This window comes from Oncorhynchus mykiss, chromosome 3 (genome assembly GCF_013265735.2).
Source record: "Oncorhynchus mykiss isolate Arlee chromosome 3, USDA_OmykA_1.1, whole genome shotgun sequence".
Lineage (NCBI taxonomy): Eukaryota > Metazoa > Chordata > Actinopteri > Salmoniformes > Salmonidae > Oncorhynchus > Oncorhynchus mykiss.
The window spans coordinates 70835600-71108099 of NC_048567.1; the positions used below are offsets into that span (position 1 = coordinate 70835600).

Consider the following 272500-nt stretch of genomic DNA (forward strand, 5'->3'; position numbering starts at 1 on the left):
CACATTTTGTTGTGCTAAAAAAAGTATTACATTTAGATTTTGTGTCACTGGCCCACACACAATACCAAAGTGGAATGATGTTTTTAGAAATCTTTACTAATTAATAAAAAATGAAAAGCTGAAATATCTTGAGTCAATAAGTAAGTATTCAATCCCTTTGTCACAGCAAGCCTAAGTAAGTTCAGGAGTAAAAATGGGCTTAACAAATCGCAAAATAAGTTGCATTGACATAATTTTTGAATGACTACCCCATCTCTGTACCTCACACATACAACCATCTGTCTCTCAGTCGGGCGGTACATTTTAAACACAGATTCAACCACAAAGACCAAGGAGGGTTTCCAATGTCTCACAAAGAAGGGATCCTATTGGTAGATGGGTAAAAAAAAAAGCAGATATTCAATATCCCTTTGAACATAGTAAAGTTATTAATTACACTTTGGATGGAGTAGCAATGCACCCAGTCACTACAAAGATACAGGCGTCCTTCCTAACTCAGTTGCTGGAGGGGAAGGAAACCATCCAGGGATTTCACCATGAGGCCAATGGTGACTTTAAAACAGTTACAGAGTTTAATTAATGGCTGCGATAGGAGAAAACTTAGGATGGATCAACAACATTGTAGTTACTCCACAATACTAACCTAAATGTCAGAGTGAAGAAAATGAAGCTTGTACAGAATAAAAGGAAAGGAATTTACTTAATGTTCTGAATACAATGTTTTCAAGCATGGTGGTGGCTGCATCATGTTAAGGGTATGCTTGTCATCAGCAAGGACTAGGGAGTTTTTTAGGATAAAAAGTAACGGAATAGAGCTAGGCACAGGCAAAATTCTAGAGAAAAACCTGGTTCACTCTGCTTTCCAACACTCACTGGAAGATAAATTCTCCATTCAACAGGATAATAACCTAAAACACAAGGCCAAAGATAAACTGGAGTAGCTTACCAAGATGACATTGAATGTTCCTGAGTGGCCAAGATACAGTTTTGATTTAAATCAGCTTGAAAATCTATGGCAAGACTTGAACATGTCTCTCTAGCAATGATCAACAACCAACTTGACAGAGCTCGAAGAGTTCAAAAATTATAATTAAGTGCAAATATTGTACAATCTAGGTCTGCAAAGCTCTTATATTTACCCAGAAAGACTCACAGCTGTAATCACTACCACTGGTGATTTTAACATGCATTGACTCAAGGGTACTTATGTAAATTAGATATTTATGTATTTCATTTTGTATACATTTTCTAAAAACATGTTTTCACTTTGTAATTATGGGGTGTTGTGTGTAGATGGGTGAGAAAAATGTTATCCATTTTGAATTGAGGCTGTAACAGAACAAAATGTGGAATAAGTCAAGGGTATTAATAATTTCAGAAGGCACTGTACAATCATGTAAAACCAGTCCTGATATGAAAAACTCACTGAGGAAATATTATGGATATCATCACAGAGCAACAAAAAACAACGACAAGGAACACCACTCTATACAAAGACTTGTCCACAACTCTGGTTCTGATCATTCCAAAATACACTCAAAGGCAATCAACCTGTCAACTGTTCCTAAATGACCAGTGCTGATTGAACAAATACAAACACATTGCATACACAGACACATAAACCAAGTGCCAAGTTTTTTGTTTTACATGCATCTGAAAAAGATTCATTTATTACAGCATTCACCCTTGTAATCTGACATTATGAAAAAGATGCTAAGGCTGGAGAATTGGAAGGTTCCTTACCTTTCTCTGTGAGTGGCCGTTTAAAGGGGGAATAATCACTGCAGTCAGACAGATGGAGAGACAGACAGATGGATGTACTGAGACAACCCTGGGTTATGAGCTCCGAACAGCATCACGGCATGGACCTGTCTTATATCTACTACTGGGAGGAGTCAGGGGAAGAAGAGTGCAGAGAGAGAGAGCGAGAGAGAGGGGGAGGGCAAGAGAGAGGGGGGGGGCAAGAGATGGGGGGGGGGGGGGGGGGAGAGAGAGGGGGAGAGGGCACGAGAGAGAGAGTGAGAGGGCAAGAGACAGAGAGAGGGAGGAGGGATGGAAAGAGAATGAGAGTGGGGAACGGGCAAGAGAGAGAGAATGGGGAAAGAGAGTAGAGCGAAAGAGGGGTGAAAGAAAGTGAGAAAAGGGTGGAAGAGTCCAGACTTCAATAAGAATAATGGATGGAAGAGTCCAGACTTCAATAAGAATAATGGATGGAAGAGTCCAGACTTCAATAAGAATAATGGATGGAAGAGTCCAGACTTCAATAAGAATAATGGATGGAAGAGTCCAGACTTCAATAAGAATAATGGATGGAAGAGTCCAGACTTCAATAAGAATAATGGATGGAAGAGTCCAGACTTCAATAAGAATAATGGATGGAAGAGTCCAGACTTCAATAAGAATAATGGATGGAAGAGTCCAGACTTCAATAAGAATAATGGATGGAAGAGTCCAGACTTCAATAAGAATAATGGATGGAAGAGTCCAGACTTCAATAAGAATAATGGATGGAAGAGTCCAGACTTCAATAAGAATAATGGGTGGAAGAGTCCAGACTTCAATAAGAATAATGGATGGAAGAGTCCAGACTTCAACAAGAATAATGGATGGAAGAGTCCAGACTTCAACAAGAATAATGGATGGAAGAGTCCAGACTTCAATAAGAATAATGGATGGAAGAGTCCAGACTTCAACAAGAATAATGGGTGGAAGATTTGGGATTATTAGTTGTGAATTAGCTGCTCCTAGCCACCTGGTCCAGTTCAAACTGTGGGTCAGCTGCTGAGTCAGGGGCTTCCACAATAGGCCATCACTGGATATCATCACCCCTTAAACACACTTACTGCATTCACCCAAACCCACCCACACCCACACACACAAACATACACGAGTCGGGAGTCCTAAAAGCAAGAACATGACAGTGTTCTTCAAGGCCAGTTCTGACACCTGTCCTCAACTCTCTACCCCACCTGACTCACTCATTTTGTGGTCTCCAGAGAGTGTCTGTACGTACACACCACCATGTGTCCACCCCTCCACTACCAGAGCCTGTACTCTGCCCTCAGGGTCTTAGTGAATGGACAGAGAGCAGTGTGTCTCTCCCGTAGGTGGATGAATGCAATAAGTGTGTATGGGGGGACCAAGGTGACAGAGGGGAGGGAAAAGGTGGATGTCCTGTTCTGTCTTCCACAGGCAAAGGTCAGCTCTGCCAGCCTTGGCCAACTCTCCTCTGAGGGGACTGTGTGTCTGAGGGAGGGGGGATTGTTGCCTTAGACATCACCAGCCATGTCCAGCCAGTCAACTACTGATGACTAATGATTAATAATAACTAATGTTTCATCATTAATGACTAATGATTCATTACTAATAACATATGATTAATAACTAACAATGAATGACTAATGATAAATGACTAATGATCGATAATTAATGACTGATGATTCATGACTAATGACGTACGTGTAAAGTCGAGTAGTTAAAAACAGCTGAGTTTCCTCATGTTGCAGTGGTTCTCAACTGCTGTCCAACGCAGTGCACTTTTGTTGTCCTAGCCTGGCACTAACACACCTGTGCATTCATGTGGGCAGGACTGGAGTCAACCACTTAAACACTGTTCTAGTGTGCTTTGTTTTCAGTAGGTGGAGTTGAACTGTTTTATTGGCAAGGATTCCCTGTCATTCTCTGAAAGTGGGCTGTGGGCATTCAGCCTGATAGAGCTCTACTGTACACACACACTTTGAGTGGCGATGTGAAAGGAACATGTTAGCCAGGCTGTAATGAGACCGTGTGTTTGTCCCTGGCCTTCAATTCTCTTCCTGTTCCTTTAATGAAGCCTCAATAAGCCTCAGTCACCTCCCATTGTTTGTGTGATTGTGTGTGTGTTTGTATGTGTGTGTTTGTATGTGTGTGTTTGTGTGTTTGTGTGTTTGTGTGTGTTTGTATGTGTGTGTTTGTATGTGTGTGTTTGTTTGTGTGTGTGTTTGTACAGTTGAAGTCGGAAGTTTACATACACCTTAGCCAAACACATTTAAACTCAGTTTTTCACAACATTTAATCCTAGTAAAAATTCCCTGTCTCAGGTCAGTTAGGATCCCCACTTAATTTTAAGAATGTGAAATGTCAGAATAATAGTAGAGAGAATTATTTATTTGAGCTTTTATTTCTTTCATCGCATTCCCTGTGGGTCAGAAGTTTACATACACTCAAATAGTATTTGGTAGCATTGCCTTTAAATTGTTTAACTTGGGTCAAATGTTTTGGGTAGCCTTCCACAAGCTTCCCACAATAAGTTGGGTGAATTTTGGCCCATTCCTCCTGACAGAGCTGGTGTAACTGAGTCAGACTTGCTCGCACACGCTTTTTCAGTTCTGCCCACAAATTATCTGTAGGATAATTTGTATTACCTGTAGGTCAGAGCTTTGTGATGGCCACTCCAATACCTTGACTTTATTGTCCTTAAGCCATTTTGCCACAACTTTGGAAGTATGTTTGAGGTCATTGTCCATTTGGAAGATCCATTTGCAATTTAGTGTACGTAAACTTCTGACCCACTAGAATTGAGATACAGTGAATAATAAGTGAAATAATCTGTCTGTAAACAATTGTTGGAAAAATGACTTGTGTCATTTACAAAGTAGATGTCCTAACCGACTTGCCAAAACTGTAATTTGTTAACAAAAAATGTGTGGAGTGGTTGAAAAACATGTTTTAATTACTCCAACCTAATTGTATGTAAACTTCCGACTTTAACTGTATGTATGTGTGTGTGTGTGTGTGTGTGTGTGTGTGTGTGTGTGTGTGTGTGTGTGTGTGTGTGTGTGTGTGTGTGTGTGTGTGTGTGTGTGCATGCATGTGCATGTGCGTGTGTGTGTGTGTGTGTGTGTGTGTGTGTGTGTTCCCACTCTAAATAGTACAAACACCCATCATTTCTCCATTGTCTGCCAGTAAAACGTCTGTATCTGTAGCCATCCCTGAATCTCTGGTTTATTAGGACCTGACGCCAAGCCACACAGTCCACACCACACTCATCATGACCACTTCCTGTTAGCGTTGGCTCACCATCTAGACCAGAGAGAGAGAGACACTAAAAGCATGGTGTCCAGGGGGTGGGAGTTGATGGATTTGAAGGATATTATAGGAGGTTTCAGCACCTTATTATCTCATTACAGAGCTGGGCTGGTGCTGTGGGTCTCCCCCAGCCACCGCCAGCAGGCCTCTGCTGTGTCCTGAGAAAGTTTATGATGCCTGTTATGTGTGACGTTGTCCAGAACCCCTGTTGAGTGTTACCTATTTGTGTTTTGGTCTGTTCCCCAAGAGCGCTATTTAGATGCTCAATGAAAATATGCTTAGAGTCCAACCAAAAACATCCTGTTGAAATAACTCAGTAATAACCATTGGAGCAAAAGGATCCCAGACAGAATGGCACATGTGCAGAAAATACAGTAATGTGTGTGAATGAGTGAGAGTGCTTGTGCTTTGCTTGGTAAAGTGTTTTTAATGGTTCTATTAATGTAATGTATGCAGCTCAATCTGTGTCTAGTCTGCCATCTGTCATTGTCTCTCTCTCTGCTGCTCCCACTCCCGGGCTTTACTGCATTCCCTCCCTGCCTCGAGAATGTGTGTGTGCGTGCGTGCACATGTGTGTGTGAGTCATACAGCAGATACACAGTCAAGGGGAATCCTATAGGTATTCATTGATACTGAGACATTATTCAATTAGTGTGCTTGCCCTTTAAACATCCTCCTTCTCCCTGTAACTATGACATCCGGCCTACTGTTTACCAATAGAGGAGAGGAGAGGAGAGGAGAGGAGAGGAGAGGAGAGGAGAGGAGAGGAGAGGAGAGGAGAGGAGAGGAGAGGAGAGGAGGAGACTCCAAACCAACCACCCTTTTAGGTTACTGTTTTATTACAGCTATTACTGTGGGAGTTGAGAGGCTGAGCCTGTCACCGTGGTAACGATGGGTCAACCATCTCTCCTTTACGGTTCCACAGCCGTCAGGGCTCTATATCTGATTGGTTGACACAGCTTAACTTTGCAAAACTCCCACATTACCACATTCTTCCTTACGTTCCCGTTCTCCGTGTGGCAACACCAGAATTCCGTGGGTAAACAGAGGAGTCAACATACCAACACTACTGTCACACCATCCCATTGGGACAGAGAGGCACCCAGATGGTCTAGGCTGGGCCATGTTGGTTTCTCAGCACTTGGCACAGTGAAAACATGGGTCTGACATTAAAGCAAGGGCTCCTTCAGAACAGTTCTCTACACAGTGACAAGTATTAATCACCCTCAACTCAGGCCTCACAACCTCACGCATGGTTTAAAACAAGGTCATCCGTGGTATAGGTCACTCACGGTAATTCACCTATAATTAGCATTAACACATTTAGCATCTTCTGGCTTCCATACACAGCCTACAAGCCACTTATGCAGACCTTTGGAACATCTACATATTAAAAAGTCTAATAAATCCATGTAATATAACTTACACCTTCACAGTAAATCCATTATTTATTTTAGACAGCTCTAAAGAAACATGACATGAAGAAAATGTGGTCTATTTCAGAAGAACAGAAACGCATAATCTGAGTGGTCCTTTTGTTAGGTCCTGATCTGGCTACGCTAAATGGCTGGGCTACACTAGTTCATTTAGCAGACGAGATTTGCTTATAATTCCATGGCATTATTTTATATTATTTTATAGTATGAAGAATACAATTGAACAAAGCTAAATAAAATTTGATATTTTCTCCAAATGATTTGAGGGAGTGCGCACATGCGGCTATTCTCTGACGAGTGGTTAACAAAGAAATAACTTCAGCAAAAAAAGAAAGGTCCCTTTTTCAGGACCCTGTCTTTTAAAGATAATTCATAAAAATCCAAGTAACTTCACAGATCTTCATTGTAAAGGGTTTAAACACTGTTTCCCATGCTTGTTCAATGAACCAATAACAATTAATGAACATGCACCTGTGGAACGGTCGTTAAAAGACACTAACAGCTTACAGACGGTAGGCAATTACAGTTATGAAAACTTAGGACACTAAAAAGGCCTTTCTACTGACTCTGAAAAACACCAAAAGAAAGATGCCCAGGGTCCCTGCTCACGTTCATCGTCATCTTGAACGTGCCTTAGGCATGCTGCAAGGAGGCATGAGGATTGCAGATGTGGCCAGGGCAATAAATTGCAATATCCGTACTGTGAGACGCCTAAGACAGCGCTACAGGGAGACAGGACAGACAGCTGATCATCCTCACAGCGGCAGACCACGTTTAACAACACCTGCACAGGATCGGTACACCCAAACATCACACCTGCTGGACCAAACAGAACTGGCAAAAAGTGCCAGTCGGATTGGCGTTTATCGTTGAAGGAATGATCAACTACTGTACTGTACTCTGGAGTGGGATCAATGGAGGTGGAGTCATGGTCTGGGGCAGTGTGTCACAGCATCATCGGACTGAGCTTGTTGTCATTGCAGGCAATCTCAATGCTGTGCATTACAGGGAAGACATCCTCTTCCATCATGTGGTACCCTTCCTGCAGGCTCATCCTGACATGACCCTCCAGCATGACAATGCCACCAGCCATCCTGCTCGTTCTGTGCGTGATTTCCTGCAAGACAGGAATGTCAGTGTTCTGCCATGGCCAGCGAAGAGCCCGGATCTCAATCCCATTGAGCATGAGTGGAACCTGTTGGATCAGAGGGTGAGGGCTAGGGCCATTCCCCCCAGAAATATCTGCGAACTTGCAGGTGCCTTGATGGAAGAGCGGGGTAACATCTCACAGCAAGAACTGGCAAATCTGGTACAGTCCATGAGTAGGAAATGCACTGCAGTACTTAATGCAGCTAGTGGCCACACCAGATACTGACTGTTACTTTAGATTTTGTGCAACATGTCACTTCTCCCTGAGTGCTACATGTCACTTCTCCCTGAGTGCTGCATGTCACTTCTCCCTGAGTGCTGAATGTCACTTCTCCCTGAGTGCTGCATGTCACTTCTCCCTGAGTGCTGCATGTCACTTCTCCCTGAGTGCTGCATGTCACTTCTCCCTGAGTCTGCATGTCACTTCTCCCTGAGTCTGCATGTCACTTCTCCCTGAGTCTGCATGTCACTTCTCCCTGAGTGCTACATGTCACTTCTCCCTGAGTCTGCATGTCACTTCTCCCTGAGTGCTACATGTCACTTCTCCCTGAGTCTGCATGTCACTTCTCCCTGAGTCTGCATGTCACTTCTCCCTGAGTCTGCATGTCACTTCTCCCTGAGTGCTGCATGTCACTTCTCCCTGAGTGCTGCGTGCTCTGAACCACTTCTCACTCACACGCCTCTCCATCACTTGATCGGGTCTTTCTCACAGGCTACAAATGAAGACAGACACGTCGGTGACACAACTGAGCTCGTCCTCATTCCGTGGTTCATATTGAAGATACTGGAAGAACTGTCCACGTTTACTTTTTGTCACCTGACGAACAGTAAAAGCACTAGCCTTTGTCAATCTACTATCCCCCATAGTACAAAAGTCAACCTATTCTGTGCGAGAAATAAATATTCCAAACATAGTCTGGGACAGTTGTGGGACACGATAGATCCTAAATTAATACAACCACTAGCATGAAAAAGCTATGGTTTGATTTATAATGGACCATTATCATGCATCTGGAAACAGGGGCAGGGGGAAAAATACATGTCATCTATGTACTTCAATAGCGAAGGGAGGACTGCTTTTCCCCATTGTTCATTTTTATGCCAGCCAGGTAGGCTATTAGGAAAGTTGAGAAATAAATAAATAAATATAGCTGGCCTAGACTATAGAAAGCTTCTTGATAAAGGCCATCACTCTGTTTTCTTGCGGAATTGCATAGCCTATAGAAATATAGCGCAAAATGAGCTCATGGGCTCTCATGAAGTGTTTGATTAGATTTTTGATCATATTTGCATTAATGTCAGAGTGATTAGAGGGACAATAGAGTGCTGAGAACAAGCAGTTAACAAGTTTGGTAGACTACTAATGACAATCAGCAGCATCAGAGCTTGGAGAAGCCTAATTACCATGACTAAATGGTCAAGTGGATTTTGACTGCCTTCATGACTTGTGTGACGGTAATGCGGTCACTGCAACAGCCCTAGTCACTGTCGCTAATCCTGAGTCTGGAGAGATTTAACAAAAAATAAAAAAACACTGGTCACCAACCCTGGACCTGGAGAACTATAACACTGGTCACCAACCCTGGTCCTGGAGAACTATAACAGTGTCACCAACCCTGGTCCTGGAGAACTATAACAGTGGTCACCAACCCTGGACCTGGAGAACTATAACAGTGTCACCAACCCTGGTCCTGGAGAACTATAACAGTGGTCACCAACCCTGGTCCTGGAGAACTATAACAGTGGTCACCAACCCTGGTCCTGGAGAACTATAACAGTGTCACCAACCCTGGTCCTGGAGAACTATAACAGTGGTCACCAACCCTGGACCTGGAGAACTATAACAGTGTCACCAACCCTGGACCTGGAGAACTATAACAGTGGTCACCAACCCTGGACCTGGAGAACTATAACAGTGGTCACTAACCCTGGTCCTGGAGAACTATAACAGTGGTCACCAACCCTGGTCCTGGAGAACTATAACAGTGTCACCAACCCTGGTCCTGGAGAACTATAACAGTGGTCACCAACCCTGGTCCTGGAGAACTATAACAGTGGTCACCAACCCTGGTCCTGGAGAAGTACAACAGTGGTCACCAACCCTGGTCCTGGAGAAGTACATGGTATGCTGGCTTTTTATTTATTTTTTACAGCTCAGCACAAAGAAATCTGATCCATTATATCAGGGAAATTAAGTATTTCAAACTATTTGAAACTCGTGCTCCCTGTTTGTGCTTGGCTGCAAATTAATGTTTGCACACCATTTTGCTCTCTGAACCAGCAGTGGGACAAGGGTAAGATGGTCGGATGAATGTGTGATTCACATCTGACCCTACTCGTGAGGGTGTCCCATCCTGGTCTTGAAGGGACCTTTCCCCCCTGTCCCTCCCCTGGTTCTCTGCTTGGTTGTTAGGGGCACGTCGTCACACTTCACATCCCACACCTGATACACCCAGGGCGGGTAGGTACCACTACCCTACCCCCCTACCTCCAACCCTAGGACAGCGGGTAAATCAGTCAAGGTATAAATTTAAGAGCCCCCAGTGCCACGTTAAAAGTGCCACTCTCAACACCAGCAAGGCCCAACATTTGTTTGATTGTTTTTGTAAAAACAACCCTGTTGCTTGTTCACTGGGGGCCAGCATGACTTCAACATTCCCCTCTCCCAGAACACACACACACACACACACACACACACACAAACACACACACACACACACACACACATACTAGAGTTGGTGTCAATTTAATTTACATTTCAGTCAATTCAGAAAGTGTGGTGGGGTAGGAGAGTTCAAAATCCCATAACCTCAGCATATCTTAGAAATGTGAGTGTGTGAAGTATCGTAATTTCACAGTCACTTAGTTCACATAGCTATGCTACTACCCTCCTAAAGCTAACTGCATAATGGGTCCATTACTACAGATTCTGATGATTCAGGTTCTCCTAAGACACCCTCCTCACCCCAGTCAGCTAATAGTCCCGTGCCCAGACTATGGAGAAAAGGGAACTAGCTTGGTGTCACTATTCCATAAGCTTAGCTTACTGTATCTCCAAATCGTGGAAATGAGGACCACAAACTAGAGCATAAGTTAAGCGTGTACTATGTATTTCCCATCATGCTCTATTGCAGGTTGATTTTTAGAATTGTTTGTTTCAATATCTATGTTTTTGATTGATGAATACATCTTACGCTAGTCAAATACAAATAATATACAGTGACTTCGAAAAGTATTCAAACCCCTTGACTTTTTCCACATTTTGTTATATTACAGCCTTATTCTAAAATGGATTAAATAAGAACATTTCTGAGCAATCTACACACAATACCCAATAATTACAAAGCGAAAACAGGTTGAGATTTTTTTTTACAAATGTATTAAAAATAAAAAACAGAAATACCTTATTTCCATAAGTATTCAGACCCTTTGCTATGAGACTCAAAATAGATCTCCGGTGCATCCTGTTTCCATTGATTATCCTTGAGATGTTTCTACAACTTGATTAGAGTCCACCTGTGTGTCACGACTTCTACCGAAGTTGGTCCCTCTCCTTGTTTGGGCGGTGTTCAGAGGTCAACGTCACCGACCTTCTAGCCATCACTGATCCATTTTTTATTTTTCATTGGTTTTGTCTCGTCTTCCTTCACACCAGGTTCCAATCCCATCAATTACATGTTGTGTATTTAACCCTCTGTTTCCCCTCATGTCCTTGTCGGAGATTGTTTTGTTTGTATGTGATGTGCTATTTAGTGTTGGTATGCGTTGGATTTTTGTACCTACTTGTTATTTTGTACATTTTGGTTGTTTTGGAGTTTTGTCAGCATTTATTAAACAACTCTGTTTATACAAAGTTCGTTCTCCTGCGCCTGACTTCCCTGCCACCAACACGCACCCCTTACACTGTGGTAGATTCAATTGATTGGACATGGTTTGGAAAGGCACACACCTGTCTGTGTAAGGTCAAACAGTTGACAGTACATGTCAGAGCAAAAAACCAAGCCATGAGGTCAAAGAAATTGTCCACAGAGCTTCGAGACAGGATTGTGTCGAGGCACAGACCTAGGGAAGGGTACCAAAACATTTCTGCAGCATTGAAGAGCCCCAAGAACGCAGTGACCTCCATCATTCTTAAATTGAAGAAGTTTGGAACCACCAAGACACTTCCTAGAGCTGGCCGCCCAGCCAAACTGAGCAATTGGGGGAGAAGGGCCTTGGTCAGGGAGGTGACCAAGAACCAGATGGTGACTTTGACCGAACTCTAGAGTTCCTCTGTGGAGATGGGAGAACCTTCCAGAAGGACAACCATCTCTGCAGCACTCCACCAATCAGGCCTTTATGATTGAGTGGCCAGACGGAAGCCACATGACAGCCCACTTGGAGTCTGCCATAAGGTACATAAAGACTAAGACCTCGAGAAACAAGATTATCTTGTCTGATGAAGCCAAGATTGAAGTCTTTGGCCTGAATGCCAAGTGTCACGTCTGGAGGAAACCTGGCACCATCCCTATGGTGAAGCATGGCGGTGGCAGCATCATGCTGTGGGGATGTTTTTCAGCAGCACGGACTGGGAGTCTAGTCAGGATCGAGGCAAAAATGAACTGAGCAAAGTACAGTGTGATCCTTCATGAAAACCTTCTCCAGAGCGCTCAGGAACCCAGACTGGGGTGAAGGTTCACCTTCCAACCGGATAACGAACCTAAGCACACAGCCAAGATGCAGGAGTGGCTTCGGGACATTCCTCTGAATGTCCTTGAGTGGCCCAGCCAGAGCCCAGACTTGAACCCGATTAAACATCTCTGGAGAGACCTGAAAATAGCTGTGCAGCGATGCTCACCATCCAACCTGACAGAGCTTGAGAGGATCTGCAGAAAAGAATGGGAGAAACTCCACAAATACAGGTGTGCCAAGTTTGTAGCGTCATACCCAAGAAGACTCAAGGCTGTAATCGCTGCCTAAGGTGCTTCAACAAAGTACTTAGTAAAGGGTCTGAATACTTATGCAAATGTGATATTTCTGTTATTTATTTTTAATACATTTGCAATGATGTCTAAAAACCTGTTTTTGCTTTGTTCATAGGGTATCGTGTGTAGACTGTGGGAAAGTGAGGGAAAGTAACTATTTAAAACATTTTGGAATAAGTCTGTAATGTGAAAAAAGTCAAGAGGTCTGAATACTTTCTGAAGGCACTGTATATTCCAATCTGTTATTTGGACTTATTTATATATTTTTTTTTTGAACCTTTATTTAACAAGGCAAGCCAGTTAAGAACAAATTCTTATTTACAATGATGGCCTACCGCTGCAAACCTTAAACCAGAAGACGCTGGGCCAGTTGTGCGCCGCTCTACAGCACTCCCAGTCACGTCCGGTCGTGATACAGTCTGGAATCAAATCAAGGTGTGTAGTGACGTCTCTAGCACTGAGATGCAGTGCCTTAGACCTCTGTCACTAGCAAACACAGTCATGGTCGGTACTGGTATCTATAAAATCCACTCGAAAGGTCTTGGAGGGCCAAAACAATTCTGGTTTTGGATTTTTTAATGTTTCTTCAAAGAAGGTCTTCAGGGACCTCAAAATAGTTCCCCTATGGCATCACTCTCAATAACCTTATTTGATTCCAACTTTGGGAGTTTACTGTGATTGTATAGGCTGTCCACCCCCCCCCCCCCCCCCCCCCATACACAGCTGGCCCGTACACAAAGGCCAGGCTTCACACTGCAGTGTCGCAGTAAAGTCCCCCTTCACACAAACATAAGCACACACGCAAACACATAGGCAAACACACACACACACACTATTCATGCCACTTGACAGGGCCCGTCCCATAATCCCTTGCCTCAATCAACAGACTGTAACATTCCTGCCTCTCGCCCAGGGCTGCCAACAGATGACATCACCATCAGTGAGGGGTTTACAAGGTTTAGGGCTGGGGGGCACAGGGGGCTTGGTAGGGCGACCGCAGTTCAAAAGAGTGCTTGTCCCATGGGTGGACATCAAAACAGCATTGTATCCAACTGACAGGTTTTATAGGCCATTGAACATAAACAGAATGAGTCAATTTTGTGAATGACTTGGGCGTCATGCCTGTAAATGAATGTATGTATAAGTGTCTGTGTTAATTTGACACGTGCTGAATACAACAGATGTAGACCTTACCGTGAAATGCTTACTTACAAACCCTTAACCAACAACATACCAACAAAATTTGCTATGCTAAAATAAAAATAGTAACACAACAAAATAACAATAACGAGGTTATATACAAGGGCGTACCGGTACCGAGTTAATGTGCAGGGGTACGGGTTAGTCAAAGTAATTGAAGTAATATGTACAGTACCAGTAAAAAGTTTGGACACACCTACTCATTCAAAGGTTTTTCTTTATTTTTACTATTTTCTACATTGTAGAATAATAGTGAAGACATAAAAACTATGAATAACACACGTGGAATCATGTAGTAACCAAAAAATTGTTAAACAAATCAAAATATATTTTATATTTGAGATTCTTCAAAGTAGCCACCCTTTGCTTTAATGACAGCTTTTCACACTCTTGGCCTTCTCTCAACCTGCGTCACTTGGAATGCATTTCAATTAACAGGTGTGCCTTGTTAAAAGTACATTTGTGGAATGTCTTTCCTTGTTAAGACGTTTGAGCCAATCAGATGTGTTGTGACAAGGTAGAGTTTGGTAAAAGACCAAGTCCATATTATGGCAAGAACAGCTCAAAGAACAGTCATTGTCCTGTTGAAAAACAAATGATAGTCCCACTTCGCGCAAACCAGATGGGATGTCTTTGAACATTGTTAGGGCCTTCCTCTGACACCCCCTGGTATAGAGGTCCTGGATGGTAGGAAACTCAGCCCCAGTGATGTACTGGGCCGTTCGCATTACCCTGTAGCATCTTGCCGTCAGATACCGAGCAGTTGCCATACGAAGTGGTGATGCAACCAGTCGTCAGGATGCTCTTGATGGTGCAGCTGTAGAACTTCTTGAGGATATGAGGTCCCATGCTAAATCTTTTCAGCCTCCTTAGGGGAATAGGCATTGTCATGCCCTCTTCACTGCTGTCTTGGTGTGTTTGGACCATGATAGCACCTTTGTGATGTGGACACCAAGGAACTTGAAGCTCTCGACCCGCTCCACTACAGCCCTGTCAACGTTAATGATGACATGCTCGGCCCTCCTTTTACTGTAGTTCAGTTCAGTTCACGTTCAGTTCGTTTTTCTTGCTCACGTTAAGGGAGTGGTTGTTGTCCTGGCACCACATTGCCAGGTCTCTGACCTCCTTCCTATAGGCTGTCTCATTGTAGTCTGTGATCAGGCCTACCACTGTCGTATCGTCGGCAGTCTTAATGATGGTGTTGGAGTCGTGCCTGGCCACACAGTTGTGCGTGAACAGGGAGTACAGAATGGGACTAAGCATGCACTCCTGAGATGCCACCGTGTTGAGGGTCAGCGTGACGGATGTGTTGTAGTCTACCCTCACCACCTAAGAGTGGCCCGTCAGGAAGTCCAGAATCCATTTGCAGTGGGAAGTGTTCAGTCCCAGGGTCCTTAGCTTACTAATGAGGTCAGAGGGCACTATGGTGTTGAACGCTGAGCTGTCGTCAATGAACAGCATTCTCACATAGGTTTTCCTTTTGTCCAGGTGGAAAAGGGCAGTGTGGAGTGCAATAGATATTGCATAATCTGTGGATATGTTGGGGCGGTATGTGAATTGGAGTGGGTCTAGGGTTTCTGGGATGATGGTGTTGATGTGAGTCATGACCAGACTTTCAAAGAATTTCATGGCTAAGGTATGTAAGCGCAACAGGGAAGTCGTCTGGAACAGCTGGTGCTCTCATGCATGGTTCAGTGTTGATTGCCTCGAAGCGAGCATAGAAATATTTATATTGTCTGTTATGCTCGTGTCACTGGGCCGATCTCGGCTGGGTTTCCCTTTGTAATCGATTTTAATTTGCCAACTCTGCCACAACCGACAAGCATCAGAGCCGGTGTAGTAGGATTCTATCTTAGTCCTGTATTGAAGCTTTGTCTGTTTGGTGGTTGATCGGAGGGCATAGCAGAATTTCTTATAAGTGTCCGGATTTGTGTCCCACTCCTTGAAATTGGCAGCTCTAGCCTGTAGCTCAGTGCAGATGTTGCCTGGAATCCATGGCTTCTGGTTGGGATATGTATGTGTGGTCACTTTGGGGACAACGTTGTTAATACACTTATGAATGAAGCTGGTGACTGATCTGGTATAGTCCTCAATGCCATGGGATGAATCCCAAAACATATTCCAATGTGTGCTAAGGAAACAGTCCTGTAGCTTAGCATCTGCCTCATTGGACCACTTCCGTATTGAGAGCGTCACTGGTACTTCCTGTTAGATTTTTTGCTTGTAAGCAGGAATCAGGAGGATACAGTTATGGACATATTTGCCATAACTGTATTTGTACACATCTGTGTGTGTGGAGTAAAGGTGATGTAGACTTTTTGTAATATGTTTGTAGAAATTAGTTAAAACGGATTTCAGTTTTCCTGCATTAACGTCCCCGGCCACTAGGAGCGCCGCCTCTGGATGAGAATTTTCTTGTTTGCTTATGGCCTTATACAGCTCGTTGTGTGTGTGTATTTGTGTGTGTGAGCGTGCGCGCGTTCACATTTGAGACCCCTATGGCCCTTTCCAGTTGAGACAAGCCTACCTCAGAAGGTAAACTAATTGTATATTACCCCAAAACACACCCCATTGCATCATTATGTGGTACCATCTTCACTCTGACAATGTACACTGAGTGTACAAAACATTAGGAACACTTTTTCCATGACATAGACTCTGTCCATTACCTAGGCTGACATGAAATGTTCCCTCTAAGCTGCGCGCGTGGGACTGCCGCAAAGAAGAAATATCCGCCTATGCAGGGAAGGACGAGTGTCACACCCTGACCATAGTTTGCTTTGTATGTTTCTATGTTTTGTTTGGTCAGGGTGTGATCTGAGTGGGCATTCTATGTTGTGTGTCTAGTTTGTCTGTTTCTGTGTTTGGCCTGATATGGTTCTCAATCAGAGGCAGGTGTTAGTCATTGTCCCTGATTGGGAACCATATTTAGGTAGCTTGTTTGGTGTTGGGTTTTGTGGGTGATTGTCTCCTGTGTCAGTATTTGTACCACACGGGACTGTTTCGGGTTTTCACGGTTCTTGTTTTTGTAGTTTATTCATGTATAGTTTCTTTATTAAAGAACCATGAATTATAACCACGCTGCATTTTGGTCCGCCTCTCCTTCCCAGGAAGAACCCCGTTACAACGAGATTGAACTTCACTCAACTTTCTAGAGTTTTCCACCTTAGTTAACACTATCAACATTTCCCTTTACTGTGGGAATTGTGATCGAATCAACACAATATTAGTCACTTTGAATGCAACACACTGAAACAAAATGAACTATGCAAGACTTAGTATGCAAAACTAACTATGCAAGAGATTTTGTTGTAGGCAGAATGAATTGGAGTAGGATTCTACTCAGCCTGTATTCTAACCAAACCGGCACGGCATAACCAATCAGCGGTGCAGTAGGCATATATGCAAATAGACCATTGCCATATATGGATCTGTGCCATTCACTTCGAACTGGACTGTGTTTACACCATGAGCGGTTGTGAGTAGATATGCTTGTTTTGAGATCAAAGAGAGTGCTGCATGTGTGCACATTTGTACATATCCTTTGCTAGTTATTGAGTTATTAGCACAGTTATAGATCATTTGTAATCAGCAATGAGGGAGTGATTGCTTCCTACAAGAGCACAAAACATTACATTTCTAAATTTTTTAAAATAGCTTTTATTTTTTTCTCTTAGAGTGTTGTATTTTCGGACAGGCCTGAATAAGCTAAATAGGCAGAAGGTACAATAATGTGTCTGATTCTCTGTAATAATGGTATGGGAATAATAATGCATTTTATTTTGTAAAGTGGTTTCTTGCATCAAACACCACCACAACATTCCCAGTCACCTCCTTGTCTGAAGGACAAGTGGATAAACAGGTTAATGTCAAGCTCTGCATGTTTTATTAAAAAGTCTCAGGGAATGTAGATCTACATTGAACACTACACATTGGCTGCTACTGTAGACTGAATGATAGAACAGCCCATGTTAAAACATTATGGGATGCATTTTCTCCATTGTTGTTGATGGTAGGCCACTCTGGTAGACTTACATTATGACCAAATAGCCACAGTAGCCTACTAGACCACTGTCTGAAACTGTAACTTAAAGCGGGTACAGCCTCAGTGTTCACAGAACACACGCACTGGGAGTTGCACAGAATGTTCACAACATTCAAGTTTGTGTCCAGTACACCTGAAATTTGCTCAGTGCCCAAAAAATGTTTAGGGAACATTGCTGACCAGGTGAATCCAGGTGAAATCAATGATCCCTCATTGATGTCACTTGTTAAATCCACTTCAATCATTGTAGAAGGGGAGCAGACAGGTTAAAGAAGGATTTTTAAGCCATGAGACAATTGATGCAAGGATTGTGTGTGTGCCATTCAGAGCGTGTATGGGTAAGAATTAAGTCCCTTTGAACGGGGTATGGTAGTAGGTGCCAGGTACACAGGTTTGAGTGTGTCAAGAACTGCAACACTGCTGGGTTTTTCACGCTCAACAGTTTCCCGTGTCCGCCACCCAAAGGACATCCAGTCAACTTGACACAACTGTGGGAAGCATCGGAGTCAACATGGGCCAGCACACCTGTGGAATGATTGACACCTTGTAGAGTCCATGCCCCGATGACTTGAGGTTGTTCTGAAGGCAAAAAGGAGTGCAACTCCATATTAAGACGGTGTTCCTAATGTTTTCTACACTCAGTGTATGTATGTCTGTGAGTGAACCAAAAGCACCCTCTCCCCCATTTCGCCATTTTGTGATGACAACCTTTCCCCAGCCCACCAGCCTTCTGACATCCAGAGCATCATATATATGATGTGAGGTAAAAAGTAAAGATAGAGAGAGGAGCCGGGATGTTTGGGACTGAGATAGATATGGCTGCGAAGCAGGCTTGCTCTCAAGGAGTAAACACTAGGACCCTCACTGGCTGCATTAAACACCAGGCTGCCCAGGGCCAACAGCCCAGCCCTGTTCAACACCTAGTGTTACTGGGCCTCTGTCCAACAGGGGGAAAGAGAAGTGATGCGTTAGTGGTTGAGACTAGGATTAAGGTTGCACCAGAATGTGGACATGCAGGGTTAGTGTTCTGGTTGAGACTATGATTAAGGTTGCACCAGAATGTGGACATGCAGGGTTAGTGTTCTGGTTGAGACTAGGATTAAGGTTGCACCAGAATGTGGACATGCAGGGTTAGTGTTCTGGTTATACTAGGATTAAGGTTGCACCAGAATGTGGACATGCAGGGTTAGTGTTCTGGTTGAGACTAGGATTAAGGTTGCACCAGAATGTGGACATGCAGGGTTAGTGTTCTGGTTGAGACTATGATTAAGGTTGCACCAGAATGTGGACATGCAGGGTTAGTGTTATGGTTGAGACTAGGATTAAGGTTGCACCAGAATGTGGACATGCAGGGTTAGTGTTCTGGTTATACTAGGATTAAGGTTGCACCAGAATGTGGACATGCAGGGTTAGTGTTCTGGTTGAGACTAGGATTAAGGTTGTACCAGAATGTGGACATGCAGGGTTAGTGTTCTGGTTATACTAGGATTAAGGTTGCACCAGAATGTGGACATGCTAGGGTTAGTGTTCTGGTTGAGACTAGGATTAAGGTTGCACCAGAATGTGGACATGCAGGGTTAGTGTTCTGGTTGAGACTAGGATTAAGGTTGCACCAGAAAGTGGACATGCTAGAGTTAGTGTTCTGGTTGAGACTAGGATTAAGTTTTCACCAGAATGTGGACATGCAGGGTTAGTGTTCTGGTTGAGACTAGGATTAAGGTTGCACCAGAATGTGGACATGCTAGGGTTAGTGTTCTGGTTGAGACTAGGATTAAGGTTGCACCAGAAAGTGGACATGCTAGGGTTAGTGTTCTGGTTGAGACTAGGATTAAGGTTTCACCAGAATGTGGACATGCAGGGTTAGTGTTCTGGTTGAGACTAGGATTAAGGTTGCACCAGAATGTGGACATGCTAGGGTTAGTGTTCTGGTTGAGACTATGATTAAGGTTGCACCAGAATGTGGACATGCTAGGGTTAGTGTTCTGGTTAAGTCTAGGATTAAGGTTGCACCAGAATGTGGACATGCAGGGTTAGTGTTCTGGTTGAGACTAGGATTAAGGTTGCACCAGAATGTGGACATGCAGGGTTAGTGTTCTGGTTATACTAGGATTAAGGTTGCACCAGAATGTGGACATGCTATGGTTAGTGTTCTGGTTGAGACTAGGATTAAGGTTGCACCAGAATGTGGACATGCAGGGTTAGTGTTCTGGTTGAGACTAGAATTAAGGTTTCACCAGAATGTGGACATGCTAGGGTTAGTGTTCTGGTTGAGACTAGGATTAAGGTTGTACCAGAATGTGGACATGCTAGGGTTAGTGTTCTGGTTGAGACTAGGATTAAGGTTTCACCAGAATGTGGACATGCAGGGTTAGTGTTCTGGTTATACTAGGATTAAGGTTGCACCAGAATGTGGACATGCAGGGTTAGTGTTCTGGTTGAGACTGGGATTAAGGTTGCACCAGAATATGGACATGCTAGGGTTAGTGTTCTGGTTGAGACTAGAATTAAGGTTTCACCAGAATGTGGAACTTGCTAGGGTTAGTGTTCTGGTTGAGACTAGGATTAAGGTTGCACCAGAATGTGGACATGCTAGGGTTAGTGTTCTGGTTGAGACTAGGATTAAGGTTGCACCAGAATGTGGACATGCTAGGGTTAGTGTTCTGGTTGAAACTAGGATTAAGGTTGCACCAGGATGTGTACATTAAGATAGTGTTAAGGTTAGGATTGTGGTTGAGGGTAGGGGTGAGCCAGGATGTGGACATCAAGCTAGGGTTAGGGCTAGGTTTATGGTTGGGGTTGAGGCTAGGGTCAGAGTTGAACCGAGATGTGGACAATGAGTTAGGGTTAGGGTTGAGGCTAGGGTCATGATTAGTTTTCAAAGGTAAAATGTTTAGGGGAGAAGGGGAGAGCTGAGGGGCTTCAGGGTGAGGGTTGGGAGTGTGTGGGGACAGGACATGGTGTGTGTGGGGGGAAGGGGGCACTGTGAGTTGTGGACAAGCTCCATTTAGTGAAAACAGACCCCCTTTCTACAAAACCAAAGCACCCAGCAGTATTACCCCACTCTACATCTCCCTGTTCTCCTCTCTTTCTATCTCCCTCCTCCCCACCCAATCTGACTTTCTGTCTGTCTGTCTGTCTCTCTCGCACGCACACACACCATGCGGAAGATGCATTATATTGCATTGTTTGAGCATGACTCATTCAGTGTAGGTGAGTGGTTCTGTGTGTGTTCTATACGGTTCTATGGCCAGTATCCTCTAGGGTGAGCCTGAACCATCTAACCCCTTCTCTCTCAGTGGCCTTGAGGTCCACAGTATCATTGCCTTGTTTTCTTCCCTGCCATGATACCATCCATCAGAGTTTCACCAGCAGCTGAGCAGTCTGAACCCACATACCAGAATTCTTTGGTCAGTAGACCTGATTCATGTTCTTGAGTGAGATATTGTGTTTCCATCTTGTCTTCTTGTTTTGTCTGCCTGATATACAGGAAGCCCACCTGACCGTAGCGGCAGCCAGCAGCACATGTTGTGGCATCTTTCCCCTCTAAGTCTCATTAACCCCCAGATTTTAGTAATATATGGATGTGTTGTTCAGCTGCAGAAATTCAGTATGGCTTCATTCAAACCTTCCGTACCCATCCCTGTAATTCTGCAGCCTTTTCTTGTAAATCCTCTTCAAATCCTTCTCTCCTCTGTCTGTTTTTGCTCTGCCTTGGTCCATACACACGCGCACACACACAAACACGGACGTCACAGGACTATACCTAAGTGTTTGCCCTGTCCAGGTGATTCACAGCTTTCATAGCCTCCTGCCAATTCTTACGTTTTGACGCTATGTGAGAATCGATTTCACCTCTCCCAGTGGACCATATTTTCTTTGTCTGGCGACAGACCTCACATAATTATGTCATGATTATGGACTGTTTGAAAGGGTATATTTATCTTCCTGCCTTAGAGTGAGGAGACTTTTACAGCGATTTCTATGTGTTTTATATTCCACATAGGTTTTTTGGCACTTGCTAACCATGTCCTGGCTGAAAGTAAGGTCAGGACGACTGTAGGGGGAGGCAGGGAGACGTCTAACAGTTAGGAGGTAGACATTTACAGGTTAGGAGGTAGACATCTATCAGTTAGGAGGGAGACATCTATCAGTTAGGAGGGAGACATCTGTCAGTTAGGAGGGAGACATCTATCAGTTAGGAGGGAGACATCTATCAGTTAGGAGGGAGACATTTATGAGTTAGGAAGGAGACATCTACAAGTTAGGAGGTAGACATCTGTCAGTTAGGAGGGAGACATCTATCAGTTAGGAGGTAGACATCTATCAGTTAGGAGGGAGACATCTATCAGTTAGGAGGGAGACATCTGTCAGTTAGGAGGTAGACATCTATCAGTTAGGAGGTAGACATCTATCAGTTAGGAGGGAGACATCTATCAGTTAGGAGGGAGACATCTGTCAGTTAGGAGGGAGACATCTATCAGTTAGGAGGGAGACATCTATCAGTTAGGAGGGAGACATCTATCAGTTAGGAGGGAGACATCTATCAGTTAGGAGGGAGACATTTATGAGTTAGGAAGGAGACATCTACAAGTTAGGAGGTATACATTTATGAGCTAGGAGGGAGACATCTACAAGTTATGAGGTATACATTTATGAGTTAGGAGGGAGACATCTACAAGTTAGGAGGTATACATTTACAAGTTAGGAGGTAGACATTTACAAGTTAGGAGGGAGACATCTATCAGTTAGGAGGTAGCCATCTATCAGTTAGGAGGGAGACATCTATCAGTTAGGAGGTAGACATCTATCAGTTAGGAGGGAGACATCTATCAGTTAGGAGGGAGACATCTATCAGTTAGGAGGTAGACATCTATCAGTTAGGAGGTAGACATCTATCAGTTAGGAGGTAGAGAGCTATCAGTTTGTAGTGAGAGAGCTATCCATTAGGAGGGATAAAAATCTATCTTGTTAGGAGGTAGAAAGCTATCTGTTAGGAGGGAGAGAGCTATCCGTTAGGAGGGAGAGAGCTATCTGTTAGGAGGGAGAGAGCTATCGTTTAGGAGGGAGAGAGCTATCCGTTAGGAGGGAGAGAGCTATCCATTAGGAGGGAGAGAGCTATCCGTTAGGAGGGAGAGAGCTATCCATTAGGAGGGAGAGAGCTATCCGTTAGGAGGGAGAGAGCTATCAGTTAGGAGATAGAAGGAAATCAGGCATTTTCACATGACTGGGAATACAAATATTTAACTGTTGGTGGCAGATACACTGTACCATGCAGTTGGAAAGTATTCAGAACTCTTGACTTTTTCCACATCATTTACTTTACAGCCTTATTCTAAAATGCAAATACAGTTTTTTCCAATCTACACACAATACCCAATAACAACAAAACAAAAAAAGGTTTTCAGAAATATTAGCACATTAATTACAAAATAAAAACAGAAGTACCTTATTTATATAAGTATTCAGACCCTTTGCTAATAGACTTGAAATTGAGCTCAGGTGCATCCTGTTTACATTGATCATCCTTGAGATGTTTCTACAACTTGATTGGAGTCCACTTGTGGTAAATTCAATTGATTGGATGTGATTTGGGGAGGCACCCAACTGTCTATATAAGGTCCCACAGTTGACAGTGCATGTCAGAGGAAAAACCAAGACATAAGGTCGAAGGAATTGTCCGTAGAGCTCTGAGAACGATTTGTATCGAGGCACGTCAGAGCAAAAAACCAAGCCATGAGGTCGAAGTAATTTCCTGTAGAGCTTCGAGACAGGATTGTGTCGAGGCACAGATATTGCAAAGGGTACCAAAACATTTCTGCAACATTGAAGGTCCCCAAGAACACAGTGGCCTCCATTCTTAAATGGAATAAGTTTGTAAATAACCAAGACTCTTCCTAGAGCTGGCCTCCCAGCCAAACTGAGCAATCGAGGGAGAAGAGCCTTGGTCAGGAAGGTGACCAAGAACCCGTTGGTCACTCTGACAGAGCTCTAGAGTTCCTCTGTGGAGATGGGTGAACCTTCCATAAAGACAACCATCTCTGCAGCACTCTACCAATCAGGCCTTTATGGTTAGTGGCAAGACAGAAGCCATCCCTCAGTGAAAGGCACATGACAGCCCGCTTGGAGTTTGCCAAAAGGAACCTAAAGCACTGTCAGACCATGAGAAACAAGTCTGATGAAAACAAGATTGAACTCTTTGGCCTGAATGCCAAGTATTATGTCAGGAGGAAACCTGGCACCATCCCTACGGTGAAGCGTGGTGGCAGCGTCATGCTGTTTTTTATCTGCAGAGACTGGGAGAGTAGTCAGGATTGAGGGAAAGATGAATGGATCAAATTACAGATCCTTGATGAAAACCTGCTCCTGAGCGCTCAGGACCTCAGACTGGGACGAAGGTTTTACGTTCCAACAGGACAACGACCCTAAGCACACAGCCAAGACAACACAGGAGTGGCTTCGAGACAAGTCTCCAAATGTCCTTGAGTTTCCCAGACAGATTCCGGATTTGAACTCGATCGAACATCTCTGGAAAGACCTGAAAAAAACTGCGCAGCAACGCTCCCCATGCAACCTGACAGAGCTTGAGAGGATCTGCAGAGAAGAATGGGAGAAAATCCCAATACAGGGGTGCCAATCTTGTAGCGTAATCGCTGTAATCGCTGCCAAAGGTGCTTGAAGCAAACTACTGAGTAAAGGGTCTGAATGCTTATGTAAATGTAATATTTCTGTTTTTTATGGGGTATTAAATGTAGATTGATGAGGGGAAAAACGAAATAATCAATATTAGAATAAGGTTTTAACGTAACAAAATGTGGAAAATGTCAAGGGGTCTGCTTTCTGAATGCACTGTATATTCAAAATTATGTGGACACCCCTTCAAATTAGTGGATTCAGCTTCATTAAATGGGTTTCCATGGTATAAGAACCTTTTACAAAAGTACAAGTTCACCATGCGCAATGCCAAGCATCAGCTGGAGTGGTATAAAGCTCGCCGACATTGGAGTGGAAACGTGTTGGCAGTACGACGGACGAATCTGGGTTCGGCGGATGCCAGGAGAACGCTACCTGCCTCAACGCATAGTGTTGACTGTAAAGTTTGGGGGAGTAGAAATATTGGTCTTGGGCTGTTTTTCATGGTTCGGGCTATGCCCCTTAGTCCAGTGAAGTGAAATCTTACCACTACAACATACAATGACATTCTAGACGATTCTGTGCTTCCAACTTAGTGGCAACAATCTGGGGAAGGCCCTTTCCTGTTTCAGCATGACAATGCCCCATGCACAAAACCAGAAATAGTTTGTCGAGATTGATGTGGAAGAACTTGACTGGCCGGCACAGAGCCCTGACCTCAACCCCAACGAACACCTTTGGGATGAATTGGAACAATGACTGCGAGCCAGGCCAAATTGCCCAACATCAGTGCCCGACCTCACTAATGCTCTTGTAGCTGAATGGAAGCAAGTCCCTGCAGCAATGTTCATTCCACATCAAGTGGAAAGCCTTCCCAGAAGAGTGGAGGCTGTTGTGGCGGCAAAGCGGGGACCAACTCCATATTAATACCATGATTATCAAATAAAATGTTATATTTCTCACATGCGCCGAATACAACTGGTGTAGGTAGACCTTACAGTGAAATGATTACTTACAAGCCCATTACCAACAGTGCAGTTTTAATAAAAATTTTAGAAAATAGAAATATAACAAATAAAGGAACAACAATAAATTAACAGTAGCGAGGCTATGTGTGGTGGCACCGGTTAGTCAAGGTAATTAAGGTAATATGTAGAGGAAAAGTGACTATGCATGGATAACAAACAGAGCAGCAGCAGGTAGCCATTTGATTAACTGTTCAAGAGTCTTATGTCTTCGGGTAGAAGCTGTTAAAGAAGCCTTTTTGACCTAGACTTTGCGCTCCGGTACCACTTGCCGTGTGGTAGCAGAGACAACAACCTATGACTACGGTGGCTGGAGTCCTTGGCAATTTTTTGACACCGCTTGGTATAGAGGTCCTGGATGGCAGGAAGCTTGGCCCCAGTGATGTACTGGGCTGTACGCACTACCCTCTGTAGTGCCTTGCGGTTAGAGGCCGAGCAGTTGCCATACCAGGCGGTGATGCAACCAGTTTTTATTTTTTTTATTTTACCTTTATTTAACCAGGCAAGTCAGTTAAGAACACATTCTTATTTTCAATGACGGCCTAGGAACAGTGGAACTGCCTGTTCAGGGGCAGAACGACAGATTTGTACCTTGTCAGCTCGGGGGTTTGAACTTGCGGTTACTAGTACAACGCTCTAACCACTAGACTACCCTGCCGCCCCAGTCAGGATGCTCTCAATGGTGCAGCTGTATAACTTTTTGAGGATCTGATGACCCATGACAAATCTTTTCAGTCTCCTGAGGGGGAAAAGGCATTGTTATGCCCTCTTCACGACTTTTGGAATGAGATTTTGGAGTGCGATGTTCGACAAGCAGGTGTCCACAAACGTTTAGTCATGTAGTGTACCTTTTAAAAAAAGGTACACTATCCAGAGCATCCCAAACATGCTCAATGGGTGACTTATCTGGTGAGTATGCAGGCCATGGAAGAACTGGGGCATTTTCAGCTTCCAGGATTTGTGAACAGATCCTTGCGACATGGAGCCGTGCATTATCATGCTGAAACATGAGTTGATGGTGGCGGATAAATAGCATGGCAATGGGCCTCAGGATCTCGTCACGGTATCTCTGCGCATTCAAATTTCCATTTATAAAATGCAATTGTGTTTGTTGTCCGTAGCTTATGTCTGCCCATACTATAACCTCACCGCCACCATGGGGCAGTCTGTTCACAAAGTTGACGTCAGCAAACCGTTCGCCCACACGAAGCCACACACGCTCTCTGCCATCTGCCCGGTACAGTTGAAACTGGGATTCAACCACGAAGAGCACACTTTTCCTGCGTGCCAGTGGCCATTGAAGGTGAGCATTTGCCCACTGAATTTGGTTAAGACGCTAAACTGGAGGCAGGTCAGGACCCTGGTGAGGACGACGACGAGCACGCAGATGAGACAGCTTCTGTGCAAACCCACATTTTCATCAGCTGTCCAGGTGGCTGGTCTCAGATGATCCTGCAGGTGAAGAAACCGGATGTGGAGGTCCTGGGCTGGCATGTTTACATGTGGTCTGGGGTTGTGATGCCGGTTGGACGTACTGCCAAATTCTCCAAAATGACATTGAGAGCGGCTTATGGTAGAGAAGTTACCACTTCAGAGTGCAAACAACCTTAGGCTGGGGCGAAGATTTATGCTCCAACAGGGCAAAGACCCCAAAGCATACAGCTAAAGCAATGCTGGAATGGTTTCAGAACAAGACTGTGAAAGTCCTTGAGTGGCCCAGCCAAAGCCCAGACTTGAATCCCATTGAAACTCTGTGGAAAGACCTGCTGTTCACCGCTGCTCCCCATCTAACTTAACAAAGCTTTAAAAAGTCTGCAAGGAAGAATGGAAGTCCCCAAATCCAGATGTGCAAAGTTGATACAGATATACCCAATGTGGCTCAAAGCTGTAATCGTCGCCAACAGCACTTTTACAAAGTATTGACTCATGGATGTGAAAACTTAGGTCAATGGGATATTTCTGTATTTAATATCAATACATTTGCAAACATTTCTAAAATAATTACCATTGTGTGTTATCCATTTTGAATTCAGGCTGTAACAACAAAATGTGGAATATGTCAAGAGGTATGAATACTTTCTGAAGGCACTGAAGCTGAGACAGACAGACAGGTACACACACACTCCACTACCTATAATAGTAGAGTAGTGGTTGTATTGTGATTAAACAGAGTCTTTTAGATGAGGGATGTGGTGATGAGTCTGAGAGAGAACACTGTGAACAAGTAACACAGGATATGACCAGACCATGACCATAGGATTTGACCTAACATGTGTCACTGCAGCTAGTACCTGGGTGGTCGGGGGCTCACTGAGATGCCAGGCTGGACTCCAGATGGATTCCCATCTCAATGTATAGGGAGTGTTTGGTTTACATTTAATCATAGTAACTCGTTGGGTGTCATGCTAAGCACACACACACACACACACACACACACACACACACACACACACACACACACACACGTTTGTTTTTACTATCCTTTTTGGGACCAAAGAATTGATTCCCATTCAAAATCATATTTTCCCTAACCCCTAACCCTAAACCTAATTGTAACGCTAAACCTAACCCCTAAGCCTTTTCCTTGTCTGAATGTTCCTTGTTTTACTATGCTTCTGGTCCCCACAAGGATAGTGAAACCAAACACACATGCACACAAACAGACACACAAACAGAGAAACACACACTCAGAGTAACTAGGTGAAAGGGGAAGGTAGTGGGCCATAAACATGGCATCTATTAGCTGAAGGGGACTATGGGTATATGGGTAGTGGATTCTGCAGTGAGGTGCAGCAATGTAAGGAATGCGCACAGTGCTCAGTGTTGACCTGAGACATACAGAAAGCATGCTGGGATTCCTCCCGCAATGGAGGATGGGGAACTTTAATGATTGTTCTTTTTCTCCTTTCATTGGAAAGGCAGATGCTCAATCCTATTTTCAGGAAGATGAGTGGCAACATTTACAGGGACGTTTAAAAAAATATCAAATGCAGATATGTTACTGAAAACTAGCATTTTTCCAGGGATATAATACATGTTTTACGCCTATCTGCCATCTCGGCCCCTCTCAACCCACAAAAAACAAATGGGTGTGGTAGCCAACAACAAGTAATGGATGATGGAAACACAATATTTACACAAGCCTAAGTGGATTATCAGACGACTTTGGACACATGACTATGAACACTAACCAAGTCCCATCAACAAAACGTAAAAAATATATAATAATTAAGGAGCCTGTCTTGTTCATAATATTGCTGGCTTTTAGATTTTGCATACACTCCAATAAAACATTGAAGGTGCAGGGTAGGAACTAAGAAGTGTGCCACATGGTGGTCAATGAACATAACGATACATTCATTTTCGTCTCTATTCATTTACAACTAGAAGTCATGTGTTTAATTTCCCTGCCCGCCAACCCCCTCAGTAAATGTTTTACATCAGCCACACACAGGTACTACCGCCTGAGAAACCAACGTCTAGACCGCTAGACCAAGAGGAAAAACACTGATTTTGAAGTTGCAGGGCGGGCTACCTCATCACGTGACCATGAGCAACCATGACCGACTCATGTCCACGACATAAGGGAAGACGATTGTACGTGTGTTTGCAAATTTTTATGCGTCTCTTTGTGAACATTTTTCTGTGTCTGTATAATAGGGTATAATAGGGTTGGGTTAAATGCTGAAGACACATTTTGGTTGAATTCATGGACGTTTGCTACACCACCCAAATAACTTTTATGTACAGTAGAACTATATGTTCTATGATAGTTCTAGGGAACTGCATCTCTCTCTCTCTCTCTCTCTCTCTCTCTCTCTCTCCACCTAGATAAAATAATGTACTTTTTACTCCATACATTTTCCCTGACACCAAAAGTACTCATGCATTTCGAATGCTTAACAGGACAGGAAAATGGTCCAATTGAAACACTTTGTGCAAGCATTTCGCTACACCCGCAATGACATCTGCTAAACACGTGTATGTGACCAATACAAGTTTATTTGTTTTGTTTTGTCAAGAGAACATCCCTGGTCATATTGTCTCTGATCTGGCAGACTCACTAAATGCACATGCTTCATTTGTAAATTATGTCTGAGAGTTGGAGTGTGTGAAAAAAACACAAAAAGTGTGCCGTCTGGTTTGCCTAATATAAGACATTTAAAATGATTAATACTTTTACTTCTGATACTTAAGTATATTTAAAGCCAAATACTTTTAGACTTATACTCAATAAGTATTTTACTGGGTGACTTTCACTTTTACTTGAGTCATTTTCTATTAAGCTATCTTTACTTTCACTCAAGAATGACAACTGGGTACTTTTTCCACCACTGCACGTGACCATAAGCAACCATGACTAACTCATGCCCGCTACATTTTAACTGGTGGGAAATTCACCTGTGTCTACCGCGGGAGAAACCAACGTCTTGACCGCTAGACCAAGAGGAAAAACACTGATTTTGAAGTTGCAGGTGGGGCTACCTCATCACGTGACCATGAGCAACCATGACAGACTCACGTCCACGACATAAGGGAAGACGATTGTATGTGTGTGTGGCATGTGTGTTTGCACATTTTTCTGCGTCTCTCTGTGTACATTTTTCTGTATATATAGGTATGGATAATGAATCTCCTCTTGTCTGAGGAAGAGTAAGAAGGATCGGACCAATATGCAGTGTGGTAAGTGTCCGTCATAATTTATTGACTGAACGCACAAAAACAAAATAACAAAGTGAAATGGAGACAGGAAACAGTTCTGTAAGGTGACATACACTAAACAGAAAATAAACACCCACAACCTGAGCTACCTAAGTATGATTCTTAATCAGAGACAACGAACGACACCTGCCTCTGATTGAGAACCATACTAGGCCAAACACATAGAAATATAACATAGAAAAAAGAACATAGACTACCCACCCCCAACTCACGCCCTGACCAACCTAACACAAAGACATAAAAAAGGAACTAAGGTCAGACCATGACAGTACCACCCCCCCCAAAGGTGCGGACTTCGGCCACAAAACCTGAACCTATAGGGGAGGGGTTCTGGGTCTGTCCGCGGTTGCGGGACGTGGGACGTGGACCCCACTCCACCATAGTCTTTGCCCACTTAAGTGGGGCCTTTGGAGCGGCGACCCTCGCCGCCGACCTCGGACTGGGGTACCTTGCAGCGGGCCCCGAAGAGATGGGAGACTCCGGCAGCTCAGGACAGACGGGCGGCTCCGGCAGCTCAGGACAGACGGGCGGCTCCGGCAGCTCAGGACAGACGGGCGGCTCCGGCAGCTCAGGACAGACGGGCGGCTCCGGCAGCTCAGGACAGACGGGCGGCTCTGGCACCTCAGGACAGACGGGCGGCTCTGGCAGCTCAGGACAGACTGGCGGCTCTGGCAGCTCAGGACAGACGGGCGGCTCCGGCAGCTCAGGACAGACGCGCCTTCCCGGCAGCTCAGGACAGACGGGCGGCTCCGGCAGCTCAGGACAGACGGGCGGCTCTGGTAGCTCAGGACAGACGGGCGAACCTGGAGGGAGGAGACGGAGAGATAGCCTAGTGCGTGGAGCTGCCACAGGACCCACCAGGCTGGGGAGACCTACAGGAGGCCTGGTGCGTGGAGGAGGCACCAGATGGACCGGGCTGTGGGGGAGCACTGGAGCTCTGGTGCGCTGCCTTGGTACCACTACTCCAGGCTGGATGACCACTTTAGCCCGGACCCTCCAGAGTGCAGGCACAGGTTGAACCGGGCTGTGGGTGAGCACTGGAGATCTGGTGCATACCACTCGCACCTCTCCCTTGGGCTCAATACCCACATTCGCCCGGCACGGGTGGAGCGCAGGCATAGGACGCACTGCAACCTCCCAGCGCCCCGGAGACACAGCACGCAGCGCCGGCGCAGGATACCCTGGGCCGAAACGGCGTACCGGCAACCAAACATGCTGGGCCGGCACAATACGCCCTGGCTGGATGCCTACACTCGCATGGCACTTGCAGGGGGCTGGCCTATAGCACACCGGGCTATGAGCGCATACTGGCGACACCTTGCGCTTGACCGCATAACACGGTGCCTGACCAGTCCTACGCTTCCTCCGGTAAGCATGAGGAGTGGGCTCAGGTCTCCAACCTGACTCCGCCACACTCCCTGTATTTCCCCCCCAAAAAAACATTTTTGGGGCTGCCTCTCATGCCTGTCACGCTGCCGTGCTACCTCCTCATATCGCCGCCGCTCAGCTCTCGCTGCCACCAGTTCTTCCTGGGGCGGCGATATTCCCCAGCCTGTGCCCAGGGTCGCTTACCGTCTAAAATCTCCTCCCATGTCCTTGAGTCCAGAGAACGCTGCTGCTCGATACCACGCTGCTTGGTCCTTGGTTGGTGGGTGTTTCTGTAATGAATCTCCTCTTGTCTGAGGAGGAAGGAAGGATCGGACCAATATGCAGTGTGGTAAGTGTCCGTCATAATTTATTGACTGAACGCACAAAAACAAAATAACAAAGTGAAATGGAGACAGGAAACAGTTCTGTAAGGTGACATACACTAAACAGAAAATAAACACCCACAACCAAAATGGGGAAAACAGGCTACCTAAGTATGATTCTCAATCAGAGACAACGAACGACACCTGCCTCTGATTGAGAACCATACTAGGCTAAACTAATAGAAATATAACATAGAAAAAAGAACATAGACTTCCCACCCCCAACTCACGCCCTGACCAACCTAACACAAAGACATAAAAAAGGAACTAAGGTCAGAACGTGAGAATATGTGCATAAGTGTCTGACTCTGTTTGTCTATCCATCCTTCCCTCCCTCCCTTCATCTGTCTTTGATCCAAAGCCATGGTCCTTCCTCCAGTAGCCTGCACTGTAGCAGTGGTTCTGTGCTGCAGCCTTGAAGCCTTGATGAGTATGACTGTCGTTTGATTTGGACGGGGGAGCTCAGGTTCGGTAGCAGCAAATCAACCAATTTAGGAAAACACCCAAAGGGGCCAGCCTCAAATGAGTGGAGTCATCATAGGCAAACAGTCTGGTCTGCATCCGAGTGAAACGGGGACACTTTGTGTATCCGCTGCCATGCCTGTCTGTGACATATAGGACGGCTACCCCGGTTGTGCTCCAACCATAACACCAAGCACACCGAGGCAGAGTGTTCTTCCTACTCCATACAGTAGCACTGTAAGAGGAACCATAGTCATTACTCAAAGAATGGCCCAGCTAGTCATGGTAAACGTCTGTATGTGGAACCGTAGTTGCTATGGAGCATGTCTGTAAACCTCAGGTCTCAGAGAGGTGTCTGTGGCTTGTCACATCCATGACTCCTCTAGAACAGGGTGGGACTCAAAGTCATGATCAAGGGTCCGTTTGCTTTCCGGTTAAAAATGCTGCACCTGCACTTGTTTGTATGTATGAGGGGTGGGGGTAGCTGAAGGAACTGTTTTGTTTCTTGTTTTTCTTCTTGGATGAATTAGTTGGTTATACTTAGTTTGCTCTGGGGAAGTGGAAAGTTCACTGCACCTTTGAGAACAGGCCTATGCATGGCAGACTAGCGGAAGGAGTAGGTTCCCTATACTGAGGGCAGACAAAGGACTTTCTTCAATCCAAACGGGTTACTTTATGAGAGGGATAAGTATTGTGGAAGTTGTTTTCTGGTTAGAACAGATTTTCAATAATATTTCATCAAACGGTAGCTGCTTTTATTGGTGATACATTAGCTATTCTTATCTACTGTTTTCCCCCAAAAAAATCCTGATAGCTAAAAACACATTAAACCGCTCATCTATATACATTCTGCACTGAGTACAGACATTGATTTTACAGTCTAGATTTTCATACTCCTGTCTCCATGTAGCTTTGTTAGAAAGTTAACAAAACATTTTCTCCCGCTGAATTCCCTGAAAGGCACCTCTGGCCAACAGGTGTGGCAACTTTAATACATAAGTGTTAAGACTGGGGGGAAGAGTTTGCTTGTAGCAACTATTTCACATATTTCTGGCTCTAAATATTGGCTGCATGACTTCCTGAGCTCTGTATCCACATGAATTGGTCTACAGCATTTTAAAATATAATTGGTCGGTAGTAGGGGAGAAAAGGTTGTTTGATAGATTTTCTGAAGTAAATTCCTACTGTTGTAACTTTGGACCAGGAAGGACAATTTGGAAGATAAATGCTAATGTTGCCTTGGAGAATGTGACATACTGTAGCTTCTTGACACAAGCTGACCAGTGACACAATTGTGTTGGGGCCCAGGGAATGTGTGTGTGTGTGTGTGTGTGTGTGTGTGTGTGTGTGTGTGTGTGTGTGTGTGTGTGTGCGTGCGTGCGTGTGCGTGTGTTTAGCCCTGGCTAACTGACAGTGCTAAATATAGTCTTTGTGATACAGAAAGGTGAAATTCCTCCAATGTTCACTGCTTACATCTCTTAACAGTGTGATCTTTGTGTGAAGGTGTACGGTGTGTGCTTTACAGTATGTGTCTAATGTGTATGTGAGCACACAGCATGCGTGAGACAGTTTTACACCCTTCTTGTACTTCGTGGGAGACCTAGTAATAAAACCGCACGCACACACGCACACACACACACACACACACACACACACACATTCCCTGGGCCCCCATGAAGGCATCTTCTGCCTGTAACAACCCATTAGAAGTTGAACTCTGACCCTAGTACAGTTAGTGTTTCAATTTACACCGTTAAATACTACTGATATAAAAAAAAACATTGACGTCTCAACGACCCCATAACCTGCCAGAGCAGCTCAGTTTCAATGAATTATAGCAATACTGTGCTTCTGAGTGGAAAATCCTGACATTGCATTAATTTAGCACAATTTAAAATATCTAATGTCTCTCTATGGGTTTAATCCATGTCTATCACCATAGCTATAATGAGACTTAGTTTGACAGCATATTTGTGGGTTTGTCAGTTTATTCAGAGAGTGAATGCTGGATTGAGTTGTACAGTTGGGCAGGTTTGATGCCTGGTCAGTTACATTGGTGCCGTGACTCCGATCACGAAGTTGGTGTGTATTAGCTGCTTGCGTTGCTGCAGAGATGAGGAAAAACAGGTCAAAGGTCACTTGCCCGATAAGTAGCCTTTCCTGAAACTTTAAAACCTGGATTTTAGATGCCTAGACATTAGCTCAGTTGATTAACAAAGTAGAATTCTGTTAAATTCCGTACATTTTCTGTCTGTGGTAGGCATTCACCTTAAGCCTCGTTTATACCTAGTGCTAACATGCACCCGTTGTCCTGATCTTGTCCGTTTACACTTATAAGAACTAATCAAAGTCAGTTTACAATCAGTTTATAATCGTCTACACCTGTCTCATAACATAGGCACAATCAGAATGTGGGTGTAATCTGGACACAGGTTGCATGCTAGCATTAGGTATAAAAAGGGTTTTAAACAACCCATTTAAAAAAAAAGACAGAATATGTTAAATGTTCCCACGTTTTATTCCCTGGCCTTCTAGGGCAATATCCAAAATCTCCATTTCACTTTAAATGCTGCTGTTTCCGGTAGATACAGTAGATATGAAACATTTTATGAAGTATTTAGGTAATGTATGCATTTGGTCTTTGTGGTTTACATGTGGACTCATGCAGGGTGGAAATGAAAATACACAGCACCTGGAGCAGGAATGTGAGAGGGGATCCCAGAGAGGATCCTGGACAGACATTTACACCCCCACCCCGAGGAATTCAGAGGGTACACAGTTACACCACCACGGGTTCAGAGGGTACATAGTTACACACCCACCCCCAGGGATTCAGAGGGTACATAAGTTACACACCCACCCCCAGGGATTCAGAGGGTACATAGTTACACACCCACCCCCAGGGGTTCAGAGGGTACATAGTTACACACCCACCCCCAGGGGTTCAGAGGGTACATAGTTACACACCCACACCCAGGGGTTCAGAGGGTACACAGTTAGATACCCACCCCCAGGGGTTCAGAGGGTACATAGTTACACACCCACCCCAGGGGTTCAGAGGATACACAGTTAGATACCCACCCCCAGGGGTTCAGAGGGTACACAGTTAGATACCCACCCCCGGGGATTCAGAGGGTACATAGTTACACACCCACCCCCAGGGATTCAGAGAACATAGTTACACACCAACTCCCAGGGATTCAGAGGGTACACAGTTAGATACCCAGACTAAGGTTCACAGGGTACACAGTTACACAACTACAAAGCTACATACAAGATGGTGCTGAAGAACATGTCTGACGTTTTACATTCTCCCAACAAATTGTCCTATTTTGTTTATTTTGCATAACTTATTTTTTTACTTATTGTGTACATAATGTTGTTGATACCGTCTCTTATGACGGAAAATAACTTCTGGACATCAGAACAGCGATTACGGACGGGAAGAAACCGATGTGCGATGTCTAACATTAAAGAAGTCTCAAGGTATTGCTCGCCTGAGGTAGAGTACCTTTTGATAAGCTGTAGACCACACTATCTACAGTTGAAGTCAGAAGTTAACATAGACCTTAGCCAAATACATTTAAACTCAGTTTTTCACAATTCCTGACATTTAATCCGAGTAACAAATCTCTGTTTTAGGTCAGGTAAGATCACTACTTTATTTTTAGAATGTGAAATGTCAGAATAATAGCTGAGAGAATGGCACGGGCGTCGTAAGAATTGGACCAAAGTGCAGCGTGGTGAGCGTACATTTTCCTTTTATTTAAAATGTCGCCAACAAAACAACAAATGAAGAAACAACCGTGAAGCTTACAGGGATATAGTGCCACTAACAAAATACAGCTACCCACAAATACAACAGGGAAAGAAGGCTGCCTAAGTATGATTCCCAATCAGAGACAACGATAGACAGCTGTCCCTGATTGAGAACCATACCAGGCCAAAACAAAGAAATACAAAAACATAGAAAATAGAACATAGAATGCCCACCCAAATCACACCCTGACTAATCCAAAATAGAGACATAAAAAGGCTCTATCAGGTCAGGGCGTGACAGAGAATGATTTATTTCAGCTTTAATTTCTTTCATCGCATTTCCAGTGAGTCAGAAGTTTACAAACACTCAATTAGTATTTGGTAGCATTGCCTTTAAATTGTTTAACTTGGGTCAAACGTTTTGGGTAGCCTTCCACAAGCTCCCCACAATAAGTTGGGTGAATTTTGACCCATTCCTCCTGACAGAGCTGGTGTAACTGAGTCAGACTTGTAGGCCTCCTTGCTCGCACACGCTTTTTCGGTTCTGCCCACAAATGTTCTATGGGATTGAGGTCAGGGCATTGTGAAGGCCACTCCAATACTTTCACTTTGCTGTCCTTAAGCCATTTTGCTGCAAATTCGGAAGTATGCTTAGGGTCATTGTCCATTTGGAAGACCCATTTGCGACCAAGCTTCAATATATACAAATAATTTTCCTTTCTCGTGAAGCCATCTATTTTGTGAAGTGCACCAGTCCCTCCTGCAGCAAAGCACCCCCACAACATGATGCTGCCAACCCCGTGCTTCACGGTTGGGATGGTGTTCTTTGGCTTGCAAGCCTCCCCTTTTTTCCTCCAAACATAAAGATGGCCATTATGGCCAACCAGTTCTATTTTTGTTTCATCAGACCAGAGGACATTTCTCCAAAAAGTACAATCTTTGTCCCCATGTGCAGTTGCAAACCGTAGTCTGGCTTTTTTATGGCTTGTTTTGGAGCCGTGGCTTCTTCCTTGCTGAGCGGCCTTTCAGGTTATGTCGATATAGGACTTGTTTTACTGTGGATATAGATACTTTTGTACCTGTTTCCTCCAGCATCTTTACAAGGTCCTTTGCTGTTGTTCTGTGATTGATTTGTACTTTTCGCACCAAAGAACGTTCATCTCTACAAGACAGAACGTCTATCCTTCCTGAGCAGTATGACGGCTGCATGGTCCCATGGTGTTTATACTTGCTTACTATTGTTTGTACAGATGAACGTGGTACCTTCAGATGTTTGGAAATTGCTCCCAAGGATGAACCAAACTTGTGGAAGTCTACAGTTATTTTTCTGAGGTCTTGGCTGATTTCTTTTGAGTTTCCCATGATGTCAAGAAAAGAGGCACTGAGTTTTAAGGTAGGCCTTGAAATACATCCACAGGTACACCTCCAATTGACTCAAATCATGTCAATTAGCCTATCAGAAGCTTGTAAAGCCATTACATAATTTTCAGGAATTTTCGAAGCTGTTTAAAAACGTCTTAGGGCTGAGATCCCGCTAATGGGATCGATATGACAACAGCCAGTGAAAGTGCAGGGCACCAAAATCAAAACAACAGAAATCCCATAATTAAAATTCCTCAAACATAGAAGTATTTCACACCATTTTAAAGATACACTTCTTGTTAATCCCATCACAGTGTCATATTTCAAATAGACTTCATGGCGAAAGCACCACAAACGATTATGTTAGGTCAGAGCCAAGTCACAGAAAAACACAGCCATTTTTCCAGCCTAAGAGAGGGGTCAAAAAAATCAGAAATAGAGATATAATTAATCACTAACCTTTGATGATCTTCATCAGATGACACTCATAGGACTTCATGTTACACAATACATGTATGTTTTGTTCGATAAAGTTCATATTTATATAAAAAAAATCTCAGTATACATTGGCGCGTTATGTTCAGTAGTTACAAAAACATCCGGTGATTTTGCAGAGAGCCACATCATTTTACAGAAATACTCATAATAAATGTTGATGAAAATACAAGTGTTATACATGGAACTTTAGATACACTTCTCTTTAATACAACCACTGTGTCAGATTTCAAAAAAGCTTTATGGAAGTAAAGTAAACCATGCAATAATCTGAGTACGGCGCTCAGAGACCAAACAAGACAAAAAGATATCCGCCATATTGTGCAGTCAGAAATAACATGATAAATATTCACTTACCTTTGATGATCTTCATCCGAATGCACTCCCAGGAATCCCAGTTCCACAATAAATGTTTGTTTTGTTCGATAATGTCCACCATCATTTATGTCCAAATAGCTACTTTTGTTAGCACATTTTGTAAACAAATCCACACTCACGAAGCGCGTTCACCAGGAGCAGACGAAATGTCAAAAGGTTCCGTTACAGTCCGTATAAACATGTCAAACGATGTATAGAATCAATCTTTAGGATGTTTTTAACATAAATCTACAATAATGTTCCAACTGGAGAATTCCTTTGTCTGTAGAATTGCGATGGAACAGAGCTCGCTCTCACGTGAACGAGCGTCACGATCTCAAGGCATTCTGGCAGACCTCATTCCCCTCTCATTTACCCCCACTTCACAGTAGAAGCATCAGACAAGGTCCTAAAGACTGTTGACATCTAGTGGAAGCCTTAGGAAGTGCAACATGACCAATATTCCACTATCTTCAATAGGGAATGAGTTGAAAAATGACCAACCTCAGATTTCCCACTTCCTGGTTGGATTTTTTCTCAGGTTTTTGCCTGCCATATGAGTTCTGTTATACTCACAGACATCCTTCAAACCGTTTCAGAAACTTCAGAGTGTTTCCTATCCAAATATACTATATGCACATATTAGCAAGTGGGACTGAGTAGCGGGCAGTTTACTCGGGCACCTCTGGGCACCTCATTCATCCAAGCTACTCAATAATGCCCCCAGCCATAAGAAGTTCATTAAAGGCACAGTCAACTTAGTGTATGGAAACTTCTGACCCACTGGAATTGTGATACCGTGAATTATAAGTGTCTGTAAACAATTGTTGGAAAAATTACTTGTGTCATGCACAAAGTAGATGTCCTAACCAACTTTCCAAAACTATAGTTTGTTAACAAGAAATGTGTGGATTGGTTGAAAAACAAGTTTTAATGACTCCAACCTAAGTGTATGTAAACTTCCGACTTCAACTGTACCAAGAGAGTTCCCCTTTATATTATTCGTAGCCGTCTATTTACCACCACAGAACGAAACAGGCACTAATACCGCTCTCAACCAACTCTATAAGGGCATAAGCAAAGAAGAAAATGCTCACCCAGAAGCGACGCTCCTTGTGGCTGGGGTCTTTAATGCAGGCGAACTTAAATCATTTTTACCAGAATGTCACATGTGCAACCAGAGAAAAACAAAATCAGAGACCACCTTTACTCCACACACAGAGATGCATACAAAGCTCTCCCCCGCCCTCCATTAGGCAAATCAGACCATAATTCTATCCTCCTGATTCCTGCTTACAAGCAAAAACTAAAGCAGGAAGTACCAGTGACTCGCTCAATACGTAGGTGGTCAGATGATGCGGATGCTACACTACAGGACTGTTTTGCTAGCACAGACTGGAATATGTTCCAGTATGTTTATTTTTTATTTCACCTTTATTTAACCAGGTAGGCTAGTTGAGAACAAGTTCTCATTTACAACTGCGACCTGGCCAAGATAAAGCAAAGCAGTGTGACACAAACAGCAACACAGAGTTACACATTGAATAAACAAATGTACATTCAATGACACAATAGAAAAAGTCTATATACAGAGTGTGCAAATGAGGTAAGACACGGGAGGCAATAAATAGGCCAATAGTGGCGAAGTAATTACAATTTAGCAATTAAACACTGGAGTGATAGATGTGCAGAAGATGAATGTGCAAGTAGAGGTTATGGGGTGCAAAGAAGAAAAAAATACAAAACAAATTTACAGTATGGGGATGAGGTAGTTGGGTGGGCTATTTGCAGATGGGCTTTGTACAGGTGCAATGATATGTAAGCTGCTCTGAAAACTGATGCTTAAAGTTAGTGAAGGAGATATGAGTCTCCAGCTTCAGTGATTTTTGCAATTCGTTCCAGTCATTGGCAGCAGAGAACTGGAAGGCGGCCAAACGAGGAATTGGCATTGGGGATGACCAGTGAAATATACCTGCTGGATCGCGTGCTATGGGTGGGTGCTGCTATGGTGACCAGTGAGCTGAGATAAGGTGGGGCTTTACCTAGCAAAGACTTATAGATGACATGGAGCCAGTCAGTTTGGCGACGAATATGAAGCGAGGGCCAGCCAACGAGAGCATATAGGTCGCAGTGGTGGGTAGTATATGGGGCTTTGGTGACAAAACGGGTGCCACTGTGATAGACTGCATCCAATTTGCTGAGTAGAGTGTTGGAGGCTATTTTGTAAATTACATCGCTGAAGTCAAGGATTGGTAGGATAGTCAGTTTAACGAGGGTATGTTTGGCAGCATGAGTAAAGTATGCTTTGTTGCGAAATAGGAAGCCGATTCTAGATTTAATTGTGGATTGGAGATGCTTAACGTGAGTCTGGAAGGAGAGTTTACAGTCTAACCAGACACCTAGGTATTTGTAGTTCTAAGTCAGAACCTTCCAGAGTAGTGATGCTAGATGGGCGGGCATGTGCGGGCAGCAATCGGTTGAAAAGCATGCATTTAGTTTTACTTGGAGGCCACGGAAGGAGAGTTGTATGGCATTGAAGCTTGTCTGAAGGTTAGTTAACACAGTGTCCAAAAAAGGGCCAGAAGTATACAGAATGGTGTCGTCTGCATGAATAGCGACATCATTGATGTATACAGAGAAAATGTTGGCCCGAGAATTGAACCCTGTGGCACCCCCATAGAAACTGCCAAAGGTCCGGACAACAGGCCCTCCGATTTGACACACTGAACTCTGTCTGAGAAGTAGTTGGTGAACCAGGCAAGGCAGTCATTTGAGAAACCAAGGCTATTGAGTCTGCCAGAACGTGACTATGAGTTATAACTAGGAAAGAACGTGACTATTAATTACAACTAGGAAAGAACTTGACTATTTTATTTTAGTCATCGGCTTCATCAGTAAGTTCATCGACGACATCATCCCCACAGTGACTGTACGTACATATCCCAACCAGAAGCCATGAATTACAGGCAACATCCGCATCGAGCTAAAGGCTAGAGCTACCGCTTTCAAGGAGCGGAGACTAATCTGGAACCTTTTTAAGAAATCCCGCTATGCCCTCAGACGAACCATCAAACAAGCAAAGTGTCAATAAAGGATTAAGATTGAATCCTACTACACCGGCTCTGACGCTCGTCGGATGCGGCAGGGCTTGAAAACTATTACGGACTACAAAGGGAAACCCAGACACGAGCTGCCCAGTGACGCAAGCCTACCAGAAAAGCTAAATGCCTTTTACGCTCGCTTCGAGGCAAACAACACTGAAGTATGGACGACAGCACCAGCTGTTCTGAATGACTGTGTGATAACGCTCTCAGCTCTTTAACCAGGCCAACATTCACAAAGCCGCTGGGCCAGACGAATTACCAGAACGTGTATTCAAGGCATGCGCGGACCAACTATCAAGTATCTTCACTGACATTTTCAACCTCTCCCTGACCGAGTTTGTAATACCTAAATCTTTCAAGCAGACCACCATAGTCCCTGTGCCCAAGGAATCAAAGGTAACCTGCCTAAATCCTTACCGCCCCGTGGCACTCACGTCTGTAGCCATGAAGTGCTTTGAAAGGCTGGTCATGGCTCACATCAACAGCATCCTCCTGGACACCCTAGACCCACTCCAATTCGCAAACCGCCCCAACAGATCCACAGATGATGCAATCTCAATCGCACTCCACACTGCCCTTTCTCACCTCGACAAAAGGAACATCTATGTGAGAATTCTGTTCATTGACTACAGTTCTGCATTCAACACCATAGTGCCCACGAAGCTCATCACTAAGCTAAGGACTCTGGGACTAAACACCTCCCTCTGCAACTGGATCCTGGACTTCCTGACAGGCTGCCATAGGTGGTAAGAGTAAGCAACAACACGTATGCCACACTGATCCTCAACACTGGGGCCCCTCAGGGATGTGTACTTAGTCAAAGTAGCTGATCGTGGACTACAGGAAAAGGCGGGTCAAACACGCCCCCATTAACATTGACGGGACTGTAGTGGAGTGGGTCGAGAGTTTCAAGTTCCTTTGTGTCCACATCACCAACGAACTATCATGGTCCAAACATACCAAGACAGTCGTGAAGAGGGCACGAGAAAGCCTTTCCCCCTCAGGAGTCTGAAAAGATTTGTCATGGGTCCCCAGATCCTCAAAAGTTTATACAGCTGCACCATTGAGAGTATCCTGACTGGTTGCATCACCGCCTGTTATGGCAACTGCTCGGCATCTGACCGTAAGGTGCTACAGAGGGTAGTGTGAACGGCCCAGTACATCACTGGGCCCAAGCTTCCTGCCATCCAGGACCTATATAATAGACAGTGTCAGAGGAAAGCCCATAAAATTGTCAGAGACTCCAGTCACCGAAGTTATAGATTGTTTTCTCTGCTACCGCACGGCAAGCGGTACTGGAGTCTAGGACCAAAAGGCTCTTCAACAGCTTCTACCCCCAAGCCATAAGAGTGCTGAACAATTAATAAAATTGTTACTGGACAGTTTACATTGACCCCCCCCCCCCCCCCTCCCTTTTGTACACTGCTGCTACTCGCTATCTATGCATAGTCACTTCACCCCCACCTAGTACATGTACAAATTACCTCAACTAACCTGTAACCCCGCACACTGACTCAGTACCAGTGTCCCCTGTATATAGCCTCCTTATTGTTATTTTTATTGTTTTACTTTTTATTATTACTTTATATTTTAGTCTACTTGGTAAATCTTTTTTTTAACTCTTCTTGAACTGCACTGTTGGTTAAGGGCTTGTAAGTAAGCATTTCACGATAAAGTCCACATTTGTTGTATTTGGCACGTGACAAATACATTTTGACTTGATTAGATTTGACATCATAACCACACAAATACATCACAACTACAAAACGTCATCACAACTGATACAGCTCTAGGGTTCAGAGGGTAATCCTAACAAAATAAAATAATAAAAACCTGTCGTGTACAATTATCAGTTTCTATTCAGGTTTATGTCACCCATTCATTGTCAGTTAGAGACACAGTAGGACCCAAAAGCATAATCAGTGCTCTAACTCTCCCTTGTGCTGGTCTGGAGCAATGAAGTGGTGACGTAGGGTACTGTACTAAAGCACAAAGTCCTGCGGCGCAAGCTCGCAACTTTTAAAGGAGGAACCACTGTACACACATGACTGACCAGCTGGCACATAAACACTTCACAAGGTGACTGACAGAGTGACATATATGACAACAAAAAAAAATGGCAGGTGGGCACACATACAGTGGATATGTGAAAGGGACATGTGGCAGCGCTGACACTAAGCAAACAGAATAGAGTAACATTCCTCCCCCAGCTGGCCCGGGGCAAATATGCCACCCAGGGGAGGGGTCAGAGGTCACACAGGAAGTATACCGGACCAGAACCCCCTGGTCGACTGACGTTTATAAGACAAACGCTTCATACTGTAAAGAGAGAGCGAGAGAGAGAGAGAGAGAGAGAGAGAGAGAGAGAGAGAGAGACAGAGAGAGAGAGAGACAGAGAGAGAGAGAGAGAGAGAGAGAGAGAGAGAGAGAGAGAGAGAGAGAGAGCGAGAGAGGAATGAGAGAGAGAGAGTTGAGGGGATCCATCTTTGACAGGTATATCACTGCGCTTCCTACTGTTACAAACCAGTGGCATGTCAAAGTGTGTCTCATGGGCTCAGTATTTACTACACACCGACTACTGCTTTACTTCACACAACATGTCTGGAGTACACACACACACAACCTTTTAGATCACAGACAAAATGTCTGGGTCATGTTGTATCTCCACTGTTAAATCACAAACACACAATGTCTGGAGCTCATCATTACTGACAGGGACCAATGTGTGTGTATAAACCTGTGTGATCAAACACACTGTCTGGAGAAACAGAAAACACCATCTACACACTCGAGAATAAATATAACCAAAGATGAGAGAGAGAGTCAGAAAACACTAACTTCAGGCTGTAGCATCTGTCCATCCATACTGTCACTATGATGTAATTCTGTCTGATATTGTACAAGTTATCAACAACAAACTTCACCATAATAGGAGCTTCTATCAAATAAAGAACGTGCATGATACCAAAGGAACGAACCATGACGTGTGTGTGTGTGTGTGTGTGTGTGTGTGTGTGTGTGTGTGTGTGTGTGTGTGTGTGTGTGTGTGTGTGTGTGTGTGTGTGTGTGTGTGTGTGTGTGTGTGTGTGTGGCCTGGAAACATTTGGGAACATGGTCCAATCTTTTGTCACCTTTTCTTGCCACCTCTCCTCTATGCCACCTCTCCTCTATGCCATCTCTCCTCTATGTCACCTCTCCTCTATGTCACCTCTCCTCTATGTCACCTCTCCTCTATGTCACCTCTCCTCTATGCCATCTCTCCTCTATGCCACCTCTCCCCTATGTCACCTCTCCTCTGTCACCTCTCCTCTGTCACATCTCCTCTATGTCACCTCTCCTCTATGCCACCTCTCCTCTATGCCACCTCTCCTCTATGTCACCTCTCCTCTATGCCACCTCTCCTCTATGCCATCTCTCCTCTATGTCACCTCTCCTCTATGTCACCTCTCCTCTATGTCACCTCTCCTCTATGCCATCTCTCCTCTATGCCACCTCTCCCCTATGTCACCTCTCCTCTGTCACCTCTCCTCTATGCCACCTCTCCTCTATGCCACCTCTCCTCTATGTCACCTCTCCTCTATGCCACCTCTCCTCTATGCCACCTCTCCTCTATGTCACCTCTCCTCTATGCCACCTCTCCCCTCCTCTAAGTGTCTCACTTAGCTATTTAGAAAACCTTGTAGATAACAAGAACACTCTTCTCTCCAAAATAAACCTGTCTGCTAGGTAACAAGGATACACACCTCTCTCCAAAATAAACCTGTCTGCTAGGTAACAAGGATACACACCTCTCTCCAAAATAAACTACTGTATAATATTCATGTATATTAGCTATTAGCTAACTTACACAATCATATGGATTTCTTATACATGCCTGTTTGCGTATGTGTGTTCACGCCCATACGTTTGTGTACGTGTGTGTGTGTGCATTTCATAAGGTGCAAATGTTACAGTGTGCTATATGAGTACACATGGAGCTCAGGGTCTGTGTTTTATACAGAACTGGTGAGAAAATAAAGCTTCAGCCTGAGCAGGTCTGTAGTTATAACTAGGACAGAACATGACTATTAGTTATAACTAGGACAGAACGTGACTATTAGTTATAACTAGGACAGAACGTGACTATTAGTTATAACTAGGACAGAACATGACTATGAGTTACAACTAGGACAGAACGTGACTATTAGTTACAACTAGGAAAGAACGTGACTATTAGTTACAACTAGGACAGAACGTGACTATGAGTTACAACTAGGACAGAACGTGACTATGAGTTAAAACTAAGGCAGAATGTTTTTTTCTGGTCAGGGCCCTATGTTCAGGAAAATTCTAACATTTGTGAAAAATGTGCTCAACCCCCTGAGTCAAGACATGTTAGAATCACCTTTGTCAGCAATAACAGCTGTGATTCTTTCTGGGTAAGTCTTAAAGAGCTTTCCACACCTGGATTGGGCAACATTTTCTCATTATTGTTTTCAAAATTCTTTAAGCTCTTTCAAATTGGTTGCTGATCGTTGCTATTTTATTTGCCATTTTCAGGTCTTGCCATAGTTTTTCAAGTAGATTTAAGTCAAAACTGTAACTTGGCCACTCAGGAACATTCACTGTCTTCTTTCAAAGCAACGCAAGTGTAGATTTGGCCTTGTGTTTTAGGTTATTGTCCTGCTGAAAGGTGAATTAATCTCCCAGTGTCTGGTGGAAAGCAGACTGAACCAGGTTTTCCTCTAGGATTTTGCCTGTGCAGGGCTCATTCCGTTTCTTTATTATCCTGAAAAACTCCCCAGTCCTTAACGATTACAAGCATACGGAAAACATGATGCAGCCACACCTATGTTTGAAAGTAGAGTGGTACTCAGTAATGTGTTGTATTAGATTTGCCCCAAACATAACAGTTTGTATTCAGGACAAAAAGTTAATTGCTTTGCCACATTTTTTTACAGTATTACTTTAGTGCCTTGTTGCAAATGATGCATGTTTTAGAATATTTGTATTCTCTACAGTATTCTCTACAGGCTTACTTCTTTTGACTCTGTCAATTAGGTTACCATTGTGGAGTAACTACAATGTTGCTGATGTATCCTCAGTTTTCTACCACAGCCAATAAACTCTGTAACAGTTTAAAGCCCCCATTTTCATCGACGGGGCTGTAGTGGAGCAGGTTGAGAGCTTCAAGCTCCTTGGTGTCCACATCACCAACAAACTAGAATGGTCCAAACACACCAAGACAGTCGTGAAGAGGGCACGACAAAACCTATTCCCCTCAGGAGACTGAAAAGATTTGGCATGGGTCCTCAGATCCTCAAAAGGTTTTACAGCTGCACCATCAAGAGCATCCTGACTGGTTGCATCACTGTCTGGTACGGCAACTGCTTGGCCTCCGACCGCAAGGCACTACAGAGGGTAGTGCGTACCACCCATTACATCACTGGGGCTAAGCTGCCTGCCATCCAGGACCTCTACACCAGGCGGTGTCAGAGGAAGACCCTAAAAATGGTCAAAGACCCCAGCCACCCTAGTCATAGACTGTTCTCTCTGCTACCGCATGGCAAGTGGTACCGGAGCGCCAAGTATATGACCAGAAGGCTTCTCAAGACTCCTGAACAGCTGATCAAATGGCTACCTGGACAATTTGCATTGTGTCCCCCCCTGCCAACCCCTCTTTTACGCTGCTGCTACTCTGTTTATCATATATATATGCATAGTCACTTTAACTATACATGCATGTACGTACATATTACCTCAATTAGCCCAACTAACTGGTGCCCCGGCACATTGACTCTGTACCGGTATCACCTGTATATAGCATCGCTACTGTTATTTTCACTGTCATTTTAGTTTATTTTTTATTATTTCTTAAGTTATCTATTGTTTACCTAATACCTATTTTTTACTTAAAAATTGCACTGTTGGTTAGGGCTTGTAAGTAAGGTCCCTCAGTTGAGCAGTGAATTTCAAACACACATTCAACCACAAAGACCAGGAAGGTTTTCCAATGTCCAACAACTTCCGCCGAAGTCGGTCCCTCTCCTTGTTCGGGCGGCGGTTCGGCAGTCGACATCACCGGCCTTTTAGCCATCGCCGATCCACTTTTCATTTTCCATTTGTTTTGTCTTTGTTTTACACACCTGGTTTCAATTCCCCAATTACATGTTCATTATGTAACCCTCTGTTTTCCCCATGGTTTTTGTGCGTGAATGTTTTATGTATGTTCAGTCCGTTATTATTCCTCGTTAAGAAGGGCACCTATTGGTAGATTGGTTAATAAACTTTGATTTGATTGGTCTCATGGTGAAATCCTTGAGTGGTTTCCTTTCTCTCTGGCAACTGAGTTTGGAAGGACGTCTGTATCTTTATAGTGACTGGATGTATTGATAATTCATCCAAAGTGTGATTACCTTCACCGTGCTCAAAGAGATATTCGATGTCTGCTTTTAAAATGTTTTACCAATCTACCAATAGGTGCCCTTCTTAGCGAGGCATTGGGAAACCTCCCTGGTCTTTGTGGTTGAATGTGTATTTGTAATTCACTGCTCAATTGAGGGACTTTACAGATAATTGTACATGTGGGGTACAGAGATGAGGTAGTCATTCAGAAATCATGATTAACACTATTATTGCACACAGAGTGAGTCCATGCAATTTATTATGTGACTTGTTAAAAAGCTGATTTTTACTCCTGAATTTATTTAGGCCATAACAAAGGGGTTGAATACTTTTTTATTGAATCAAGAGCTTTCAGCTTTTCATTTGTAATTCATTCGAACAACATCATTTTACTTTGACATTGTGTGTTACGTTAGATGAAGACCAAGGTGCAGCATGGTACGCATACATTATACTTTTATTTTAAATTACACCAAAAAACCTCAAAATAAAAAACGAACGTAAAGCTATATGCAGTGCAGAAAGCAACTACACACAAACAAGATCCCACAACTGAAGGTGGGAAAAAGTGCTGCCTAAGTATGATCCCCAATCAGACACAACGATAGACAGCTAGCTGCCTCTGATTGGGAACCATACCCGGCCAACAAAGAAATAGACAAACTAGAATGCCCACCCAAGTCACACCCTGACCTAACCAAATAGAGAAATAAAAAGGCTCTCTAAGGTCAGGGCATGACATTGTGGGCTATTGCTTGTAGACCTTTGACAAAATATATCAATTTAACCTATTTTAAATTCAGGCTGTAACACAACAAAATGTGGAAAAAGTCAAGGTGTGTGAATAATTGCTGAAGGTACTGTATGTTAGGGAGGTCCGTGAAGGTCCGGGAGGTCCGTGGGGCGACACACAATTGGCCTAGCGTCGTCCAGGTTAGGGAGGGATTGGTCGGTAGGGATCTCCTTGTCTCATCGCGCACCAGTGACTCCTGTGGCTGGCCAGGTGCACAGTGTATGCACATTGTAGGCTGGCTTCCGGGTTGGATGCGCGCTGTGTTAAGATGCAGTACGGCTGGTTGGGTTGTGTATCGGAGGATGCATGACATTCAACCTTCGTCTCTCCCGAGCCCGTATGGGAGTTGTAGCAATGAGACAAGATAGTAGCTACTATTGGATACCACGAAATTGGGGAGAAAAAGGGCTAATTTTTTTTTTTAAACAAAAAAAAAGGAATAGTTTAGAAAAATTTACCCTTTACCCCAGGTAAATCGAGTGAGAACAAATAGTCATTTACAGCATCGACCTGGGGAATAATGACAGGGGAGAGGAAGAGGGATTAATGAGCCAATTGGAAGCTGAGGATGATGATGGTATGATGTCCAGATTGGGAATTTAGCCAGGACATTGCAATGGGATCTTTTACTGACCACAGAGAGTCAGGACACCCGTTTAACGTCCCATCCAAAAGACAGCACCCTACACAGGGCAATGTCCCCAATCACTGCCTTTATCAATCAATGTACATGCAAAAAAAAAATCTAAACCAGAAAGCATGCGTCAGTTTGTTTTCTTCCTGTTTTGAACACAGATCATCCAGTCTTCAATTTGATCCATTATTTACTTTAAAAAATACCTAAAGTTGTATTACAAAAGTAGTTTGAAATGTTTTGGCAAAGTTTACAGGTAAGTTTTGAGATATTTTGTTGTCAAGTTGGAACCGGTGTTTTTCTGGATCAAACGCGCCAAATAAATTGACATTTTGGATATATGTGGACGGAATTAATCGAACAAAAGGACCATTTGTGATGTTTATGGGACATATTGTAGTGCCAACAGAAGAAGCTTGTCAAAGGTAAGGCATGATTTATATTTTATTTCTGCGTTTTGTGTCGCGCCTGCAGGGTTGAAATATGGTTTCTCTCTTTGTTTATGGAGGTGCTATCCTCAGATAATAGCATTGTTTGCTATCGCCGAAAAGCCTTTTCAAAATCTGACATGTTGGCTGGATTCACAACACGTGTAGCTTTAATTTGGTATCTTACATGTGATTTCATGAAAGTTTGATTTTTATAGGAATTTATTTGAATTTGGCGCTCTGCATTTTCTCTGGCTTTTGGCCAAGTGGGACGCTACCTTCCAACATATCCCAGAGAGGTTAATGGTGGGTTGCGACGTGTCAGAGTAAATGTATAGTTATTTAATGAATTGATTTGGCCAAGTGCAACTGCGGTCTCTGTTCAGTGCACTCTCTGCTTAGCAGCGGTCTCTGCTCAGTTTGGCAGCTGCGCAGATGGGAGAGGGAGATGCCCATGGCTTTGTGGATTACCAGATATTTTTTTCTGGAGTTTTATTGACGATCACTCCGCGACACACGCTGTCGTTCAACAGCAGATGATGCGCTGTCTGCCACTGACTTGTCATTCCCACTCGCCAAATGGACTCATGCTAGCAACAGTGTTGCCAACTTAGCAACTTTGTTGCTATATTTAGCGAGCATTCAGACCCCTCTAGTGACACATTTTCAAAAAATAGACTAACGACAAATCTAGCTACTTTTTCTGGTGTTATTGGAAACTTCTGGAGACTCTGACCTGGAAGCACATATCGTTCTTACTCTTTTCAACGAGCAGGGGGTGCTGCCGTGGGCCCCACCCCCGTCCCAAAGCACTCACAGGCGGCCCAGTCCTCGCACAGAAGTCCCTCCCAGCTGCAGTCAGAGCAGGAGATGTTCAACCCTCCTCGTCCAGACTGCAAATGAATTGCGCATGCGGGAAGTCGCCACTGGCTGATCCCGCCCTGGCTTACATTCAGGGCAGGATGTAAAATGTTCTTTGTCTAAAAGAAGTCTCTGCAAAAAAATAAATCACTGCATTTGACTCACACAGCCTCAGTCACTTACTCACCTTGTCCACTGTGTGTGTGCCTCTCTATGACATAAACTAAACATCTAGCTGGCTAGCTCATCATGTCTCAGTCTAAACTGTACACTCAAAAGTACAGAAAGGAGTGGTAATCAAACCCTGAATTCAAAGGCTGGTTGAAGCCGTTTATTGGAGATGATCCATACTGCCTGTATTGTAAGACTGATTTCTACGCCAAACTTAGTGATGTAAAAAAACACATGACATCTCAAATACGTACTCAAAAGGCAAAGCCTTGTAACAGTTCCACCCAAAACAAGCTGCCATTTATGGTTTAAAAAATTGACTCTGCAATAAAGGCTGAGGCCATCATGGCATTAGCTATCGCTGAACACTGTTCCATGCTGGCATGTGATCACATTGGAGAAGCATGTAGAGCTGCTTTCTCAGACTCCACTGCTCCTACCCACTTCAAAATGCACAGGACAAAGTGCACAGAAATGATTAATGGTGTTCTAGCACCATACTTCTGAAAAAGTTGGTCGCAGATGTGGGTGACCAGCGTTTCAGCCTCTGAGTCCACGGATGTAAGTGTTTCTAAGTACCTTCGGGTTGTGATAAGGTACTTTAGTGACACCAAACAGACAATTGTATCAACATTTCTGGGGCTTGTTGAGTTGGAGGGAGGAGATGCCAAATCTATAGCCCGTGCTGTTGTGGCTTTCCTCGAGAAGTGTTGTCTTAAAAAAGAGAAACTCCTGGGGATAGAGACTGACAATGCCTCTGTTATGACGGGGATTAACAATGGGGTCCATAAAGTGCTGAAGGAGGAGTATGGCCTGAAAGGGCAACCTCATGGTTCTTATTCGCTGTGTGTGATGACACTTTCTGCTCATTTGTAGTTCTAAACATATTTTGGGTGTTTTTACTCACTTTTTGTCTCTCCCACGACGTTATTCCTCTGTCCTACAGCGTCCATCTCAATTACATGAACATGGCCAATTATGCAAATTAGGTGATGCCGTTATTTAGCGACTTTTAGGACAGCCAATAGCTACTTTCCTTACTGAGGAGTTGGCAACAAGTTCTGACTGAGCTCAATCGTCATGAAAAGCCAATACACCGATGAGTTTCTCTCTTTCATATAAACTTTGAGAATTAACGAGGAGCTCCCTCAATGTGTTTTGTGCGGGGAAGTGCTTAGTAATGAGTCAATCAAAATGAACAAATTTATTAAATGACACGTCCTGACCAAACATCCACAGCATGACGGTATACCCAGGGAATTCTTTCAGAACAGGACAGAATGCTTTCACAGTGGGAAAGTAAGTCAGCTAGCAAGTCATTGTTGTAATTTTATAAAAGATGATGATGAGCAGAAATAAGGGAGTACTATCTCATAGAAGTATATGTGAGTTTCTCTTTCAAACAATCCCCTGGCCTTGTACACATCTAATAGCTACTGTTAGCCAAAGCAAGTTAGCTAGCTACTGATAGTGCAACCTTAAGTAACAGTGAAGAGGAAGATGAAAAATGATCAGGCCTACTGTACATCTTACTGTAGATATTGTTGAAAACTAGTCTAGGTTGGAACCGTTGCTGTTAAAATACAAGTCATAATTTTTATTCTGAACTGGAATAAACTGATTGAAACAATATTCTGGGTTGCTCATCTACAGCAGGAAGCTGTCTCCTGCCTGTCTGAGAAAGCAGTCGATGTTCTGATCCAGTTTCACACCACATACCTATGCCTGTCTGAGAAAGCAGTCGATGTTCTGATCCAGTTTCACACCACATACCTATGCCTGTCTGAGAAAGCAGTCGATGTTCTGATCCAGTTTCACACCACATACCTATGCCTGTCTGAGAAAGCAGTCGATGTTCTGATCCAGTTTCACACCACATACCTATGTCAGGGTTCTCAACTCTGGGTTACTTCAAAAAAACAAGTACAGAAACAGTGTCAATGCTGAGCTTTGACCTTAGTGTTGTGCTGTCAGAAACTGATCCCAGAATAGACCTGCTTGTTGAAAACTTTGACCATCCACACACCTCTCATTAGGACTGTATGTGTATTTTCTGGTCTACATCCGTGTGATTGTTTTTAAAAATATTTGTTTTATTAACATTTTAGGCAAGTCAGTTAAGAACAAATCATTATTTACAATGACTCCCTATCCCGGCAAAACATTGTTTGATAATTGATAATTGTGCGCCGCCCAATAGGACTCCCAATCACGGCCGGATGTGATACAGCCCTGATCAATCAGTTAATTCCAGTTCAGAATAAAAATGTCTGACTTATATTTTAACAGCAACAGCTCCAACCTAGACTTTCTTTCGCCAATTTCTACAGTAAGATGGACAGTAGGCCTGATCATTTTTTATCTTCATCTGTGCTGTTACTTAGGGCTGCACTGTTATGCATCTGTGTGATTAGACCAGCACTGACCAGCATAGACCAGCTTGAAATGTATGCTGGTCTTTCCAACCAAGGTATATTTCTGCTTAATGTAGGCTTCTATATTTCTATATTGTATTACCTAAATATGTTGATATGCATTTAATTCCTTTCTTTATGACCAGTAATTGCACTGGGAGCATATTTTCTACCTTTTCAGTACAACACTGCAACAATCTCCCTAACAATTGGAAATCTCAATTTTTTAATTTTTTTTTTACCTTTACTAGAGGTACTAGACAAGTCAGTTAAATTCTTATTTTCAATGACGGAACAGTGGGTTAACTGCCTGTTCAGGGGCAGAACGACAGATTTGTACCTTGTCAGCTTGGGGATTCGAACTTGCAACCTTTCGGTTACCAGTCCAACGCTCTAACCACTAGGCTACCCTGCCACCCCAATTGAGGGAGAATAGGGTTGGGATTGAGTTCAACTAGAGATGGACTATCTTCTAACGATGTTTCATAACCGCACTCACGTACAAGAGGTAAATCACACCGCTGTCCAACGCTTCACCTCATCTTGGACCGTCACCCCCATCCCCCTCATTCTACCACCCTCACTTTCATACCATCCCCTCGGTGTGTCTGTTTAGGCTGCTGTTGCTACGAAAACCACGGTAGTTTAACGGAACACATATTAAGACAGACACACATGGTCAAGCGGACAGACGGCACTGTAGACCGCAGGACATGGGTCTCGCAGGTCTGAATATGGTTCTCACACAGATGAAACAAATATTCCTCCAGTTCCTTCCATGACCATGAACATACTGTGCTGAATAACCACGTCTGCCTAATGTTAGTACTTCTTTCTCAAAATGTACAGTACATCTCCACAATGTGTGAATGTATGACTTGTGTCTGTCTATGCACTGGTGTGTTTTGTGCAGTCTTTCCCGCACTGTGTGTTTTTGCGCTTGTGTCTGTGCGACTGTATGTATAAATGTGTGTGTGTGTGTGTGTGAATGGGCCCTTTGTCCTGTTTAGCTGTGTGTGTTCCCCTGTGCAGATGGGAGGCCAGCGGAGACATAATCACCTCTGATTTGAGGATCTTCTGCTTGTTATTCAGGCTGGTTCCGGGCCACATGGAGGTTCCGGGCCACATTGAGGCGCCAAGGAAACAGACAAACGTGTGTGTGTGTGTGTGTGTGTGTGTGTGTGTGTGTGTGTGAGTGTCTGCCCTCCATGTGCAGCGTTTCTTGTTTGTTTTGTGTCTTTCATATGCATATATGTTTGAGGGTCTGCGAGCCCCAATCTTTCCAGCGGACAAGCGGAAGAGGTGGTTAATGGACGGAGAGCGTCAGACCACCGGCCATGGCAAACCATGAGAAGGTGTATGGCTTCACTGAGTCAGGCTCAGCAAGGAGCAGACATTTATTTATGGAACAAAAATGGAACATACATGTATCTAGCTAGACCACCACCCTAAAACCCTCACCACCCTAACAGCACACCTCTAACCCCATAATGATTCATTGTGACGGTGGTCTGGATAGCTTACAACCACACACATGTATGCACACACACACACACACCTATACACACATACGTCACAGCTTCAAAGGTGTGACTCATTGCTCCTGTTAATTCATCGAGCATTGTCATTGGAAAATGTACAAATGAATAGAACACCTGGCATGTATTTAAACCCTGTTCTAGGCAGCTGCCCAGGGGTGGTGATGCAGTCCAGAGGTATGGTGGTTGCATGGTTCGTGAATGTGTTCCCAGGCCAGAGAGTTAGGCCACGCTGAAAAGGTGAACCATTCATCAATTTATTAAATGTTTGAAAACAGTTTGTTGTCTGCCTCTACTTCACTCTAAAGAACCTGTCACTTTTTCACCCTATTACACACACACACAGACTTTTATGCACCTACTGTATGATAAATGCGACACCATTCACTTGTAAACCTACCAAATCCCCTCTTGTTCCTTCCGTCACTGTGCTTTTCTTTCAAGGAATTCTTAAGCACTATTTTTTTCTTCCACCAAAAACCTTTTAGACTTGGATCATTAGACTTACCTCACCTGGAGGTTAGTTGCACCTCTATCCTAATGGGGTGTAGTGATACATACAGTACTAATGTCAGGCCAGAGACCTACGTGCTGAAGCTCATGGCTCAGCCCGAGCAAGCGAGAGAGAGAGAGAGAAAAAAAAAAGGTTAGAGGAATTGCTGAATGTGTAAAGGTAAAAAAAGATTTGTTATTCAAGAGTCAATCTACTGGACCAGACATATGTAGCTCTATAAATCTTCCCTAATAGTACGTACCATATGTCCATCTGCACTGTGCTGCTACCTGAGTCTGCCGGCCATGACAACACACACATGCTCGTACACACACACATACACACACACAAAGAAGCTTTGATTATTTAATTTGAGAACATATGGACCTATTGGCTATTCCAGCTTCTTTGTCATCATTTTACATGTTAGAGGGTTTCTTACCCTCTTGTTCTCTCTTTAAAATCACCTGTGTCTTCCCAACCCTCTCTCCATTTCCTAGCTACATCTCCAGCCCAAGCAGGCGTCAGCAGTGCACAATTACCTATGCCAGTCTCATAACTGTGCCCCATGCCCTTCCTCAACCCCTACCTATGACATCATCTTCTATGAGTAAATAGAAATCATTTTTTAAATGATCTGTTTGAGACACAAGTTTAAGGTGGGGTTTTTGAAGTCTTTTTTCTCTAATTTATGCTTTGGCCACAGATACGAGTATAGGATCAGTCAACAACATTATTTGGATATGAGTTAACAGAATATTAACTTTTAAAAGTCAGATTTTCACTGGACAGTTACTTTAAAAAGCAGCATTTTTTATTTTGAATTTTATTGATCTGTTACTTTTTCCAGGTAAATTGACTGAGAACACGTTCTCATTTGCAGCAACGACCTGGGAACTAGTTACAGGGGAGAGGAGGGGGATGAATGAGCCAATTGTAAACTGGGGATTATTAGGTGACCGTGATGGTTTGAGGGTCAGATTGGGAATTTAGCCAGGACACCAGGGTTAACACCCCTACCATAAGTGCCATGGGATCTTTAGTGACCTCAGAGAGTCAGGACACCCGTTTAACGTCCCATCCGAAAGACGGCACCCTACACAGGGAAGTGTCCCCAATCGCTGCCCTGGGGCATTGGAATATTTTTTTAGACCAGAGGAAAGAGTGCCTCCTACTGGCCCTCCAACACCACTTGCAGCAACATCTGGTCTCCCATCCAGGAACTGACCAGGACCAACCCTGCTTAGCTTCAGAAGCAAGCAAGCAGTGGGATGCAGGGTGGTATGCTGCTGGCCAATATATATGTTCCTCTGGTCTCTCTCCTTGTCTTTCTCTCTTTTTCTCTCTCACTCTCTTTTTCTCTCTACACTGATGTAGTGATTGACCCTGTAAAGAGCTCAATACTGACACCAGGTGGGTGTATCCAGTACAATATGCTGAACTCCCTTGAATTCCCAGCATAGACTCAGGGGTAGACATAACATAGTAAATGTAAATCCGGGACACTCCAATTAGGAAAGGAAAGGAAAGGAAAGGAAAAGGGGGATATCTAGGCAGTTTACAGCTGTATGTCTTCAACTGAAATTAGTATGATATGTTACGTTTCGTATGGTATGTATTACTTTGTGGATGTCCATCAATCATTTTGAATGATATGTTACGAATGACAATTGGTATATGTTACAAATTGCAAATCGTCCAATATGTTACGAATTGTAATTCGTACAATATCTTACCAATGAAAAACATGTTGCAAATTCTAATTTGTTGTGGCTAATGTTAGCTAGGTGCCTAACGTTAGCTAGGGGTTAGGGTTAAGGCTAGGAGTTAGGTTAAAAGGTTAGAGGAAGGGTTAGCTAACATGCAAAGTTGCTAAAAAAAGTAGTAAGTAGTTACAAAGTTGCTAATTAGCTAAAAGCTAAAGTTGTCCTTGATGAAATTCAAATGCACAGCTTTTGGGTTGCTAGATGTAAGCATTACACACCCACCCGTCCACCCCGACCAACCACCCTACTTTCGTTGTTGTCCTAAGTATCCTTCTGCCTTATGTAACCATACTAAACGTAACATAGACGAGGCTTTGGGTCTTTTGAGCAGAAATGGTGGTTTGAAGTTGAATTTTCCAGGTCGTCAGAGCCTGTAGCTCAGTAGCTGTGACCCTCCAACTCCCTGACCCTTCACCTGGTCAGTGCCAGGACCATACAAAATGTCAACTCTCTCTCATACAGGTCAGTGTGGAAGAATGTCTGTGGAAGACACCAGCATTCCACCAGGTCTAGCCTACTGACGATTGTGGAACATTCTGCTCAGAACATTCTAATGTCAGAGAATACTAAAGTTTGAGGCATTCGTCTGATTGGTCAGAGATATTTAGGTACTTTATTCCCTGATTATCATATCTGCTTCCTTAACATCTCTGTCCTAATGCACTATAGGATTGAATAGTGTGGTTTAATGAAACTATTCCATTTATGAAAGTAGCCCATGGCCTACAATAGGAGCTCTAATACTTGTATTTATTCTTGCACTCATCTGCTAGTCTCCAGTCCTTGAAGGCCAGAGTCTCGCTGGGTTTCCTCTCTCCCTGACACTGATTAACTAAATATCATTGATGTGGCTCAAAACAAATTGACCAGTGCACCCCTGCTCTACACACACTCCCATGTCATGTGTCTAATGTATGTGTGCAGTTGGATAGGTATTTTTTGTATTAGCTAACCACATCATATGTTATAGAAATTTGTCAGTCGACGACACAGTGGATGACGTGGCTAACAACCGTGGTTGTTGCGTCTGCCTCGCCTTAGCTGTGGACCACGGCCAAACACTCATCCAGCTTCACAGGGATGTCATCAAACGGGGACACTGCCAATCAAGCCTGACACTGAAGCTCTTAACAAAAATATAAGCTCAAAACATGTGCTGACAGATCAGATTCCATTCCATCTCATTCCTTACCCTTAGAATCGTGACCAAGGGGGAGTAGCGGACTGAGGTGTAAACTCTGGTATTTTTATGGTTGTCTTTTGAAGTGTGAGGCAGAGGGACGGTTCAGTGATCTCCCTGTTGGTTCCTGTCTAGACAGACAGAAAGAGAGAGAGCGAGAATGAATGACTCAAGTATTTGTTTGCACACATGGCTCTCCCAGATTTCAGTTTACTCATCTGAGGAGCATAGTAACACACACTGATGTCTGTCAACATCAGACAAACTCTCAGATCCCTGTAACCGCAGAGCCACACTCAGCCTGCCGGCTGTATCGATCACAAGTGACTTACATGCTTTGGTAACCAAGATGAGTATGCTGCCATGGAGGTTTGTATGCCAGTGGTGAGGTGTGACCAGGGTAAGCAGAAGCAAGACAAATGGACCACATATAATAACAACATCTCACCAAAACTACACACACAGTGTAACGGAGTAGGACAGATCGGACCAATGCGCAGCGTAGTAAGTGTCCATATTTTAATGAAATATAACCGAACACTGAATACAAAATAAAATGAAAACCGAAACAGTTCTGTATGGTAAAACACAGACAGAAAACACCTACCCACCAATCATAGTGGGAAAATAGGCTGCCTAAGTATGGTTCTCAATCAGAGACAACGATAAACAACTGCCTCTGATTGGGAACCATACCAGGCCAAACACAGAAATAAAAAACATAGAACAACACATAGAATGCCCACCCCAACTCACGCCCTGACCAAACTAAAATAGACATAAAAAAGGAACTAAGGTCAGGATGTGACACACAGATGAATGTATGCACACACACACACAAATGTATACACACACACACACACGAGCTTACGTGTCTTTTTGGCGAGCTAACCCTTTTGTGGAAGGTACTACGCAGCACACAGACACCGTCGCGCAATCAACTTCGTTGATACAGTGAGTTTCCTTGTAGGCCTATTTGGAGCGGAAAATGTGAAGCCAGCTGTAAACCTATGTCTGTTTGTGTTTAGGAGTCTTTTATTAAAGAATGTGAAATAATGTTGTGTCTGTTTTCTTCTTTCATTAAATCATGCATACTGTAGGTGTTCTTTATATGACCTAATGGATCTGCTGAAAATAACATTTCAGTTAACACAGACTACTTGTCACATCCCTATAGAAATGGAAACATTGTGATTTTAGAGACACAAAGTAACAATAGCCTATGATTAAAGGGTTAGGCTATACTGGGCTCTCACCTTCATCATATTTATCATGATTCACATCGTTCCAATTCAATCAAGTCATAATTATCAGCTTTGGTATTCACATTAGTGAGCACCGACATTTTCAGATGTTTTCATGAAATTTCAGGAACAAAAGAAATCCAAAGTTTATATAAAAGTACTGCCTTTTCCGCTACGTTTTAACAGTCTAATAAGTCAACTTAATATAGGACAACGTCAATGTCCAAATCGTTTTATTTTATCTCATTATGATACAGAAAATGTAGGCTATTTCAAAAGAACAGTACCATATTTTGAGTTGACTGTATAGGCTATGGATAGAGCTCGAAAATTCAAGCCCCTTGAGGCTGCTATTGACTTACATTGGAAGTGCCCATCCAAGAAGGCTCAAGATCATTGGCCGTAGATAAAAATGACTTTAAATCACGTTATATCCACCGTAGCTTTGATTGGACTGATCATGTGAACATCATACTTTCAAAATATTAGCTAGCAAGTTAGACAAGCAGTCATCATCATGCATCAAGTCAGCAATCTACTAGCAAATATTTTTCAATCCTTGTGAAATGAAGAGAAATTATAGATAAAACGTATCGGTGCTCATCGGCCGTAAACATTACACAACAAGTTGGAAATCGTAAATTCAACAATGAGTGTTAAGGTGCCAGTGAGTTCAAGGCCACTGGGAACTCGGATTGCCTCTTATACGCCCCTTATGCCATAGTTTGTACATCTCAATTGTCAGAAGAAACCAAATTTGCTGAAGCAACACAGCCATATAAACTATATGTTTTTAAAAGGCAGTAAATGGGGCTGAATTAACTGTTTCGCTGTCAGACAAGGCTCGGTGTGTAGTAGGTGTAGCAGTAAGGTGTTGGGACTGCTTTTGTGACTCTGCTGTCAGGACAGCTTTATGTAGGTCCTAACAGTTTGTGGGCACCGTTTGTCAATGTTATAGTGTAATTAATGCATTGTTTAGTGTTGGGTGTAGTGGCTTTGCTGTCATGCATCTAAAAACAATTTTGAGTTTGCCCCACCAAGATTTACATGCTAAAATTGTCACTGATTATATTAAAAATATATTCAAGGTTCAAATTTAAGGCAAGCCATTTCTTCAAAACTTCTGATACTCACCTCATGTCTTGATATTATCAATGAGAATGTAGTCTATTTTGTTTTGAAATCAGCATTTGTCGATCTCTCCCATTGTTCCCATTTGTCAATCAACGAAAATGTGTGAGATAGTCACAAGATTATAACATTGGAATGTTTTACCCTGACTGTTGAGGACACAGGTGAAGCCATTAAATCAAATGAATTACAAGGAGATAATGTTGTTTAGATTTAGAAACTGTTTTAAAAATGCTATAATGCTACATATTTTGTATGTATAGTTTGAATTATCCTTTTCGTAACGTATGTCACAGGCCGGCTCATAGCCTGTGGCAAAAATGAGGGGACGCGAACAACAGGTATAGGCCAATTTAAAAAAATCTTTATTGTAAACAAAACTATTAACTTTAAACTAAGAAAAAGGAATGAGGTGTGAAAGTATCATAATGTAGGGTGTATGTAAAGTGCATGGATACATGAATCTGTGAATGACTGAGTGAAAACTATGCAAAACTACAAAGGAACAAACAAAACAGGTTCATACCTGGAGGAGCGGAGAGAGAGGTGATTAGTGACAGTTTAAATACTCTGATCCCAGGTGACTCCAATCACTAACGACCCTCCTCTGCCTGCAGGAGGAAATGCCCCTGCAATGCAGAGGAGGAGCCGTGACAACGTATGACACATAAATACATTTTAAAAGCACGTGAGTTGAAGAGTTATCAGCTGCTCACTTTACTGTCAAAGGGGAAATTATTTTCTGAATCAGCTGATGATTGTTGAAACAGAGTTCAAAATGGGTTGGGGAGAATGTTTCCTACTAGGTCTAGTGTTCCCTTTCAATGTGCTTAGGGAAAGAAAGGGGGGTAGCTACTAGCTAGCAGTGTTAGCAGACTGGTTCTTGGCCAGACAAGTCGATGGAACTCGGTGGACTCCAATTCCCTCCAGTCAGCAGGCTGCTTGTCTCAGTGCTCCTATTGAATACTAACGTCATTTTCTGTTCCTACAGTGGTGTCAGAGAGTGAGTGCCTGGCAGGCTAGTGGGCAGGTGAGTACTATTAAGATCACGAGTGCTTGTGTGGTATTGACTGTGTGCTGAATCAGACATGGATCCTCACATGGCCTTTTTCCCCAGCAGCCATCATCATGAGATGTCGTGCCCTTCCCACATAAAATAATATTTGTAACCATTTAAAAACATTTTTTAAACAAATTTCAACAAAACTGTTTTTGCTTTGTCATTATGGGGTATTGTGGGTAGATTGAGGGGGGGGGGGGGGGGGGTGGAATGATTCAATACATTTTAGAATAAGGCTTTAACGTAACAAAATGTTCCCTCATAACCATTTCCACTGCTGAAAGTTATTTTCTAAGAACCTTTAAGGAACGTTACAGGAACATTCTGTGCTAGCTAGGCTACTTGTATCAGCTGGTATAGATGAACTTCATGCCGATGAGCTTCTAGGTGTGCTCAGTAACATTGCTTGCCCTCCAGTGGCCACCACCACTCTCCAGCCTGGTACTGGAAATCCTAGGTGGATAGGCAGACAGAAAGACACACTGGCAGACTTGGAAACAGAATCAAATGAAAATGTTGTAGCTAATTACATTGACAGGCTTTTCAGATAGTGGCAACCCAGAAGCCACTAAGTCTTGGTTCTAAATGGAAAAGTAAAGTAAATAGAACCTAATCAAACTAATTTAGACAGTAAAATGGTTTGCCTCTCACCATAGCCAGCTATCTAAGATAGCTAGTCATCATTATCATATGGCTAGCTTTCGTTTCAGCACCTTGCTTGCCTGATCCGTCTCCACTTTTCCCAGGACTGCTCACACGCCCCTGTTAATCATAGCAACAGTAACTATCGGGAAAGTTGTTGGAGAGAAGCAGCTGATCACAACAATACCCAGGTTGTTCACCAGAGAGCATCAGTTTCACAGCACAGAGCACATGCTGCTAGTAGAAGCTGCCCTTACGCCTTAGCCACAGATCTAGGATCAGATCACTGTAATCCTAACTTTACCTTTAGGTGTTGAAATAATATATGACTCTGTATTAGTGTTTAAAGGCTACTTACTCCAGATGAACTGAGGCCAGACTGTTCATCAGAAACAATAGTTCTGCTATTTAAAATCATTGAAACATGTATTACTTTTAGACAAATCTTTTGGTCAATGTGAGAAGTTAGCTGGTTGGAGAGGAGGATATCAGCTAAAAACAATACCTAGAAAGGCCTGCACAGGAGGGCTTCTACTGATAACAACACTAATAACACACGTTACTGGAATTCCACAAATGTATGCACTTAGGAGATAGAGAGATGACATAATATTCAATAACGAGACAATTTCGGACTGCTCCTCTACACAGCAAAAATGTATGAAGATGTAGATGTAGAAAATGTAGAAAACATCTGAATGCATTCAGATTCCTCAACTGTAGGCCTAGACACACACAAAGACACACAAAGACACACACAAACCCTCCGTGCATCCACACAGTTCTGAATCAGTGAGCACATTAATCACTGGTGAAAACGCTGTCTGTTACTACGAGTTACAAATTAATACTCAGTTGCATCACACTACAAAGCAAGTGAAATTCTTACCTCTTTGCCAAGTCTGTGTGTGTGTGGTGTGTGTGTGTGTCAAGGTTATTACAGTTGTGTATTTTTATATTAGTTTTTATTTCTATTAGTTTAAAGATTTTTCAGTTTATAAATTCGTTTTCAGAGCTGATTTGCTAGTTTTTATTTACTTTAAGTTGTGTAAAGATATTTCTATGTTTTTATATGATTTAATTTCAATTTGAGTGTTAGGAGCTAGTTTTCCATCCTATTGGCGACAGATTTATGCAAATTTAACAAAATCCACATAACAAAATTGGGTAGGTTACATGATGAGACGTGGATAAGAGCAAGATACTGTAAGTTATTATTAAATAAATATCTTATAACTCATCGCGCACCAGCGACTCCTGTGACGGGCTGGGCGCAGTGCGCGCTAACCAAGGTTGCCAGGTGCACGGTGTTTCCTCCTGGCTTCCGGGTTGGATGTGCGCTGTGTTAAGAAGCAGTGCGGCTTGGTTGGGTTGTGTATTGGAGGATGCATGACTTTCAACCTCAGTCTTTACCGAGCCCGTACGGGAGTTGTAGCGATGAGACAAGATAGTAGCTACTAAAGCAATTGGATACCAAGAAATTGGGGAGAAAAAGGGGGTAAAATTCAACTTAAAAAAAAAAAAAATGTATTTAAAAAACTTATTTTAACTGCCTATAAACTCTTAATGCCTTTGAATGTGGTAACATCATAGTCTGACTCCAAGTTTACTTCAATGTGATGGTTAATAAATTATATAAATACTTCAGCACAAATACATTTCCATCTATTTCAGACAAAAAAACATCCACACTTGTCCGGTATATTTTGTTTAGTCGACATATATATATATATATATATATATATATATATATATATACATATATATATATATATACACACACACACACACACACAGTGCCTTGCGAAAGTATTCGGCCCCCTTGAACTTTGCGACCTTTTGCCACATTTCAGGCTTCAAACAAAGATATAAAACTGTCTTTTTTTGTGAAGAATCAACAACAAGTGGGACACAATCATGAAGTGGAACGACATTTATTGGATATTTCAAACTTTAACAAATCAAAAACTGAAAAGTTAGGCGTGCAAAATTATTCAGCCCCCTTAAGTTAATACTTTGTAGCGCCACCTTTTGCTGCGATTACAGCTGTAAGTCGCTTGGGGTATGTCTCTATCAGTTTTGCACATCGAGAGACTGACATTTTTTCCCATTCCTCCTTGCAAAACAGCTCGAGCTCAGTGAGGTTGGATGGAGAGCATTTGTGAACAGCAGTTTTCAGTTCTTTCCACAGATTCTCGATTGGATTCAGGTCTGGACTTTGACTTGGCCATTCTAACACCTGGATATGTTTATTTTTGAACCATTCCATTGTAGATTTTGCTTTATGTTTTGGATCATTGTCTTGTTGGAAGACAAATCTCCGTCCCAGTCTCAGGTCTTTTGCAGACTCCATCAGGTTTTCTTCCAGAATGGTCCTGTATTTGGCTCCATCCATCTTCCCATCAATTTTAACCATCTTCCCTGTCCCTGCTGAACAAAAGCAGGCCCAAACCATGATGCTGCCACCACCATGTTTGACAGTGGGGATGGTGTGTTCAAGGTGATGAGCTGTGTTGCTTTTATGCCAAACATAACATTTTGCATTGTTGCCAAAAAGTTCAATTTTTGTTTCATCTGACCAGAGCACCTTCTTCCACGTTTGGTGTGTCTCCCAGGTGGCTTGTGGCAAACTTTAAACAACACTTTTTATGGATATCTTTAAATGGCTTTCTTGCCACTCTTCCATAAAGGCCAGATTTGTGCAATATACGACTGATTGTTGTCCTATGGACAGAGTCTCCCACCTCAGCTGTAGATCTCTGCAGTTCATCCAGAGTGATCATGGGCCTCTTGGCTGCATCTCTGATCAGTCTTCTCCTTGTATGAGCTGAAAGTTTAGAGGGACGGCCAGGTCTTGGTAGATTTGCAGTGGTCTGATACTCCTTCCATTTCAATATTATCGCTTGCACAGTGCTCCTTGGGATGTTTAAAGCTTGGGAAATCTTTTTGTATCCAATTCCGTCTTTAAACTTCTTCACAATAGTATCTCGGACCTGCCTGGTGTGTTCCTTGTTCTTCATGATGCTCTCTGCGCTTTTAACGGACCTCTGAGACTATCACAGTGCAGGTGCATTTATACGGAGACTTGATTACACACAGGTGGATTGTATTTATCATCATTAGTCATTTAGGTCAACATTGGATCATTCAGAGATCCTCACTGAACTTCTGGAGAGAGTTTGCTGCACTGAAAGTAAAGGGGCTGAATAATTTTGCACGCCCAACTTTTCAGTTTTTGATTTGTTAAAGTTTGAAATATCCAATAAATGTCGTTCCACTTCATGATTGTGTCCCACTTGTTGTTGATTCTTCACAAAAAAAGACAGTTTTATATCTTTATGTTTGAAGCCTGAAATGTGGCAAAAGGTCGCAAAGTTCAAGGGGGCCGAATACTTTCGCAAGGCACTGTATATATATATATATATATATATATGGGATATTTTACCGACAATATGTGCTGTTTCCATCAGGCCTGTCGTGAGTAATTTTAATGTGTCAGGTAATTCATCACCTGTAAATGGTTATAAGGAAAACTGGTTAGGGACAGAAAGCATGCGTGGAAGGCTATAAGCCATTTGTATTCTATAGATGTGTGTTTTTTGGGAAGTAACTTCTTGCAACTTGGGGGCAGTCATTCATGGGTCTGCTCATAGGTTAGGTTTAAATGATTAAGTCAGTCTCCATGTGATTTGGATTTAAAAGGAATAGTGCAGAGACTTGTGCAAAACAATATAGTGGAAGGAAACGCTCCATCGTCCATGTTCACATTAATTCAAGGCTTTTTACAACTTTTCTCAATTGCTTGGACAATTCCTGGAACAAATCTTCACACACAATTTAAAAAAAAAAAAAAAAAAAGCATCAGTGTTCTCATCATCTCGTCTCAGGTCTGGGTCAGGCCATAATAACTAATCACAGTCACACATTATGTTTGCTCTTGCCAGACAGCGTGGGCAAAATGCCTTTGAAAACCCTGGATAGACTCCACAGACACATCACTACAGGTGTCCACCATTGCCTCCAGGAGGTTTTGCTGTGTGTAAGGGTTGCTGTCATATACTCTCCACCGCCATGCTGAGAAAAGTTACGCAATCGGATTCAGAAATGGGGAATATGCTGGCAAAAAAAGAATAGTGAACCTGGGGTGGTCATTGAACCAGGAGCGAACCAGAGCAGCCCCATGGAAACTCACGTTATCCTAAATGACAACATATTAGGCTTGCTCTGGTTGCCCTGGCTCCCCATCCTGTTGAAGAATGTTATTGTGCAGGTGACCAATAATGTTGTGCCCTCTTTTGTTAGGTTGAACCCTGCCTCGTCGATGAAGATGTACTCCTGTGGGTCAGCCATGGCATCCAGTTTAAAGATTCTCTACAGAAGTAAAAACTTTTTTTTTTTTACTGTACTACAAATACAGTACTGTGTACTACTGTACTGGAATGAAAGATTGTGTACTGCAGTTACTGTAACATATTACTATACATTCTGTATTGATATGCTGGAGAGATGGGTCATACTCTACATATTGTAAAAATTCTGTACCATATAGCAATTACCTGCACGTACTGGAATCGTTGCTCCTTAACTCTGTTTGAATTCCTTTCAAAAGGCACACAGTACAGCTGCTTTGTCCTTATTTGGTTCTTCTGAACGATCCGGTCAATGGTGGAAATGCTGATGCTGTCAATTCCTTGGAAGACTACCAGGTTTTCAACTATTTGGGTTTGAATTTCCCTCAAACAGATGGCATTATTGGCAATCACCATATTCTCCAGGGCAGTCTCCTGCTCAGCTGTGAGAAGTCTCCGCCTACCTCCAATACCTCTCAGTCCTATAAAAATGAAATTTGACCATTACTGACCTATGATCAGCCATTACTGTGGTTAAAAACGACACTGAGATTCAGTCTGTATGCACTACAACATTACATGTATCACAGTAGCAAAAAGTAAAATGACCAGTTTTCCCTTCTGAAAGTCCGGACAATGGATGCAAATGTGTAACGGCTTAGGTTGGGTTGCACTAGCTGTCCAGGTTCTCTCATAGTCCTCCCATGTATGAGCACATGACAAACTATGGTGGCACGGATTTCATCTGAGATTACTTGTCGTTGTTGTTGTTGTTGTCGTCGTCCTCTTCCTCTCTCTTGTCTTGCAACTTGGGCATTGTTAGGATCCATTGTTCCAAAGCACACGGACACGCCTCTAGGCCCTATTTATTGATCCTGTCATTCTGATTGGTGTGTTAACAATTTATAGGCTTAGTGTTTGCACCTGGAGAAAGGTGTGCTCTTTGATTTTAGGTTGTAGGTTGTTTTTGTGCGACAGGAACATGTTTTGTGATTAAGCAATTGAGAAAAACTGTAACTTTAGTGTATTTAAGAAGAACCAAGTTAGCTACCTAGACAATTGTTTGCATGTTAGCTAGGGATAGCTAGTGTTAGTGATGTACAAGCTAGGCCTATTTGAAACACAGCCATTTACTGGTCACATTTATTCCCACCAAATTAATTTGCTTGAAAACTTCCCAAAAGCTTAGTTTTGGAGTGAAAGATAATAATTCCACAATAGTTTATTTTTCAAATGGGTTTATTTGTTAATCATTTTATTTCAGTTTACTAATTTGTTTTTTCATGATTAGTTCTCATTTTAGTTTCAGTTTAAGTTTACTATATTAAACTAATGCACCACTGGGACTCAGGAACGTCTGGACACTGGACAGGGACCAAAATGTAGGCATTAATTAATAATAGATTATTACTGGCACACAATATACTAACCACAACAGACAGTCAATAACAAAGCCATTTTGTGTTATATCTCTTCAATAAAAGAGTAAGCTGTCCATCTTTACATAAAAGCTAAGCACTGACTAAGGACTGACTGTGGCTGGGTCATGAGCCTGGGCATTGGGCAGGTATGGCAGTATGGGCTATTTAGGTTGTAGGCCTGTGACAACTTGTCCTGCAATAAATGTTGATTACCTGGTTCATACCTATCACCAGGGCCAGCTCCAGGCATAAGCAACATAAGTTGGGGTCTCAACTTACTATTGAGAGTTAGAATGGTAGAATACTGAAGGTGCAAGTTCGATTTTTGGTTCTTTATCAGCAATTTTTCTCTTATGTCATCACTGGCAGTCACTCAATTAGCCATGTCAGCTAACAATTTTAAGCTTGCTAGACTAATTTACCAATCTAAACTTAGTAGTAATCTAGGCATACTACCGACAGGGTACGCAGGGCATGTGCCCAGGGGCCCTGACCTCCATGGAGTCCCCATTGATTGTGTTAGTCACTCTCACTCAGATATCATTAACATTGCATAAGTAATGGCAAAATGTATAGAATTGCAGGAAATGTACTTTAAAACTGAAAACAATTATTTCCACCACATGGCAAAAGGGGTAGAGTTGAACAAAATGTGCTGTAAAACTGGATACATTTCTCTGCCCCATGGTAAAATGTGTAGAACTGCAGAAAACATGCTTTAAAACTGCAACCTTTTCTCTCTGCCCCATGGTAAAATGTGTAGAACTGCAGAAAACATGCTTTAAAACTGCAACCTTTTCTCTCTGCCCCATGGTAAAATGTGTAGAACTGCAGAAAACATGCTTTAAAACTGCAACATTTTCTCTCTGCCCCATGGTAAAATGTGTAGAACTGCAGAAAACATGCTTTAAAACTGCAACATTTTCTCTCTGCCCCATGGTAAAATGTGTAGAACTGCAGAAAACATGCTTTAAAACTGCAACCTTTTCTCTCTGCCCCATGGTAAAATGTGTAGAACTGCAGAAAACATGCTTTAAAACTGCAACCTTTTCTCTCTGCCCCATGGTAAAATGTGTAGAACAGCAGAAAACATGCTTTAAAACTGCAACCTTTTCTCTCTGCCCCATGGTAAAATGTGTAGAACTGCAGAAAACATGCTTTAAAACTGCAACATTTTCTCTCTGCCCCATGGTAAAATGTGTAGAACTGCAGAAAACATGCTTTAAAACTGCAACATTTTCTCTGCACAGTAAATTTGTCAGTGTTTCACCACTACCTTAGATAACATATGGTCCCACTCTACAGTGTATAAAGCACTCTGATTGTAGTGTTATACATTTAGTGTTAATGTAACACGTCACAGTGTAAAAAGCTGCATTAGACATCACATTTAAAACTGTGGCGTTATTTAAACTCACAGCGTTATTTAAATTCAAAACTAGTGTTAATCTAGAGTTAACTCCTATTAATGTTATGCAAAACGGTTACAGTAAGTGATTTTGGGTGTCGTTTTAACATTAGATGGTGTAAAGCCTAATTTCCTTATTTCACATGGTACCTTTTCTTTGAGTGAATTGTAGAGTTACCACCCATGACTGTATTTGTTAATGACAGAGACATGGTTGTTGAATGCTTTCCTTTTAAAGACCTGTGGCTTTCACCAAATGAGTACCTAGGTGAATGTTATCATTAAAAATTTTACTTTATGACACTACATTACATATATCATAATACCTTACTTTCATGGCCTAGTTTTTACCCTACCAGAGTGGTGTTAGGAAAATCCTGGTTTACAAATGACAGGCCAGATCAGGCCTGCAAGTCACATTATGCTAGCTGGCAAAGTTGATGTGTAATTCCTTTTCAGCCAGAGTTGGGATATACAACAGTTGGAATTTGTGATCATCTGCAACCTGCGTTTGGAATGAAATCTGGAAAAGGAGACTACCTAAACCATTTAAACCGGAACAACCATTTCTGCGATGGGTGCAATAAATCTAACTAGCTGATTGGATAAGTTTAGAGACATTTATGATATTTATCTATGTGTAGCTTAATATTAATCAATCAATTCATATGCAAAAACAGATACAGTTGAAGTCAGAAGTTTACATACACCTTATCCAAATACATTTAAACTAGGATTTTCACAATTTCTGACATTCAAACCAAGTAAAAAAATCCCTGTTTTAGGTCAGTTAGGATCACCACTTTATTTTAAGAATGTGAAATGTCAGAATAATAGTAGAGATAATGATTTATTTCATCACATTCCCAGTGGATCAGAAGTTTACATACACTCAATTAGTATTTGGTAGCATTGCCTTTAAATTGTTTAACTTGGGTCAAAAGTATTGGGTAGCCTTCCACAAGCTTCCCACAATAAGTTGGGTGAATTTTGGCCCATTCCTCCTGACAGAGCTGGTGTCAGGTTTCTAGGCCTTGCTCGCAAATGCTTTTTCAGTTCTGCCCACACATTTTCTATGGGATTGAGGTCAGGGCTTTGTGATGGCCACTCCAATACCTTGACTGTTGTCCTTAAGCCATTTTACCACAACTTTGGAAGTATGCTTGGGGTCATTGTCCATTTGGAAGACCCATTTGTAACCAAGATTTAACTTCCTGACTGATGTCTTGAGATGTTGCTTCAATATATCCACATAATTTTCCTTCCTCATGATGCCATCTATTTTGTGAAGTGCACCAGTCCCTCCTGCATCAAAGCACCTCCACAACATGATGCTGCCACCCCCGTTCTTCATGGTTGGGATTGTGTTCTTCAGCTTGTAAGCCTCCCCCTTTTTCCTCCAAACATAAAGATGGTCATTATTTCCAAACAGTTCTACTTTTGTTTCATCAGACCAGAGGACTTTTCTCCAAAAAGTACGATCTTTGTCCCCATGTGGAGTTGCAAACGGTAGTCTGGGTTTTTTTATGGCGGTTTTGGAGCAGTGGATTTTTCCTTGCTGAGCGGCATTTCAGGTTATGTCGATATAGGACCCATTTTACTGTGGATATAGATACTTTTATACCTGTTTCCTCCAGCATCTTCACAAGGTCCTTTGCTGCTGTTCTGGGATTGATTTTCACTTTTCGCACCAAAATACGTTAATCTCTAGGAGACAGAACACATCTCCTTCCTGAGCGGTATGACGACTGCGTGGTCCCATGGTGTTTATAGTTGCGTACTATTGTTTGTACAGATGAACGTGGTACCGTCAGGCTTTTGCCAAAACTATAGTTAACAAGAAATTTGTAGAGTGGTTGAAAAATTAGTTTTAATGACACCAACCTAAGTGTATGTAAACTTCCGACTTCAACTGTATGAAAAACAATACTAAAAAACTACCTGCATAGCATGGGCTCTATAGTGTTGCAGCGGTCTGCATCGCAGTGATAGAGGCATCACTACAGACCCTGGTTCGATTCCAGGCTGTATCACAACCGGACGTGATTGGGAATCCCATAGGTCAGCGCACAATTGGCCCAGCGTCGCCCGTGTTAGGGTTTGGCCGGGGTAGGCAGTCATTGTAAATAAGAATTTGTCCCAACAGTTTTTCTCGATTGCTTAAACACGAAAGCTGGTTCCTTTAGCACAAAAACCCATACCCTTACGTCATTACCAAGAACACAAACACATTTCCCATAACTGTCCACACGTTTCAATATTCAAAACTCTTTCTTCAAATCCTTACACAAAAGTGGCCAAATAAATCATTAATTGCATTCATTCACCAAACACATGCTCTCAGTACAATTACCTCAAGTCTCCAGGTGACTCCAGGTGCAAACCCCATGTCCCCATGTGGAGTTGCAAACGGTAGTCTGGGTTTTTTTCACCAAACACATGCTCTCAGTACAATTACCTCAAGTCTCCAGGTGACTCCAGGTGCAAACCCCATTTGTCCCCATGTGGAGTTGCAAACGGTAGTCTGGGTTTTTTTATGGCGGTTTTGGAGCAGTGGATTTTTCCTTGCTGAGCGGCATTTCAGGTTATGTCGATATAGGACCCAATCTAAAATCAAAGAGCACACCTTTCTCCAGGTGCAAACACTAAGCCTCAAAATTGTTAACACACCAATCAGAATTGCAGGATTAATAAATGGGGCCTAGAGGCATCTCCATGTGCTTTGGAACAATGGGGCGGCAGGGTAGCCTAGTGTTGGACTAGTAACCGGAAGGTTGTGAGTTCAAACCCCCGAGCTGTCGTTCTGCCCCTGAACAGGCAGTTAACCCACTGTTCCCAGGCCGTCATTGAAAATAAGAATTTGTTCTTAACTGACTTGCCTGGTTAAATAAAGGTTAAAAAAAAATGGACCCTAACAATGCCGAAATTGCAAGACAACAGAGAGGAAGAGGGCGACAACAACAAGTACAAGTAATCTCAGATGAAATCCGTGCCACCATAGTTTATCATGGGAGGACTATGAGAGAACCTGGGCAGCTAGTGCAACCCAACCTAAGCCGTTACACATTTGCATCCATTGTCCGGACTTTCAGAAGGGAAAACGGGTCATTTGACTTTTTGCTACTGTGCTACATGTAATGTCGTTGTTCATATAGACTGAATCTCCACTTTGTTCTCAGTGTTGTTTTAACCACGGATGACCATAGGTCAGTAATGGTCAGATTACATTTTTACAGGACTGAGCGGTATTGGAGGTAGGCGGAGACTTCTCACAGCTGAGCAGGAGACTGCCCTGGAGAATATGGTGATTGTCAATAATGCCATCTGTTTGAGGGAAATTCAAACCCAAATAGTTGAAGACCTGGTAGTCTTCCAAGGAATTGACAGTGTCAACATTTCCACCATTGACCAGATCGTTCAGAAAAACCAAATAAGGACAAAGCAGCTGTACTGTGTGCCTTTTGAAAGGAATTCAAACAGAGTTAAGGAGCAACGATTCCAGTACGTGCAGGTAATTGCTATATGGTACAGAATTTTTACAATATGTAGAGTATGACCCATCTCTCCAGCATATCAATACAGTACTTTATAGTAATGTGTTACAGTAACTGCAGTACACAATAACATTCTTCAACAGGATGGGGAGCCAGGGCAACCAGAGCAAGCCTAATATGTTGTCATTTAGGATAACGTGAGTTCCCATCGTCTCCTCTGGTTCGCACCTGGTTCAATGACCACCCCAGGTTCACTATTTTTTTGCCAGCATATTCCCCAATCCGATTGCTTAATTTTTCTCAGCATGGCGGTGGAGAGTATATGACAGCAACCCTTACACACAGCAAAACCTCCTGGAGGCAATGGTGGACACCTGTAGTGATGTGTCTGTGGAGTCTATCCAGGGTTTTCTAAGGCATTTGACCACGCTGTCTGGCAAGAGCAAACGTAATGTGTGACTGTGATGAGATATTATGGTCTGACCCAGACCTGAGACGAGAACACTGATGCTCTTGCTGTGTAACCTGTACATTTTCTGTATTTGGAAATAAAGCTTTTGGAAAATGGGTATTCTATTGTGCATGGACTCTTCCTTACATGTTTTTATTAACACTGGCCATTTTGCTGTGTACATACATGAAAAAATGTGTAGAATTACAGGAAATTAACTTAAAATGTTCTCAGCTCTCAAGAGGGGGGCTACAAAATGTTATTTTCCTCGAGGTGGAGGGAAAACAAATCTTGCTTAGGGCCCCCAAAATGCTAGACCCGGCCCTGCCTATCATGTCCAACGGGGAAAACTCGTTACAGGCTGCTCACGTAGGAGCGCAGGGGAAAGTCACGGTTTAATATTTTTTATTCCATCACACCACTTGGTGGACCAGGGGATTCCTACTGAATCCTATTGCAATGTGGGAGGAGGGGCGGAAGTGGAGGAAGTGGTTCCACAGCCGATTGGATAATGTTTCTTCAGATTCAGTTGTGGAAACGAAGCTGAACGCGACCGCGCAGTGATTTCAGAGAGAGTGGAGAGTGTCGGAGGTTTCAGAGCGCGGAAGGAAGCAAGGGTTAATTTGACGGAAGACTAAGGTTTTGGGAAGCGGCGTTTTAAACTGCTTGTTATGGACTAAACTTGGAGTTCACCGGTGTGAAAGCGTGCATTATGCATTCAGACTGCAGGCTGCTATGGGCAGAGCGGTAATGGTGGGCAGGGGACCGACAGGGACCAGGCTTTTCTTCTTGTCGACTGTCATCATCCTCACCGCCAGAAGCAGTCGAGCGCAGCAAGGTTGGTGTCTGTCGGTGCCACTCAATGTAACCAAGTGTAATAAAAGTGTTACAAACTCGATACATATAGTCTGTTACTAGCTATACGTCGTTATGACGCAGTGGTCAAATGACGTTTGGCTACTCGGTTGCACTCGATAGTCAAGCGGCAGAGATGATTTTGTTGTCCTCAGCAAGGGAGCAAACAGAGACTATATCGCCAGATGGCCTACCTTACATGGCTCGTTCTCTCCCCTATCCCAAATATGTAGCCAGAATCAGACTGGAAAAGTTCCTCTTTTCTCCAAGTAGTTTGTTAGTCATTGAAATGGGTTATTGAAGTGTAGCCCACAGCCTATATATAAGGGGTAGACAGTGCAAAATAACACTAGTCATTTGTGGGCAGGATTTCAGGTAATGAAAGAGACAGCGATATCACAATTTGGTAGAATTTTGCCAAGGGGTTGAAGTGGTAGAGAGGGGTAAACAACCTCATATCAATTTATCGTGGCATTACAGGTAGTAAAGTAACTAGTTAACAACTCTCCTTAATCCCGCGAACTAGGTTAATGTTCACGTGGTTTAGAAATGTATTACACTTCTCCAACTGACACTTGCACGGTTGGAAACGTTGGTGGTTGAGTACAGTGTTTGGTTAGTGATTGTGTAAACTGACCTGAAAGGTGCTTCTCTCGAAGTCCAGCGGGATGGGGAGGCCACTGTGTTTTTGTCCAGGTCATCTGGCTAATGTCCAGCCAGTGTCAGTGATATTACATAACACCAGCCAGGCCGCCATAATGTATGACTGTCCACTTATCGCTGGTCCAAAAAAAAGCCATAGCCCATTCCCCTATAGCTCCTAGCCTGTTCCCATATAGCTCCTAACCCCTAGCCTGTTCCCCAATATCTCATAACCCCTAGCTTGTTCCCCAGTAGCTCCTAACCCCTAGACTGTTCCCCAATAGCTCCTAACCCCTAACCTGTTCCCATACATCTCCTAACCCCTAGCCTGTTCCCCTATAGCTCATAACCCCTAGCATGTTCCCCTATAGCTCCTAACCCCTAGCCTGTTCCCCTATAGCTCCTAACCCATAGCCTGTTCCCCTATAGCTCCTAACCCCTAGCCTGTTCCCCTATAGCTCCTAACCCCTAGCCTGTTCCCCTATAGCTCCTAACACATAGCCTATTCCCCTATAGCTCATTAACCCCTAGCCTATTCCCCTATAGCTCATTAACCCTAACCTGTTCCCCTATAGCTCCCAACCACCAGCCTGTTCCTCTATAGCTCATTAACCCTAGCCTGTTCCCCTATAGCTCCTAACACCTAGCCTATTCCCCTATAGCTCATTAACCCCAGCCTGTTCCTCTATAGCTCATTAACCCTCGCCTGTTCCCCTATAGCTCATTAACCCCAGCCTGTTCCTCTATAGCTCATTAACCCTAGCCTGTTCCCCTATAGCTCCCAACTACCAGCCTGTTCCTCTATAGCTCATTAACCATAGCCTGTTCCCCTATAGCTCCTAACACCTAGCCTGTTCCCCTATAGCTCATTAACCCCTAGCCTGTTCCACTATAGCTCATTAACCCTAACCTGTTCCCCTATAGCTCCTAATACCTATTCTGTTCCCCTATAGCTCATTAACCCCAACCTGTTCCTCTATAGCTCATTGACCCTAGCCTGTTCCTCTATAGCTCATTGACCCTAGCCTGTTCCTCTATAGCTCATTAACCCTAGCCTGTTCCCCTATAGCTCATTAACCCCAGCCTGTTCCTCTATAGCTCATTAACCCTAGCCTGTTCCTCTATAGCTCATTAACCCTAGCCTGTTCCTCTATAGCTCATTAACCCTAGCCTGTTCCCCTATAGCTCATTAACCCTAGCCTGTTCCCCTATAGCTCATTAACCCCAGCCTGTTCCCCTAGAGCTCATTAACCATAACCTGTTCCCCTATAGCTCATTAACCATAACCTGTTCCCCTATAGCTCATTAACCCCTAGCCTGTTCCCCTATAGCTCCTAACCCCTAGCCTGTTCCTCTATAGCACATTAACCCCAGCCTGTTCCTCTATAGCTCATTAACCATAACCTGTTCCCCTATAGCTCCTAACCCCTAACCTGTTCCTCTATAGCTCCTAACCCCTAACCTGTTCCTCTATAGCTCCTAACCCCTAACCTGTTCCTCTATAGCTCATTAACCATAACCTGTTCCCCTATAGCTCCTAACCCCTAGCCTGTTCCCCTATAGCTCCTAACCCCTAGCCTGTTCCCCTATAGCTCCTAACCCCTAGCCTGTTCCCCTATAGCTCATTAACCATAGCCTGTTTCCCTATAGCTCCTAACCCCTAGCCTGTTCCCCTATAGCTCCTAACACCTAGCCTGTTCCCCTATAGCTCCTAACCCCTAGCCTGTTCCCCTATAGCTCCTAACCCCTAGCCTGTTCCCCTATAGCTCCTAACCCCTAGCCTGTTCCCCTATAGCTCCTAACCCCTATCCTGTTCCCCTATAGCTCCTAACCCCTAGCCTGTTCCCCTATAGCTCCTAACACCTAGCCTGTTCCCCTATAGCTCATTAACCCCTAGCCTGTTCCCCTATAGCTCATTAACCCCTAGCCTGTTCCCCTATAGCTCATTAACCCCTAGCCTGTTCCCCTATAGCTCATTAACCCCTAGCATGTTCCCCTATAGCTCCTAACCCCTAGCCTGTTCCCCTATAGCTCCTAACCCCTAGCCTGTTCCCCTATAGCTCCTAACCCCTAGCCTGTTCCCCTATAGCTCCCAACCCCTAGCCTGTTCCCCTATAGCTCCTAACCCCTAGCCTGTTCCCCTATAGCTCCTAACCCCTAGCCTGTTCCCCTATAGCTCCTAACCCCTAGCCTGTTCCCCTATAGCTCCTAACCCCTAGCCTGTTCCCCTATAGCCTATCCCCTAGCCTGTTCCCCTATAGCTCCTAACCCCTAGCCTGTTCCCCTATAGCTCCTAACCCCTAGCCTGTTCCCCTATAGCTCCTAACACCTAGCCTGTTCCCCTATAGCTCATTAACCATAGCCTGTTTCCCTATAGCTCCTAACACCTAGCCTGTTCCCCTATAGCTCCTAACACCTAGCCTGTTCCCCTATAGCTCCTAACCCCTAGCCTGTTCCCCTATAGCTCCTAACCCCTAGCCTGTTCCCCTATAGCTCCTAACCCCTATCCTGTTCCCCTATAGCTCCTAACCCCTAGCCTGTTCCCCTATAGCTCCTAACACCTAGCCTGTTCCCCTATAGCTCATTAACCCCTAGCCTGTTCCCCTATAGCTCATTAACCCCTAGCCTGTTCCCCTATAGCTCATTAACCCCTAGCCTGTTCCCCTATAGCTCATTAACCCCTAGCATGTTCCCCTATAGCTCCTAACCCCTAGCCTGTTCCCCTATAGCTCCTAACCCCTAGCCTGTTCCCCTATAGCTCCTAACCCCTAGCCTGTTCCCCTATAGCTCCCAACCCCTAGCCTGTTCCCCTATAGCTCCTAACCCCTAGCCTGTTCCCCTATAGCTCCTAACCCCTAGCCTGTTCCCCTATAGCTCCTAAACCCTAGCCTGTTCCCCTATAGCCTATCCCCTAGCCTGTTCCCCTATAGCTCCTAACCCCTAGCCTGTTCCCCTATAGCTCCTAACCCCTAGCCTGTTCCCCTATAGCTCATTAACCCCTAGCCTGTTCCCCTATAGCTCATAACCCCTAGCCTGTTCCCCTATAGCTCATAACCCCTAGCCTGTTCCCCTATAGCTCATAACCCCTAGCCTGTTCCCCTATAGCTCCTAACCCCTAGCCTGTTCCCCTATAGCTCCTAACCCCTAGCCTGTTCCCCTATAGCTCCTAACCCCTAGCCTGTTCCCCTATAGCTCATTAACCCCTAGCCTGTTCCCCTATAGCTCCTAACACCTAGCCTGTTCCCCTATAGCTCCTAACCCCTAGCCTGTTCCCCTATAGCTCCTAACCCCTAGCCTGTTCCCCTATAGCTCCTAACCCCTAGCCTGTTCCCCTATAGCTCCTAACCCCTATCCTGTTCCCCTATAGCTCCTAACCCCTAGCCTGTTCCCCTATAGCTCCTAACACCTAGCCTGTTCCCCTATAGCTCATTAACCCCTAGCCTGTTCCCCTATAGCTCATTAACCCCTAGCCTGTTCCCCTATAGCTCATTAACCCCTAGCCTGTTCCCCTATAGCTCATTAACCCCTAGCATGTTCCCCTATAGCTCCTAACCCCTAGCCTGTTCCCCTATAGCTCCTAACCCCTAGCCTGTTCCCCTATAGCTCCTAACCCCTAGCCTGTTCCCCTATAGCTCCCAACCCCTAGCCTGTTCCCCTATAGCTCCTAACACCTAGCCTGTTCCCCTATAGCTCCTAACCCCTAGCCGGTTCCCCTATAGCTCCTAACCCCTAGCCTGTTCCCCTATAGCTCCTAACCCCTAGCCTGTTCCCCTATAGCCTATCCCCTAGCCTGTTCCCCTATAGCTCCTAACCCCTAGCCTGTTCCCCTATAGCTCCTAACCCCTAGCCTGTTCCCCTATAGCTCCTAACACCTAGCCTGTTCCCCTATAGCTCATTAACCATAGCCTGTTTCCCTATAGCTCCTAACACCTAGCCTGTTCCCCTATAGCTCCTAACACCTAGCCTGTTCCCCTATAGCTCCTAACCCCTAGCCTGTTCCCCTATAGCTCCTAACCCCTAGCCTGTTCCCCTATAGCTCCTAACCCCTATCCTGTTCCCCTATAGCTCCTAACCCCTAGCCTGTTCCCCTATAGCTCCTAACACCTAGCCTGTTCCCCTATAGCTCATTAACCCCTAGCCTGTTCCCCTATAGCTCATTAACCCCTAGCCTGTTCCCCTATAGCTCATTAACCCCTAGCCTGTTCCCCTATAGCTCATTAACCCCTAGCATGTTCCCCTATAGCTCCTAACCCCTAGCCTGTTCCCCTATAGCTCCTAACCCCTAGCCTGTTCCCCTATAGCTCCTAACCCCTAGCCTGTTCCCCTATAGCTCCCAACCCCTAGCCTGTTCCCCTATAGCTCCTAACCCCTAGCCTGTTCCCCTATAGCTCCTAACCCCTAGCCTGTTCCCCTATAGCTCCTAAACCCTAGCCTGTTCCCCTATAGCCTATCCCCTAGCCTGTTCCCCTATAGCTCCTAACCCCTAGCCTGTTCCCCTATAGCTCCTAACCCCTAGCCTGTTCCCCTATAGCTCATTAACCCCTAGCCTGTTCCCCTATAGCTCATAACCCCTAGCCTGTTCCCCTATAGCTCATAACCCCTAGCCTGTTCCCCTATAGCTCATAACCCCTAGCCTGTTCCCCTATAGCTCCTAACCCCTAGCCTGTTCCCCTATAGCTCCTAACCCCTAGCCTGTTCCCCTATAGCTCCTAACCCCTAGCCTGTTCCCCTATAGCTCATTAACCCCTAGCCTGTTCCCCTATAGCTCATAACCCCTAGCCTGTTCCCCTATAGCTCATAACCCCTAGCCTGTTCCCCTATAGCTCATAACCCCTAGCCTGTTCCCCTATAGCTCCTAACCCCTAGCCTGTTCCCCTATAGCTCCTAACCCCTAGCCTGTTCCCCTATAGCTCCTAACACCTAGCCTGTTCCCCTATAGCTCCTAACCCCTAGCCTGTTCCCCTATAGCTCCTAACCCCTAGCTTGTTCCCCTATAGCTCCTAACACCTAGCCTGTTCCCCTATAGCTCCTAACCCCTAGCCTGTTCCCCTATAGCTCATTAACCCCTAGCCTGTTCCCCTATAGCTCATAACCCCTAGCCTGTTCCCCTATAGCTCATAACCCCTAGCCTGTTCCCCTATAGCTCCTAACCCCTAGCCTGTTCCCCTATAGCTCCTAACCCCTAGCCTGTTCCCCTATAGCTCCTAACACCTAGCCTGTTCCCCTATAGCTCATTAACCATAGCCTGTTTCCCTATAGCTCCTAACACCTAGCCTGTTCCCCTATAGCTCCTAACACCTAGCCTGTTCCCCTATAGCTCCTAACCCCTAGCCTGTTCCCCTATAGCTCCTAACCCCTAGCCTGTTCCCCTATAGCTCCTAACCCCTATCCTGTTCCCCTATAGCTCCTAACCCCTAGCCTGTTCCCCTATAGCTCCTAACACCTAGCCTGTTCCCCTATAGCTCATTAACCCCTAGCCTGTTCCCCTATAGCTCATTAACCCCTAGCATGTTCCCCTATAGCTCATTAACCCCTAGCCTGTTCCCCTATAGCTCATTAACCCCTAGCATGTTCCCCTATAGCTCCTAACCCCTAGCCTGTTCCCCTATAGCTCCTAACCCCTAGCCTGTTCCCCTATAGCTCCTAACCCCTAGCCTGTTCCCCTATAGCTCCCAACCCCTAGCCTGTTCCCCTATAGCTCCTAACCCCTAGCCTGTTCCCCTATAGCTCCTAACCCCTAGCCTGTTCCCCTATAGCTCCTAAACCCTAGCCTGTTCCCCTATAGCCTATCCCCTAGCCTGTTCCCCTATAGCTCCTAACCCCTAGCCTGTTCCCCTATAGCTCCTAACCCCTAGCCTGTTCCCCTATAGCTCATTAACCCCTAGCCTGTTCCCCTATAGCTCATAACCCCTAGCCTGTTCCCCTATAGCTCATAACCCCTAGCCTGTTCCCCTATAGCTCATAACCCCTAGCCTGTTCCCCTATAGCTCCTAACCCCTAGCCTGTTCCCCTATAGCTCCTAACCCCTAGCCTGTTCCCCTATAGCTCCTAACCCCTAGCCTGTTCCCCTATAGCTCATTAACCCCTAGCCTGTTCCCCTATAGCTCATAACCCCTAGCCTGTTCCCCTATAGCTCATAACCCCTAGCCTGTTCCCCTATAGCTCATAACCCCTAGCCTGTTCCCCTATAGCTCCTAACCCCTAGCCTGTTCCCCTATAGCTCCTAACCCCTAGCCTGTTCCCCTATAGCTCCTAACACCTAGCCTGTTCCCCTATAGCTCCTAACCCCTAGCCTGTTCCCCTATAGCTCCTAACCCCTAGCTTGTTCCCCTATAGCTCCTAACACCTAGCCTGTTCCCCTATAGCTCCTAACCCCTAGCCTGTTCCCCTATAGCTCCTAACCCCTAGCCTGTTCCCTTATAGCTCCTAACCCCTAGCCTGTTCCCCTATAGCTCCTAACCCTTTGCCTGTTCCCCTATAGCTCCTAACCCCTAGCCTGTTCCCCTATAGCTCCTAACCCCTAGCCTGTTCCCCTATAGCTCCTAACCCCTAGCCTGTTCCCCTATAGCTCCCAACATCTTTTTTTTGGTCCTCCAATAATCGGTATCGGTATCGACGTTGAAAATCATAATCATTCGACCTCTAGTCTCTAGGAGACAGAACGCGTCTCCTTCCTGAGTGGTATTACGGCTGCGTGGTCCCATGGTGTTTATACTTGCGTACTACAGATGAACGTGGTACCTTTGGGCATTTGGAAATTGCTACCAAGGATGAACCAGACTTGTGGAGGTCTAAAAAAAACATTTCTGAGGTCTTGGCTGATTTCTTTAGATTTTCACATGATGTCAAGCAAAGAGGCTCTGAGTTTGAAGGTAGGCCTTAAAATACATCCACAGGTACCACTCCAATTGACACAAATGATGTCAATTAGCCTATCAGAAGCTTCTAAAGCCATGACATCATTTTCTGGAATTTTCCAAGCTGTTTAAAGGCACAGTCAACTTAGTGTATGTAAACTTCTGACCCACTGGAATTGTGATACAGTGAATTATAAGTGAAGTAATCTGTCTGTAAACAATTGTTTGAAAAATTACTTGTGTCATGCACAAAGTAGATTTCCTAACCGACTTGCCAAAACTATAGTTAGTTAACAAGAAATGTGTGGATTGGTTGAAAAACAAGTTTTAATGACTCCAACCTAAGTGTATGTAAACGTCTGACTTCAATTATATGTCACAGGCGGCTGGTAGAACTGTAATTTGGGAGGATGGCTCATACTAATGCCTGGAACGGAGTTAATGGAATGGTATCAAACACATACAACACTTAGTTGCTTGATACTGTTCCATTCATTCCATTTTAGCCATTGTTATGAGCTCTCTTCCCCCTCACCAGCCTCCTGTGATATATGTATATGTGTCCAGCCATCACTCACTGTGTGTATGTGTGTCCCTGCAGGCGATGGCTGTGGCCTGAGTGTTTTGGGCCCTTGCAGTGGGAGCCTGTCGTCTCTGGGTTACCCTGGTACGTACCCTAACCACACGGTGTGTGAGTGGGAGATCAGCGTGCCACAAGGCCGGAGGCTCCACTTCCGCTTCGCTGACTTGGACATAGAGGAAAACAACTGTCAGGTCAACTACCTCAGGATCTACGATGGTATAGGACCTCATAGGACCCAGATAGGTGAGAGAGGGAAATGGGGAAGGAGGGAGGGAGGGAGATCATCAGGAAGAGGGAGGGGTATGAAATATACTGACACTGTCATATAGTGATTGCCATTGATTATGCACAGTATATGACAGACATATCAATACAATAACACTGTCTGTACCACTGTATGAATGTAGATAATAACCTCTAGTTCAGAGTACAAGATGAAGTTGTACTGCCGAGGTAGGATAATGGAACTAGTGTGTTCTATGCTATTGAACTGACCCTCTCCTCCTCTAGTGAAGTTCTGTGGTCTGGGCCTGAATGTTCCTGATCTCATCCTGTCCAGTGGGAACCAGGTCACCGTCCAGTTCATGAGTGGGACCCACCAAAGTGGGCGGGGCTTCTCCCTGGCCTACTCCACCACAGAACACGCAGGTACCAGGGGTTAAAAGTTAGGGGGCAGGGTCTGAGCTGCTGCTGGTGCCTAAACTTTCAGATATAACAATGTCACTAAGGGCCCAATCATAGGCTGTGTTGACTCTTAGTTGAGATCACAAAATATTGTTTTACAGTAACGTTGTGCCCCCATGACTAAGAGAGTTGCCTAGGTAACAGTGTGTGTGTATGTGTTTGCATGATTAGGGGTCTCTTTTGAGTCATATTAAAGATGCTTCTCTTCTCCGTCTCTTTTCCCTTTACTCCTCTACTCTGTCTTCCTTTTCATCCTTCCACCTCTTCCTTAATGGAGAAATAACTATTTTACATCTATTACAGTGACTGGCATCTGTAAGTGGTGTCTCCTGCTGCTCTCCTTCTGTCAGTGAGTGGGAGATATATGGAGTGAATTCAGTTGCAGGGAAACGTGAGGAAAGTGATCTGCTGTAACATGGAGTGTTACACAGCTGGCTGGCATTTACCTCTACATATAGCTGTGCGTGTGTTACTGCATTTTTGGTTTTACTATCCTTGTGAGGACCAGAAGTCCTTATAAGGATAGTAAAATAAGGAACATTCAGACACGTGGGGACATTTCGCCACAAGGTACAGGGCTATTTTATGCATAGGAGTTAGGGTTAGGAGTTAAGCTTAGGTTAAGGGTTAGGTTTAGGGAAAATAGGATTTTGAATGGGAATCAATTGTTTGGTCCTCACAAGGATAATAAATCAACATGTGTGTGTTTTTAATTCTGAAGTTCAGCTCTGTGTGAGCATCGTGTGTGTGTGTGTGTGTGTGTGTGTGTGTGTGTGTGTGTGTCTTTATATGAGTGTGTGACTAACAGAGAGAAGGTAAAGATGTGGCATAGTGAGAGATGAGGAGGTGAATAGAGAAGGAAGTTACTGGATAGTTTCGGTAGAGGGCAGATGGAAGGACAGGGAGGCTTAGGCCGGGATTCAATAAAACCCAGCTACAGTATTCAGAGCCCTTGACCTTTTCCACATTTTGTTACGTTACAGCCTCGCTCTAAAATGGATTAAATCAAAAAATGCCCTCAACAATCTACACACACTACCCCATAATCACAAAGTGAAAATAGGACGTTAGAAATGTTGGCAAATTTATACAAAATCAAAAACAGAAATACCTGTTGTGGAAATTCTTACAGCATGACACTCAAAGTCAATCTTAAATTAATCATTGTTTATTGTCAGCGTACTGGAGAGGTTCCAACAAACTTAGTGAATGTCTGTCTGTCAGGCGCTCTAACGAGACAGTCCTGTTTAGTTCTTCTATATACTGCAGACAAGTCATATTTCCATGATTTAGCTTGTTCATAATTAATTAATCATTAACGTTTGCTTCATTCAAGTGACCGACCAATACTGGGTCATGCATGTGACAGACCAATACCTCACAGGGCTTCTCTCTAAGCTGAGACCTTGAAACTGAGATATCCCTTTCCCTAAACAAGGTTCTGGGTGTACTGCCAAATTGTAGACACTGATAGTGAGGATTCGTTCAATCAGTAATTTGCATGAACACACATTGGTTTATAGAAAAGCACAAACCGAGAACACAGAAATGTATGAATGAAAAAGCACCAACATCTTCCATCACATACCTTATTTACATAAGTATTCAGCCCCTTTGCTATGAGACTCAAAATTGAGCTCAGATGCATCCTGTTTCCATTGGTTATCCTTGAGATGATTCTACAACTTGATTGGAGTCCACCTGTGGTCAATTTAATTGATTGGACATCATTTGGAAAGGCACACACCTGTCTACATAAGGTCCCACTGTTGACAGTGCATGTCAGAGCAAAAACCAAGCCGTGAGGTCGAAGGAATTGTCTGTAGAGCTCAGACAGGAATGTGTTGAGGCACAGATCTGGGGAAGGGTACCAGTGGCCTCTATCATTCTTGAATGGAAGAAGTTTGGAACCCCCAAGACTCTTCCTAGAGCTGGCCGCCCGGCCAAACTGAGCAATCAGGGCAGAAGGGCCTTGGTCAGGGAGATGACCAAGAACCTGATTGTCACTCTGACAGAGCTCTACAGTTTCTCTGTGGAGATTGGATAACCTTCCAGAAGGACAACCATCTCTGCAGCACTCCACAAATTGGGCCTTTATGGTAGTGTGGCCAAACGGAAGCCACTCCTCAGTAAAAGGCACATGACAGCCCGCTTGGAGTTTGCCAAAAGGCCCCTAAAGACTCTCAGACCATGAGAAACAAGATTCTCTGGTCTGATGAAACCAATATGGAACTCTTTGGTTGAATGCCAAGCGTCACGTCTGGAGGAAACCTGGCACCATCCCTACGGTGAAGAATGCAGCATCATGGGGATGTTTTTCAGTGTTAGGGACTGGGAGACTAGTCAGGATTGAGGCAAAGATGAACGGAGGAAAGTACAGAGAGAAATCGTTGATGAAAACCTGCTCCAGAGCACCCAGGACCTCAGACTGGGGGCGAAGGGTTACCGTCCCAACAGGACAACAACGCTAAGCACACAGCCAAGACAATGCAGGAGTGGCTTCGGGACAAGTCTCTGAATGTCCTTGATTGAACATCTCTGGAGAGACCTGAAAATAGCTGTGCAGCAACCTGATAGAGTTTGAGAGGATCTGCCGAGAAGAATGGGAAAATCTCCCCAAATACAGGTGTACCAATCTTGTAGCATCATACCCAAAAAGACTTGAGACTGTAATTGCTGTCAAAGGTGCTTCAACAAAGTACTGAGTAAAGGGTCTGAATTCTGTAAATGTGTTTTTATTTTACTTTTTATTATTAATCTGCTTTGTCCTTATGGTGTATTGTGTGTAGATTGATGAGAAGAAAAAAAAGGATTTAATCAGTTTTAGAATAAGGCTGTAATGTAACAAACTGTGGAAAAAGTCAAGTGGTCTGAATACTTTCCGAATGCACTGTACGCTTGACATTTAAAGGGAATTTCCAATTGAGCCGACATTGGCATTGTTACCTTGAATGCAATCTCCTGCGAACGCGGTAACATTGCCTTTAAAAGTCGCCTTATCTACAAGCTCAATCGGATGGTATCACAAACTTAATGATGGGTTGTGCTGTTAACTCACCTCTGAACAGACACGCACACATGCACATATAAACACTAGACATAACTTGTGCACTGCTGTTGTAGTTCTAGCGCTTTGTACCATTTTGTGCAGAGCACTTTCTTATCTCTCTGTTTGTGTTGCACAGTTCCAACAGTGTGTGTGCATTACAGTGAGAGTGCCAGGAACAGTGTGTGTGTCCACATCACCAACAAACTATCATGGTCCAAACACACCAACAAAGTCATGAAGAGGGCACGACAACACCTTTTCCCCTTTAGGAGACTGAAAAGATTTTTCATTGGTCCCCAGATCCTCAAAAGGTTATACAGCTGCACCATCGAGAGCGTCCTGACCGGTTGCATCACCGCCTGGTATGGCAACTGCTCGGCATCGGACCGTAAGGTGCTACAGAGGGTAGTGCGCTAGACCTACATACTGGGACCTATATACTAGGCGGTGTCAGAGGAAGGCCCACAAAATTGGCATAGACTCCTGTTTTCTCTGCTACCGCACAGCAAGTGGTACCGAAGCACCAAGTCTAGGTCCAAAAGGCTCCTTAACAGCTTATACCGCCAAGCCATAAGACTGCTGAACAATTAATCACATGGACTATTTGCATTGACCCCCCTCAACTAACCTGGATCCCAGCATATTGACTCGTTACCGGTATCCCCTGTGTATAGGCTCATTATTGTTATTTTATTTTGTTACTTTTTTTTTTCTTTTTTTACTTTAGTTTATTTAGTAAATATTTTCTTAACCAACAATGCAGTTGAAGGATAATAGAGTTAAAAGGGATTTTTAGTAAGCATTTCACCTGTTGTATTCAGCGCATGTGACAAACATTTGATTTTGATTTGATCCAGAACCCTTAGATTAATCCTACCTTATCTCTGTGTGTCTGGGCTTTGTCACACATCACTCCAAAGAGCTGTCCATCTCTGCAGACTAGAAGAGCTGGTGTGTGTGCGTGTGTGTGCGTGTGTGCGTGTGTGTGTGTGTGTACTGAGAGCCATTAGGGCAGTGCAGATCCAGCGTGTGTGATCACACTTCTGTTGCGTCAGGAGTCTGTCTACATCACCAGTCTCCCTGGAGTACTGTGGGGAGCGAAGAGACAGATGAGAAGGAGAGATAGAGGGGATTGACAGGAAAGGAAGATGGAGGAGACTAAAGGGGGAAGCAGGGTGATGGAGATAAGGGAGACAGAGAGAAAGGTGGGAGAAGGGAGGAGTCCATTTGAATTGAAGAGACAAAGAAGAGAGGGAGAAAGAGAGAGAGGGGGAGGGGAGTTGGAGATTGATCCTGCCCAAGTTTTTATTCCTATACTCTGAAAGAAGGATATCAAATTACTGAAGAGACAGAAAAACATGGGGTGAAAGACAGATTCATTTGTTATTGCTCATTCGCACATCAGAGAGTGTTATATTGAGACAACATCACTGTGAGCTCCAGTATACAGGCAGTACTGAGCTAATGTAGACCTGGCCTACTCATCATCCTCTTGGTTTAGCAGAGCCACCTAGCAGGGCAGGCCAAGCCTATCTACCTAGAATAGCCATCTAAGCGACCAACCGACTGTTGGAAGTAATTTTCGACCGCTTTTACATGTTGAATCGGTTTGCAGTTTCACTCGGTTTGCAAATTACGAGTGGCACTTTGATCAGAGGTGCGTGGGCGAAATAAGGGAGTCTGACAACGTTACTGTCGGTGTAAATGTCCAATGTTTATTTTGCCATTATCATTTCATACATGGTACATCTTGTGTCACACTTAATGATGTCCCCATACTCCCCAGTAGTAGTGTACTAGTTCCGGTGTAACACCCATCCATCTACATTTAAGTCCGGCAGATGCTTGACAAACCTACCGGTCTGTCCCAGCCTTCACAATTCCTGGGCCTGCATGCTGGATCACCAGTATAGGAAAGGCAAGCAAAGCAAAAAATATATATATCATTTGACTCTGTACCGGTACCCCCTGTATATAGCCCCCTCTGTACCGGTACCCCCTGTATATAGCCCCCTCTATACCGGTACCCCCTGTATATAGACCCGCTATTGATATTTTACTGCTGCTCTTTAATTATTTGTTATGTTTATCTCTTGCTTTTTTATGTATTTTCTTAAAACTACATTGTTGGTTAAGGGCTTGTAAATAAGCATTTCACTGTAAGTGTTGTATTCGACACATGTGACAAATAACATTTGATTTGATTTGAATCAAGAAAGGGACTCATCTGTTTTTAGAGGGTGAGGGGTGTGTGTGTGTGATGGGATGGTGGTTAGCAGTTTGAACAGCCACTCTGATCTAAATCAAATTGTATTTGTCAAATGCCTTGTAACAGTGAAATGCTTACTGAAGGGCCCTTCCCAACAATGCAGAGAGAAAATGTGAAAAATAATAATAATAATAACACAAGGAATAAATACACAAAGAGTAATGATAACATGGCTACAGTATATACACGGGGTAGCAGTACTGAGTTGATGTGCAGGGGTACGAGGCAATGGAGATACAGTGGCTTGCCAAAGTATTCACCCCCCCTGGAATTGTTCCTATTTGGTTCCCTTACAACCTAGAATTAAAATAGTTTTTGGGGGGTTTTGGATCATTTGATTTATACAACATGCCTACCACTTTGAAGATGCTAAGTATTTGTTTGTGTGAAACAAACACGAAATAAGACAAAAAAACTGAACTTGAGCGTGCATAACTATTCACCCCCCCAAAGTCAATACTTTGTAGAGCCACCTTTTGCAGCAATTACAGCTGCGAGTCTCTTGGAGTATGTCTCTATAAGCTTGGCACAGCCCATTCTTCAAGGCAAAACTGCTCCAGCTCCTTGAAGTTTAAAAAAATATATATATATATTTCACCTTTATTTAACCATGTAGGCTAGTTGAGAACACCTTTATTTAACCAGGTAGGCTAGTTGAGAACACCTTTATTTAACCAGGTAGGCTAGTTGAGAACAAGTTCTCATTTACAACTGCGACCTGGCCAGGATAAAGCATAGCAGTGTAAACAGACAACACAGAGTTACACATGGAGTAAACAATAAACAAGTCAATAACACAGTAGAAAAAATAAAAAAAGAGTCTATATACATTGTGTGCAAAAGGCATGAGGAGGTAGGCGGATAATTACAATTTTGCAGATTAACACTGGAATGATAAATTATCAGATGGTCATGTGCAGGTAGAGATACTGGTGTGCAAAAGAGCAGAAAAGTAAATAAATATAAACAGTATGGGGATGAGGTAGGTAAATTGGGCGGGCTATTTACCGCTGCAGCGATCGGTTAGCTGCTCAGATAGCAGATGTTTGAAGTTGGTGAGGGAGATAAAAGTCTCCAACTTCAGCGATTTTTGCAATTCGTTCCAGTCACAGGCAGCAGAGAACTGGAAGTAAAGGCGGCCAAATGAGGTGTTGGCTTTAGGGATGATCAGTGAGATACACCTGCTGGAGCGCGTGCTACGGGTGGGTGTTGCCATCGTGACCAGTGAACTGAGATAAGGCGGAGCTTTACCTAGCATGGACTTGTAGATGACCTGGAGCCAGTGGGTCTGGCGACGAATATGTAGCGAGGGCCAGCCGACTAGAGCATACAGGTCACAGTGGTGGGTGGTATAAGGTGCTTTAGTAACAAAACGGATGGCACTGTGATAAACTGCATCCAGTTTGCTGAGTAGAGTATTGGAAGCTATTTTGTAGATGACATCGCCGAAGTTGAGGATCGGTAGGATAGTCAGTTTTACTAGGGTAAGTTTGGCGGCGTGAGTGAAGGAGGCTTTGTTGCGGAATAGAAAGCCGACTAGATTTGATTTTAGATTGGAGATGTTTGATATGAGTCTGGAAGGAGAGTTTACAGTCTAGCCAGACACCTAGGTACTTATTGGGGGTTGGCTACAGTCCACATATTCTAGGTCGGAACCATCCAGGGTAGTGATGCTAGTCGGGCGTGCGGGTGCAGGCAGCGAACGGTTGAAAAGCATGCATTTGGTTTTACTAGCAGTTGGAGGCCACGGAAGGAGTGTTGTATGGCATTGAAGCTCGTTTGGAGGTTAGATAGAACAGTGTCCAAGGAAGGGCCAGAAGTATACAGAATGGTGTCGTCTGCGTAGAGGTGGATCAGGGAATCGCCCGCAGCAAGAGCAACATCATTGATATATACAGAGAAAAGAGTCGGCCCGAGAATTGAACCCTGTGGCACCCCCATAGAGACTGCCAGAGAACCAGACAACATGCCCTCCGATTTGACACACTGAACTCTGTCTGCAAAGTAGTTGGTGAACCAGGCAAGGCAGTCATTAGAAAAACTGATGCTACTGAGTCTGCCGATAAGAATACAGTGATTGACAGAGTCGAAAGCCTTGGCCAGGTCGATGAAGACGGCTGCACAGTACTGTCTTTTATCGATGGCGGTTATGATATCGTTTAGTTGGATGGGTTCTGGTGTACAGCAATCTTTAATTCATACCACAGATTCTCAATTGGATTGAGGTCTGGGCTTTGAGTAGGCCATTCCAAGACATTTAAATGTTTCCCCTTAAACCTCTCAAGTGTTGCTTTAGCAGTATGCAGTATGCATTGTCCTGATGGAAGGTGAACCTCTGTCCCAGTTCTCAGTTTCTCAGTCCCTGCCGATGGAAAAACATCCCCAAAGCATGATGTTGCCACCACCGTGCTTCACTGTGGGGATGGTATTCTCGGGGTGATGGGAGATGTTGGGTTTGCGCTGGACATAGCGTTTTCCTTGATGGCAAAAATGCTCAATTTTAGTCTCATCTGACCAGAGTACCTTCTTCCATATGTTTGGGGAGTCTTCCACATTCTTTTTGGCGAACACCAAAGATGTTTGCTTATTTTTTTCTTTAAGCAAAATCTTTTTTTTCTGGCCACTCTTCCGTAAAGCCCAGCTCTGTGGAGTGTATGGCTTAAAGTGGTCCTATTGTCACGTCCTGACCTTAGAGATCCTTATTTATTCTCTATGTTTGGCTAGGTCAGGGTGTGACTCGGGTGGGACAATCTATGTTTTCTATTTCTTTGTTTTTTTTTGAGTGTGGTTCCCAATCAGAGGCAGCTGTCTATCGTTGTCTCTGATTGGGGATCATATATAAGTTGTGATTTTCCGTTTGGGTTTTGTGGGGTGTTATTTTCTGTTTAGTGTCTGTGCCTGACGGAACTGTTCGCTTTTGTTTTAGGATTTGTTATTTTTGTTTGAGTGTTTTTTGTAAATAAATATCATGAACATTTTCCACGCTGCGCTTTGGTCCACTCTTCCTTCCACCGACGACTAGCGTTACACCTATGGCAGATACTCCAATCTCTGCTGTGGAGCTTTGTAGCTCCTTCAGGGTTATCTTTGGTCACTTTGTTGCCTCTCTGATTAATGCCCTCCTTGCCTGGTCCGTGAGTTTTGGTGGGCGGCCCTCTCTTTGCAGGTTTGTTGTGGTGCCATATTCTTACATTTTTAAAATATGGATTCAATGGTGCTCCGTGGGATGTTCAAAGTTTCTGAATTTTTCTCCACAACTTTGTCCCTGACCTATTTGGAGAGCTCTTTGGTCTTCATGGTGGTGTTGCAGACTCGGGGGGGCTTTCAGAACAGGTGTATATATATACTGAGGGTCCTGAGCTTAGTCATGACATTTGAGGGCACTATGGTGTTGAACACTGAACTGTAGTCAATTAACAGCATTGTCACATAGGTGTTCCTCTTGTCCAGGTGGGATAGGGCAGTGTGGAGTGTAATAGAGATTGCGTCATCTGTGGATCTGTTGGGGCGGTAAACGAATTGGAGTGTTTCCAGTGTGTCTGGGATGATGGTGGTAATGTGTGCCATGACCAGCCTTTTAAAATCATTTCATGGCTGCAGATGTGAGTTCTACGAGGCAATAGTCATTTAGACAGGTTGCCTTGGTGTTCTCGTGCACTGCTTGAAACATGTAGATATTACAGACTGGGTCAGGGAGAGGTTGAAAATGTAATTGAAAACAATTTCCACCTGGTCAGCGTATGCTCGGAGTACCTGTCCTCGTAATCCGTCTGGCCCCCTGGCCTTGTGAATGTTAACCTGTTTAAAGGTCCTACACACATTGGCTACGGAGAGCAAGTTCACACAGTCGTCCAGAACAGCTGGTGCTCTCATGCATGGTTCAGTGTTACTTGCCTCGAAGTGAGCGTAGAAGGCATTGGGCATAGAAGGCATTTAGCTTGTCTGGTAGGCTCACATCACTGGGCAACTCGCGTCTGGATTTCCCTTTGAATCCGTGATAGTTTGCAATCCCTGCCACATCCGACGATCGTCAGAACCAATGCTGTCTTTGGTGACTGGTTGTTGCTTTGGTTACACATCAGGTTGAATCACTACTTGATCATGTGGTCATGACCAGACCAGACATGACCAATATCCCCCACAGTCCAGTGTGGTCAAACCATACCGTAGCATGGTCAGGCGGGGGAGTTTTCCATTTGTCACCCTCAGTGAATGGATGGGTTTTCTAACCTTGTGGTCATCCCCTCAGTGTTTGTCTAGAATGTTATCCCCTTAGTGTGTGTGTGTCCGTGCGTACTTGTGTGTCCATATGTGTCTGTCCGTGTGTATCTGTTGCACTTGTGTGTGTGTGTGTGTACCTAGACAGGGTGTAGTACAGAGTGAGAGCTCAGTTAATGTGATCTGTGTGTATGTCTTTGTAGATCTGATCACCTGTCTAGACAAAGGAATCCACTTCACTGAGGCAGAGTTCACTAGATACTGTCCAGCAGGATGCCTGACGTCTGTTGGGGAGATCTCTGGGACCATACCCCACGGCTACAGAGATGTGAGTATATGCACATTACACAGATAAGGGTGGGTGTGTGTGTGTGTGTTTGCATGCGTACATCTAGGTGCCTGTGTGAGTGTGTGTCTGTGGGCCTGCATGTGTGTACAGGCGCCAGTGTATGTCTGTGTGTGTGTGGCAGTCTGCGTGTCCCAGTCATTGTGGTGTGCACACCCTTCCACCCCCCACACACACACCAAGTCTGTCTATCCTGCTGATCCCTCTGTACCCACCAGCACCTCTACCCCACAGGAACTAACTGGCCACAGAGCCATGACTCACTTCATGGTCATGTTCCCTTCTCTTTCTTGTCCTATATCTCTTTTACTCTCTCTTTCTATCGGTTTACTCTCTCTCTTCCCAACTTTCATCCTGTCTCTTTTCTCTCTCTCTATCTCTCTCTCTGTCTCCTCTCTCTCTCTCTCTCTCTCTCTCTCTCTCTCTCTCTCTCTCTCTCTCTCTCTCTCTCTCTCTCTCTCTCTCTCTCTCTCTCTCTCTCTCTAAGGACTATGTAAACAGGGCCTCTCTCTCAGCGGTATGTAGGCACGTCCCAGGCTGATGACCTCACAATGCCCCGACTGTTTCTGAGGTCATTGGGGCTGAGGTAGTCTCTGGCTGATGACCTCATACCTGGGTGGGTCAGAGGGCCCATGGGGTTGGGAAGGAAGGGAGGGAGGGCTAGATTGAGGGTGTTATTGATGAGGGGAGGCCCAGGGGTGGCTCAGAGGCACGGTAGAGCGGAAGGGTGTGTGTGTGTGTGTGTGTCTCCAAAGCACAGGGGAGGGAAAGGGGTTGTAGGGAGGTGAGCTAATTGTTTGGCCGAAGGAACGGTCAATTCACGGCTAATTCAGCCCAGCTGGAGAAAGGTGCTGAGCGGACTGGTGTGTGTTTGTTTGTGAATGGTGGTGTGTGTGTTGTGACTGGTGGTGTTTGTGAGCTTGTGGTGTGTGTATGTGTGTGTGTCTGTTTTGACTGGTGGTGTTTGTGAGCTTGTGTAGGCAGTGTTGTAGATTACATGGCAGAAAAGGATCCCTGGTTTTCCATGTTCAGCCAAACAGAGATGGAAGGGGTTACAACCATTACACCTAGAGTCAATCTGACATTAGTTGCCATGGAGTGTTGCTCATTGGACCAGACTAGAGCTCTTTACAGGTCCAACCGGCACAAAACCATGAGATCCGACCTGGGACCAGAGCGGGTCCGGGTCCTAAATTCAGACTTTTCTCCGGGTCTTAGTCAGGTCTGATATACAGTGCCTTTGGAAAGTATTCAGACCTCTTGACTTTTTGTTATGTTACAGCCTTATTCTAAAATGTTGTTTTATTCCTCATCAATCTACACACAATACCCCATAATGACAAAGCAAAAACAGGTTTTTAGAAATTTTAGCAAATGTCAAAAAAAAAAAAAATAACGTAAATATCACATTTACATAATTATTCAGACCCTTTACTCAGTACTTTGTTGAAGCACCTTTGGCAGAGATGACAGAAATCCATGTCGATGTCGGGAACCTGGTGCAGGCATATCTCTGTCTTTCTCTCGGTCTCTCTAGGACTAGGCCTAAGCTTGTCTCCTTTAATATATATATTTTTATATGAATATTATACAGTGGACACCTAGGCCTGTGCCTATATGTGTGCATTTAGCCCTCAAATCTCTGACAGCTGAACCGTGAGGTAGACAATTACTGTTTTAGGAAAGTAAAAAAAACTAATTAAACAATAGACAGACTGACTATAAACAGACTGTTTGGGTCTCTTTTCCACAGTCTTTTTCGGAACGGGTCTGACTGTCCTCGGGTCCATTCGGAACGGTTCTCTGTTTTTTTTTTAGAATATGTATTTATCCATATTAGAGGTCAACCGATTATGATTTTTCAACGCCGATACCAATTATTGGAGGACCTAAAAAAAAGCCGATACCGATTAATCGTCGATTTCTTTTACTGAATACTGAATGAACACTGATTTTAACTTAGTATAATACATCAATAAACATGCAGTTTTAAGAAAATGCCAAAAAAAAATTAAGAAATAAAAGTAACAAATAATTAAAGAGCAGCAGTAAAATAACAATAGCGAGGCTATATACAGGGGGTACCGGTACAGAGTCAATGTGCAGGGACACCGGTTAGTCGAGGTAATTGAGGTTATATGTACATGTAGGTAGAGTTTTTACAGTGAATATGCATAGATAATAACAGAGAGCAGTAGCAGCAGCATAGAAGGGGGAGGTGAGGCAATGCAAATAGTCCGGGTAGCCATTTTATTAAATGTTCAGGAGTCTTATGGCTTGGGGGTACAAGCTGTTCAGAAGCCTGTTGGGAACAAAGACCTGGGTGGCTGGAGCCTTTGACAATTTTTAGGGCCTTCCTCTGACACCGCCTGGTATAGAGGTCCTGGATGGCAGGAAGCTTGGCCCGGTGATGTACTGGGCCATACACACTACCCTCTGTAGTGCCTTGCGGTCAGAGGCTGAGCAGTTGCCATTCCAGGCAGTGATGCAACCCGTCAGGATGCTCTCGATGGTGCAGCTGTAGAACCTTTTGAGGATCTGAGGACCCATACCAAATCTTCTCAGTCTCCTGAGGGGGAATAGGCTTTGTCGTGCCCTCTTCACGACTGTCTTGGTGTGCTTGGACGCCAAGGAACTTGAAGCTCTCAACCTGCTCCACTACAGCCCCGTCAATGGGGGAATGGGGGCGTGCTCGGTCCTCCTTTTCCTTTAACCCGCAATCATCTCCTTTGTCTTGGTCACGTTGAGGGAGAGGTTGTTGTCCTTGCGCCACACGGTCAGGTCTCTGACCTCCTCCCTATAGGCTGTCTCGTCGTTGTTGGTGATCGGGCAACTGTTGTGTCATCGGCAAACTTAATGATGGTGTTGGATTCGTGCCTGGCCGTGCAGTCATGAGTGAACAGGGAGTACAGGAGGGGACTGAGCACGCACACCTGAGGGGGCCCCCGTGTTGAGGATCAGCGTGGCAGATGTGTTGTTACCTACCCTCACCACCTGGGGGTGACCCGTCAGGAAGTCCAGGATCCAGTTGCAGAGGGAGGTGTTTAGTCCCAGGGTCCTTAGCTTAGTGATGAGCTTTGAGGGCACTATGGTGTTGAATGCTGAGCTGTAGTCAATGAATAGTATTCTCACATAGGTGTTCCTTTTGTCCAGGTGTGAAAGAGCAGTGTGGAGTGCGGTATGCAAATCGGAGTAGGTCTAGGGTTTCTGGGATAATGATGTTGATGTGAGCCATGACCAGCCTTTCAAAGCGCTTCATGGCTACAGATGTGATTGCTACAGTCTGTAGTCATTTAGGCAGGTTACTTTGGCATTCTTGGGCACAGGGACTATGGTGGTCTTGAAACATGTTGATTTTACAGACTCAGTCAGGGAGAGGATGAAAATGTCAGTGAAGACACTTGCCAGTTTGTCAGCGCACTTGCCAATCCGTCAGAATGTTGACCTGTTTAAAGGTCTTACTCACATCGGCTGCAGAGAGAGTAATCACACAGTCGTCCGGAACAGCTGATGCTCTTGTGCATGTTTCAGTGTTACTTGCCTCGAAGCGAGCATAGAAGTTATTTAGCTAGTCTGGTAGGCTTGTGTCACTGGGCAGCTCTCGGCTGTGCTTCACTTTGTAGTCTGTAATATCGGGCCGGGTGGGAAAGCCACGGATTCATTTTAGAACGAGTCCAACTTTTTGGACCCATGGAGACCTCTAGATCACACCTCAAGTCACAGGGGGGGGGGGTCAGTGCACCTCACCCAGTCCCTCTATCTTTGCACCTCTCCTTTACTTGGTCACACTCTGTCAACTTTCTCAGTCAGAATTTGTCCCTCTCTAGTTCTACCCCTTTGGGTTGGTTTATGATGTGTTGTAATGAGGGAGTGTTTGTGTGTGTGTGTGTCTTTATGTGCGTGTGTATGTATTGTGTGTGTGTGTAAGTGGTCTGTGCTCCGAGTGGCTGGGTGGGGTGGTTTAGTGCAGTGTGTTTGTGTTAGTGGTTTGGTGGGGTGCTGCTTCGGATGTGGTGTATGTTCCTGGGATGTTTTAGAGCTGAGAGGGCAAGTGTTGTGGGTGCCTCAACTATTTGGTTAAAGTCAGTTTGTGTGTGTGTGTCTTTATCATCTGACAGTGTGTGTATAAAACCATCCCACTTCCCACTTCACTCACCCAGCTAGCTGCCCACTGCTGGGAACTGGTCTCACTAATTGTGTGTTCACTAGTGTGTGTGCGTGCATGTGTGTGTGTTTTGCTAATATATGCATGAATGGATCCATTTTATGATGTCAGTAAATTACTGAGTCAGTTACTGGAATGCTAAGGGTTTACTAAAGAGAAATAAGGAAAGAGTTTCAACAATCCAACTTTTTTCAGTGATTTTAATATAAGATGAATTGACGGAAGGAGGGAAGGAAGCATTTCTAAAGAGTTGAAACAGACCTTGGATCAGCGTTCTTTTCTTCATGCCACTCAGTGTTCCCCCTGCCAGGAAGTGATGTCATCATGCTGACTTATCTCCTGTTATCTGTGGGGCTGTGGGCTGAGAGCTGTCCTCTGTGATCTATCTCACTGAAACTTTATCCAACCCATTGCTGTCCCTCACTGGGATATATGGCCTCTCAGCTGACAGTGGAATAATCACAACCACCGACACACTGCTCCCTTCCTCTCTGTCCACCCTTCTCTCTCCTTTCTCTCTACCTCTTTCACTCTCGTATCTACCTCTCTCGCCATCTCTCTCTCTTCCTGTTCTAACCCCTTCTCTGCAACAGCAGGGATTCAATTGACATAGCAGTCATTTTATGAAGATGGTCATACATCTAAATGTACATCTTCCAAACAGTCATGAATGGATCATAATCAATATCTCCTTCCCCTCCCTCAGTCGTCTCCAGTGTGTCTAGCAGCCATCCATGCAGGTGTGGTGTCTAACTCTGTGGGCGGTCAGATCAGTGTGGTCAACAGTAAGGGCATCCCTCACTACGATGGCTCGCTGGCTAACAACGTCTCCTCCACTGTGTAAGTACTCCTGTCTGTCTGGGAGAATACATCTGCATTCTCTTCCCTTTCCATCTCTCTTCATCATTATGTCGATCTCTCTCCAGTGGTCCCTTGTCCAACAGCCTCTTCACTTTCAAGACCAGTGGTGAGTTCAATCAGCTACAATATACAAAAACAGACCATAATACCACAACCACCATAGCCACACATGCTTCTGTATCCTTTTCAACTACACCTGCCACCACAATCACTTCTACAATATCCAAAACAGCCATGTGTCCTCCCACTTTAATACAGACTCACAGTTTCTCTCTCTCTCAGGTTGCTATGGGACACTAGGTCTAGAATCGGGAATTGTTAGGGACTCCCAGCTCTTTGCTTCCTCGGTGTGGGAATGGAGTGACGTGATTGGCAAACCCAGTGAGTGGGGCCCAACCGGGGCCCGCCTTAATGGGGCGGGGCTTCCCTGGGCGTCGGCTCACAGCAACCAGCAGCAGTGGCTACAGGTGGATCTGAAGAAGGAGAAGAGGATCACAGGCATCACCACTACAGGCTCCTCCCTCCTGGAGTACCAGTTCTACGTGTCAGCCTATCGGGTCCTCTACAGCAATGACGGACAGCACTGGAACATCTATCGGGAGGCAGATGCTACCCAGGACAAGGTGATGAAAATATCCCTCTCATCAATAACCTTAAAGGTCCTGAATAGTCATTTTGAAAAGTACTTTTTCCCCCATGGCTAACTACCAGGATGTTTGAAACGACAGGCTAAGTGGGCGGGGAGTTTATATTCATGAGCTGGCCTTGACTGACAGCTCTTTGCAACGCCTATGTCAAGCAACTTGGATGCAGTGAGCAGTGTTGCAGAAAAATAATCTCAAGCTAGTTTAGTAATACACAAAGCAACTCAAACAACATTGAAATTGCATCAATGATGTAGTTTTTATTCTCTTGTGATGCGGTTCAGCACTGACGGATGTGTTGACAACTTGGTGGGAGTATTGATGGACCCTTCCCCCCCCTTTTATTCCATGCTGACTGAAAACCTAGCTAGCCAGTAACTAGCTAGCACCAGACACAGATTAAGACCTAGCTAGCCAGTAACTAGCTAACACCAGACACAGATGAAGACCTAGCTAGCCAATAACTAGCTAGCACCAGGCACAGATTAAGACCTAGCTAGCCAATAACTAGCTAGCACCAGGTACAGATTAAGACCTTGCTAGCCAGTAACTAGCTAGCACCATACACAGATTAAGACCTAGCTAGCCAGTAACTAGATAGCACCAGGCACAGATTAAAGGGGAAACATTTAAGTATTTTAGCACCAGTAGAGTAGCTATCTAGCTATATAAACCACGCCCGTCTGGAAACGCCTTCTCCAATGTTGGTTACAAGGCAGTACTTATTTAAGGTTAGAGGTTAGAGAATATCATGTTACCTTTGGTGTATTAAAATGAGAGTTTAAGGTGTCCCCTTAATCATTAATCCAAGTATTTGACATGGAGGAGAGGACCAGTAACTTTGTGATAAACTTTATCATTGTAGAAGCAAGTAATTTTTCATACTTTGGTCGTCATACTTTGATCCCGTTTCCTTCAAATATCAAATTTCATGGAAAACATGATTTTGACTGTTCATGACCTTTAAGGAGAGAGAAAGCCTCTTTAGACAAAATACGGGAGTGCAAGATGGAGTCATTTGTTTCTATGGCATCAGTAATTGATTGTGGTTGTTTATGGCAGGAAACATGAGAGCTGACTGTGGTTGTTAAGTGCTGTGGTCAGTCAGACTCAGTCAGGACAGCAGCTCATTAAAGATGGATGGAGATTGATTGAGTGCTTGTGCTGGTCAGGCTCTGTAATCAGGTTTTTTTATCCTTATACTATTGAAAATCTATTTTACAAGAGACTTGTCCCAAGAAGGCAGCAATCAAACATTTGTTATACACCATACATAAAATGTACAATACGGTAGACCTGTTGGCAGTAAGCACAGGCAAGATAACATGAGATATATAATTTGGAAACATAGCTTCAGTGTAGTATATTATTAGGAACCCCATTAGCTATTGCTACAGAAGTCTGTTTCTGTTTCCTGATAGATTTTTAAAGGGAACACCAATTACCTCCAGGAGGTGCGCAATAACTTCATCCCACCAATCGAGGCGCGGTATGTGAGGATAAGCCCCACCCAGTGGCACCAGCGAATTGCCCTCAAGTTTGAGCTGCTCGGATGCCAGTTCCATCAAGGTAACCAAACCAGCCAATCACATGCAGATGTTTTGACTTTGTAGCCAATCAGTGAATTTCAATTATTTTACCATTGTGTGTCACTAACCACGTTTCCATCCAGTTTTTATGCGGGTAAGGTCATACCTTATGAAAACATTCATGGGAGCTGTGATAGGAGCAGGACGTTTCGGTACAATTTTCTAAATGTCAACAGTTAATTTGTTCATTCGACCTGGTGGGATCTTTTTGTGTCGGTAAAATTAATTATGTGAGAAATTGTAAGGTTCTGTATTTATTTTCTTAGTCAACCTTGTGTTCTGTTTTGTTGTGTTCTTGAACGTAGCCCTGTCTAATTCTTGTTCATTGATTTCACCTGTGTTAGTTACTCACCTGGTCTCATCAGCTCCTTATTTAGTTCAGTTCATTCTGTTTGTGCCTTTGTGAGGTATTGTTCGTTTTGACTCTACTCAGCCTTTCCCTAGCCCGTTTGTGAGAACCAGTTATAGCCTTCAGTCCTAGTTGATTCACCTGCCTGTTTGCCTACCTGTTTATGACCTTCTGTGAAGGTGCAATAAACACCTGCCGCACTCTGCGTGTGAATCTACACCTTTTTCTCCCTGAGTATTCATTACAGAAATGTCTTTATGCGCAAATATTGATATAATAACCATAATTATCATATTGAAGTAAACTTGAAGTCACGCGATGACACGGTGTGTGTGGTCCTCCCACTATGACTCGGGAAACCATGCATGTTATTAGGCTACAGATGATATAACTCATGATGAACTTCACAGGGTGGTGATCTTGATGCTCCTTTCCAATAAATATTGAGGGTCTGATTCTGGTGACATGATGATCGACGCTCAACAGTCATTTGACAAATAAGAATATTCTGGCTCTTATCCATAATGTCATCATGTAGACTAGCCTACCCTAATAGCCTACCCTCACAGACTACCCTCATAATCTGCCAGCTGTTGGCTAGAGCACATGTGCCTTGACCAGAGTAGGTACATTTGGTTATTTAACACAACAGTCTAACTCTCGGTAGAGTTGACAATGTGATGGAAACACATTGAACTTTACATGTTTAATCAGTACATGTAAACTGAAGTGTGTGCACTACATCATCACTCACTGATTTTTATCTTTTAGAATATTCGCATATAAATCTGTTGCCAATAGTGGAGAGGTGCATAAAGATGGCAGCCCAATGTACCATGTACGGACCACAAATACCATGTACGTACCACCAACACCATGTACGTACCACAAATACCATGTACAGTGGGGCAAAAAACTATTTAGTCAGTCACCAATTGTGCAAGTTCTCCCACTTAAAAAGATGAGAGGCCTGTAATTTTCATCATAGGTACACTTCAACTATGACAGACAAAATGAGAAAATCACAATGTAGGATTTTTAATGAATTTATTAGCAAATTATGGTGGAAAATAAGTATTTGGTCACCTACAAACAAGCAAGATTTCTGGCTCTCACAGACCTGTAACTTCTTTAAGAGGCTCCTCTGTCCTCCACTCGTTACCTGTATTAATGGCACCTGTTTGAACTTGTTATCAGTATAAAAGACACCTGTCCACAACCTCAAACAGTCACACTCCAAACGTATACTTTTTTGCCCCACTGTACTTACCACAAATACCATGTACGTACCACAAATACCATGTACGTACCACAAATACCATGTACGTACCACAAATACAATTGTACATAGCACAAATACCATGTACTTACCACAAATACCATTGTACATAGCACAAATACCATGTACTTACCACAAATACCATTGTACATAGCACAAATACCTTGTTTGCTAAGTTCGCCGTATTGTACATTGCTCTTCGTTAGCACAGTATACATGATCTCAATTTTAGCTCTAAGAAGCCAGCAATTTGAAGAAACCCAACATTTGATTGTGCTGATTAACAGTGCATTGAACCATGTCGCGCACTGTAGTTTAATAACTCTGTGGATAGTGCTAAAACAATGACGTCATATGACGACATCTTTATGCACCGTGTTCATTGGATGGCAACCTAGCTATTGGAGTTGAGGGATCCTATGGAGGCCAATGTGGATGCTATCTGAACAAAGGGAAATAAGAGCCTGTTCTTCCTGAGGAAACTGTTTCAGGGTGGATAGGACGCTGATGACCATCTTTTACAGATAATATATATAATCCATTTGAACATTCAATATGATCTGCTGTTATAAACTTAAAGTGTAAGCACAGGCTGGGTAACATTGTTAAACTAAGTAGCAGGATCATTGGTAGGAACTTATATTTGTCATGTGTTCATTGTGTTTTATAAGTGCTGCAAAATGAATAACAAAGATTAGTCTACTCTATTGGAGTCATGTGATCCTAACCGTTCTGTCTCTTCTTCCATTGGACAGCGAGGCCCCGGATATACCACCCCGCTCGGCCTCCCCCTCCCTCAGTGGCCACAGACACCCCCCCAATGTACGGCCAGACCACCCACACCCCTGACATCAGAAACACCACCATGCCTCCATGCACCATCAACGGTGAGCGAGAGGAGAAAGGGAAAAGAGTCCATGTCTAGTTGTGTTGTTGATTGTGGTTGGTTCACACTGGTTGTGTTGTGGTCGTAGACATGGCGTTTGCAACGATGTTGGTGCCGGTGTTGGTCATGATTCTGACCACCCTCATCTTGACCACGGTCTGTGCCTGGCACTGGAAGAACAGGTGAGGATGAACTATAACTAGTAACAACTAAACAGATATCCACTCAGTAACTCCCAACAAACTACCACACTTACATGCTGACTAGGCCGGGCACGTGCGTGCGCCATTGCCCGCATGTTGAGTTTGTCCATCCTCACTAGACACGATCAGGACACGCAGGTTGAGTTTGTCCATCCTCACTAGACACGATCAGGACACGCAGGTTGAGTTTGTCCATCCTCACTAGACACGATCAGGACACGCAAGTTGAGTTTGTCCATCCTCACTAGACACGATCAGGACACGCAGGTTGATGTGTGAAAACACACTTTGAACCAACTATATTAATTTGAGGTCAGGACAAAACACATGCTGTTGCTAGCTAATTTGTCCTGTGATATAAACATTTGGGTTGTAATTTTTACTGAAATGCACAGTCTTTTTTTTTTGGATCTTTGTAGAATTTTGACCCATTTTGATTCACACAATTGTGTGTTCTCTACTCCAACAATGAATCCACAGATAAAAGGGGAAGCCTAGTTCGTTTCTAGTAATCCCTCCTTCAGTTTTCTTCTTCTGTGGACTTTATATGGTTGTTGGCAACCAACTTTAAGGTGCTTTACCACTACCAACTGCCCTGGAGTGTGGACCTCAGTTTCTTTCAATCACCCACGTGGGTATATGCTCCTAAAAACCAATGAGGAGATGGGAGAGGCGAGACTTGCAGTGCATTAACAGTGTACATTTATTTTGCAATGCTTACGGTGTGGTCAGCATGTTACATTTCTTTCTGTTTCGTCTTTCTCCTCAGGAAGAATAGTTCAGAGGGAGCTTATGACCTGTCTCACTGGGACCGTACAGGTAAACACAACACTCTCAGTATGTGTGTGTGTGTGTGTTTAGATGTTTATTGCGTGTGTCTCTGTCCAGACTGGTGGAAGAGTATGAAGCAGTTCCTGCCATCCAAGATGGCGGAGGGGGAGGAGTCAGTCCGCTACAGCAGCAGTGAGGTGGGCCGGCTCAGAGTGAGAGGGAACACCCCCAGACTACGGGCCGAACCCGCAGGTACACACACAGGCCGTGTCCCAAATCTGTCTTGCCTACTACTTACTAAAAAGACTTAAGCTGTGTTCGAATACTCATAGTAACCGCACTAACCATACTATTTGTGATGTAAATCGAGTATATATTATGCTTATTAGTCATAGTATGGATATAGTTAGTATGCCATACTACCTACAAGGTATACAATCAGTGGACACTATTGCCATGCTTTTAGGGCCCATAATGCAATTCTTCAGAAAATGGCCCTGGCTTCACAACGTTTTCAGATTTTAAGAAAATATTCAGCCGAAGTCCGACAAGAGTGGATACAAATTAATTGCTTTAACTAATTATGACAATGTTGAGCAATGTAATAAAATGGACTTTTCAAATAAGTTACGCTACACGTTATGTTGGCTGACAATTTGTTGGCTATGCTATCCTTCTGAACCGCATATCACGACAGTAGTAGATACCTATGTTAGCTAGGTACCTAATGTTAGTTGGGTACTAATACATCAAACTTGCCAGTATATTAACTATATGCTATCCAACTAACTACTGTTTATTGACTTTATTATTCACGTCATTCTTAGCAAATTGGTGTAGTCATTGTGCATTCTCAATGGACATAAATACGCTCTGGCTATCTACTCCGATTTCAGACTCGCCTGAGCACAGAATAACTGATGAATTTACAAACGATCAACACCAGTTGAATATGACCGGTGTCGGTAAACGTTGGCAAAAACACATAATTAAAATTGTTGCCAGCAGCACAGTTACAGTCACCAACGCACTGAATAACATGAAAACAGCCTAACCAGCTCTGCCAGGGCAGATAAAATGGTTAGAGTGAGGTGTTCTCTCATTTGTGTCTGGAAGTAGCTAGCCAGTTAGCTTGGGTGCTTGACTGCCATTGTGATGATGGTCAGAACGCTCGGATCAACCCTGCTCCTCGGCCAGAGCGTCCACTGTACTCTCTGAACACTCCAAGAGAGAAACTTTGAATTTAAGAACTGACAACGTTGTGAATTTACAAACGCTCAGAGCGCACTCTGGGACTCCAGATTGAATTTACGAACACACCCGAAGTCGTAAAATGACGAGATAGTAATTTGTTATGCTAACAAGCTAGCAATAGCATCAACTTCCGCTAGACAAGCGTACCTCTAGTATACTCAACTGAAATGATACCGTTCGTTTACAGTATACTAAAATTAACTAATGGTATGTAGTATATACTCATTAAATATGTTGTAGACAGTATGTTAGTATGGGTATTCAAACACCACTATTTTTGTGAAGAATCAACAACAAGTGGGACACAATCATGAAGTGGAACGACATTTATTGGATATTTCAAACTTTTTTAACAAATCAAAAACTGAAAAATTGGGCGTGCAAAATTATTCAGCCCCCTTAAGTTAATACTTTGTAGCGCCACCTTTTGCTGCGATTACAGCTGTAAGTCGCTTGGGGTATGTCTCTATCAGTTTTGCACATCGAGAGACTGACATTTTTTCCCATTCCTCCTTGCAAAACAGCTCGAGCTCAGTGAGGTTGGATGGAGAGCATTTGTGAACAGCAGTTTTCAGTTCTTTCCACAGATTCTCGATTGGATTCAGGTCTGGACTTTGACTTGGCCATTTGGATATGTTTATTTCTGAACCATTCCATTGTAGATTTTGCTTTATGTTTTGGATCATTGTCTTGTTGGAAGACAAATCTCCGTCCCAGTCTCAGGTCTTTTGCAGACTCCATCAGGTTTTCTTCCAGAATGGTCCTGTATTTGGCTCCATCCATCTTCCCATCAATTTTAACCATCTTCCCTGTCCCTGCTGAAGAAAAGCAGGCCCAAACCATGATGCTGCCATCACCATGTTTGACAGTGGGGATGATGTGTTCAGGGTGATGAGCTGTGTTGCTTTTACGCCAAACATAACGTTTTGCATTGTTGCAAAAAAGTTCAATTTTGGTTTCATCTGACCAGAGCACCTTCTTCCACATGTTTGGTGTGTCTCCCAGGTGGCTTGTGGCAAACTTTAAACGACACTTTTTATGGATATCTTTAAGAAATGGCTTTCTTCTTGCCACTCTTCCATAAAGGCCAGATTTGTGCAATATACGACTGATTGTTGTCCTATGGACAGAGTCTCCCACCTCAGCTGTAGATCTCTGCAGTTCATCCAGAGTGATCATGGGCCTCTTGGCTACATCTCTGATCAGTCTTCTCCTTGTATGAGCTGAAAGTTTAGAGGGACGGCCAGGTCTTGGTAGATTTGCAGTGGTCTGATAGTCCTTCCATTTCAATATTATCACTTGCACAGTGCTCCTTGGGATGTTTAAAGCTTGGGAAATATTTTTGTATCCAAATCCGGCTTTAAACTTCTTCACAACAGTATCTCGGACCTGCCTGGTGTGTTCCTTGTTCTTCATGATGCTCTCTGCGCTTTTAACGGACCTCTGAGACTATCACAGTGCAGGTGCATTTATACGGAGACTTGATTACACACAGGTGGATTGTATTTATCATCATTAGTCATTTAGGTCAACATTAGATCATTCAGAGATCCTCACTGAACTTCTGGAGAGAGTTTGCTGCACTGAAAGTAAAGGGGCTGAATAATTTGTTAAAAAAGTTTGAAATATCCAATAAAGGTCGTTCCACTTCATGATTGTGTCCCACTTCTTGTTGATTCTTCACAAAAAAATACAGTTTTATATCTTTATGTTTGAAGCATGAAATGTGGCAAAACATCGCAAAGTTCAAGGGGGCCGAATACTTTCGCAAGGCACTGTACTACTTATTAAAAACGAACGCAGTAAACAACATACAAGGCTCCTGAAAATGTGTAATCTAATGCATAATTGTGTTGATTTGGGTGCAGAACGTCCCCTTATCTTCTTATCAGCTGTTGTCAGACACACGAGTCTGGAAAGACTCTTCTCTTCCTCAAAGTCCACACTGACTTTTCCTAGAAGAAAATTTGTATAACATCCTGGCATTTAAAGCATCCTTGACATTTCACATACTATAAACCTTTCTATTTTTGAATACTTAAAATGCATACTATTTAGTTAAAATGCATACTATTTAGTTCGCAGGTATGGTTATTCAGACACGGCCCCACAGTTGTTTGTATGTTGAACACATCCTCTCTTCCATTAGAGTATGCCCAGCCCCTGGTCAGCGGTGTCATGACATCACTAGGTCAGAGGTCAACTTTCAAGCCAGAGGAAGGTTCTGACCCCGGCTACACGGACCCTAACCTCTACGACGCTCCCATGGCAACAGACATCTACCATGCCTACGCTCAACCCCTGCCCGCCTCCGGTGCAGAGTATGCCACGCCCATTATGATTGACATTGCAAGCCACCTATCAGGGAGCTCCACACTGAACCAGCCAACCACAGTCTCCAGCTTCATGGGCCGTGGCCCCGCCTCCCTTCTCACGAGAACAGACAGCGGGCAATCGGGGAGGTCAATGTATGACACGCCCAAGAATACAGGACAGGCCACACCCACTAAGGATTTAGCCTATCAGGTGCCTCAGAAGCCAGTGGAGTAGAGCTGAAGAGGTGGAGTGAGTACTTTGATTGACAAGGCCATAACCATAAACCACCCCCCCCCCCCCCCCCCCCCCCCCCCCCCCCCCCCCCCCCCCATTGACAGAGGGGGATGATGGAGAGAGGGAGGGTGAATTAAACTGTAAAGAACATTACCTTCAAGTTAGATGTCTGTATGTGAGTGTGTCTGCAGAGGAGTCTATATGTGAGTGTCTACCTGTACGTGCATGGCCGGAGAGTGCTAGCATAGTACCATACCAGTCCTATCACTGAAACCACAAAGATGAATGTCTACATGAGAGCGAGAGAACAGAAAGAGAGAAGAAACAAGGGGAGGTGGAGAGCTCACTACTGTTTCAGCCAGGCTAAGTCCCCTCTGTGTCTCTTAATTTGATGTTTTGTCAAACTGAGTATATATTAGTTCCTTTCGTGTCAATCTAAAAGTGAAACAATTCTCCAAACAATAGGTTCTCTGAAGTGGTTGCCTTCTATAGAAAGTCAATGTTTCTACCACTGAAGTGTTCTCTGCATAAAGGCCAAAGGGTACGCTTTGATTGGAGGCTTGTACTATTTCAGCTTTCAGTTCACAAAATCAGACCTGTCAAAATGTTTGAGCTTAACCAATCACCTTAAACAAAAAGCTAGAGTGAAACCCACACCAAAAACCTGTTGAAGTTTCTGAAAAATTATTAATTTTTATTTTATAATTCCTACTGAAAAACACTATGGAAAGCGGTGACGAATCAGCTTCAAATAATTATGGTTACACTGTTGTCCTGGACACCTTGCCTCACGTGACAGTCAAAAAGGACCTCTGCATAACGTTTAGGTGCCATTGGGTTCACACACTGCCTCACTAGGTCCAGTTACTTGAAGAGGAAGAATCTGCCCTCATGGTGATCCTAGAGAGGAGCTGTCCAACAGAAGGGCTGTCTCTAAAATATGTCAGTGAGACTAAACATTTCCTTATGTTTTGTTATTATGCATCATTTATCATGGCCACCGTCTGTAAATTCCCAGAGAATCCAGGGGTTGTAGGACTTCTGTGTGCTAGAGGAAGATGATCCACTCCAGCCAAACTCACACTGGAGTAGTCTAGGTTACCGCATCAGGTGTGTGTATGGTACGGATCCTGACAAAGACGGTACGGCGAGAGAACATTATCACTAGTGACCAATCAGCATGCAGAAGTTAATATTTACAGAAACGCCTCATTCTAGTTTGTGTCTGAATTGCTGTCTCTATTTCTTAGAGATTGACTGTCTCTACTGTATGACTGTCTCATCAATGTATGCAATGGCTTTCATGAGTGTCTTTGTATGGCTGTCCTAAAGAGAGTATCTGTGTGTGGCTAGCTATGTCTGTACGACTGTCCTTACGAGTGTACTGCATCTATGTTTGATTAGTCGTGTTTGTAGTCAGTGGAGCACATTTAGTCCGGTCAATCCCTGTCCTGAACACCAAATCTGAACCTGGACCAGTTGAACTTTAGGTTAAAGGTTAGGGCTTCAGTAGGTAAGGCTGGCCGTAGGTCAGTGTGTTCCCTGGTCACTGTGTGTTTCTGTCTTCACAGATTGTACAAGGAGAAATAAAGCCTTTTTAAAAAGTACCTTTTTTTTAAACCTTTTAAAAAACTTTTACACATTTCTACAGTGAATAAAATAAAACATCAATGAATTCTTCATATTTCACATCTTAAAGGGATTCTCTGGTACTTTTTAGCCAGTAGTTCTGATAGTACTCACAAGCCAAAGGTGGTCCCGAAAAATTGCATACTACGTCACGTGCAGATATCTGCTGTCACACATCGAGCGCGAGACTAAAGCTCATTGGTTGAACTCAAATTGCTAGAGGGCTGGAACACGTAGGGGAAATGGCACAGCACCGTTTCTAGAAAAACAGTGGCTAATTGAGGTAAAACAGTAATTCTGCTCATAGATTATCAATTTATGAACTACCCAGTGGGAGGCTTAAAAAATACTTACTAGTCACCAACGTTCCAGAGCATGTCTTTAATGCATATTCAAACACTGACATAAATTATCACTGAAAACAATTTCCTATGGTTTCCCACCTCGTTTCATTCTAACCGCACTACTGCCACCACATGGTCATGCAGGGAAATTAAACCAAGTACAAGCATTCATGATGCTGAAAACACAAACCCCATCTCTAATCCAGAACTACATAAATGTAGACCATTGACCATTTTAATAATCACATTCACTGTATCTACAGTATTATGAATTCCATGTCTCCTCTTCTTCGTCACCTTTTCATCACTCCTCCATATTCCGTCCGTTCTTACCAAACTTCCACCAGACGGCGGTGAGGATGACAGCGAGGAGCAGGATGAGACAGCCTGTGACCAGGTAGGCTACGGGCAGGAAGTTGTTCTGACCCCCAAACCAGCTGACTGTGGACAGGACCACTTCCTTTCTGCCCTGGAAGTACTCCACTGGGAAGTCTGGAGAGGGGGCAGAGGTCAAGGATAAACATAGCCACATAAGGTGAACACAAACCTTTCATCTAAACCTTTCATCCAAACGTACTATTAATGTACAACCATAATGTTTTCCACACAGGTAAAGGAAATAGCTGTTGTTTTTGTGCTTAATGTGCTGTGACTTTCCATTGTTCTTGTAACTGAGCAAATAAACATACAATATTCCAAGCCACAACCTATGGTTTCACTACCATCCAAAGAGAAACTAGCTACATAAACCCCAGCTACCTAAGGGTTGGAAATAGGAACATGCTTTTGGAATAAAATTTTAAAAAAGAGTTTTGATTCAATTGACTCAAACCTCAATGTCTCCCTGGTAACAGTAATATGCATAAAAGGATACTGTAGGAGATAAGGACGCTGTAGTTTCCAGCCGGCAGCCCATCGGTGAAGGGTTCTATGGCTCGATTCAGGACCCCGTAGAGCTTCTTGAAGTTGGGGAAGGCAGCCTCCCTCATCCACACGATGAGGTCCTCGTTGATGAAGCCGTTGTTGTTGCGGTCCCAGGGGTCCAGGTCATACACGGGCTTCTGCCAGTACAGAGGCTGGCCCGTGCCTGACAACACACAGACAACGGTTACATCTAGAGTCCAGACAATGTTTTAACAACAGCAATACGACATTGAGACATGATTTGGAAAAGGTTTTGACAACAGTCATACAACATTTGGAAAGGCAAGAGAGCAGCGATATGTCTATTAAATTAAAATGTGGTATTAATAATAATGATGACCATGAACACACTGTGTGGGTGTGTTGTGACGCTGAACATGTTGTGAACACACTGTGGGTGTGTTGTGACGCTGAACATGTTGTGAACACACTGTGTGGGTGTGTTGTGACGCTGAACATGTTGTGAACACACTGTGTGGGTGTGTTGTGACGCTGAACATGTTGTTAACACACTGTGTGGGTGTGTTGTGACGCTGAACATGTTGTGAACACACTGTGTGGGTGTGTTGTGACGCTGAACATGTTGTGAACACACTGTGTGGGTGTGTTGTGACGCTGAACATGTTGTGAACACACTGTGTGGGTGTGTTGTGACGCTGAACATGTTGTGAACACACTGTGTGGGTGTGTTGTGACGCTGAACATGTTGTGAACACACTGTGTGGGTGTGTTGTGACGCTGAACATGTTAACACACTGTGTGGGTGTGTTGTGACGCTGAACATGTTGTGAACACACTGTGTGGGTGTGTTGTGACGCTGAACATGTTGTGAACACACTGTGTGGGTGTGTTGTGACGCTGAACATGTTGTGAACACACTGTGTGGGTGTGTTGTGACGCTGAACATGTTGTGAACACACTGTGTGGGTGTGTTGTGACGCTGAACGTGTGGGTGTGTTGTGACGCTGAACATGTTGTGACGCTGAACATGCTGTGAACACACTGTGTGGGTGTGTTGTGACGCTGAACATGCTGTGAACACTGTGTGGGTGTGTTGTGACGCTGAACATGCTGTGAACACTGTGTGGGTGTGTTGTGATGCTGAACATGCTGTGAACACTGTGTGGGTGTGTTGTGAGACACACCTTCAAACACCTGTGCTAACGTTAGGGTTTTGTTCTCCACCTGTGGGTTACGGAACTTGACGTTCTTGTCGGTGTACCAGGTGATGCCCTTCCTGAATAGAGGAACCACCCGACTGCCCGCTGCTGAGTGGTACACCAGAGTGAAGGAGTCTGGGAAAAACACAAACAAAACTCATAAAGACATCAAAATCAGTCAATTAATCAAAACCAGGTGTTTCATGTCAGGGAGAGATTTGATCATATCACTGGATATTAATGCAGTGACATTATTAGCAGTGACTGATGACATAAACTGATATTGCTGAGTAATGGTGTAATACCGTTGAACATGCTGTTGGCCACAGCCCCACAAGGGGCAATAGGGAGTCCGTTCTTATCCTTTATGAAGGGCTCGCAATAGGAGCTCGGGTTCTGTAGAGACAGACAGGAAGGATTTGATGTTGTAAAAGCTCAGAATGAACCAGGAAATTAAGAGGATGAAGACAGAAGAATCGATTGATAGATTAACAGTAGCTACCCTGAGGTTTTTATTTCTCCCAATCATCTGTCCATCATCCCTGGAGTCCATGTATTGCCGGAGGTTCTGGTGGAAGTTGATCAGGCCGTAATAGAAGAACACATCTCCCTGGGACAGGAAACACATCATCACTGTCAGTCTTAGTTGGATTTGGTTTCCAACATTTTTAACACTGATACATTACATTACATTAGCTTGTGGTCTTGTCGAAGTGTACAGACCAAGACAAACACACATACTCACACACCTTGAACATGTTCTCAATGTTAAACACCACAGTGCAGTTGCAGCTCTGGTTCGCATTGGCACGGTCTTTACGCTTCTCAAAACACTTATCACATGACCCTGCGTGTGTGTAGTCTACCTGTAGAGGGAGGGAAGGAGATATAGCAGGAGGGAGAGAAATATATACAGTGCATTTGGAAAGTATTCAGACCCCTTCACTTCTTCCACATTTTGTTACGTTACAGCCTTATTCTAAAATGGATTAAATAAAATATTTTCCTCATCAAATCTACACATAACACCCCATAATGACAAAGCAATTATTTTGCAAATTTATTCCAAATAAAAAACAGAAATACTTTATTTTACAGAAGTATTCAGACCTTTTTCTATGAGACTCAAAATTGAGCTCAAGTGCATCCTGTTTCCATTTTTCATCCTTGAGATGTTTCTACAACTTGATTGGAGTTCACCTGTGTTCAATTAAATTGATTGGACATGACTTGGAAAGGCACACACCTGTCTATATAAAAGGTCCCACAGTTGACAGTACATGTCAGAGCAAAAACCAAGCCATGAGGTCGAAGGAATTGTCTGTAGAGCTCTGAGACAGGATTGTGTCGAGGCACAGCTCTGGGGAAGGGTACCAAAACATGTCTGCAGTATTGAAGGTCCCCAAGAACACAGTGGTCTCCATCATTCTTAAATGGAAGAAGTTTGGAACCACCAAGACTCTTCCTAGAGCTGTCCGCCCAACTAAACTGAGCAATTGGGGCAGAAGGGCCTTGGTCAGGAAAGTGACCAATAACCTGATTGTCACTCTGACCGAGCTCCAGAGTTCCTATGTGGAGATGGGAGAACCTTCCAGAAGGACAACCATCTATGCAGCACTCTACCAATCAGGCCTTTATGGTAGAGTGGCCAGACGGAAGCCACTCCTCAGTAAGTTTGCCAAATGTCACATAAAGGACTCTAAGACCATGAGAAACAATATTCTCTGGTCTGATGGAACCAAAATTGAACTCTAAGTGTCACACCGGGAAGAAACAAGACACCATCCCTACGGTGAAGCATGGTGGTGGCAGCATCATGCTGTGGGGATTTTATTCAGCGGCAGGGACTGGAAAAGTAGTTGGGATCGGGGGAAAGTTTAACGGAGCAGAGCACAGAGAGATCCTGATGAAGTCCTGAGCGCTCTGGAGCAGGTTCTCAGACTGGGGCGAAGGTTCACCTTCCAACAGGACAACGACCCTAAGCATACAGCCAAGACAACGCAGGAGTGGCTTCGGGACAAGTCTCTGAATGTCCTTGAATAGTCTAGCCAGAGACATGGCTTGAACACGATCTAACGTCCCTGAAGAGACCTGAAAATAGCTGTGCAGCGATGCTCCCCATCCCACCTGACAGATTTTGAGAGGATCTGCAGAGAAGAATGGAAGAAACTGTGCAAATACAGGTGTGCCAAGCGTCATACCAAAAAGACTGTAGGCTGTAATCGCTGCCAAAGGTGCTTCAACAAAGGGTCTGAATACTTATGTAAATGTGATATTTCAGTTTTTTTTTTTTAAATGGGGTAGTATGTAGATTGTAGATTTAGAGAGAAAAAACTATTTAATCCTGTATGGCCAACACATTAAAAGTCTATATGAATCTTAGAATGTTTGTTTCCCACAGCCATTTATTATAGTGTAGCTTCACTTCTTCACAGAATTCCCTGGAAGTCCTCTCTCTTATCGTCTCTTTCTACCTCTCCTTCCATCAGAATACCCTGAAACTTTCTACCTCTCCTTCCATCAGAATACCCTGAAACTTTCTACCTCTCCTTCCATCAGAATACCCTGAAACTTTCTACCTTTCCTTCCATCAGAATACCCTGGAAGTCCTCTCTCTTATCATCTCTTTCTACCTCTCCTTCCATCAGAATACCCTGAAACTTTCTACCTCTCCTTCCATCAGAATACCTTGAAACTTTCTACCTCTGATCTTGTGTTCATGGTTAGATAAGCTATGTGCTCTGGAGGGTGTTACCTACTCCATTTCAAGTGATTGTGTGTATCGGTAGAATAAAAAATAAAAAATAATCTGAAAGGATCGCTTACTCACCTTCAGTTCATGTGTATTCTGCACGGTGACAAGTAGCCACGCTCCCAGCAGCACACACACAATGGCCATACCGTAGAAGAAAGGCAGGACGGTTTGAGCTGTGAGCATGGGGGACCAGGCAGGCAGTCTCTGCTGTTTGAAAGCAGAGTTATCAGGCCTCCGGGCCAGGGGCCCAGCGTTGGCCTTCGCCTTGCCCATGACAGAGAGCTCCGGCTGGGGAAGGGTGATGAGACCAGGAAAGTCAGACAACAAGAAAACAAGCAAGGAACAGGAGTCTTCCCTCTCTTCTCTTCCGGTCTTCTTTAACGCAGTCTTATCAGCATTTCTCTACCTCGCTCCCCTGCCTGCCAAGAGCCTTTTCCCAGCAGGCTTAGGGCTAGGGTGGGGAAGACCTTTGAGACAGGCTGCTGGCAGTTACTCATTAACCAGAATCCTCTGCTCTACTTCCTCTTTTGTTTTTTTTCTACTGTTCTTCGCTCACTCCTTCCCGAGCGATTCAGTCATACATACATACACACTGATGTATTACAGCCCATCATCCAAGTACTAAAATATCTCAGATTTATTTTCCCACAGCACCTTACGATCCGTTATTTCTTCCCCACTGAAGTAGTTGCCTTTGTCTGTTTCAGAACACACTTACACACAGGATGTTATGACAAACCAGACTACCTACTGGGTAAAACAACTCATGACATCAGACTCAGTGGGAGGGGCTTCCCGCTGGTGTGAACAAACAAGAGAGTCTGGTTCCATTCAAATGTCTTTATTCAAACCATCACACAGTTGGGCTGTGTCACACAGAGAGCTGTGTTATTGTTGAACTACAACACTGTATAAACCATTTCAGATATTTTACATGTCACTTAAAATAGAACAAGAACACAGTGTCACAGAGGGAGAGGGTAAAAACAGGATAGGGTAGATGGTTGAAATGTCCAGCAGTCGGTCTGTTATGGAGACAGGATTGGTTTGAGGGGCCCTAATAAACTTTGTTGCGTGTGAGTGTTTGTGCACGCGTGTGAACAAGAGCATGATGAGAAGAGGTCCAGTCTGACTTGGTTGGGTGTGTGTTTGTATGTCAGTATATAGCAGAGTATGGCACTAGGTGTGTGTTTGTATCTCAGTATATGGCATCAGCAATCTGAGCAGCTCACCGATTGCTGCAGCTGTACACAGCCCATCTGTAAATAGCCCATCCAATCTACCTACTTCATCCTCATATTGTTTTTATTTGCTCTTTTTGCACACCAGTATTATTATTTGCACATCATCATCTGCACATCTCTCACTCCAGTGTTAATTTGCTAAATTTGAATTACTTTGCTACTATGGCCTATTTATTGCCTTACCTCCTTACTCCATTTGCACACACTGTATATAGATGTTTCAATTGTTATTGACTATACTTTATTTTATTCCATGTGTAACTTGTGTCCATGTGTTGTTTTTTGTCGCACTGCTTTGCTTTATCTTGGCCAGGTCGCAGTTGTAAATGAGATCTTGTTCTCAACTGGCCTACCTGGTTAAATAAAGGTGAAACAAATAAAATAAAATGGCAGATTATGGCACTAGGTGTGTGGTTGTATCAGAACAGTCCCACTTTCACTTTTCCTTCCCTACATCCTTTCAAGATTCCCATATCCAGCAGCTTCAACAAGTCACCTTTGACCTGGAAGTGAAAAAGAGGGCTGTGTTATTAAGAAACTCCATATAGTCTGTCTGGCAGAAAGCCCATGTACTACTAGAGTATATTTTCAATGCTGTGTAAAGTGTTACTGGTCCAGCAGGGGGCGTTGTAGTCTCACCTCAGGAACATCCACCATCCTGCGAAGCTTCTGGTCTCTCCAGTTCCAGTCCAGAACCAGGAAACGCAGGGGAGGCAGGGTCAGACCCTCTGGAAAAGGTCAGAGGTCAGATAGGGGTCAAATAGGGGTTTAATCCCTGAAGAGGAGTGAATTAGTGCACACCTCCGATTGAAGGTTAGAAGATCAGAATAAAGTCACTGTAAATTAAGCCACACTAAGTACAAGCTGTACCTTTCTCAATGAGGGCGCTCAGTCTCCCTGGCGTCCCCACCCCAATGTGTGTCACCCCCGTCTGTAGGAGCTTCACCTGCTCCTCTACCTGGGGACAGAAAGACAGTACGGTCACGCTTGGCTTTACTCACTCACAGAATGGCTCATCTGTACACATTAATATTCATAGGAAACTATTGTACAGTAAGGTCTGTTACCTTGATGTGCTTTGCAAACAGCTTCAGCACTTTGGCCTCTCCCTTGAAGGTGGTTAACTGTCTGGTGAAGATGTAAAAACAAGGGAGCATTATATTAAGCTGAGAAGTGCCATAAAGAATATACAATAAAAGATGACAAATGGTAAGAGGGAGATGTGCGTTGTCACTCACTTGATGAGCTCGATGACTCTTAGTGCGGCGCTACAGACGATGAGCAGAACCACAGAACTCTTCTCTGTGTGCTGCTTCTGGACCTTAGCCCATTTGGGACAAACTGAGCAAAAAGAGAAAGGGAAAAACATATTGTGGTACAAGGGATGGATGTCAATAGTCTAAAGTGGTCTCCTCTCCTCATTTTCTCTACTACAGCAGTGCAGATGAAGGAGAGACGATTAGGAGGGGAAGCCAACGTCAGACTACTGAGTTAATACCCAAGGACACATCTAGGAACATGACAGAAGACGTAGAGCACATATGGGTCAGCAGTCCTATTAGTGTAACATGGAGTTTAAAAAGGAGTCATGTATTGGTGAGAGGTATGTAATGTACATGTAAAATGTTATGTATTTAGGTATGTACGGTGTGATGGTTTGATTTGAACTCACTTTCTTTCAGGTAGGAGGAGAGGCTGTGTGTGAGGTCATTACTCCTCACGAAGCAGGACTCTGGGAGTAACCAATCAGAGAAGAATGTCACATTAGGAAATTCAGAGAAAGTGAGTAAGAGTGAGAGAGTAAGAATGCAAGAGAGAGAGAGAATAAAGGCGTCAGCATGCTTCAGTTCGGCTGGCACCTATCCGAACACAGCTAGGCAAACCGAACGAGTGTGCTCGCATACTCCCATAAAAGGACAGCTTCAAAAACAAGAAAAAAAACAGCAAGAGTACTGTTTGTCCATTTCGAGACATGGTAGCCAGTATACACTTCCTCAATAGTCAGAATGAATCTACGATAACTCAAGAAATCTGTCACTCATTTTGATGTTTTTCCGAGGATATCTTAATCACACAATTTTACGTCGAACTAAGCTGTTAAGTGCAGTATTTCTTATAACCTCTACAAGGTCGCCACCCCCCCCGCAGGACGGTTGAGCTAACGTAGGCTAATGTGATTAGCATGACGTTGTAAGTAACAAGAGCATTTCCCAGGACATAGAGTTGTCTTAAATGGGCTTAAATTCTTGTTAATCTAACTGCACTGTCCAATTTACAGTAGCTTTTACAGTGGAAAAAGACCATGCTATTGTTTGAGGAGAGTGCACGGCAACTGGTTTGATACATTCACCTCTGAAGGTAAATAATGTACTTACATTCAGTAATCTTGCTCTGATTTGTCATCCCAGGTGTACGAGATAAAATGTAGCTAGTTTTTTTTATTATAAAATCCATTTTACTGGGTTCTACAGTTTGAACCCCTGCTGTGTCCCCCCCCATCTAGATGTGTGAAGGTTAGTGTCTTTTCTACAGGGAAGCTAATTATCTATTGTCTCTGACATTCCTGGGAGTGTGTAAACTTCCATTTTTATTACCATATTATTGGTATACGTTCTCTATAGTTATGTACTTGAAAATAAATCAATTGACCAATTCGGCACATTTGGGCAGACTTGATACAACATTTTGAACAGTAGCGCAATGGTTCATTGGATCAGTCTAAAACTTTGTACATACACTAATGCCATCTAGTGGCCAAAATCTTTCAGCTGGGAAGCATGCGGACGCCTTTAGACAGACATACTGATGGTCCTTAAAGCTCAGACACGCCAGTAGGATTGTCCAATGTTTGCTGCCTACCGTACTTAGCACCTCAGGTGTCGGCAGTCAATCTCGTGTTCACACAGCAAAGTACTTTGAATTCGTCAGCCACTCAGTCTTATTCAAATACTCCAAACCAGAAGGTGGCAGTACTGTTTTTTAAAAACATTTTATTCATTTAGCAGATTCTCTTTTCCAGAGCGACTAACAGGAGAAATTATGGTTGTGTGTCTCGTTCAAGTGCACAGACAGATTTTTCGGCTCAGGGATTTGAACCAACGACCTTTCGGTTACTGGCCCAACGATCTTAACCACTAGTTTGACAATGCATATCCATGTGCATTGCTTATGGTCTAGATTCCAAGCTATCTGTGCTAATGTTGCCATTTTGTTGATACTAGCCAGATGACCACAGCTTGATAACTACCTAGCAAGATGAAAAAAAGAAACAATTTAATTCACTCTCCATAATCCCATACTGCCAGTGCCAGCTCATAGCCAAATGTTTAGCTAGCTAGCTAATGTTAGCTAAGAACACTGCACAAACTCGGCAGCTAACACAGGCAGCTGTTTCATGGAAACTATTGTGATTTAATTATGCCAATATTTGCTTGCTACAGTGGTTAGCTAGCTTGGAGGAAGTATTTAGTGTTGTGTGCATTGCGTCTAGCCTATGGTACATTACATATGAAGTGTGACTGGCTCATCCGTGGATGTACAGAGAAAATGACCTTTTTTCCTTTTTTGTTGTTGTTGGCTCCCCCACGTGAGAGTTTGTGCTCTCTGATTGGCTCAAAGTAAAGTTGTTGGCCACTGGCGAACATTTCTACAAGTAGAATTGGCAGGTCCGTCACTAACGGGTCAGGACAGAGCAGGTACCACTTTTGTTCTAGCAAGAGAAGGAATGGCCTCCCACTGTGATAAGTACCTATCGGCAGTGAGTACCAGTGTGTTTCATGCTTTAGACCTAACAGCAGACAGAGGTCGGGTGTGACAGTTGGAAGGTCAAAGGTGACTCACCCTGTAGTTTGAGCTCCTCCAGCTCGATGACGGAGCGTTTGTCTTTGAAGTGTTCTAGAACCAGGCTCTGCAGGTCAACTGGAGAGCCCGGTTTGGGGTCCGAGGTGGCGAGGACGTCTGTGATCGTCTTCTTCTTCTTCTGAATACACACAAAGCCAAAATTCCCACTTCTAACTCCAATGCAATTGAATGTAGGCACATTTTAACTGCAGTTCCACTTTGGTACAGCAGGTGTCTCTTCAATGCCCTCCATCCTCAATCTTACCTTTCTCTTTTTCTTGGGCTTTTTTTCTCCTTCATCCTCTTTCTTCTCCTGAGCCATAAAACACTCAGTCTGTGATTTCTGTGTAGACAAATAGAATTGAGAGAAGCAGTACATAATCCAAACAAAACGCATTGAAGTCAGAAGGGTGAAGTTTACAACAAACTATTACATACCAGTGCAGTCTTCTTCTTGACCGGGACTGGGTTTTCCATTACACTCTTCCTCTTCTTTCCTTTCTTCTCCCGTGGGGATGCTTGCTCTGTGGGCTGTTTCTCTGGTTCTTCACTCTCCTCTCCCACGGGGGAATCTGAAAGAGCACAAAGTGCAACTTCTAGTGCGACTTTAATCAACCTCACTGGACAGGCATAGTTACAAGGAGCATTGTCACCAAGAGGAGTATACTTTGTCACCTTGGAAAACAATGTTGTAACATACAGCCACACCAAATGCCTGGCTAGCTCTCATCCTCGCCTCTTACCCCAATGCTGTGAAGTCATGCCTAGGCCTCATGGGAAAGGAGGACAGAAGAGAATGCCTGCTCGTAAATACCTCTGGTTAAATTTAAACAGGCAAACACCACGATCCTCTCTCTAAATCTGGATATTTCACAACACTGACTGGCCCCACCATATTCAGTATTCAGACCCCCCCCCCACACACACACACAATGACAAAGCGAAGAGTTTTTTTGTTGTTGACATTTTTGCAAAGGGCCTTGGTCAGGGAGGTGACCAAGAACCCGATGTTCACTCTGACAGAGCTCCAGAGTTACTCTGTAGAGAACCTTCCAGAAGGACAACCAATCAGGCCTTTATGGTAGAGTGGCCAGACGGAAGACTTTCCTCAGTAAAAGGCACATGACAGTCGACTTGGAATTTGCCAAAAAGCACCTAATGGACTATGAGAAACAAGATGCTCTGGTCTGATGAAACCAAGATGAAACTCTTTGGCCTGAATGCCAAGCGTCATGTGTGGAGGAAACCTGGCACCATCCCTACGGTGAAGCATGGTGGTGGCAGCATCATGCTGTGGGGATGTTTTTCAGCAGCAGGGACTGGGAGACTAGTTAGGATCGAGGGAAAGATGAACGAACCAAAGTACCGAGAGATTCTTAGTGAAAACCTTCTCCAGAGCGCTCAGGAACCGAGACTGGGGTGAAGGTTCACCTTCCAATAGGACAACGACCCTAAGCACACAGCCAAGACAACAGGAGTGGCTTCGGGACAAGTCTCTGAATGTCCTTGAGTGGCCCAGCCAGAGCCCGGACTTAAACCCGATCGAACCTCTCTGGGGAGACCTGAAAATAGCTGTGCAGCAACGCTCCCCATCCAACCTGACAGTGCTGGGAGAAACTTCCCAAATACAGGTGTGCCAAGCTTGTAGTGTCATACCCAAGAAGACTTAAGGCTGTAATCGCTGCCAAAGGTGCTTCAACAAAGTACTGAGTAAAGAATCTGAATACTTATGTAAATGTGATATTTCAGTTTTTATAAATTTGTAAACATTTTAAAAACCTGTTTTTGCTTTGTCATTATAAGGTATTGATCAACACGAGTAGAGGTGTTTTCTAGACTGAATAGTTTATCAGTTGATGTGTTTATAAGACTCCAACACCTGATTCCCCCTGTGTCTGCATCTGGGCCCTCTACAATACAGGTGACTGTAACACAATAGGGGCTCCTGATTGGCTCAGTAGGTGGGGTGGGCCTGAGTGAGGGTGGATTTTTCCAAATTCAACAGACATGCATGGCATTAAATCAGCCTGATAATAGCTCATTTCCCATTAGATTCATTTTTCTAAACCCTGAATAGAATAGGAATGGAGTTATAGGCCTACTCAGGCTGGTTATAGGCAGACTATCACATTCAACCTAATGGAGTTACAGGCCTACTCAGGCTGGTTATAGGCAGACTATCACATTAGACATATACCTTAGTAGCCCATATCGCTCCTCAATCCTATTTAAAAAGGACTGAAGACAGAAACAGAATTTGGTTCCATTTCAACATATTTATTAGTGAAACCAAAGTGCTGTAACTTCAGATGTTCAAATCAAAACACTATTGTACAGAAGAACGTGGACAGCCGGGTGCGTCACACATTCAGAAGTGCGGAACAGCAACATAGTAAACCAAAGCACTGATCACAGAGGGAACGAGATCAGAATGACTGCTAAGGCTTGATCCAGTCATTAAATAGGTAGCCACGCCTACAAAACTAAAACAATCCATATGTGCCAATCAAACGGCCTGATTAACATGACATCAACAACACAGCCACATCCTGAGTCCCCGGTGCCCACACATTCTAAAATCAAAAGATGGTTTAGTATTTAGTTCAAAAGCTCTGACAAAGTCCAAGAGAACAATAAACCCTCTCCAGTGAGAAAACAGACACACGCTTTGGGTAAACATTTTGTTGAAAGACGATGCAATACTCGTTATCATTTTAAGGAGAACAATCTACTTTGCCTACATTTGAACAGCACTGCAGAAGCTTTGGGTACCTTCCCAATTAATAAGACAGATTGTTTTGTTTGGCGGCTTGAATGGATTGTGGAAAAGTGTGCATCGAAATCTACCAAATGAAGAGCTGAAACAACATCCTGGCTTTTAAACCATAATCGATTCTCAAAATGTCGCATGCTATTAAACATTCTATTTTCACCCACCGTGGCGAACCCTTCAACCTCAGGATGTGGCCTGTCCCAAAGGTCCCTCACAGTGTTCTACAGGAGCCCCATTGAGAACATATTGTCTGGCTGCATCACAGCCTGGTACACGTACTCCACCACCGTGGACCGCAAGGCACTACAGAGAGTGGTATGCTTAGCCGAACCAATCATTGGGTGCAGACTGCCTGCCCTCCAGAACACCGACAACACCAGGTGTCACAGGAAGGCCAAGATCATCAGAGACCTCAGCAACCCGAGCCACGGCCTGTTCCCCCCGCTTCCATCACTAAGACACGGGCAGTACAAGAGCACCATGACAAAAACGGTTCCCCTTTTTTTAGTGTAATTCACATTTAACTGCATATCTGGTCCTTTAATGGTGCATCTAGTGATGGTTCTGTACTGCTGCTGCTCATGGCAAATAATAGTTACGAATGATATACTTCTGCCAGGTAAGCCTACTATGCAGTTAACATTTAATTGAGAAAAAATATTTCAACCCACAAGACAGTTATCACATCAACTGGCTACACACGTAGTGACAGACAGGTTAAATATAGCTGGAAACGTATTAGCAGACATTGTGTTAGGATTGGCTTTTAAAGCCAATAGTGGTCAACCAGGGGTAGGTTAATGTAAACGTTGCATTGATTACATAGTGGCTGGGAGCTTGCGGTGTCTGATACTTGTGAGATTTGTTGACACTGTGACACTGTGTGATGGAACACTCAAGAGCATGAACCAACCATCCTGCAAAATTGCATGCGTTTTCAGAATTATTTGGTGAGCTCCTCATTGGTGAACTATGGTAGCTCACCAGCGACCTGTTGAAGACCTCTGATTTAGAGTAATGCAGTAGTATATATTTGGGGTAACACATGGGTGTCCACTGATCTTTTTAGTACACTCACAGGACACTTTGCAGGATGGTTGGTTCATGTTCTGAGTGTCCAGCATAGCTGACAGTGACGTGCATTAGTCAGACACGCAGCTCAAAATACTACAATGACAAACTGCACTCAACACACCGTCGACCAACTGCGGACCGACTGGAGAGAGTGTGAGTGAAGGTTAACCACTTTCTCCATATTGGTCACCCTGTTTTTTCCTCTCTGCCCCCATCTCGCTCGGTCCCTCTTTCTCCATCCATCACTTTTCAGTCAGTCCATCTGTCCAGGGGAGAGAGGGTAGTTTTTATTTAATTTAAGGCACTGGGGGGGTCGTAGTTAGGGCTGTTGCGGAGACCGTATTACCGCCACACCGGTCAAGAGTCACGAAAGTAGTCAAATTCCACATGACCGTTTAGTCACAGTAAACTCTGATGCTGCTGATAGTCATTAGTAGTCCACCAAACTTGTTAACTGCTTGTTCTCAGCACACTATTGTCCCTCTAATCACTCTGACATCAATGCAAATGTAATCAAAAATCTTATCAAACACTTCATGAGAGCCCATGAGCTCATGTTGCGCAATATTTCTATAGGCTATGCAATTGCGCGAGAAGAGTCATGACCTCCACTAAAAAGATCAGCTTTCTATAGGTTAGGCCTACTATATTTATTTCTCAACTTTCCTAATACTAAGCACATTAATTATATGTACAACAGGAAGAGAGTCTACCTGGCTGGCATGAAAATAAATCACGAGGAAAAGCGTCCTTCATTTACTATTTAAATTCATAGATTACATTTTTTCCAGCTGCCCCGGTTTTGAAACAGGTGCATGATAACGGTCCATTCTAAATCAAAACAAATTTCACACATGTACTGTATACTAAATAATATCAGTCAAAAGTTTGGTCAAACCTACTCATTCAAGAGTTTTTCTTAATTTTTACAACTATTTACAACTATTTTCTACATTGTAGAATAATAGAGAAGACATCAAAACTATGAAATAACACATATGGAATCACGTAGTAACCAAAAGAGTGTTAAATAAATCAAAATATATCATATATTTGAGATTCTTCAAAGTAGCCACCCTTTGCCTTGATGACAGCTTTGCACATTCTTGGCATTCTCTCAACCAGCTTCACGAGGAATGTTTTACCAACAGTCTTGAAGGAGTTACACATATGCTGAGCACTTGTTGGCTGCTTTTCCTTCATTCTGCAGTCCAGCTCATCCCAAACCATCTCAATTGGGTTGAGGTCAGGTGATTGTGGAGGCCTGGTCATCTGATGCAGCACTCCATCACTCTCCTTCTTGGTCAAATAGCCCTTACACAGCCTGGAGGTGGGTTGGGTCATTATCCTGTTGAAAAACAAATGATAGCGGGACTAAGCGCAAACCAGATGGGATGGCGTATCGCTGCAGAATGCTGTGGTAGCCATGTTGGTTAAGTGTGTCTTGAATTCTAAATAAATTACAGACAGCGCCACCAGCAAAGCATCCCCACACCATCACACCTCCTCCTCCATGCTTCACGGTGGGAACCACACATGCGGAAGTGATCCGTTCACCTACTCTGAGCCTCACAAAGACACAGTGTTTGGAACCAAAAATCTCACATTTGGACTCGTCAGACCAAAAGACAGATTTCCACCAGTCTAATGGCCATTGCTTGTGTTTCTTGGCCCAAGCAAGTCTTCTTCTTATTGGTGTCCTTTAGTAGTGGTTTCTTTGCGACCATGAAGGTCTGATTCACGTAGTCGCCTCTGAACAGTTGATGTTGAGATGTGTATGTTACTTGAAGTCTGTGAAGCATTTATTTGGGCTGCAATCTAAGGTGCAGTTAACTCTAATGAACTAATATTCTGCAGCAGAGGTAACTCTGGGTCTTCCATTCCTGTGGCGGTCCTCATGAGAGCCAGTTTCATCATAGCGCTTGATGGTTTTTGCGACTGCACTTGAAGAAACTTTCAAAGTAATTGAAATTTTCCGAATTAACCGACCTTCATGTCTAAAAGTAATGATCACTGTGCTTATAATGTGCAGAAATAGGCAACATTTTAAGCTAAATCTGTCAGTTTTTTTATGCTAGTGGTTGTATTAATTTGGGATCTATCGCATCCCACAACTGTCCCAGACTATGTTTAGAATATTTATTTCTCGCACAGAATAGGTTGACTTTTGTACTATGGGGGATAGTAGATTGACATAGGCTAGTGGTTTTGCTGTTCGTTAGGCCTACTCATCTTGTTGGCTGACGAAGGGTAAATGTGGAGAGTTCTTCCAATACCTTCAATATGCACCTCGGAATTGGATAAGGACGCGCACAGTTGCATCCCCAATGTGTCGGTCTTCACTTGTAGCCTGTGAGAAAGACCCGATCACGTGATGGAGCACAGAGCACTCAGGGAGAAAGACAACGCCCACTGGCCGCAAAAGGCATTGATTTTTAGGGTGCATTACGGCCACACTCTGTGAAACTCTAGACATTATCAAGTGCTTGTCAAATTGTGAATGAGAGACTATTGGAGTGTGTACAGCCTGCTAAAAAACAAACAAAGCAGAGATCATGCCTTGCAAGCAACTTTATTCAAATCAGTCACATCACGCAGCCTTACAATGTACTAAATATCAAAACACATAGCCCAACGTTTGTAGAACAACAGAAGTTACATTAATAACTCTAAATTAAGCATATAGGAAAAGCTATCTTTGTTAACTGCTCAACAAAGAATAGCCACATGTGCGCACTCCCTCAAATCGTTTGTGGAAAAAATATCCTTTATATTTTATTCAGCTTTGTTCAGTTGTATTCTTCTTACCATAAAATAATGCCACAGAATTTTAATCAAATCTTGTCTGCTAAATGAACTAGTGTAGCCCACAGCCATTTGGCATAGCATGATCAGGACCCAACAAAAGGACAACTTTAGAGTATTCTGTTCTGTTCTTCTGAAATAGACTACATTTTCTTCATAGTATGCTTCTTTAGACCGGTCTAAAATAAATAGACTTATTGTGGAGGTGTAGGCTATATTACATGGATTTATTAGACTTTTTAAAATGTAGATGTTTCAACAGTCTGCATCAGTGTGTGGAAGCCAGGAGATGCTAAACGTGTTTATGTTAATTAACGACCAATTACCGTGAGACCGACAGTTATTTGTTTGACAATCCCCGGCTGACTAAATTTCATGACTGCCACAGCCCTAGTCATAGCAGGAAAGAGGGTCTGGGTGTGTGTGCGCGCGTGCGGGGCCAACTCATTTCCGCATGGTAGGTCTGATCCTATCCACTCCTCCCTGGCCCCACCCCTTCACTCTATCCTTCTTTACAGTCATCTGTCAGGGCAATCGCTCCCTCTCTCCATCCATCCACCCTCCCCATCCCGTCTTTAAGGACCAAACTACACACTCTCCGTCTCACACAGACACACACATCCCCCTCCCTTTCCTTCTATCTGGACATCTTTGAGGAAATGTGAGGACACAAAAGAGAGAGAAAAGAGAATAAAGGAGAAGACAAAACGTGGACCAGAAGAGCGCAGAAGAAGGGGGGAAAGGAGGGGGATCACTTTATTGGATGACAGTGAAGGAGAAGGAGGACCAGACGGAGTAGCACAGCCAAGGCCTCACCTGTCTGGTCCATCAGTCCTGCAGGTACGTCGGCCTGTCTATTAACTGGTCTGGTGTTAACCCAGGATAACAGACAAAGTCAGACCAGTTAAATGGTCTGTCTGAACACTGGCTTTGTAGACAGAGTTGCTCTCATAGAAATAGAACCTCCTCTCGGCTGGTCTGCGGTTGCCCTGGGCCGGTCTGCGGTTGCCCTGGGCCGGTCTGCGGTTGCCCTGGGCCGGTCTGCGGTTGCCCTGGGCCGGTCTGCGGTTGGGTAGGGGCGGTTGCCCTGGGCAGGTCTGCGGTTGGGTAGGGCCGGTCTGCGGTTGCCCTGGGCCAGTCTGCGGTTGGGTAGGGCCGGTCTGCGGTTGCCCTGGGCCGGTTTGGATGGAGCTCATTTTAGCTGCTGTTTTATTCTCAGTTCTAAAAATTGTGATTGTCTGCTTCTTAAGTTTGACTGCCTTCATACTCTTTACACAGTCGATGTGTGAGGATCCGAGTGTGTGACTGAGTGTGTGAAACTGAAGTTATGCCCTTTCTTCTGCCTGGTGCTGGGACACACTCACCAAACACCAGTCCCTGGTTGACTTTGAATAACCCAGACTATTTGTGTGCCAAGTGAATATAGAATAAACAATGAACCAAGAACTGTATGTCTAATGAGTGCAGAGAGACAAACCCAAACTCTAAGCCACAAAGAACCCCCTGACAACCGGTCAAGCAGTATCAGTGCATGTGTGTGTGTGTGTGTGTGTGTGTGTGTGTGTGTGTGTGTGTGTGTGTGTGAGCCAATTCAGCGAGTGTCTGACTGATTTTAGGATTATGCTGGGGGTCAGGTTTACCTTGACAAACCAAACACTAACGGCGGGGGTCTAAAAACAGGAAAGGCATATGTGTGTGTGTGTGTGTGTGTGTGTGTGTGTGTGTGTGTGTGAGAATGTCTGTGTGTGTGTGTGTGGGATGGGCATTTGAAATCATTTCACTATTCAAATAACATGTCAATTTTTCAGATATATGGATAGTCGAGTTTGACACGGGAGGGAGAGAGTAGCCATACAGACTCACGTTAGTTAGACAAACCTGTAGATGCCATAAGTTATCTATCATTCCAGCTGGTAGTGCCCTGCCTTGACAGCGTCAAATCAATGTTAAAAAAGCTAGTTAAGCTAGCCAGCTAGCGAGTTTGCCATCTAGGCAAAAATGGTTACTGATTGTTCAATGCACTTCCCATCCTAGTCTACAACAAGTCCATTTAGATGAAACAACCTAGATGGTTTCTCATTGTAGCTCCTCATGTAACTTCATTCTGTCATTTTAATTCCATCTTGCATTGATTAAAGATCTCCCGTGTTGCTGGCTACACATGGGGCCACTGACTGTAGACAGCGCATGTCAAAACTACATTCAAAAATGTTGTTTTATTGAATTTCCAAATGTCATGTGTGTACCAATGTTGCATAGATTTAATTTTTTTAGACAATGCTTTTTCATTGTTAAAATAGGCATATGAATATTTTTATTTTTTTAATGAATACTCTTGCAAGTATTCGAATACTAATGTCCGTTCTAATATTTCAACTTTGAATAACTGTGACCATCTCTAGTAGAGGTCGACCGAGTATGACTTTTCAACGCCGATACCGATTATTGGAGGACCAAAAAAGCCGATACCGATTATTGGAGGACCAAAAAAGCCGATACCGATTATTGGAGGACCAAAGAAGCCGATACCGATTATTGGAGGACCAAAGAAGCCGATACCGATTATTGGAGGACCAAAAAAGCTGATACCGATTATTGGAGGACCAAAGAAGCCGATACCGATTATTGGAGGACCAAAGAAGCCGATACCAATTATTGGAGGACCAAAGAAGCCGATACCAATTATTGGAGGACCAAAGAAGCCGATACCAATTATTGGAGGACCAAAGAAGCCGATACCGATTATTGGAGGACCAAAGAAGCCGATACCGATTATTGGAGGACCAAAGAAGCCGATACCAATTATTGGAGGACCAAAAAAGCCGATACCAATTATTGGAGGACCAAAGAAGCCGATACCAATTATTGGAGGACCAAAGAAGCCGATACCAATTATTGGAGGACCAAAGAAGCCGATACCGATTATTGGAGGACCAAAAAAGCCGATACCAATTATTGGAGGACCAAAGAAGCCGATACCAATTATTGGAGGACCAAAAAAGCTGATACCGATTATTGGAGGACCAAAGAAGCCGATACCGATTATTGGAGGACCAAAGAAGCCGATACCGATTATTGGAGGACCAAAGAAGCCGATACCGATTATTGGAGGACCAAAGAAGCCGATACCGATTATTGGAGGACCAAAAAAGCCGATACCGATTATTGGAGGACCAAAAAAGCCGATACCAATTATTGGAGGACCAAAGAAGCCGATACCGATTATTGGAGGACCAAAAAAGCCGATACCAATTATTGGAGGACCAAAGAAGCCGATACCAATTATTGGAGGACCAAAAAAGCCGATACCAATTATTGGAGGACCAAAGAAGCTGATACCGATTATTGGAGGACCAAAGAAGCCGATACCGATTATTGGAGGACCAAAAAAGCTGATACCGATTATTGGAGGACCAAAAAAGCTGATACCGATTATTGGAGGACCAAAAAAGCTGATACCGATTATTGGAGGACCAAAAAAGCTGATACCGATTATTGGAGGACCAAAAAAGCTGATACCGATTCAAATCGGATGATTTTTTATTGATTTATTTGTAAAAATGACAATTCCAACAATACTGAATGAACACTTATTTTAACTTAATATAATAAATCAATAAAATCAATTTAGCCTCAAGGTAAATAATGAAACATGTTCAATTTGGTTTAAATAATGCAAAAACAAAGTGTTGGAGAAGAAAGTAAAAGTGCAATATGTGCCATGTAAGAAAGCTAACTTTTCAGTTTCTTGCTCAGAACATGAGAACATATGAAAGCTGGTGGTTCCTTTTAACATGAGTCTTCAATATTCCCAGGTAAGAAGTTAAATAAAAGGTACAAAAAAATATATAAAAACATTTGCATATTGGCGCCCAAAAATACCAATTTCCGATTGTTCTGAAAACTTGAAATTGGCCCTAATTAAATCGTCCATTCCGATTAATTGGTCAACCTCTAATCTCTAGGTGTGTGTGCCTGTGTGTGTGCATGTTTTAAATGTGTACCTGTGTGAATGTGTGTGTGTAGTATGGTCAGTAGGGGAACTGAGGGCCTCGGTACAAGGGATACATTTCTCCCCCGTGGAACAGCGGAGAGATCAAATTTCCCTCCAGAATACCTGGAGGTGACTCTAGGAAAAGAGCTCTATTAATACAACATTCTAACGCTAGAGCACACTATGCTAATGCTAGCACAAAAACCCCTTAGAGCAGCTGGACTGATTTAAAGCCACTAGCGAGGATGCTATCAATGATCAAATACATGCAGTACATACTATAGCTACACAACTACTGTAGCCTAGTATGTAAATATGCTAATAAAAATACATAACAGCTCACAGAAAGACCAACATTTCCATAAAAAGCAAACATGTTTCTTCAGATGATTGCTTCAGAGGCCTTTTATGCCCCGCCAAGGGAGAAACAAGCTAGGGGAAACACTGCTAGGCTGTGTGTATGTATGCCTGGGCACATTAAATCCCTCATTCACACAGAGAGATGTGTGAACAGTAAAAATACCCCAATGATGCATCACACCAGAGGTCGCTCCTAAAAGTCACTGCCATTTTGGGGCCCAACCTGGGCCCATCCCGCCACACACACACACACTTCTAGGCCAGTCCTACCAAACACACACGGGTCGTCCAGGCTGGAAAGGTGAAAGGTCAGAGGGGGGTGATAATTGGCATCCTTCTCTACCATGTCATGTTGCTTATTGGGACATCCCAAAAGGACACGGGCTTAGTGCCCTAAACACCCTCATTAGAGACACAGGGTTAGAGAGCCTATTTTACACCCAGGACCACATTCTGACCCCAACAACACCAGAGACCGAGAGAGACACACAGATCGACAGAGACAGATGAATAGAGGAGAGAGACACAGATCGACAGAGACAGAGAGAGGTGAATAGAGGAGAGAGAGAGAGACAGATCGACAGAGACAGAGAGAGGTGAATAGAGGAGAGAGGGGGAGGGAGGTGGTATGAGAAAGAGAATGGAGAGCAGAGAGTTGGTGGACGGGGAAAAAGGAGACACACTGCCCAAGTTCCTTCCAGACAATATCCTACAGAGTTGAGGGGAACATGACCCACAGCATTTACATTCGAGTCATTTAGCACAGACTCATCCAGAGACGTACAGTAGTGAGAGCATCCATTTTCTTACTGTTTTCATACTGGTACCCAGTGGGAGCCCTGGCGTTGCAAGAGCCATGCAGCCACACGGGACCACATTAATGCCCTCATTTCCTAACCCCTGATCCTCTCTGGTCAGACCAGATGGTAATAGGCTGTTCTGGTCACAGATAAGGCTAACAGGTGAATGAGTTCACAGGAGGGAGAGACAAGGATCAATGGAGATGCCTGGTTTAAATGGGAATCAATAATGTTAATTGGTTTTTGAGATGATCAATAGATTGAGGCAGAAATCAGCTGAAACCAGACAGGCTCCATGTTGTTCACTGGGCACTGTTGTGAAGTCATGATCAAATCACAGGCTGGTTTTGAGTACTGTATAAAAACCAGATGGGCTCTTGAAAATACACACACACCAAAAACAAGTGCACACACACCAAAAACACGTGCACACACCAAAAACACGTGCACACACACCAAAAACACATGCACACACACCAAAAACACGTGCACACACACCAAAAACACGTGCACACACACACCAAAAACACATGCACACACACCAAAAACACGTGCACACACACCAAAAAAACGTGCACACACACCAAAAAAACGTGCACACACACCAAAAAAACGTGCACACACTCAGCGTGATTATCCCTGCGGGGCAAATAGTGATTAAGGGCTTTACTCAGGGCACTTAGGCCTAACAGGGCTAACTATTAGTCTGATTAAAGATACCACTCAGGTCTACAGGATATCAACCGCTGTGTGCTTGTGCGTGTGCAATTTCAACACGATTAATCTCACTTGAGATGGTATATGCTTAACTTTAACATCCATTAGTAGTGGACGAGGTGAGTAACCTCCTAATACAATATAAATCACCCTAAGCACCTGCAAAAGAGGTGTATAAAGCCTAACTCATCAACACAATTCCTTTTAAAGCATCTTTCAGCCTTCCACTCTCCTGGCTAGACTACAAGTACACAGCTGCCAGGTAAACTGGGTTTGTTTCCTAATGCTACAGTACCACTGAGCACTATGATATCCCAGGCCCATTTCTCATCATGTTCACTTTGACCTTTCAGGTCAGCAAAATCACGTTTCCGTGTTTCAGACATTCTAGATTACTTTTTTCAATCAATTTGAAGTGGTTAAAAATCTATACTTCATCCCAGGTCAAGTAGAAATGCAGTCCAGAGAATATATTGATGACGTTGAGGCCTGTTCTTTCTTCCTCCTTTAGACACTATTGAACATCCGTTATTGTTAAATCAATAGTGAATTTAGCGCCCTACAGGCAATGTAAACAACCCTTTTAAGTGTCAGTGAAAGATGTCCGAGATTGAGATAACGTGTTTGGGGAGATTCTCTGCTCATGAGGTCAAGAGACATTTTCCTCCCCATTTGAAAAAGGGTAAACCATTTGACTATTTTGATGTAGTTTAAGGGTATAAATCTAATGTTAAATGGAATGTTAGGAAGTAACAAGTTCAGGAAAGGGGATAGGCACAGGTTGTAGACTGTGAAATGGATCAACCACTAGCCTACAGTCTATTTAGTACAATGGATGATAAGAGTTCCCTCATCACGAGTGTCATCACAGCAGAACAGGCTAAATGCTGCCCCCTATTGGATTGACCAACACATTAGCTCTCACACGAGACAGATGGTAATGAACTGGAGCAAGCCTTTTAATTCAGGCAAGTGTCAAAACATCCCAATGATTTAAACTGATTAAGATATATACACGTGGTACCAGTACTGCATATCGACTGATGGTACTTAGTGATGGTACTTAGTGTATATAGTTATTGTTACCCAGAGGCTGCTGCCTACATACAGACTTGAAATCACTTGCCACTTTAATAAATGGATCACTAGTCACTTTAATAATGACACTTTAATCATGTTTACATATCCTACATTACTCATATCATATGTATTTACTGTATTTTATACCATCTATTGCATCTTGCCTATGCTGCTCTGTCATTGCTCATCCATATATTTATATGTATATACTCTTATTCCATTCCTTTACTTAGATTTGTGTGTATTAGGTAGTTGTTGTGGAGTTTTTAGACTACTTGTTAGATATTACTGTACTATCGGAACTAGAAGCACAAGCATTTTGCTACACTTGCATTAACATCTGCTAACCATGTGTATGTGACAAATAAAATGTGATTTGATTTATTCCTAACGTTATTATTTTTCTATTGTTTCTCATTTTTGTCTCTCTGCATTGTTGGGAAGGGCCCGTCAGTCAGCATTTCACTGTTCGTCTACTACACCTGTTGATTACAAATCATTTGACAAACACATTTGATTTACTTCTATTTTCTTAGTAAGACAGTAAGGCAGTTATACAACAGATACTTAAGTGCACAAAGTGTGTGTGTGTGTAGCGTCATTTGGTTCTCTTGCCCCCTCTCGTGATGTAACATCCAGGATAGTTAGCCTTGGGGTTATTCACAACACAGGGGTACAGAATCATATAATCATTGACCTGTGATGTCAGAGCGGTTGCATGTGATATCCATGTGTCTATGAGGGCCAAAGCACATCTCTGAGCTCTCTCTTTCCCCTTAGTGTGATGTTTAATATCACTCCAGCCTGTCTCTATCAATCATCTCTGTAGCACTCTGATGCAATGCCAGAAGAATCTACAATCTGATGGCTGTGGATGGACGGCAAGTGTGTGTGAATGTGAAAACCTGACGACCTTGCAAGCATACTGTATCCATCCATCTCTCACACACACGTGGACTTTCACATGGTTCCCCTATCCAGAGATTGTACTAAGCTCTCTTGACAGAAAGTCAGTCTTTATTTTGCAGCAGAGGACACACCCCATTTTATATCCTCAGTCCAGAATGTAAACGACATGTCATTACATCACAATGACCTTCAAATGGACTCTGCTTTTCCATGTTACAGTGTTATGGTTGACAGGCTTATATCCTGTATTTCTACAGTCTGAAAGAGTGGTTTTAGGTCTGTTTAAAGCCAAGAGACTACACCCAGCCAAGAAAATAACCACTCAAATTGTAAAAATATATTACCCACTGAGAGGGCAGTTCTGCCAAAATAAGAACAATAAATAACGCACATTAAGCTGATGGGAAGTTTGGTATGCATCAGTCATGAGAGTATGTGAGAGTGTAGCACTAGCCATGCATGTGTGAAACAGAGGCCAGTAGTTGGAATGCTCCAAGACAAGAAACAGGGAGACAAACCCCACAAAGAAAGAACTGTTTCATAAACGGTAAAAAGCCTATAGAACATCTAACCCTTCTAGCAGTATGAGACTAGTAAAACCTACACAGCAAATCTGCTGTGCAAGGCGACTCATCGCAATGGCAGCAATTTAGTTCATTCCCATGAATTGTGATTGTTCTCTCATACTGTTTCTAAAAAGGTAGAAGGTGGTTCACAACATTCACCATAGACAATTCCTGGACTGTACCCAATAGATCCATTTCCTCCTCACTTTTCCTTCATGCACGCTGATCTGAAAGAATTGGAATGCTGCGGGGGATATGGTGGAGTAGACCTATCAGTGGCCATGAAGGGAGGGGGACGAGGATGGCCAAGCGAAATATTTAACTTTCTGACAGCAGTTCAAAAACAAACGCCTCAGAAGACGGAGAGGAAGAGGATGTTTAAAAAAAGGATTCTCTGGTGGGCGTGTCATTAGATGCAAACAGCTATCACCGGTGCAAACCCACTGTTTAATGTTAAATATTTGGAAAAACTGTATTGCTCATGACTTGTTCCTCTGGTCCAATTCCATGAAGAGGATATTGTAAAACTTCATATCTTTGAAAACTGCCTCACCCCCGAGATTCCATAAAACCTTACTTCTCTGGGGGCCACTGAATACTAACTTGTCAGCTAACATGAGTGAACAAGGCTTCAGTAATTCATGCATTGAAGTCAAGGCAAAGACGCAACCCGAGACTCCCCTGCATCCTATTGATTAACCACATTAATAGGCATTAACAGCTCTTCAACACATGACTTCATAAAAGGTCAATAGGGTTCAGCTAATTCATGTGCTGTGTTTTTCCATTAGAGCTGAGCTTTAAGGCTTTGATCTCAGTGGTAATGGTTGGCTGTCTGAAACGTAACTCGGACTCAAGTCACTAATATAAGTGTTTTACGATCAGTAGAAAACCTTAAGTTGTGATGTAATCTCTATTGTGCTAGGTCTATGGCACAGAAACGTTGCCTAAATAATTGTGCAACAACTTATTTGAAGTTGATTCAAACAATGTCATGTAAACAAGTCATGCAGGATGAAAGTTTCCTAATCTGCATGACTGCAGCAAATGTTTACTAAACAAGCAAGAATGATGGAATAGTTGGGAGAGCCATTATTTTCCCTTTGTTGTGTTGGTTGTGGGTAAGCGAGCTCCTGGAACAAAGACTGTTGGGTTCTAGAAATCCTGCTCCTGGAACCAATAATGTTGTTGGGTTCTACAACTGCAGCTGGAACCAAGACTGTTGGGTTTTAGAACTCCTGCTCCTGGAACCAAATGTGTTGTTGGGTTCTAGAACTTCTGCTCCAAACAGGTGATCTACTGCACTACTGTTCCAATATATCTGACACGTTTACTAGCTCTCTATAAAAGCAGAAAACTGAGACACCAAGAGAGAAATAAAAAGAGAGAAGTGAAGGACTCTCCTGCTGAGAAAGAGGTAACTGAGACATTTTCTAACAGATGAGAGGTTAGGGGAAGGTGATGACAGCCTTGTTCCATTTTAGAGGAGCTGAGCAGAAAACTGACAGAGGGAACTCGTCCATCCTCCCTCGACAGTGACCACAGTAGGGCATAATCCTGACCATGTACCAGTATCTACTCGAGGATCGATAACTCTTCCATTTAACTCTAAGGTTGTCTGGATGTTTGCACATTCAGTTTTTTTAACTCATGCACCAGCTTGGTAGGACTGAGGTAGCAGAGGTATAACTTATCACAATAAGTCTTACAACCGGGCACGCCGTCACCTACACGTCAGCCTTTCTAAAACACTGATTTAAGGAAAGTTGATGTGTGCCATCGTAACCCTGGCACGAGAGGAGCGGGACGGAACCTGAACCCAAGCATCCCATGGTATTACAGGTGGTATTACATCGGTGTATTGGGAGGGAATTGGTAGTGACAGGCTGGACAAGCCAGGCCTTCTCTCAGCCTTTTATTCATGGTTTATTAAACATGTACTAGACCTTTCCATGGTTAATTCGTTTAAATGGTTACATAACAGGGTTCAGAACGTCAGTGAATAAATGTGCATTCATAGACTGAAGTCATGTTTATATTAATCAAGCTTTAAGATGGTATTTAAGATGGCAGGCGAGTGGTGAAAGTGTGTGTGTTTCACCATGTACAATATTAGAGTTATTTAAGGGTTGGGTGCTGTAAGGGTGTGTACACGTGACCATGTTTTTATTTCGAAGTGTTAATGATTTTGGATCCCGGGGCAGCCTGTAGAAGGGGAAGACCGGGTCGACGCGGGCAGCTCTCCATGGTTAAGAAAATAAACCAAGGAGCCAATGGGCATGTGGCGTTGCCGTTCTGTCTGCAAGGGGAAAGCCCTCAACTGGGTCCGTGACGAACACAGACACTGGACATGTATTGGGCTGAACTTACACTTAGGCGTTTGTTGTGTATGAGCAAATGAGTCTGCATTTGTCTAGAGATTAAGCGTATAGGCTAGGCTATAAGCCGGAGTGCATATCTGTGAGTGTGTGTCCTGTGTGTGCGTGTGTGCAAACCTCAGCTGTGTCTCTCATCATTAGGCACAGGGAACACAGAAGTGCACGTGTATTGGAAAGCAGGATGGACAAGAGAACATGAACTAGTCCACGTGAAACACAGACCAGGCCAGCAGATAGAACATTATGTCTATTAACATACCCTGTTAAAATATTCAGCTCAAAAACCCCACACACATCCACTGACAATGTAGGCCTGTGTATGTGACGGTTGCTTGTGCAGGCCTCAGCCTGGTTTGTGTATCCTCCTAGATGGTACCTGTTCACTCAGCCCATTCCCTTGGTAACAGAGATGGAGTGTTTGGGAGTCCCAAAGGGCGGCGCACAATTGGCCCGGGCGTTGTCCGGTGTAGGCAGTCATTGTAAATAAATAAAAACTGACCTGCCTAGTTAAATAAAGGTTACACACACACACACAAAAAGTTATTTTGTTGGCAAGTCCCCATTACCAGTAAAACATCATCAAAATCAATTTCTTTCATTTTATTGCTGTGCTGTTTTGTTGTTCATTTGGTCAGTCGTTTCATTCTCAACCAGGATTTTGATGGAACGCCACTTGGGTCTTTGCATGTCATAAAAGATACACGTGAAATAACACTATTTGATGTGTCAAATAAGCCTGCTGAAAAAAAAATCGGGGCCTGAATATGACTGCACGTCACATAGTAATTTAACGCGTTCATACAGGTTTGACGTAGTTATTACACATTGATTACACTATCACTCGTATTTCATATGTCACAACGATTCATCGATACATATGCCTTGATTCTGGTGAAGTTGTCTCGCACACCTACAGTGCTGGTCGTTAAAAAGCTAACTTGCTCATGGATGCAAACAATGCCCCAAAAACATAGCAAAACAATAATCTGTTTCAGTAGCTATCGTTAGCTAGCTAACTATATACAGTTGAAGTTGGAAGTTTACATTAACAAGGTTTAATGACTCCAACCTAAGTGTTTCAACCACTCAACAAATTTCTTGTTAACAAACTATCGTTTTGGCAAGCCGGTTAGGACATCTACTTTGAGCACGACACAAGTCATTTTTCCAACAATTGTTTACAGAGATTATTTCCCATAATTCACTGTATCACAAACCCTTCACTAACCCTTTTATCTGTGGGGTTCGCAAGCTGTGTTGGTCCCATATTTCATAAGCTGAAATAAAAGATCCCAGAAATGTTCCACACACAAAAGGCTTATTTCTCTAACATTTTGTGCACACATTTGTTAACAACCATGTTAGTGTGCCTTTGTCCGTTGCCAATATAATCCATCACTCTGACAGGTGTGGTATATCAAGAAGCTGATTAAACAGCATGATCATTACAGGGGTGCACCCTGTCCTCGGGACAACAAAAGTCCACTCTAAAATGTGCAGTTTTATCACACAACACAATCCCACAGATGTCTCAAGTTTTAAGTGCAGGAATGTCCGCCAGAGCTGTTGCCAGATAATTGAATGTTAATTTCTCTACCATAAGCAGCCTCCAATGTCGTTTAAGAGAATTTGGCAGTACGTCAAACCGGCCTCACAACCACAGACCACGTGTATGGCGTTGTAGGGGCGAGAAGTTTGCTCGCCCCATGGTGTCGGTGGGGTTATGGTATGGGCAGTCAACAGATACGGACAACAAACACAATTGCATTTTATCAACCGTAATTTGAATGAACAAAGATGTCGTGACAAGATCCTGAGGCCCATTGTCGTGCAATTAATCCGGTGCCATCACATCATGTTTTAGCATGATAATGCACGGCTCCATGTCGCAAGGATTTGTACACAATTCCTGGAAGCTGAAAATGTACCAGTTCTTCCATGGCCTGCATACTCACAAGAGCATGTTTGGGATGCTCTGGATTGACATGCACGATAGTGTTCCAGTTCCCACCAACATCCAGCGACTTCACACATCAATTGAAGAGTGGGACAACATTCCACAGGCCACAATCAACAGCCTGATCAACCCTATGCGAAGGAGATGTGTCGCATTGCATGAGGAAAATGGTGGTGACACCAGATACTGACTGGTTCTCTGGTCTATGCCCCTACCTTTTTTTTAAGGTATCTGTGACCAACAAATGTATAGCTGTGTTCTCAGTCATGTGAAATCCATAGTTTGACTGATTTCCACACACACACACACACACACACACACACAAAAAAAAGTTTGGGGTCACTTAGAAATATCATTGTTTTTGAAAGAAAAGCTATTTTTTTTGTCAATTAAAATATCACATTTATCAGAACTATGGTGTAGACATTAGTAATTTACAACATTAACATTCTAGCTGGAAACGGCAGATTTGTTATGGAATATCTACATAGGCGTACAGCGTTCCATTATCAGCAACCATCACTACCGTGTTCCAACGGCACATTGTGTTAGCTAATCCAAGTTTATAATTTTAAAAAGGCTAATTGATCATTAGAAAACCCTTTTGCAATTATGTTAGCGCAGCTGAAAACTATTGTTCTGATTAAAGAAGCAATAAAACTGGCCTTCTTTAGACTAGTTGAGTATCTGGAGCGTCAGCATTTGTGGGTTCGATTAAAGGCTCAAAATGGCCAGAAACAAATAACTTTCTTCTGAAACTTGTCAGTCTATTCTTGTTCTGAGAAATGAAGGATATTCATTGCGAGAAACGACCAAGAAACTGAAAATTTCGTACATCGCTGTGTACTACTCCCTTCCCAGAACAGCGCAAACTGGCTCTAACCAGATGATGTCCTTCCATACATGCATGACATGCTGGAGTGACGCTTCCATTCAAATGTTGTTGATCAGTAGGCTAATGTAAGTCCCAAATGGAAAGCAAACAGACTGTCATCTGTAGCACCATAGTCTCCACTGATCAGCTAAAACAAGCTTAATAAAGTCATGCATGCACACACTCCTATTGAAAATGCATTCACCTGTATTGTGAGTATGCCTATGCCATCTTGATTGACCCAGTTTATCAAGAGATTTTCCATTTAAATAAAACGATTACCATTATGTTGTTAGATTGATTTGACCAAAGTAAAATGTATTATTTGATTTTAAATGTGATGCAGTAATGCATATATGGCTGTCCAACATTTTCTAATTTAATGACATTGAATATCGGCCATTGGCATCCTTGACCCCCTCCACCAAAGATTATTGGCATCGGACCCAACAAAATCCCTATCGGTAGTTCTCTAATAGGTGCTATAGTTAACCCCAGGGCCCCACGTTTCACCCCCTCCAATGAACTGAATTGACCTTCACATTTTTATTTTTTCAGTGGATTTGCTGATCAAAAGATCTATACAGTGTAATAGACAGAGTAAGTTAGAAAAACAATACCATATAATCAATACTTTACCCATAGCGGGAGAGTTAAGTATACCTATAAAAAAATGACATTGATAAAACGTTGTATTACATGTATTTTTTTTTATCAATGGTTTTGACAGTTTTTTTCCATTCTCATGCCGGTCTCCATCCAAAACAGTCAACGCCATGGTTTTCCAATTACCGTCACAGCCCTGTGTGTGCGTGTGTGTGTGTGTGTGTGTGCGCTGTGTACTGGCATTTGCGCCTGCGAGTCCTAGGTTGGAAGTACTTGCTGTTAGAATGGGACCTCATTAAAGGCTTACTTTATCATTCCTTCCATCCCAGTAAACGAGTGGAGCGAGGGAGGCCAGAGGAAATGTAGGCCAGATATCTCCATCTGTCTTAGTAGTCGATAAGGAGAGGATAACAACTTAGACAGACAGCTCTGACACACACACAATTGGATTTGTCACGACTTGTTTTTACTTTTTTACATTGTAATTATTTGTGTACTTGTTTGACATTTTACTGCATTGTTATGAGCTAGTAACATTGGCATTATGCTGCACCTGCTAGAACATCTGCTAAACTGTGTATGCACCAATAAACTTTGATTTGACAAATCACACACAGACGCGCGCACACACACAAAACCCCCTTTAATAATGTCTACTGTCTACTTTGGCTTCCTCTTTCAAACGACCTTATTGGACTGTTTTGATGATAGCAGCCGTAGCCTACATTCCTACTCCCCCATTCTTGTGTTGTTAGGACATCAGACTAATCTTTCACTGCAGTGTAACTCTGGAAACTCTTGTCCTGTTTATAGTGTATTTGTGTACGTGCGTTAGCGTGTGTTACCAGGCCTAACTGTGTGCATGCGTGTGTGTTCTGTGTATGAGCTCACCTACTGGCTCGTGATGTGTGTGACCCTTAAATTCTAAACATAGAATGCTTTGGCTGGGTATTAGGATGATTCTCTCAGATGCTTTAATGTTACTCCTTCTAAATGAGTATGTAGAGACATACTGTTGGGCCTACTTTATTAAAAGGATATTCTGCGGTTGGACCAGCATTGTTTGCCGTTGCTGTAACCTGTTGAGAACACACATCCACACACACAGAGACCGGCAGTTCATATGGTCTGTAATTAAGCCCTTGGTCAAGCAGACAGCCAGCCCCCCCCAGTCAATTATGTGCTAACAGAGAAACTATAGATGGCCTGAGGAACATAAGCAAGCATGCTTGCTTATCATGCATCTTTTAAGCCCTGGGCGGCTGGTTATGACTACGTACCTCACTGTTTACATCAGCTGTAATAAAAAGTCATTAAAGCTGTAACTGATACACACAGGCACTAGTTCATTCAAACAAGGCCTACTTGAGTGCACAGCTTCAAATGAAACCTCTGTCCCCGTCACTGCAATAACCTCCCTTTACTCTCTCCCTCTCACACTTCCTCTCCATGTCCCTAAATCTCTCACTACCCCTCTCTCCCTCCCAGGTGCGTCCCCATAGCAACAGCTCTAACATGGCCGCCCGGAATGGCTATGGTTCACAGAACTCCGTGGCCCACCTAGACTCTCTCAAGGGCACTGTCCTGGGGGACAGCATGGGAGGAGAGAGGGGGAAAGACCTGTCCAGGGATGACCTTGTGTTCCTCCTCAGTATAATGGAGGGAGAGCTACAGGTGAGGACAGACCAGTCCTAGTGTATCTGGACTTAGGTTTATAGAAGTGGAGTTAACCTATTAGCCTGATCCAGTCATGACCGCTGCGCTCTGTAAGCTCACCAGATCTGGATGGTCGTACGAGGCTATAGCTCAGACTTGGCCATGTTCAAAACCACAATTTGGTCAAAATGCGAGTCGTACATTGTTTCCACTAGATACAACAGCCACAAAGTCAAAATTGGCTATGGCGTACAAATTAGCTTTTTGGTCTTAATTTAAGGTTAGGGTTAGGAATAAGGTTAGCAGTGTGGTTAAGGTTAGGTTTAAAATCACATTTTAACAAGAGAAAATTTAGAAATAGGCAAGGTTTATGATTTTGTGGCTGTGGTAACCGTCATACATCACGCATTGACGTCATCACAGTGACATTTGTTCTAAACTTTGAGCCCAGCTGTACGTGAGCTGTAGAGACAGAATGATTCAGACTAACAGAGGAGCCTATTGTGACTGTCTAAAACCATGGGTAAAACACTCCTAGACATGCCTCACAGAGCATGACAAACACAGCCTACACCACAGCTGTATAGGACAGATTTTCTCCGTCTGTTGGGAGTCCAATCTCTTAATCTCTTTCATTCTTCATCCCTCCATTTTTATTATATCTATCCATCTCACCAGGCAAGAGATGAGGTGATCACGGTGCTGAAAGCAGAGAAAATGGATCTGGCTCTGCTGGAGGCCCAGTATGGCTTTGTCACCACAGGAGAGGTGCTTCGAGCCCTGCAGAGAGACTCACTCCAGGACCAGACTTCTGAGGCCCAACAGCAGGATGTCTATGAGAAACCCATGGCTGAGGTAACAGGCTATAAACCCTATTTCTATTAAAGCCATCAGTCAAACTTAGGAGTGTGTATGCTTTGAGCCATGGGTTTGCAGTAGAGATAGCGAATTATAAACCAACCAACATATTTAACCCATTGCCAGTTTCAAACGACACAATGAGAACCACAGTGTTTTAAGTTTAGCCTAGTCTTCATGTCCGTCTCTCGCTCTGAGTTAGCTGGACCGGTTGGTGGAGACGGGGAACCAGAGCTACAGGCGGATGCTGGAGAAGCTGCTGCAGGTGGAGCGTTCCCATAGTGGCGCCCTCTGCAGGCTGGAGGAGCAGGACCAGCAGCACCGCGCCTTCATGCAGCGCAGCGACGACCTCACCTGCCTACTGGAGCAGGACCGTGAGAGGTCAGTGACACTGAACGACCGACCGCTCACTAGCTAGCACATTTTAGCAATATTAAGTCAAAACACCTCGAAACAAGACATGGTATCAAGAGCAAGTTCAAACGAGCCACTTAAGATGCCATGTGGGGAATCCTGTCATTTGTTGCTAGCTATCTGGCCATCCAGAGTCACTACACACAGCCTTCTGACCCTTTGAAGTGCACGCATCGTTTTCCTGACGTTGACGTCAGCTAACCAGTCTAGAATTTCTCTACTTGATCTCTTCGAAGAGCTCATTCTAGGCATAGGACAGACAAGAGGACAGGGGTTGTGTTAATGCAGAATTATGCCTTTTTCACACATAAAAAAATATCTTGCTGCGTTTTGTAAACACAGCTCTAAAATGCTTCTTATTGTAATTTCTGCTCGGCATCTAACTATTTTTGTGCTTGTCGCACTTCTCTGCTCACATAAAAATGTAATGAATGGTTATTCTACCAGCAGACAGCACTCTGACTGAGCTGTACACTTTTCTCTGGTAAAATGCAAGATTAACTTCAAGCTAAACATTAGGAAGAATGTAACCTGCTACATTTCCTATGATAAACATTCTAAATATGATGACCATGCATAGTTTTCGGAAAAAATAAGTTGCTGTTTCGTTCAGCTTGTTCACTTGTGGCTGCTAGCCAAATAGTGTTGCACTTCTATGATCATCTGATGAAAATGAAGCTTAGTCTTCCTGATGTGTTGCACTAATGTATTTTGTGTGAAAGTAGTTGCATGCCCCTGATCACTCTATTGAATAAAAAAACGTTCAACATAAATATAGGTGAAACTGTCTAAATGCAGATTTGCGCTTTGAAAAGGCAGATAACTATAACTTGACCCCTGAGGTATAAAGGGCTTATCTCTCTCTCCCTCATACCCAGGTGTACTGAGAACATTCTAAAAGAGAGTGAGATCACACACTCTTCTTTATTTATTTTTGAAATTTACCCCCTTTTCTCCCCAATTTCGTGGTACCCAATTGTTTTTAGTAGTATCTTGTCTCATCGCTACAACTCCCGTACAGGCTCGAGAGAGATAAAGGTCGAAAGCCATGCATCCTCCGATACACAACCCAAGCCGCACTGCTTCTTAACAATGTGTCGGAGGAAACACCATGCAACTGGCAACCTGGTTAGCATGCACTGCGCCCGGACCACCACAGGAGACGCTAGTGCGCGATGAGACAAGGATATCCCTCCCTAACCCGGACGACGCTAGGCCAATGGGCGCGCCCGTCTGCGACAGAGCCTGGGTTCGAACCCAGAGTCTCTGGTGGCGCAGCTAGCACTTCGATGCGGTGCCCCCACCCGGGAGGCCCCACACACGCACTTCTAAGCCTCACAATGCTTAAATGTAATCTGTCATGTTTATCTTTGATATTAGACACTCCTTCAATCAGACCATCTTTACTGCAATACTTTTCCTCTCGGCTTCTCTCCCTTTCCAAAAATAAACAGGCTACTCCCTGGAGCTTGACAGAGAGAAGGTTGGACATTAGGTCTGTGGCACTCTCAAACATTACAGCAAGAGACAAATGTCTACACCTTGACAAGAGACTACACATGGTTGTTAGTGCTGGAGGGGGAAAAGTAAATACTGGAAGTAGGAGATGACACTGAGCAGGGAACGTATCTCAAATTTAATCTACCCTTCATCTCTCTTGCTCTCTTTAATCATCACCCAATCCCATCTTCTGCGTAATTAACACACTGATCTTAAGTCTCTCTCTCCCTCTCATAATATTCAGTGCCTCAGTGAGGAATGTCTCCCACTCATCTCCTCTTAAATCTCTCTTCCTCATTCATTCAATTCATCCACTCGGGGGTTCAAAGACATCCACTTAATATCGGTCCCCCCTTCCCTCCCTCTTTCCCCATCCTCTGGAAAATGAAAGAGATGAAGGATGATGTAATCTCAGCGCGTTATAGCATGATCTAGTGTTGGGCGGGATCCAGATGTTCATACCGTTTCTGTACCATACGGTGGTATCCTGACCCCCCCACCACCGGTAGTTTCTGTACCATACAGTGGTATCCTGACCCCCCCCCCCCCACCACCGGTAGTTTCTGTACCATACGGTGGTATCCTGACCCCCCCCCCCCCGGTAGTTTCTGTACCATACGGTGGTATCCTGACACCCCCCCCGGTAGTTTCTGTACCATACGGTGGTATCCTGACCCCCCCCACCACCAGTAGTTTCTGTACCATACGGTGGTATCCTGACCCCCCCCACCACCGGTAGTTTCTGTACCATACGGTGGTATCCTGACCCCCCCCACCACCGGTAGTTTCTGTACCATACGGTGGTATCCTGACACCCCCCCCCCCCGGTAGTTTCTGTACCATACGGTGGTATCCTGACCCCCCCCCCCACCACCCGGTAGTTTCTGTACCATACGGTGGTATCCTGACCCCCCCCACCACTGGTAGTTTCTGTACCATACGGTGGTATCCTGACCCCCCCACCACCGGTAGTTTCTGTACCATACGGTGGTATCCTGACCCCCCCACCACCGGTAGTTTCTGTACCATACAGTGGTATCCTGACCCCCCCCCCCCCCCACCACCGGTAGTTTCTGTACCATACGGTGGTATCCTGACCCCCCCCCCCCCCCGGTAGTTTCTGTACCATACGGTGGTATCCTGACACCCCCCCCCGGTAGTTTCTGTACCATACGGTGGTATCCTGACCCCCCCCACCACCAGTAGTTTCTGTACCATACGGTGGTATCCTGACCCCCCCCACCACCGGTAGTTTCTGTACCATACGGTGGTATCCTGACCCCCCCCACCACCGGTAGTTTCTGTACCATACGGTGGTATCCTGACACCCCCCCCCCGGTAGTTTCTGTACCATACGGTGGTATCCTGACCCCCCCCCCCACCACCCGGTAGTTTCTGTACCATACGGTGGTATCCTGACCCCCCCCACCACCGGTAGTTTCTGTACCATACGGTGGTATCCTGACCCCCCCACCACCGGTAGTTTCTGTACCATACGGTGGTATCCTAACATCAACATAAAGTAAAAAAATAAACCTTTAGCTGTTAGCTAGGATAGTATTTTGATGCTTAAAATAAAAGCAAAGAGGTTTTGTGGTTGGAAATGCAGTATGTATTTAGTTTGAGAATTAAGACATGAGCTAGCTGGTTTCATCTGGACAAACAGAACAATTGCTTAGCAACCGGATACCAGCATGTTCTGTGGAGAGAAAAAAAAAAGTGATATAGTTCCAAATATTTGGAAAATCGTTGTGATTGGAGGATAGCTGTGAGGGTCATTGAATCAGGATCAACTGTTAGTTAAAGAGACTGGTCCTCAGGCTAGAATGTCTCTTTTGTAACCAAGAAGCTTGATCTTAACCTTAACATCTAGCCCCTTAGCTAAAAAAATTGCTAACCAAATGCTGGAGCATTAAACTGGATAGAATATATTTGGCACATCTTAGATTTCTTATAGTTATACTTAAAATTGACAGCATTTTAGGGACATGAAATCTTATCAAAATATGTTCATATACACCCCCAGAAAGAATAGGACTAATTTCTTACATTTGAGAAGCAAGCACTTTCATGAACTGTTTGGAAATGGTGTAGAGTAAGGCAAGTGAAAATTCTATATCAATATAGAGTGGGAAAAGGGCCATGGGTTTGGACAATTGATATGCCCTGCAGTAAATGAATTGTGTCAATCTTGTCCAGCACCAGACTCTACACAGACCGTTACACCATAGCCAATCAGAGCTACAGTAGGGCTATATGCAAATAAGCCATTTGGCACACGGGCCTGTCGTCATTCACTCTGAACTGGACTGTGTTTACAGACAGTAGGACCTGTCATCATTCACTCTGAACTGGACTGTGTGTTAGACAGTAGGACCTGCCATCATTCACTCTGAACTGGGCTGTGTGTTAGACAGTAGGGTCTGTCATCATTCCCTCTGAACTGGACTGTGTTACAGACAGTAGGGTCTGTCACACACAGATGTTCCGCGCACACACACACGTGCATTCTACAGGACTCGGTCACACCCCAAACGTCCCCAACTCTTTCATGATCTCAAACGCCCGTAACCAAATTGATGATAGTTATTGATCAGATGATCTTCTCATCAAAGCATGGCATCATCACCTAACAACCGATGGGCACTCCAAGTCCCCAAGGCAGAGGGAAAGATGAGTGAGTGAGAAAGGATTTCCCCCTCTTAAATCCGTGCTGGGTTAGACACCAAACAAAATGTTTTGCTTGCTCGTCCCGAGAGACTGGACACTGTAAACTTGGCCGAGTCGTCATGAAAACAGCCAGCTGTTCTGTTCGTCCAACATGCTTATATATCCATCAGCCCAGCCAGTAATGTGTACGGGATGTGGGGATCTCTCACTGTAAACTCACTCTGTCGGTCTAAACTGCTTGGTTCATTCAGATTACTACTAGTATGGTCTAAGATATTGGTTAATGACTTGATACAGGCAAAAACACGTGCATCCATAGTCTGAACTGCTGGGCTCATTCAGTTGCCTTGCGTAGAGGACTCTGAGGACAGGCTCTGGAATGTACCAAGCTCAAAATACACAGTCCCAAACCACGCAATAGTTTAGTCACAAAAACAGAGCAGTTCTAAATCACAACTGAACACCCTGTGGAGAAGTTTGGCATGAAATGACTCGATGGAGAGTTGGATCTAATTAGGAAGAGAGCAGATTAGAGGCATTTAGGACTACAGGGAGCCCTTGACAGGCGCAACACTGATGGAGTAAAAGCCCAGATACACACCCACTGCTGACTAAGGACTACTACCACTGGCAGGGACAAAAGACACGTACATATAGATAATTACAAACAGATAATGCATTGTACAAACATCTATCGGTTTCATAAAAGTCACAAGTGTTGTTTAAAAACCATTCTGTCCAATCGCCTGAGTTCTAGTATGATGTTGAGTGGAAAACACAGCTACGGCAGTGTACGATAACTAGTGAACAGCAGTTCACTGTGCATATCTGTTCAGCCTTCTAAATGACCCTGGAAAGGGATCAAGTGCTGGCCAACTGGTGAACTCATCAACCGTGGTTCAAAACAATTCTCTAAATGTCTAGAAATTAGACCTCTCAAACAGTGGAAAGAAGGCGAGAGATCTACAAAGTATTCGAAAACAAATCCAATTTTGATAAACTCCCATATCTACTGGGTGAAATACCATAGTGTGCCAACACAGCAGCAAGATTTGTGACCTGTTACCACAAGAAAAGGACAACCAGTGAAGAACAAACACCATTGTAAATATATGTTTACTTATTTTCCCTTTTGTACTTGAACTATTTGCACATCGTTACAACACTGTATATAGACATAATATGACATTTGAAATGTCTTGATTCTTTTGGAACTTCTGAGTGTAATGTTTGCTGTTCATTTGTATTGTTTATTTCACTTGTGTTGATTATTTACTTCACTAGCTTTGGCAATGTTAACATATGTTTCCCATGCCAATAAAGCCCTTGAATTTAGAGAGATCAAGAGAGAGACAAAGAAGAGGGAGAGAGAAGGACAGAAAGAGAGACCAAGAGAAAGAAGAGAGAGAGAGAGACCGAAAGAGAGACCAAGAGAAAGGAGAGAGAGAGAGAGACAGAAAGAGAGATCAAGAGAAAGAAGAGAGAGAGAGACAGAAAGAGAGATCAAGAGAAAGAAGAGAGAGAGAGAGAGACAGAAAGAGAGACCAAGAGAAAGAAGAGAGAGACAGAAAGAGAGATCAAGAGAAAGAAGAGAGAGACAGAAAGAGATCAAGAGAAAGAAGAGAGAGAGACAGAAAGAGAGATCAAGAGAAAGAAGAGAGAGAGAGAGAGACAGAAAGAGAGAAACAACATGACAAAATGTCAAAAATATAAAAACAATGAGAGTCATTTATCCAAATTTGAAACCCTTATTCAAGGTTTCAAAGACCTCTCTGATGAGAGTAGGCTGCCTGTCCTGTTGGGGGAGGACGCAGAGAGCTGTGGGTTGGCAGCACACTACATTGCTGCCTGCCATAAGTTGAGGGACAGTGTCTGACAGACCAATCAACCTGCACATGTCCTCTACTGTATGCTTATTGTTCAATGTGTGGTTATTTTGACCCTTGGTTATTGTTACTGTTGTCCCGTTGACAATTTTGATTCTCATTATTTTCATATTGTAAATATCCAAAGTAAACTTTGGCAATATGTTCATTGTTACGTCATGCCAATAAAGTAAATTGAATTGAGAGAGAGAGCTCTTCTCATAACAGGCCTATTACGAGGAAGCCATGTTTGAGGGCTTTCCTGGAAATGCCTTTGAGGGCTCCAATCATCCGTGTAATTGTGGACAGGCAATGACGCAGCCAGACCCTCCTTGAAGGGAAACAGGACCCCATTAAACCCTGTGCTTAGAGTTAGTGGTCCTCTGAATACTTTCAAAAATACTTCCTTCCTTCCCTCTTCCTCCCTTCCTAGGATTTATATGTGTCTCGATCGGCAAGGCTTCAATTACATAGCTTTCTCCTATCCAGTGATGTCAGGGCGTATAGGCTACTTATCGGATACTTCAAGGAAGGAACAACGTCTTCCTGAAGTATTTACAGGACTGTGCATTGAATGAGGAGCACCTAATTCCTTCCGTTTCCAAATAATTGATTATGCAGTACTCTTTAGGTAGGAACAGGAGTGTTTCCCTGACCGTGGGGCCTGAACAGGTAAAACGCCTAGGCTAATGGTCCAGGCAAAGTTTTACAGCAACGGGTTATAGAAATAAAATGTAAAAAGCTCTGTCTCTAGCTAACACACTTAGGAAGCAACAGTAGTAACACAACATCCAGTAGTTCCTACCGTCAGACTAAACTACAACCTGAAAGAATCATGGCTATTACAGCGTTGTAGCATACTGGAATTGGAGCCACATGCGGCTAATCAGATTGGTCCAAGTTTAATGGATGTCACATGAGCAACTTCCGTGTGTGTGTGTGTGTGGGGGGGGGGGGTCAATGGCCAGAGTTTTAGTCCTATGTTGACTAATTCGCAAACATACACACTCACCAACAGTCCCTTCTATAAATAGTGACATTTCCAGAGAACTGGGGGCCTTCAGGCGGTTTTGGAAATGCTTGTGTGATGACGGCATGACACAGGGGACATATTTCACCCTTAATTGGGACTGGAGACCCCCCCCCCCCCCCCTGCAAAAACAAAAGGGAAAAACATCAATTTCCTCTTCAGAGTAGATTGAGCAGTGTTTAGCCACAAAGCTGTCTTCCTCTAGAGCAACAGTTCCCATGAGGAACAGAGAGCGCTCCTAATGCATCTTTCTGTGAGCGAATAAGGGGGAGATATACTGACACGCACACAATAAGTGTGTGTTTGAGTGCGTGTCTCAGTATACAAGAGTGTACAAAATACCTGCTCTATCCATGACAAGGGTCGACCAGGTGAATCCAGGTGAAAGCTATGATCCTTTATTGTTAAATCCACTTCGAATCAGTGAACATGGGGAAGACAATTGAAAAAATGATTTTTAAGCCTTGAGAAATGAATTGTTCGTGTGTGCCATTCAGAGGGTGAATGGGCAAGACAAAAAAAAAGACTTAAGTGTGTTTGAAAAGGGGTATGGTAATAGGTGCCAGAAGCACCAGTTGGATTGTGTCAAGAACTGCAACGCTGCTGGGTATTACATGCTCAACAGTTTCCCATGTGTATCAAGAATGGTCCACCACCCAAAGGACATCCTGCCAACTTGACAACTGTGAAAAGGATTGGAGTCAACATGGGCCAGTATCCCTGTGGAATGCTTTTGACACCTTGTAGTCCATGCACTGACGAAGAAGCTGTTCTGAGGGCAAAAGGGGGGTGGGGTGCAACTCAATATTAGAAAGGTGTTCCTAATGTTTTGTACACTCAGTGTATGTACCAGTCAAAAGTTTGGACACACTTATTTAAGGGTTTTCTTTATTTTTTTTACAACTTCCTACATTATAGAATAATAGTGAAGACGTCAAAACAATGAAATAACACATATGGAATCGTGTAATAACCAAAAAAAAAGAGTTAAATCAAAATATATTTTATATGAGGTTCTTCAAAGTAGCCACCCCTTGCCTTGATGGCAGCTTTGCAAACTTGGCATTCTCTCAACCAGCTTCATAAGGTAGTCACCTGGAATGCATTTCAATTAACAGGTGTGCATTCATAAAAGTTAATTTGCATTTGTTAAAAGTTCATTTGCATTTGAGCCAATCAGTTTTGTTGTGACAAGGTAGGGGTGGTATACAGAAGATAGCCCTATTCGATAAAAGACCAAGTCCGTATTATGGCAAGAACAGCTAAAATAAGCAAAGAGAAACGACAGTCCATCATTACTTTAAGACACGAAGGTCAGTCAATCCAGGAGATTTTTGGTTCCAACTGCTGTGTCTTTGTGAGACGCAGAGTAGGTGAAAGGATGATCTCTGCATGTGTGGTTCCCACCGTGAAGCATGGAGGAGGTGTGATGGTGCTTTACTGGTGACACTGTCTATGATTTATTTAGAATTCAAGGCACACTTAACCAGCATGGCTACCACAGCATTCTGCAGCGATACGCCATCTCACCTGGTTTGCGTTTAGTGGGACTATAATTTGTTTTCAACAGGACAATGACCCAACACACCTCCAGGCTGTGTAAGGGCTATTTGACCAAGAAGAAGAGTGATGGAGTGCTGCATCAGATGACCTGGCCTCCAGAATCACCCGACTTCAACCCAATTGAGATGGTTTGGGATGAGTTTGACTGTAGAGTGAAGGAAAAGCAGACAACAAGTGCTCAGCATATGTGGGAACTTCTTCTAGACTGTTGGAAAAGCATTCCAGGTGAAGCTGGTTGAGAGAATTCCAAGAGCGTGCAAAGCTGTCATCAAGGGAAAGGGTGGCTACTTGAAGAATCTCAAATATATTTTGATTTGGTTAACAGTTCTTTGGTTACTACATAATTCCATGTGTGTTATTTCTTTGTTTTAATGTCTTCGCTATTATTCTACAATGTCAAAAATGGTAAAAATAAAGAAGAACCCTTGAATGAGTAGGTGTCCAAACTTTTGACTGGTACTGTGTGTGGTGTGCGCAGTGTATTTTTTTTGTACACGTGCGTGTTGTTCCTCGGCCAGGGTCCCTGAGGAGAAAGCATCTGTACACTTATAGAACACCTTTTTTGGATTAGCGCTGCCATAGGCCTCACAATGCATCTGTCCCATATATTAGAAAGAGAGGGTGATGGAGGGAAAGAGACCATACCCACACACACACACACACACGTGATTGCAGACCTATGATGATGTCCTTCCTCAGTCAGGTTATCAGGCTCTGCGGCTAGCACAAACGTGTAGCTCCACACACACAGCACTGTCCTTACTGTACTCTACACTAATGTGACCGTTGCCAAGTAACTTGTTAGAACTGAGATGGAGTGTGAGCTCCCTCTTCTATCATTCATTCTCTCTCGGAGTACACGCTCTTCCTCGGTCCTTCCCTTCAGCCTCTGGCATGGCTGCAACATGACCTCATCTGGAATGGGCTGATATCCAACACACAAATATATATGTTTGAATACAGCGATAAAAAAAGTAACAAACATGACAAACACACATCTTTCAAAATGCACACACACACACAGTCAGAGCCCCTTATAAGGTCTTGTTGATGATGTAATGTGCTGTAGGGCTGTGCTGTCTGGCTGGGAGTGTGTTGAGAACACGTCTCATAATGTTAGTTTTCTGCCTGGAATGCCCACATTGCGAGGAACGCCGGGAAGGAGAGGTGGGTGAGCTGAGGGAATAGGAATTGATCCGAGAGACTTTACAGATAAGGTAGGAAGAAACCCAGATGAACTAAGGAAAATGCTACAGAATAGTCCCTTTAGTGTGTGAAATGGTTTAGCCTACTTTTAGGTTCCGCAAATTCCTCCTAAAATTGCAAGTAATGATTTAGCTATCCAGTGATAGATTTAGTTCTGCTCTTATTTTTTTTATTTTACCTTTATTTAACTAGGCAAGTCAGTTAAGAACAAATTCTTATTTTCAATGACGGCCTAGGAACAGTGGGTTAACTGCCTGTTCAGGGGCAGAACGACAGATTAGTACCTTGTCAGCTCGGGGGTTTGAACTTGCAACTTTTCCGGTTACTAGTCCAACTCTCTAACCACTAGGCTACCTAGCTTACACATAGCCTAGATTTATGACACAAAATAATGGCAACATGCTAAATTAGGCTCAAAGTATTTGTCAAACACTCAAATTAAATTGCACCCATACATTTGACTTATCAGACAAGTCTAGGAAAAAAGACAACCAGTCTAGAGAAAAGGTAGCCTCTAACAGTAATACAGCAGCTAAATCATGATCAAATATTCCTCTTCATTGATATTACTAGAAATGATAGGCTACATTAGCCTACATATTCACACACAGACACACAAAATGTTGAGTATGGTTACTATCACTGATCACATTTACCGGTAGAGCGATGAGCTAATCCCAAACTCAGTTCACATTTCCCACAGCACTCCCGGCATGGATTTTACAGCATTCCCAACCATGTTGGTGATAAATCATTTGGGAATTTTCAGTGAGAAGATGTGCCAAGTCGAAACGTATTAAGTTAAATAGCACTAATAGAGAACAGCATTCAGTTTTTTCATGAAGGAATCCTGTAAAAGTTCAAAATGAAGGGTAAACTTTGTGACCAGTTTGTCTAGCTACTGTAGAATTAGGCTGTGTTTTGGGCCTGTGTGTGTGTAAGAAAATCCCCATTGAGTACTGACAGTTATCAAGCTCATTAGCATTTCTGTACTGTCGTTAAACTTATGACATGCCAAGAAAATGCTCATAAAAACAACCCCAAATATTTAGAGAAAATAAAACTACTAAATTGCATTGCAAATTAATCAAACATAATACATCAATGCAAGAGCTCACAGAAAACGTCAGAACTCCTCAATGATGTAACTCCGCACGCTAGCCCTATAGAAACCCTATAGGCATCTGTAACCACAACACAGAAAATTAATATGAAATTAATGTTTAAAAAAATGTCAACTTGCATCAGCTTTGTGCATGCTAATGTCAGTGTGTGTGTCTGTGCATGTATGTGTAAAGTGCGTGTATTTATGTGTAACATGTTTATGCCGATGTGTATGGTGAAACCTGGAGGACTTTGTAAATGTAGCCAGTCTGTAATTGCCTTTGGAACAAGGGAGAATTCCTATCAGAGTAGGTACACGGGCAGGACAAGATGCAGTAGAGAGGGTACTAAGGGGTAGAGGAACCCCTTAATTATCCAACTGCTCCCTGACCAAGCACCATCTGTGATGCCAGTCAAAACGTCCTTGTAAACACGGCGGGACAGGGCCGTGGAGGCCGGAGGAAAATTAGATGGATAACACGCAGTTGTCCATCTAGGAACAGAGTTTGATCCTAGAGAGAGCACGGAAGGCCAGGGAACAGGGAGAAAATTATGTCTCCGTCAAGGACATGGTACATTTCCTGTCTGAACGTTAGCTCACCAGCTCAGTAGTGTACTGTAGTAGACAGAGGGAAAAGAGTGTGGGCGGACTTCCACATTGGAAAACATTGCATTCAGAGACAAATGCAGGCAGCCATTGCATGTCTTAATTGAATGTAAAGGCTCGTAAACCTTGAACAGAAGTCTAGTTGTAGACTTTTAAATATGTTAGCCTACATCACTAAGTTAAACCACACCTTTCAATATAAACAACATTTTGTTTGTCTCCCTCTTCTACAGGCTGAAGCTGCTGCTCATCCAGGAGAAAGCCTATAGGGAAAGAAAGGAGGAAAAGAGCGAGAAAGAGGTCTCTGCTTTAAAGGAAGAGCTGACTAAACTCAAGTCTTTTGCATTGTTGGTCATTGACGAGCAGCAACGCCTTACAGATCAGCTTTCACAGCAGAGCAAACGTGTCCAGGAACTGACGGACATTGACGGCCACGCCCAACAGGAGCTAAACTCCATCCATTCCAGGGCAAAGGAGCAGGAGCTTAAAGTAATTCGCTTGGAAGCAGAGTTACGCGAACAAGCTTCCCACTTCCACCTCAACCAGGAAGCCATGATGGCCAAACTGGCCAATGAGGATGCCCAGAACCGACAGCTGCGTCAGCGGTTGGCCGCCCTCAGCCGACAGCTGGATGAGTTGGAGGGGACAAGGAGCGCCCTCAAGAGGGCAGAGGAGGAGCTGCAGGAGCTGAGGGATAGGCTAAGCCATAGGGGAGAAGGGTGCACAACAACCTCTGGCTTGCTCTCAGAAGTGGAACAGCTGAGGAGGAGAGTGGTGGAGATGGAAGGAAACGACGAGGAGCTGATCCGCATGGGAGACCAATGCCGGGACCTAGACCGCAAACTAGGGAGGGAGTCCAGTCAGAGCCGAAGCCTGAAGGCCGAGGTGGACAAGCTGAATGATCGGATCAGTGACCTGGACAGACTGGAGGCGGCTCTGGGAAAAAGCAGGCAGGAGTGCAGTGCACTGAAGGGAAGCCTGGAGAAGGAGAGGGCCAGCACCAAGCAGCTGTCTGGAGAGCTGAATACCCTCAAGGTGCGGGTGAGGGAACTGGAAGTCATCGAGGGCCAGCTGGAAAGATCAGAGGGGGCATTAAGACTGGACTTTGCCAAGTTGAGAACACTCACAGTGGTGTTGGTTGAAGAGAGGAAGAACATGGCCGAGAGAGTCAAGCAAACAGAAGAGAAACTCCTGGAGAAGAAGGATGGGAAATTGCAGGCTGAGCGTGACAGCGTGTCGACAGCCACAGAGAAACTCATTGAGGAGAGCCGCAAGGCACTGAGGTCTAAAGCAGAGCTAGAGGAGAGGATTCAGAGAGTGGCAAAAGACCGGGACGAGCTGCGGTTGAGGCTGAGGGCAGAGGAGGACAGGAGCGGGGGTCTGCAGAGCAAAGTTCGCACCATGAAAAAGATAATTCAGGTCCTGGAGGTCAAAGGGGGGGAGTTCTGTCGAGAAGTCAAGATCCCCGTACTGGACAACACTAACCACTGCTACCAACAAGAAGAGAATAAAGTCAAAGAACTCACCCAGGAGGTAGACAGACTGAGCAGGAGACTCATGCAGAAGGGAGTGGTGGAGGGTGAGCTGATGAAGGCTGAGGAGGACTTTGATTCCCTGGAGATGAGGTGGTTCAAGGAGCAGGAGAGAGCCAGGGCCCTGGCAGTGGAGCTGGAGGAGTCCAGGAAGGAGGTCTCTAAGTACCAGCTGGCAGAGAAGAAGGAGAAAAACCAGGAGCACCTCCTCCTCAGTCGACTTCAGGAGGAGCAGGTCAGGTCTGTCCTCCTCAAAAGGGAGGTGGAGGCTCTCAAGGAGAAGGTCCAGTGGCTGATGGGGACGGAGGATTCCATCTGTCGAGTGCAAATGGACAGCTCTACCCTGCAGAAGAGGCTGACCCAGCAGGAGGTCAGGAACAGGGAGCTGGCCAGAGAGATGGAGGGACTGACCCATGAGCTGGACAGGTACCGGCGAGTCAGCAAGAGCCTCCGGCCCGGCATGACTGGTCGACGCTTCTTAGACCTCCACCTGTCCACCAAGGAGGTGCAGACGGAGCCTGCAGACACCCTGCCACCTGACTACAAGAGCCTGACTCCGCTGGCGCTCAGCTGTAAACTGTATGAGGAGATCGATGGAGAGGACCCAAATCAAAACGAGGATCTTGACCTTAAGTGCAACTCGCCTCCGCTAACAAGCATTGAAAGCTTGAACCACCAAAACAGTAATGTGAGGCCATTCAGCAAACTTTCACCTAACGACAAGGACAACCCCTATACCATTAACGGCAAATTGTTACAGGGTAACTTTGTCCAGAAAGGAGATGTGACGCTTGCACACACCCCGGGGCAGTCCTTACACATCAAGGTAACGCCGGACCATGGGCACAACACGGCCACACTGGAGATCAGCAGCCCCACCGCCGACAATACCACATCCTATACCAGCACCGCAGTTATCCCCACCAGCGGAGCCCCACCAAAACAGAGATTCACCATCATCCCAAACACTGCCATCTCCCCAGTGGCCAGAACAAAGAGCTCCCTGCCCCCAGAGGGATTTGGCAGCCCTGAAAGAGCCCTCTCCCCTCTCACCATGACCCCCATCACTGTAAACTCCCCAGACTCCTCCAGGTCAGCGTCACCTGACTACACCGGCTCTCCCATCCAGATGGTAACAGTCAGTACTGGATCGCTTGAATCCAGTGAGGTCATAGGTCAAGCCATGTTTCGTGTGAGCCCGGAGAGGCGGAACGGTTGGCAGCTCCAGAGGTCTAACAGCACTGGTCCCAGCGTCATCACCACAGAGGACAACAAGATCCACATCCATCTTGGGAGCCCCTATATCCAGTCGATTAACGGTATAACTCAGAGCCAGTCTGGGGGACCGTACCACACCCCCGGACAGGAACCAAGGACGCCAGTACTGACCAATGGCTGCCACATCAAAGGCGGCAGCAAGATCACCAGTAGCATCACCATAACCCCTGCCAACACCCCTGTCGCACGACCCTCATACATTACAGTAAGTTGCCCTTATGATTGAAACGCCCACCTCCATCCAGCCTCTAGTGACCTAGCTTCCCTTACCCAACCCTGAGTCCCTTTCACCAGAAAAGCAACAGAGAATCAGCCCTAACCAGCCTGTCTGAACAGCCACATCATCATCATAATAAGTGTATTGTTACATAACTGTGTGCATGAGAATGCACTTATCTAATCCTGTCTGGACTCACACCTGCACTGAATGTGAAATGGTCAGCTAAATCTATTCAAGACTACTACTTACAAATATAGCCTCCCACATTTCTGATATGTGCATTTAATAATTCCCTATACCTTGTTACATTTAACCATTAAAAACGTTTGTTGTTTCCCCTGTTGTCCATTTACTAAAGGCCATTTCCTAATTAATATTTGACTATAAGTCTACAATAGGATGTATTTTATATTTATATTACTTAGGCTAAACACGTTTGTTAATTAGGCTTTATATTTTTCTGATGAGTCTCATTCACTGTGAAATACTTGTGCACCAATATCCCACTATTAATCAGGATACTTAAGTCTCCCGTTTTTGAGTTGACACATATAAAAAACATCACATCCTGGGGCATCCCGAGTAGCGCAGCGGTTAAAGCACTGCATTGAAGTGCTAGAGGCGTCACTACAGACCCGGATTCAATCCTGGGCTGTATCACAACCGGCCGTGATCGGGAGTCCCGTAGGGTTCACCTCCCAAGCCCTTTGGGGAGTTGCAACGATGAGACAAGATTGAAATTGTGGAGAAAAAGGGTTATGAAAAACCCGCGGGATAAATTTGCGTGTTTCACGCACCAGCTAAGCTTCTGGGAGAGCACAATGGTTCCCTTTTGATGAGTTATTAAACCCGGATAAGATGCCTGGGATATGCGGATCTTGGACGGGATATTGTGGCATGTAAACATCTTATCCCATTTACTGCGGTCTACGCAGGCTCAGTTTTGCATATCATGGATGACAAACAAATCACTTCAAAACTAGGCTACCTGCACAGTTCCATCCACCATTATAATTCCATAATCATGTATTTTGCTGATCCTCCATACTGGACCGTATAGACTACTGGCTACTTTCACCCATAATTTAGACAACGTTCTGCTGATAATTTTGGATATTTGGTAGGGAAATGTATGATTTCCAACATTTGGTAGACTATTGTTTGTCAACTGTAGTTAGATACATGCAGCTTCTCTTCTGTCACAACCTGTTGCCCTTTGAGACTAAATATAGTGGTGCTCACCAGAACGTCTTAATTGATAGAATGAATGCATTAGTAATGTAGTTAACACCGGTAAAGTTCTGTTTTGAATCTCATCACGGACAACTTTAGCATTTTAGTTAATTAGCAACTTTAACTACTTTATAGCTACTTTGCATGTTAAACTTAACCCTAACCCCTAACCCAGCTAACATTAGCCAGCTACCTAGAATTCGTAACATATTGTACATTTTGCACATTCATAAAATGTAATAATGATTTGTAATTTGTAACATATCATACGAAATGGAGTGTCCCTGATTTACTTACAGAATAATACAAAATGCTCTGAGACCAGGTTGTTTGTGCTGTTGAAATACTGTCTACTTGCATTACTGTCAAAGACAACACATTACAGACACATTCACATTTTCTCAAGAGACGCTGAAATAAATAATTTCTCCACTTCTGTTCCCAAGACAAAATGACATTTTATTCTATAATGTTACTGCAAGAAATGCAATATTCTGCAGGAGTTAATATTATATTATGCTTCATGTGAGAGGTTGTAGGCCTCCATATTTCAGTTACTATTCCATTTAACTCATATGAACTTAAATGAGGAATATTCTGTTTATTCATGACTATAGGGATACTTGCGGGTGGGATATCAAGAGGTGCATGTAAACAGCGTACCCCAAATAAGACCTGAAGAGTGATATGAGTTACTATTAAGAATACTGAGCGCATGTAAACGTGGTCATTGTAACTCCGAAATGGTTGAAAATAGCAATTGGAAGTTGGATATCGTTTTTAATGCTCTCAATTTTAATACTCACTGAGACCTAAAAGATCAAATCCACAACTTTTCAACCTCATTTTGCATTATCTACAGCACAATACCTGTGTCAATAAATGTGATAACAGTACATTTGTTTTCTAGGAAAAAAAATTCACTAAAAAGTTATACCCAATGACATTTTTTATACTGTTATTTTCAAACACTGACATTAGAGGTGGTGTAGGGAGCAAGAAAATCCCCTCCCTTGGGCTAGAAACAACTTTCAGGTTTTGAAAATCACCGTCTTTTACTTTTAATCCTACCCTGTGACGTCACAGAAGCATTTTTTTTAGGACTTTCTTCTTATCTTTTTAACCACAGATCATATAAATGTGCTGTTTTCACATACGTAGACACTGGTTTGGTGCTAGAGATGATGAATGAGGTTGAAAAGTGTCAGAATTGATTTTTAACACAAAGGATTTTACCATCCTCTGTGTTAAGAGGCTCACAAACCAATAGGGATTAATGGGACAGAAAAAAACAGCAGTAAATTCCAACATATGTGCTTGGATCAGTGAGATTCACAGGCTGATGTCATCACCAATTCATCTCTACCACACCACAACCCCAGCATGAGCATATGCGTGTATTCTCTGTAGGCCCGTGTGTAAGTGTGGCGGCTGCAGTCATATCCAATGATACACAGGAAATCTCAGCTCAGATAAAAAGCACTGTGTAGTAGACTAGAGCAAAGGGGAACAGCACTGTGAAGTAGACTAGAGCAAAGGGCAACACTGTGTAGTAGACTAGAGCAAAGGGGGGCAGCACTGTGTAGTAGACTAGAGCAAAGGAGAACAGCACTGTGTAGTAGACTAGAGCAAAGGGGAGCAGCACTGTGTAGTAGACTAGAGCAAAGGGGAGCAGCACTGTGTAGTAGACTAGAGCAAAAGGGGGGCAGCACTGTGTAGTAGACTAGAGCAAAAGGGGGGCAGCACTGTGTAGTAGACTAGAGCAAAGGAGAACAGCACTGTGAAGTCGACTAGAACAAAAGAGGGGCAGCACTGTGTAGTAGACTAGAGCAAAGGAGAACAGCACTGAAAAAGACTAGAGCAAAGGGGGACAGCACTGTGAAGTAGACTAGAGCAAAGAGGGACAGCACTGTGTAATAGACTAGAGCAAAGGGGGACATCACTGTGTAGTAGACTAGAGCAAAGGGGAGCAGCACTGTGTAGTAGACTAGAGAAAAGGGGAGCAGCACTGTGTAGTAGACTAGAGCAAAGGGGAGCAGCACTGTGTAGTAGACTAGAGCAAAGGGGAGCAGCACTGTGTAGTAGACTAGATGAAGGGAAGGGGGGGCCGCACCTGGGGAACTTTAACTGAGTACTCAATGAGGTTAGGCCTACTTTATATGGTAACATTTTTTCCCAAACGTGATCTATTTCGAGGATCAGTGTTCCAATGTGAAAATAAATCAACTGAGTCTGTAGCCTTATTTGGGCAAGCAATTCAACCACAAACAAACATATCGCCTAAGCCGAGATAGTCAAGGATAAGAAGCACACACACAAAGTTGTGACGGAGACAGACACAGAGCATACGTACTCTACAGAGGGAAGTAAGGAATAGTACTTTTAAGCTTCAAAGAAAAGGGGCCCCCGAGTTGTGCAGTTGTCTGAGTGCTAGAGGCGTCACTACAGACCCTGGTTTGAATCGGTGGCGCACAATTGGCCCAGCGTGGTCCGGGTTAGGGTTAAGCCGGCCTAGGCCGTCATCGTAAATAAGAATTTGTTCTTAACTGACTTGCCTAGTTAAATAAAGGTACAAAATGTAAAAGAAAAGAAAGACTCAGCTGAAGAACAGAGAAACAGACTTCTAATGCAGTATCCTGTATCTATGGTGACAAGCTGAATCCTACCATTATAAACACCAGAGGAGAGAAGACTAGCTGGGAGCCATCAGGAGCAGACAGACAGAACCTGACATAGATGAAGCGTTTCCAGTGCTGATGATATCACTTGGCGAGGCCGTGACCAGGCCTGATGACATTTTGGAACGATTATGCCTTAACTCAGGCCATACATCAGAGGCCTTACAGCCACAAACTCAGTCAGTCAGTCAGAATATTAAAGACTCATGTTAAAAGGAGCCACCAGCTTTCATATGTTCTCATGTTCTGAGCAAGGAACGTTAACTTTTATACATGGCACATATTGCACTTTTACTTTCTTCTCCAACACTGTGTTTTTGCATTATTTAAATGAAATTGAACATGTTTCATTATTTTTTATTTATCGGTTATTTTATCTGTTATTTTTTATTTTTAATCTATTATTAAAAAATATATATTTGAGGCTAAATATATTTTATTGATGTATTATATTGCGTTATAATAAGTGTTCATTAAGTATTGTTGTAAAAAAAATAATTATATATATATATATATATATATATATATATATATATTTATTTATTTTAAATCGGTATCGGTTGTTTTTGGTCTTCCAATAATCGTATCGGCGGTGGAAAATCATAATCGGTCGACTTCTAACCAGAACCCACTGGATTCTCCAATTACATTGAATGAACTACAGGACTAAATACAAACCCTCCCAACCCAAAAAGGCCTGTGATGTTGATGGTATCCTCAATGAAATGATAAAATATACAGACCACAAATTCCAATTGGCTATACTTAAACTCTTTAACATCATCCTTAGCTCTGGCATCTTCCCCAATATTTGGAACCAAGGACTGATCACCCCAATCCACAAAAGTGGAGACAAATTTGACCCCAATAACAGTGGGATATGCATCAACGGCAACCTTCGAAAAATCCTCTGCATTATCATTAATAGCAGACGGAGGATACGTCTGTACATGTCCTCAGCGAAAACAATGTACTGAGCAAATGTCAAATTGGCTTTTTATCAAACAGACCACGTATTCACCGTGCACATCCTAACTGACAAACAAACGCAAAGTATTCTCATGCTTTGATGAATTCAAAAAAGCATTTGAAACAATTTGGAATGAGGGTCTGCTATACAAATTGATGGAAAGTGGTGTTGGGGGAAAAACATGACATTGCACCCAGCCTCACACTACTAGAATCTGAAGTCAAGCTAAAAATACTTCAAATCAGTTATAGAACCCATTTCCCTTTATTGATGTGAGGTCTGGGGTCTGCTCACCAACCAAAAATTCACAAAATGGGACAAAGCATTCACCAAACATATCCTCCGCTTAACGTAAAACACTAAATAATGCATGCAGTGCAGAAATGTAACGATTCCAAAACCTTCCATAACAAAGCCATCACCTACAGAGAGATGAACCTGGAGAAGAGTTCCCTAAGCAAGCTGGTCCTGGGGCTCTGTTCACAAACAGAACCCACAGAGCCTCAGGACAGCAACACAATTAGACCCAACAAAAATCATGAGAAAAGAAAAAGATAATTACTTGACACATTGGAAGGAATTAACAAAAAAATAATAATAATAGGAAACTAGAATGCTATTTGGCCATAAACAGAGTGTACACAGTGGCAGAAAGAAATCTTTGACTAGGGATGCACAATATGTCGGTGAGCATATCGGAATCGGAATAAATTCGCTAAAAAATGCCAACCTCGGCCCGATGTCTAGTTTAACGGCGATGTGCAAAACCGATGACAAAGCTGCTGTGCATATATAACGTAACGACACCATGGAAAATACATCGATACACAGAACAACAGCAGAAAAATACTAAGCGCACACTTCCAACAACTAAACAAGTTGAGCAGTCATTTGAAAGAGTAAGAAATTATCCGCGAGACAACTCAAAAGGTGAAATCCATTAGCGCCAAAATAATAGAATTCATTATGCTACTTGCTATGGACTGATATTTGGACCAGCGATGTCAGCCCCATGAGCATGCGGAGTCTGGCAGCACAGTGGGTCGACGAGGATTTCATACAGAAGAAAGCTGTATTGCATGCTCAAGAATGTGCTAGTTCTCATACCGCTGCTGCCATTTCAATGGCATTTGAGAACATGTTTGAAACATGAACACACTCCTAGTGCCATTTGAACAACTGACTGGAGAAATAAGCTCATCAACTGCGTCTGTAGCAGATGTGACACCCTCTGTCATGGCATTGAAACACCTGCTCATCAAAACTGCCAACAAACCGTGGGTTTAAAACTTACAAAAGTACTTGAGGCTGTGAACAAGTTTTTTGGTGGCATTCTCTCTGAGCCTCTTTACTGTGTTGCCACCATGCTAGATGCTAGGTACAAGGACCGCTACTTCGATGCAGACAAGAAACAGGGTTATACGTGAAATGTAAAGGAGTTGGATATAGACACAGGGAGATGGGGGGGTAAAGGAGATGGATATAGACACAGGGAGATGGGGGGATAAAGGAGATGGATATAGACACAGGGAGATGGAGGGGGGTAGAGGAGTTGGATATAGACGCAGGGAGATGGGGGGGGGGGGGGGGGGGGGTAAAGAGATGGATATAAACACAGGGAGATGGAGGGGGGTAAACCTGACATGATGACTCCTTGCTGTCCCCAGTCCACCTGCCCGTGCTGCTGCTCCAGTTTCAACGGTTCTGCCTTATTATTTGACCATGCTGGTCATTTATGAACATTTGAACATCTTGGCCATGTTCTGTTATAATCTCCACCCGGCACAGCCAGAAGAGGACTGGCCACCCCACATAGCCTGGTTCCTCTCTAGGTTTCTTCCTAGGTTTTGGCCTTTCTAGGGAGTTTTTCCTAGCCACCGTGCTTCTACACCTGCATTGCTTGCTGTTTGGGGTTTTAGGCTGGGTTTCTGTACAGCACTTTGAGATATCAGCTGATGTACGAAGGGCTATATAAATACATTTGATTTGATTTGATTTAAAGGAGATGGATATAGACACAGGGAGATGGAGGGGGTAGAGGAGTTGGATATAGACAGGGAGATGGAGGGGGGTAAAGGAGATGGATATAGACACAGGGAGATGGAGGGGGGGGGGGGGGGGTAAAGGAGATGGATATAGACAAAGAAGCGAATTTAAGAGCTTCCTCAGGTGCTCAGTCATTTTGATGTGACAGTTATTGGGTGTCTTCGAAGCATCAGATCAAATACTGATTGAACTCTGCTTTGGCAGTGTGTGATGATGCAAAGCCCTACAATGGCAGCGCTAGTGGGTGATGTCAGAGCTATGGCAGCCAGAATGGTTCAGCTGCACCCCTACTGACAGACTGTCAACGTCAAGCAATGGAAAAAATGAGAGACTCTGGGTTTTTTCTATTTTCAATCAGTGAAAAAACCATCATGACTGTGTGTATGCGTGTCAGGGTTTGGTGCACAAATAAAGCAGATAAATAAAGTTGACTCTGGCCAAGAAAATATCCCATTGCAAAATAATGCTTTTTAGCCTAATCGTGGATGGAAATAGCAGTTGAAAATAAATTTGACTGGTCATGCTTATCGGTCTACAGGTTAATTTGCATAATTTAGTGGAATAAAATTGACACCTGTACAGTATATCCGTTATGTATCACACACATACAGCATAGTGTCTGAGTGGAAAATCTGTCAGACAGAGCAAGAGCGGATGCTGCAGCATCTTGTGGTGCTTTCAAGACAACTGGGATCTCTGAAAAATACGAGGTCAAATCATGACCTCAGCGAACTTCAGGTCGGAAAGTCAGAGCTCTAGAAAGAGGCCCGAGTTCCCGAGTGGGAATTCCGAGTTGGATGACCGTTCAAAACAATTTTTTCCCTCAGTTTCCTTACCCAGTAGCAATTTTTTTCTGTCCCAGTTGCCTTGAACAAACTGAAGTTGGAAGTCGGAGATTTCAGATTTGAGTTGTTTTGAACGCAGCATCAAACACCAACGGAAGGCAGGCTTCATCAGCGCGTCATACACCACTTTGCAATGAGCTGGAGGAAGTATGCATTTTGAAAACATAATTATTGTTCGAAGCCTGGACATTTTAATATATGTTATGATGCATGTCTTGCCTTGCTTCAAAATAGCCTATGAATTTGGTATCTATCATCCCACAACTGTCAAAGAGTCTGTTTGGAAAAGGCTCGCACTCACCAAACAAGCTGACCAATAGAATATGTAGCCTAATATTTTCTACTACAGTAGATTGACATAGTAATCTTGCTGTTTGTTATTCCTCTTGTTCGCTGAGGAAACGTAAATGTGGACAGTTATGTTTAAAGAGCACATCCGAATTCGGCAAGAAGGACCACACATCGTTGCATCCTTGACTTGCATGTTCTGTTCATATCAATTACCATATTCTAAAATGTGATTTCTGTCACTCTGAGCACCGTGGGTGGACGCCCTAACCAGGCTGCGCACCCAACGCACATGGGTCCAGTAAATGAAAAATATTGCCGGTCCTAACAGAAACCCTGTTTTGTGTGAGTAACTGATCAGGAAAGACTCCTGTTGACAAGTTTCTATTTCCACTCGCCAGGTTCCTGCAATTCTGAAGCCCGGCCCCACCAGGATCCCCAAACCAAAGGCTACAGTATGCCGAGAGGGACAAACAGCACTACTAACACTGGACAGAGCAAAGGACAGCCGCATGCCGCCGCCATGCAATCTGGGAAAACAGTGAACGGTCAGACTGTGTTCAACATGAGAAACTAACCCACCACATTCTGAGCACCACAATAGACACGGCTGGGGTGAATTCAGGGGAAATGTTCAGAACATTGCAGATGGAAAAGATGTAACTACATCTGAGACAATTCCCTATTTTACTAACTAGGGAAATAACACATTGTAGGTGATATAATATTTGAAACCAAATGCTTGCACTAGTGCTGTGTAAATCAATAAAGAATGTATTATGCCATTGGCACAATCTATCAATTTCCTGATGGTCTATTTAAAATCTCTTTTATAGGTGCTACTTTGTATTTTCAGAAAACATCCATAATATATCTGGTGCTAATAGTGTTTCACACTGTTACTTACCTGCCAGTGTTGTGATTGGCTGTGATATTCGCCTATTGATTTCTCCAGCCAGAGCGACATCTGTTATCAAACTTTGTGGCTGTACTATCTAGTGGAAACTGCTCTGGTAGATAAAATTCTACACTGTTTTCTCAATTTCAGTTTATATGTGAAAACAAGCACTGAATAGTGTACAGAATCATTGTACCATCTAAATCACTGTGACATACATTTTCAATAACAAAAAATATATTTTTTACAGCTGTTTCAAGTTGTTGAACCAAAAGTAGTTTTAGTCTACCAGCTTCAAACATCTGTAAAAAGATATGTCCCAGTGATTTGATGGTACAATGATTCCCTACACTATGCAAAAAATACAATGCTAAAAAAAAATACTCCTATGTGTAGTAGGGTTGGGAGATATTTGGGGAGACTTCTTCTATGATATGTTACTCCAAATACCACCATATCCGATATAATAGTTTTGCGCCGTTAATGACAGTCATTCCAGACTGGGCAATTTTTGTGCTTATTTACAATATTATAGTTGCATTCTCATTAAAATAATATTTGTATGGAAGGAGAAATAAGGCTTATTTAATTAATGTACAACATATTGAAACAGCGCAACTGATAATACTGCAAGATTGATTGGTAAAGCTCAAATAGGGTATATTCTTGCACATCACAATATATAGACACAGGGAGAAAATCACTATATTAAATTTAATCATACTGACTATCAACACAACCCTAAATATGTAGCACCTTTAAAGTTGTCTAAGTAGGAGCATGTTCATACTCGACAAGTACGGTTGAAGTAGGAAGTTGGCACACTTCGGTTGGAGTCATTAAAACTCGTTTTTCAACCACTCCACAAATTTCTTGTTAACAAACTATAGTTTTGGCAAGTCGGTTAGGACATCTACTTTGTGCATGACACAAGTAATTTTTCCAACAATTGTTTACAGACAGATTATTTCACTTATAACTAGGAGGTGTGGGCTCGGGTCACAAATATGATGACTTGCAACCCCAATGACTCATGACTTGTACCTTATGACTCGACCAGACACCCTCCGCAAGTCCAAATATTAAAAATGATGCTATTAAAATACGTGTGCAGCGCATCAACTCTTCATTTAATGGATTACAGTTTGAATCGGACAGCAACCAATCAAATTGTGCCAGCTGAGAAAAAGTGCGTGGAGGAACGTCGGTAGGTGAGTTCAGATGGAGCCCTTGGAAAGATGATACCCCAAATTATTATTTTCGGATATAAAGATGACAATGTATCAACAAAAAATGGATTTCAACTTGCAAAACATGCGGGAAGAAAATGACCAATGGAGGAGCAACAATTTCCAATTTTGTTTGACAATTGAAGCTGCATAAAGAACGGTAAGTCGTGGCAGTGTACGCTCAAACCGGTGTGATTAGAACGCTTATTTAGAATATCCAGTTTATATTGACACAAGTCAGCATTTAAGCTTGCCACACTATTTTTTCATAGAAATATTTTGCACAAACACAGTCCTTACGAAGTTATGTCCTGAATGCGACCAGTTTATTTTGGGATGCGATGTTCAGACATTCACAGAAGTAGAGATAGCATACACAATCATCCAAACCCGAAAATGTAGGCTACATTAGTCCTAGCTCTAACTGAAGAAAGATTGACGTAACACAAGCAGTCATATTTGGATAACTGGCTGTCAGAAAACACAATATGAATTAGCAAATAGCCGTTACTATTTAGAATTAATCATGGGTGAGCTCACAATTGATAAAAAATAATTTAGTAAAACACTTTCTAGAAATTGAAAGTAATCTGATGGGTAGTTTGTGCGCTCCGCCATGTTTTTGTGTTTTTTCTCCCGTCAACCAAGGATAATAAGAGGAGACAAGATGAGTTTGGTCTGTTTGCAGTATGCATGTTGAAGGGGGGTGTGTCGTCTATGATCATTCACTTCCCTTCCAGAGGTTTACCCTTCACCTCATTATAACATCTTTGGTCTGACAGACGTTCAAATGACACCCAGAATTAATTGTATAATGTCAACAAACATGGAGCCACACATGGCAAATAGCATTATCTCAATATAAATCAGTACAACCTTTTTCACACATCATAGGTGTCCATTACAATCTATGCAATATTCGGAATGCATCATTTGTCACCAGTGCTTGAAAACATGTGGCTAAAACTGTAAATACAATATGCTCCATCCATACATACATACATACATACATACATACATACGTACGTATGCTACAGTAGGATCACCACGACATACAGAAAATAAGGCCCTTACTTTGATAGGACACATCACTGCACTCTATTCTCCTCTGTAAATTGGTAATCTCTAATCTCCCGTTGCAAGACCCACTGGTTGATGCTTATTTATAAAACCCTCTTAGGCCTCACTCCCCTCTATCTGATATACCTACTGCAGCCTTCATCCTCCACATACAACACCCGTTCTGCCAGTCACATTCTGCTAAAGGTCCCCAAAGCACACGCATGCCTGGGTCGCTCGTCTTTCAGTTCGCTGCAGCTAGCAACTGGAACAAGATGAAAAAAAAAACACTCAAACTGGACAAAGACTCAATCATGAACACTCTTACTGGCAGTTGTGGGTGCTTTGTGTGATGCATTGTTGTCTCTACCTTCTTGCTGTTGTCTGTGCTCAATTATGTTTGTACCATGTTTTGTTCTTCTACCATGTTGTGATTCTACCATGCTGTGTTTCTACCATGCTGTGTTTCTACCATGTTGTGTTTCTACCATGCTGTGTTTCTACCATGCTGTGTTTCTACCATGCTGTGTTTCTACCATGCTGTGTTTCTACCATGCTGTGTTTCTACCATGCTGTGTTTCTACGATGTTGTGTTTCTACCATGTTGTGTTTCTACCATGCTGTGTTTCTACCATGCTGTGTTTCTACCATGTTGTGTTTCTACCATGCTGTGTTTCTACCATGCTGTGTTTCTACCATGCTGTGTTTCTACCATGCTGTGTTTCTACCATGCTGTGTTTCTACCATGCTGTGTTTCTACCATGCTGTGTTTCTACCATGTTGTGTTTCTACCATGTTGTGTTTCTACCATGCTGTGTTTCTACCATGCTGTGTTGCTACCATGTTGTGTTTCTACCATGCTGTGTTGACATGCGTTGCAGCTATGTTGTTGTCTTAGGTCTCTCTTTATGTAGTGTTGTGGTGTCTCGTCATGATGTTTGTTTTGTCCTATATTCTTAATCCCAGCCCCCATCCCCGCAGGAGACCTTTTGCCTTTTGGTAGGCTGTCATTGTAAATAATAATTTGTTCTTAACTGACATGCCTAGTTAAATAAAAGGTTAAATAAAATAAAAAAATAGGAACGCACACATGTCCAAAGTTATTATTTGTAAGGAAAACAACAAGGAAGGCAATGCGAGCACCAGCCAGAAAATATGCCAATTCCTGCAAGACTGTGCAAATGTCGGGGGAAACATTGGTGAAGTGCTTGGGCTCTCGTGGAAGAGAGAGGTTTGTCCGGCTCAGTAAAGCTTCAAACATAAATCGTCCGAAACACTGAAATAGGCTACTTCTATGCGAATTAATAAGGAAGCGGAGCACACCTCAATTCAAACTGTAGTTAAAAAATTAAACTTATTAGAAAATACGTGGAAATTGAAAAATTGAAACATAGCCTATAGATAATTAGCAGGCAGAGCGTGTTAACTGTCCTGTTGGGTAACAATCACATTTTGGAACAGTGAGTGAATTCTGACATCCTGTGCATAAAACAACTCACGCTGGGGCGATCGTTAGAGATATTTGGAACTCACATGTGAAAAGGTTAAGCTAGCCAAGACCAACAACACGAACAAAGACTATAGAGCTACAATTAACTTGTTATGGGCAGGTGGGACGGTATCGTCCCACCTGGCCAATATCCTGTGAAATTGCAGAGCGCGAAATTCAAACTAGAGTATTATAAATATTTTACTTTCATAAAATCACAAGTGTAATACATCAAAATAAAGCTTAACTTCTTGTTAATCCAGCCGCTGTGTCAGATTTCAAAAAGGCTTTACGGCGAAAGTAAACCATGCGATTATCTGAGGACTGCGCCCCGCATACAAACACATGAAAAACATTTCAACCAGGAAGGGGCGACACGAAAGTCAGAAATAGCGATATAAAAAATGCCTTACCTTTGATGATCTTCTTCTGTTGGCACTACAAAAGGTCCCAGTTACATCACAAATGGTCCTTTTGTCCGATAATGTCTTTCTTTATATCCATAAAAACTCAGTTTAGCGGCACTTCAGTCAACAATGTAAACCAGTTTCCCTCCATCAAAATTCATACAAAACTAATAAACTTCTCCAAACAACATTTATAATCAAACCTTAGGTACCATAATACGCAAATAAACTATACAATTTGAGACAGAATAGTTATTGTCTTTACCGGTGAAAAATACCAAAGAACGTGCTCTCTTCCACACGCTTGGAAACACTACAGCCACCTAGAAGAACCTACAATTTCGGTCTCATTTTTTCAAAAACCAGCCTGACACTCTTTCTAAAGACTGTTGACAACTAGTGGAAGCCCTAGGAACTGCAATCTGGGAGGACTTGGCCTTATAAGTGATAGCCATTGAAAATAGAGGTAGGCCGATTTTTTTTTTTTTTTTTGGGGGGGGGGGGGGGGGGGGGTTGTTGTCCTCCTCTGGGTTTTGCCTGCCATATCAGTTATGTTATACTCACAGACATTTTAACCGTTTTAGAAACTTTAGAGTGTTTTCTATCCAAATCTACCAATTATATGCATATCCTAGCTTCTGGGCCTGAATAACTTCCGGACGTCAAAATACCGCCCCCTACCCAAGAGAGGTTAATGAGTGGAGTTACAAACGGACTGTACCAAAGAAGTTAAAATGTATTACTTGGAAATAAACATTTTCTACACCCGTGTCTACGTGTAGCCTACTTCGACACCGTGTCCCCACATTTCACACTCTCCCATGCCAAATAGCGTGAAGCCACAGAGCTCTTATCGTAGGCTCTATTTCTCTACATGGGATTATTGCAAACCATGGGTTGGGATTTGACCTGGCTACATGTACATTGAACACCACAGCAGCTTTTCAGGATGTTTAGTTATTTCTGTATAACAAAAAATCTACGAAAAAGTTGCCTCTTTTACAACAGGAGGTCAACGGGAAAGAATGTTGGTTTTCCCCAATTTGTAGGCGTAGTCGAGAGGAATTCCTTATTACTACCAACTAAGACTATAGTCCGAGTACCAGTCTCTTTAGCTAACATTCCATTCTTTACCTCTCTGTCATTGCCAAAGAGACAGGCCTTTCGTCAATCTCAACATTCAATGTGCTGGATGCTCATTGGTTTTGGAAATAACTTTCATATTTTCCATGACAACATGTGGAGCCTCAAAAGTAGAATTAGAATTTATAACAAAGTCAAAAACAATCATTTTGCTGTTAGTTAGGCAAGCTGTTGTATTTTGACGTTTTGTGGTTGGAACTGCAGTATGTATTTAGTTTGAGAATGTAGATGTGAGCTAGCAACTTTTGACATACTGGTTTCATCCGGACAAACAATATGGTTGCTTAGCAACCAGATACCAACATGTTCTGTGGAGAAAAAAGTTCAAATATTTGAATAATTATTGTGATTGGAGGACAGCTGTGAGGGTGATATAATCAGGACCAAATCCTCTGTTCTCTTCAAGCGCATTAACATTCATGATAGAATATTCATATTTAAAGATGGCAGAAAGGCCAGTCTCTTCGGCACATTATATCCTGTACAGAGAATGGATTAGAGTTCTCTCTGGTTCAGGCAAAGATTTTTATAACTAACCCAAGATAGACCACAGCCTGTCGTTTCCGATGGGAGCAAATTAATCATAGTCCGCAGAGCAAGCAAGGAGGTGGGCAGAGCCAAGCATGACATTGGCACAGATATGAACTGTAGAACAATGAAACAGATATTTCACTGGATATTTAAATGTGAGGCATCCGCTAGGTGTTTCCACAAAGTGGCAGTGGGAGAAGATTGAACTAGATAGATTTTGGCCGACATTCCGTATATGTTCTCATCCTGGGGCGGCAGGGTAGCCTAGTGGTTAGAGCGTTGGACTAGGAACCGGAAGGTTGCAAGTTCAAACCCCCGAGCTGACAAGGTACTAATCTGTCGTTCTGCCCCTGAACAGGCAGTTAACCCACTGTTCCTAGGCCATCATTGAAAATAATAATTTGTTCTTAACTGACTTGCCTGGTTAAATAAAGGTAAAATTAAAACATTTAATGTTTCCAGAACTAGAATATGTTATGAACAGTGTACTAAACTTTAACCTTGGCAATAAAAAAAACCCCACTATTGCATTGTTTAGAAGGAGTGCAAAAGCGAATTGAGTTACACATCAAAGAGTAGTTGTTCCATAAAGAAAATATGCAGATGATGCTAGAACGCACCAATAGGATCTCTTGGCTCTGCTTCCCTCCTTGCGTGCTTGGCTCTGCCCACTATGGCTCATTTGTTCCCATTGGAAACGATCAGGCTGTGGTCTACCTTGGTTTTGTTATAAAAATCTTATTTGCATTTTTCTGTTAGGGAACGCCTTCTTTGAACTGCACGTGTGTAATAACAATTCGCCCTTGTACTCATAAACGCATTTATTTTTTACTTTTGCAAAGGGTAGAGTCTACAAAACTTAGTCCACTCTGTTCGTAACAGATTAAAATTTTGGAAATATTAAACTATCGAGATCTGTGGTACAGGTCTAAAAACGCGTCGAACATCAACTACCACAATATACCTCGTGAGCTCCATCAGCTAGACACACGTGTAAAACAGAACATACACGCATGTTGCTATGGCTAACTAGCTCAACTTTCTGGGCGAACACAGCGCAGGCATAATATTAAAATACACGAAACGTGCTCGGAAGAGGACAGTTGAGCAATTGCTTTGAAGGCCTTCAGCTAAACATGGACAAAATAGCCAAGCATGGGAGTCTCGTTAGCTAGCTACTAGCTATCTATGTTAGCTGTCCTACAGATATGTTTAAAAACACCCAGGGCAATGACAGATATGAGACGGTATCTTGCTCAGCCAAAGGCACACATACTTCCAGCTGTTAGAAATATTATAACTTACCAGAATTACCCTTTTGTTCCCACCAGTCATCACCTAAATCGTCCCCCATCTTCAAATCCAAAACTACCGCTGCGCTGTGGCTTCTGGTTGTTCACAATCGCATGACATTTGTGAACAGTTTAAACGGAAGTGTTACCGGGACATTATGGACAAGACATCAACTCTACACTTACTACATTAGGTTGAGTCTACACTGACAAAGCCCCTGCAAAGAAACAGTCACGAAAGTGGCATCTGTTAAGTTGTAAATGTTTCAAGAAGGGCTACAATAAATAATTGCTAAACCGCTGAGAAACGGTATGTGACATTGCGGTATATAACGTAACTCAAATATTTGTATTTTAACATTAAAATCTACAGATTCAAGATAAATGTGCATAATTAACGCAGGGCATATGTCATTACAAGTTTATGTATAAATTAAAATGTTTTAAAATGTAACGTAAGCTATGTTATTGAGCGAGAATGTATTTCTGATTGATGTCTTTTGTGGGGAATCTGCAATTTGAGTCCTATTCTATTCAGACTTTATTGGCAGCGTTTCAAATTCGAAGTAGACAGCCCTTGGCCCTAAACCCTATGCCTTTGGGAAAATCCCCGTTGCCATATTTGTCGTCGGTCCAAACGATTAGCCAAGCAAGGGAAGTTTACAACGTAAACCCCTCAGCCTTCGCATTTAATGGAGTTTGCGAGTGTACAATTTTGTTCGCTCGGGCCTGAAACGCCCCAATTCGCAATGATTGTACATCCGCTAAGAAAAGTCCTCCAAAACCTAAAACATCAACTGTCAATAGGAAGTCAACATACAAGTGTAAGTAAAAACGAATGTAAATAAGTTAAATTGTGCAACTAATGCACAAACACGTCTCATAAAAGTAATGTTTTTGGACATTTTAGAAGAAAAAAAATCCTCCTTCAGAAGTAGCTAGGCAGGCTAATGTTAGTTAGCTAATTAATTTGCTAGCTATCATAGAGTAGGGGTATATTAATAATTATATAGTTAATATAAGTAGACATGCAATCACAATTGACTGTAGCTCATATAAAGCACCCACAAGCTACCGGTGGCTGAAAACACAATCATCGCGGGATGAACGAGGGACGAATTTCCTGGCAAGGGCGGTCCATTTAAAAATAATTTATTCCCGAATTCTTATCACTTTACAAGGTTCCTGTAACACCTAAAGATTTTGCAATTGTTTTAGATGCCATTCCCTCAGGTGTTGCTCTGTTATTCAGGAACGTGTCAAGCAGGATGTTCTCTACCTTATGTCATGCCTTATTGGAATGGATTTATTGATAATATCTGTTGGGAAAAAGTTTGGATGTTGCCACACACATACCTACTTGTTAACAAAATTAAGGAAGTTTCCTTTAAAATGATTCATAAATATTATCCTGTCAACCACTATATGAAAAAGTTTAAGGAAAACATCAACTCAAATTGCTCCTTTTGTAATGACCACCCAGAAACAGTGTAGCCTCTTTTTTGGCATTGTATTCGTGTAAGAAAACTGTGGCAAGACATCAGTAGATTTATAATTGAACACATTTATGAAGATTTTACACTATTGTGGAAAGTGTTAATAAAAAAATAAAAAATAATTCCTTCCTCCCTCACCCCTTGCCCTGTAAGTGTATACTCATCAGACGTCATGATACGTCATCAGAAGTGTCCACTTAATTTGAGGGCTGGGGAGATGGGGTGTCTTTTTAAGAGTTTGAAACACACTCTATCTAGGCTTGCCTAAACATCAGACTGTTACGTTTTTCAGTCTAACCAAAGTTGACCTAAAAAGATGCAATAGTCTCTACAAGCCAGAATTTGAATAACATGATATTTACACGTACTTTACTGGTTGTTGGCTACATGCTATTGGTCCTTTTGGCGGTAGGAAGTGGATAAGGGGTATCCACAGGAAAGTGCTGTTTACTCGATTTTTTTTGCTGCACTGTTATGCGATGCACAATATGTAAACAATAACCTAATGTAAACCGAACTAAGTTGACCGTAACACATTTCCTTGCAATCACCTGAAAGTGTTTGTCATTTGGTTTGTGATTCGGTTAGGCTCGGCCATATCTTGCAAGTGTTTGTCACATGCGAATTGTATCAACATTGACAACAAAACACAAATACAAACTGATATACAGGCCAGCATACTGAAGGTCAGGTTGATAACCCTTCCCTGTGTATAGTCTGTACCAGATTACCTCTGACAGGGACAAAATCGATGGACAACAGGTAAAGTCAATTGAAATTAAGTTTGTTCATCATTCTGACTTGTAATGGGACTATTTGGGAAAGCTGAGCCTACATGTTGGAGACAAGTGTATAACTATTTCACTCTCTGATTCTAAAATAGGCCATATTGCTAAACCTATTATATTCTGTATTTAATCCAGAATGTTTTGTACAATCAATGTATAATCTATGTCTGGTTGAATTTTTTTACTTTCTAAGTGGAGGTTTTGAGCAAAATGCCCAGTTGAAAAGGTGGTTCTCCTAATCAGAACACATTGTCCCAGGGTGGCCTCCTATAGGCCTACTTCATAAACTGAGTAGAGATAGTGGCTTTTGTTTCACATGCAGTGGAACTATATCTCAAACTCCAATTTAATTATGCGTCAAGAGGCAAAGGGGAGGCTTTGCATAATACAGCTCCACTTTCTGACCTTTGGGAGATGACAGAGGCAATTACAGAAGAGTACAATACCACTACACATGCATTAGTCATCATCATCAGAGGTAATGCCTCCTCAGGGCGTTGGGCTGCAGCGGCCTGTTCCCTGGGGTGTCTTTCTCTGCAGTTTACATTACACACTCTGTTCTGTCATCATCACAGAGATGGGCCTTCTCGTTAGTTTTACACACAGAGAGAAAGAAAGAAAGAAAGGGGGGGAAAGACAAGAATAAAAAGGAGGATGTGATTGGAATGGTGCCCTCCTTTCTGCAGCTGTGGAAGAGAGGTGTGGAGGGAGGGACAAGTCTTCTGGGAGTAATTGTGTGTTTCTGTCAGAATAACACATTTTCTGGCTGGGAGAGGCTGCGAGACATTTGATTAAAGCTTCGCCACCAAGTAGAGAGAACAGGCTGATTACTGAGGAAATTATACAGAGTCAGGATGGCTGTGCTGTGGTACACCCAGAAAGCAGAGATAAAGAAAATAGGTAAGGGAAAGAAAGGAAGGACAAAGTGAACACATTGCGCTGAGTGCAGCCAACATTCAGATGAGACAATGGGCCGTAAATGGCAGCTCCACATGTAATTAACTGGTCTATCATCCCTAGAAAGAGACAGACGTCTGCCTCAGCTCTCCTCCTCTCTGGGAGTGTTGGCTGTGAGTTAGTGAGGTACAATGAATCTACAGCTTCTCGTTACTGTGTGTGTGAAAAGGAACAATCCGGCTCTGCCACTGGGAACAATAGGGAAATGTACTTTTCTTTCAAAGTTCATCAGCCATTCCTATTGTTTGGCACAACAGCTAATATGATTAGTTTTGAAGAAAACATCTGTTAACTCAAATGAGAAGAGAGAGAAACAGACTCCTACCAAAACATGAGCAGATGACTCTCCTGATACAGAGAAAATCAATAAGAAACTGTGGGAATCAAAAAGATCACCAGACTTTCTCCTGAAAGCTTGTTTTGTGAGGGAGAGATAGAGGATGAAAGTCTTCAAGACTAGGTGCTTTAGCAGCTGTGTCTGTGGACCTGTGGGTGATTGCAGACTGCGGTGCGTCTGTGTTAATGTGTTGATTTTGTTGGATGCAGCTGTTCATCACTTTCCCTTTTTAATGATCACAAGGAGACGTGTTATTTTTGGAATATCGTCCTCTCTGATGCTGGCCATTTCTTCACTGAGCACTAAGAGAGAACAACAGAGGAGAAGAAGCGAGAGAGAGAAGTCTAATTAGCACTGAAATCATTCAGTGCTAATTACTGTGTGCCCACAAATGTCTCTCTCTCTCTCTCTCTCTCTCTCTTGTTTTTCCTCTCCCAGAACTTATAACACTCCCTATTCTGATTTTCTCTCTGACCTTCCAACTCCATTTCTGTCCCTCCCCCTCCCTCCCTTACTATGTTCTTCCTTTCACTGAGCCTCTACACACAGTTCTAATCCACTCCTCACAAATGAAATGAGAATCACAACTAAATCAATTTCATTTCCATGTATGTAGCACCACACACTAAGTTTTTAATGAGGTAGATTAGTGTTTACTGTTGTCTCTTGTTTATTTGTTTGTTTGTTTCTCCTGACTGTAGCATTGAGACACTCGTACTCAGTCAAGTGACACTCGTTCACACTCACTCTTTCTCTCACTTAATTCGAAGGGCTTTATTGGCATGGGAAATATTTGTTTACATTGCCAAAACAAGGGAAATTGATAATAAACACTTTGTGAAATAAACAATACAAATTTTACAGTAAACATTACACTTACAAAAGTTCCAAATGTCATATTATGTGTGTGTATGTATGTATGTATGTATGTATATATATATATATATATATATATATATATATATATATATACACAGTGTTGTAATGATGTGCAAATAGTTAAAGTACAAAAGTGAAAATAAATAAACATATAGGTTGTATTTACAATGGTGTTTGTTCTTCACTGGTTGTCCTTTTCTTGTGGCAACAGGTCACAAATCTTGCTGCTGTGATGGCACACTGGTATTTCACCAAATAGATATGGGAGTTGATCAAAATTGGATTTGTTTTCAAATTCTTTGTGGATCTGTGTAATCTGAGGGAAATAAGTGTCTAATATGGTCATACATTTGGCAGGAGGTTAGGAAGTGATGCTCAGTTTCCACCTCATTTTGTGGGCAGTGTGCACAGCCTGTCTTCTCTTGAGAGCCATGTCAGCCTTTCTCAATAGCATGACTGTGCTCACTGAGTCTGTACATAGTCAAATATTTACTTAATTTTAGTTCAGTCACAGTGGTCACGTATTCTGCCACTGTGTACTGTATGTTTAGTGCCAAATGGCATTCTAGTTTGTTCTGTGACAAGTAATTATATTTTTGTTTTCTCATGATTTGTTTGGGTCTAATTGTGTTGCTGTCCTGGGGCTCTGTGGGGTAAATAGTTTATCAGCTTGGTTTTATTTTTTACCATTATTTAACTAGGCAAGTCAGTTAAGAACAAATTCTTATTTTCAATAACGGCCTAGGAACAGTGGGTTAACTGCCTGTTCAGGGGCAGAACGAACATTTGTACCTTGTCAGCTCGGGGATTTGAACATGAAACCTTTCGGTTACTAGTCCAAAGCTCTAACCACTAGGCTACCCTGCCACCCCGATTAAAGATAAGATACATGGAATTGTATTTGATCTATTTATTCATTTTTTCTAATCTTTACAGGTAAATGCCACAGGCACTATCTACAATTTACTGAAGCCAATGCAGAAGGAAAAGCTGTGTACATTTGCAAATACTGTGCCAAATCATCTGTGAATAATGCAACAAAGATGCAGAATCCTCTGGCCAAGTGCATAAAGTTCCCTCAGCGCTCACAACAAGCAACCTCTGACAAAAGTCCCTCTACTTTTATTCGAGGTGAAAATTATGAATCAGATACCTTATTGATAGCAACAGCTCATGGTCCTCCTGGAATCAGAAGTGTTTTTGACTCAATGGAGGAACGTAGTCAAAGAAATGATTATGAATGTCTTGCTCGAGCTGTGTATGCAACTGGTTCACCTCTGATGCTCACAGGCAATGTGTATTGGAAGAGATTTCTGAATGTTCTTCACACAGCATACACCCCTCCAACCAGACATGCTTTATCTGCTCATTTGCTGAAAGCAGAGTTCAACCCAGTTCAAGTGAAGGTCAAGCCAATCATAAAGAAAGCAGACTGTATTGCAATAATCTCTGATGGGTGGTCGAATGTTCGTGGGCAAGGAATAATTAACTACATCATCTCCACCACTCTACCAGTATCCTACAATAGCACAGGCACAAGGGACTACAGACACACCGGTCTCAACATTGCAAATGAGCTGACGCCAGTCATCAATGACCTTGGACTAAAGAAGGTATTTGCACTGGTGACAGACAATGCTGTGAACATGAAGGCTGCTTGGTCTAAAGTGGAGGAGTCCTACCCTCACATCACACCCTTTGGCTGTGCTGCTCATGCATTGAATCTGCTCCTCAAGGACATCATGGCACTGAAAACAATGGATACACTACAAGAAAACCAAGGAGATGGTTAAGTATGTGAAGGGTCATCAAGTTATAGCAGCAATCTACCTCACCAAGCAAAGGAGAAGAATAAGAGCACCCCATTGAAGTGTGGTGGTGACATCATGTTTGACAGTCTTCTAGAGGGGAAGGAGTCTCCAAGAAATGGCCATATCACAGTCTGCTGATATGGACAGCCCCATCAAGAGGATCCTCCTGGATGATGTATTTTGATAGAGAGTGGTAAGCAGCCTGAAACTCCTGAAACCTATAGCAGTAGCCATTGCACAGATTGGGGTAGACAATGCCATCCTGTCTAATGTTCAGACTCTGCTTGCTCCAAGCAGAAGAAACTGCAGATCAGAAATGCATCAAAAAGCATGAAGACATCTGCCTGAAGCCCATACATGCAGCATCGTACATGTTGGACCCCAAGCATGCTGGGAAGAGCAGAGATCAACAAGGCCTATGGTGTCATCACGACTGTGTCTCACCACCTTGGCCTGGATGAGGGCGAAGTCTGGCGAAGTACACTTCCAAGCAAGGGCTTTGGGATGGAGATGCAATATGGCAGTCGTACCAACATTACAAATGAAATGTATTTATAAAGCCCTTCTTACATCACCTGATATCTCAAAGTGCTGTACAGAAACCCAGCCTAAAACCCCAAACAGCAAGCAATGTAGGTGTAGAAGCACGGTGGCTAGGAAAAAAATCCCTAGTAAGGCCCGAACCTAGGAAGAAACCTAGAGAGGAACCAGGCTATGGGGTGGCCAGTCCTCTTCTGGCTGTGCCGGGTGGAGATTATAACAGAACATGGCCAAGATGTTCAAATGTTCATAGATGACCAGCAGGGTCAAATAATAATAATCACGGTGGGAATATCTCTTCAGCCACCTAGTGGAAGGGACTTCGTAAAAGGTTTATGTTTCTGTCTCCATATATGGTAAATATATCCAATGCAAAGGTATTTATAATAATTTGCATATATTTCCTTTAATTCCCATGGAAAGTTTCCACCTCTGAAAATTCCCCAAAATGTGCAACCCACTCACAACCATGAAGGGCAATGGGTTCTATAACTGATTCAAGTATTTTTAGCCAGATCCTAATGTAACGGATGTGAAACGGCTAGCTTAGTTAGCGGTGGTGCGCGCTAAATAGCGTTTCAATCGGTGACGTCACTTGCTCTGAGACCTTGAAGTAGTAGTTCCCCTTGCTCTGCAAGGGCCGCGGCTTTTGTGGGTAACGATGCTTCGTGGGTGTCAGTTGTTGATGTGTGCAGAGGGTACCTGGTTCGTGCCTGGGTATGGGCGAGGGGACGGTCTAAAGTTATACTGTTACACTAATTGTTCTGTCGAATTGTTATGTCGAATTTTATGTTCCTTTTGATGGCATAGAAGGCCCTTCTTGCCTTGTCTCTCATATCACTCACAGCTTTGCGGAAGTTACCTATGGTACTGATGTTTAGGCCGAGGTATGTATAGTTTTTTTGTGTGCTCTAGGGCAACAGTGTCTAGTTGGAATTTAGATTCGTGGTCCAGGTTACTGAACCTTTTTTGGAACACCATTATTTTTGTCAGGGCCCAGGTCTGATGTAATTGGAGAATCCAGTGGGTTCTGGTAGTCTTTAACAGTAGATTCTAAGATTTGAATTTGATCATGTTTTTGCTGTTTGTTCTTTGTTATAGACCAAAAAATACTGGAGAAGTGGTTTACCAATACATCTCTGTTTTGGATAGATAACATCTTTTCGCGTTGTTGTTGGTTTAGTGTTGAAATGCGATGCTGCTGGCAGCAGAGAAGTCAGGTGCAGGAGAGTGGAAACTGATTTACACCAGTTGTGTTTAATAACCATAAACCACTGTAAACAGAATAAATACAATAAACGGGTCAAACAAAACCCAGCACAAACAAGCACTACAACAAACAATTACAGACAAGTACATGAGGGGGAACAGAGGGTTAAATACACAACATGTAATTGATGGAATTGGAACCAGGTGTGATGGAAGACAAGACAAAACCAATGGAAAATGAAAAGTGGATCGGCGATGGCTAGAAGGTCGGTGACTTCGACCACCGAACGCCGCCCGAACAAGTGTGTTCCAATTTTCCCAGAAGTGGTTAGATTCTATGGATTCTTGAATTACATTTAGCTGATTACGGGCGTGCTGTTCCTTCTTTTTCCGTAGTGTATTTCTGTATTGTTTTAGTGATTCACCATAGTGAATCAGGCTCAGGTTTTCTGGGTCTATGTTTTTGGTTGGACAGGTTTCTCAATTTCTTTCTTAGGTTTTTGCATTCTTCATCGAACCATTTGTCATTGTTCTAAATTTTCTGTTTGAATTGTTTAGATTTGGTAGGGAAGCTGAGAGATCTATATACTGTTTAGGTTTTCTACTGCCAAGTATACAAATGTATTTGTTTTTTGGTTGATTTCCACACTATTTTCACACTATAGCATTTCTTGTTATTCAGCTCCTTTGTATTTGATGCCTCATGATTGGGCATAGCTCTGTTCAAGTTGAGTGTGATTTTGCTGTGATCTGATAGGGGTGTCGGTGGACTGACTGTGAACACTCTAAGATAATCTGGGTTGAGGTCAGTGATAAGGTAGTCTACAGTACTTCTGCCAAGAGATGAGCTATAGGTGTACCTACCATAGGAGTCCCCTCAAAGCCTACCATTGACTATGTACATACCCAGTGTCCGACAGAACTGCAGGAGTTGTGTCCCGTTTATGTTGTCGTAGTTGTGTCTAAGGGGGCATATGGGGGAGGGAATGCTATCACTTCCAGGTAGGTGCTTGTCCACCTGTTTGCTGAGGGTGTCAGGTTCTTGTCCAGTTCTGGCATTTAGGTCGCCACAGACTAGTACAGGGTCCCTGGGCCTTGAAATGATTGATCTCCCCCTCTAGGATGGAGATGCTGTCATCGTTAAAGTATGGGGATTCTATTGGGGGTGTATAGGTAGCACACATGAGGACATTTTTCTCTGTTGAGATAATTTCTTTATTAATTTCTAGCCAGATGTAAAATGTTCCTGTATTGACTAATTTAATAGAGTGGGTTAGGTCTGCTCTATACCAAATTAGCATACCCCCTGAGTCTCTACCCTGTTTCACACCTGGTAGTTTGGTGGATGGGCTTACCAGCTCTCTAACCTAGACGGACCCCAAAAAGGTCGGTCTCCTTTATACCATGTTTCTTGTAGGATGACAATGTCTGTATTTTCAATTTCTTTGAAGTCTGGGTTCCTTCTCTTTAGGCCAAAGGCAGATGATCTCAAACCTTATAAATTCCAGGATGAGATCGTAAAAGCTTTGTGTTTCATAGTGTCTAGTGTTGTTTCTGTGTGGTTTAGGGCCGGACCATTACAGGAGGTGTGAGCAAAGCATGTTGAGCATCTGATACATACCTCTTAGCTCTCTCGTTTGATATTTCATATGAAATAGTCCCATAAGAATGCTAATTTTAAATTCCACAGTTCAAAACTGTTCACTGTTATGTGGTCAGGCCATTACTCTAGCTTACCACATTACGCCCTGGTCATTTCGGACCTACTAGCTGTGGAGAGGTCAGGGGTCAGCAGTGACATCTCTGATTGGACAGCTGTGTCTGAGGAAGAACAAACAAACTGGAAGTGACCTTGAGCTCCACTAAACTTTGCCACAAACAACTTCCTGTGTCTCCAAATTCCCTCTGCATTCATGAGCATCTAGTTGGGCTTAACCCGCAAGTAGCCAGGCTGCAGTCATGAGCTCTGGTTGGGCTTAACCCACAAGTAGCCAGGCTGCAGTCATGAGCATCTGGTTGGGCTTAACCCACAAGTAGCTGAGCTGCATTCATGAGCATCTGGTTGTGCTTAACCCACAAGTAGCCGAGCTGTAGTCATGAGCATCTGGTTGGGCTTAACCCACAAGTAGCTGAGCTGCATTCATGAGCATCTGGTTGGGCTTAACCCGCAAGTAGCCGGGCTGCAGTCATGAGCAACTGGTTGGGCTTAACCCGCAAGTAGCCGAGCTGCATTTTAAAGACTTGGCAGGGATCTTTATTGTTGTTTCATTCATCGTGTGTTGTAGTTTATGTTCTTTTGTCTTGGGGGACTCGGTGGCACTCTGCTGTTCGATCATTCTGCTATTCCAATGGATTGCAGTACCTGACCTGTGTGTGTGTGTATTTGCATGCTTACATGGGTGCATGTGCGTTTTGCCTGTGTGCATTTGTGTGCAGTTCCTGTCAGCCACATCAAATGTTTAAGCACATGGTTCAGGTGAGCGCAGCAATCGGGGCTGGAACTCATTGGTCAACACTTCAGGTCTTACAGCCTTTTGACTGCAATATATTCACTGCAAACTGGGATGATTTACTTTGAGGCTACACTCACTATGTCGTAAGGTATTAGATATTATAAAAGAAAATGTAGAATAAATATAGAATAAATGTATTATAATATTATAATAAAGGTTCCATCTTCCATGGGTATTCCTGCCATTCACATTATCATACAGTGTGTGTGTGTGTGTGTGTGTGTTTGCGTGAGTGTGCGTGAGTGTGCGTGCGTGTGTGTATGTTTTAGAGGTCGACCGATTATGATTTTTCAACGCCGATACCGAAAAAGGACCAAAAAAAGACTATACTGATTAATCGTCCGATTTTTATATAAATATTTGTAATAATGACAATTACAACAATACTGAATGAACACGTTTATTTTAACTTAATATATATAATACATCGATAAAATCTATTTAGTCTCAAATAAATAATGGAATATGTTCAATTTGTTTTAAATAATGCAAAAACAAAGTGTTGGAGAAGAAAGTAAAAGTCCAATATTTGCCATGTAAAAAAGCTAACGTTTAAGTTCCTTGCTCAGAACATGAAAGCTGGTGGTCTTCAATATTCCCAGTTAAGAAGTTTTAGGTTGTATTTATTATAGGAATTATAGGACTATTTCTCTCCAAACCATTTGTATTTCATATACCTTTGACTATTGGATGTTCTAATAGGCACTATAGTATTTCCAGCCTAATCTCGGGAGTTGATGGGCTTGAAGTCATAAACAGCGCAGTGCTCGAAGCACAGTGAAGAGCTAGGTCATTAATATGGTCAACTCCGGAAACTATCATTTTGAAAACAAAATGTTTATTCTTTCTTTCATTCTTTCAAATACGGAACTGTTTCATATTTTATCTAATGGGTGGCATCCCTAAGAATAAATATTGCTGTTACATTGCACAACCTTCAATGTTATGTCATAATTATGTACAATTCTGGCAAATTAATTATGGTCTTCGTTAGGAAGAAATGGTCTTCACACAGTTCGCAATGAGCCAGGCAGCCCAAACTGCTGCATGTACCCTGACTCTCCTTGCACAGAACGCAAGAGAAGTGACACAATTTCCCTAGTTAAAATAAATTCATGTCAGCAGGCAATATTAACTAAATATGCAGGTTTAAAAATATATACTTGTGTATTGATTTTAAGAAAGGCGTTGATGTTTATGGTTAGGTACACATTGGTGCAACGACAGTGCTTTTTTCGCGAACGCGCTTGTAAAATCATTACCCATTTGGCGAAGTAGGCTGTGATTCAATGATAAATTAACAGGCACCGCATCGATTATATGCAACACAGGACAAGCTAGATAAACTAGTAATATCATCAACCATGTGTAGTTAACTAGTGATTATGTTAAGATTTATTGTTTTTTCTAAGATAAGTTTAATGCTAGCTAGCAACTTACCTTGACTCCTTGCTGCACTCGCGTAACAGGTAGTCAGCCTGCCACGCAGTCTCGTCGTGGAGTGCAATGTAATCACCCATTGTTGGTGTCCAAAATTGCCAATTACCGATTGTTATGAAAACTTGAAATCGTCCCTAATTAATCGGCCATTCCGATTAATCGGTCGACCTCCTAGTATGTTTGTGTGTGAGTGATCAGGTGTATCTAGGGTTGCTTGTTGACAATGCAATTTAGAGAGGTGAGCAAAGACCTTTCAAAAACCTGATCAGAGTGCCAGTGATATTTTGTTCCCTTTCTTGATTAGAATACAGCGCTGGCCATCATTAAATGAGGAAGTGATATCGCTAAAGATCAAAGAGCCTTCATCTCAGCTGGCATTTAATGACACAACACCCACAGGTCAGGAAATAAACAGGAAGTAAACAATTGCTGATGGTGTTGAAATGAATGGGACTGGTGTACCAATTGGCCACTGTTTCACAACTATTTTCCATTGTGTCCGTAAAGGTTTCTCAACTTTTAATTTATTATTTTCCTCATCCTCTCTATATCCAATATTGCCACATCCTCAAAGCATGGTGTTTCTATTTCTTACCAAACCTTCAAATATGAAAGAACACACAATAGCCGTGCTATTGGCATTTCATCTTCTCACAGCTCGTGCAAAAACATCCTTAGTGACATATGCAAATGAGGATGAGAATACCATGGCAACACAGGACCCCCTGCCCCCAGTACAACACCAAGACAGAGAATAGCTTCATGATCTTCCTTATTAATCTAAATTTCTGCAAAATCCATCAAATATCATTTGGAAAACAATCCCCTGGCATCTATTCAGACTGGAGGTTATTGGGATTGGCACTGTGGGTGTTTGCTTGACGGAGGTCAATAAAGTTTCAAGTTAATTGTGTTATTATTACAAGTTTCAGCCGCGCTGTGTGGCTGGCTTCTCTTTCCATGCAAATATTTGACATCCAAACTTTTTGGTGATGGAGGCACATGTTTCCTCATCAACAATTCCCAGTGTTTCCGAAGTTGAAAACATCTCGAGCTCCTGTAAAACCAAACTGGAGTATCTGATGCTAAAATCCGACCCCACTATATGCCGAGGGAATTCATGTGTTATTATCACAACTGTGTACATACCACCACAAGCAAACACCAGGTCGGCACTGAGCGAAATGTTCAAGATCATTAGCCAGCATGAATTTGCGAACCCAATAGCAATCTCTATTGTCGTGGGTGATTTCAACCAATCACGTTTAAAACACTTTTTTTTTTCAAAATTTCACCAACATGTATCCTGCCCCACAAGAGGAAGCAATGTGCTAGTCCATGTATATACAAACATTCATGATACATCCCCCGCCCCCACTTCGGCCAATCAGATCATGTCTCTCTGTTCCTACTCCCCGCCTACAAGCAGCAACTTAAGAGGGAGCCGTCAACACAGAGAATAGTGAGGCGCTGGACAGAGAACGCAGACTCAATGCTGCATGACTTTTTTGAGAATACTGATTGGAATATGTTCAAAGATTCATCCACCCAGTACTCATTCATCAACATTGAGGAATAAACATTGTCAGTCATATGCTTTTTTAGGAAATGTGTTGATGATGTTGTACCCACAATATCAAACTGGACATACCCTAACCAAAAACCCTGGATGAACGGACATATCCGTACCTTGCTGAGAGTCTGTAGTGCAGCATTCAATGTCAGCAGAACGAAACCCGATGGCTTGGTGGTGCATGATGCGTACAAGGCTAGCAAGTATGAGCTCTGCAAATTCATTAGGGATGAAAAAAGACCTTACAGACTCAAACTTGAATTGTGGTTTGGCAACTCTGACTCGTGATGCATGTGGCAAGGACAGACTATTGTGGACTACAAAGGCAAATCCAGCTGTGTGGTGCCCACCAAAGCCTCCCTGCCAGACGAGCACTTTGAGGCACACAATACTGGAAGACTCTCACTGCTCCGGACAACCAGCTGTTGTTGCTCTCCGAGACTGATGTGAGAAACTCTTTAAAGAGTGAATAATCACAAAGTTGCAGGCCTAAATGGCACTCTGGCCGTGTCCACAGAATCTGTGGTGACCAGCTGGCGGGCGTATTCTCGGACCTTCAACCTGTCCCAAGTTGTAGTCTCCACCTGCTTCAAGGAGACCACCATTGTCCCAGTGCCCAAGAAAAACAAGGTGACATGCCCAAATGACTAACAAAGGGCCCTATAATATCCGCAATGCGGAGAACATGGATGGAATCACAGAATCCAGACATTAAAACAGAATTCAACAATATTCCAAACTGTATTGAACTTAGTAGGGAATCAACTAAATGCATTTGAAAATGTATTCATTTTCCAAAGTTTATCATAAGACAAGAATAGAATGCATCAGTGGTTCGTATTTCCTAAAACTTTCTGAAGAGGCAACCCTAAAATGGACATTTTTCAAAATTTTCTCAGACCTCAAAAGTGGTCTCCTGATGTTGTTTATGCATTGTTGTGGACTTTGAAAATCAATTATAGTTGTTTTTCTATTTTTTTTAAACAGATTTTTTTGTGCCAAAGCATAAATAAACAGTGGGAAACCAAAAGCAGGAAAAACAAAATGGAGAAATAGGAATTTGGGATAAAACTAAACAGAATCAGGTAAAAAAAATACAACAGATTTTATAGGGCCCTACTATCGCCCGCCTCACTCACTCCGGTCATCATGAAGTGCTTCGAGAGGCTGATCATGGCCCACATCAAGGCCAGCATGCCAGGCACACTGGATCCACTCCAATTTGCCGACCACTACGGAAGATACCATTTCCATCGCTATTCACAGAGCAGCAAAACACCTGGACAAGAGGAACACCTACAGTTGAAGTCGGAAGTTAACATACACTTAGGTTGGAGTCAGTAAAACTCGTTTTTCAACCACTCCACAAATTTCTTGTTAACGAACTATAGTTTGGCATGTCGGTTAGGACATCTACTTTGTGCATGACACAAGTCATTTTTCCAACAATTTTTTACAGACAGATTATTTCACTTATAATTCACTGTATCACAATTCCAGTGTGTCAGAATTGTACATACACTAAGTTCACTGTGCCTTTAAACAGCTTGGGAAATTCAAGAAAATTATGTTATGGCTTCAGAAACTTCTGATAGGCTAATTGACATCCTTTGAGTCAATTGGAGGTGTACCTGTGGATGTATTTCAAGGCCTTCCTTCAAACTCAGTTCCTCTTTGCTTGACATCATGGGAAAATCAAAAGAAATCAGCCAAGACCTCAGTAAAGAAAATTGTAGACCTCCACAAGTCTGGTTCATCCTTGGGAGCAAACACCTGAAGGTACCACGTTCATCTGTGCAAACAATAGTATGCAAGTATAAACACCATGGGACCACGCAGCCGTCATACCGCTCAGGAAGGATACGCGTTCTGTCTCCTAAATATTAATGGACTTTGGTGCGAAAAGTGCAAATGAATCCCAGAACAACAGCAAATGACCTTGTGAAGATGCTGGAGGAAACAGGTACGAAAGTATCTATACCCACAGTAAAATGAGTCCTATTTCAACATAACCTGAAAGGCCGCTCAAAAGGAAGAAGCCACTGCTCCAAAACCGCCATCAGAAAGCCAGACTACAGTTTGCAACTGCACATGGGGAGAAAATCATACTTTTTGGAGAAATGTCCTCTGGTCTGATGAAACAAAAATAGAACTGTTTGGAGGAAAAAGGGGGAGGCTTGCAAGCCGAAGAACACCATCCCAACTGTGAAGGACGGACTGGTGCACTTCACAAAATAGATGGCATCATGAGTGAGGAAATTTATGTGGATATGTTGAAGCAACTTTTCAAGACATAAGTCAGGAAATTAAAAGTTGGTCGCAAATGGGTCTTTCAAATGGACAATGACCCCAAGCATACTTCCAAAGTTGTGGCAAAATGGCTTCAGGACAACAAAGTCAAGATATTGGAGAGGCCATCACAAAGCCCTGACCTCAATGCTATAGAAAATGTGTGTGCAGAACTGAAAATGTGATGATGTGATGAAAGAAATTAAAGCTGAAATGAATCATTCTCTCAACTATTATTCTGGCATTTCACATTCTTAAAATAAAGTGGTGATCCTAACTGACCTAAGACTGGGGATTTTTACTTGGATTAAATGTCAGGGATTGTGAAAAACTGAGTTTTTAAATATATTTGGCTAAGGTGTACGTAAACTTCTGACTTCAACTGAATGTGAGAATGCTGTTCATTGACTACAGTTCAGCATTCAACACTATTGTTCCCTCCAAGCTCGACACCAAGCTCAAAGCCCTGGGTCTGGACACCACCCTCTGCAACTGGATCCTGGACTTCCTGACGGCAGACCACAGGCTTTGATGATTGGCAACAACGTCTCCTTCACACTGACTCTTAACAAAGGGGCCCCCCAGGAGTGTGTCCTCCGCCCTCTGCTGTACTCCCTGTTCACCCACGACTGCGTGGCTTTGCACAACACCAACGCCATCATTAAGTTTGCTGATGACACAGCGGTTGTAGGCCTGATAACCAACAACAAGAACGAGTCAGCCTATCGGGAAAAAGATAAGTGAACTGACATGTTGATGCCAGGACAACAACCTCTCCCTCAATGTCAGAAAAAGAAAAGAGTTGATTGTTTACTTCAGGAAGCCAAGGAGGGAACATGACCCAAAACACATCAACTGGAGAGAAAGCAGTTTTAAGTTCCTGGGCATCTACATCATAAGGACTTGACATGGACCAACTGCAACACCACTCTTGTCAAGAGGGCGCAACAGCATCTCTACTTCCTATGGCATCTGAAGAAATTTGGCATGCCACCCCAGGTCCTCTCCAAATACTACCGCTGCACCATAGAGAGAGTCCTGACCGGTTGCATCACGGCTTGGTACATGAATTGCACCTCCCACCCATCCAGAACATATACTTGAAACGTTGTCTGAGGAAGGCTCAAAGCATCATCAAGAACACCACACACCCCAGCCATGAGCTGTTCTCAGGCTCAGAGACAATTTCTGTCTACAAGCCATCAGATGACTGAACACTTGAACTGGTCTGACCACCTGCTCTTCTCTGCACCTTCAAACACACACCACACACACTACATACACATCCCACCTGCTGCTACCATACTCGTATAATGATTGCAAAATAATGCACAATACAAACACTTGGCCCCAATCCCCCGTTCCCCAAAGCACATGTAAATATTGGATTATAAATAGTGTATTACATTTATGCTAAAATGTTTATTATATTATACTAAGACATTTACTGAATTTTTATATTTTCTTATTTCTTATTTCATTTCGAGAAGGAACCTTCAAGTTAGCATTTTCGTTGGACGGTGTATAGTATACCATGTGTATCCCGTACATACAGGAGAAGTAGTAAAACCTGAAACACACTCCCCACACCTTTCACCACCTACCAGAGAAAGAGAACTCCCCACACCTTTCACCACCTACCAGAGAAAGACAACTCCCCACACCTTTCACCACCTACCAGAGAAAGACAACTCCCCACACCTTTCACCACCTACCAGAGAAAGACAACTCCCCACACCTTTCACCACCTCCCAGAGAAAGAGAACTCCCCACACCTTTCACCACCTACCAGAGAAAGACAACTCCCCACACCTTTCACCACCTCCCAGAGAAAGAGAACTCCCCACACCTTTCACCACCTACCAGAGAAAGAGAACTCCCCACACCTTTCACCACCTACCAGAGAAAGACAACTCCCCACACCTTTCACCACCTACCAGAGAAAGACAACTCCCCACACCTTTCACCACCTACCAGAGAAAGAGAACTCCCCACACCTTTCACCACCTACCAGAGAAAGAGAACTCCCCACACCTTTCACCACCTACCAGAGAAAGTGAACTCTCCACACCTTTCACCACCTACCAGAGAAAGAGAACTCTCCACACCTTTCACCACCTACCAGAGAAAGAGAACTCCCCACACCTTTCACCACCTACCAGAGAAAGAGAACATGTCTAAGCATGAATGAATCCCCAAAGACCTACAGTAGCTACCTGTCAAAATAACAGAAACATTCCCCCTTTTATTATACTGAACAAAGATACCAATGCAACATGCAAACATTTCAAATATTTTACTGAGTTAGAGTTCATAAAAGGAAATGTTTGTACTTTTCTGAGAGAGAGAGAGAGAGACTCCTTCAGAAAAGCCATTTCAACTCACCACACTCACATTGTCTCCTTTACTACAGAGAGGAGTTTGTGTTCTCTCTCTCTCTCTCTCTCTCTCTCTCTCTCTCTCTCTTCACTTATCCATTTACCCTTAGCTCACCAGGTCAATCAGACTGATCATTCCTAACAAATGTCATGAATAGATCTGACGTGATTCCAACACCTACATGTCAGAAAGGTTAGTGCAACCTGGGATCCTTGGGATGTCCCTACCCTAAACCCTAACCTTAACATGAACCCTAACCTTAACCCCTTCCCTAACCCTAACATTGACCTTAACCTTAATCGTTTTAAGGACGTTGGGACGTTCCAAGGACCCCTTTTCCATGTCAGAGAGGCATGTTTGTGGTCAGGGAAAAGTAGGGGAAAATGTTTATCAATTGTCAATGGATGGAGTTCTAGAAACCAGTGGAACACACAGCTTATCTGTCATTAGTATGGGTTCCTCGTCATGGCTGGCTCACAGCTCTATAGCTGGAGCACAAGGGGGAGCAGCACGGTGTAAATTATGTTGGATTTCATCTTTAAAGAAGCTCTAAGCCCCTTACCCCCACCACAGGGCCGGTGTGTGTGTGTGTGTGGGTGGGTGGGTGGGTGGGTGGGTACATGCTTGTGTGAGACAGAGAGCGAGAGGAGATTCCTCTATCTGTCTACTTTGTTCTATGCCTGTATATCATGTTCTCATTCTAGGAACAGAAGTAAATATTTTTCACCTATTTCACATATGTAAATTACTGTAACTAGTAGTAAGAACAGTACCCACTGGGCAAACACTGGTTGAATCAAAGTAGTTTCCTGTCACACCCTGATCTGTTTCACCTGTCTTTGTGCTTGTCCCCACCCCTTCTAAAGTGTCGCCCATCTTCCCCATTGTCCCCAGTGTATTTATACCTGTGTTCTCTGTTAGTCTGTTGCCAGTTTGTCTTGTCTTGTCAAGCCAACCAGCGTGTTTTTCTAGCCCTCCCGGTTCCGACCTGTTCTGCCAGCCCTGACACTGAGCCCACCTGCCTGACCATTCAGCCTGCCCTGACTTCGAGCCTACCTACCCCCCTGTACCTTTCAGACTCTGTCCTGGTTAAAACCTGTTAAGTCTACCCCCTCCTTTTTCGAACATTCTGTTAAAAATCGCGCAACATTTCAGCGTCCTGCTACTCATGCCAGGAATATAGTATATGCATATGATTAGTATGTGTGGATAGAAAACACTCTGAAGTTTCTAAAACTGGTTAAATCACGGCTGTGACTATAACAGAGCGTGTGTTTCATCGAAAAGCGCAAGAAAAACTGGTCACTGAAAACTGAAAAAAATATCCATGCGCCACTTGCATGTATTGTTTAAGAGGCACCAAATTAAATAGGGCCGAGATTGCAATTCCTACAGCTTCCACACGATGCAGCCAAAACCGTCATTTTCATTGACAAAAATCCTTTGTGTCATGACAAATAGATCCTTCATTCCGTCCAGCATACAGCAATCGATTTTGGAAGAAAGAAAAAGGGACATTGTTTTCTTGAGTAGCTGCTATTGAATACATATCGCCCAGTGATCAATTTGATCGCTTATTAACGTTTACAAATACCTAAAGTTGGGTTACAAAAGTAGGTTGAAGTGTTTTGTCAAAGAATATAGGCAACTTATATCATTTTTTAAAATGACGTTGCGTGTTGGAAGAGAGCTTTTTTCCTGAACCAGACAGGCTATACAAATGGATATTTTGGGCATACATGGACGGATTTAATCGGGAAAAAGACCCAATTGTGATGTTTATGGAACATATAGGAGTGCCAACAAAGAATATCATCAAAGGTAATGAATGTTTTATATTTTATTTCTGCGTTTTGTGTAGCGCCGGCTACGCTAATTATTTTGTTTACGTCCCTTTCAGGTATATTGGGCTGTTGCATGCTATCACATAATAGCTTCTCATGCATTTAGCGTAGCGCATGCATTTAGCGTAGCGCATTTGCATTTCCAGGTGCCTAGTTGAGACGTCTGCGTCTCAAGTAGGATCAACAGGTTAATGAATGTCTGACTGTCCTCAACCTGCCTATTGCCTGCCGCTTGTATTCTAATAAATATCAGAGACTTGAACCATCTGCCTCCCGTGTCTGCATCTGGGTCTCGTCCTTATAGTTTCCATGTCATTTCAACAACAAAAAATCAATATGATGACGTTGAATCAACATGGAAAACTGATTGGATTTGAAAAAAGGGAATTTTGTATTTTTTTCACCTAACTTTAGGGAGACAGGTAGCCTAGGGCTTAGAGCATTGGGCCAGTAACCGAAAGGTTGCTGGATCGAATCCCTGAGCCGAATTATGTGTACCCCTGAACAATGCAGTTAACCCACTGTTCCCCGGTAGGCTGTCATTGTAAATAAGAATTTGTTCTTAACCTCTGGGGGCAGTATTTCATTTTTGGATGAAAAACGTTCCCGTTTTAAACAAGATATTTTGTCACGAAAAGATGCTCGACTATGCATATAATTGACTTTGGAAAGAAAACACTCTGATGTTTCCAAAACTGCAAAGATATTGTCTGTGAGTGCCACAGAACTAATGCTACAGGCGAAACCAAGATGAAATTTCATACAGGAAGTGAGCCAGATTTTTGAGGCGCTGTGTTCCAATGTCTCCTTATATGGCTGTGAATGCGCAAGGAGAGAGCCTACACTTTCTGTCGTTTCCCCAAGGTGTTTGCAGCATTGTGACGTATTTGTAGGCATATCATTGGAAAATTTACCATAAGAGACTACATTTACCAGGTGTCTGCTCGGTGTCCTCCGTCTAAACTATTGCGTAATCTCCAGGTGCGCGCATTTTTCCATTTTGAACAGAGGAGAAACCAAACTGCCACGAGTGACTTATCATCGAATAGATATGTGAAAAACACCTTGAGGATTGATTCTAAACAACGTTTGCCATGTTTCTGTCGATATTATGGAGTTAATTTGGAAAAAAGTTAGCGTTGTAATGACTGAATTTTCTGGGTTTTTTTCTCAGCCAAAGGTGATGAACAAAACGGAGCGATTTCTCCTACACAAATAATATTTTTGGAAAAACTGAACATTTGCTATCTAACTGAGAGTCTCCTCATTGAAAACATCCGAAGTTCTTCAAAGGTAAATTATTTTATTTGAATGCTTTTCTTGTTTTTGTGAAAATATTGCCTGCTGAATGCTAGGCTTAATGCTATGCTAGCTATCAATACTCTTACACAAATGCTTGTGTAGCTATGGTTGAAAGCATTTTTTGAAAATCTGAGATGACAGTGTTGTTAACAAAAGGCTAAGCTTGTGAGCCAATATATTTATTTCATTTCATTTGCGATTTTCATGAATAGTTAACGTTGCGTTATGGTAATGAGCTTGAGGCTATAATTACGCTCCCGGATACGGGATTGCTCGTCGCAACAGGTTAATAAATCTACTTCGGGATAGGGGGCAGCATTTTCACTTTTGGATAAATAGCATGCCCAATTTCAACTTCCTGCTACTCATCCCCAGAATGTAAGATATATACATAGTATTGGTAGTTTTGGATAGAAAACACTCTGAAGTTTCTAAAACTGTTTGAATCATGTCTTTGAGTATAACAGAACTTATGTAGCAGGCAAAACCCAGAGGACAAACCATTCAGATTTGTTTTTTTTTGAGGTCACTGTCTATTCAATTACTTTTCATTGGGAAACTAGATTTCCAAGGGACTTGTTTGCAGTTCCTACCGCTTCCACTGGATGTCACCAGTCTTTAGAAATTGATTGAGGTTATTCCTTTGTGTAATGAAGAAGTACGGCCATCTTGAATGAGTGTCATTTGAAGTGTACTTTTTGAGAGAGGCGCATGACTTGAAAAGTAGCGTCAGCTTGTTGTCTTCCTTTATTGAACACAGAAAGTCCCGTCTTCAATTTGATTGATTATTAACGTTTAAAAATACCTAACGTTGTATTACAAAAGTAGTTTGAAATGTTTTGGCAAAGTTTACAGGTAACGTTTGAGATAGTTGAGATTTGTAGTGACAAATTGGAAGCTGTGTTTTTCTGGATCAAACGCGCCAAATAAATTGACATTTTGGATATATATCAACGGAATTAATCGAACAAAAGGACCATTTGTGATGTTTATGGGACATATTGGACTGCCAACAAAAGAAGCTCGTCAAAGGTAAGGCATGATTTATATTTTATTTCTGCGTTTTGTGTTGCGCCTGCAGGGTTGAAATATGCTACTCTCTTTGTTTACTGTTGTGCTATCATCAGATAATAGCATCTTATGCTTTTTCCGAAAAGCCTTTTTGAAATCTGACATGTTGGCTGGATTCACAACGAGCGTATTTTTAATTTGGTATCTTACATGTGTGATTTAATGAAAGTTTTTGATTTTATAGTATTTTTTTTAAATTTGGCGCTTTGCATTTTTCCTGGCTATTGGCCAAGTGGGACGCGACTGTCCCGCCTATCCCAGAGAGGTTGTTCTTAACTGACTTGCCTAGTTAAATAAAACATTTTTTAACCTAAATCCAATGACATGGTGATATTTTTTGTCGTTTTCACGATGAATTCAGGTTAGTTGACAACTCAACCAAAAATAAATGAAAACTAGATGTTGATCTGACGTCCATGCACAGTGGGTAGTTTTAAGTTGAGGAGGTGGGGAAAGCAAATCCTCAGTTAAAGTAAGGGATCCCATTCTGGTCTGTATTATAAGAACAGGCTGTGAGAGGCGAGCCAGTCTAGTGGTTCTCTTTAGTCCATCTTGCTGTGCTGCTTCACCAGTTTCACTGCTTGTTATTGTTTGAAGAGGCTAACCAATGTCACTTCCCAACAGCTGTGTGTATTGATAGTGAACAGTAAAAATACTGCCTATAGGTGGCAGTGGTATTGTGTGCCTAAAGAAAGAAGGCCTCACACACAGTGACACATGCAAATGTAACAGTATAAATTTAAACCGTCCCCTCGCCCATACCCGGGCGCGAACCAGGGACCTTCTGCACCTTCTGACTCCTACGAAGCGTCGTTACCCATCGCTCCACAAAAGCCGCGGCCCTTGCAGAGCAAGGGGAACTACTACTTCAAGGTCTCAGAGCAAGTGACGTCACTGATTGAAACGCTATTTAGCGCCCACGCTAACTAAGCTAGCCATTTCACATCCGTTACACTCACCCCCCTTTTGACCTTCCTCCTTTTTTCGCAGCAACCAGTAATCCGGGTCAACAGCATCAATGTAACAGTACAAATTTAGACCGTCCCCTCGCCCATACCCGGGCGCGAACTAGGGACCTTCTGCACACATCAACAGTCACCCTCGAAGCATCGTTACCCATCGCGCCACAAAAGCCGCAGCCCTTGCAGAGCAAGGGGAACTACTACTTCAAGGTCTCAGAGCAAGTGACGTCACTGATTGAAACGCTATTTAGCGCCCACGCTAACTAAGCTAGCCGTTTCACATCCGTTACACAAACACATATGCTGCCTTTATGTCCTCTACAGATAATCTGAGAGAGAGACCAGGTCCAACTCTACACGGCAGCAATCCCAACTTTTGCCAGGACCCTGAAGGAAATCACCCTCAACCGTGGCCCCAGCACCTCACACAGGAGCAACAGAGCAACGGGCAACCCGCCCAGACCAGCGAGAAACCCTTCCAGACCTGTAAGACCCCCTCCTGAAGGACCTGCACCGAGAGAACACATGCCAAGAGGACCTACACCCAGACCACAGCATCACCAGCCACACCACAACCAGCTAAGACCACCCCAAGCAAACCCTGGCCACATCCTATATAGGCCCCCCCATTTCAGAACTATGCCCCTTCTGCCCAACCAATGCCCCTGTGGCAAGGACCTCAACATGACAGCCACACAAGCCCCATCCTGAGACCTAAGAGGTATGTATATCATGCTCTTCTCACACCTACTGTGATGGTCCAGGCCTAAACCACACAAAAACAACACTAGACACTATGGAACACAAAGTTTTTACTATCTCATCCTAGATTATACAAGGTTTGAGTTCATCTGCCTTTGGCCTAAAGCGCAGGAACCCAGACTTCATCAAATAATTTGAAAATACAGACATTGTCATCCTACAAGAAACATGGTATAAAGGAGACGGACCCACTGGTTTCCCTCTAGGTTCCAGAGAGCTGATAGTCCCATCCACCAAACTACCAGGTGTGATACAGGAAACCAGTGGGGGTATGCTAATTTGGTATTGAGCAGTCTTAACCCACTCTATAAAATCAGTCAAAACAGGAACATTTTATATCTGGCTAGAAATTCAAAAGGAAATTATCTCAACAGAGAAAAATGTCCTCGTGTGCTACCTACAGGTATATCTCCCCACTAGAATCCCCATACTTTAATGAAGACAGCTTCTCCATCCTGGAGAGGGAAATCAATCATTTACAGGCCCAGGGACATGTCCTAGACTGTGGCGACCTAAATGCCAGAACTGGACAAAAACCTGACACCCTCAGCACACAGGGGGACAAACACCTGCCTGGAGGTGACAGTATTCCCTCCCCCATATGCCCCCTAGACACAACTATGACAAAATATCGAACAAAAACAGGTCACAACTCCTGCAGCTCTGTCGCATGCTGTGTATGTACAAATTCAATGGTAGGCTTCGAGGGGACTCCTATGGTAGGTACACCTATAGCTCATCTCTTGGCAGTAGTACTGTAGACTACTTTATCACTGACCTCAACCCAGAGTCTCTCAGAGCATTCACCGCCAGCCCACTGACACTCCTGTTCAGACCACAGCAAAATCACAGTCTACTTGAACAGAGCAATGCTCAATCATGAGGTATCAAAGCCAAAGAAACGGAATAATATTAAACCTCTTGGAACTCTGGGGGCGGTATTTCATTTTTGGATAAAAAACGTTCCCGTTTTAAACGGGATATTTTGTCACGACAAGATGCTCGACTATGCATATAATTGACATCTTTGGATAGAAAACACTCTGACGTTTCCAAAACTGCAAAGATATTGTCTGTGAGTTCAACAGAACTGATGTTACAGGCGAAACCCAGATAAAAATCCAATCAGGAAGTGCCCCATATTTTGAAAGCGCCGCATGCCAATGACTCCTTATATGGCTGTGAATGAGCTACGAATGAGCTTACGTTTTCTACGTATTCCCCAAGGTGTCTACAGCATTGTGACGTCTTTTTACGCATTTATGTTGAAGAATAGCCGTAAGGGACCACATTGAGCAAGTGGTCACATGATGGCTCCCGCAGAAAATCTTGCGTAAAGTACAGAAGTAGCCATTATTCCAATCGCTTCTAATGAGAAACCAATTGTCCCGGTGGATATATTATCGAATAGATATGTGAAAAACACCTTGAGGATTGATTCTAAACAGCGTTTGCCATGTTTCTGTCGATATTATGGAGCTAATTTGGAAAAAAAGTTTGGTGTTGTAGTGACCGCATTTTCTGGTCGATTTCTCAGCCAAACGTGAAGAACAAACGGAGCTATTTCGCCTAAATAAATAATATTTTTGGAAAAAAGGAACATTTGCTATCTAACAGAGTCTCCTGAGTGACAACATCCGAAGTTCTTCAAAGGTAAATTATTTAATTGGATTTCTTTTCTTATTTTCGTGAAAATGTTGCCTGCTGCTAGCAGGGCATAATGCTATGCTAGGCTATCGATAAACTTACAGTCAACGCTAGACAAGCATTTGTGTAAAGCATATTTTGAAAATCTGAGATGACAGTGTGATTAACAAAAGGCTAAGCTGTGTCTCAATATATTTCATTTGTGATTTTCATGAATAGGAAGATTTTCTAGGGATATTTATGTCCGCTGCGTTATGCTAATCAGTTTGAGGCGATGATTACGCTCCCGGATCCGGGTTTGAGAGTCGCAAGAAGAAATGCTATTGATGGAAAGAGAGTAGTGTGGAAACCTACCAAGAAACAATTAGGCAACAACAAATTAAATCCCCTTTAGATAGCTTCCTGGAAAAAAACGTTCTACTGAAATAGTTAAGGTGTAAACTTGGCAGTAGAAAACCTAAACAGTAAATTTGACCTCTCAGCTTCCCTATCAAATCTAAAGAATTCTAACAGAAAACCAAAGAAAATGACCAACATTGACAAATGGTTTGATGAAGAAGGCATAAACCTAAGAATGGAATTGAGAAACCTATCCAACCAAAAACAGAGACCCGGAAAACCTGAGTCTACGCCTTCACTATAGTGAATCACTAAAACAATGAAGAAATACACTACAGAAAAAGAAGGAACAGCACGTCAAAAAAGATCTATGTAATTGAAGAATCCATAGACTCTAACCACTTCCTGGAAATTTGGAACACACTAAACAAACAACAACAGGAAGAGATATCTATCCAAAACGGAGATGTATGGGTAAACCACTTCTCCAATCTTTTTGGTTCTATAATAAGGAACAAACAGCACAAACATATACAGGATCAAACACAAATATTAGAATCAAATCAAATCAAATTTATTTATATAGCCCTTCGTACATCAGCTGATATCTCAAAGTGCTGTACAGAAACCCAGCCTAAAACCCCAAACAGCAAGCAATGCAGGTGTAGAAGCACGGTGGCTAGGAAAAACTCCCTAGAAAGGCCAAAACCTAGGAAGAAACCTAGAGAGGAACCAGGCTATGTGGGGTGGCCAGTCCTCTTCTGGCTGTGCCGGGTGGAGATTATAACAGAACATGGCCAAGATGTTCAAATGTTCATAAATGACCAGCATGGTCGAATAATAATAAGGCAGAACAGTTGAAACTGGAGCAGCAGCACGGCCAGGTGGACTGGGGACAGCAAGGAGTCATCATGTCAGGTAGTCCTGGGGCATGGTCCTAGGGCTCAGGTCCTCCGAGAGAGAGAAAGAGAGAAGGAGAGAATTAGAGAACGCACACTTAGATTCACACAGGACACCAAATAGGACAGGAGAAGTACTCCAGATATAACAAACTGACCCTAGCCCCCCGACACGTAAACTACTACAGCATAAATACTGGAGGCTGAGAATCAACTATTAAAGACTACCAGATCTCACTGGATTCTCCAATTACATTGAATGAGCTACAGGACTAAATACAAACCCTCCAACCCCAAAAGGCCTGTGGTGTTGATGGTATCCTCAATGAAATGATAAAATATACAGACCACAAATTCCAATTGGCTATACTTAAACTCTTTAACATCGTCCTTAGCTCTGGCATCTCTGGCATCTTAGCTTTGGCATCATTTGACCCCAATATCTACCATGGGATATGCATCAACAGCAACCTTTGGAAAATCCTGCATTGTCATTAACAGCAGACTTGTACATTTCCTCAGTGAAAACAATTAGCTGAGAAAATGTAAATTGGCTTTTTTTCAAATTACCGTATGACAGACCACATATTCACCCTGCACACCCTAATTGACAAACAAACAAACCAAAACAAAGGCAATGTCTTCTGTGTTGTTCTGTATTGCTCTGTGCTTTGGTAAAGTGGGTGGGGTTATTTCCTGCCTGGTTGGCCCTGTTCAGGGGTATCGTCGGAAGGGGCCACAGTGTCTCATGACCACTCCTGTCTCAGCCTCTGGTATTTATGCTACAATAGTTTGTGTCGGGGGGCTAGGGTCAGTCTGTTATATCTGGAGTATTTATCCTGTCTTATCCGGTGTCCTGTGTGAATTTAAGTATGCTCTCTCTAATTCTCTCTCTTTCTTTCTTTCCTTCTTTCTCTCTCCCGGAGGACCTGAGCCCTAGGACCATGCCTCAGGACTACCTGGCCTGATGACTCCTTGCTGTCCCCAGTCCACGTGGTTGTGCTGCTGCTCCAGTTTCAACTGTCCTGCCTGCGGCTATGGAACCCTGACCTGTTCACCGTACGTGCTACCTTGTCCCGGACCTGTTGTTTTTCGACTCTCTCTGGTTGGATAGGTGCACCTGCTGTCTCGGCTATGAAAAGCCAACTGACATTTACTCCTGAGGTGCTGACCTTTTGCACCCTCTACAACCACTGTGATTATTATTTGATCCTGCTGGTCATCTATGAACGTTTGAACATCTTGTTCACGTACTGTTATAATCTCCACCCGGCACAGCCAGAAGAGGACTGGCCACCCCTTAGAGCCCGGTTCCTCTATAGGTTTCCTCCTAAGTTCCTGCGTTTCTAGGGAGTTTTTCCTAGCCACTGTGCTTCTACATCTGTATTGCTTGCTGTTTGGGGTTTTAAGCTGGGTTTCTGTATAGCACTTTGTGACATTGGCTGATGTAAATAGGGCTATATAAATACATTTCATTGATCCTCATGCTTTGTTGATTTCAAAAAAGCTTTTGTCTCAATTTGGCATGAGGGTCTGCCATGCAAATTGATAGAAGGTGGTGTTGGGGGAAAAACATACAACATTATAAAATCCATGTACACAAACAACAAGAGTGCGGTTAAAATTGGCAATAAACACACACATTTCTTTCCACAGGGCCATGGGGTGAGACAATGATGTAGCTTAAGCCCCACCCTCTTCAACATATAAACAATTTGGCTCGGGCACTAGAACAGTCTGCAGCACCTGGCCTCACCCTACTGGAATCTGAAGTCAAATGTTTGTCTGCTGATGATCTTGTGCTTCTGTCACCAACTAAGGAGGGCCTACAGCAGCACCTAGATCTTCTGCACAGATTCTGTCAGACCTGGACCCTGTCAGACCTGGGCCCTGTCAGACCTGGGCCCTGACAGTAAATCTCAGTAAGACTAAAATAATGGTCTTCCAAAAAAGGTCCAGTTGCCAGGACCACAAATACAAATTCCATCTTGACACCGTTGCCCTAGAGCGCACAAAAAACTATACATACCTCGGCATAAACATCAGCTCCACAGGTAAATTCCACAATTCCGTGAACGAGCTGAGAGGCAAGGCAAGAAGTGCTTTCTATGCCATCAAAGGAACATAACATTTGACATACCAATTAGTATCTGGCAAAAAATATTTGAATCAGTTATAGAACCCATTGCCCTTTGTGGTTGAGAGGTCTTGGGTCCGTCTCACCAACCAAGAAATCACAAAATGGGACAAACAACAAATTGAGACTGCATGCAAAATTCTGCAAAATAAAACCCCAAATAATGCATGCAGAGCCGAATTAGGCCGATACCCGCTAATTATTCAAATCCAGAAAAGAGCTGTTAAATTCTACAACCACCTAAAAGGAAGCGATTCGCAAACCTTCCATAACAAAGCCATCACCTACAGAGAGATGAACCTGGAGAAGAGTCCCCTAAGCTAGCTGATCCTGGGGCTCTGTTCACAAACAGACCCCACAGAGCCCCAGGACAGCAGCACAATTAGACCCAACCAAATCATGAGAAAACAAAAAGATAATTACTTGACACATTGAAAGAATTACCAAAAAAACAGTGTCAGAATACCTGACCACTGTGACTGACCCAAACTTAAAGAAAGCTTTGACTATGTACAGACTCAGTGAGCATAGCCTTGCTATCGAGAAAGGCTGCCGTTGGCAGACCTGGCTCTCAAGAGAAGACAGGCTATGTGCTCACTGCCCACAAAATGAGGTGGAAACTGAGCATCACTTCCTAACCTCCTGCCAAATGTATGACCATATTAGAGACACATATTTCCCTCAGATTACACAGATCCACAAAGAATTTGAAAACAAACCAAATGTTGATTAACTCCCATATCTACTGGGTGAAATACCAGTGTGCCATCACAGCAGCAAGATTTGTGCAACCAGTGAAGAACAACACCATTGTAAATACAACTTATATTTATGTTTATTTATTTTCCCTTTTGTACTTTAACTATTTGCACATAATGTGACATTTGAAATGTCTTTATTCTTTTGGAACTTTTGTGAGTGTAATGTTTACTGTTAATTTTTGTTTATTTCACTTTTGTTTATTATCTACTTCACTTGCTTTGGCAATGTAAACATATATTTCCCATGCCTATAAAGCCCTGAGAGAGAGAGAAAGAGAGAAAGAGAGTGAGAGAGAGAAAGACACAGAGAGAAAGAGAGAGAGAAAGACAGAGAGAGAGAGAAAGACAGAGAGAGAGAGAGACAGAAAGACAGAGAGAGAGAAAGACAGAGAGAGAGAGAAAGAGAGAGAGAGAAAGACAAAGATAGATAAAGACAGAAAGAGAGAGAAAGAGAGTGAGAGAGAGAAAGACAGAGAGAGACAGAAAGACAGAGAGAGAGAGAAAGAGAGAGAGAGAAAGACAAAGAGAGAGAAAGACAGAGAGAGAGAGAAAGACAGAGAGAGAGAAAGACAGACAAAGAGAGATAAAGACAGAGAGAGAGAGAAAGACAGAGAGAGACAGAAAGACAGAGAGAGAGAGACAGAGAGATAGAGAGAGAGAAAGACAGAGAGAGAGAAAGACAGACAAAGAGAGATAAAGACAGAGAGAGAGAGAGCTTTGAATGCCAGTCTGCTGAGAGAAGGTTCCATCCCTTATCCGTATAATGCTGTGAGAACTCCATTCAGTCAATGTGATCTAAAACACCCACCTGAATGTGTGGACAAATATGTAGGGCTAAATACTGTATGTATTCCTTCTAGCTGATGTATTGTGTGGTTTCAAACTGAACAATAGATAGCACACTGTGGTTGAATGTGCAGTTAGATTAGCAACACAATATTTGATCTAATACCCATGTCTTCAGCAGCGATAAGCCTTTGGCAAAAACATAAAGTTCTGGAAAATGGTACAGTACACTAGCCCACCATATGATACTTCCAGATGTTTGCACAGTAGAACAGCGGTCCTAGTACCACCGGTTGGGAATCACTGCAGTAGAACACTCAGATTGAACTCAACATTGGCGTTCCGGCGGTCCGGTGGTTGTATTTTAGGTACTATTTCAACTAGCTCACAGTCTCACGTCAGAATTAGAAATTCATCCATGTTTCGCAAACGTCAAATTTCGAAGTTGTTCCAAAAATCAAATATGAAGCTTTTAAGTTTAGGTTTAGGCATTAACTCTGTATTTTTTAGGTTAGGGTTAAGTTCAGGAATGATCTCTGAAATCTTAAGGTTAGGTATTAACTCTGAATGGTTAGGGTAAGGGTTAAGGTTAGGTATTAACTCTGAATGGTTAGGGTAAGGGTTAAGGTTAGGTATTAACTCTGAATGGTTAGGGTAAGGGTTAAGGTTAGGTATTAACTCTGAGTGGTTAAGGTAAGGGTTAAGGTTAGGTATTAACTCTGAATGGTTAAGGTAAGGGTTAAGGTTAGGTATTAACTCTGAATGGTTAAGGTAAGGGTTAAGGTTAGACATTAACTCAGAATGGTTAAGGTAAGGGTTAAGGTTAGGTATTAACTCTGAATGGTTAAGGTAAGGGTTAAGGTTAGTTATTAACTCTGAGTGGTTAAGGTAAGGGTTAAGGTTAGGTATTAACTCTGAATGGTTAAGGTAAGGGTTAAGGTTAGGTATTAACTCTGAATGGTTAAGGTAAGGGTTAAGGTTAGGTATTAACTCTGAATGGTTAAGGTAAGGGTTAAGGTTAGGTATTAACTCTGAATGGTTAAGGTAAGGGTTAAGGTTAGACATTAACTCAGAATGGTTAAGGTAAGGGTTAAGGTTATGTATTAACTCTGAGTGGTTAAGGTAAGGGTTAAGGTTAGGTATTAACTCTGAATGGTTAAGGTAAGGGTTAAGGTTAGGTATTAACTCTGAATGGTTAAGGTTAGGTATTAACTCTGAGTGGTTAAGGTAAGGGTTAAGGTTTGGGAGAGGCTTAAAACAAAAATCTTAAAACAACTTTCTATCTCTGGATTCTGACATGCAACCTTTGGCACCAGAGGCAGATGCTTACCTCCATCCGCCATCCCGGTCCACAATGCCATGGCAAAACTGAAACTTATTTGAAGGTAACAGCGCTCACTGTTGTCCCAAGTAGCCCGTTTCCACATCATCTCTCAACGTCCTCAGACATGGATGTCTAACACTGAGTTGTATCACGGGTGACCTGGCGGACCATTTTGGGATTGTTTAATCAAAAGATGGAACAATTATAGAACTGGATTAAAGGAAGGATGGACAGGAGGAGGAGGCTGAGCCCTACTCATCTTTATAATTAAAAACATTTTGTTTTTTACTTCAATTTATTTTAGTCAATACTTTAACAAATATTTTTCTTAACTGCATTGTTGGTTAAGGGCTTGTAAGTAAGCATTTCACTGTAAGGTCTACAGTTGTATACCGCGCTTGTGACAAATAACATTAGATTAGATTTTGATTTGATTAGTCTGTGCCTTAAATTCTGCAGGTTACACAACCACCAGTAGATGGTGCTGTTCACTGTCTGCAGATATATTGTCTCTAAAGTGTTTGTGTGTTGTGTGTGTGTTTGCGATTCAACTCTTTGAGGGCACATTTTGAAGTTTTCCTCTTGCGATGTGAGATAGGCAGAGCTGTTTCCAGTGTTGGAGGTCAGAGGAGGAGCCCTGCACGGAGACTGGCTTTAAGAGAGAGCTGCTCTCAAGTGCCTGTGGTGCCAGCACTTCAGAGGAGGACTTGGAGCTACCCTCTTCTCTGTTGGGGAGACTGGTTTTAGGAAGGAAGGTTGAACAGTTCCCTGCTTCTCTCTCTCTGCTCATCCTAGTTTAATAAAGGTTCAAATAAAAAATAAAAAAATACTCTGCATTTAACTCCATCTGTCTCATTCTAAAACTCTCTTTTGCTCTCTTTCTCTGTCATTCAACCCCTCTCTCTCCCCTGCTGTCTCTACCTCTCTCATCCTCTCATCCTACCCTCTGTCAGCATCGCCATACCCATGATCCCTCTGGCCCTGAGGAGCATCTGCCCCCCCCACACCATATGCCCTGTGCCTCTGAGCCAGGCCCCCTAACTCTGCAGCCAATCACTTATTCAACAGCAACATGAATTAACAATAGTTAATTTTCCATTCCACCAACAATCTGACGTCTAATCTAATCTTAGTTCTGAACTGCTTCTGCCTAGATGAGCCCGGTTACATCACACAAACACACTGCCACTAAGACAAGATACTAGAGGCTGACGATGGGCTTCTATGAACATCGCTGAACTCCAGTCATTAGATCCAAGCGGCTGCCAGAGCCACTAACCTTTCAGAGGTGAATCTGGGCCCTGCTTTAAAGGGAATGGACAGTGAAAACTACATTTATATTGAATTTAATTTACATTTGAACTAAAGCAGATCTCATTACTATCACCAAAGTCTGAAAAATCTATATTATTGCTCTGTTTGTTGAGCTGTATCTGAAAATCCAATCACGTGGCATGAGTCTCGTGTTCCCAAGCTCAGGAGGTACCCAAAGTTGATCACAAGAGTGCCACTTGCAGGGCACATTTTGAGCGCGTCGGGAATCTGCTGCACAAAAAAATGGGCTATGCCAAATTTCTTACACTGAAGCACAATGCAGTTCCACTGACAGTCCCAGCAGCAGGCGTGGATCAACACGAACAGTTAAGCAACTAGCTAACATAGAATAGTAGAGATGATCTAGGCAGTTAACTTTAACTAATTTATCTGTCAACTCATTTATTTGTCAATGTTAGCTAGCTAGCTAGCTGTTAGCCAAATATCTGACTAAAGAGAATGTTTTACAATCATATTTTTGCGCATCTGTTTTGCTGCATAACAGATTGAGGTCGGATTGTAAAGCATTTTCTCTTTGAATTATAGGGCTAGCTAATGCCATTAGCTGTATGATGATAGACATATATGTGGTATTTGTATGATTTGGAAGGGAAATAGTGTGTAAATGTTAGGCTATACAGTGCATTCGGAAAGTATTCAGACCCCTTCAATTTATCCACATTGTGTTACGTTACAGCCTCATTCTGAAATTAATTAAATGATTATTTTCCCTCATCAATCTACACACAGTACCCCATAATGACAAAGCGAAAACAGGTTTTTAGAAATGTTTGCAAATGTATACAAAATATAAACAGAAACACCTTATTTACATAAGTATTCAAACCGTTATCTTTCAGACTCGAAATTGAGCTCAGGTGCATCGTGTTTCCATTGATCATCCTTGAGATGTTTCTACAACTTGATTGGAGTCCACCTGTCGGAAATTCAATTGATTGAACATGATTTAGAAAGGCACACACCTGTCTATATGTAAGGTCCCACAGTTGACAGTGCATGTCAGAGCAAAAACCAAGCCTTGAGGTCGAAGGAATTGTCCATAGAGCTCACATCAACACCATTATTCAAGAAACCCTAGACCAATTCCAATTTGCATACCGTCCCAACAGATCCACAGATGATGCGATCTCTATTGCACTCCACACTGCCCTTTCCCAGCTGGACAAAAGGAACACCTATGTGAGGATGCTATTCATTGACTACAGCTCGTTGTTCAACACCATACTGCCCTCAAAGCTCATCACTATGCTAAGGACCCTGGGACTACACACCTCCCTCTGCAACTGGATCCGGGACTTCCTGATAGGCAGCCCCCAGGTGGTGAGGGTAGGTCACAACACATCTGCCACACGATCCTCAACAATGGGGCCCCTCAGGGGTGCGTGCTCAGTACCCTTCTGTACTTCCTGTTCACCCATGACTGCATGGCCAAGCACGACGCCAACACCATCATTAAGTTTGCCACAACAGTGACAACGATGAGACAGCCTATAGGGAGGAGGTCAGAGACCTGGCGTTGTGGTGCCAGGATTACAACCTCTCCCACAATGTGATCAAGACAAAGGAGATGATTGTGGACTACAGAAAAAGAGGACCGAGCATGCCCTCATTCTTATCGACGGGGCTGTAGTGGAGCAGGTTGAGAGCTTCAAGTTCCTTGGTGTCCACATCACCAAGAAACTTCCATGGTCCAAACACCAAGACAGTCGTGAAGAGGGCACGACAATGCATATTCCCACTCTGAAAAGATTTGTCATTGGTCCTCAGTTCCTCAAAAAGTTTTACAGCTGCACCATCGAGAGCATTGCATCTGGTTGCATCACCGCCTGGTATGGCAATTGCTCGGCTTCTGACCGCAAGGCACTACAGAGGGTAGTGCATACGGCCCAGTACATCACTTGGGCCAAGCTTCCTGCAATCCAGGACCTCTATACCAGGCAGTGGTAAGGCCCAAAAAATTCCCCAAAACTCCAGCCACCCTAGTCATAGACTGTTCTCTCTGCTACCGCATGGCAAACAGTACTGAGGCACCAAGTCTAGGTCCATAAGGCTTCTTAACAGCTTCTACCCCCAAGCCATAAGACTCCTGAACAGCTAATCAAATGGCTACCCTATTTGCATTGTCCCCACCCCACCCCCAATTTTTATGCTGCTGCTACTGTTTATTATCCATGCATAGTCACTTTACCTCTACCTACATGAACATATTACCTCAATTACCTTGACTAACTGGTGCCCCCGCACATTGACTCTGTACCGGTACCCCATGTACATAGCCTCGCTACTGTTATTTTATTGTTGCTCTTTCAATATGTTATTTTTATTTTTTCCTTTTTCTTTTCTTTCTTTCCTTTTATTCAGTTTATTTTAGTAAATCGTTTCTTAACACTTTTTTTCTTAAAACTGCATTGTTGGTTAAGGGCTTGTAAGTAAACATTTCACTGTAAGGTCTACAACTGTTGTATTCGGCGCTTGTGAAAAATAACAATTTGATTTTATTTTATGTTAGACCTCCAAGACAGGATTGTGTCGAGGCGCAGATCTGGGGAATGGTACCAAAACATTTCTGCAGCATTGAAGGTAAACCAAAAACACAGAGACCTCCATCATTCTTAAATGGAAAAAGTTTGGAACTACCAATACTCACTCTTCCTGGAGCTGGCTGCCCAGCCAAACTGAGCAATCGGGGGAGAAGGGACTTGGACAGGGAGGTGACCAAGAACCCGAAGGTCATACTGGCAAAGCTCCAGAGTTCCTCTGTGGAGATGGGAGAAACTTCCAGAAAGACAACCATCTCTGCAGCACTCCACCAATCAGGCCTTTATGGTAGAGTGGCTAGACGGAAGTCAGTCCTCAGGAAAAGGCATATGACAGCCCGCTTGGATTTTGCCAAAAGGTACCTTAACGGCTCTCAGACCATGAGAAACACGATTTATTTTTTATTTAACCTTTATTTAACTGGGCAAGTCAGTTAAGAACAAATTCTAATTTACAATGACAGCCTATCAAAAGGCAAAAGGCATCCTGCGGGGACGGGGGCCTGGGATTAAAATAAATAAATAAATACAATAGAAATATTGGACAAAATACACATCACAACAAGAGAGACAACACAACACTACACATAGAGAGACCTAAGACAACAACATAGCAAGGCAGCAACTTGTGACAACACAGCATGGTAGCAACACAACATAAAAACATCATGGTAGCAACACAACATGGTAGCAGCACAAAACAAGCGTCACGTCTGGAGAAAACCAGACATTGATTATCACCTGGCCAATACCCTTTTAGAAAAAGGCTGTAACGTAACAAAATGTGGAAGTGAAGGTGTCTATATACTTTCTGAATGCACTGTAAGTATGGTGGATGCTGCATGGTGTAGCTTATTGTTAAAACCTCTTCGGGATCAGTGTCCCTTCCACTGGACGGTTGAGCTAACGTAGGCTAATGCGATTAGCATGAGGTTGTAAGTAACAATAACATTTCCCAGGACATAGACATATCTGATATTGGCAGAAAGCTTAAATTCTTGTTAATCTAACTGCACTGTCCAATTTACAATAGCTATTAGAGTGAATAATACCATGCTATTGTTTGAGGAGAGTGCACAATTTGAACATGAAAAGTTATTAAAAAAAATAAAAAATAGGCACATTTGGGCAATCTTGATACAACATTTTTAACAGAAATACAATGGTTCATTGGATCAGTCTAAAACTTTGCACATACACTGCTGCCATCTAGTGACCAAACTCTAAATTGCAGCTGGGCTGGAATAATACATTATGGCCTTTCTCTTGCATTTCAAAGATGATGGTGCAAAAAGAATACAAAGGAACGGTTGTTTTTTTCTTTGTATTACCTTTTACCAGATCCATTGTATTATATTATCCTACATTCAATTCACATTTCCACAAACTTCAAAGTGTTTCCTTTCAAAAAGTACCAAGAATATGCATATCCTTGCTTCAGGGCCTGAGCTGCAGGCAGTTAGATTTGGGTATGTAATTTTAGGTGAAAATTGTTCTAGTTTATAGTGGTTGATTAGGTAAGAGATCAGAGTCATGGATAAGATTATATCTAGCCAAAATAGATTACAATAAGACATGTTTTGGAAGGAAACATATTGGAGGGAAACAGGTGACATTATAACGTTGGAGGGATAATTTAGGGAAAAGGAAAATTTACAAGTAATGTTGGAGGGAAACTGACATATATAACTTTGGAGGGAAACATTAAAACGTTGAATTGGCTATCTTTCAGAGATTAGGCCTATTTATCCAGCATTTAGCCTGTGATAAATACATTATACAAATGTATTAATAAAAAATGTAAGGTTACACCAAAGTCTCCCGCACTGCCCACTACAAGAGATATGGGTTATCAAGGGGTCATCACTGATTACCACAGTCACAAAATCAGAAGGCCCACCTACTCGACCAATCAGATGAGGGAATGTGATGATGCATACGCCGGCTCGGAAGGCCCGCCCAACCCGCCTATTCCGGTTCGTGAGATACCCCTCTTTTTCAAAATGGCATATCTCAAGTTTGAGGACAAAATAACTAAATACATTTAGGAACAAGAATTGGTAATGTCACTAAAATTCCTAACATTGAGATAGGACAAAAATGTTGTGCAAAAGGTAAAATTGTCTTTTATTTTTTAGATAACTAGTAGCTAACTTGTGCTTCTCTCATCTAAAATGAGTTAGCTAGTCTACATAAGGTACTCCATTCCCAAAGCACAGGGGCGTTATTCTATTTGACAGAGCAACATTGTTAATTTCCCTACAAGCCTTTCACTTTAATAGTAATATATCATATTGTTGACCTTCAACAGATGCGCAGCCTTTGGCAGGAAAACAACTCAGTTGGGAGAGTAAAAGGCTCCCAGTCAATGGTGTTCAGTTTCAAGTTGTGGGCACAAATATGTATGAAGTCCACCAGGGGAATGACAGACAAACAAAAGCCAAAGAGAAATATGCTGCTGAAATGAACTAGAAGGCAATAAGTTCAAAGACAGATCACAATAATTTATAAAATACACTTTTACAACTTTTTTATAGGTTGAAGTACTAACAATAAAATGTTCCTTAATAAAATTGAAGAAGACAGGACTTTAAACAGGAATCCCAAAGATCCCATGAGTGGGGAGTGTTTATATTTGTCCTGTTTTCTCTGCATGTGTATATCAAACTGTATTGCTAATAATACTGTTTACAAAAGCACCATGTACAGTTGAAGTCAGAAGTGTACATACAACTTAACCAAATAAATTTAAACTCAGTTTTCCTAACATTTAATCCTAGTAAAAATTCCCTGTCTTAGGTCAGCTAGGATCACCACTTTATTTTAAGAATGTGAAATGTCAGAATAATAGTAGAGGATTACTTAGTTCAGCTTTTATTTCTTTCATCACATTCCCAGTGGGTCAGAAGTTGACATACACTCAATTAGTATTTGGTAGCATTGCCTTTAAATTGTTTAACTTGGGTCAAACGTTTCGGGTAGCCTTCCACAAGCTTCCCACAATAAGTTGCGTGAATGTTGACCCATTCCTCCTGATAGAGCTGGTGTAACTGGGTCAGGTTTGTAGGTCTCCTTGCTCACACATGCTTTTTCAGTTCTGCACACACATTTTCTATAGCATTGAGGTCAGTGCTTTGTGATGGCCACTCCAATACCTTGACTTTGTTGTCCTTAAGCCATTTTGCCACAACTTTGGAAGTATGCTTGGGGTCATTGTCCATTTGGAAGAACCATTTGTGAACAAGCTTTCACTTCCTGACTAATGTCTTGAGATGTTGCTTCAATATATCCACATAATTTTCCTGCCTCATGATGCCATCTATTTTGTGACTTGCACCAGTCCCTCCTGCAGCAAAGCACCCCCACAACACGATGCTGCCATCCCCGTTCTTCACGGTTGGGATGATGCTCTTCAGCTTGCAAGGTCATTATGGCCAAACAGTTCTATTTTTGTTTCATCAGACCAGAGGACATTTCTCCAAAAAGTACAATCTTTGTCCCAGTGTGCAATTACAAACCGTAGTCTGGCTTTTTTAATGGCGGTTTTTGAGCAGTAGCTTCTTCCTTGTTGAGCGGCCTTTCAGGTTATGTCGATATAGGACTAGTTTTACTGTGGATAGAGATACTTTTGTACCTGTTTCCTCCAGCATCTTCACAAGGTCCTTTGCTGTTGTTCTGGGATTGATTCACACTTTTCGCATTAATCTCTAGGAGACAGAACGCGTCTCCTTCCTGAGCGGTATGACGGCGGCGTGGTCCCATGACGTTTATACTTACGTACTATTGTTTGTACAGATGAATGTGGTACCTTCAGGCATTTGGAAATTACTCCCAAGGATGAACCAGACTTGTGGAGGTCTACAATTTTTTTCCCCTGAGGTCTTGGTTGATTTCTTTTGATTTTCCCATGTCAAGCAAAGAGGCACTGAGTTTGAAGGTAGGCCTTGAAATACATCCACAGGTACACCTCCAATTGAATCAAAGGATGTCAGTTGGCCTATCAGAAGCTTCTAAAGCCATAACATCATTTTCTGGAATTTTCCAAGCTGTTTAAAGGCACAGTCAACTTAGTGTATGTAAAATTCTGACCCACTGGATTTGTGATACAGTGAAAGTGATAAGTGAAATAATCTGTCTGTAAACAATTGTTGGAAATATTACTTGTGTCATGCACAAAGTAGATGTCCTAACCGACCTGTGGAGTGGTTGAAAAACTAGTTTTAATGACTCCAGCCTAAGTGTATGTAAACTGTTTAATAATGAATATGTAGTAAAATATCTGTAAAAAAACAAAAATAGAAAATTACTTTTGGCCCTGAAGAGGGGGTTGAATGCCCAATAAAATGAATACAAATAAAGGGTATGTAAGTGGGGTAAAGGTGGTGAGTTACCCCTGTATAGAGTGGGGTAAAGGTGGTGAGTTACCCCTGTATAGAGTGGGGTAAAGGTGGTGAGTTACCCCTGTATAGAGTGGGCTAAAGGTGGTGAGTTTCCCCTGTATAGAGTGGGGTAAAGGTGGTGAGTTACCCCTGTATAGAGTGGGGTAAAGGTGGTGAGTTACCCCTGTATAGAGTGGGGTAAAGGTGGTGAGTTACCCCTGTATTGAGTGGGGTAAAGGTGGTGAGTTACCCCTGTATTGAGTGGGGTAAAGGTGGTGAGTTACCCCTGTATAGAGTGGGGTAAAGGTGGTGAGTTTTCCCTGTATAGAGTGGGGTAAATGTGGTGAGTTACCCCTGTATAGAGTGGGGTAAAGGTGGTGAGTTACCCCTGTATAGAGTGGGGTAAAGGTGGTGAGTTTCCCCTGTATAGAGTGGGGTAAAGGTGGTGAGTTACCCCTGTATAGAGTGGGGTAAAGGTGGTGAGTTACCCCTGTATAGAGTGGGGTAAATGTGGTGAGTTTTCCCTGTATAGAGTGGGGTAAAGGTGGTGAGTTACCCCTGTATAGAGTGGGGTAAAGGTGGTGAGATACCCCTGTATAGAGTGGGGTAAAGGTGGTGAGTTACCCCTGTATAGAGTGGGGTAAAGGTGGTGAGTTACCCCTGTATAGAGTGGGGTAAAGGTGGTGAGTTACCCCTGTATAGAGTGGGGTAAAGGTGGTGAGTTACCCCTGTATAGAGTGGGGTAAAGGTGGTGAGTTACCCCTGTATAGAGTGGGGTAAAGGTGGTGAGTTACCCCTGTACAGAGTGTGGTAAAGGTGGTGAGTTACCCCTGTATTGAGTGGGGTAAAGGTGGTGAGTTTCCCCTGTATAGAGTGGGGTAAAGGTGGTGAGTTAACCCTGTATAGAGTGGGGTAAAGGTGGTGAGTTACCCCTGTATTGAGTGGGGTAAAGGTGGTGAGTTTCCCCTGTATAGAGTGGGGTAAAGGTGGTGAGTTACCCCTGTATTGAGTGGGGTAAAGGTGGTGAGTTTTCCCTGTATAGAGTGGGGTAAAGGTGGTGAGTTACCCCTGTATAGAGTGGGGTAAAGGTGGTGAGTTTCCCCTGTATAGAGTGGGGTAAAGGTGGTGAGTTACCCCTGTATAGAGTGGGGTAAAGGTGGTGAGTTTCCCCTGTATAGAGTGGGGTAAAGGTGGTGAGTTACCCCTGTATAGAGTGGGGTAAAGGTGGTGAGTTTCCCCTGTATAGAGTGGGGTAAAGGTGGTGAGTTACCCCTGTATAGAGTGGGGTAAAGGTGGTGAGTTTCCCCTGTATAGAGTGGGGTAAAGGTGGTGAGTTTCCCCTGTATAGAGTGGGGTAAATGTGGTGAGTTACCCCTGTATAGAGTGGGGTAAAGGTGGTGAGTTTCCCCTGTATAGAGTGGGGTAAATGTGGTGAGTTACCCCTGTATAGAGTGGGGTAAAGGTGGTGAGTTACCCCTGTATAGAGTGGGGTAAATGTGGTGAGTTACCCCTGTATAGAGTGGGGTAAAGGTGGTGAGTTTCCCCTGTATAGAGTGGGGTAAAGGTGGTGAGTTACCCCTGTATAGAGTGGGGTAAAGGTGGTGAGTTTCCCCTGTATAGAGTGGGGTAAAGGTGGTGAGTTACCCCTGTATAGAGTGGGGTAAAGGTGGTGAGTTTCCCCAGTATAGAGTGGGGTAAAGGTGGTGAGTTACCCCTGTATAGAGTGGGGTAAAGGTGGTGAGTTACCCCTGTATAGAGTGGGGTAAAGGTGGTGAGTTTCCCCTGTATAGAGTGGGGTAAAGGTGGTGAGTTACCCCTGTATAGAGTGGGGTAAAGGTGGTGAGTTACCCCTGTATAGAGTGGGGTAAATGTGGTGAGTTTTCCCTGTATAGAGTGGGGTAAAGGTGGTGAGTTTCCCCTGTATAGAGTGGGGTAAAGGTGGTGAGTTTCCCCTGTATAGAGTGGGGTAAAGGTGGTGAGTTACCCCTGTATAGAGTGGGGTAAAGGTGGTGAGTTACCCCTGTATAGAGTGGGGTAAAGGTGGTGAGTTACCCCTGTATAGAGTGGGGTAAAGGTGGTGAGTTTCCCCTGTATAGAGTGGGGTAAAGGTGGTGAGTTACCCCTGTATTGAGTGGGGTAAAGGTGGTGAGTTACCCCTGTATAGAGTTGGGTAAAGGTGGTGAGTTACTCCTGTATAGAGTGGGGTAAAGGTGGTGAGTTACCCCTGTATAGAGTGGGCTAAAGGTGGTGAGTTTCCCCTGTATAGAGTGGGGTAAAGGTGGTGAGTTTCCCCTGTATAGAGTGGGGTAAAGGTGGTGAGTTTTCCCTGTATAGAGTGAGGTAAAGGTGGTGAGTTTTCTCTGTATAGATTGGGGTAAAGGTGGTGAGTTACCCCTGTATAGAGTGGGGTAAAGGATGTGAGTTCCCCCTGTGTGTCTCCCCTGTATAGAGTGGGGTAAAGGTGGTGAGTTTCCCCTGTATACAGTGGGGTAGGGTGGTGAGTTACCCCTGTATTGAGTGTGGTTAGGGTGGTGAGTTTCCCCTGTATACAGTGGGGTAGGGTGGTGAGTTTCCCCTGTATAGAGTGGGGTAGGGTGGTGAGTTTCCCCTGTATAGAGTGGGGTAAAGGTGGGGAGCTTCCCCTGTATACAGTGGGGTAAAGGTGGGGAGTTTCCCCTGTATAGAGTGGGGTAAGGGTAGTGAGTTCCCCTGTATAGAGTGGGGTAAAGGTGGTGAGTTTCCCCTGTATAGAGTGGGGTAAAGGTGGTGAGTTACCCCTGTATAGAGTGGGGTAAAGGTGGTGAGTTACCCCTGTATAGAGTGGGGTAAAGGTGGTGAGTTTCCCCTGTATAGAGTGGGGTAAAGGTGGTGAGTTACCCCTGTATAGAGTGGGGTAAAGGTGGTGAGTTTCCCCTGTATAGAGTGGGGTAAAGGTGGTGAGTTTCCCCTGTATAGAGTGGGGTAAAGGTGGTGAGTTTCCCCTGTATAGAGTGGGGTAAAGGTGGTGAGTTACCCCTGTATAGAGTGGGGTAAAGGTGGTGAGTTACCCCTGTATAGAGTGGGGTAAATGTGGTGAGTTTTCCCTGTATAGAGTGGGGTAAAGGTGGTGAGTTTCCCCTGTATAGAGTGGGGTAAGGGTGGTGAGTTACCCCATTATAGATTAGGTTAAGGGTGGTGGGTTTCTCCTGTATAGAGTGGGCTAAAGGTGGTTAGTTTCGCCTGTATAGAGTGGGGTAAGGTTGATGAGTTTATCCTGTATTTTTACCAGTATGTCACATGTGCGACCAGAGCCTACACCATCTTTACTCCACACGCAAGCTGCATACAAAGCTCTCCCCCGCCCTCCATATGACAAATCTGACCATAATTCTATCTTCCTGATTCCTGCTTACAAGCAAAAGCTAAAGCAGGAAGTACCAGTGACAAGCTCAATACGGAAGTGGTCAGATGACTCGGATGCTACGATACAGGACTGTTTTGCTAGCACAGACAGGAGTATGTTCCGGGATTCATCCAATGGCATTGAGGAGTATACCACCTCAGTCATCAGCTTCATCAATAAGTACATCAACGACATCTTCCCCACAGTGACTGTACGTACATACCCCAACCAGAAGCCATGGATTACAGGCAACATCCGCATCGAGCTAAAGGCTAGAGTAGCTGCTTTCAAGGAGCGGGACACGATTTCGGACACCTATAAGAAATCCCGCTATGCCCTCAGACGAACCATCAAACAAGCAAAGCGTCAATACAGGATTAATATTGAATCCTACTACAATGGCTCTGACACTCGTCGGATGTGGCAGGGCTTGAAAACTACTAGGGATTACAAAGGGAAACCAAGATGGGAGCTGCCAGTGACGCCAGCCTACCAGACGACCAAAATGCATTTTATGCTCGCTTCGAGGCAAGCAACACTGAAGCATTCACGAGAGCACCAGCTGTTCTGGTACCGCTTGCCACACGATAGCAGAGAGAACTTGGATAGCTGGAGTCTTTGAGCATTTTTAGTGCCTTCCTCTGACACCGCCTGGTATATAGGTAGATCTATAGTATGTGTATGTTATGGGTTAGGCTGTGTCTATGTGCATTGTATTTAGGCATAGGGAAAGTATAGTAGTGCCCTGTCTCTGAGTTCAAAAATGATTCCATAAGGGTTGGGTAGGAGCCATCTGTCTGGGGTTAGAACATGTTTTGCAGAAATGAATAGTAACCACCTGTCTGGGTTATGATAAGGTTGAGGTTGAGTTACTGTCCTAGTTTCTGTGGAAAGCGAGGAGATGGCTTTGAACGTCAGAGTTTGGGAGTGGAATGAGAATAACAGGATGCAGATAGCGGAATCGTATTTCAACAAGGGAGATCAGAGCTAGACAGCCATCTGGCACAGCCAGGGTCATCCTGCTGAGACTTTTACCCCATGTACTGTAGATAAAAGATATCACTATGTTATTGAGCTGAAGCATCCAGCTGGGTGAATAAATCTCATTTGAGCTTGTCCGACTGGGTCTGTACCTTGAGTAGAACCTAACAGTGCCAAATAAAGTAACAGGGTTGAAGTTTCTGTCTAAAATCAGCCCCCCCAAAATCAGCCAATTTAAAAAGTTTACATTTCTAAGTTTGACTTGTAGATTTTGAAAATAAAAATACAAACTCAAGCTAAGTCAATGTGTTTGTCTACATGCCATTTTAAAAACAATGCAGCTATTGGAGTAAACCAATTTGGGGTTAAGACAAGTAACTATGAGTAAGGGCAGACATCATGATAAGCTTGAATGAGATATCCGATTAACATTTATAACAGTTGGTTTTACTATATCTAATAAATAACCAAACCAGTGATGGATCACTAGATAAAAGACATGCGCGTCTCATCTGCCCCTGCAAGCCTGTCGGCATACGTGTCATCATCACACTCCCTCATCTGATTGGTCAAGTAGGCAGGCCCTCTGACTTTGTGGCTGTGGTAACTCGTGACGACCTTGTCAATGGGCAACCAGACCAAAGGATCGACCCCAAGACCCAGAGAGGAAGGAGAACAGTTGGCTTTCCATGGCAACTCTACAGCTGAAGACAAGGATTTGTGGTGGGTAGCTGCTAAAAAAATAGCACCCTGTGAAAGTAGTATAAATATGTCAAAGAATTTCCTCTGTGCAGCTTCCCAGGCATCCAAGTCCACTAAAAAATGTGACATTGGGCACCACCATGTCAGTAGATAACTCCCTCCAGCCTGGTCTCACAGACTAGACGTAACATAGTAAATGATAATCTGGGACACTCAAATTAGTATGATATGTTATGTTTGGTATGGTTACATAAGACAGATAGTTACTTATGGCAAAAATTCAAGTAGGGTGCTTGGTTGGGGTGGATGGATTTTTTTTGTCCATTATAAAAACATAAAATTGATCAGAAATACATTGTAGACATTGTTAATTTTTTGGGATAGAGGGCACCTTTTTCACTTTTGGATGAATAGCATTCCCAGAGTGAACTGCCTCCTACTCTGTCCCAGATGCTAAAATATGCATATTATTAGTAGTATTGGATAGAAAACACTGTGAGTATAACAGAACTCATATGGCAGGCGTAAACCAGAGAAAAATCCAACCAGGAAGTGGGAAATCTGAGGTTTGTAGTTTTTCAAAGCTTAGCCTACTGAATGCACAGGGTCTATGGAGCCAAGTTGCACTTCCTACGGCTTCCACTAGATGTCAACCGTCTTTAGAAACTGGTTTGAGGATTCTACTATAAAGGAGGGGCTCATGAGACCTGTTTGAGTCAGTGGTCTGGCAGAGTGTCTCAGGCTTGTGACGCGCGCTCCCGACAGAGTTAGCTCTCGTTCCAGTGCTTTTCTTCAGACATAGGAATTCTCCGGGTTGGAACATTATTGATGTTTTATGTTACTTAGAGCCATGTGAGACGCTAGCGTCCCACCTAGGCAACAGGAAATGGAAGTGCGCAATGCCAAATGCTAATAGTATTCGACAAAACTCAAACTTTCATTAAAACACACATGCAGGGTACTGAATTAAAGCTACACTCGTTGTGAATCTAGCCAACATGTCAGATTTTTAAAATGCTTTTAGGCAAAAGCATGAGAAGCTATTATCTGATAGCATGCAACACCCCAAAATACCTGAAGGGGACGTAAACAAAAGAATCAGCGTAGCCGGCGCTACACAAAACGCAGAAATAAAATATAAAACATTCATTACCTTTGATGAGATTCTTTGTTGGCACTCCTATATGTTCCATAAACATCACAATAGGGTCTTTTTCCCGATTAAATCCGTCCATGTATGCCCAAAATGTCCATTTATGAAGCCCGTCTGATCCAGGAAAAAACTGCTTTCCAAAACGCAACGTCATTTTTAAAAATTATATAAGTTGCCTATATTCTTTGACAAAACACTTCAAACTACTTTTGTAACCCAACTTTAGGTATTTGTAAACGTTAATAATCGATCAAATTGATCACTGGGCGATCTGTATTCAATAGCAGCTACTCGTTGTCCTTTCTTTCTCTTCCAAAAGTCTCTTCCTGTGTACTGGACGAAAGGAAGGAACTACTTCTCATTACACAAAGGATTTTTGTCAATGAAAATGGCAGTATTGGCGACATCGTGTGGAAGTTGTAGGAACTGCAAGTTGCAAGCGTTATATATTTTTGCTTGCAATAAACAATTCAGAGACTGCCGGATTAATACTTTTCTGTGTTTTTTGTGATTTTGTGATTTCGCTTGCTGTTCACGTTCTGTTATAGTCACATTATTTAACCATTTTTAGAAACTTCAGGGTGTTTTCTATCCACACATACTAATCATATGCATATACTATATTCCTGGCATGAGTAGCAGGATGTTGAAATGTTGCGCAATTTTTATCAAAATGTTGAAATAATTCAGGGGAGCTTTAAGAGGATAAATTATTAAACATATCCTAAAGATTGATTCCATACATGGTTTGACTTGTTTCTACGACCTGTAACGGAATTTTTTTAGTTTTTGTCTGGACGAAGTGTTTGCGCCTCATGAAGATGGATTACTGGGCTGAACACGCTAACAACAAGTGGCTATTTGGACATATGGACTTTATGGAACTTTATGGAACAAATCAGTCATTTTTTGTCGAACTGGAATTCCTGGGAGTGCCTTCTGACGAAGATCATTAAAGGTAAGTGAATATATTATGGTGTTATTTCTAACTTCTGTTGACCTCAAAATGGCAGATATTTCTCTGGCTGGATTGTGCTCTGAGCTCTGTTCTCAGATTATGCTTTTTCCGTAAAGTTTTTTTGAAATCTGACACAGCGGTTGCATTAAGGAGAAGTCTATCTTTAATTCTGTGAATACCACTTGTATCTTTTATCAATGTTTATTATGAGTATTTCTGCAAAATCACTGGATGTTTTGGAATCAAAACATTACTGCACGTAACGTGCCAATGTAAATTGAGATTTTTGGATATAAATATGCACATTATCGAACAAAACATAAATTGTTTTGTGTAACATGATGTCCTATGAGTGTCATCTGATGAAGATCATCAAAGGTTAGTGATTCATTTTATCTATATTTCTGCTTTTTGTGACTCCTATCTTTGGCTGGAAAAATGTCTGTTCTTTTGACTTGGCGATTATCTTACATCTAATATGTTGTGCTTTCGCTGTAAAGCATTTTTTAAATCGGACACGATGGGTAGATTAACAAGCACTTTATCTTTCATTTACTGTATTGGACTTGTTAATGTGTGAAAGTTCCATATTTGTAAAAAATATTTTAGAATTTCGCGCACTTCCTTCTCAGCGGAATGTTGTCGAGGGGTTCCGCTAACGCCTGCGCTAGAAAGGTTAATGTTGTAAATGGCTATTGTAGCTGGAAACGCCAACAGGAAAAATGAAAAGATGCTGGAGGAGTGCTTGACGCCATCTGTCAAGCATCGTGGAGGCAATGTGATGGTCTGGGGGTGCTTTGGTGGTGGTAAAGTGGGAGATTTGTACAGGGTAAAAGGGATATTGAAGAAGGAAAGCTATCACTCCATTTTGCAACACCATGCCATACCCTGTGGACGGCGCTTAATTGGAGCCAATTTCCTCCTACAACAGGACAATGACCCAAAGCACTGCTCCAAACTATGCAAGAACTATTTAGGGAAGAAGCAGTCCGCTGGTATTCTGTCTATAATGGAGTGACCAGCACAGTCGCCGGATCTCAACCCTATTGAGATGTTGTGGGAGTAGCTTGACCGTATGGTACGTAAGAAGTGCCCATCAAGCCAATTCAGCTTGTGGGAGGTGCTTCAGGAAACATGGGGTGAAATCTCTTCAGATTACTTCAACAAATTGACAACTAGAATGCCAAAGGTCTGCAAGGCTGTAATTGCTGCAAATGGAGGATTCTTTGAAGAAAGCAAAGTTTGAAGGACACAATTATTATTTAAATTAAAAATCATTATTTATAACCTTGTCAATGTCTTGACTATATTTCCTATTCATTTTGCAACTCATTTCATGTATGTTTTCATGGAAAACATGGACATTTCTAAGTGACCCCAAACTATATGAAACGTATGAAACGTAACATCATACACATCATACTAAATGGAATACAGAATAATACGGAATGCTCTGAGACCAGGTTAAATCCTCACGCCCTCTCTCCCCGTCTCCTTCTCAAAACCCATTGGGTGAGTAAGCTAGATGTCCCGCCCCTCTGACCTTCTCCTCCAATGGGTTTTGACAAAGTGGCAAGGAGAGAGGACGTGAGGATTTTGCAATTGAGAAAAAGTTACGCTGCCAGGAGGAGTCAGGAACAGGAAATAGAAAACAGGAAGTACAGAGAGAGGAAGGACAATATCCGCCTCAAAAATACTTTTTAAGCTCTAGCAGATGTCCATCCCTGAGAACCTGAATGCACGGTTTGAAACGCCACCAAAAGCTGAAGCGGTTGAGAGAAAATCCAGATTCAATCAAGGGGGGAGTCTGAATCCTGTGTAGACTCCTTCAGCATCGGGTAGCTGCTGGTGGATCCGGAGGATGACACGTGTAGGTATCACCACCCTGTTCCTCCTGCACAGCCACCTCCAGCACTAGCACACAAAGCTCTAATAGGCCATTTACCTGACTCGATTGAAAAATATATTTTTATTATCCGGCATCAAAGCTAGATATTGGGTAAGAAATGTAGTTGTCAATGTCACATGTGATATGTAATACTGTTCTGAAAATAACACGTAAGATGAGGTAGTGATGTAATTTGATGTTTCCTCTAAATGTTCTCAGCTGCCACCAGAACCACCAGTACGCCATCAGCACTGCCAGTATGCCATCAGCACTGCCAGTACGCCATCAGCACTGCCAGTACGCCACCTGCCTACCAACCAATACGCCATCAGCACTGCTAGTACCCCATCAGCATCGCCAGTACGCCACCTGCCTACCAACCAATACGCCATCAGCACTGCCAGTACCCCATCAGCACCGCCAGTACGCCACCTGCCTACCACCAGTACCCCATCAGCACCGCCAGTACGCCACCTGCCTACCACCTGTACGCCACCTGCCTACCACCAGTACGCCACCTGCCTACTACCTGTACCCCACCTGCCTACCACCTGTACGCCACCTGCCTACCACCAGTACGCCACCTGCCTACCACCTGTACGCCACCTGCCTAACACCTGTACTCCACCTGCCTACCACCTGTACTCCATCTGCCTACCACCTGTACGCCACATGCCTACCGCCAGTACGCCACCTGCCTACCACCAGTACCCCATCAGCACCGCCAGTACGCCACCTGCCTACCACCTGTACGCCACCTGCCTACCACCTGTACTCCACCTGCCTACCACCTGTACTCCACCTGCCTACCACCTGTACGCCACCTGCCTACCACCTGTACGCCACCTGCCTACCACCTGTACGCCACCTGCCTACCACCAGTACGCCACCTGCCTACCACCTGTACGCCACCTGCCTACCACCTGTACGCCACCTGCCTACCACCTGTACGCCACCTGCCTACCACCTGTACTCCACCTGCCTACCACCTGTACTCCACCTGCCTACCACCTGTACGCCACCTGCCTACCACCTGTACGCCACCTGCCTACCACCTGTACTCCACCTGCCTACCACCTGTACTCCACCTGCCTACCACCTGTACGCCACCTGCCTACCACCTGTACTCCACCTGCCTACCACCTGTACGCCACCTGCCTAATGTTATGACAAAAGCCATGTTTTGGCAACAGTATGCTCAGTTCTCTGGCTCAACAGTCTAAAGTGCCATCCTCTTCTTGTCTACTTTCCCAATCAGTTGTGATACAGGATATGAAGGTATCAGTAGTGATACAGGATATGAACGTTATCAGTAGTGATACAGGATATGAAGGTAACAGTGATGATACAGGATATGAAGGTATCAGTAGTGATACAGGATATGAAGGAAACAGTGGTGATACAGGATATGAAGGTAACAGTGGTGATACAGGATATGAAGGTATCAGTAGGGAGACAGGATATGAAGGTAACAGTTGTGATACAGAATATGAAGGTATCAGTAGTGATACAGGATATGAAGGTATCAGTAGTGATACAGGATATGAAGGTAACAGTAGTGATACAGGATATGAAGGCATCAGTAGGGAGACATGATATGAAGGTATCAGTAGTGATACAGGATATGAAGGTATCAGTAGGGAGACAGGATATGAAGGTAACAGCAGTGATACAGGATATGAAAGTATCAGTAGTGATACAGGATATGAAGGTATCAGTAGTGATGTAGGATATGAAGGTAACAGCAGTGATACAGGATATGAAAGTATCAGTAGTGATACAGGATATGAAGGTATCAGTAGTGATGTAGGATATGAAGGTATCAGCAGTGATGTAGGATATTAAATTATTTGACTGTTGAAAGATAAAACATTCCAGGCATAGTTACTTTTGCTTTATCAGATCAGTGTGTAGGTGAGGAGAGGAAGACAGCCTGATCCCTCATCAACACTCTTGGCATGAACAGTAAAGTTATTACTCAATCACAATTTCGGCTAAAAGAAGCCCCTGGTCTCCTGCCCTCTGAAGAACTGAAGCTTTCTTCATTACTGTATGTAGACTGTACATGTTCAGTTCTGATTAATATGTAGCTCCATGTATCTGCTGTTTGTGTTTACAGCTAAGACTCATTATGTTCCCTGATTTAAGAGGTGACGACCACTCCACTACCTGTGTCAACTCTCTCCTGACATGAACTGAAGCCATGTCCCATGTGCCCTCATCCACTGGAGCATTGCATGTTTCCTCCCCAAGCCCTGTGAATTGTATTTCATTACTATATGAACAGTAAATGAAATTCACTAACAAATCACATTATCACACATCAATGAGATTTTACTCCTTGCTTAGACTAAGTCATTAATTCATAGTTGTTTTGTGTTCCCAGTCAAATCCTGTCTTGCCCTCAGCAGAAAAGTTGAGCTCTTCTCCAACACCCTCCATTCATGATGAGCCTGTGTCCTGAAGTCAAGCCTCTTAAGACATCAACCCTTTTCATGTCCTGAAGTCAAGCCTCTGAAGACATCAACCCCTGTCCTGTCGTGTCCTGAAGTCAAGCCTCTGAAGACATCAACCCCTGTCATGTCCTGGAGTCAAGCCTCTGAAGACATCAACCCCTGTCGTGTCTTGTCCTGAAGTCAAGCTTCTGAAGACATCAACCCCTGTCCTGTCATGTCCTGAAGTCAAGCTTCTGAAGACATCAACTCCTGTCCTGTCGTGTCCTGAAGTTAAGCCTCTGAAGACATCAACTCCTGTCCTGTCATGTCCTGAAGTTAAGCCTCTGAAGACATCAACCCCTGTCCTGTCGTGTCCTGAAGTCAAGCCTCTGAAGACATCAACCCCTGTCCTGTCTTGTCCTGAAGTCAAGCTTCTGAAGACATCAACTCCTGTCCTGTCGTGTCCTGAAGTCAAGCCGCTGAAGACATCAACCCCTGTCCTGTCGTGTCCTGAAGTCAAGCCTCTGAAGACATCAACTCCTGTCATGTCCTGAAGTCAAGCCTCTGAAGACATCAACCCCTGTCGTGTCTTGTCCTGAAGTCAAGCTTCTGAAGACATCAACTCCGGTCCTGTCGTGTCCTGAAGTCAAGCCTCTGAAGACATCAAACCCTGTCCTGTCTTGTCCTGAAGTCAAGCTTCTGAAGACATCAACCCCTGTCCTGTCATGTCCTGAAGTCAAGCTTCTGAAGACATCAACTCCTGTCCTGTCGTGTCCTGAAGTCAAGCCTCTGAAGACATCAACTCCTGTCCTGTCATGTCCTGAAGTCAAGCTTCTGAAGACATCAACCCCTGTCCTGTCGTGTCCTGAAGTCAAGCTTCTGAAGACATCAACTCCTGTCCTGTCGTGTCCTGAAGTTAAGCCTCTGAAGACATCAACTCCTGTCCTGTCATGTCCTGAAGTTAAGCCTCTGAAGACATCAACCCCTGTCCTGTCGTGTCCTGAAGTCAAGCCTCTGAAGACATCAACCCCTGTCCTGTCTTGTCCTGAAGTCAAGCTTCTGAAGACATCAACTCCTGTCCTGTCGTGTCCTGAAGTCAAGCCGCTGAAGACATCAACCCCTGTCCTGTCGTGTCCTGAAGTCAAGCCTCTGAAGACATCAACCCCTGTCATGTCCTGAAGTCAAGCCTCTGAAGACATCAACCCCTGTCGTGTCTTGTCCTGAAGTCAAGCTTCTGAAGACATCAACTCCGGTCCTGTCGTGTCCTGAAGTCAAGCCTCTGAAGACATCAAACCCTGTCCTGTCTTGTCCTGAAGTCAAGCTTCTGAAGACATCAACCCCTGTCCTGTCATGTCCTGAAGTCAAGCTTCTGAAGACATCAACTCCTGTCCTGTCGTGTCCTGAAGTCAAGCCTCTGAAGACATCAACTCCTGTCCTGTCATGTCCTGAAGTCAAGCCTCTGAAGACATCAATCCCTGTCCTGTCGTGTCCTGAAGTCAAGCCTCTGAAGACATCAACTCCTGTCGTGTTCTGAAGTCAAGCCTCTGACATCAACCCTTTTCATGTCCTGAAGTCAAGCCTCTGAAGACATCAACTCCTGTCGTGTCCTGAAGTCAAGCCTCTGAAGACATCAACCCCTGTCCTGTCTTGTCCTGAAGTCAAGCTTCTGAAGACATCAACCCCTGTCCTGTCATGTCCTGAAGTCAAGCTTCTGAAGACATCAACTCCTGTCCTGTCGTGTCCTGAAGTCAAGCCTCTGAAGACATCAACTCCTGTCCTGTCATGCCCTGAAGTCAAGCCTCTGAAGACATCAACCCCTGTCCTGTCGTGTACCAAACACCGATGTTTGGAAAAATACCATAGTAAACCAGCAACTAAATGAATGTCATATACATCTATTTCACTCTCTGCTTGGTCTAAGTCATGGGTGTCAAACTCTGGCCCGTGGGCCAAATTTGGCCCGCGGGGTAATTATATTTGGCCCGCGAGACAATACCAAATTACTACTAGAGCTGGCCCGCCGGTATTATACAGCGCATTCACCACTAATACTGCGAATCCCATAATGCTCTGCTGTTTTCGCGCGCCAATCAGGACAGGACCCAGAAACGCTCTCTCCTCTGTGACAGTAGTCATAGCAACATAGACACTACAACTGTCAGCGAGCTAACCCTTCCCAAAAATGGCGAAAAGAAAGGCAGAAAACAGGAGCTTTCTGGTCAAGTGGGAGGCAGAATATCTGTTTACATATGTAAAAGACAAACCTGTTTGTCTTGTTTGTGGAGTCAACGTGGCTGTAAGTAAGGAGTACAACATTAGACGACACTATGAAACGAAACACCATGACAAATACAAGGACCTGGACATGACTCAAAGGAGCCAGAAAGTAGAGGAGATGAAAAGAAGTTTGGTTTCACAACAGACTATGTTTAAAAAAGCCACATCACAAAGCGAGGCTGCTGTAAAGGCTAGTTATATAGTGGCAGCAGAGATCGCAAAATCAGCCCGGCCCTTTAATGAGGGAGAGTTCATGAAAAAGTGCATGATGAAGGTTTGTGACCTCGTATGCCCAGAGAAAAAACAAGCATTTTCAAACGTGAGCCTGAGCAGGAACACAGTAGCTGATCGCACATGTGATCTTGCCACCAATCTGTATGACCAGCTGATGGAAAAGGGAAAAGATTTTGTTGCGTTCTCCCTCGCTGTGGATGAGAGCTGCGACGCATCTGATACTGCTCAGCTGTCAGTCTTCATCCGTGGAGTGGACTCAAATCTGTGTGTTACGGAGGAGCTATTAGGATTCAAATCAATGCATGGCACAACCACAGGAAAGGAAATCTTTGAGGAGGTTTCCAAATGTGTAACTGAAATAAAGCTGCCGTGGGATAAACTCGTTGGATTAACGACAGATGATGCGCCAGCGATGTGCGGTAAAAAGAGTGGACTGGTGGGCATGGTTCGGGAGAAGATGCGGGAAGAGAACTGTGCAGGTGATCTAACTGTTTACCACTGCATCATACATCAGGAAGCACTGTGTGCCAAAGCCCTAAAGATGGAACATGTTATGACCACAGTAACACAGGTAGTTAACTTTATAAGAGCCAAAGGTCTAAATCACCGCCAGTTTAAATCTTTTCTGGAGGAGTGTGGTTCGGAATACGCAGACGTGCCGTATCACACAGAGGTGAGATGGCTAAGCAGAGGAAAAGTACTGAACAGATGTTTCGAGCTGCGTGAGGAAATATGTCAATTCCTGGAAACCAAAGGGAAGGATACAGCAGAGCTCCGGGAGCAAAAGTTCCTGTGTGAGCTGGCCTTTCTCTGTGACATCTCGAGCCATCTCAATGCGCTGAACCTGCAGCTTCAGGGGCGGGGGCGCATCATCACAGACATGTACGCTGCAGTGAGGGCCTTCAAAACTAAACTGTGCCTGTGGGAGAATCAGATGCTGCAAGGAAACCCTTGCCATTTTCCCTGCTGACCAATCCATAAAAGCGCAGATCTCTACCGCCGTGTTCCCATGCGCACAGTTTGCTGAAAAACTCAGTGTTCTCGCCGCTGAGTTTAGCCGGCGATTTGCCGACTTCGATGCCCAGAAATGCAAGTTTGAACTGCTTAGTAATCCCTTCGCAGTTGATGTGGAAAATGCACCAACCAACATCCAAATCGAGCTGATTGAACTCCAGTGCAACGACACGCTGAAGTCAAAGTATGATGCTGTGGGCGCCGCACAGTTTCCACGGTTCATCCCTGACACAATGCCTCAGCTCCGCACCCAAGCTGCTCAGATGCTCTCCATGTTCGGCAGCACTTATCTATGCGAGCAACTTTTCTCCTCGATGAAGATGACCAAAACAACTCACAGGAGACGTCTGACTGATGAACATCTTCGCTTGATACTGAGGATTTCTTCAGCTCAGAGCTTGAGCCCAGACATTGATGAACTAGCATCCAAGAAGAGATGCCAGGTATCTGGCTTGGGCACATCAGATTAGACCAGTGTGCAATAATTAACGTTTTCTTTATGCACTTTTTCTTGCTACAAGGCATGGGCTTGAATGGTTGATTGATTTATTATCATTTTATTTGTAAAATTATTAGCCAGTGGAAAAAGTTTATTTTGGTATTTAAATCAGAAGGCTACAAATAGAAAAGAGGCATACAATTTTTATTTAAATTTTATTTATTTAATAAATGAATGCCATTGATGTGTTTTTTCATTTGAAATTCGATTTTGCATGTCTCCACTATTAAATTATATATTGTATGGTAATAAGCGATGCTTGTTCCATATTCAATGTTAAAGCAAAACTTGTTTGGGTCCATATTAAAAGGTTAATTTGTTCAATGTTGGCCCGTGACTTTGTTCAGGTTTTACATTTTGGCCCACTGGGTATTTGAGTTTGACACCCCTGGTCTAAGTTATTCATGCATAGCTCTTGGTCTAAGTCATTCATGCATAGCTCTTGGTCTAAGTCATTCATGCATAGCTCTTGGTCTAACTGTGTTGTGCACTTGTTTTTTGTGTTTCCAGACAATTCCTGTCCTGCCCTCAGCGGAAGAGTTGAGCTCTTCTCCAACACCCTCCATCCATGATGAGCCTGTCTTGCACTCATACTGGTCAGACTCCAAAGGATATCCTGTACCCCGCAGCAGCATCCATGGTCAACTTGGACAGTCTGTTCATACATTACCACCTGCTAAAACCTGATCCCCCAACATCTGTCCATACATTACCACCTGCTAAAACCTGATCCCCCAACATCTGTCCATGCATTACCACCTGCTAAAACCTGATCCCCCAACATCTGTCCATACATTACCACCTGCTAAAACCTGATCCCCCAACATCTGTCCATACATTACCACCCGCTAAAACCTGATACCCCAACATCTGTCCATGCATTACCACCTGCTAAAACCTGACCCCCCAACATCTGTCCATGCATTACCACCTGCTAAAACCTGATCCCCCAACATCTGTCCATGCATTACCATCTGCTAAAACCTGATCCCCCAACATCTGTCCATACATTACCACCTGCTAAAACCTGACCCCCCAACATCTGTCCATGCATTACCACCTGCTAAAACCTGATCCCCCAACATCTGTCCATGCATTACCATCTGCTAAAACCTGATCCCCCAACATCTGTCCATACATTACCACCTGCTAAAACCTGATCCCCCAACATCTGTCTGTACATTACCACCTGCTAAAACCTGATCCCCCAACATCTGTCCATATAGTACAACATGCCAACTTGTGAAAAATAAAGACTCATTGTACCTTGTTTTCACTCATTATGTGAAGAACCTGTCCATTACTGTTTGGTTACATGAGTATAAAATAGACAAACTACAAGTGGTGGAAAAAGTACTCAATTGTCATAGTTGAGTAAAAGTAAAGATACCTTAATAGAAAATGACTCAAGTAGAAGTGAAAGTCACCAAGTAAAATTCTACTTGAGTAAAAGTCTACAAGTATTTGGTTTAAAATATACTTAAGTATCAAAAGTAAATGTAATTTCTAAAATAAAATTAAGTATCAAAAGTAAAAGTACAAATAATTTCAAGTTCCTTATATTAAACAAACCAGGCAGCACAATTTTCTTGTTATTTTGATTTAAGGATAGGCAGTGGCACATTCCAACACTCAGACATCATTTCCAAACGAAGCATGTGTGTTTAGTGAGTCCGCCAGATCAGAGGCAGTGGGATGACCAGAGATGTTCTGTTGATAAGTGAGTGAATTGGACCATTTTCATGTCCTGCTAAGCTTTTGCGTGTCAGGGAAAATATATGGAGAAATTAAAAGTTGTCAACAGTATATATAGTAAAGTACAGAGACCCCGAAAAACTACTTAAGTAGTACTTTAAAGTATTTTTACTTAAGTACTTTACACCACTGCAAACCACAAATGATTTCACCATAAGATCAATATTTTATTCTAGATTTATTACATTGACTATTCTTGCTTTACTCGGTCCTCCAAGATACAGTTATGTGAACAATCTGTTCATTTAGTTACGTCAAAGATCATGGATGCAACATAAACACAAAAACATAACTTTTACCATATCAATCTTTTATTCCATTCAATACATTCATTATACTTATGCATTCCGTCCTCCCAGATGCAGTTCTCAATCATCTGCCCTGTATATGTTTATGGCATGTTGGTATGCATACCCACTGACACAGACTGTCACAAGACCAGGGTGATCTGCCATGCAATGGCATGGTTCTTCTGGAAGCACCTGCCAACCACTTCTGATAACCTATTGTAATAAATGATGCTGTAATATTGCATGGTAACACTGATAAAGTATCTCTTACAATGAACAACAAAGTATCCTACAAAAACCTGTGGAATCTCCTGGTAGCAGACGTTGTCTGACAATGCCCACAGGTTCACCTACAGTTGAAGTCGGAAGTTTACATACACCTTAGCCAAATACATTTAAACTCAGTTTTTCACAATTCCTGGCATTTAATCCAAGTAAAAATACCAGTTAGGATCATCAATGTCAGTTAGGATCACCACTTTTTTTAAGAACGTGAAATGTCAGAATAATAGTTGAGAGAATGATTTATTTAAGCTTTTATTTCTTTCACCACATTCCCAGTGGGTCAGAAGATTACATACACTCAATTAGTATTTGGTAGCATTCCCTTTAAATTCTTTAACTTGGGTCAAACACTTTGGTTAGCCTTCCACAAGCTTCCCACAATAAGTTGGGTGAATTTTGGCCCATTCCTCCTGACAGAGCTGGTGTAACTGAGTCAGGTTACTAAATCAAATTAGGTTTATTTATATAACCCTTCTTACATCAGCTGATATATCAAGTGCTGTACAGAAACCCAGCCTAAAACCCCAAACAGCAAGCAATGCAGGTGTAGAAGCACGGTGACTAGGAAAAACTCCCTAGAAAGGCCAAAACCTAGGAAGAAAACTAGAGAGGAACCAGGCTATGAGGGGTGGCCAGTCCTCTTCTGGCTGTGCCTGGTGGAGATTATAACAAAACATAGCCAAGATGTTCAAATGTTCATAAATGACCAGGATGGTCAAATAATAATAATCGCAGTAGTTGTCGAGGATGCAACAAGTCAGTTGGCTTTTCATAGCTGATCATTGAGTATATCTCTACCGCTCCTGCTGCCTCAAGAGAGTTGAAAACAGCAGGTCTGGGACGGGTAGCATGTCCGGTGAACAGGTCAGGGTTCCATAGCCGCAGGCAGAACCGTTGAAACTGGAGCAGCAGCACGGCCAGGTGGACTGGGGACAGCAAGGAGTCATCATGCCAGGTAGTCCTGAGGCATGGTCCTAGGGCTCAGGTCCTCCGAGAGAGAGAAAGAAAGAAAGAGAGAAAAAGAGAATTAGAGAGAGCATACTTAAATTCACACAGGACACCGGATAAGACAGGATAAATACTCCAGATATAACAGACTGACCCTAGCCCCCCGACACAAACTACTGCAGCATAAACCCAAGGGTTGTGCCCAAGGGGGGCGCGAACCCAGACAGGAAGACCACATCAGCGACTCAACCCACTCAAGTGACGCACCCCTCCTAGGGACGACATGGAAGAGCACCAATAAGCCAGTGACTCAGCCCCTGTAACAGGGGGATTCTAGGCCTCCTCGCTCGCACATGTTTTTTCAGTTCTGCCCACAAATTTTCTATGGGATTGAGGTCAGAGCTTTGTGATGGCCACTCCAATACCTTGACTTTGTTGTCCTTAAGCCATTTTCCCACAACTTTGGAAGTATGCTTGGGGTCATTGCCCATTTGGAAGACCCATTTGCAACCAAGCTTCAACTTCCTAACTGATGTTTTGAGATGTTGCTTCAATATATCCACATAATTTTCCCACCTCATTATGCCATCTATTTTGTGAAGTGCACCAGTCCCTCCTGCAGCAAAGCACCCCCACAACATGATACTGCCACCCCCGTGCTTCATAGTTGGGATGATGTTCTTTGGCTTGCAAGCCTCCCCCATTTTTCTCCAAACATAACGATGGTCATTATTTCCAAACAGTTCTATTTTTGTTTCATCAGACCAGAGGACATTTCTCAAAAAAGTACAATCTTTGTCCCCATGTGCAGTTGCAAATCGTAGTCTGTCTTTTTTATGGCGGTTTTGAAGCAGTGGCTTCTTCCTTGCTGAACGGCCTTTCAGGTTATGTCGATATAGGACTTGTTTTACTGTGGATATAGATACTTCTGTACCTGTTTCCTCCAGCATCTTCACAAGGTAATTTGCTGTTGTTCTGGGATTGATTTGCACTTTTCGCACCAAAGTACGTTTATCTCTAGGAGACAGAATGTGTCTCCTTCCTGAACGGTATGGCGGCTGCATGGTCCGATGGTGTTTATACTTGCGTACTATTGTTTGTACAGATGAACATGGTACCTTCAGGCATTTGGAAATTGCTCCCAAGGATGAACCAGACTTGTGGAGGTCTACAATTATTTTTTGAAGTCTTGGCTGATATCTTCTGATTTTCCCATGATGTCAAGCAAAGAGGCACTGAGTTTGAAGGTAGGCCTTGAAATACATCCACAGGTAAACCTCCAATTGACTCAAAGGATGTCAATTAGCCTATCAGAAGCTTCTAAAGCCATGACATCATTTTCTGAAATTTTCCAAGCTATTTAAAGGCACAGTCAACTTAGTGTATCTAAACTTCTGACCCACTGGAATTGTGATACAGTGAATTATAAGTGAAATAATCTGTCTGTAAACAATTGTGTCATGCACCAAGTACATGTCCTAACCGACTTGACAAACTATAGTTCGTTAACAAGACTTTTGTGGAGTTGTTGAATAACAAGTTTTAATGACTCCAACCTAGGTTTATGTAAACTTCCGACTTCAACTGTACATAATGAAAACTACTACTCATCTGGAGAGGCGACGCCCACTTTAACCCCCCCAGTGCTGTGATCATGCCGTGGTGATATGAGAGAAGCCAAAGGAAAGTTTCAGATAGAGAGAGAGAAAGTGTGTGTTTTTTCTGCATGTTTAAAGTACTGTGTGTGTGTGTTTGCACAAGTTTATCTGTGTGTGTGTGTGTGTGTGTGCGTGCGTGCGTGTGTGAGTGCGTGAGTGAGTGCGTGCGTTCATACGTGAGATTGTCTGTTTGCTGTCTCTTTGTGTGACACTTCCAGGCCCAGCTCAAGGACATCATTCAAAGCCCTGCCAGGTATCAGTCAGCCAGCCAGTCAGTCAGTCAGGCAGGCCTTTGAAGTTTCTTCTCTTCACCCTTCAGACTCTCAGAGGAGTAGGAGGTGGAGAGGAGGAGGAGGAGGAGGTGGAGAGGAGGAGGTGGAGAGGAGGCACAAGGGAATCAGTGTTTTAACATGCTGCCATGCATCAAGAGCGGTCTTTAAATTGCGCTGCTTTTAGCCATGAGAGATGGCTGCCTTGATGTATGCTGCCCTCAAAGAGCTGTCTCTCTCTCTCTCTCTCTCTCTCTCTCACACACACACACACACACACACACACACACACACACACACACACACACACACACACACACACACACACACACACACACACACACACACACACACACACACACACACACCCACGCACGCATCAGTGTAAAGGCAGGGCAGAGGCGCCCAGAGCCATATTAGCATGGCAAACTCACCGTGACAGCAGTTTTGCTACAGTGCTGTTAGTGATGGAGACAATATGCTCTCTGCTTGGGATGCTCCGGGGCAAGAGCTGCCTTCCAAAGTTTGTTATCATGTAGCCCTGGGTGGAAGCTAGAGGGAGAAGTATAGGTTATGAATGGGATGGGAGGAGAGAGAAGGGTGGGGTGAAAAGATGGGAGGAGAGAGGAGGGGTGAAAAGATGAGAGAAGAGAAAAGAGAGCGGTGAAAAGATAGAAGAAGGATGGAAGGTGCTGGGAGATGGGTAGGGGAGATGGAGGGGAGGGAGGTGGGTAGTGTCTAAGGGATGGCTTAAAATAATGGTAGTTGGTGAGGGAGGTTTGGCAGGTAGGGAGGAAAGTAGTGGTGATCTGAAGATAGAGTTTAGAGTTGTAAAACATGACAGCCAGCTCAGTGCGAGCCTTGGAACTATAGTCAGTTTGAGGAAGTGGACTTGGTGTTAGAACGAATGCGTACTGGCCACTGACCACACACCCACACACACACACACACACACACACACACACACACACACACACACACACACACACACACACACACACACACACACACACACACACAAATATACCCACGCACACACGCGCACAGACATACACACACACAGGTTTGATGGAGAGAGGAGGTGACAGAGTTAGGCTGATTGGAAAAGACAGAGCTGGGCTGATTGAAAAAGACAGAGCTGGGCTGATTGAAAAGGACAGAGAGACAGCAGCAATCAGCTCCTCCTCTCCCGTGAGAGAGGACAAAATCACATCTTATAAACACACACGGTGAACAAAGCTAGCCTCTGCAGAAAACATCCCCATGTCTGCCCGGAACACAGAACATATATCAAAACATATATTTACTGTGTTTACTCATGTATTCGCTTATAAATTCACTCACGTATTGAATTATGTTATCACTCTCCTATTCACTCATACAGTATGAATGTTCACTAATTTCCCATTTTTATTAATATTTTCCTCTCTAACCTCAGAACACTCCCCTATCATTGATCATCATTCTGTGTGTTCCATTGTCATAGTAACTGACACTCTGCTTGTCATCATCTCACATATTCCTGGCATTCTATCATCTTCTCTTCTTCTCATCACTCCATCCTGTAATTATTCTCCTATAGAAAACAGATGGGAGGAGAGAGAGCCCCAACCTGTTAAACTGTCTAATCAATGTCAGCCGTCAGTAGAACGTCATTGTTTATATACAGTCTAAAAACAGCAACTTGTTCCCGCATCACCGTAGCAACGCACCCGGAGACAGGTGTTCTTGCTGGCAGAGCAGAGGGAAGAAATGTATCCTAATATTACCAACATCACCAGTACAATTCAGTAACAACTACATCCTCTCGACATCACTGGAAACAGCTACTACAACTTTTATTGTTCACAATAACATCAGGTGATTGGCTGTAGCAAAGATCGGCAGATGATTCAAATACCTGTACTTGTCAGTCCAAACTAGGTTGCCACACACACACACACACACACACACACACACACACACACACACACACACACACACACACACACACACACACACACACACACACACACACACACACACACACACACATACACACACACACACACACACACACACACATCCATCCATCCATACAGTACTGTACATAATATATACAAAAGTATGTGGACAACCCTTCAAATGAGTGGATTTGTCTATTTCAGCCACACTCGTTGCTGACAGGTGTATAAAATCAAGCACACAGACATGCAATTTCTATAGATGAACATTGGCAATAGAATGGCCTTACTGAAGAGCTCAGTGACTTTCAACGTCATAGGATGCCACCATTCCAACAAGTAAGTTCATCAAATGTCTACGCTGCTAGAGCTGCCCCGTTAAACTGTAAGTGCTCTTCTTGTGAAGTGGAAAAGTCTAGGAGCAACAACGGCTCAGCCCAGCTCACAGAACGGGACCGCCGAGTGCTGAATCGCCTAGCGCGTAATAATCGTCTGACCTCGGTTGCAACACTCACTACCGAGTTCCAAACTGCTTCTGGAAGCAAAGTCAGCACAATAACTGTTTGTCAGGAAATTCATGAAATGGGTTTCCATGGCAAATGGTCCGTCCGTCCGGCGCCGCCGTCGCCACAACGGGTCTGTTCGACGAAGCTACCTCAGCAGCCACAACTGGCCTGTCCGATGCCGCCACAACCCGGTCCATCTGATGTCACTGCTACTGGTCTGTCCTACGCCGCCACAACTTCGGCAAGGGCAACTGGCCCGTCCGAGACGATGCAACTCCGGCAGTTGCATCGGGACCTGATCGACCCGCACTGCGTTCCTGTGATCGTTCTCAATGCCGGTGTTGTTGCGCTGCTAGTGCAGCGCGTAAGGGGGGGTACTCTCTTGGATCCCTCCCGAAATTTCATCACGCACACCTGTCCAGTATTCCCACGGATTAGTATTTCTTTATATGTGCCCTTTGCTTTTCAAATCAAATCAAATCTAAGTTTATTTGTCACGTGCGCTGAATACAACAGGTGTCGACCTTGGTGTAGACAGTGAAATGCTTACTTACAGGCTCTAATCAATAGTGCAAAAAAAGTATTTGGTGAACAATAGGTAAGTAAAGAAATAAAACAACAGTAAAAAGACAGGCTATATACAGTAGAGAGGCTATAAAAGTAGCGAGGCTACATACAGACACCAGTTAGTCAGGCTGATTGAGGTAGTATGTACATGTAGATATGGTTAAAGTGACTATGCATATATGATGAACAGATAGTAGCAGTAGCGTAAAAGAGGGGTTGGCGGGTGGTGGTTGGGACACAATGCAGTTGCCCAGTTAGCCACTGTGCGGGAGCACTGGTTGGTCAGGCTAATTGAGGTAGTATGTACATGAATGTATAGTTAAAGTGACTATGCGTATATGATAAACAGAGAGTAGCAGCAGTGTAAAAGGAGGGGTTGGGGTGGGGGGGGCACACAATGTAAATAGTCTGGGTCGACATTTGATTAGCTGTTCAGGAGTCATATGGCTTTGGGGTCAAAACTGTTGAATAGCCTTTTTGTCCTAGACTTGGCACTCCGGTACCGCTTGCCATGCGGTAGTAGAGACTGGGGTGGCTGGTGTCTTTGACTATTTTTAGGGCCTTCCTCTGACACCGCCTGGTGTAGAGGTCCTGGATGGCAGGCAGCTTTGCCCCAGTGATGTACTGGGCCGTACGCACTACCCTCTGTAGTGCCTTGCGGTCAGAGGCCGAGCAGTTGTTGTACCTGGTAGTGATGCAACCAGTCATGCTCTCGATGTTGCAGCTGTATAACTTTTTGAGGATCTCAGGACCCATGCCAAATCTTTTTAGTTTCCTGAGGGGGAATAGACTTTATCTTGCCATCTTCACGACTGTCTTGGTGTGTGGACCATTCTAGTTTGTTGGTGATGTGGACACCAAGGAACTTGAAGCTCTCAACCTGCTCCACTAGAGCCCCGTCGATGAGAATGGGGGCGTGCTGTTTAAAGGTCTTACTCGTGTCAGCTACGGAGAGCGTGATCACACAGTCGCGTGGAACAGTTGATGCTCTCATGCATGCCTCAGTGTTGCTTGCCTCGAAGCGAGCATAGAAGTGATTGAGCTCGTTTAGTAGGCTCGTGTCACTGGGCAGCTCGCGGCTGTGCTTCCCTTTGTAGTCTGTAATAGTTTGCAAGCCCTGCCACATAAGAGGGGGGTCGATTATTATTCCACTCTCCGTTGGTGCGTGTGAGTACCTGTGCTGTGTGTTTTGGCTTCGTGCCATTGTGGATTGCGCAGATGATTACGCTCTGTCTCTTCCTGTGTGTTAATCATTGTGCGCCTGTGTTATTTATTCAAGGTACTCGTCATTTTGGGTTTCTACCCTGTGTTTTGTTACACGTTTGTCTGGTCTTCATCCCCGTGCCTTTACACGGTACGCATATTACACATTCCTGCGCCTGTCTCCCAATCTCTTCATACCAACGTGACACAACCTGCCACGAGGCTCTCGGTGGTGTAGCTGTAAAACATTTTGAGGATCTGAGAACCCATGCCAAATCTTCTCAGTCTCCTGAGGGGGAATAGGTTTTGTCGTGCCCCCTTCACAACTTTCTTGGTGTGCTTGGACCATGTTAGTTTGTTGGTGATGTGGACACAGAGGAACTTGAAGCTCTCAACCTGCTCTACTAGAGCCCCGTCGAGGAGAATGGGGGCGTGCTCGGTCCTCATTTTCTTGTTGTCTACGCTCATCTCCTTTGTCTTGATCACGTTGAGGGGGAAATTGTTGTCCTTGCACCACACGGTCAGGTCTTTGACCTCCTCCCTATAGACTGTCTCATCGTTGTCGGTGATCAGACCTACCACTGTTGTCATCTGCAAACTTAATGATGGTGTTGGAGTCATGCCTGGCCGTGCAGTCATGAGTGAACAGGGAGTACAGGAGGGGACTGAGCACGCACCCCTGAAGGGCCCCCGTGTTGAGGATCAGCATGGCGGACGTGTTGTTACCTACCTGGGGGCGGCCCGTCAGGAAGTCCAGGATCCAGTTGCAGAGGGAGGTGTTTAGTCCCAGGGTCCTTAGCTTAGGGATGAGCTTTGAGGGCACTATATTGTTGAACGCTAGTTAAAGCTTCGTAGGGCTAGGCCCCTTTTTTTCTCAATTGTGATCACACAGTTGTCCGGAACAGCTGATGCTCTCATGCATGTTTCAGTGTTGCTTGCCTCGAAGCGAGTATAGAAGTTATTGGTAGGCTCGTGTCACTCGGCAGCTCTCGGCTGTGCTTCCCTTCATAGTCTGTAATAGTTTGCAAGCCCTCCCACATCCGGCGAGCTTCGGAGCCGGTGTAGTACGATTCGACCTTAGTCTTGTATTGACGCTTTCCCTGTTTTATGGTTAATCGGAGGGCGTAGCAGGACTTCTTATAAGCTTATGGGTTAGAGTCCCGCTCCTTGGAAGTGACAGCTCTACCCTTTAGCTCAGTGTGAATGTTGCCTGTAATCCATGGCTTCTGGTTGGGGTATGTGCGTACTGTCACTGTGGGGACGACATATTCCAGTCTGTGCTAGAAAAACAGTCCTGTAGTTTAGCATCTGCTTCATCTGACCACTTTTTTATATGCCGAGTCACTGGTGCTTCCTGCTTTCATTTTTGATTGTATGCAGGATTTAGGAGGATCGAATGATGGTCAGATTTGCCAAATGGAGGGCGAGGGAGAGCTTTGTACGCGTCTGCGTGTGTGGAGTAAAGGTGGTCTAGAATTGTTTCCCTCTGGTTGCACATTTAACATGCTGATACGAATTAGATAAAACTGATTTAAGTTTACTCTGCAGAAATGCGGAAGACTTCTACACAAAGGGATGCTAGTTATAAACGTTACTGTTCCTATGAATCTTGCGCACGTGAATACAACTAACGTTTAATATCTTTAACTTGCCTGTCAGGGCCTGTGGTGAAGGAGTACCCCTCTAAATTCACAGATTTAAGATCAAACCATCCTTCCCCAATGTTAATCTATAGCTAGTAGAACATGAAATGCAAAACTGGCCTTAGATCACTGTTAAAGGGTAACGTTATCCCGGGCCAAATATATCGGACAGCCTGGTTAGAAGCCACAAAGAATTATTAGTGCCTAAGTCAATCTGTCACAAATGTTCAGTTTGTGCATCAAAAGACTCCCTCTTGTACTCAACACCAGGGTCAAGCTGATTCATTATTTAAAATAATCTGATTTCAAAAGGAGTACAGTTTGAGCTCATTGAATACATGTACTTACTGCCACTATACCCAAGGTGATGTAACAGGGTAAGCTCTGATTTGAGGGGTTGAACAGACCAAATTCACCTTCTTGGGTTACAGTCTCTCTGCACACAGAAGCAAGCATGCACACACTTTCTCAGTCTCACACACACACACACGCACGCACGCACGCACGCACGCACACGCACACTCACACAAAAGCACACACACACACAATGATGTGCGTGTACACACAAACACACACACACCCAGGGCAGTTATGAAGTAGGTATAAACTGGTCCTGAGGGGGTCGGTCAATCCGTTCGTCCTTCCCAATATCCCATTTGTTTACAGCCATCGACATAAAAAACTAAATCAACTCATAAAAGTACCAGACAGACAGATGGACAGACAAATATAAAATAAAGTTTTGGATGGCCTGACAACTGAAATCTAGGACTTCAAAGGGCTTTAGTCTTTTTTAATGAAGTCGTTCTCTGAAGGGAGCAGAGGAGTCACATCTTTATTAGAGCACAGCCACTAAGGGCCCCCTATGGACCCACATAACAAAGTGTGTCATTAAAAATTAACTCTGGGTGGAAGAGACTCATCCACAGAGGAGAGGAGGAGAAAGGAAGCTGCGGCTGAGAATTGCCAGGGTTGGTGCTCCAAGGGCTGGGGAGCCAGCGGAGCGTGGCGGGGTTTGAGCTGGGAGCTCCACGCTCTTATCACGATTGTGCCAGATCCAGGCCCACTGACTCAAAAGCCCCTAGCTGACCCTATTGATCTTTGAAGCAGACAATCAAAGAGGCTTGGACCATCCAGACCATAGGAATGAATGTAGAGTATCCTCTCTACTGCTTCTAATTCTGTAATCTACCTGCAGATCCAAGTGCTATACAGAGATACACCTTTCATTGAGCATCCTATCTATTCCTCCAAGACCGTGTCATGAGTATGGCCAGACCCCCGTGTTTGGCCAGACCTCCGTGTTTAGGTCAAGTGGTCAGGAAAAGCTTCCCTGTTTTATGGTGGCAGCGTTGCACTTCCCTAAAGCAGCCACAGACTCATTAGTGCACTCTGGCTGCTCTACAGGCAGCAGTCAGGCTTCCATCTGTCTCCTCGCCCACTCATCAGAATCAGTCACAGCCTCTCAGTCCGTTGCTCTTGACAGACCGTGGATGTCTGAGGAAGACGGGGGAAAAATAAGAAAAAGTGGCGTTCCATCCCATCTGGAAGCCGTGGAGAAGACGTAATAAAGAGACTCTGGTGTCCCTCTGAAATGGGCCTGGCTGGCACGGCAGGACTGTGAGGCAATGCTGTACTGAACACTCAGACTGTGGGGAGAATGGAGAAGTATTAGGTTCTGATTCATAGGACCTTATGGAGAAGTACTGGGTTCTGATTTATAGGACCTTATGGAGAAGTACTGGGTTCTGATTTATAGGACCTTATGGAGAAGTACTGGCTTCTGATTTATAGGACCTTATGGAGAAGTACTGGGTTCTGATTTATAGGACCTTATGGAGAAGTACTGGGTTCTGATTTATAGGACCTTATGGAGAAGTACTGAGTTCTGATTTATAGGACCTTATGGAGAAGTACTGAGTTCTGATTTATAGGACCTTATGGAGAAGTACTGAGTTCTGATTTATAGGACCTTATGGAGAAGTACTGGGTTCTGATTTATAGGACCTTATGGAGAAGTACTGGCTTCTGATTTATAGGACCTTATGGAGAAGTACTGGCTTCTGATTTGTAGGACCTTATGGAGAAGTACTGAGTTCTGATTTATAGGACCTTATGGAGAAGTACTGGCTTCTGATTTATAGGACCTTATGGAGAAGTACTGAGTTCTGATTTATAGGACCTTATGGAGAAGTACTGGGTTCTGATTTATAGGACCTTATGGAGAAGTACTGGCTTCTGATTTATAGGACCTTATGGAGAAGTACTGGCTTCTGATTTATAGGACTTTATGGAGAAGTACTGAGTTCTGATTTATAGGACCTTATGGCGAAGTACTGGCTTCTGATTTATAGGACCTTATGGAGAAGTACTGGCTTCTGATTTATAGGACCTTATGGAGAAGTACTGGGTTCTGATTTATAGGACCTTATGGAGAAGTACTGAGTTCTGAGGGCTATACAGTACTGGGGCTATACAGCCAATTATTTCTTGATTTATTGATTAGTTGGTTGATTGATAAGATCCCATAGAGAAGCAGTGGACAGGGCTCTCCAGAGGGTGGTGCGGTCTGCCCAATACATCACCTGGGGCAAACTACCTGCCCTCCAGGAAACCTACATCACCCGATGTCACAGGTTGGCCAAAAAGATCATCAAGGACATCAACCAACTGTGCCATGGCCTGTTCACCCCGTTATCATCCAGAAAGCGAGATCAGGACAGGTGCATCAAAGCTGGGACCGAGAGACTGAAAAACAGCTCCTATCTCAAGGCCATCAGACTGTTAAATAGCCATCACTAGCCGGCTACCACACGATTACGTAACCCTGCACCTTAGAGGCTGCTGCCCTACATACATAGACATGGAATCACTGGCCACTTCACTAATGGAACGCTAGTAATGTTTACATACAGCTTTATGATATTGTATTATATTCTACTGTATTTTAGTCTATGCTAGTTCCCTAAGCTAATATTTATAGATTTCTTATTTCCATTCTTTTACTTTTGGATTGGTGTGTATTGTTGTAAATTGTTAGATATTACTGCACTGTTGCAGCTAGGAACACAAGCATTTCGCTACACCCGCAATATCATCTGTTACGTAAATATGTGTATGTGACCAATACAATTAGATTTGATTTGATTTTGATTTTGGATGCTGATTCATAAGAATCATAAGTCTCATCACATGGTAATGCATCTAATACTTGTATGCACACCGCCATAAAACCCCTACGAAGAAGAACAGCCTCATCACCTAGGGGAATTCTTCGGCCCCCAACCCAGCATCAATCACAGAGTGTTTCAGCCCAAAACACTCTCTCCACGACTGCTCACAGTCGCACCGCCGAGGGCAGTTTTATGGACGATTACATGCATATTCATTAGAGCATATTAGATTTGGTATGGATTTTTTTCTCCCTTTCTTAAATGCCATCTGAGTAATTTGGCTGAGATTTAGATTTAGTATTCCAAAAAGGGGATAGATGCACTTTAAGCTGATTTGATTTCTAAACATCCTCAATGGCCAAAGCAGACCTCAATGAGTCAAGTATAGTTCAAAAGGTCATCTCTTTTGGACTCTGCGATGACCTCTCACCTCTAATGTGAACCCAATGAGTTTCAAGGATGGTTTTCTAGAAAGAGATTATGGGGAATGAATAGACTGTGTTGACCCTTGTCACGTGATTGACCATATTTATATTGATATTCAGTATCAGTGTGCCCTCTGAAAATGTTTTGCCTGCTTATCTCAGATTTTAAATTTGATAAGGATAAATAACTTTGAATGAATCCTGTTGATTTAAACAGGAACAGAACCAGCATCACAGATACCTCTCATAACTGGACACAGATATTATCTGCTAAAATCTAAGCTCTGTCCCCGCCTCCACCTCTGATGAAAGAGTGTGTGTGTACGTGTGTGTGCGTACGTGTGTGTGGGATAATATGTGGCAGGTCCTTCCCACAGAGAGACAGCGTCTGGTGTGGACCGGAGAGAAAGCGGTCATTTGGATCCTCATTACATTTTCAACAGTTCTAATGGTCTACTGAAAATTGAACCAACTGTTCCAAAGAAACCTTAATTTTATGCTACAGTAAGTGCAAATTAGTTTCACAAAAAGTATTTTTAATCACACTCTACCGCACTGTGGTAATTTTCTACTTGCTCCCCTTAACCCTCGTTCTCGCACATCGAGCACAGCGACTTTTACTGCGATCTGTGTTAGCCCTACGTCTGCGACTAATCCAAACTTCTCCCTTGTTACCAATGCTTTCTCCTGTCGATCTCTCGTTCCCTCCTATATATGGTGCCTTCGGAAAGTATTCAGACCCCTTGACTTTTTCCACATTGTGTTACGTTGCATTTAATCGTGGGCAGCTGGGAGATATTGGAAACGCTAATTGGCTTTTAGTGCTGAGCTGAACAGGCGAGCGCTTTTGTACCTTGCTCACTGGGGCTAAACATTTTTCCCTCTCTCGCAGATGGAATAGAGTCGATTTTTGGGCTCATTGATTTGAAACTTTTTTGTGAGCAATAATAATAATAATAATAATGATAATAACAATAATACACCATAGAGTGTACGTTATAAGAGGAGAGCTGTGTGAGAAGACATGAGCCACCAGAAGGGTGTGTTTATTCGTTTCTAACGTACATGTACACCTACGACTACAATACAAGTTTGATTGCTTTTGTTTGTTTGAGTCCTGGGTCTTTATTGCATGGTCACTGAAGACAGTCTTTCTGTCCCATCGGCGAAGAGTTCACAGAAGGCAGCTCAAGATAATAGAAATTATTTGGGAAAACCGCCGAAATTCTCCCTTCTCCGAGATGCCACACTTCCTTCAAGAAGCAGTGCATATGTTCCCCCAGGGCAGGATGCTCGAGTCTGATTTGGAGAGAGTACAGAGAGGATGAAAAGAAGAGGAGGAGGAGGATGAGGAGAAAGAGGAGGATGAGGAGTAGAAAAAGGAGAAAGATGAGAAGGAGGAGGAGGAGGAAGTGGAGGAGGAGAAACAGGAGGATGAGGAGGAGGGTGAGGAGTAGAAAAAGGAGAAAGATGAGAAGGAGGAGGAGGAGGAAGTGGAGGAGGAGAAACAGGAGGAGGAGGAGGAGGAGGAGGAGGAAGTGGAGGTGGAGGAGGAGGAGAAAGAGGAGGATGAGGAGTAGAAAAAGGAGAAAGATGAGAAGGAGGAGGAGGAGGAAGTGGAGGAGGAGAAACAGGAGGAGGAGGAGGAGGAAGTGGAGGAGGAGAAACAGGAGGAGGAGGAGGAGGAGGAAGTGGAGGAGGAGGAGAAACAGGAGGAGGAGGAGGAGGAGGAAGTGGAGGAGGAGGAGAAAGAGGAGGATGAGGAGTAGAAAAAGGAGAAAGATGAGAAGGAGGAGGAGGAGGAGGAAGTGGAGGAGGAGAAACAGGAGGAGGAGGAGGAGGAAGTGGAGGAGGAGGAGAAAGAGGAAGATGAGGAGTAGAAAAAGGAGAAAGATGAGAAGGAGGAGAAGGAGGAGGAGGAAGAGGAGGAGGAGGAGAAAGAGGAGGATGAGGAATAGAAAAAGGAGAAAAATGAGAAGGAGGAGGAGGAGGAAATGGAGGAGGAGAAACTGGAGGAGGAGGAGGAGGAGGAGGAGGAGGAGGAGCGGCTCCATCTGCTCATGGATCTGACCATTATAAGTCCCCCAGGAGGAAGAGGGGGTCTTGGGCAGGACTCGTCCAACACAGCCCTCTCTCTGCCATCTCACTGGCACTGTTTGCCAACAAAGGGATGGACAACAAAACCACATATGGCTCCCAAAAACACACACATATGGCTCAGAAGTTTTTAAAGCCAAGGAAAAATGTAAAATTGTCAGGAAAAACTCCTAGACAAAAATTCCATGTAGATGACTTGGATCTGATTGCTAGACGCTAAATAGTCTGTTTATGTGTCTCTTTTTCTTTCCTGGCATTTCAAAATGAAAATAGCACAAATGAAACAAAATCATATTTTTTAACTCCATCTGGGGTTCTGTAGGGGCAGTGTGTGTGTAAGCTAGTGTTCATTTGCATGTATTTAGATATGAGTGTGTGCTTGTGTGTGTTTGTATATGTGTGTATTGTGTGTGTGTAGAGGGGGGTCAGCTTTGCTCCTCTCCCTGGCAGACAGTGACCATCTGGACGAGGGGGTTTGGGTCAGACACTCTCTGTTGAAAGCTGTGACCCTTATCCTCATGCCAACCCAGATGCCCCCTTCCCCCTGTGCCCCTGCCCCCTCTCTAGGGTCCAGCTTAACACAGGAAGACCAACAGTCCCTAAACCCAACAGAAAACCAGTGAAAGGGTCAAAAGACAAACGAAGGGACGTCTGGCAGGGTCGATATTGAACAGAAAACAAAAACAAAGACAAAGAAAAGCGAATATCAGGCATATCAGTTGATCAACAACGACCGACACTTATTATCTTATTATCGACTAGTGTCCAAATCAATATCTGATTATCGACTAGTGTCCAAATCAATATCTGATTATCGACTAGTGTCCAAATCAATATCTTATTATCGACTAGTGTCCAAATCAATATCTTATTATCGACTAGTGTCCAAATCAATATCTTATTATCGACGTGTCCAAATCAATATCTTATTATCGACGTGTCCAAATCAATATCTTATTATCGACTAGTGTCCAAATCAATATCTTAATATCGACGTGTCCAAATCAATATCTTATTATCGACTAGTGTCCAAATCAATATCTTATTATCGACGTGTCCAAATCAATATCTTATTATCGACTAGTGTCCAAATCAATATCTTATTATCGACGTGTCCAAATCAATATCTTAATATCGACGTGTCCAAATCAATATCTTATTATCGACTAGTGTCCAAATCAATATCTTATTATCGACGTGTCCAAATCAATATCTTATTATCGACTAGTGTCCAAATCAATATCTTATTATCGACTAGTGTCCAAATCAATATCTTATTATCGACTAGTGTCCAAATCAATATCTTATTATCGACTAGTGTCCAAATCAATATCTTATTATCGACGTGTCCAAATCAATATCTTATTATCGACTAGTGTCCAAATCAATATCTTAATATCGACGTGTCCAAATCAATATCTTATTATCGACTAGTGTCCAAATCAATATCTTATTATCGACGTGTCCAAATCAATATCTTATTATCGACTAGTGTCCAAATCAATATCTTATTATCGACGTGTCCAAATCAATATCTGATTATCGACTAGTGTCCAAATCAATATCTTATTATCGACTAGTGTCCAAATCAATATCTTAATATCGACGTGTCCAAATCAATATCTTATTATCGACGTGTCCAAATCAATATCTTATTATCGACTAGTGTCCAAATCAATATCTTATTATCGACGTGTCCAAATCAATATCTTATTATCGACTAGTGTCCAAATCAATATCTTATTATCGACTAGTGTCCAAATCAATATCTTATTATCGACTAGTGTCCAAATCAATATCTTATTATCGACTAGTGTCCAAATCAATATCTTATTATCGACGAGGGAAAGGAGGAGTTTTATGTATTTGTTGATGTGCAAGTTTCCTCACACTTCATTGGCTTTGAGTGTGAGGGACTGTGGTGACATTAGTAGTGAGGGTACTGGTACTGGGTCATGGTTGCGTAGTTTGGTGAGGAGATGAGGTATTGGGTCATGGTTGGGTGTTGCAGAGTGGTGGTACTGGGTCATGGTTGCGTAGTTTGGTGAGGAGATGAGGTATTGGGTCATGGTTGGATGTTGCAGAGTGGTGGTACAGGGTCATGGTTGGGTGTGGCAGACTGGTGGTACTGGGTCATGGTTGGGTGCTGCAGAGGGGATGAGATACTGGGTCATGGTTGGGTGCTGCAGAGGGGATGAGATACAGGGTCATGGTTTGGTGTGGCAGACTGGTGGCACTGGGTCATGGTTGGGTGCTGCAGAGTGGTGGTACTGGGTCATGGTTGGGTGTGGCAGACTGGTGGTACTGGGTCATGGTTGGGTGTGGCAGACTGGTGGTACAGGGTCATGTTTGGGTGCTGCAGAGTGGAGGTACTGGGTCATGGTTGGGTACTGCAGAGTGGAGGTACTGGGTCATGTTTGGGTGCTGCAGAGTGTAGGTACTGGGTCATGGTTGGGTGCTGCAGAGTGGAGGTACTGGGTCATGGTTGGGTGCTGCAGAGTGGAGGTACTGGGTCATGGTTGGGTGCTGCAGAGTGGAGGTACTGGGTCATGGTTGGGTGCTGCAGAGTGGAGGTACTGGGTCATGGTTGGGTGCTGCAGAGTGGAGGTACTGGGTCATGGTTGGGTGCTGCAGAGTGGAGGTACTGGGTCATGTTTGGGTGCTGCAGAGTGGAGGTACTGGGTCATGGTTGGGTGCTGCAGAGTGGAGGTACTGGGTCATGGTTGGGTGCTGCAGAGTGGAGGTACTGGGTCATGTTTGGGTGCTGCAGAGTGGTGGTACTGGGTCATGGTTGGGTGCTGCAGAGTGGAGGTACTGGGTCATGGTTGGGTGCTGCAGAGTGGAGGTACTGGGTCATGGTTGGGTGCTGCAGAGTGGAGGTACTGGGTCATGGTTGGGTGCTGCAGAGTGGTGGTACTGGGTCATGGTTGGGTGCTGCAGAGTGGTGGTACTGGGTCATGGTTGGGTGCTGCAGAGTGGAGGTACTGGGTCATGGTTGGGTGCTGCAGAGTGGTGGTAGAGCCTCTCCCTATTTTGTTATGGTTTTCTCTCAGTTGTTTTGGGTGACAAACGAGGGTGGGGGTTGACTGTAAATCATGTTTTGGGTGACAGATGAGGGTGGGGGCTGACTGTAAATCATGTTTTGGGTGACAGATGAGGGTGGGGGTTGACTGTAAATCATGTTTTGGGTGACAGATGAGGGTGGGGGCTGACTGTAAATCATGTTTTGGGTGACAAATGAGGGTGGGGGCTGACTGTAAATCATGTTTTGGGTGACAGATGAGGGTGGGGGCTGACTGTAAATCATGTTTTGGGTGACAAATGAGGGTGGGGGCTGACTGTAAATCATGTTTTGGGTGACAAATGAGGGTGGGGGCTGACTGTAAATCATGTTTTGGGTGACAGATGAGGGTGGGGGTTGACTGTAAATCATGTTTTGGGTGACAGATGAGGGTGGGGGCTGACTGTAAATCATGTTTTGGGTGACAAATGAGGGTGGGGGCTGACTGTAAATCATGTTTTGGGTGACAGATGAGGGTGGGGGCTGACTGTAAATCATGTTTTGGGTGACAGATGAGGGTGGGGGTTGACTGTAAATCATGTTTTGGGTGACAAATGAGGGTGGGGGTTGACTGTAAATCATGTTTTGGGTGACAAATGAGGGTGGGGGTTGACTGTAAATCATGTTTTGGGTGACAGATGAGGGTGGGGGCTGACTGTAAATCATGTTTTGGGTGACAAATGAGGGTGGGGGCTGACTGTAAATCATGTTTTGGGTGACAGATGAGGGTGGGGGCTGACTGTAAATCATGTTTTGGGTGACAAATGAGGGTGGGGGCTGACTGTAAATCATGTTTTGGGTGACAGATGAGGGTGGGGGCTGACTGTAAATCATGTTTTGGGTGACAGATGAGGGTGGGGGTTGACTGTAAATCATGTTTTGGGTGACAGATGAGGGTGGGGGTTGACTGTAAATCATGTTTTGGGTGACAAATGAGGGTGGGGGTTGACTGTAAATCATGTTTTGGGTGACAAATGAGGGTGGGGGTTGACTGTAAATCATGTTTTGGGTGACAGATGAGGGTGGGGGTTGACTGTAAATCATGTTTTGGGTGACAAATGAGGGTGGGGGTTGACTGTAAATCATGTTTTGGGTGACAGATGAGGGTGGGGGTTGACTGTAAATCATGTTTTGGGTGACAAATGAGGGTGGGGGTTGACTGTAAATCATGTTTTGGGTGACAGATGAGGGTGGGGGTTGACTGAAAATCATGTTTTGGGTGACAGACGAGGGTGGGGGCTGACTGTAAATCATGTTTTGGGTGACAGACGAGGGTGGGGGCTGACTGTAAATCATGTTTTGGGTGACAGATGAGGGTGGGGGCTGACTGTAAATCATGTTTTGGGTGACAGATGAGGGTGGGGGTTGACTGTAAATCATGTTTTGGGTGACAGATGAGGGTGGGGGTTGACTGAAAATCATGTTTTGGGTGACAGACGAGGGTGGGGGCTGACTGTAAATCATGTTTTAGGTGACAGACGAGGGTGGGGGCTGACTGTAAATCATGTTTTGGGTGACAGACGAGGGTGGGGGCTGACTGTAAATCATGTTTTGGGTGACAGACGAGGGTGGGGGCTGACTGTAAATCATGTTTTGGGTGCCAGATAAGGGCGGGGGTTGTCTGTAAATCAGACGAGATGCGGTGATTTTCCCTTCAAGCCATTAACAGGACTGCCCTGCATGACGAGTGCATATATTGCTCACACACACAAACTCATGAAAACATACACAGACAGAGTGAAAATGGGGAAAATTAAAAAAGAAAGTGAAAGAAGGAGAGATGAGAGGAGATGGAGGTGCCAAGGGGACGAGGTAAATGCACAGCAGGGACGGACTGGGAGGGGGAACGACTAGAGACAAGGAGTGAGGCTCAGATAGAACAGGGCTATAAAAGCTATAAAACCTCGGTTTCATCATTGAAATGATGTTTATCTGACAGAAAGGATGTTGTATATTTACTGTAGTCATCCAGAGGACTATCAGTGTCTCTCAGCAACATGTGATGCTTTTGTGAAGGATACGGCCTCCCTAAAACTAAAAGGGAGCATCAATACAATTGACTCAACACAGTTTGTTAAGGCTGAGTAGCCATTAATTGAGAAAGACTAATAAACTTAAACGATCAAGATACGATATCTGGTTCTGGTTTTTCGGGGTCCAATTATGGAATTCTATAACAGGACGTGATGCCAGTTGGTAGCACCTGTATGTTCAGAAGCAAAATAACTTTCAACTCTCTCTTTCAGCTTTTTTCCTTTCTTTCTTTTGTAATTGTGCCATGTACAGTGTGTAGCAGACACAATTAGACATTAGTTCATGGTAATGGCCACACATTAAGGCAATATATACACTGTGAGGGTGGAATTAATGGTAATGTGCTGGGTTAGTTTGGGCCGATGTGATTGGTTGGCACAGCCAACATGATTACAGGTCTGACCATGAGTGTTTTAATGGACCCAACAACCTTTCCAGTGATTATGGGTTATTTTCGCTTTGCTGTAAAATGTTTTGTGTGTGTGTGTGTGTGTGTGTGTGTGTGTGTGTGTGTGTGTGTGTGTGTGTGTGTGTGTGTGCGTATCAATAACTCTGGTTTGATACCTAGTGGGCATTACAGACATGTAGGTCAACTCTAGAAGTGGAATGTTTTAAACGAGATAAACATAGCAGACACAAACATCAGAGCTCTCCACTTAACAAGCATCAACTCCGAAATAGACTCCTGTACAGTAGTTCTCCATTACGGTCTTTATCTCATTATAATTACTCTGGTTACCACGGTGACAATTCCTCGGTTTCCAGGAACAAGACAGGACTAATCGAGGTGGGATTTACAGAGGTCATGTTCTTACATGTTCTCTTTCTGTCAGGATTAAAGTACCCCCCTCCCCCCATTCTGACAGTAATGATCTGTATCAGTCATCATTCTCAGGGTCCTTGTCCTATACACTATTCCCAATTGTGAGTGAGCTATGGACAGTGTATGTCTAGGGAGGTTCAGGGACAAACAGTGGACCATGTGTTTGTGTGTGTGTGTGGACATGTTTAACTATTCTTGTGTGGACCAGAATAGTAAACAAACAAAGATTTGACCAACTGGGGACATTTTGTTCTTCCCCACAAGGTCAAATGCTATTCCTATTTTTAAGGTTAGGGTTAAGGTTAGGGTTAGGGTACGGGTTAGGGGTTAGGTGTCACGTCTTCCGCCGAAGTCGGTTGCTCTCCTTGTTCGTGCGGCGCTCGGCGTCGCTGGTCTTCTAGCGATCATCAATCCACTTTTAATTTTCCTTTTGCTTTGTCTCGTCTTCCCACACACCTGGTCTCAATTCCCTCATTACATGTTGTGTATTTAACCCTCTGTTCCCCCCATGTCTTGGTGCACAATTGTTTATTGTAAATGCATGTGCACGTTTTCTCTGGTGCGCGACCGGTTTTGTACCCATTTGTTTGTTGTTCCGGTGGTTTTAGCAATAAAACTGTGCAGTTGATTACCCAGTTTTGCTCTCCTGCGCCTGACTTCCGTGCCACCTGTTACGCACTCCCTTACATTAGGGAAAATATGATTTTGAATGGGACTGAATTGTTAGCTGTCTAAGTCTGTGTGTGTGTGTGTGTGTGTGTGTGTGTGTGTGTGTGTGTGTGTGTGTGTGTGTGTGTGTGTGTGTGCGTGTGCGCGTGTGCATATGTGTGTGTGTGTGTTTGTACCCAGGGAGGGTCAGAGACAAAAATAAAGACTGAAGATGTAGGGCAGCTCTTCTTGCTCAGGTCAACATTACATAAGATTCCCTCCCTCCCTCCCTCCTTCCCTCCCTCCCTCCCTCCCTCCCTCCCTCCCTCCCTCCCTCCCTCCCTCCCTCCCTCCCTCCCTCCCTCCCTCCCTCCCTCCCTCCCTCCCTCCCTCCCTCCCTCCCTCCCTCCCTCCCTCCCTTCCTTCCTTCCTACCTTCCTTCCTTCCTTCATTCTTTCCCTCTGGGCGTAAGCACATGCCTCTGATGGAATAAAGCCTATCCCAAACCTTAACGCTTACCTTAACCATTCATAGTTATTGCCTAAACTTAACCCTAACCTAAAAAAATTGGAGTCAACGCCTAAACTTAACCTTAAATAATTTGAAATTTGACGTTTGGAAGAACTTTGAAATTTGACGTTTATTAAGAAACATGGATGAACGTCTAATTCTGACGTGAGACTGTGAGAGCTAGTTGGGATAGATATTACTTGGAGGAAGAGAAGGAATGAAGGACAGAAGGACGACGTCAAATATCCCCCTTGATATTAACGTGACATAACACTAACATCAGCCTATATGAAAGCCTACCTCTCATCATCAAAAGTATACGGTTGGTGTAACATTTGACCTTTCCATCCAGAAGAGTTCATGAACCCTGGGCTGCTCCTCACATCTTATTTGATGAACTGGAATGAAAACATGTAGTAGTGTCAGCGAGAGCATCAGCGCATTGAGAGAGTGCCTATGCACAATTATTATTTAACCCTTATTTTACCAGGTAAGTTGGCTGAGAACACATTCTCATTTACTGCAACAACCTGGGGAATAGTTACAGGGGATGAATGAGCCAATTGTAAGCTGGGGATGATTAGGTGGCCATGACAGTCAGATTGGTAATTTAGCCAGGACACCAGGGTTAACACCCCTTCTCTTACAATAAGTGCCACGGGATCTTTAGTGACCACAGAGAGTCAGTACACCCATTTAACTTCCCATCTGAATGACAACACCCTACACAGAGCAAGATCCTCAATCACTGCCTTGGGGAATTAGACCAGAGGAAAGGGTGCCTCATACTGGCCCTCCAACACCACTTCCAGCAGCACCTGGTCTCCCATCCAGGGACTGACCAGGACCAACCCCGATTAGCTTCAGCAGCAAGCCAGCAGTGGGATGCAGGGTGGTAACACAAGTGTTGTGTTATTGAGCTGTGCGACCAACATTCACTGACTGTCAAGCCCATTGAACAGAAGAGAGGAGGAGGGGGTTAATGCTCCTGAATGGCACTGGGCTGTACTTTTGATGCATGACCCTGGTCTATTCAGGTATACTATACTGAGCTACACGACACGCACGCACACACGCACACACGCATACACACACACACACAGTGGGGGATTGGTGTAAGTGCCGTGAAGAGGGTTTAATCCAGCCCATATTAGTGGATGCAGAGCACATGCCTTTCTCTCTCTTTATCTGTGTACATCAGGTCACTCAGTTTGGGAGAAAGGCAAACATTCATTCTACTGCTGGGAGAAAAATGTGTGTCCAAACCTTCTTATAATAATCTTAATGAAAAGTAAACCATTTAAATAAAAATAACTCCTTTGGCCATATTGTACTGTACTTTACAGCATATAGTGTTTACATATGGTGATATTCTGTGTCTATAAAGGAGGTACCCCAAAGGAGTACTAGGATATGAATCAACATGGATTGTGTAAGCAGTCATCCGTCGCCCCTGTATGATATCAGAGTAGGAGCTGCAATGCAGTGTGAATGCCCTGACTCCTTACTCTCTAGCAATTCATTATCAGTGAATGGTTGTCCTTAGGGCGAACAACAATATCAATACTGCGTCTACACGTTGCAATCAATAAACAAGTTATTCAGAGAATTAGTACCCTCTCCCTCTTTTCCTCTCTCTCACTCTCTCATTCTGGTCACTCTTTCTTTCTCTCCCCCTTGCTTTCTTTGTCTTTATCTCTCTTTCATTCTCACCCTCTTTCTCTCTCCCTACCTCTCTCCTGCACTGGAGTGAACAGTTCATTAGCAGATGCCAATAAGCGCTACACTGTAAATCCCAAGGCATTTTTAACAAATACTTCTAGGAAGTTGAAGTCAAAGTCAATGAAAAGTCATCATTGTTAAAATGTTTGCAGTACTCACTCAAAATGTAAGGAGCAGTCACAATAACAAAAAAATGATGTTATGAAAACAAATTAACTTTTTTTCCAGCATGTTCTACTGCAGGTAGATTTTTGAGAATAGTTTTTTATATCTGTGTTTTTATATGTACGTTGAGTGATTGGTTGATCTTATGCTACACAAATATAACATACATTTCTAAACTAACCCAATCATTTAGTTAGATTTTTTGCATCCGTTACTGAAATGGTTATTCCAGTTTAAATGTCTTAGGTTGTCTCCTCACTCTGTTCCTAATCCTGACAGTCATTATGAACTCAGGTCGCAGTTGAATACAATTCCAACTGTTGGAATCCTAACTCTGGCTGGATTCCAACAGGAAGTACACATTACTTTATAAAGCAGCATAAGGTCATTTGCAGGTATGGTTGCAAAATGCAGGTACAATTCACAGGTTTTTCAGAAATCCCAGTTGGAAAATTCTGGGAAATTCTTCAACCAGGATACTTAGAAAATCTGATTTGCCTAGGAACTCACTTTGTTGAGGCTACAGGACTAAAAATGAATGAATTCAACAACCATGTCTCTGCCACTAACAAACACAGTCATGGTTGGTAACTACATTTCACTCAAAAAGGCAAGGCACACTGGGAAATTATATTGGAGGCGTGGGGGCATTACACTTTTTTTCAAGAAAATTCCCCATGTGGGTCAGTTAGTAGAGCATGACGCTTGCAATGCCAGGGTTGTGGGTTTGAGTCCAATGGGGAGCCAGTAGGAAGAAGTATGAAAATGTATACACACTACTTACTGTAAGTCGCTCTGGATAAGAGTGTCTGCTAAATTACATTTTTTTTTTTAATGATACGACTCAAATCTGGACCCCCTACCTACAGGGTCACAGACTCAGTTTAAGTAACTACTCAGATACAGTGCCTTCAGAAAGTATTCAAACATCTGTTCCACAGTGGGATGAAAGTGGATTGAATTGTAATTTCTTTTGTCAACAATCTACACAAAATACTCTGTAATGACAAAGTGGAAGAAAGATTCTAACGTGAAAAATAATAGATATATGGACAATAAAACACTATCATATGTTGATTAGACACATTTTCCACCCCCTTAGTCAATACATGTTAGAAGTCCCTTTGGAAGCCATTTCAGGGCTGGGTCTTTCTGGGTAAGTCTAAGAGCTTTGCACACCTGGATTGTACAATATTTGCCCACTATTCTTGTAGAAATTCTTCAAGCTCTGTCAAATTGGTTATTGATCATTGCTAGACAGCCATTTTCAAGTCTTCCCATAGATTTCCAAGCTGATTTAACCAGGCCACTCAAGAACATTCAATGTGGTTTTGGAAAGAAACTCCAGTGTACAGTATATTTGGCCTCGTGTTTTTAGTAATTATCTTGCTGAAATGTGAATTTGTCTGCCAGGTGTAACGAAGACGCTATGAGTTGAGAAGCAGGTGAAATGTTTAATAAAACAACAAACATGGAACGAGACAACATAGCAGTAGCATCAACGCATGAACACATGAAGAATACTGCCTGGGGAAAGAACCTAAGGGAGTGCCAGATATAGGGGAGGTAATACATGAGGTAATGGAGTCCAGATGTGCCTCATGATGACGTACAGGTGAGCGTAATGATGGATGCCAGGACCGATGGTTAGCATACCGGCCACGTCGCATACCGGCCACGTCGCATGCCAGAGGGGAGGAGCGGGAGTAGATGTGACACCAGTGCTTGTTGGAAAGCAGACTAAACCAGGTTTTACTCTAGGATATTGCCTGTCCTTAGCTAAATTAAGTTTCTTTAAAAAAAACTCCCTAGTCCTTGCTGATGACAAACATACCCATAACATGATGCAGCCATCACCATGCGTGAAAATATGAAGATTGGTTTTGCGGTATTACTTTAGTGCCTTATTATTGTGGAGTAACTCAAATGTTGTTGATCCCTCCTCAGTTAAGTCCTATCACAGGCAATAAACTCTGTTACTGTTTTAAAATCCCTATTGGCCTCATGTTGAAATCAATTCCTCTCCTGCAACTGAGTTAGGAAGGATGCCTGTATCTTTGTAGTGACTGGGTGCATTGATACACCATCCAAAGTGTAATTAATAACTGCACCATGCTCAAAAGGATATTCAATGTCTGCTTTTTTTACCCAGCTAAATGCCCTTCTTTGCAAACCATTGGAAAACCTCCCTGGTCTTTGTCGTTGAATCAGTGCTTGAAAATCACTGCTCGACTGAGGGACCTTACAATTATCTGTATGTGTGGGGTAGAGATGGGGTAGTCATTTAAAAATCCTTTTGAACACTGTTATTGCACACAGAGTGAGTCCAGAGTGAGTCCAAGAATACTTGGGGTTTACAGTGTACGTACAGATCATAATTTGATCAGGAAATTTTAAACTTGTAGTGTATTTGAGGTTTGAAAAGTCTTCTATAGTTTATAATTTCCACTTTGAAATTTCAGACTTGATTTTCCCTTATGAAAATGATTTCCCCTACAAAAATGTCCATTCATTATAATCAACTTAATATTTAACATTTTCTGTTGCTGCAGAATTGTGTTCCCACTGTACCAAACTGGCTCAACTGAAAATGCTACATCTGTAGCGTGACAACATGTTCTCAAACAAGTTAGAGCCCTAAAGACAACTGGAATATTGTTATTTTGTGTGCGTTCATTAATTTCCATTTGGATATGATTAGTGTGGCAATCAAATGAAATCATTTCCCAGCTTTGGCCTTTCTGAAAACCACACACACATACACACACACCACACACACACACACACACACACACACACACACACACACACACACACACACACACACACACACACACACACACACACACACACACACACACACACACACACACACACACACACACACACACACACACACACACACATTGCCTATCCCGCTCCCCCAAGCTATTGCAGCGAAATAAGATTTCAAATGCCTTTAGATTAATTGAGGTGATTAGCTCCTAAATATATCACCAGCTCTCTGAAAAGTCATTAACAGTCACAACAACATCAGAGAATCATCAAACAGTCAACACAATGTCATCCACTGGCAGCATTGGTTTGTTTTTATCCATGACACATACAGTAAAATGTTCTCAAAGTCTTACCCGGCTAAGTAAAGGATGAATAAATCAGTATATAAATACATAAATAGCAAGACATTAAAATCAGAAAAAAATATAAATTGTCCTTGTTTGATTGTGCAGCCAGGTGCTCGTGCAGTGAGCAGGACACGTGTGCCAGTCGGCCAGATCTGTCACTGCTACACCCTTGTGATCTAACATCTGTATTCACTAGAAGTTTCAGAGCCTGGCTCCATGCCTCTTAATCACTGTGATTGCCTCTGATCTCCTCTCAAAACACCACTACTGTATTTATCCCCAGCAATTACCGGAGCATCTGTGGGAGCACAGAGCATACACACCCTTGTCCTGTTCTCCCCATGACATCACTCCATGGCCTGCTCATGTCCACTGACAGGGACAAGTAACCTTGATAAAGGCTGTCTTTATGGAACATATTGCATTTCTATCGTAAAGAATCTCTCTCTCTCTCTCTCTCTCTCTCTCTCTCTCTCTCTCTCTCTCTCTCTCTCTCTCTCTCTCTCTCTCTCTCTCTCTCTCTCTCTCTCTCTCTCTCTCTCTCTCTCTCTTTATTTTTATCTCTCTCTATCTCTATTTCTCTATTTCTCTCTCTCTATTTCTCTTTCTCTCTCTCGCTCTCTCTCTCTCTCTCATTCTCTCTCTCTCGCTCAATCTCTCTCTCTCTCTCTCTCTCACTCGCTCTCTCTCTTTATTTTTATCTCTCTCTCTTTCTCTCTATCTCTATTTCTCTATTTCTCTCTCTCTATTTCTCTTTCTCTCTCTCGCTCTCTCTCTCTCTCTCTCTCTCTCATTCTCTCTCTCTCGCTCAATCTCTCTATTTCCCTCTCTCTCGCTCAATCTATTTAAATCTCTCTCTCTCTTTCTTTTTTTTTCTCTCTCTCTCTCTCTCTCTCTCTCTCTCTCTCTCTCTCTCTCTCTCTCTCTCATTTACAATTGTTTACAGACAGATTATTTCATTTACAATTCACTGTATCACTATTCCAGTGGGTCAGAATTTTACATACACTAAGTTGACTGTGCCTTTAAACAGCTTAGAACATTCCAGAAAAGTATGTCTTGACTTTTGAAGCTTCTGATAGGCTAATTGGCATCACTGGAGTAAATTGGAGATGTGCCTGTCTATGTATTTCAAGGCCTACCTTCAAACTCAGTGCCTCTTTGCTTAACATCATGGGAAAATCAAAATAAATCAGCCATGACCTCAGACAAAAAACGCCTGAAGGTACCATGTTCATCTGTACAAACAATAGTATGCAAGTGTAACCACCATGGGACCATGCAGCCGTCATACGCTCTGTCTCCTAGAGATTAATGTACTTTGGTGTGAAAAGTGAAAATCAATCCCAGAACAACAGCAAATTACCTTGTGAAGATGCTGGAGTAAACGGGTACAAAAGTATCTATGTCCACAGTTTAACAAGTCCTATATCCACATAACCTGAAAGGCCGCTCAGCAAGGAAGAAGCCACTGCTCCAAAACCGCCATAAAAAAGTCAGACTACAGTTTGCAACTGCATATGGTGAGAAAGATCGTACTTTTTGCAGAAATGTCCTCTGGTCTGATGAAACAAAAATAGAACTGTTTGGCCATAATGACCATCATTATGTTTGGAGGAAAAGGGGGAGGCTTGCAAGCAGAAGAACACCATCCCAACCATGAAGCAGGTGGGTGGCAGCATCATGCTATGGGGGTGCTTTGCTGCAGGAGGGACTGGTGCACTTCACAAAATAGATTGCATCATGAGGCAGGAAAATTATGACGATATATTGAAGCAACATCTCAAGACATCAGTCAGGAAGTTAAAGCTTGGTCGCAAATGGGTCTTCCAAATGGACATTGACCCCAAGCATACTTCCAAAGCTGTGGCAAATGACTTAAGGACAGCAAAGTCAAGGTATTGGAGTGGCCATCACAAAGCTCTGACCTCAATCCTATAGAACATCTAAAAAAACGTGTGCGAGCAAGGAGGCCTACAAACCTGACTCAGTTACACTAGCTCTGTCAGGAGGAATGAGCCAAAATTCACCCAACTTATTGTGGAAAGCTTGTGGAAGGCCCCCCAAAACGTTTGACCCAAGTTAAACAATTTAAAGGCAATACTACCAAATACTAATTGAGTGTATGTAAACTTCTGACCCACTGGGAATGTGATGAAAGAAATAAAAGCTGAAATAAATCATTATTTATTCTATTATTCTGATATTTTACCTTCTTAAATTAAACTGGGGATCCTATCTGACCTATGACATGGAATGTTTACTAGGATTAAATGTCAGGAATGGTGAAAAACTGAGTTTAAATGTATTTGGTTAAGGTAAACTTCCGACTTCAACTGTATATATATAAAAACATAAAAACAATACAATACAATATTATACAGGACCGCAGGGTGCCATGGCAACCACTGAACTTACTAACGTGTCTCTCTCTCTCTCTCTCTCTCTCTCTCTCTCTCTAACCACAAATTACACTGATCTACCTCCTTTCACAATTGCTGACATTACAGAGGAACACCAGGAAGGTGAGGGAATGATCCTATCGTTCAAGACTCCAGAGTTATGGACCTTGGGGTGTGGCTCAGAAAGACCAGCTGCATGGGCTGAGGCATAGATGCAGGAAGTAGGGGTGCTAAGATACGTCCCACCAAGTTTGTGCACCAGGCCTTTAATACTCCTGTATGAGTGGAGAGGAGCAACGAACTTGTCAGCAGATCGGGGATAAATAATTTAAGCACCTAATCGAGGATTCTAACTTAAACTTTACTAATACCCTAGATGGAGTATCACCACACAAAAAAATGTAATAAATTGGAACAAGAGAATAGCTCCCTGGTCTACCAAAAACTACACAAGCCCCGAAGCAAGCTTCCAGAAAATTGGAACGGAAATGGAGCTCCACCGAATTGGAAGTCTTCCGACTAGCTTGGAAAGACAGTACCGTGCAGTATCGAAAAGGCCAAAAAGCTGCTTTAATCAGCCTAATTTTCCAACCAGATTGAGGAGAATAAAAACAATCCAAAGTGCATTTTTGATACTGTCGCAAAGTGTTAAAAAAGCAGCATTCCCCATGTGAGGATGGCCTTCACTTCAGCAGTGATGAATTCATGAACTTCTTTGACTAAAAGATCATGATCATTCGAAAATAAATTAAGGACTACTCTTTGAATATGCGTATTTCTGCTTAACTCAGTTGTCCTGAGTTTGCACAGAACTGCCAGGGCCTCGGATCAATGGAGACATTCAAGTTTTTTAATCCGGTATCTCTCGACACATTCCCCAAAATAGTCAAGGCTTCTAAACCTTCCAGCTGTCTACTGCACCCTATTCCAACTAGTCTACTGAAAGAGCTGCTTCCTGTGCTTGGCCCTCCTATGTTGAACATAATTAACGTCTCCCTATCCTCTCGATGTGTACCAAACTCACTAAAAGTGGCAGTAATAAAGCCTCTCTTTAAAAAGCCAAACCTTGACCAAGAAATGTTATAAAACGATCAGCCTATATCAAATCTCCCATTCCTCTCAACATTTAAAAAAAAAACTGTTGCTCAGCAACTCACTGCCTTCCTGGATACAGATAATGTAAACAAAATGCTCCAGTCTGGTTTTAGACCCCATCATAGTAATGAGACCGCCCTTGTGAAGGTTGTAAATTACCTTTTAATGGCGTCAGAAGCATCGCGTCTGCCCTCGTGCTCCTTGACCTTAGTGCTGCTTTCGACACCATGGATCACCACATTCTCTTGGAGAGATTGGAAACCCTAATTCGTCTATGCAGACAAGTATTTACCTGGTTTGGATCTTTTCTGTCAGAAAGATATCAGTTCATCTCTGTGGATGGTTTGTCCTCTGACAAATGACCACTATTGATTTCATTATATATGCTACCTCTTGGGGATGTCATTCGGAAACACAATGTCAACTTTCACTGCTATGCAGACGACACACAGCAATACGTTTCAATGAAACATGATGATGCCCCAAAATGGTCTACCCTGGAAGCCTGTGTTTGAGACATAAGAAAGTAGATGGTGGCAATATTTTTACATAAACTCAGAAAAAAACAGAGATGCTAGTTCTAGGTCCCAAGAATCAAAGAGATCTGCTGTTGGATCTGACAATGAATCTCAAAGGTTCTACATTCGGCTCAAATAAAACTGTGAAGGACCTCGGCGTTACTCTGGACCCTGATCTCTCTTTTCACAAACATCTTAAAACATTTCAAGAGCAGCCTTTTACCATCTTTGTGACATTGCAAAATCCTAAACTTTTTGTACAAAAATGATGCAGAAAAGCTAATCCATGCTTTTGTCACTTCTAGATTAGATTACTGCAATGCTCTACTCTCCCGCTACCCGTATAAGGCACTAAATAAACTTCAGCTAGTGCTAAATTAGTTTTTCCTAGCCACTGTGGTTCTACATCTGCATTGCTTGCTCTCTGGAGTTTTAAGGTCGGTTTCTGTATGAGCACTTTGTGACTACTGCTGATGTATAAATATCATTGATTGATTGATTGATTGATTGATCTACAGTGGAGGATTATTCACCAGTGGTGTGTATTCATGGATCCCAAGGAAAACTAGGCTTCCACAAATATTTGACAATTAAAAAAATAAAAAGATAAAATAATTCATTTTTGTCTCTCTGTCTTTTCATAATTTTCCGTCAATTCGCAAGCGGCTCAATCTCACAGGAGAAACCATCTGGGAAACACCTCTTTCTCAGTATGTGTAGCTCATGATGCTGTGTGGACCTAAAGAGCATAACATGTTGTCGCCGAAGCATTAGATTGATTGATGCCAGCAAGCATTTGGCCTTCCTTGACAATTTTTTAAATAAAATAATTAACCAATCAGTGCTGAGCTGAGCTCTCCTGTGGGTTGTCCTGGAGAAGTAAACGCCCCCCCCCCCCCCAAGGGAGGCCAGTTTGGATTTCGCTTCAGACCAATCAAATCACTTCCTAAGCAAAACTTCATTTTCAGAAAAAGGTGACTGTTTCTGGTCTGCTTGTGTTGATGTCCAGAAGTAGCTAGCTTGCTGAATTAACCCTTTCCTAAGCCATTGATGGAGATGGGGATTTGGACTTGTGGTTTTGACTTAATTCTCTGTACAGACCAATGATCATGATGGCGATTCTGATCTAACCATAAATGAATATATTGTTGCACTGTCCATGGAACGATTGAAGTGCAATATGTAGCCCAGATGTATCCTAGTTGGCTCAGGTTAACTAGCTAGCTTGCCCATGTGAGGAACTTAGGCTAGCAAGCATTTTAGCTAGGTAGCCTATGTCAAAAACAACTAAAATGTACTGTATGACAAAGACATAGACCGTTTTGCGAACATGAAAGAGAGGGGGATGGCGTTCAACATGCTTTGTTTTATTTGCGCTTGCACACACACACACACACACACACACACACACACACACACACACTTTAAGTTGGTTTTCAGTGTATTAAACTAAGCATATATAGCCTTCTTGAAATGATGATGTTTAAATGTTTAAGTTGATGCTGGAATAGCGTGTTTTTGTAGTTTCTGTTAGGAATCGTTTCTATTTGCAAAATACATCCTAAAACCAGTGGTGGAAAAGGTACCCAATTGTCATACTTGAGTAAAAGTAAGGATACCTTAATAGTAAACTACTCAAGTGAAAGTGACATTTGCCCAGTAAAATACTACTTAAGTATCAAAACGAAATGTAATTGCTAAAATATTCTTAAGTATCAAAAGTAAAAGTATACATTATTTTAAAGTTCTTATATTACATAAGCAAACTAGACAGTACCTTAAAAAAACAATAATAATTTTGGATAGCCAGGGACACACTCCAACACACAGACCATTTAAAAACGAAGCAGTGTGTTTAATAGGCTTGCTTACCAAAATCCTCTCAGACCTCCAGTAGGTCAGGGTGTAGGGTTTAGGGGTTGATTTGGGATTGGACCACTAAAACTTCCTTAGGATTCCTCCTCCTGCCAGAACCCCAGCTACCATGGTTACGCCACAGAGACAACCCCACCTGTATAGATTTAGCATTGATGAACTAGTGGGGAACACCAATGCTCCACCAATACAAATCAACAACAATGCTCCCTTTAGTCACAAACCCTTGCAAACAAAAAGAAAACAGAAAGAAAACAGAACAACACTTTAACGATACATTCTCCAGGCCTATTTCTACCTCTGTAATTCTCCTCTGTCACAACAATCCAGACAACGTAGAGTTAGAGGGAGACTATATGGTTCAATAGGACAGCCAGGCAATCATCTTCTTTCCCCTGTCCTCTCCTCATCTCAGAGTCTGTGAGGCTCCATCACTCAGGCTCATGTCCACACAGGAAGAGGGCTTATTAATCATCATAATGTCCTTCCCAACCGCTATGATGAAAATAAAACGTACTCAACAAAGCCCTAGCTATCAACAACACCAGTGCATTTATTTAAGTGATACTCGGCAGTGGAGGCCCCTCTATCACAGACAAGTGCATTCACAATGGATAGTAAATTGGCTCCCTCAAATTACTCTTCTCTCGCTCTCCCTCTCCCCCCCCCCCCCCTCTCTCCCTCTCTCTCTATCCCTCGCTCTCTCATCCTCTCTCTCTTTCACTCTCCAGCAATCTTGCTAGTGGGGGTGTTGTTTTCTTATTAAACCTTTTGGATTTATTTAGAAGTGGAATTATTCTTTTTGAGAGCTGAAACCCTACAGGGTACTGGAGTTTTAAATATTTTGTTAGGTAGTTGGGGATTTGTTTTCACCTTTCTGTCTGTCTGTCTGTCTGTCTGTCTGTCTGTCTGTCTGTCTGTCTGTCTGTCTGTCTGTCTGTCTGTCTGTCTGTCTGTCTGTCTGTCTGTCTGTCTGTCTGTCTGTCTGTCTGTCTGTCTGTCTGTCTGTCTGTCTGTCTGCCTGCCTGCCTTTCTGTCTGTCTGTCTGTCTGTCTGTCTGTCTGTCTGTCTGTCTGTCTGTCTGTCTGTCTGTCTGTCTCACTCTCTCTCTCTCTTACACACACACACACACACACACACACACACAACTGTGTGTACACACACACACACACACACACACACACACACACACACACACACACACACACACACACACACACACACACACACACACACACACACACACACACACACACACACACAAACTTGCCAGATCTCAGGTCTGACTCTTAGCTCACTGAAAGCCATAGTAGTCTAAACATAATTCCCTCTATTCACATACTGTTCGGTGTCGTTAGAACCTACATAGTAACTCAGGGGACCTCCATGTATAGATTTGAGAGGTTGCTTTCAGATCCTTAAAATAGCCATGAGGTCATTGAGAGAAGAGGTGTGTGTGCTTCTAATCAGGCAAAACTGTGCCAGTCAGGGTCACAATCAGAGTATAAAAGTTAGCATTCTATTCTATTTCAGTAATATGGGACCAGGGATGTGTGTGTGTAATGTGTTTGACGTGGAGTTTCCCCTCCCCAAGGTGTGAAAGTTACATAAGAGGTGACAACGTTGCCAGATTAGGCAGACAATGGTCCTCTGGACCCTCCTGTACCCACTGAACCTTCCTAAAGCCTCCTGTAACCTCATTTAGCCTCTTGTACCCTCCTGTATACCCAGTACAACCTGTACCCTATTGTACACACTGTACCCTCCCATAGCCTCCTGTACACCCAGGACCCTCCTATAGCCTCCTGTACCCTCCTTGACTTTCCTGTAACCACTCTACCCTCCTATAGCCTTCTGTACCCACCTACAGCCTCTGTACCCTCCTGTACCCTCCTGTACCCTCCTATAGCCTCCTGGAGCCTCCTGTATCCCCCTGTATTCTACTATAGCCTATTGTATCCTCCTATATCATCCTGGAGCCTCCTGGAGCCTCCTGTACCCTCCTATACCCTCCTATACCCTCCAGACTCTCCTGTAACCCCTCTACCCTCCTATAGCCTTCTGTACCCACCTATTGCCCCTGTAATCCTGCTATACCCACTTGTACCCTCCCATAGCCTTCTGTACCCTCATATAGCCTCCTGTACCGTCATACCGTCACCTCCTGTAGCCTTCTGTAATCCCTCTACCCTCCTACAGCCTCCTGTATCCTCCTGTACCCTCCTGTATCCTCCTGTACCCTCCTATATCCTCCTGTACCCCCATATAGCCTCCTGCACCCTCCTGTACCCCCCTGTAGCTCATGTACCCTCCTGTAGCCCCTGTACCCTCCTACACCCTCCTGTATCCTCTTGTACCTTCCTGCAACCCCTCTACCTTACTATAGCATCCTCTACCCTCTGTATATCCTCGTGTAGCCTTCCATACCCTACTGTACCCTCCGTAAATAGTTTCCTGTACCCTCCTATAGCCTCATGTACCCCCCCATGCCCTCTTGTACCCCACGTGTATACACTACATGACCAAAAGTATCGTCGAACATCTCATTTCAAAATGGGCATTAATATGGAGTTGGTCCCCCCTTTGCTGCTATAACAGCCTCCACTATTCTGGGAAGGCTTTCCACTAGATGGAACATTGTTGCGAGGACTTGCTTCCATTCAGCCAAAAGAGCATTAGTGAGGTCTGATTTTGGGTGATTAGGCCTGGCTCGCAGTCGGAGTTCCAATTCATCCTTAAGGTGTTCAATGGGGTCGAGGTCAGGCCAGTCAAGTTCTTCCACACCGTTCTTGACAAACCATTTCTATATAGACTTCGCTTTGTGCACGGGGGCATTGTCATGCTGAAACAGGAAAGGACCTTCCCCAAACTGTTGCCAAAAAGTTGGAGGCACAGATTTGTCTAGAATGTCATTGTATGCTGTAGCGTTATGATTTCCCTTCCCTGGAACTAAGGGGCCTAGCCCACACCATGAAAAACAACCCAAGATCATTATTCCTCCTCCACTAAACTTTACAGTTGGCACTATTTATTGGGGCAGGTAGCGTTCTCCTGGCATCCGCCAAACCCCCGATTCGTGCATCGGACTGCCAGATGGTGAAGCGTGATTCATCACTCCAGGGAATGCATTTCCACTGCTCCAGAGTCCAATGGCATCCAGCCGATGCTTGGCCTTGTGCATGGGGATCTTAGGCTTGTGGGAGACTGCTCGACCATGAAGCTCCCGACAAACAGTTCTTGTGCTGACGTTGCTTCTAGAGGCAGTTTGGAACTAGGTAGTGAGTGTTGCAACCTAGGACAGACACTACACGCTTCAGGACTCGGCGGTCCCATTCTGTGAGCTTGTGTGGCCTACCACTTTGCGGCTGAGACATTTCCACTTCACAATAACAGCACTTACTGTACACTTGACTGGGGCAGCTCTAGCAGGGCAGACATTTGACCAACTAACTTGTTTGTCAAGGTGGATTCTATGACGGTGCCATGTTGAAAGTCACTGAGCTCTTCAGTAAGACCATTCTACTGCCAATGTTTGTCTATGGAGATTGCATGGCGGTGTGCTCAATTTTATATACCTGTCAGAAACGGGTGTGGCTGAAATAGACAAATCCACGAATTTGAAGGGGTGTCCACATTTTCTATATATTGTGCAGCCTCCTGTACCCTTCTATAGTCTCCTGTACCCCTCTGTATAGTTACTGTACCCTTCTGTACCCTACTCAACCCTCATGTATATTCTACTGTACCCTCCTTCATAGCCTCTTGTACCCCCATGTGTACCCTCCTGTACCATCTTGTACCCTCCTGTATCCCTGTGTATAGGCTCCTGCACCCTCCTGCAGCCTCAATGACCCTCCTGTAACCATCTGTATCAATCTATCAGCAGATGCCACAGTGCTATACAGAAACCCATCCATCTCCGGGCGGAGATTAGAAACCTAGCTCAGGCTCTGAGGGGTGGCCAGTCCTCTTCTGGCAGTGCCGGGTGGAGATTATAGGGGGACTGTGGGGGACTGTGAAGGGACACACTCACAGGCACAGAGAGAGAGAGAGAGAGAGAGAGAGAGAGAGAGAGAGAGAGAGAGAGAGAGAGAGAGATGGGGGAATTAGAGGGAGTATGCTTAAGATCACACAGGACACCAGATATGACAGGAGAATAACACCAGATAGGACAGACTGACCCTAGCCCCCCGGCACATAAACTATTGCAGCATAGATACTGGGGCAGGGGGGGGGGTTGGGGGACACTGTGGCCCCATCTGACAATACACCTGGATTGGGCCAACCAGGCAGAATATAACCCCACCCACTTTGCCATAGCACAGCCCCCATACAACCAGAGGGATATCAACAGACCACCAACTTACTACCCTGAGACAAGGCTGAGTATAGCCCACGAAGATCTCCCCCACCACAAGAGCCTGAGGGGGGCAAGACTAGACAGGAAGATCACGTCAGTGACTCAACTCACTCAAGTCGAGTATTGCAACAAAAGCATGGGAAGATGTGATGCATGGGGGAGCACTAGCAATAGTTTCAGAGGCAGAGAATCTGAGTGGAGAGAGGGGAGACGGTCAGGCAGAGACAGCAAGGGTGGTTCGTCACTCCAGTGCCAGACTAAACTCAATCATTGCACCTATTGAAGAGATGAGTCTTCAGTAAAGACTTAAAGGTTGAGACCGAGTCTGTTTCTCACATGGATCGGCATTCCCTTCCATAAAAATGTTGCTCTATAGGAGAAAGAGATTCTAGGAAGAATAAGGAGGCCTGCATCTTGTGTTCACTGTACCTTCTTGTAACCTTCTGTGGCCCCCTGTACATCCTATACTTTCCCTACACTCCTGTACCCCCGTAGCATCCTGTACCCCCCTGTATCCCCTGTACAGCCTCCTGTACTTTCCCTACACTCCTGTACCCCCGTAGCGTCCAGTACCCCCCTGTACCCGCCTTCACCCTCCTGTACCCCCGTACCCTCCTGTAGCCTCCTGTACCCCCCTATACCCCCGTACCCCCTGTACCCCCCTGTACCGCCCGTACCCTCCTGTACCCCCCTGTACCGCCCTTCCTCTCCTGTACCCCCCTTCACCCCCGTACCCTCCTGTAGCCCCTGTATCTCCTGTGCCCTCTTATACCCTACTGTACTCTTCCGTACCCTTCTGCAACCTCCTGTAGCCTACTGCCTCTCTATCCCTCCTGGTTCCATTATTAATGCGAGAGGAAATAGGGCATGAAATAATAAACTGGAGTTTCAGTGTTCACTGAGTAATATAGTTCAGTGTGCTTTGTTTTGACAGAACGCTTATTTGTTTTGTGGTAGCCTTGAACGCTCCAAATGACATTTTGTTAGGAGGTAGCCTTGAATGCTCTAGATTACAACGTTTTGGAGAAAAAACAGGAAGGAAAGAGGCATCAAAATAACTTGAACGTCCTTATCCCACCCATCATGCATTTTTCTTGACCATTAGGGTCATATTGCAGTAGAAAGATTATCACTAGCACCAACACTTCTCCTGCAGGGACAACTCCAACATCTCCACAAAACATTTTAAAGGTCAAAAACCCAAAGCAACATTAGAACTAATAACAATATGATTCACTCTATCCTTTCATTAACCACCTAACTGCCTACCCCTATTCTCTCCTCTTCTCTCTTATTCTCTCCTTTTCCCTCTATCCTTTCATTAACCACCTAACTGCCTACCTCTCTTCTCTGCATCCCCACTCTCTAACCCTGCGCTCAATACATCTCTCCATTGCGCAGGAATCTCATTCATCAATGTCCATACCAGGAGGATATTAGACAGCCCACAACAGAGAGTGTGAGTGTATTATCTTCTCTGTCCTCTTCAGTTCATCAGAGAGACGCTGCATGTAAAATCGTCATTACCTTAAAGTCTGCCAGGCTGATTAGGCCTCTGTTGTCGTGGAGGCGTGTTTAGTTCTGATGATTCATTGCGTGTTGATCCGGTAGACTCTGTTGTGGTAAGGTTTGCTGAATGACCTCGGCACAGGTCCTGCTGTCATTAGAAAATAGTAGGGGGGAGAGAACTGCGGTGGAATAGCCACCTAAGCCATCTCTTCTCCTTGTTTATCTCATTAAACAGAGATACTAAAGATAGTGAGAGATACAACACAATTAGACCCAACCAAATCATGAGAAAAAAAAGATAATTACTTGACACATTGGAAAGAATTAACAAAAAACAGAGCAAACTAGAATTCTATTTGGCCCTAAACAGAGAGTACACAGTGGCAGAATACCTGACCACTGTGATTCACCCAAACTTAAGGAAAGCTATGTACAGACTCAGTGAGCATAGCCTTGCTATTGAGAAAGGCCGCCGTAGTCAGACCTGGCTCTCAAGAGAAGACAGGCATGAGCACATGTAAGATGTACTGGTGCCAGCGTGGGTTCCAATCTGGTCCACTGTTCTTTCAGCAATCTCTCATCTAACTTTCACCTCAATCTCTACGTATTTAATAAACAAACAAAATACTTTCAAAAAAAGTATATATTGTATATAACAATAAACGAGTAGGGGATGACTACATGAACACACACACACATTGACAATACCTATGGCGATAACACACGTGTCGGTAAGTATTTGTGAAGTTAGTCACTCATACATAATACATTCACAAATAAATAAAAAATTTACCCTGTTGTACCTGAGCTGGACCCCATCTCCCCGGAACACCTGGTCTTCTCTCACCTGGTGACACAGCAGAGGGTGGGGGAGGGCTATTTGGCTCAGTAGTGAGGGAGGTGGCCCAGTATATACTTGAAAGATGAGTGGGCTTTCTGACTGACCTGGGGGGTGATGACTGGAGTCAGAGTAGCTCCTTCTCAAACCCCCTGGTGATGATGAGGTTCAAACGGTATAGGTTAACAGAGATGCTAATGGGGGGAAAGACGCCATGTGACAATCTGTTAAAATTTTCAGAGAGCCTTTATATGCTGCTCAGCAAACCTGTCTGCTACTATTTTGGACAGCCTTGATTCAGAGTCTGGTGCTTTTCCAATTGATGAGATATTGTACTCTGCACTGTGTTTTCAGGTGAGGCTGCATTTGCCTCCCTCACCGCTCCTCACTGTTATTCTCAGGTGATTGAGTCACTCCCTCAGCTAAGTAAGGGATGATGTCAAGTGTGGGTGTGCGAGAGAAAGACAGACAGAGAAAGAGAGAGAAAGAGAGAGAGAGAGACAGACACAGAGAGAGAGAGAGAGAGAGAGAGACAGACAGACAGACAGACAGACAGACAGACAGACAGACAAAGAAGGAAGAGCACGACAGAAATCAGCTCAATGTAATTGAAGAATCCATAGACTCTGACCACTTCTGGGTAAATTGGACAACACTAAACAAACAACAACACGATGAATTATCTATCCAAAAGGGAGATGTATGGGTAAACCACTTCTACAATTATTTTGGCTCTATAGCAAAGAATAAAGAGCAAAAACATATACAGGATCAAATACAAATCTTAGAATCAACTATTAAAGACTGCCAGAACCCACTGGATTCTCCAATTACCTTGAATGAGCTACAGGACAAAATAAAAACCCTCAAACCCATAAAAGCATGTGGCGTTGATGGTATCCTCAATGAAATTATCAAATATACAGACAACAAATTCCAATTGGCTATACTAAAACTCTTTAACATCATCCTTAGCTCTGGCATCTTCCCCAATATTTGGAACCAAGGACTGATCACCCCAATCCACAAAAGTGGAGACAAATTTGACCCCAATAACTACCGCGGGATATGCGTCAACAGCAACCTTTGGAAAATCCTCTGCATTATCATTAACAGCAGACTCGTACATTTCCTCAATGAAAACAATGTACTGAGCAAATGTCAAATTGGCTTTTTAACAAATTACTGTACAACAGACCATGTATTCACCCTGCACACCCTACTTGACAACCAGACGAACCAAAACAAAGGCAAAGTCTTCTCATGCTTTGTTGATTTCAAAAAAGCCTTCGACTCAATTTGGCATGAGGGTCTGCTATACAAATTGATGGAAAGTGGTGTTGGGGGTAAAACATACGACATTATAAAATCCATGTACACAAACAACAAG

The 272500-nt window shown here is 43.4% G+C and overlaps 5 protein-coding genes and 1 long non-coding RNA gene across 10 annotated transcripts in view; 2 read left to right on the plus strand and 4 right to left on the minus strand.

The window, feature by feature from the left end:
• The window catches only part of LOC110520512 (collagen alpha-1(VIII) chain), a 26888-nt gene extending 24996 nt beyond the window's left edge, over window positions 1-1892 (minus strand). Inside the window, exon 1 of the mRNA XM_021597890.2 lies at window positions 1744-1892. The gene's annotated coding sequence lies outside the window, so the exon portion shown is untranslated. The remainder of the gene's footprint in view (window positions 1-1743) is intronic.
• Window positions 1893-60909: 59017 nt separating this feature from the next.
• Window positions 60910-71975, minus strand: LOC118964322. The gene is made up of 4 exons (XR_005051368.1): window positions 71799-71975; window positions 66824-67098; window positions 62277-62387; window positions 60910-62078 (listed from the first exon to the last, which is right to left on the minus strand). It is a non-coding gene; the product is annotated as an uncharacterized LOC118964322 (long non-coding RNA).
• Window positions 71976-73757: 1782 nt separating this feature from the next.
• LOC110520514 (discoidin, CUB and LCCL domain containing 2) lies at window positions 73758-109051 on the plus strand. 3 transcript variants are annotated; one of them, XM_021597893.2, is made up of 14 exons: window positions 73761-74228; window positions 82346-82570; window positions 82838-82975; window positions 92751-92875; window positions 97765-97898; window positions 97985-98025; window positions 98202-98542; window positions 99985-100132; window positions 102536-102667; window positions 102755-102848; window positions 103639-103688; window positions 103758-103892; window positions 107044-107494; window positions 107532-109051. In XM_021597893.2, the coding sequence occupies exons 1-13, from the start codon at window positions 74126-74128 to the stop codon at window positions 107442-107444; spliced, it is 2067 nt and encodes a 688-aa protein (XP_021453568.2). In that variant the 5' UTR covers window positions 73761-74125; the 3' UTR covers window positions 107445-107494; window positions 107532-109051. The 3 variants fall into 3 exon arrangements, with proteins under 3 accessions (XP_036830963.1, XP_036830964.1, XP_021453568.2); XM_036975068.1 differs by having other exon boundaries at window positions 73758-74228; window positions 103639-103892; window positions 107044-107497; XM_036975069.1 differs by having other exon boundaries at window positions 73758-74228; window positions 103639-103892; window positions 107044-107493; window positions 107531-109051.
• Window positions 109052-109434: 383 nt separating this feature from the next.
• On the minus strand, window positions 109435-115000 carry tmem30c (transmembrane protein 30C). The gene is made up of 7 exons (XM_036975070.1): window positions 114332-115000; window positions 112251-112367; window positions 112004-112111; window positions 111807-111897; window positions 111487-111636; window positions 110292-110504; window positions 109435-109909 (listed from the first exon to the last, which is right to left on the minus strand). Exons 1-7 carry the CDS (start codon window positions 114527-114529, stop codon window positions 109722-109724), a joined length of 1065 nt encoding a protein of 354 aa, XP_036830965.1. The 5' UTR covers window positions 114530-115000; the 3' UTR covers window positions 109435-109721.
• Window positions 115001-115081: 81 nt separating this feature from the next.
• On the minus strand, window positions 115082-174120 carry cmss1 (cms1 ribosomal small subunit homolog). 2 transcript variants are annotated; one of them, XM_036975071.1, is made up of 11 exons: window positions 173858-174120; window positions 150209-150339; window positions 119779-119912; window positions 119606-119683; window positions 119341-119479; window positions 117173-117232; window positions 116739-116841; window positions 116568-116628; window positions 116371-116458; window positions 116140-116228; window positions 115082-116003 (listed from the first exon to the last, which is right to left on the minus strand). In XM_036975071.1, exons 2-11 carry the CDS (start codon window positions 150291-150293, stop codon window positions 115920-115922), a joined length of 921 nt encoding a protein of 306 aa, XP_036830966.1. In that variant the 5' UTR covers window positions 150294-150339; window positions 173858-174120; the 3' UTR covers window positions 115082-115919. The 2 variants fall into 2 exon arrangements, with proteins under 2 accessions (XP_036830966.1, XP_021453569.1); XM_021597894.2 differs by lacking the exon at window positions 150209-150339 and having other exon boundaries at window positions 173858-174104.
• LOC110520513 (filamin A-interacting protein 1-like) lies at window positions 126580-166693 on the plus strand. 2 transcript variants are annotated; one of them, XM_021597892.2, is made up of 6 exons: window positions 126580-126832; window positions 141722-141907; window positions 142568-142744; window positions 142950-143128; window positions 154940-157721; window positions 166198-166693. In XM_021597892.2, exons 2-6 carry the CDS (start codon window positions 141749-141751, stop codon window positions 166339-166341), a joined length of 3441 nt encoding a protein of 1146 aa, XP_021453567.2. In that variant the 5' UTR covers window positions 126580-126832; window positions 141722-141748; the 3' UTR covers window positions 166342-166693. The 2 variants fall into 2 exon arrangements, with proteins under 2 accessions (XP_021453567.2, XP_021453566.2); XM_021597891.2 differs by lacking the exons at window positions 126580-126832; window positions 141722-141907; window positions 142568-142744; window positions 142950-143128 and adding an exon at window positions 152879-153006 and having other exon boundaries at window positions 166198-166682.
• Window positions 174121-272500: the final 98380 nt, after the last annotated feature.

What these genes read in the sequence shown, in the direction of transcription:
- cmss1 (XM_036975071.1), bottom strand. Translation starts at nt 150,293, where the DNA reads ATGCCGTCATCACACAAGCATTTCCAAAACCGCCTGAAGGCCCCCAGT. An exon ending in TCAAGAAGAAGACTGCACTG is followed by an intron (nt 119,684 to 119,778) that starts GTATGTAATAGT and finishes TTGTCTACACAG; the next exon opens with AAATCACAGACTGAGTGTTT. An exon ending in AGAGTCATCGAGCTCATCAA is followed by an intron (nt 116,629 to 116,738) that starts GTGAGTGACAAC and finishes CATCTTCACCAG; the next exon opens with ACAGTTAACCACCTTCAAGG.
- LOC110520514 (XM_036975068.1), top strand. Translation starts at nt 74,126, where the DNA reads ATGGGCAGAGCGGTAATGGTGGGCAGGGGACCGACAGGGACCAGGCTT. An exon ending in AACAACGTCTCCTCCACTGT is followed by an intron (nt 97,899 to 97,984) that starts GTAAGTACTCCT and finishes ATCTCTCTCCAG; the next exon opens with TGGTCCCTTGTCCAACAGCC. An exon ending in CAGATGCTACCCAGGACAAG is followed by an intron (nt 98,543 to 99,984) that starts GTGATGAAAATA and finishes GTTTCCTGATAG; the next exon opens with ATTTTTAAAGGGAACACCAA.
- tmem30c (XM_036975070.1), bottom strand. Translation starts at nt 114,529, where the DNA reads ATGGGCAAGGCGAAGGCCAACGCTGGGCCCCTGGCCCGGAGGCCTGAT. An exon ending in AGAATACACATGAACTGAAG is followed by an intron (nt 112,368 to 114,331) that starts GTGAGTAAGCGA and finishes CTCCCTCTACAG; the next exon opens with GTAGACTACACACACGCAGG. An exon ending in ACATTGAGAACATGTTCAAG is followed by an intron (nt 112,112 to 112,250) that starts GTGTGTGAGTAT and finishes TTCCTGTCCCAG; the next exon opens with GGAGATGTGTTCTTCTATTA.
- LOC110520513 (XM_021597892.2), top strand. Translation starts at nt 141,749, where the DNA reads ATGGCCGCCCGGAATGGCTATGGTTCACAGAACTCCGTGGCCCACCTA. An exon ending in ATGAGAAACCCATGGCTGAG is followed by an intron (nt 142,745 to 142,949) that starts GTAACAGGCTAT and finishes GCTCTGAGTTAG; the next exon opens with CTGGACCGGTTGGTGGAGAC. An exon ending in CACGACCCTCATACATTACA is followed by an intron (nt 157,722 to 166,197) that starts GTAAGTTGCCCT and finishes TCCACTCGCCAG; the next exon opens with GTTCCTGCAATTCTGAAGCC.